Source organism: Ochotona curzoniae, unplaced genomic scaffold (genome assembly GCF_017591425.1).
Source record: "Ochotona curzoniae isolate NIBS_2020 unplaced genomic scaffold, NIBS_Ocur_1.0 scaffold_2587, whole genome shotgun sequence".
NCBI classification, from domain to species: domain Eukaryota; kingdom Metazoa; phylum Chordata; class Mammalia; order Lagomorpha; family Ochotonidae; genus Ochotona; species Ochotona curzoniae.
In genome coordinates this window covers 6,058,905-6,321,348 of record NW_024467096.1, presented here as the reverse complement: position 1 = coordinate 6,321,348, position 262,444 = coordinate 6,058,905, and the positions used below count along the sequence as shown (strand labels likewise).

The following is a 262,444-nucleotide window of genomic DNA, read 5'->3' as shown; positions in this document are numbered from 1 at the left end:
CACTCTGGACGGAGGAGCCATTTACGAGGCGGGGAAGGAGTACCACCTGAAGCCCGTGGTGGGTGAAGTATATGACCAAGGTACGCGGGTGGAGAGGGAGGGAGGGCTCATCACTGTTGCTACTTGCCCCCCATCTGGGTCTCCCAAGAATCAGGGACCCCAAGTACTTGTGCCAATTTCCGCTGCTTTCCTAGACACATTATCAGGGAGCTGGATGAGAAGTGGAACCTCCAGAACTCAAACTGGTGCCCGTATGGTATGCTGGCATTGCAGGTAGAATCTCCTTGCTAAACCACAGTGCCAGACCTCGCCCACAGAACTGTCCTGAATTCCCTGGGGGTCACAGAGCTTGGAAAGCAAGAGCTGGCCTGAGCCTGTTCTTCACAGGGCACCCCGCAGCTCCCCTCCCCCAGTCTTGCTCACTAAGCTCTTGCAAGGAAATGATCCAGGTGTAGCGTGTAGCATGGAGCTGAGTGTGCTGTTGCCCATGGCAACCAAGGCACCACTAATGCTAAGCTATGGCAGAGCCCTCAGACCCCACCACCATCCTCAACTAGGCCCCATCTGTGACCTCAGACAACCTCGTCCTCAACTGTGAAATACACATAACACCCACCCAGTCACACAGGTTGGATGAGCCAAGGCCTGTGCCCACCCGATGCATAGTGCGTGCTCAAAACTGAGTTCCTTGGATCCCGCACCAGCAGCTCAGCCCAGCCCTAGTCTAGCCTGCTCCACCTGTCCAAGGCCCAGTCCCCAGTACAGTTCTGTACCACTGGGGGAGCTCCCGTGGTCCCTTCCCACCTGTGCAAAGTGCTCCCAAGGCCTGGTCCTCATACGTGTTTACCTATTAGAAAGCGAGGTGTAGGCAACTGGGGGGGAAGGAAAAGGGAATATGGAACAAGCCACAAGAGGGCGCTCAGGGGAGGGCATTTCAGCTGAGCCCTGACCCAGGTCTGGGACAACCTGGAAAGGGCCCGGGGATCAGGAGTGCGCCCCAGACAAGTAGCTTAGCTTAGCAGGTGCCAGGCTCAGGTGCGTTAGAAATAGCACAGACTTCATTTTCTAGAATTCAGTTGCATTTGCTTTTTTCCAAATGTTATGTATTTATTTGTTCATAAGACAAATCTTCCATCCACTGGAATAATACAACAGCACTACCAAAACGGCTGCGAATGCCAGGTCTGGGCCAGCTCAAAGCAAAGAGCCAGAAACTCCATCTGGGCCTCCCATGTGGATGGCAGGAGCCCCAAGTACCTGGGCCGTCTCTGTCCCACAGACACATTAGCAGGGAGCTAGAATGGAAGTGGAGCAGCCAGGACTCACGTGGACACTTGATATGGCATGCCAGCATCACAGGCAGCAGCTTTAACCTGTTGTGCCACCAGAACTCATTTTCGTTCTGATCCTAACACAGGCATGACACACAACAGGCAGCGTGTGTGTGACCCAGGGTATGTTTTGGCAAGGCTGCAGAGTTCGGCCATTGGGATCTTAAATGACTTGGGGAACATACTGCTGCTAATCCTTCCTGTGCCCTCAGCACCAGAAATTCACCCTTCTAGAATGATCTAGAATGCCAGCTGGTATATATACACATCTCCCAGCTCCTCTGTGAAACTGGGACAAGCAGCCTCCCTCAGGCCTTCCTCCCTCATCTTGGCTCCTAGAGGTGGGCACCTCCTACTACGCCGTGGCCGTGGTCAGAAGGAGCTTCAACGTAACCATCAACACCCTGAGAGGCGTGAAGTCCTGCCATACAGGCATCAACCGCACGGTGGGCTGGAACGTGCCCGTGGGCTTCCTGGTGGACAGCGGCCGACTCTCGGTGATGGGCTGTGACGTGCTCAGAGGTGGGGTCTCCCTGCTGCCCCCTCTCTCAGGACACACTCCACCTCCCAAGGGATAACCTCCACCCTCCAGCCCCTTTCAAGTGCACTGAAGTTCCACCTCCCCCCAGGGAGCCCTCCTGACACCTGCTCAGTGGGCTCGCACCATCTGCTGCACTGGCCAGCCCTGAAACTTCTGACACCCTGGTGCGCCGGGGGACACAGGAACCAACCTGCAGTGGAGGGGGGTGGTAGCACAGTGACCGTTCTCTGCCTCCTTCCCCACAGCTGTCAGTGAGTACTTCGGGGGCAGCTGCGTCCCCGGAGCCAGAGAGACCAGCTACTCTGAGTCCCTCTGTCGCCTCTGCCGAGGTGACAGCTCCGGGGAGGGGACGTGTGACAAGAGCCCCCTGGAGCGGTACTACGACTACAGTGGGGCCTTCCGGTGAGGGGGCTACCCCCCGGGGTGGAGGAGCTGGAGGGAGAAATGCCTTTGCAGGGGGAAGGGGTGGGGCCTGGCAGGGGTGGCCTTGCTGGCCGGCTGGCGGGGCCCAGGCCTTATAAAGCACCCTTTATTTCTATGCACTGGTAAGCTCCAAGGCATGTAATGCAATGTGCCAGGCTGGGCTCGCTCAGAAACTCGGTAGGTTTGGTGCAGCAGGGAGGTGAGGGCTCAGAGGAAGGAAGAGAGGATCTAGAGCTGTGGAATCGCACAGTGACAGGTCTGGGGGTGATCCCTGCGCCTCAAGGCCAGCCCTTTGTGGGCCCCAAAGCAGCCCTGGGTTGGAGTCCTCCCCACCACCCTACCCCACCCCGGCTATCCAGCCCAGTGCCCCAGGGTTGCAGGGGAAAGAAGGGTAGAACATGGCAGGTGGGATTGAGCAGTGCCCAGTACCTCCAAGCTGCAGACTCTGGCCCATCCCTCACCCCGGCATCCTGGCCATCACAGTCCTCCCTCTCTCTCCTAGCCCTCAGAGCTGGTCCTTGGGACATCATACCTCACTCTACCCTACTAGTAGGAATCCCGAGCAGCTCTTCCCACAACTGCCTCCTGCATGAGGCCGTGAGGTATAGAGAATCTCAAAGGCGTGGGCACTGCACTCAGGCTGTTCTCAGCTATGGCACCAGGGGTGTCCTTGGGCACTGCCGGTGGCTGGCACAATGTCCCAGCCTTCATGGCTGCTGGGTCCTCCCAGAGCCTCTGGCTCCCCTGGCCCCAGTTGGGCTGCACAGACTCCCTGCTAATCCTAAGGCAGCCCCATGTCAAGCTGCTGTGTGTGACAGGCTCGAGGGGCTATGAAGGGCCCACCGCTTAGCAAAGTAACATGGGCAGCAAGTGAGGGCCACAACACTATGGAGTCTGGGCTCACTGTGGCCACTCTCCACTGCCCAACCCAGACCCCCAGGGAGGGAAGTCAGACAGGTGCCACTCAAGGTTTCTCCCCCTGCAGGTGCCTGGCAGAAGGGGCAGGAGATGTGGCTTTTGTGAAGCACAGCACGGTGTTGGAGAACACAGATGGTGAGTGGGCTGCCCAGGCTGTGGGTAGGGGGTGGGGGCATGAGGAGTAGGCTTCCCAGGTTTGGAAGTCCCCATGGCGAGTGGCTCTGTTGTGCTGTGGGCTAGCCCTCCCACCTGGAGACTGGCATCTACCTCTTTTTTAAAAATCCCTATTTATTAATTTTATGGTGAAGGCAGATCCACAGAGAAAAGGAAGGACAGAGAGGAAGATCTTCCATCTGGTGTTTCACTCCCCAAATGGCCTCAGTGGCCGGAGCTGAACCAATCCAAACCAGCAGCCTGTAGCTTCTTCTAGCTCTTCCATGTAGGTGCAAGCTCAAGGGTTTAGGTCATCCTCTACTGCTTTCTCATGCCACAAGAAGGGAGCTGGTTGGGAAGCAGAGCAGCCAGGATATGAACTGGTGCCTGTGTAGGATCCTGGCACCTGAAGGGGGAGAATGAGCTAACTGAGCCATTGCACCTGGAGCTTTGTGACCCTACATGAGATGTTCTCTGCTGTCCCCCAGGGCACTTCCCTCCCCTGAAGAGGCCACCCTTCTCCCCTATAGGAGATCCCTTTAAAATGGCTCGGTGCAGTGTGTGGGGCCATTGGACTGTTCCCATTTGCATTTGAAACTATTTGAGCTTTAGACAGTTTCTAAGAGCAGACTCTGTGCCATCTGTTCTTTTATATTTTAAGATTTATTATTTATTTAGTTGAAAGGTAGAGTTTCAAAGAGAGAGAAACGCCCACCCACTGGTTCACTGCCCAAATGGCCACCATGGCTAGGTGTGGGCTAGGCCAAAGCCAAGAAGCAAAGAGGTCTCCTCCATGGTGTTTGAGCCGTCATCTGCTGCTGTCCCGGGTGCATTAGGAAACCGTCGGAATTGGAGCATCTGGGCCATGAACTGGCACTTATGTGGGATGCAGGCATTACAGGCGAGGGCATAACTGGTTGTACCACAAAACCAGCCCCATACCATCTGTTCTTGACTCAGATGCCTGTTTTCAGCTTCAGCCACCCATCACCTTCCTTCCTATCCCTGAATGTATGGGTCCTGGGGCGTACGAGCTTGCGTGTGCCTATGCCTAACTCCCTGGAAACATCAAGGTGATGTGTGCATGGCCATCATCGTCTGATTCAGGAGACACATCATGATTGGCTTAGGCAATCTCCAGCTCACGTTCCAGACTCACGACTCGTCCTGGTTCTGTCCGGGTTGCCAGGTGCCCATGCCTGAGTGTAGGTCCCTGATGGCCCACAGCTTGCAGCTGCTAGAGCAGCTCAGTGCCCTTTGTCTTGGAGAAGTTTACCGGTTTCTCCTTGTGTTGTATAGCGCTGACTTTTTAAAGAGGCCAGTTATTTTATAGCCTGTCTCCAAATGTGGATCTGCCTGGAGATCGTTGCTTTTTTTTTTTTTAATTTAGATGTAATTTACATGCTGCAAAATGTGCTCTTTCTCAAATATACAGTTGTCTACATTTTCCCAAAAGTGCAGAGTTGTATAACCATCCATGGTTGAGGTGCTGATGGGGACACACCTTTTTAGAGAGTCAGAGTTAGAGCAAGGGAGGGAGATCTTCTGTCCACTGGCTACTCCCTGAATGGCCACGGTCCCAGTCTCCCCATGGCCAGTGGCTTTACCTGATCCTGCCCCATTCTGGTCACCCCTTTCCCCCGCACCCCCAAACCACATCACCTGTGTCCTCTGTCTCTACGGTTTGCCTGTTCTGGAACAATGGTCCATTGCCTTGTTGCCCTGGCTGTTGTCTCTCATTGTGACTCTGTGCATCTCAAGTCCATGGCCCGTTGTGTTTGTCATCAGAACTTGACCTACAAGGGTGAGCTCGGGCCCCACTTGAGAGAGAAAAACAAATGACCCAGAGAGCAGGGCTGGTCCCCTAGGGAAGGCGGTCCCGGGACAGTGTGCACACCCAGCTGGCACACTGGCATGAGTCAAGCCCAGGGAATGGCAAAGAACTAAGGAGACATTGTCTTAAAACAGGTTTTTTATTTTTTATTTATTTATATTTATGGTTTCAACAGCTATCAAAAACTAGCCTCAAGAAGTCAGTTTTTAAAAAGAGAGTTTTTATGTTCAGCAATCGAGAGGCAAAGAGTGGAATGGGCGGCAGGGTCTGGGGCAGCGAGGTGATGACCAGCAGGGTCCCCAGCCGACAGGAGGCGGCAGCAGCAGCTGGTGCGCTGGCCTCATGGGAGGCGGAGGTGCCAGTCAACGCAGAGGCTTGGCAGCACGGTAAGAGCCAGGGGTGGGGAGAGGATGAACCACTTGAGTTGTTCAGAACAAACACGTCCGTCCGTGCAGCTCTTGCTAACGGCCTGTGTAGTGTTTTCCAGACTATCATGCTGCTGTTTTTGGAGTTTTGCTTTTAAACAGCCTAGGAGTGAGAGTTTCCACAATCCCATAAATAATCCATTCCCTTACCTTCTTCCTGGCAAAGGCTCCTCCCCTGGTTTTTGTTGAAAAGTGGGGAAAGTAAGGGTGGATCGGGTGCTGCTGGGGATGCCTGCCCGGGTTCAAGGCCCAGCTCGGCTGTGGTTTGCAGCCTCTTGCTGGCACACCTACCCTGACAGGCATCAGGGGAGGCTCACGTAGTTAGGTTCCTGACGCCCACACAGGAGACCGGGGCTCTGTTCGGGGCTCCTGGTTTCCGCCTGGCCCAGGCCCTGGCTTTTGTGAGCGTTTAGAGACTGAGCCAGCAGTCTCTGCTTTTCAAATAAACAAGAAGTAAAGGAAGCGTTTTTTAAGTCGTAGAAATATTGTCCCGCAGGAACAGTTATGGTTTCCCTACAGTCTGTTAATCTAAGTCTTCTAACTTTCCTATGTTGCGTCAGTAGTCCCTGTTTCAAATAAATCTTGCTTAATGAGTCTTATAAAAAATGTATAGAGATAAAATGGAGCAAAAACTAGGATGCAAAATTACCTCTCCACAATGTGCTTAACCGTGTTAAAAACGGTTACAGGGGCTGACATTGTGGCACCTGCCACGTGCCACTTCAAGTCCTGGCTGCTCCACTTCTGATCCTGCTCCCTGCTAACGCACCAGAGATCACTCAGCCCCTGAGCCCCTGACCCATGTGGGGAGAACCAGAAGAAGCTCCTGGCTTCAGCCTGGCCCATTTGGGGAGTGAACTAGAGGATAGAGGATTCTCTTTCTCTTTTTGTAACTCTGCCTTTCGGGCAAAAGAATCTTGGAAAAAAAAAAAAAAGACAATAGGAAAAAAAGCCCCACAGTAAATACACAAAAAAATCAGTAGTCAGAGCTGTGGGTGATGCTTTGGGGTGTCACCTTTTTGCTGCTGGACCACAGTTCCAGGAAAATCATGTCATTCTGTGTTCCCACCCTGCTTCTGCCCCTGCTCAGTACTCACCTTAGTGACTGGTGGCAGCTGGGAGTTAGAGCAGCCTCCAGATGAGCTCTCACCATCTCCATCTTATGTCCTGTGTCACCAAGTCACAGGACAGGTGTCATACAGTCAGTGTGATTGATAGACACTGGGGAGAGATGCAGACAGCTGGCCTCGTGGGTGTGGCCATCACGCCCTCTTCTAGCCTTGGGAGAGGTTCTCCCCTCCACAACGCCTACTTCTCCTTTGGGCCCCTCCCAGGACAGGGACCGGCTCACCCCAGGCTGTCTCCCCAGGGAGAACGCTGCCCTCCTGGGGCCGCCCACTCATGTCACGGGACTTCCAGCTACTATGCCGGGATGGCAGCCGTGCCGATGTCACGGAGTGGCGGCGATGCCACCTGGCCCGGGTGCCGGCTCACGCTGTGGTGGTCCGAGCTGACATGGATGGAGGCCTCATCTTCCGGCTTCTCAATGAAGGGCAGGTGAGTTTAGGCCCCCTTACACTCCTCTCTACCCCCCTCCCGCACACACACAGAGCTTGCCAACTAGTCACACCTGGGGTAAGGCCAGTAGGGGCACCACCCACTGCTGCCCCTGCCCAGTCCCACTGCTGGCACCATCCCCTGCCTCGGCATCCAAACAGCTGAGCATGGTGAAGCTAGATGAACTGAATGGAGACCCAGATGCAGAAACTCTTGGAGGAGGAAGGTAGGAGGAGGCAAGCATAAATCTGGGGAGACTCTGTATAAGAGGGGATCTCCCTGGCCTTGAGAGTGGGTGACTGCCTGGTCTGAGGTCACAGGCAGGAGGGGGGGGGTGACTGGGCAGGGGCAGGGCCAGGGGGAGAGGCCATGGCCAACAGCACACTCCCCAGCTCCCTTACCTGCCCCTCGGCACAGCGTCTGTTCAGCCACGAGGACAGCAGCTTCCAGATGTTCAGCTCGGAGGCCTACGGCCACAGGAACCTGTTATTCAAGGACTCCACGACGGAGCTGGTGCCCATCGCCACACAGACCTACGAGGCCTGGCTGGGCCGCGAGTACCTGCACGCCATGAAGGGTCTGCTCTGTGACCCCAACAGTAAGGCCACTTGTCCCTCCTGCAGGCCTCAGCCCAGATGCACAGCATTGGGGCAGGGCTCCTAGGGGAGGTGGCGGGAGTGCAGGACCCTCACACAGGAGGCCTACACTTGTCTCTGTGGGACCCTATCATGCTCCCCTCTGTGCTTCTGGGGATATAGGTGGAAAACACCTGTGCAGGTGTGCAGCCTCTGGATGCGGAGGCACTGGAATGCAGGTGTATCTTAGGGGACTTGCCTCCATCCTCTTCATCCTCCTGGCTCTGCCACCAACTCCCACCAGCTCTTCCCTGCCATCGGTCGCTGCTCCCTCTCTCCATTTCTGACCTGCAGTGGTGCAGAGGTCTACCAGTTGGTTTCCTGCATGTGGCTCTGCTAGCCCATGCACAGGGAATCTGGTGTTGTAGATTGTGTGTTCAAGTACCTGTAGCCCCAGTCTTCCTCCAGCCCAGGCAAATGGGACAGTGACTCCTGCTGTTAGGAGAAAATAGGCTTTGGATTTCAGTAATGTATGCTGGCCATGCAGCCACCAAGAGGAGGGTCCAGAATTGTCCCCTTGGGTCTGGCTCCAAGCTCTTCTCACAGATGTACCCACCACTTCCCTCACAGGACTGCCCCCATACCTACGCTGGTGTGTGCTGTCCACCCCCGAGATCCAGAAGTGCGGGGACATGGCCGTGGCCTTCAGTCGTCAGAGGCTCAAGCCTGAGATCCAGTGTGTGTCAGCTGAGTCACCCCAGCACTGCATGGAGCAGATCCAGGTGGGAACCATGCCCAACAGGGCAGGGGTCTAGTTGGGTAGGGTACACAGAGAGCAACAGCATACCTGGTGGTCCTTCCTGCCCACCTCAGGAAGGAAAGGGGTGTACCTCCTGTGACAAGCCCGAGATAAGGCCAGCAAGGACTTCAGAGACCAACAGCCACTGGCCCAGGGCTCCTTGCTGAGCAGGTGGCCTGGCAAAGACCTGGGACCTTGGCCAGCTCCCTTCTGCTTTCTGAATCTTCTGCACAAGAGAGGCCAGGCTTGGGTCACAGTGTGTTAAATATTTCTTTTCAAAATATAGATCTGTTTATTTATTTGAACAGAAAAGAGAAAGAAGTAGTAAGAAAAAGAGATCTTCCATTCACTGGTTTATACCCCAAATGACCACAACAGGCAGGAGCCAGGAACTCTTGGTCTCCCATGTGGGCGGTTGACACAAGTGCTTAGGCCATCCTATGCTGCTTTCCCAGGAGCATTAGCAGGGAGCTGGATCAGAGGTGGAACAGCTTCCCATACAGCTCCTTAGACCAAAGTCAGCCATCTCTGCTGCCATCAGGGGGCTCACCCCAGTCTGCTGGCTCTTCCTTTTTGTTCCCTTCAGGCTGGCCACATCGACGCAGTGACGCTGAAAGGAGAGGACATTCATACGGCAGGAAGGATGTATGGGTTGATCCCAGCTGCTGGGGAGCTGTACGCAGGTGAGAGAGAGATTTTCCATCCACCGGGTCACTCCCCAAATGGCTAAACAGCCAGAGCTAGACCAGGCAGAAGCCAGCAGGCAGGAGCTTCACCCAGGTCTCCCACATGGGCAACAGAGGCCCAGGTACTTGGGGCATCCTCTGCTGCCTTCCCAAGATGCATCAGCTCTTCCTGAATGGGAAGGCAGAGGTGGGAGTAGATTTCAGACACTTTGATGCAGAATGTGGGCATTGCAGGTGTCACTTTAGCCCAGTGCAGCAGTGCAGCACCCACCCAAATTCTTCTTTAAAAGGAACACACAAACCACTCCCAGCCTGGAACCCAGGCCACAGCATTTGCTGACCTTGGCATGACTGGCCCTGTAGAAGGCGTCTCGAGACCCTAGCCGGTCAGCTGGCGCACACCTTCTCAAGCATCAGGCCGGAGCTTTGGTTGATCTCCTCATTTGCACAATTTTAACATGTATGAGCAAGGTAGAGAGGGTGAGAGACGGAGAGAGCTCCCATGTGCTGTATACTTCCCCAGCGGGGCTAAAGCTGGGAGCAGGAACACAGTGTCAGGGTCTCCCACTTCCTCGGCTCACTGCGGGCACTCAGAAGGTGTATCCTAAGCATAGGCCAACCCTGTGACATGGGGACCACAGGGCCTCCATCTCTGCCATCTGGGTGTGAGAAATCTCTGCATGGAGGGAAAAACTTCTCCCAGGAGGTGAGAAAGATGCCACCTGGTGGGGGGGTAAGAAAAGAAAGGAGCCCCTTTGGGTGCAGGCATGACAACCCCTGCCAGAATTGGTTCAGTGAACACCCCCTGGCCTCAGCCCCCCAAGACAGGGCAGCAGCTGGAGTGGGTCCTGCCTGTCCTCCTGGCCGAGGGAAACCTTCATAGCTATCCCGCTTCCCCAGACGACGACAGAGGTAACTCATACTTCGTGGTGGCGGTGGTCAAGCGTGACAGCTCCTACGCCTTCCCCCTGGACGAGCTGCGTGGGAAGCGCTCCTGCCATCCCAGCTTTGGCAGCCTCGAGGGCTGGGACGTGCCCGTGGGCGCCCTCATCCACAGGGGCTTCATTCGGCCCCGGGGCTGTGACGTCCTCACAGGTATCACCCTCCACACACCTGACTCGAGGGAGGGGGCAGGACGAGGGACCGGGCAAGAGTAGGGACTCTGGGTCCCGTTGTGGCACCCGCCACCCCCCAGTCCCTGGTGGATGCCCTGTTGGAAAACAGCTGGGTGTCCACCTAAGTGAACAAGTACCCAGTCTGGGGACAGAAGGAACGTCGCCCCATACCCACTGTGTAGTGCATCCTGACCAGGGGTGTTGGGTGATGTGGTGCGCGTGGCAGTCATAGGCAATTGGAAGCTGGGTCACCCACCGGAGCCCCGCAGAGAGTGCACCTGGAGTGGGCTGACCCTGGACCTATCACCCTCCCCACTAGTAAGGCAGTGAGCCCCCTGTGCGTGTAGGAGTTCAAGTGCAGGCTGGACAAGCACCGTTCCCACCAGAGGCTACGGACACAGCTTCTGCCTTCTGCCAGTCCCCGAGTCCTGGGGTGGTGGATGGGAGGGTGCGTAGGAGTAGGGAGCACAGGAGGCAGGCCCTCGGGATGGCCTGCTGGGAGTGGCCCCTCAGCCCTGCCCTGGCCCTCCTGCCAGCCGTGGGTCAGTTCTTTAACGCCAGCTGCGTGCCCGTGAACAATGCCAAGGAGTATCCTTCTTCACTGTGTGCACTCTGCGTGGGCGACGAGCTGGGCCGCCACAAATGCATCGGCAACAGCCAGGAGCGGTACTACGGTGACAGCGGTGCCTTCAGGTGCTGGCTCCCCCTGGCCTGGGGCGGGGGGTTCACTCAGTCCAGGAAAGAAGTGGGGAAGCGGGGGGGGGGGGGGGGAGGGAGGAGAAAGGGCTCCCTCCCGACTTCCGCTCCATTCCTTGTGTATGACAGGTGTCTGGCAGAGGGTGCAGGGGACGTAGCCTTCGTGAAGCACACGACCGTCTTTGACAATACCAATGGTACGTGAAAAAAGTCGGGCTGGGGGCTACACAGGGAGGCCCTGACTGATGAGGGGTTGCAGCCCCTAGTCCACTGCAGTGGTAGTGACCCCCGGCTCAGGCTCACTTCCTTTGGAACTTACCCACACAGGTGATTTTGCAGTGTTGAAGGGTGCCGCTGGGGGCGCGTGCAATGCGTGTTAGCACCTGCTTTCTGGCTGTGAGCAAATGCCTACGGCAGACAGGGACACCACTGTGCAGCCTGAGCCAGCTGAGGGCAGACAGGGGCACCGCCGTGCAGCCTGAGCCAGCTGAGGCAGGACATAGCCCAGGGTCCTTTTGTTCTATAAGTGGCTTTTCCTCTGGCCCCCCATAGTCAAGAGGACAGGAGACTGCGTTCCTTCTGCCTACACCCCAGGCTTTGAAAGCCCAGCCTTCCCCACCCTGGCACCATCCCTCTTCCAAGAGACACACTGTGTAAGCAGGGATGCCAGATCACATAAGTAGGGGCAAAACTGGTACTCAGATTCCCTAATCTGGGTGTCACCCCTGACAGAGCTGGGCTTGGCAACCTCCACACCCTAAAATCTCCCTGCTGCCACAGCTTTACCTCCCTGCCCAAGCTTTCTCAAAGACCTCCTGGGGCCACCCCAGGAGTGCATGTGGGTGTTCTTTGTGACCCTGCAGACACCACCAGCCCTGTCATGTTTTAGATGCCAGCCAGGTGGTCCCAGGAAGAGGAAGGCAGACCCATAGAGGCCCTGGGGGGTGATTTGCCTGCCTCAGGTGCCCACTGCCCATAGGCTCATGTCCCCTTTCATCCTTAACCTTGCCCAGTTCCATTTAGACAGGGGAGGAGGGGGAGTACTGAGCAGAGCACCAGATTGTGCAGGGGCCAGCCACCTGTCTTGGAATCCCAGGGGTGCAGGGTTAGAATGCAGGTGCTCAGGTACCACTTCCCACAGCACACCACAGCTTGTCTCTGTCATATTGCTAATAGAGTGGCACCAAGACAAAACAGCAGCCTGGGGACCTGAGCAGATGGAGCTGCCTCCTTCCAGTACAGGATCCTGGAGTTGGGGGAGGGGAAGGGTGGCAGCCTCCCTTTACATCAACCACTGCTCTGTCCCCTCAGGCCACAATTCTGAGCCCTGGGCCGCCCATCTCAGGACACAGGACTACGAGCTGCTGTGTCCCAATGGGGCACGGGCAGAGGTGCACCAGTTCGAGGCCTGCAACCTGGCCCGGATACCATCACACGCTATCATGGTGCGGCCTGACACCAACATTTTCACTGTGTATGGCCTGCTGGACAAGGCCCAGGTAAGCCGGCGCAGCAGCTGCCTGGCTGAGGCCTGGATGGAAGATAGGGGAGGGTTGTGCAAGCAAACCCTGGGGAGAAACTGAGCAAACTCGAGAGGGGAAATTCTATGATTTTTCATTTGGGATGTCCCTGCGGTGACTAGCCCCTCAGTCCTGTCCATGATGTATTGGTCCTTATCAAGCTAACCTCCCTCACCAATGCTGCAAGCATGCTATGATTCTGACCGCCTCTTTAGCCATGAATGAGCCCTGTGGTCTCACATCCTCTTGCAGCCAGAACCCTGCTTCCTCCAAGAGCAACACTTCCCCAGAGCACGGGGTCCACTCTTGCCTATCTTCTCCGCCCTCCCTTAGGAAGGCAGCCCAGCCCTCACCAGGACTGACCCCGCCCTTATCAAGGCCACAGCGACACAAGGGCTCCCCACTTCCTTGGCTACACATGACCTCTCAGCAGCCGGGCTTCAGCTCCCTGGGCTCCTGGGCTGGTCCTGCCTCACCTCCCTGCACACACTGAATGTCCAGACTTCATCCTCAAGCCTCGTCTCCATCTACACCTAGCCCCTAGCTGACCCCACCTAGGCCCATGTCACTAAATGCCATCTGTGCATACAGACAGCTCCCAGCTGCCCACCATCAGCCTAGGCTTCCACCCCAAACTCACAGACCTAACTACCTGCTTGACTTCTGGTTTCTGTGTCTCATGGGCATCTCAGGTGGGTCAAGAGCAGGAGTTGTGCTCCTCTTCCTCCCTGCCTCACCTGGTGGCAGCCATGCCAGTCAGCACTTCCGCAGGAAATGTCCTGGATAACCCATCCCGTTCTATATCCTGCTCATGAACAAGCCACACTGACCACGCTTTCAAAACATGTCTTGAATTTAAACTAAGCTGCCTTCCAGCAGAGCCTTGGTTTTTAACACCCTCCCAACCCTGCCCAATCTCTCCCTCTCCTGTACTTTGAAATAATCAGTGTTTTCATCTTCCCCACGGAGCCCCTCAGATCCAGCAATTCTTCCCTCTGGGCTTCTCACTTCTGGGGTTGGGGGACAGAGGAGAATCCAATGTGGGTGTGAGTTTCCATGAGTTTTCCAGGAGTCCTCTCTGAGCACAATGATGGCCCCACAGTGCCTTCCCCGGGCCCTCGGTCAGCGTCTTCTAGCTGACAGCACCATGCCTGTCCTCCTAGTGGCCTCATGCATACACGTAGTTAAACTTCATTTGACTTGCAGCTTTTGGAGTTCTAGCCACTGCACACACAACCCACAGCACCAGCTCTAGGCCCTTCTCAGCTCATGTGCTAGCTCCTTGTTCCTGGTGACAGAGCAGTCTCACTTGGTGGCGTTGTTCGGGTCTGTGGGAAGGGACACCAACAAAGTCACAAAGGTCAGCGAGGTGGCCCAGCCAAGCACGCAGTCACCTGTCTCTGGTTTCTGGATCTTAGCACTCACCAGCTTGGGGAGATGGTGCTCAACATCTTACAGTGCTGTCTGCAGCCCTGTCTTCCCCCAGGCCTTCTCTGATCCTGAATGAGACAAAGGGGGGTGGTGATCCAGCCATGACTGCAGAGTGGTGATACCCTGAGGGGTGCCTTGCTTCAGGTCAGCCCATGACCATTTGCAAGCCTGGACAGACTCCAGGTGTGCCCATGCCACTTCCAGGACCTGTTTGGAGACGATGGCAACAATAACGGGTTCAGAATGTTCGACTCCTCCAACTACCACGGTCAAGACCTGCTCTTTAAAGATGACACAGTCCAGGTGGTGCCCGTGGGGCAGAAGACCACCTACCAGGACTGGCTGGGACCTGACTACGTGGCAGCGCTGGAAGGCATGCTGTCCCAACAGTGCTCGGGAGCAGGTAGGCCAGCCACCTGCTGGACAGCGGGCAGAAACAGCCCAAGGACCCTGCCGTTTGCCCCTGCCCCAAGTGTGCCTTACAGTTTCTTTCTCTTCCAAATCTTGGGGAGTGGAAGGTACCCTGTGTCTTTATGACCAGGGGGGCAGAAAGAGACTCCCATTTTGCAAAAATGGTGGAAGTGAAGAATGGGGAGGTGTTGGGGTGGGGGTGCTGGAGGGAGGAGCAGCCACGTCACCAACATGCCCTCCCAAGCACCCTGACTGAAGGTGTTTCTCCCGCAGCTGCCAGTGCCCCAAGGGCTTCGCTGCTGCTGCTGCTGTCACTGCTGGCCCTGGCTAATGGCCTCCTCCTGCCTTCCGTCTGAAAGCAACACTGGGCAGACTCGGCCAGCGGTGCACAGGGCATCGCGCCATCGCAGGGGTATGCGAGACCCCGGGACCACCGTGCTCCCTGCCTGAGGGCAACCTCCCACCACTCATGCCCAGACCCAGGATCTACTCCAGGGCACCTGCTGGCCCCCATGCTGGGGAACCGTGTCTTCTGCAGGCCTGGCGTGCTTCCCGTAGCTTCCTGGCTTGGTGGCGGTGGAGGCTGGTTGTCATGGGAACCACTGTGCCCACGTCGCTGCCCACCTGGCCACCCACAGCCCCACCGCCTTAACATCCCCTTGCCGTTGCCACATCTGGGCCCTGGCTTTCAAGTCTCCTGAGGACACTGGCCCCCATAGCTAGCCACAGTCTGTGGTTGTATCTTCTGGGGGGCCTGATGCGGTGTAGGTATGCAGGCTTAGCAAAGGGCAGGAGCTGGAGTTGGACTGTAGGGATGCCTGGAAGAAACTTTAGAAGAGGAGGTAGGATGTTTGCCCAGTGGTCTGTCTGGAAGGCTAGCCTCCAGCTCCTATGTGCCCTGCCCTTCGCTGGGGTGAGCCAGGCCGGCTCCACATCAGGGATCCCATAGCTGGAATTCCAAATGCTCCATGTCATGCTTAGCTCAGGTGCTCCTCCTCCTCTGCCCCCATCACGGTGCCCATGATCCTCGTGTCATTTCTGGTCACCTGTCAGCTCCTTCCAAATCCAAGAGAGCAGCCCTGGAAACTTCCCTGGAATCTGGGCTGGGGGCTGCATGCCACTGGTGGGTACTGGCTAAGCTATAGCTCCTGGCTCTGCCCTGGCACCCTGGCATCTCATGGGTCCCTGGTCACACCCTGCATGCTCCCTGTGGCCTGCCCATGACTGCATCTTGCCTGTCCCTGAGGGAAAAGCTGCAGAACTGCCCAGTGCTGGAGAGGGAGGGAGGGAGGGAAGGAAGGAGGGAGAGAGAGAAAGAAAGAAGATAGGAAGGAAGGAAGGAAGGAAGGAAGGAAGGAAGGAAGGAAGGAAGGAAGGAAGGAAAGAAGGAAGGAAGGAGAGAAAGAAAGAAAGAAAGAAAGAAAGAAAGAAAGAAAGAAAGAAAGAAAGAAAGAAAGAAAGAAAGAAAGAAAGAGAAAGAAAAGAAAGAAAGAAAGAAAGAAGGAAAGAAAGAAAGAAAGAAAGAAAGAAAGAAAGAAAGAAAGAAAGAAAGAAAGAAAGAAAGAAAGAAAGAAAGAAAGAAAGAAAGAAAGAAAGAAAGAAAGAAAGAAAGAAAGAAAGAAAGAAAGAAATCTGGAGCAGGTGTCCGGGCAGCAGCCTGAGCTCTGTGTGGGCCTGGAGCTATTTGCATCCTGCTCTGCAGGGGGATGGGGCCGCACAGGATCGCCCGGGTTCCCAGAGGCTCACTGCCACAATCGGCTGCTGTCCATCTCTCAGCATGGGAGGAGGGAGGCGCTGACAAGTTCCACACCACTTCCTGGAGGGGCACCCAGCCACCTCCACCTTTGCCTACCGCAGCCAGGGGCACTGGACCCCTCACGTGCCAGAGATAGCCCAGGGTTCTTCCCAACCTGACAGTTGTTGAGTTTCAGCTTTTTTGTTTCTAAAGGGAATACATGCAGCCTACTCTGTGTCATTCACTGGGCCTGTTGCTCCCAGGGGTGGAATATCTCCTACAGGTGCCCCTGGGGGTGTGGCCTGTGTATGTGGGGGTGTGTGCATGCGTGTGTATGTGGTGACTGGCAGGTGGCAGTTCCAGTGGGTGCTGATCTGTTGTTTGAATAAAGCTGAGCGGCCCTGTCCGGCAGAGGCTTGAATTCCAACAAACTCTCGGCTGCTGCTTTTTTTGTCTCCATGGTGCTCATAGGACCCACCCGCCAGGGGTCCCCATCCCTCCTGCCCCAGAGGGACCAAGGCCACTTGGAGCCCTGCTCTCACAGAGCTAGAACCAGGGCCCATCCTGGACCTCTGGCTAGCAGCCCCTCCCTGCCGTGTCCCATTTCTCCAATCTGTCCAGATTCCTGTCCACCACCACCACCCCCTCACACAGCCCTAGGAGTTGGCACCTCCTGCTGCTGCCTGCCACCAGGCTCCAAAATCAGCCACCCACACCTTCTCCCTGGCCAGCTCCCTGCTGACGCTGGGCAGTGGGGGAGGGAAGCAGATCTGTGGGCAGGCTCATAGTGGGCAATCTCCAGGCTGGTCTGTGGCCCCCCATCTGTGCTCAGCTCTCACTCAGCAGTAGGACTGGGCTCCCCCTATCGGGGCACCTGCCTTCATTCAGCCCCTGGGCCCCCCCTCCCCCATCACTGAACCATCTTAAAGCAGGGTCTTGCCAGCCACTGTGCCCAGACCGTTTCCCCCACCAGCAGCTGGCCCAGCATCACGCAATGATGACTGATTTCATCCCAATGATGAAGTCATTCTGAGCCCATCTGGTTCTCTGTGTGGGTGGCCCTGGCTACCCCTGCAGGCCTGTGCCCTACCCCCACCACCCGTTGGTGCTCTCAGCTGCTGCTGGGCAGGACAGAGCCTGGAGCCGCCACAGGAAAAGCCCGAAGGGTCTATGCTGTGTGATAGAAGGTCAAGCCTCTACCTGCCACACCAGCATCCCCCATGGGCTTCAATTTGAGTCCCAGCTGTCCACTTCTATTGCCACTCCCTGGTTATGACCTGGGAGAGCGGCAGAAGATGGTCCAAGTCCTGGAGTCTCTGTACCCTCATGGGAGGTAGAGGAAGTTTGTTGCTCCTGGTTTGTTCCTGGCCATTTGCAGAGTACTCAAGGAATACAAGATAACCCTCCACCATCACCCTGCCCTGCTCACCCCATAGCTCTCTGCCTTGGAAACAAATGAAATATAATTTTTTTTAAAACGAAAGAAACCATTGGTTCCAGCGCGATAAGCTAGTGGCCAAAAGTCCTCGCCTTGCACACACTGGGATCCCATATGAGTGCCGGTTCTAATCCTGGCAGCTCTACTTCTCTTCCAGCTCTGTGCTTGTAGTCTGGGAAAGTAGTCGAGGACAGCCCAAAGCCTTGGGACCCTGCACCTGCATGGGAGACCCGGAAGAGGTTCCTGGCTCCTGGCTTCAGATTGGCTCAGCTCCAGCCATTGCAGTTGCTTGGGGAGTAAATCATTGGACAGAAGATCTTCCTCTCTGTCTCTCCTCTTCTCTGCATATATCTGCCTTTCCAATAAAAATAAATAAATCTTAAAAAGAAAGACACCCAAGTTCCTTCTGATTGGCAGCAGCCAGTTGGTGAGTGCAGCTCTGTGGCGCACAGGGAGACCCAGGTCTGGAGCACAAGTTACAGACCTGGTTCTAGAGCATGGCTGCCCCCACTCCCCAAAAATACAAAACCTAAAACTGAGACAGGAGGGCACATGGGGGGGGGGACCAGGAGTCAGAAATTCAAGCACAAGCAGGGGAGGAGCCCACCCCCAGTCAGAGCATCCCCACCTGGTCCCGCCACAACCTGGGCACGAGTCCAGCAGACACCTGCTGATTCTACAAGCCCTTAGGAGGAACAGTGTCAGCGAGGTGAAGAACGTACTACGGGTTCTTCGTGAACGGAGGCACTAGCTGGAGACTGCAGCTGATGTAAACTCCGGTTTACAGCTGAGGAACTCTGGTTCACCTCCCGCATGGGGACGACCTGGGTCCAGACCCTGCCGGGATGCGGTTTGCTCCTGCCCACCCTCCCTGTCCACGAACGAAGCTTCTTCTAGATGCCCAGCCCTTGATGGGGCTCACGGCTCCCCAGGAAGCCCATCTGCGACTTCAGGGTGCACTGCAGAGACAGAGAGAAACTAGCCTGTGATAGATGCAGATTCACCTATGAAGAGGAAATGTGATCATTTTAAAAATTCACAGTGAGTGCCTGGCGCAGTGGCTCAACTGGCTAACCCTCCCCCTCAAACGCCAGAATCCCATATGAGTGCTGGTTCATGTCCCAGCTGTTCCACTTCCCTTCCAGCTCCCTGCTTGCAGTTTGGGAAAGCAACAGAGGATGCCTCAGCACCTTGGAGCCCTGCACCCAGGTGAGAGACCCAGAAGCTACTGGCTCCTGGCTTCAGATCAGCTCAGGTCTGGCCACTGCAGTCATTTGTGAGGGGTGGAAGTGAACCAGTGGATGGAAGATCTGTCTTCTCTCTGTACATCTGTCTTTCCAATAAAAGCAAAAAAAAAAAAAAATTAAGTTAACAGTGAAACTTCTCTGGGGTACTCTAACAGTTGGCCCCAGTCATTATTCATGCGGCCGCATCCACAATGTCCAGCACACAGGAGGACCCCTGCTGGGAGCGTGGGCTCCAGGTCACCCATCTGAACACAGAGGATGCCTGCAACCCCTCACTCATGTGGCTATTCAGGACGCAAACTGGTAGCCAGAGAATCTCTCTGTCCTTCAAAAATAATAACTTGGGCCCGGCGCTGTGGCCTAGCGGCTAAAGTCCTCACCTTCAACATGCCAGGATCCCATATGGATGCCAGTTCTAATCCCAGCAGCTCCACTTCCCATCCAGCTCCCTGTTTGTGGCCTGGGAAAGCAGTCAAGGATGGCCCAAAGTCTTGGGACCCTGCACCAGTGCGGGAGACCTGGAGGAAGTTCCTGGCTCCTGGCTTTGGATTAGCACAGCACTGACCACTGAGGTCACTTGGGGAGTGAATCATCGGATTCAAGATATTTCTGTCTCTCCTCCTCTCTCTATATATCTGACTTTGCAATAAAAAAAAAAAAACTTTAAATAATAATAACTTATATTAACTGGTTGATTTATATCAAGGTGTTGTTTTTTTTAAGTGTTAGTATCTAGTCCCTGCCTCCCTCCCTCCCTCACCCCACTGCACACCCAAACTCTCACCCTTGGGCCATCTGTGACTGGGGAGTCCCCACTGAGTCCCTGATCCTGGCTTGCTCAATCAAAGAATGAACCAAATGTAGCCCAAGACTAAGACCCTGGCAGCCTGGCCCCAGTTCCCTCCGGCTGGGCAGGAAACCGAGCAGACAGGCACCCCAGGTCGGCTGGTCCTGTCTTTGGATTTTAACTTAGAAAATTCACACGTGGGGAGCCAAGGCTCCTCCCTGCCCCATAACCAGAACTGCCCAGGACATAAGCTGGCTTCCCAAGTGGCCCAGTTGTAGGGAGTGTCCTGCTGTGCGGCATCTGAGGCCACAGCGGTGGTTGTTCATCCGGGGATGTTTGCCCTCCTGGGTTGGCCATGCAGCAGCGGGTGCATGCCTCAGCCTATAGGGGAAGGTGATGGGTGGATGAGGGCTGGAGATAGATTAATGAAGCAAGAGAGATTCCAGAGCCGCCCCCTCGAAGGGACAGTCATCCACTGTGATGTCATCAACGCAAACCGCCTGCGCGCACACTGACGCAGGGCCGCCTGGCCATCGGCTCACCAGCGCCACCTTCCGTTGCTGGAATGGAAGGCTGATATTTATTCTGCACAATTTTATTTTTAGCTCCTGCCATCTCTGTATTTTGCATTTGAAAGCGTTTTAAATGACGGATCGTGTTCACTTGGGGCCAGATCAATAAACAAGCAAGCACACACAAAAAGGGCACCTTTTACTGGCTCAGTCACAAGTCCCTGTCTCTTCTGTCCCTAGCTTAGCTATCCTGTGTTGCCTGTGTTGCCTAGCAAGCGAGTGAGCAGCCTGCAGATGGAGGCCAGGCTTGGAGCCACTCAGTCCTGGGTGTGGATGGGGCTCTGCCACCAGCTGTGTGTCCTCTGAGAGGTCACCTAGCCCATCTGAGTCTCTGCAGGTGTCCAGGCAGCCCTGGCCTGATGTGGGTGCCAGCATGAGAAGTTAAGTGCCAGAGCCAAGGCCAGAGCCAGGATCAAGCTAAAGACAGCTCACCCTCAGTTGCTCTCCACACAGGGCGCCCTGGCTCCTCAGCTCACAAGCTGCTTGGGGTCCTCAAGGTGGACGTGCCCAGCACGCAGCACTCAGCAAACCCAGTCGTCCCAGGCAGGACTTGCTGCTGACGTCGCTGCCACAGCTCCAGACTCAAACCCCGAAGCTGACTCCACTGGGGTGAAGAGGGTCCCAAGTCGGTGTGTTCACAAGCTGCATGCCAGAGAGGACTCCAGCGCCAAAGCCCAGCTTACAGTCTATCGGACTCCCCTTTTACACTGGGGGCTCTGAGCAGCCCCCTACACACACTGAGACTTCTACAGGAAGAAGGGGCCTGCCCCAAGTCACATAACTGGTGAAAGGCGGCATTGAAGATAAATCCATACAGCCAGAGCCTACACTCTAACCTCAGCAATAGCAGGAACGTCTAATGCTTACAGGGTGCGTTTGCTGTGTGCTGGGCGCCCCCTCTAGACGTGCCCGTGTAGATCCCCACTGCAGCGTGGCGCATTGGCTGTTGCCATGACAGCGCCACGTTACAGCTTGGCGAGCCTCCGTGACTTGCTCAGCATCCCTCAGCCGATCTGCCAGGATGCGACCCCCAGGCCCTTGGGGCTGCAGAGCCACTGCACAGGACAAAGCCAGACCCACCAGCCTTTGCCCAGCCGCGCAGCAGGGAACGATTTGGGAGGGAGGGCAAGCACGGGAAGCCTTGACCTCCGCGCATCCCCTCACCTGACCACGTCCTCCCAGGCCCATATCCTTGGATCAGGCCAGGACGCTAGTTCACCCACGCAGGGAGGGCGGGGTGCACGGTGCCCGAGTCCCTAGGTCGCTCCCCTTGGCCCCGACCCCCAGCAATGTCCAAATGTCAAGATGGAAGCAGAGGCAATGTGACCCTCTGGGCTGCGCCAACTCGACCCAAAGACATGCTCAGACGCACCCCACTCTGCGCTCCACCCCTGAATTCCCTCCCTGGGTGGAGAGACAGGGAATAGGCCTTGGCAAGCTTGCACTACATGGGACCGGCTCAGAGCGTTCGCCCAGACGGCTGTGGCATGTCGGCAGGGAGGGGGTGGGGAAGACGCTGGTCCTCTCAAGGCCAGGTTCTGTCCACAGGGCTTAGCGCTTCCAGGGTGTTTGTGCCCCAGACAGGTCTTCTCCCACCCCACTTGCTGTCCCTCCACCACTCCCTCTCACTCCTCTGCAGTTCCACCTGTTCTCAGCAACACTGCTGGTCCCTGGAACCCAGCTTCCCAATCCAGGCTGCAAAGCAAGTAAAATGTGGGTAGCAGCAGGTCCCAAGGACTCTGTATTTTTCACTGTCAACTGTCAAAGCTAGAGTCATGGGTGGCCCTGTGGCATAGTGGGTGCTGGCTGTGGCACCAGCTCAAATCCTGTCTGCTTCACATCCAATCCAGCTTCTTACGAATGCATCCGGGAAAGCCATAGAGGATGACCCAAGTCCCTGGACTCCTAAACCCACATTGGAGACCCAGAAGATCCTAGCTCTGGACTGATCCAGTTCTGGCCATTGCAGCCACTTGTGGAGAGAACCAGCAGAAGACATCTCTCTCTGTCTCTCTCTCTCTCCAGCTCTCTCTTTCTCTATAACTCCGCCTTTTAAATCAATAAAATCAATTTCTTTTTAAAGCCCTACAGCCGCCTCTTCTCCCTCCCAACACCCCCATTCTCTAGGCAAGGGCATGGGAAGCCAGTTGCCAGCTCCCAGCGTCCCGCACCCAGCTCCCAGCCCCCAGTGCCCAGCTCGCAGGACTCAGCTCCCAGCCAACCCTGCCTGCACCTCTGACATCTGACAGCACAGCCAAAGTCCAGATGTCCTTATCTCTTCTGCTCTAGCTCTCCGTGATGATCCCTGAGCGCGGCCTCGCGGCCCTCGGCACAGGGAGGCCTGCTCAGCATCTCTGGCGTGCGGACACACTGCTGATAACAGAGGTGCAGGCCTTGGTGCAGGGGCGGGAGACTGAGCTTATCTTGCAGAGGACAGAGTCCCACCGCAGCCAGCCCCCACTTCTGTCTCCTACAAGGGGCACCAGGCACCCCTGCAGTCATTCTGCCCAGCCTGCCACTCACCCTGCTGGCTGAGTGGTCACTGGGCCCGAGCAGCGGCCAGGAACAGTGGCCAGGGGGCTGAACAGGCCACCTGCCCAGCTCCTGAGGCACAAAGGGACACCATTTACTAACTTTGCATGCTGATTCCACCGCCCCAGGCTGATGTCCCAAGCTGGACATTTGATTATGCCGGGCACCTCGTATAAGACAAAGCGGAGACCAATTATCCTCCCGTGGCTGACTCATTCCACTCACCCTAATGCCATCAAGGTTTACCCACATTGCCATGTTGTGTCAGAATGCCCTTCATCTCCACACTAAACCAGCCACATTGTGTGGACTCCACTTTGTTTAAAATAAAGGACTTCATAAGCATTTGTAAAAAAACTGAATTAAAAGATAGGCTTATTTTGGTCCAAAGCTTTTGAGATCAATGCGTAGTTATTTTTAAATTATGAACATTTTCATTAATTTTTTAAATTGAGGGCCAGTCTTATGGCACTGCAGGTTAAACCACTGCTTGCAATGCTAACATCCCATGTCAGTGTGCAGCTTTGAGTCCCTGCTAACATGCCTGGGGAAGGCAACAGATGGAGGTCCAGTGCTTGGGCCCCTGCTTCCATATTGGAGACCCAGGTGGCATTTCTGGCTCCTGGCTCCTGGCTTCTGCCTGGCCCAGTCCCAGACACATGATCCTTTGGGGAGCGAACCAGCAGGTGGGTGTCTTCTCTATTTCTGTCTTCATTAGATGACAGGGGCCATGAGGAACACTGTGTGACAGTGGTCTGGGGAACATCCTTCTTGGGATTGCAGACCTACTGTTGGGGAACTCCTTCAGTTTAGCCTATACCAGGCTCAATTTTGGGTGGTCCAGGTGATGATGGTCTTGCGTCTCTCCCAGGACAGAGAAGGTGGCAGTGAGGGGGCTGGGCTGAGCAGTGAGGGGGCTGGGCTGAGCAGGGAACTGACCCAGCTCCTAGCACGTCAGGGCACCACCTGTGGTTCCAGTCACCTGTAATTGTCCAGGGAGGCTCTGCCGTCCGCTGGGCACATGACACCTGGAGTCACATGCCCCAGTGTTACTGCTGATAGGAAAGGTGGCCCTTGGGCTTGGGCAGGAAGGTGAGTGTACACCTGCTGCTCTTCTCAGTTCTAAGTCCAGCAGCAGCAGCAGCTAACCCGGGGCTCCTGTCTTGTTTCTTGTCCCTGCTTAGTTTTAGGGCTCAATTCCTGTCCCCACTTATCCCTACTTGAGGGACACCCAATCTACTGTGTTTATTGCATATCCTTATATCCTTTTCTTCTTTAAGGCTTATTAATTGGGCCCAATGTGATGGTCTATATCCTTGACTTGCAACTGCCTGGATCCCATATGCTGATTCATGTTCCAGCTACACCACTTCCCGTCCAACTTCCTGCTTGTGACTTGGGAAGAAAGTAAAGGATGGCCCAAAGCCTTGGGACCCTACACCCACGTGGGAGACCCGGAAGAAGCTCCTGGCTCCTGGCTTCAGATTGGCTCAGCTCCGGCTGTTGAGGCCACTTGGGGAATGAATCAGCAGATGGAAGATCTTTCTCTCTCTCCTTCTGTCTATAAATTTGTCTTCCAAAAAAACATATAAAACTTAAAAAATAATTTATTTACTTACTTGAAAGAGTTACACAGGAAGTGGGACAGAGAAAGAGATCTCCCATCCACTGATTCACTCCTCAGATGGCCATAATGGCTAGGGTTGGGTCAGTCCAAACTGGGAATCAAGAGCTTCTTCTGGGTCTCTCAGCTGGATGCAGGGCCCCAAGGACTCCCCATTGCTTTCCCAGGTTATAAGCAGGGAGTTAGATCAGAATTGGAGCAGCCAGGACTGGAACCTGTGTGGGATGCTGCCATAAGGCAGCAGCTTTACCCACTATGTCACCGTGCCAACCCCTGTATCCTTGGAGATTTATGCAATACACATCTTTCATGTCTCTGTCTGACTTACATTGCCCTGTACTGATATATCTCATTCTCTTTCTTAGTTTTCCCTGAATCCCATGCTTCTAAAAACAGGCCTGTTCCTGCTTGCTTCTCCTTCCTAGAAGGTTCCAGAGCCAGCACAGTGTGCCACCTTTAGATACAGCCTCATCTTTAAGATTATTAACTGATTGAGTGATTGGGCCCAGCTCAATAGTCTAGTAGCTAAAGTCATCGCCTTGCATGTACTGGGATCCCATATGAGTGCCAGTTCATTTCCTGTCTGTTCCACTTCCCATCCAGCGCCCTGCCTGTGGCCTGGGAAGGCAGCTGAGGACGGCCCAAAGCCTTGGGACTCTATACCCACATGGGAGACCCAGAGGAGGCTTCTGGCTCCTAGCTTCAGATTGGCTCAGCTCCAGCCATTGTGGCCACTTGGGGAAGCGAATAGGACCAAAGATCTTTCTCTGTCTCTCCTTCTCTCCGTAAATCTGACTTTCCAATAAAACAAACAGATCTTTTTTTTCTTTTTTTTTTTTTAATTTTAATAATCTTAGTTGATTAGGGTACAAAGGGTCAAGGGCTACAGAGTGAAAGTGGGTAATACTATTGTTTCCACGCTAATATAATAATTTTTTCCTGTATCTGGGGTTAGGGGAGTAACAAAGGGAAAAGCCCCACCCAACCTCCCACCCATCCCCGATCCCCAACAGGAGGCGCGCTCCAAGGCTGGTCAACAGCCTTCATCTTTGTCCTTTTCTGTTTCAACTCTCTCTTCCCGAGGATTTAGTGCAATCCAATCACAGCTGTTACACTGTTTGTGCTCTTGCAAAGTCCTGTCGGTTATTGCTTTATGTATTTTCAAACTACTATTAGATGTATATATGTTTGTGACTGTTTTACCAAAAACCAAATCCCGTGGGGATAGCAATATGATGTTTACCTTGAATTATACCTTCTTAGTTATTAATACTGCCACTCTCAGCTTTTTTTTTTTTTCTGGTTCATTTATGCCAAATTTCTTTCTTTCTTTCTTTTTTTTTTTTTTTTTGAGGGCTGGGAGAGTGTTGTTTTACTTTGTTTTTATCTGAAAGGTAGATTTACAGAGAGAGGGAGAGACAGAAAGAGAAAAATCTTCCATCCACTGGTTCACTGCCCAAGTGGCCATCATGACCAGAACTGAGCCCATCTAAAGCCAGGAGCCAGGAGCTTCTGCTGAGTCCCCCAGGTGGGTGCAAGGGCCCAAGGTTTTGGAGCATCCTCTATTGCTTTCCCAGGCCACAAGCAGAGAGCTGGATGGGAAGTGGAGCTGCCAGGACACAAAGGTAGCTCCTGCAAGGTGGAGGCTTAGCCTAATATATCACAACATTGGCCCTGAAAACTAGTCTATTTAACTGAAGGTAGGAAAGGAAAAAAAATGACCAAAATGCTTGGCAATTATAATACATAAAATAAGATAGAAATAAGACGTAATATAACAGTATTGACAATAATCATATCACTAGTCATAATATTCAACAAGGCAGTATCTAGAAGAAACTCTTAATCCTAATAAGATTGTAAAGAACATACTTAAATTGATAAAAACGGAAAAGAAACAGAAAAAAATAGGACCCAATGCAATTGCTCAATTGACTAATCCTCCACCTCCAAGTGCCGAGATCCCATATAGGCACCAGTTCATGTCCCAGCTGCTCCACTTCCAATCCAGATCCCTGCCAATATACATAGGAAAGCACCAAGCCTTTGGATTCTTGCACCCATGTGGGAGACCCAGAAGCAGCTCCTGGCTCCTGGCCTCAGATAAGCCCAGCTCTGGCCATTTGGACTATATGGGGAGTAAATCAACAGGCGGAAGACCTCTCTCTGTCTCTGTAACTCTGTCTTTCAAAATAAAAAAGTTTAAATATATAAGTATAGTAGGTTTGAAAATTGCTTTTATATTTATATAAAGCTATGTAAAATACCCCTTTCTGGGAGCAGATGTTGGGCCCAGGGGTGAAGTCACCAGCTGAGGCACTCACACCCCGTATCAGAGAAGCTGGGTGAAGCTACAAGTCAGCTCCCCACTCCAGCTCCCCTGTGAGGCAGGCCAGATGGTGCAAGTACTTGGGAGATGCTATTCACACGGATGACCCAGACTGAGTTCCCAGCTTTTGCTTGGCCATGCCGCAGCTAGTGTGGGCATCTGAGGAATGAGCCAGTGGATGGGAGACCTCTCTGTGCCTGTCTCTGTGCCTCTATAAACCTGTCGCTTCTTTTCAATTACATGTTTCTTGATGACCTCAGAAGAAAGCTAAGCTATGAGATAAAAGAGGAAGTGCAGAATAAATAAGTAGAAATACATATTATATACTTAACATTGTCTTCTAAAACAATAATTTTAGAAGCCAGCCCTGTTGTTAAGCTGCCACCTGCTCTACTGTCATCCCATATGGTAATCAGTTCAAGTCCCAGTTGCTCCACTTCTGATCCAGCTCTTTGTTAAAACCCTTGGGAAAAAGCGGAGGAGGATGACCCAAGCGCTTGTCCCTTGCACCCATGTAGGAGACCTGGAAGAAGGTCCTGGCTTCCAAACAGGAAGCCATTTTGGGAGTGAGCCAGTGGGTGAAAGATCTCCCTCTTTCTCTCTACCTGCTTTTCAAAATAAATCGGTAATAATTTTATGTTTTCAGATTGCCCCACTGGACGCCGTACCAGCTTACCGGGCAGTCCGAGGATGTGCCCTTTCCATGACTCACTGGCAAGGTGCTGTTGTCAGACCTGCTGAATTTTACAAAACCAACAGGTGGAGTTGGTCCTTGGGGAGTCTGCTTCTGAGTGTGTGCCTGTTCAGGCCCCAGGGAGTTTCTTCAAGCTTTGTGTGTCCATGATGGCAGTGTCACAGACCTCGTCCCTGCTTTACAACTCCCAAGTCTCCCTTCAGGAACCTGTCTCTGCACTCGGCTCAGTCCCCCTGGACGGCCAACTTCCGCACCCACTCCACTCCAGCTCCATGATCACAGCTCAGGGCTGCTTGTCTATGATACTGGCAGGCGTTCCACACACTCGCCAGTTCAAGCCCTGGCTGTACTACCTCCAATCCAGCGTCCTGCTAATGTCTTACAAAACATCTGGGGAGTGAACTGGCAGACAGAGCTCCCCTTTCCTCTTTGTCTTGCCCTCTCTGTGTATGTAACTCTGCCTTCCAAATAAACAATTTTGTTTACATGATCACAACTCCAAAAGATGCCTCACTCCTTCATAGCTCCAACCCGGAACTCCATCTGACGCACCTGCTTGGGCCATCACCTGCTGCCCTTCAGGGAGTATGTAAGCAGGAAACAGGATCAGAAACAGGTGGGCTTGAACCTGGGCACGTGAGGCAGGACACGTCAGGCAGCGTTTGCATCAGAAGTTCCTCTCTAGATTTTAGTTTTGTGTTATTAAAATTAATTAATTTATTTTGAAAGTCAGAGTTATAGAGAGAAACACACACACACACACACACACACACACTATCTTCCATCCACTGGTTCACTCCCCAGATGACCACACAGCAAAAGCTGGGCCAGGCTGAAGCTGGGAGCCAGGAGCGTGTGTCTTCAGCCTATGCAGGTTCATCCATCATGGTCCTGCGGCCACAGAGGCCCGGAAGCGCATCCACGGGACCTTCCCTCGTGACACGCACACTCAGCTGAGCTCAGGCAGGCAGCTTTGCCCCTGGACCTGTCTGCAGCTCTTGCTGGGGCCCCACCACCCCTGGGGTGAGTCCCTCCTGCTCTTGGAGTCACCACTCAAGTTCTGTTAATGATCTGAGATCTTTCCTAAGGTTTCCCAACTTCTTACACAATGGAGGGGGCCCAAAGCCAGCTGTGCAGGTGGTGGGGTGGAGGTGGGGGGGACCCAAGGGACAAGAAGCAAGGAAAAGAAATTCAGGGTCACATGGGCAAGATGTGAACTTCTGGGGTGCTTGGGGCACAGCGGGGAGACCACTACTGCTGTCATACTGGGGGCTCACCTGCTCTGTTCTGCCTGGCGCTCCCATTTGCTCCTCCCCTGTGTCAGGCGGACTCCAGCAGGCTCACAGGACCTGTCTCCAACAGGGAGGGCGAGGGGAGCCCCAGCCAGCTACAGCACAGCATGAGTCAGTGCTTAGCTGAAGCAGGAAAACAGCCAGAGCAGGGGCACCACAAAAATCTGGATAGAGCCATATGAAACTGTCTGCAAGTTGCTGGTTTTGACCTCTGAAAGAAGGTGCTGGAAAAATGAGCAACCAAATCCAGAAACCCAGTCTGTGGCGCCACCCCGTGGTCAGAGCGAGAAAACAGCGCTCATTTCATCAGTGAGGGCGAGTCTCCGCTGTGGGCTGGGCAGAGTTCACACACGTGGTTAGTCAGCGCTGTTGCGCAGCTGATGATAATTACGCACAGGGCGCATATGTCAAAAGGTTCGGGGAAAAGGAATTAAGAGATGAATGTGTTTTGATGCAAAAATTCTGAAACCCATAATTTCTTCTTAAATATAGATGTATTTATTTGAGAAAATGCAAGGAAGAGGGAAGGGGAGGGTGGAAAGAGAGATCTTCCAGCCATTTGGTTTACTCCTCTGAATATCCAAAATGGCCAGGACTAGATTACGCAGAGCCGGGAGCCCGGTACTCCATCTGGGTCTTCCATGTGGGTGCAGGATCCCAAGCACTTGGGCCATCCTCTGCTCCTTTCCCAGGTGCAAAGAGCTGGATTGAAAGTGGAGCAGCTGGGACTGGAACCAGCGCCCATATGGAAGGCTGGCATTGCAGGCAGAGAATTAGCCTGATATACCATCATACTGGCCGCAGCAGATATGCTTTGATAATAATGCCCATTTTAGACGTGAAAAAAAAATGAGGCTAGAGGATTGGGACAAGCGAGCAAGATAGCACAGGAGAAGTAGGTCAGCTCGAGTTAGGTTCAGAGTCAAGCAGGGAAGACACGTCCACGCTGCAGCTCCAGGCCGGAGAAGTCCCCCGTCACTGCCTTCCAAGGGCCATCAAAAGCAGCAGGTGCCAGCTGGGCATCGGGTGTGGTGTGAAAGCCTTGCTCAGGGCCTGGGTTGGACTCCTGCTGATGTCCTCCCGACATTAGAGACCCCCAGAAACAGCACACACGCCCCGACTCTCCTGCACACCGCCTCAGCCACCAGGCCCTGGACGGACCGTTTGCACATGCTCTCCTTCTGAGCACCCAACCAACCCGCCCAGCTTCCTCTGCAAACCTTGGGTGCTAGGCAACCAAACTGAACGTAAACTCTGCCCCTGAAGTCAGCTGCACTCACACACACACACACACACACACACACACACACTCCCTCTCCAGCCCCTGCAGCCCTCGCTCTCTCAGCGCGCGCACACACACACACACACACACACACACACACACACTCCCTCTCCAGCCCCTGCAGCCCTCGCTCTCTCAGCGCACACACACACACACACACACACACACACACACACACTCCCTCTCCAGCCCCTGAAGCCCTGGCTCCCTCAGCGCACACACACACACACACACACTCCAGCTCCTGCAGACCTGGCTCCCTCAGCGCGCACACACACACACACACACACTCCAGCTCCTGCAGACCTGGCTCCCCCTGGGCTCCCTGCGCTCCAGCTCCTGCGGTGGAACCTGCCACCAGCCTACAGCAGGGGGCGCTGTGGGACTCACAGAGGCCCGGGAAGTCAGGGCCCGTCAGTCTGACTTGTACACTCCCTCCCTCTCTCTTTCTCACCACAAAGACGCAGACCGGTGGCTTCTCTCCACCCAGTGTGTCCTGGCATTCATTTTGAGTAGGTTGTTCTAATACGTGATACCACAGTCAAGTTTAGGAAAGAATACTTGGGGCTCAGCACGTGTAGCCAGGATCCCGTATGGGCATCGGTTCATGTCCCAGCTGCTCCACTTCCGATCCTGCTCCATGCTGATGTGCCTGGGAAAGCAGTGGAGGATGGTTCAAGTGCTAGGGCCCCTGCACCCAGGTAGGACACCCGGAGGAAGCTCCTGACTTTGGCCTGGTCCAGCCCTGACAGTTAGTTATTTGAGGAGTAACACAGTGGATGGAAGATAGAATTGTCTTCCTGTTACCTGACACTCTGCCTTTCAAACAAATAAATAATAAGGGGCTGGCATTTGGATGCAAGGATCAAACTGACATCTGGGGCGCCCAGATCCTACGTCAGAGTGGCTGGCTTCCTGCTACTGCACACCCTGGGAGAGGCAGCGGTGGATGGCTCAAGCGACTGGGTCCCCCTGACCATGCGGCAAACTCAAATTATGCTCTGGGCTCCTGGCTTTAGCTTGACCCAGCCAGGATCACTACAGTCATTTGGGGAGTGAAGCAATAAATGGAAAATCTCTCTTCTCTCCTTCTTCTTTCTCTCCTTTTCCTTCTTTTCTCTCTCTTTCTCTAATACTTTGCATTTCAAATAAGCTTTGTTCTTTAAAGACTTCTACATAGGCATGAATCATTATCAACTATGTATATATCATCAAAAATAAATCTATAAATTTTTTTTAAAGATTTATTTTATTTTTATTGGAAAATCAGATATACAGAGAGAAAGATCTTCCATCCAATGATTCACTCCCCAAGTGACCACAACGACTGGTGCTGCGCCGATCCGAAGCCAGGAACCAGGAGCCTCTTCCTGGTCTCCCACGTGGGTGCAGGGTCCCAAGGCTTTGGGCCGTCCTTGTCTGCTTTCCCAGGCCACAAACAGGGAGCTGGATGGAAGTGGAGCTGCCGGGATTAGAACTAGCACCCATATGGAATCCCGGCGCGTTCAAGGCGAGGACTTTAGCCGCTAAGCTACGCCTCCAGGCCCTAAAAAAATTTTTATTTCTATTTGAAAGGCAGATTTCACAGAGAGAAAAGGAGAGAGCAGAAAGATCTTCCATCCAGTCTTTTGCTCCCCATATGGCAGCAACAGCCAGCTCTATGCTCTTGCTACAAGTTGCTGAGATGTAGCCAGCTGCTGATGCCGTGTTCAAGCCCCTGGTACCCACCCACTGTCTAACACTGACTGTAAGTACCCGACTCCCCCACTCTGGAACCCACTTCTTCTCCACACTGCTGCCCCATTCTAGAATCTCAAACCCAGTTAAGAATTGCAAAATGAAATCTGCTGCACTTTCCCCTGTTGTCATTTATTTATTTGAGAGAGATCGCACCAGAGCAAGCTCCCACGCAGTCACTCGCAGACACCCAGGGAGGCAGGGGCTGAGGCCTGGAGCCAGGAGCTCAGCCCTGGTGTTCCACGCAGGGGCAGGATGCCATGGCTCTGCTGTTCTTGGTCCGGTCACCTTTGATACGATGTCCTGCTCGCGGGGTTCCTCTCTGTGACGGATCCCCATATCTGGGCCCTCTGTTACTGTCTCCTGTGAACCATCTGCACCAGGGGGCATAAAAGTACAATCTAGCAGGCCCACAATGCCCTCCCTGCCTGCTGGACCCAACAGGCACGGGGACCATACCCAAGTCCAGCATGGCCCTGTGGGATTGCAGTGTGTTAGCTCACAAGGAGCCAAACAGCAACCCCCTTGGGAAAACTGGTCTGGGCAGCAGGAGGGGCCTCGGCCTGCGGGTTCAGGGCTGTCTGGTTGAGGAGGGTACCCCCTGCTCCTGCACCCCCACCCCAGAGGCCCCTCTGCCTTCATGAATCTGTGAGCAATGCCATGCACTGTTACTCCATGGACTGTGTGGGTGCCCTGTTGTCTCTACCCTGACTCTGGCTTCCTCCCCTGTCAGGGTGTGTGTTCTCTCTCTTTGTCTCTCTCTCGCGTGCGTGCGGCCAGTGGCTGTCTGCCTCGGCACAGAGTGCCAGCAGGTCGGAGTAGAGTCACCTGGAGCTCCAGCAGAAGGCAGAGCCCCAGGAGAGGGACCCCTGGTGGCCATGGACCCTGGCACTGTGTGACTGAGGCTCACATAGGAAAAGGAGGGAGGGTTTGAGGCAGAATGTGACTGGCCTGTTTGCATGCAGAGGAAGTCAATCATCAAACACTGTATTTTTCTACCAGGCTACTAATAATTAAACAGTACATGCATGAAAGACACTAGGAAAAAAAAACACTTTTCTTTTTTTTAAAGATTTATTTATTTATTGGAAAGTCAGATATACAGAGAGGAGGAAAGACAGAGAGGAAGATCTTCCGTCCAATGATTCACTTCCCAAGTGAGCCACAACAGCCAGAGCTATGCCGATCCTTAGCCAGGAGCCAGGAACTTCTTCTGCATCCCACGTGGGTGCAGGGTCCCAAGGCTTTGGGCTGTCCTCAACTGCTTTCCCAGGCCACAGGCAGGGAGCTGGAAGGGAAGCGGGGCTAGCCGGGATTAGAACCGGTGCCCATATGGGATCCCAGCGCGTTCAAGGCGAGGACCTTAGCCACTAGGCCACACTGCCGGGCCCCAAAAAACCACTTTTCTTTAATTTCTTACCAAAGCTGGAGGATCAGGGAGTTCCTACACCCATGTTTCCCACTCCAGCTGCCTCGGGACCTTTGCCCTGGTTTTCCAGATCTTTCTCACGGGATTACAGAAGGTTACAGTTTTGTATCAATGAGGTCCCGTCCTCCCTCAGATCCCTGTCTTCCTACAAGGATGTGCTGGCCTTCTGTTTCCATCCATCCACTCACAGATCCCCCTACAGTTCTTACAGGCCCTGGTTGACTGTGGTATGTGAACAGTGTGGACTTAAGAGAGGAATGACTGGGGCAGCTGTTGTGGTGCAGGGGGTGAAGCCCCTGCCTGGAGCACTCACCTCCCACATTGGAAAGTCTGGTTCAAGTCCTGGCTACTCCACGCTCTGAGCTAGCTTCCTGCCAAGGCACCCAGGAGCCAGCAGATGATGGCTAAAGGTCTTGGCTTTCTTTCTTTTACTTTTTTCTTTTTTTTTTTTTTAAGATTTACTTATTTTTATTACAAAATCGGATATACGGAGAGGAAGATCTTCCGTCCGATGGTTTACTCCCCAGGTGACTGCAAAGGTTGGAGCTGAGCCAATCTGAAGCCAGGAGCCAGGAGTTCTTCTGGGTCTCTCATGCAGATGCAGGGTCCCAAGGCCTTGGGCCATCCTCAACTGCTTTCCCAGGCCACAAACAGGGAGCTGGACGAGAAGGAGGGCCGCCAGGATTAGAACTGGTGACCATATGGGATCCCGGCATGAGCAAGGCGAGGACTTTATTATTTTTTTTTCAAAAGAATGATTCTTTGATTTATTTTTAAATTATAGATAGATAGATAGATAGATAGATATAGATTACATTGCATTATGTGACACAGTGTTATAGGCACTGGGATTCCCCCCACCCCCTAAACCCTCCCCCCATGGTGGATTCCTCCACCTTGTTGCATTACCACAGTTCAAATTTAGTTGAGATTCTTTCATTGCAAGCATCTACAAAGCATAGAGTCCAGCATCTTATTGTTCAGATAAGTTCAACGGTTTCTTGGGGAGACCATCTGGTAGAGCCAACAGAGTATCATCCCAATCAATTAAAAGCCCTGACATTACATTAGTAACTATAACATTATGGAATTAGTTGATATGGTATTAAGTAACCAGTATGTTAAAAGAGAGAAAAAAAAATGCAAGTTCTGAACCACATCCTGTGACTTCTACATTGACATTTCAATTATTAGTTTATATACAATTGGGTTCTATACACCTTAAAATGGCTATAGATTACTATTCAGCTGTCTCATGTCTATTTTAATTTTAGTATTTAGCAGTTTATAGCGTTGAAGCATGATTTTGCAGAACCTGGCTGTTTTTCGGGTAGTCTAACTCTATAACTCTAACAAGACATATGTCAACAGTTTAGGTGAACAGTTTTAGGAGGGGTGTGCAGAGAAATCTTCAATACCCTAGTGAGGAGTAACTAATCTTTGTGTCCCACCCAGTGAGTCATAAGTGCATCCCCGCTGACCATTTCCTGTCTGTTTCTAAGCTTTCCTTGCTGTTCTCTATCTATTCTAGTTTTTTTGTTTATTTATTTGTTTGTTTGTTTGTTTTGAGGGGTTTCTGGAGCAATCCTGATGGTCATTACGAGAGAGGGTGGGGACCCAAAGTCAGAACCAGGCAAGGACCAGAGAAAGCTCCTCTCCCTAGTCCCAAAGGAAGTTTACTGTTCTGTTTCTGCGGACTGCGCAGTGCTCCTGGTTGTCATTCTGATGACCTTGGATCCTGCAAGGCAGGATTTGGGCTTCTTCCATCCCGTGTGGTACATCCAAATGGGGGTGGGTGACCTCAGAGTTCTAGGTCTCCAAAGGCACTCCAATTCCCCGTGGTCTCCTTGGCAGTTGGGATGTAGTCCTCGGAGCTCGTACTGATAGTCCTTGGTGAGGATCTAGGAGTCTTCAGGGTTGGGACACAAGCCTCCTCCTGTCTCTGCCTGCTCCACTCTGGGGTCCCCCCGCTCTGTGCATATGACCTTCTGTTAAGAAGTTGTTGGGATTGCTCCTGATTCCCCCCATATAAGGCGAGGACTTTAACCACTACACTATCGCGCCAGGCCCTAAAGGTCTTGGCTTTCTATAACCTGTCTGGCTCCTGGCTTTGGCTTAGTCCAGCCCTGGCTGCTGTGGATGTTACTGGGCATAAACCGTGGATGGAAGATTTCATTCTCTCTCCTTCATTCCATCTTTCAAATGAGTAGATAAACTTAAAAAAAGAAACGCCTCCAGAGGACCCTAGCCAGGGCTGCTGGGTAAGAACCCCTTTCAACAAATGTCAACGAAGGAAACTCCAGCCTGACCCCAGATGCATCTACTATACCTTACACAAGAGTTGGGCATTGTGGCATAGCAGGTTAAGACTGCTGCTTCTATGATGGCTACCACGGTGGCCAGAGAAGGGTGGAGTTTGCCTCCAACCAAACCCGGAACAGATGGTGGAATTCTGGTGGGCCCCTCAGGCTGTGAGACCACTGTTGCACCAATGAGGGACATAGACCCATATCCTCTCACCAATAAGGGCCAAGGCAACCCCCATCTCAGCTTCCATGTCGAGGAGAGTTTAAAAGGGCCCGTTCCCCGCCTCTTCCGCACTCTTCTTCCTCTGCAGTCCACTCCTCCATGTCTGTCTGCTGCATGGGGAAGGGAAGTCCGTGACCGTGGTTCCCTGAAATAAAGGCCATCTAAATTATTTTCATATATTTGGTTGTGTTGTTTTCCTGATGGTCGGCGAATCTAACATTTTAGCGAGTGGCGAATCTAACACTCTACCTAAAATACCGTCATCCTATGTGGATGCCAATTTCAGTCCCAGCTGCTCCACTTCCAATCCAGCTCTCTGAAAGTGTGCCTGGGAAAGCAGTGGAGGATGGCTTAAGTACTGGGCCCCTGCCGCTCACATATGATACCAGGGTGGAATTCCTGGCTCCTGCCTTCTGCCTGACCCAGTCCTGGTTATTGCAGTCATCTGGGCAGTGAACCACCTCTCCTCTGTCTTTCCCTCTCTCTGTGTAATTCTACTTTTCAAGCAAATAGATTTTAAAAGAAGCAGGAGTTCATTTTACAGCCTTGGAGCAGGTGTTCCCTGGGACCTCAGTAGAGCCTCTCCTTGGCCAGTCCTCAAGTCCTCATTTCCAGTTCCCCTGAGGGTTTTGCTGTGATTGGTCACTGTGTATAAACCTGTACCCACACCTGTAACAGAAGTTTAGAAACTGCCAGCCAGCTGGGGCTGCTTAAAAACAGTCAGGTGTGATCAGCTACCTCAACTGGATTTTTCCAACCAGGCTGTGATTATTCCAGTACCTAGCAGTGCTTGAGCAAAGTGACCCTGGGGTGTGGTTTGCACAATTACGTGAGCCTTGCTGTGCAGCAGGAAGAAGGACAAAGGTGCAAGGGCTCTGCTCAGGTCCTCCCCCAAAACACTGCAGAGCGGGAGGGGGGGGGGGCGTGAGAGGCAGGACTTGGCCATGGACTCCCAGCCAAGGCAGCTGTTTACAGCCCCTGTCCAGGTGGGAGCAAGGGAGGAGAGGGGCTGGCCACCCAGGCTCTCCTTGGTTTTGGGACCAGAGGCTGCCTGCTCAGTTGTGCTCAGTCTGGTCCAGACCATCAGAGTCTATGACCTGGACAAGACAGGAGTCAAATGTATCCCTTGGCAGTCCAGACATTCGGAGCTGGAGTGACTCTTCCCTCTTCCCAGTCTTGGCTTCCCGAACCCTAACACCAGGCCTAAGGAAGGTATGAAAGGCAATGGGATGGTCCTGGGAGGTTCCCAAAGCCCCGGGCAGCCACAAGCACCTGCTCTTTCCCCACACAAGGACCGACCGTGGGGCCCACAAAAATAAAGTATGGCAGAGAAATGCTGTGTGTAATTACCCCTGTGCCATAAAGATATAGCTCGCCAAGGACCAGGCTGCTAGTGCAGCCAGGCGGGGATGGGGTGGGGGAAGGGACAAATTGCAGGATGAAGCCGAGGGCGGGTACGGACAAGATCAATCTTCCTGCCACGGCCAGAGGGATCCCGGCACGCCGCGATTTGCCCCGGGGCCCCGGGGCGTAGGCGGGGCGGGTCCGGCACAAGCATAGCCCCGCCCGCCCGGTGCCGATCCCCATCCCTCCCTGCCCCGCCTGGCGCACGGCGAGGGCTTCCTAATTCCCCGGGCGCAGCTGAGTAGCGGGCCACTGGATTGACCCACCGTCACCGCCTCTCCCCGTAACCCCCGCCCCGCCTCGGGCCCCCCGGATATCGCCACGCTGCAGGTGCAAGCGCAGGCAGGAACAGCGCGCCGGTAAGTCAGTCCCATCCGCTCCACGAGAACCAGAGGGAGGGAGGGCGGGAGCAAAGAAGATAGCGATGGTCTCCTTCCCTCCCTCGGTTGCAGCTGGGAGCCTAGAACGTGCCGGAGGTTGGCCTGAAGACAGTGGGTGGTGTTGGGGGGCGGGGAGCTCCGGAACTGAGTAGGGGAGACGCGAGGCTCGCGGTGACTTTTTTCCCGGGAGGGAAGGCAGCGGGCGCGCGCCACTGCAGAGTGTTGGGGCTGATGTTCTTGGGGGTGGTCCTAGAAGTCCATCGAGTCTCGCCTTCCTCCGTGTGAAGCCGGGGGTAGATCGCCAACGCCCGTGCGGCCAAAACCTCATGCCACAGCTTTGCGCCGAGCAGATCCACTCCCTTGGACCGGAGGTAGTTGTTCCTTGGTGGCTTTGGCACTGCCCTCTGCGCCAGGCCTGCCTCCCAATGGTGAGAGTGCGGCCTCCGGACACCAGAGCTGCAGGAGGCCACCAGCCAGGGCCAGCCCCGGGCACCCCAGCTGGTGACTAGGCGGGGGGTTCGCCCGGTGCCTGGTGCGCACAGCGTAACAGGAGGGCCTTGCTGCTTCGTTTAGGGAGACCGTCCCTCACCTGCTAAACAGCATCCCTCCACCGCCATCCCTTTGTTTCCTAGTGTAGCCGCAGTCAAAATCTTCCAGGATCTTCCAGCCACAAGGCTGAATTGCTATTTTGTAGGACTGCAACCGCGCGAGGTGGGTGGCCCAGGGATCCAAGGTGTGCCCGCGGCCATTGGAGATGCTCAGCGGTCTCCCTCTGCCCTGGATAAGGGTTCAGTACCATGCATTAATGCATTCATTCATGCCTCCCCTCCCTACATGACGACCCTGGGACTTAGTCTGGAGGTAGAAACTCCAAGGTCACGTGTCCTGGGACCACAAGCCGCACTCAGCATCCCAAAGTCGCAGCTGCGCATGCCCCACACGCAGGACGGACTACGGGCGGCAGAGCAGACCTGACCTCCGCCCTCCGCCCTCCTCCCTCCATGGGCCCTGCTCGTGGCCATCCCTGGCCAAGAGCCACCCTGCGAGCGAGGTCTGCCTCCAGAAACTCCGCGGCTGCCCCCTGCCCTGCCCGCCCAAACACCTTAACCCGGCGGCTCCGCATGGGCTTTGCGTGGATGAACAGGCGCCGGTGGAAAAGGCCACCCTTGTTAGCAAGAGAGAATAGCCATTGTAGGAAGAGGGCTCAGGTACACAGCCTCACCAAGCCTTAAGGGAGACCTCGGGCGCCCGGTGTCCCACTCCCGGCTTACCCAGGACCCCGGGGTAAGGCGGAAAGAACACGAGCCTGGTTTCAAAGACGAATGAAGGCAAAGCTGGGGCCGCAGGCTGCAGGTGCAGAGGACAGATCTGGCTCCAGGAAGATGAAGGTGGGCTCCCTGTGACAGCTGGGTTTGAGGCTGGTACGGAAGCCCAAGAGGCACTGGGGGCAGGACTGTGAAGGCAAAAGGAGCGGCTTCTGCCCCTGGTTGCACCTGTACGCTGCTTCTGATACAATGGGCAATGACAGCTATAAGCTGTAAGAATAGAGCAAGGACAGCGTCAGGAATGCAAACACCCGATAAGTGGCAGTGTATTGATTACAGATTAGTATTCTAGCGATACACTTCAAGTTCAGAAAGGCAGCAGCTGCAGAGCTGCCCGGATGGAGCAGGAACCCTTGAGAATGGGTGAGGTGGTCCGACAGGCTGAAGGGAAAACGCTACCAACCAGGAATACCGAATGACCTGGACGACCAGAGCTGTGGAGGAGGAAAAAAGCTACTGAGCCTGGTGTGTCCTCCTTCCCCCTGACCTCACAGGAAGCGCCCGAAGCCCTAGCTCCAACCCAGCAGATGCGTCCTCACCAGGGACCAGCGTAGGGAGGACTGCTTGATACAGGTCTCTTCAGTGTAAAGTCCGCCCAGGGTACGACAGGAAGAAGTCTCTTTGGTGTTTGGAGGCTTGTGAAAATCTAAGCCACAAGGAGATAGCGCTTCGCACACACCAGGATGAAGAGAAACAGAAAATTCGGACAATAAGGGCTAGTCAGGATGCGGGGAAACCAGAGCCCTCCTCTGCTTCCTGAGGGAAGTGGGGTTGGGGCTCAAAATAATATGGCCACCCTGGAACTTGGGTTTCCTCCAATGACTGAACACAGAGTTACCAAGCTCTCCCCTCCTACAACCCTAGAAAAATCAATCAAAATATCTGTCTACACAGGCACTTACACTCAAATATTTCTAGTAGCCTTGTTCACGATTGTGCCAAAGAGTGGAGAAAGTCCTACACTCATCAGCGGATGAATGGAGACACAAAGCGTGCCCTGCCCATCATCTAGCAGAAAGTATTTTTGGCCATAAAAGGAAGAGATTATGGGGGCCAGCACTGTACCATAAGCCTCTGCCTGTAATAGGTACTGGCATCCTATATGGCTATTGGTTTGAGTCCTGGATGCTCCCCTTCCAATTCAGTTCCCTGCTCTTGCACCTGAGAAAGCAGTACTTGGGCCCCTGTAGCCATGTGGGAGGACTAGATGAAGCTCCTGTCTCCGTTTTGTACTGGTCTTTTGGGGAGTGAATCACTGAATAGAAACTCTCTCTCCTCTCTCTAATTCTACCTTTCCAATACAAATAAATAAATCTTAAAAAAAAAAAAAAGGCCAATGCTACGGACACATGCTAAAACATGGATTGTTGAGAGCATTATATGAAGTGGAAGAAGCCAGCCACCAAAAATCACCTGTTGTAGCTCCCATTCCTATGAGGGCACAGAAGGGGACACTGTTGGAGACAGGAGCAGACCAGCAGCTGCTCAGGGCTGGGGCTGGGGAGGCAATGGGAAGTCTTAACCAAAGGACATGGGTTTCTTGGTGAGGACAATGTACTAAAACTGAGTGTGGTGATGGACACATTTCTTGTTGACTATCTTAGAAAATACTGAATTGTACAGTCTAAATGAGTGACTAATATATGTGAATTATTTCTCAATAAGATTATGTGTCCCCAGAATATGATGCTGACTTGTCCAGGCAGCAGGTGGGCACTACAGCCAGCAGGTATATAGGATGATAATCACATGTAGACAGTGGCAGGACCAAGGGTCACTGACTAGTGGCCGTGCAGCCACACGCAGCCCGGCTGCTACATCCTGTGACCAGTCAGAAGAGTCCTTGCTGATGTTATTGGCAAACAGCAAAGTGTCGTCATCACGAAGGGGTGAGATTCAGGCAATGAGCTGCCCACCAAGTTTTGGTGGTATCCTTGACCGAATGCCCTTTGGGGTATCTTTTAGGACCCCACAAGAATTGACCCCATGTTGGAGCTCCCGCCTGCAACCCCAGGAGCCTGGGGACTCAAAAGCCAGCCACCAACACACGTTGCTTCATTCCTGACTCAACAATCAGAAAACCACAACTCAATCACCAATGCTGCCTGCCGGCACCAACCCTCAAAAAGCTGGTGAATGAGCCAGCACTACGCCCCCCTAAGACTCCACCATCAACTTGACCTTGCTTGACAGAAGCAGACAATTGGGCCTGCACTTGACATTCACCTTCCAGTTGTCAGTCCCTGGTGCCCAGCTTAGTGGCTCTCCATCCTACTTCTGGCCAAGCTAGTCTGTCTGCAGCCCCTTCTCCTGGTGCCTGATTCATCTCCTTCAGGGATTCTCAATAATTGGCTGTAAAGATCTTTGTTTTCATTTTCGCTGAAGATCTTTGAAAATCTTTGCTGTCATTCTTGAGTCAGTGTGTTTTCTGGACATAGCAGATGGACTGGTAGTTGTCTTCTTTTAGCCCGTAAAGGTTTTCATTGTTCAGAGTCTATTGCCCCACCATTTCTGATACCAAGTGATACGCTATCAGGACAGGAAATAGAAGCCAGGAGAAAAAACGAATTTGGGGTCTGGCATGATGGCAGAGGGGCTAAGTCCTCACCTTGCAGCTGCCGAGATCCCATATAGGTACCAGTTCATGTCCTGGCTCCATTTCCCATCCAGTTCCCTGCTTGGGGCCTAAGAAAGCAGTAGAGGATGGACTGAGCCCTGAGGACCCTGCACCCATGTGGGAGACCCAGAGGAAGCTCCAGGCTTTGGACTGGCTTAACCACCAGATACTGTGGTCGCTTGGGGGAGTGAACCGGCAGATGGAAGATCTTTCTCTGTATCTCTTTGTCTCCCTGTAAATCTGCCTTTCCAGTAAAAAATAAATCTTTTTTTTAAAAGGAAAGTTAATTTTTGTTACAGGAATACAGGCCTTAAAATTATTAGGTACATTGGGGCTGACGCTGTGGCTTAATCTGCTAAGCCTCAGTCAGTGGCATCAGCATCCTATATGGGCATCAGTTCTTGTTCTGACTACTCCACTTCTGATCCTGCTCCCTGCTTATGCATTGGGAAAGCAGCAGAGGATAGCCCAAAGCCTTGGGACCTTGCACCTATATGGGGGACCAAGAAGAAGCTCCTGGCTACTTGCTTTAGACTGGGAGGCTCTGACCATTATGGACATTTGAGAAGTGAACCAAGAGCTGGAAGATCTCTCTCTAACCCTGCCTGACAAACAAAAATAAACCTTTTAAGAATTCATTAGGTACACTGAAAACGGCTCTCTGTAGGCCTTCAACAAACACTGGACTTCCTGAGAACTGCACAAGTGCAACTGTGCTGCTTAACCTCTGAGACTCCACTGGCTAACCCCACCCCAGGGGAATGTCTGAGACATGCCTTTTAGGTGCCTGGCCTTGGCAACCCAGTGAGACCCTCTGGAGGAAGGTGGGAATAGAAGAGGGGGTTTCTGTGGACAGGCGGAAGGCGACGCAGTGCTCAGCAGGGCTGCCTGTGTGGGAGATGGGCACCTCTTGGGCTGTGGTGGCAGTGCAATGCTGGCTGTACAAAGCCAGAGAAGAGTGAACGGAGTGAGGTGTGAATGGTGAGTGTGGATGGGTTGGGCATTCCTGTGAAGGGAAGAGGAGAGGCATCCCATCTGAAGGGAGAGTTTTGGTTGCTTTGTGCTAAGACTGGTGAAGACACGTGTTTATGTGTGTGTGGGGTGGGGAGCAGATGTGGACCTGTGCAGACGGGGACTGTGTGTGTTTGGGGGGGTGTTCGTTTTGACGGGAAGTGAGTGTGTGAGTGTGTGTGAGGGGGTCGTTTGCAGCTGGGAGCGAGGAGTGGGGCTCATCACGCTTGGGAAGATGGTCATGATGTTTTGCTAAATTTGTTGTTATTGTTTGTTTTTGTTTGTTTTAACAAGGTATTGGCTCAAAAAAAAAAAAACCAGAAAAGAAAAAGGTATTGGCTCCATTGAAAACAAACTGAATTATCAACAAATAAAATTTTCTGTTTCACTTGTCAGCCCTCCCCACTGGGAAGGTGCGGTTCCCTACAGGGAGAGGAGTAACTAGGGGTTCAGGCAAAGTGGAGAGAGAGTGTGAGGGAAGACAGAGAGCCGTGCTCCTGCAGGCTGCAGGCTCGTGAGAGGACACCAGCTCATGTCACAGATCTCTAGCTTAGGACTTTAGGGGGAAGGGGACTGCCCGACAGGAGGCTACCCCAGAGCTGGGGCTCCCCAAGGATGACATTTTCCACATGAACTTGGCCTGGACTTGAATCCTTCTGTCCCAGAGAATGGTGAGGACTGCTGTCTTGCTTGCATGCTGGTGCTAATCAAACTGCAGTAGGGTGGGGAGGGTCTCCATCCCACACAAGGCTTTGGAGCCCGAGATGTGTCAGACCTCCCCCCCCTCAAAAAAAAACAAAAGACCTGAAGCCAACAATTATGATTAAAATTAACCCTCCTCCCCAGGGGCAAGTGTCTGCCTGGTAGTTGGGACACCCTGGTATCGGAGGGTATGTGTTTGGGTGCCAGTGCCAGGTCCTGGCTCCAGCCTCCTGTTGGTGCAGACCTTAGGAACTAGCAGGCGATGACTCGAAAGGCTGGATGTCTGCTACCCACGTGGGAGATCTGGGCTGAGTTCTTAGGGGCTTTGATCTGTTCCAACTCAATGCCAGAGCTGGGCTGGTCCTAAGCTGCAAGTCAGGAGCTCCCCCCAAGACTCCTACTTGGGCAGATGCAGAGATCCAAGGACTTGGGTCATCACCCTCTGCTTTTCTAGGCCATAAGCAGGGAGCTAAATGGAAAAGTAAAGCAGCTGGAACACAGACCGGCACTCAGAGAATTAGCCTGCTGCACCACTGTGCCAAGCCCATATTTACTCTTTTTGAAAAAGTTTGTTTTCATCTACTTAAAAAGAAAACCAACAGAGAGAGAGATCTTCTATTTGCTACTTTACTCTCCAAATGGATGCAGTGGCCCAGGGCTGGGTCAGGTGCTCCATCCTGGTCTCTCACGTGAGCGGCAGGGACCCAAATACTTGATCCATCATCTGCAGTCACAGGAAGCATTAGCAGGAATGCACTGGAAGCAGAGTGGCCAGAACTCAAACTGGTATTCCAGTAATGGGAAACAGGCATTGCAAAGGGGAGCTTGCCCTGGCCTGCCACAACACTCTCCCCCAACAACTCTCTACAAGACACAGCTGAAAACATTAAAATACAGAAAGGTTGGAAGTTAACAAGATAAAAATGATAAATCAAATAAGAATTATGTAGTTACATTAAACAAAATAATTTTTAGAGAAAAACATTAGCAAAGATTAAAAAATTATTATATTGATGATATTCCATTCCAATAGGGTATAACACTTCTAAACTTGTATAAATATGGTAACATAGCTTTAAAATGATACACAATTATAAGAAAAACTAGACAATTCACAATCTCATGAAATCTTTTTTCCCCACATTCTGTAGTTGATAAAAATCAGTAGAAAATAAGGTTATAAAGACCTGAACACCATGATTAACAAGTGTGAGCCAATGAACATATATAAAAGTCTGTGCTTGACACATTCAGAAAATGAGTACAAGAACACATTAAAAAGCTCATATAAGATGGAATTAAAATATAAGCTTCATGGGGGCAATGCAGGGTGGTATTGTAGGCTAATCCCTGCAGTCCACTTCCCATCCAGCTCTGTGCATGAGCCTGGGATAGTAGAGGATGGCCCAAAGCCTTGGGACCCTGCATACGTGTGGGAGACCCAGAAGCCCCTAGCTCCCAGCTTCCTATCAACTCAACCCTGACCGCTGCCATTATTTGGAGAGTGAAACAGTAGATAGAAGAGCTTCTTTTTCTATCTTTCCTTCTCTTTCTGTAAAATCTGCCCAAACAAAAAATCAAATCATTTATTTTAAAAAGATAAGCTTATTTTATTATTATTATTATTATTTTTTATTGGAAAGGCAGATATACAGAGAGGAGAGACAGAGAGGAAGATCTTCCGTCCGATGATTCACTCCCCAAGTGAGCACAACGGCCGATGCTATGCTGATCTGAAGCCAGGAGCCTCTTCTGGGTCTCCCACGCGGGTGCAGGGTCCCAAAGCTTTGGGCCGTCCTTGACTGCTTTCCCGGGCCACAGGCAGGGAGCTGGATGGGAAGCAGGGCTGCCGGGATAGAACCAGCGCCCATATGGGATCCCGGGCGTGCAAGGCGAGGACCTTAACCACTTGCGCCACCGCGCCGGGCCCGATAAGCTTATTTTGAAATAAATTGAAATACACACAGTTACCTTCATAATAGCCATTGCCCAGTGCCTGTGAAGTTTCTGGGTTTTGTTGTTTTGTTTTTAAGATGTATTTGTTTATCTGAAAGAATTATAGAAATAGAGTGAATGACAGACATCTTCTATCTGCTGCCTCATTCCCCAGATGGCTTCCAACAGCCAGGGCTAGGTCAGGCTGAAGCCAGGAGCCAGACACTTCTTCTCCCACATTGCTGACAAGAGCCCAACCACCTGGCCCATCTTTTGCAGTTTTCTCAGGTGCGTTATTATGGAACTGGATCAGAAGCAGAGCAGCTGGAATTCAAATCCATATGGGATGCCAGTGTCAGAGGCAGCAGCTTCACCCATTGCAGCACAACACAGCCCCCATTTTAAACTTCCTGAAGATCACTTCTATTTATTCTTCATTTTAAATAAAGATTTACTTATCTTGTTGGAAAGTCAGATTTACAGAGAGAAGAAACAAGAGAAAGATCATCCTTCTGTTGGCTCACTCCCCAAATGGCCACAATGGCTGGAGCTGAACCGATCCAAAGCCAGGTACCAGGAGCTTTTTCTGGGTCTCCCATGCAAGTGCAGGGTCCCAAGGCTCTGGGCTGTCTGTCACTGCTTTCCCAGGCCATAAGCAGGGAGCTGGATGGGAAATGTAGCTGCCAGAACATGAACTGGGAACCATATGGGATCCCAGAACATGCAAGGTGAGGACTATAGCCATTAAGCTAGCGCACCAGGCCCAATATGCCAAATTTTCAAGCGCTCGCACAATGTTTACAAAAAAAAGGACCATTAAGAGATAGGTGCTTTGCTTAACAGTTGAGTGGCTCAAATCCCACATGGATGTGTCAGTTTTCCTTCCAGTTAGGTTTACTTGGGTTTACCTTCCAGTTCCAGCTTACCTTCCAGTTATCAGCTTTCTGATAATGCGGGCCCTGCAAGGGCAGTGTGAAAAGCAATGTGGGTTGTTGCCAGCTTTGTAGGATACCTGGATAGAGTTCCAGGCTCCCAGCTTCAGCCTGGACCAACTTTCTTTCGGGGACATTTGGGGAGTGAACCAGCAGGTAAAGGTTCTGCTCTCTCTACCTTCCAAATAAAATGAAGATACATTTTTAAATTTCTTTTTATTCTTTTATTGGAGATAATTTTTTAAAATAAAATGCTTGTTTTGAAAGATTTATTTATTTGAAAGGCAGACATCCTATATCAGGGGCTGGGTTGCGTCCTGGCTGCTCTATTGCTTATCCAGCTCCCTGCTAGTGTGTCTGGGAAAGCAGTGGAAGATAGCCCAAATGCTTGGCTTCCTGACTGGATTATCTTATGCACAGACCACAACAGAGTCTCAGTCCAGACTCTGTGCCCACTGGGGAGTAAGTAGAAAATGTCCCTCCCGATGTTGCTCTGCCTTTCAAACATGTAAATAGGTAGGTAGGTAGATACTTTTTAAAAGCTTTTTTTAAAAAGACTTATTTTTATTGGAAAGGCAGATCTACAGAGAGAAGGAGAGAAAAAGATCTTCCATTGACTGGCTCACTCCCCAAATGGCCATGACGACCAGTGCTGAGCCAACCTGAAGTCAGGAGCTAGGAGCTTCTTCCTGGTCTCCTACACGGGTTCAGGGTCCCAAGGCTTTGGGCTGTCCGTCACTGCTTTCCCAGGCCACAAGCAGGGAGCTGGAAGGGAAGTGTAGCAGCCAGAATACAAACCAGCGTCCATATGGGATCCTGACGCTTGCAAAAAGAGAAGATTACCCAACTGACCCATCATGCCAGGCCCCAAAATAAAGCAGCCCAAAATTTGCAAAAAATAAAATTTTTAAAAAGCCATAGTTTGCTTTTTCAAAAGCTTCATAAAATCAACAAAATTATAGTGAGAATGATCAAGAAAAAAAGCCACAAATAAACAATATTAGGAATTGAAATAAATAAGCCACAAATAGGAATATTTACCATGCAATAATGAATGCCTGAGCATAAGAAAAAGTCCACTTAATAAAAATGATCAAAAGGAACTCCAAAAAAGCAAAAATTTTCCACATTTGAAAAAGTGTTTAGCCTCATCAGTGATCAGAGAAAGTCATTTTAGTGTGCACAAGAGTCACAAACCAAGCTGTGAGACAATTCCTAGCACCAGTTAGCACAGGAAGCCGTGAGCTCTGCTCTGCACAGCAGCCGGCAGGGGCCTCTGGAAAGGGCTTGGCACTGTTCCGGGCTGCTAAAGTGTGTGCACCGCCAGGACTCAGTGATCCCACACCCAGGTGCACACACCATAGGACTCTTACATAACAGTTTATTGCAGCAGGTAAGAATTTTAAAAAAAACCTGTGCTTACAGTGGAATAAAAACCAGGTTTCAGTGAATTTTTAAAAAAAGATTTGTTATTGTTTTCTATTTGAAAGGCAGATTTACAGAGAGGACAGAAAATGCCTTCACTGGTTTATTCCTCAAATAGCTGCAATGGCCAGAGTTGAGCCAATCCAAAGTCAGGAGTCAGGAGCTTCTTCTGGGTTTCCCATGAGAGTTCAGGGGCCCAAGGACTTGGGTCATCTTTGGCTGCTTTCCCTGGCCACAAGCAGGAAGCTGAATTAGAAGTGGAGCAGTCAGGCTTGGAACCAGGGCTCATATGGGATGTCAGTGTTTAAAGGCAGATGATTAGCATGCTGTGCCACCATGCCAGTCTCTATAGCATAATCAGAAGGAACCAGAGCTGCAAGGAACACATTGGTAAACCATTAACAAAATGTTGGTCACAGTGCAAACACAGTTACAGACACTGAGTTATTTAGGGTGTGATGGCGATTCCCTAAATCAGCTTGTCTAGGTCCCAGGCTCTATTATTCATTCAACCATCCTCAGTGGGTACAGACCTGATTTAATAGCTGAAGGACCTGCACTTCCCAATGTCTGCCCGATGGAACTGGGACTTGTCTAGAGTGTACAAGTCAGCTCCTTACAATAAATGTTACCATGTACGTACATTTCCTATTGGGTTCCTCAGGCTAAACCCTGACATACATATCTGGGGACTGGACGTGACTGTAGAGAAATGAATTTTTTTAAATTGAGGAATGAGTTTCCTGAATAGGTTCTGGGGTTTTCTGGGATGAATTCTCTCATCAGAACAGATGACTATCCCCACTGGTAAGGGTAGCATTGGCAAGCCACAGAGCCTAGGGAAACACAGAATAGTACCCTTGGACACTCCAGGCAAGGTATGATGACTGATAATGTGACACCTTGGGACACTTGAATACAAATGAGTGTCTCAAGACTTGGCTAGTTACCCCTCACCACACTGGGATGATCATCTGGCTCCATTCCCAGCTCAGTTCATAAAATGACTTGAGATTCCTTGCTGGCCCTGGGTACCATTATCTCTTTAAGCCAGAGGGCTGTGGCTGCTGAGAGCCAAACCCACAATCTGAATTCCTGGTGGTATAGGGTACCCATTGTTGGAGAGTGGGCATTGACTGTCTGGCTGTCTCCTCTGGTATGACATCACCCCTGATAAGAAGTCACTGAAGGCCAGGCTGTCTCTAAGGCAGGTCAGCAATCAGCATTTCTGGAGGAGTGACAAAAAGGCTGTCACACTAGTTTTCCCAATTACTGGAGGTGAGGTGCTACTTAAATGTCACTCATCATGCAGTAGACTCAGATTCTCACTGATGTCTGAGATGAGGCGCTGAGAACTCCAGTCTCACTTCCCCAGAGGCAGCCACAGTGGGCTGGAGGCATGCCACCCATTCTGACAGGGGAATGGTGATATCCCAGTGGGGTTGCCAGGTTTTTCAAAGTGTAAGAAACAGCCTATTATGCTGGCCTGGTGATCAGGTGAGGCTACAAGACCCAGATTTTTGGAGTACCCTAACCCTACTTGCAAATTCCATATCTATCCAATGTCATGTTTAGACACTTAACAAATGCCTTGTCGGGAAATCTGAGTTAGCAAATGTCACATGTACACACTGGATCACAGAGTCCCCAGAGAGGCAGAAGCAACAGGGAGTGCATTCTTTACTGGGGGAACTAGCTTGTGCAAAGGGAGAGGCCAAGGAGTCCAACAGTGGTTTGGTTGTCTGAAATCAAAGCTGGAGCAGAAGAGCTTGTGGTATAACTCCCAGTCCCAGCCCAGAGACCTGAGAACCTGGACTTGGGGTTGGGGGAGCTAGTGCTGTGTAACAGGCCAGTTCAAAAGGCCTGACAGCCAGGAGCTCTGAGGTCTGAAGGCAGGAGGTACCAGATCAGATGGGACAGCAAATATGCTCTCTTGTCTTGTTCAGCCCTCAGTGGACTGGGTGGTGCCCCACCCCCGCCCCATTAGTGAAGGTCCTCTTTCCTCAAGTACGCCTGTCTTCCTGAACCACCACCATGAGCTCTCTCAGAAATGATGGTTGGCAGCTCTCTGGGCATGTCCTTAGCCAAGTTCATGCCTCAACAATCAAGGCCACAGACCCCTCACCAATGCAATCAATCAATAAAGTGGTTATCCAACAGAGGTCTTCATTTCCCCATCTGTGAAAAGGTGGGAAATCTACGGCTCTAAATTGTGGAAAAGATTAAATGTGACATACATGTCAACTGCCTGGTATTTGGCAAAAGCTTAGTTAGAAAAGAAAAAAGACAAAAAGATGGCTATGATTCTCATTTGTCTTGTATGGAGATTCATTTTGAGCTTGGTCAGGCAGCTGGATGTCTGGTAACTGACACTGTGAAACCTGACAGATCTCACCCTCAGGAGATGCAGCCCTGCCGGCCCAGAGGAGCATCTGCGGCAGCTCCAAGTCCCTCAAGCTTTCGGTCACGTGTGTGGTGTAGCACAGCTGGTTCGCAAGATCGCCGCCAGGTGCTCTGGCGCAGCTTAGGCCTGTTCCGGGTGCTGTGGTGTCTCCTCCCACAGACGGGCTACGTGCATCCGGATGAGTTCTTCCAGTCGCCAGAGGTCATGGCAGGTAAAGCTCCCGACTCGGGCTTGAGATGAGTGCAGCAGAGTGAAGATCTGGTAGGATGTTGTGTGTGTGGTGGGTGGAACAGCCTCTTTGTGTGCACAGCAATGGGTTAATTCACTGCCAAAGTCGTGGCCTCTCCACATGAATGACTGAGAAGCAAGGATTCCACATTTCTCTGGGTGGTAACACTGACCTTGCGGTTGACACTAATAAGCACCAGCCTCTTTTCCTGTTTGTACCCATGGCACCGATGTTCAGTGTAGAGCTGTATGGAACTTCTCAGTGGAACAGTGTTAGAAATGGTCTTCCCAAATGGTTGGGAAAGCCTGAACAGTGTGTACATGTGAGCTGAAACGACAAAGCCTTTCTTCTGTAGGCTTCAATGCAAGGGGAGCGAGCCCAGCCCCGAATACCAGGCTGCTAGTGCAGAGCTGCTTAGCGTGTAGGACATACAGAGGAGAACTTTCCAAATGCTGTGGGCCTGGACCTTCCTCCTCATGGGTTCCAGATGGCTGCTTGAGCTCCACTCATCAAGTCTAAAAGCAGGTCTTTCTGGCACTGGAGGAAGTGAATGTGCCTCTTTTAGGCCATGTTTTTCTTTTTATTTATTTATTTTTTAAATTTTCTTTTTAATTTGGGAGCCATGTTTTATGAAGCTACCTTTTTTTTTTTTTTTTTTTTGCCTGTTTCCACCCCACTAGTCAGAATGTATTACAAAGGAAGCTGAGAAAGGTGTTTTTTTTTTTTTTAAGATTTATTTATTTATTTTTACAAAGTCATATATACAGATAGGAGGAGAGACAGAGAGGAAGATCTTCCATCCGATGATTCACTCCCCAAGTGACTGCAACGGCCGGTACTGCGCCGATCCGAAGCCAGGAGCCAGGAACCTCCTCCAGGTCTCCCATGCGGGTGCAGGGTCCCAAAGCCTTGGGCCGTCCTTGACTGCTTTCCCAGGCCAGAAGCAGGGAGCTGGATGGGAAGTGGAGCTGCCGGGATTAGAACCAGCACCCATATGGGATCCTGGCACGTTCAAGGCGAGGACTTTAGCCGTTAAGCCACGCCGCTGGGCCCGAAAGGTGGTTTTTATATGAGGTGAACAAGTGCTCAGAAAGAGCAGGAAGAAGGGGTGGGCGAGACTACAAACTCAGGAACCAGAGCCATCTGCCACAGGACTCAATACGTGCACTCATTTCCCCCCCCAGTGGAAAGGTACAGCCTCCTTCTGCACTCATTTTTAAAAAATCTAAGCTAGTGGATAAACAGTCAGATAGATCCTGTATTTTTTCCATTTTCCCTTCTGACATAAAGTGGGCCAAAAGCCTGGAGGGATAAATGGCAGAAGAGTGTGAATGATTCATAAGCCTTATAATCAGTCCCAGCTCCACACAGCCAGAAAGGTTGTTCAACCTGAAAAGCTGGGGGGCGTTGGGCAGATGGAGGGCACCGGCCTTAAGTATGGTTGCAGAAGAACCTGTGTCCCATCCTTACCTCTGAACTCTAGGACTGTTAGAATCCATTCTTCTTGTAAGAAAAGTTTAAGTATCTGCAGCAGAAATGTCACCCTTGGCTATAATAACCCTGATGCTTTATTCTCTGGCCCTGCTGTGACAAAGCTGGGATTCTAACTTGGACTTTTGAGACCTTAGAGCTCTAAGATGGGCACTGAGGCCTCCCTGGGCTTCTCCTCACAGCCCCTGTCCAGGGCACAGCCCCTCCTGCGCCCTTGGCAAAGTTGGGGTCCCGCTCCTCCTGGGGCTCCCTCTAGTTGCCCTGGGCCATGGGGTTCAGCCTGGGCTCTCTGCATCACAGGGTCAAGAGTCAAGGGAGGGGCTGCGCTGCATTCTGGTTTTGGGGGGGACGGGCGGGGGATCTGTTTGCAAGCTCTTTCTTGCTGTTGGCAAAACTGTGGCTCCTATGTCCTTGCTCTCACCTACATTCCTTGCCAATGGCCCCCTCCTTCTAAGTCCATAATGCCACATCAGATCCCCTCTCAGACTTTGAACTGCTGGCCTTTTCTGCATTGAGCTGGAGAAAACTAGCTTACAGGGTTAGCACAATGAAGTCAGGCCCTCCTTGTAACCGCTCCCTGTACTAGCCAGCACGTACACACTCATACCCATGTAACCCAATCACAGGACTGGTGCCCATCCTGGAGTTTTGCTCAGCTTGTCCCTGAGCTTGGCACTGGCTCACCTCCACCTCCCTCTCTCTGCAGAGGACGTCCTGGGCTTACAGGCCATGCGACCCTGGGAGTATTTCCCCAGCAACTCCTGCCGGACTGTGGTCTTCCCACTGCTGACCTCTGGTTCTGCCTTCTGGCTGCTCAGGTTCTTGGAAGAGCTAGGGCTGTGGACTGGCCCAGTGAGCAGCTACACACTGCTGGTGGGGCCTCGGCTACTCCTCACCGCCCTCTCCTTCACCCTGGACTTGGCTGTGTACCACCTGGCTCCACTGTGGAAGGCAGATCGCTGGAACGCCCTGCTCTTGGTATCTGGCTCCTATGTCACCCTGGTCTTCTACACAAGGACCTTCTCCAATGCCATCGAAGGCCTGCTCATCGCGTGCCTGCTCATGCTGGTTTCCTCCCGGGTGGCATGGAGCCGCTCACCCAGGACACCTGCACCAGAGCCATGGTGGCACCGTTGGCTTCTCGGTGGTGTCCTGGCTGCTGGCTTCTTCAACCGGCCCACCTTTCCCGCCTTTGCTTTGGTGCCCCTTTTTCTCTGGTGCTCCCATGGGGCCAGGAAGTTCAGCTTTAAGTCTCTAACCCAGGAGGCCCTGCTGTTGCTCCCTGGGGTGGCTCTCACAGCAGTGGTGTTTATAACCTTTGACAGCTGGTACTTCCACCACTCAAGCTCCAGCATGCTGGTGCTCACACCTCTTAACTTCTTGCACTACAACCTTGATCCCCAAAACCTGGCCAAGCATGGCACACACGCTCGGCTCACTCACCTGGCAGTCAACAGCTTCTTGCTCTTTGGGGTACTGCATGCCCAGGCCCTGTGGGCTGCATGGCAGCAGCTGCAAATCTGCCTCCAGGTCTTTTCCCGGGTAGGCCTCCTTAGGACGCTGAGTGCCCCCAGCCTCTGGTCCAGCCCCAGGGCTTGCCTTCTTCTCCTGTACTTCACACCCCTGGTCCTGTTGTCTGTCTTCAGCCATCAGGAGGCCCGGTTCTTGATCCCTCTCCTGGTCCCCCTGGTTCTGCTCTGTAGTCCACAGACACAGACTATACCCTGGAAGGGCACCCTGTTCCTCTTCAATGCCCTGGGTGCCCTCTTTTTTGGCTACCTACATCAGGGGGGACTTGTGCCCAGCCTGGAGTACTTGGAGCAGGTGGTTCATGCACCTGTGCTCCCCAGCATGTCGACCCACTACACACTCCTCTTCTCTCACACCTACATGCCCCCCCAGTACCTCCTCCACATCTCAAGCCTCAGGTCGACTGTGAAGGTGATGGACATGGGTGGGACTGAAGACTGGATCCTGTGCCAAGCCCTCAACAATGTCACCAGACAACCTGCCTGCCAAGCAACCAGGGGACCACGGCTCTGCCGCGTCTTTGTAATAACACCTGGCACTACCAGGAAGGCCGTGGAGAAGTGCGGCTACCTTCCTAAGAATGAGAAGCGTCTGTTTCCCCACCTGACCTTGGAGGACCCCCCGCCCCTGTCCTCCCTGCTGAGTAGGGCCTGGAAGGACTGCCTTAGTCTCCATATCGTGGAGCTAGAATTGAAGCCGGATGACAAGCCCAAGCACCCACTGCCCAGAATTTGGCCCTAGGAGAAGCCATCGCACCTGCTGTATGGCTGGGTAGCAGTGCTGCAAACAGGGTTTTCTGGCTGCCTCTGCTGGGTACGGTTGAAGGGGGCTCTGCCTCCTGGGTGAGTGGGCACTTTTCTCCTCAGAGGGCCAAGATCTGATGAGTCATGGTCCTTGCGTGAAGGTCCCCCAAGAATCCTGGTATGATGAGTTGCACCTGACGTCTGCCCTTGCCTTACTCCTTCCAGCCACCATGATGTTTTAAAATATACAACAGAGCCTGGTTGTATGAATGATACTTGTGAGTGACCTCTTGCTCTGTGGACTTCTCAGTCAGTCTGGACTGCCGAATACCTTCAGGGGAATGTGGTGAAAGAGAGTAGCTGGCTCAGATGCAGGTTGGGGGACCCTCTGCTCCCAGACCTGCCACTCACTGTGCCAGCTAATACTGCCATTCATGGACCCCACAGTACAAGCCCCTCATCTCAACAGGCTTTGTTAGTGTGGGTAAAATGTTATTGTTGGGCAGTGTGATTCCTTTGTGCTGAAAAACTGCTACTTTGCTAGGCCAGGAGGCAAGGAAGATTTCCGTAACTTTGTGAACCCAGGTGGGGGGGGAGGGGCCGGGAGGGGGAAGGGCGCAATTCTTCGCCGGTCCCAGCAACAGGAGGAAGTTAAGGGTGTGAGAATGGGATGAGCCATACAGATAATGGGTGTGGGAACAGAACAGGCTGCCTGTGCCTGAAGGCCGTAAAAACATGTCTAAGGTTGTGTTACTTCTGATGTATTTCTCAGCCCAAAAGGGCCTATATGAGCTTCTGTCTTAGGCTGTTCGGGGTCCGACCGCCCGCTTGGCTGGCCTGTGTGCCCCAAGCGAGGTCTGACCCCAGCATGCTGGCGCAATAAACTCTGTTTGCTGTTTGCATTACCAGTGAGACTTCTGTCGTTCTCTGGGGGTTGACTAGCTCCCACCCTGACGGTCCGGGGGGCTTTAGCCCGGACTCTGACAGCTTCTCTCACTCTCTTTTTGAGCGGAAGTGGGAGGAGGGATCCACTGAATGGCTCAATGGCACCCTGGTACCTGCTGATTCTGAGTTCTGGAAAAGTTCTCCCCTCTCCTCCTGTCCCTACCAGCCTGGTCCAGTGGGCTCGGTCCTAGTCACCTGCCTGAAGGCTTTCCTGGGGAACTCAGGCTTTCTGGACGGAATGACTAATTGGGTGGGAGAACATGGCAATGAATGATGAGGCATTATTTTATCATGAGTACGCTAATCACAGGTCTGTTGGCTGGACCGCACTTTTGTATTCCAGACCCTTAAAAATGTTGACTGGGAATCCTGGGAGCATTTATGCCACGGTGGGCAGTAGTCTTAATGCCTGGCAGTGATGATGGTGGAGGACAGTACGTATTCCTAGGGAGGGTTGCTGCTGTTTGGAGCTGTGCTGAAGGGTTTAGGTCCTGGAGTCAAATGCCTATCCTCACATTCCAGTCTGTAAGACCCTGGCCAACCTCAGAAGTCATATCTGCCTCCTCCTATAAACGCGATTGTAAGGAGCAGGTGGGATAACCCAGAGTGCAGCAGTTAGCAAGAGTCACCCCTGAATAAAGCACTCACTCTGTGTGCATGTCCCTGTGGAGCCTAGGATCCCGGTCCACCTCATCTTAGAAGCACCACACTCATGTCTAGCAGTTCATGCATTTAATCAGAGCATTCTTGGCAGCGGCAGGGCCGTCTTGCCGTCCGTAATCTTCAGATGCGCATCCAGCTCGTGTGTGTGTGTCCCGTGCAGGCAGGGCAGGCTCCCTTTTTGGTTGTCAGTCCGCAGTCCTCCCGCTGTCCTCCGCGCGGGCCTCAGGCTTCGGGGTCTCTTTGCACCGTGCAAACTTGCTCCTCACAGGAACTTCAAAAGGATGACCGTTTGCCCTAGGCCATCTTCAGGCCGCGTGCCAGACCTGGGACGACTCCTCCGCCCGGGGCTCAAGGGTGTGCGCCTGGCCCTTTCTGGCTACCCGGCGGTGGCCCCGGGCGGTCCCGAAGGCCGCGACGCAATTCCTGGGCAAAGGCGTCTCGGAAACGCGCGGCGCGTTGGCCGAAGGAGCTCGCGGGCCCCGCCGCCAGGCTCCGCAGACGGCGGGCCGCGTCCTGGCCGCGCAGCTGGGCCTGCAGCAGCGCGAAGGCCGTGAGCTGCGCCGCGCGCCGGATGGGCCACGACTCGGCCAGCCGCTCCACCAGCTGCGGGCTGTACAGCAGAGCGGCCAGCAGGCGCCGGAGAATCATCGTGCTGAGGTGCTGCCCGGAACCGGAGCACGCCGCTCTGCCCGCCCGGCTCGGCTGCGGACGGCGGGGCGCCGCCTGATGACGACACGGCCGCGCTCGGATTGGGCCTGCCCGTCTCCGCCTGCGCCGCGCCGTTTCCGCCGCCGCCCCGGTGTGGTGCCGTGCTCTCCGGCGTCGGCGCGTCCGTGTGCGGCTCTGGGAGCGATGTCGGGCGGCCTCCTCAAGGCGCTGCGCAGCGACTCCTACGTGGAGCTGAGCCAGTACCGGGACCAGCACTTCCGGGTGAGCGAGGCCCGGAGCCGGAACGCCGAGGAACGGCGCGGCCCGGGGGATTGTGTCGGCTGGCGTCCGGCGGCCCCGACGCGGGGAGAAGGGCGCCCCGGGGCGCGCTGGGGAGGCCGCGGCTGGGTGCCGGAGTGCTGCGTGGGGCTCGCTGGGGTTCCTTCCCGGCTGCGCCTCCGGAAAAGGGGGTGCGGAGTCCGTGGGGGCACCTGTGTGACCCGGGTACCGGGTTTTTTTTTTTATTCTTTTAAATAACCAGTGTTCTTTGGTGCCTAGGGTCCTTTAAGGATGGTCAAACCCTAGGGGCTCTTTCTACACGGTGTGTGTATATATATATATGATTGGTGTATATGATACATCTATCTATATATATATATATATATATATATATGATCGAAAATTCAGTCGCATCTCCGGACCCCGGGAGAATTCCCGAGTGGAGAGAGGCGCCTTGAGGATGCCCGCAGCGTGCGGATCGCAGAACTGCTGGACTTCGCAGGAGGGGGTTTTAGCTTAGGCTGTATCACAGGGAAATCGAACGACTGCAGATACTAAATGGACTTTTCCTTACAGCACGGTGGGGACGAGCATTGGTTGGAGGGGGGCAGCGCTCATAAAGTTACCTAGGTTAACTATTCTGTTAGCAGAATGAGCCAGTTGGCTGGAGCGCTTATTCCTCTGCCTCTTCGCTATATATGTAGGTTATCCCACAGTTGCACAAGTTTCTTTTTTGATAAGTTGACAGAACCCATGGGACTGGTTCACTCCCTCACATGCCCAGGAACACAACCCAGGTCTCCCCGGGGGGCGGTGGCAGGGATCCGGTGCCTTGAGCTGAGCAGGAAGGGAAGTGAGGCTGGGACTTGAACCCAGGTTGCTGTGACCCAGGATGCGGCTGTGCCAAACACTCACCCACCCTGTTTACTTGTGATCTGAGTTTAGTTACCACTGAATGTGGTCGCATAAAAGCTATGCAGAGGGGCCCAGCGCGATAGCGTAGTGGTTAAACTCCTCGCCTTGCACATGCCAGGATCCCATGTGGTCACCAGTTCTAATCCTAGACGCCCCGCTACCCATCCTGCTGCCTGCTTGTGGCCTGGGTAAGCAGTCAAGGACGGCTCCAAAGCCTTGGGACCCTGCACCTGTGTAGGAGACCTGGAGGAAGTTCCTGGATCCTGGCTTCAGATCGGCGTAGCACCAGCCTTTGCGGCCACTTGGGAAGTGAATCGTTGGACAGAAGTTCCTCTCTGTTTCTCCTTTCTGTATATCTGACTTTCCAATAAAAGTAAATAAAATCTTAAAAGAAAAAAAAAAAAAGGAATGAGGTCTTTTGTAGTTAGTGATTGTTATCTTTTCTCCTAAACTCCAACCTTACAGATCATCTAACCCATTGTAAGGGGGAGTCTCTGTATGAAAATCCACTTCTCACTCAAGAGGAGGAAAGTGTCTTTTCTGGTGCATTGGGATTTGAACAGTGCCAAGTGTGGCACCCAATGCAGGAGTGAAAAGGTGGCCTGCAGCACTGTGACTGATTCCAGCCTTGTCCTTCCCCTGAAACCAGCCGGGACCTTGCATGAGGATGTTATAGAATTTGAATTCCCCCTTTATTGACACAGGATTTGTCATGAATTGGGTTGGTGAAATCATTTTATTTCCAAATCAGAATTAATGTTTCATTGTATTTAAACAAAGCTTTTTTTTTTAAAAAAAATATTTTTATTGCAAAGTCAGATATACAGAGAGGAAGATCTTCCATCCACTCATTGACTCTGCAAGTGGTTGCAGCAGCTGGAGTTGCCAATCTGAAGTCAGGAGATTTTTCCAGGTCTCCTATGCGGGTGCACGGTCCCAAGGCTTTGGGCTGTCTATGGCTTTCCCAGGCCACGTGCAGGGAGCTGGATGGGAAGTGGGCCTCTGGGATACGAACCAGTGTCCATATGGGATCTGGGCAATCACAAGCCAAGGACTCCAACCATTAGGCTGTGGTGCTGGGCCCTAAACAAAGCTCTTTTAAAAATAACTAGTGCTGTTTAACTTTGTCTCTCTTTGGAATTCTAGGGTGATAATGAAGAACAAGAAAAATTACTGAAGAAAAGCTGTACACTGTATGTTGGGAATCTTTCCTTCTACACAACTGAAGAACAAATCTATGAACTTTTCAGTAAAAGTGGTGACATAAAGAAAATTATTATGGGTCTGGATAAAGTGAAGAAGACAGCATGTGGATTTTGTTTTGTGGAGTATCCTTCCTTTGTACATAATGCAGCTGTTGACCCAGGATTGCGCTGAGGGAAGTTAGCTGCTTAGCAAATGAGGAGGCAGCCATTCCCAATGTGGCAGTTAGGCTCATGCTGGCTCCAGTCCCAGCCACTCTGCTTCCCAGTCCAGCTTTCTATTAATGGGCTCACTGAGAGGAAGCAGATGATGACTCCAATGCCTAGGGCCTGGCCCACTCATGTGAAAGCCCAGAATGAGTTCTGACCGCCTTGTTTGATCTATCCCTGGCCCATGGGTTGCATTCGTTTGAACCAGTGAATATCTTTTTTCCCCCTCTGGCTTTCAAATATGAAAATAAGTACATTTTAAAATGAGGCTAGATTTAGGTAGACATCACTACTAGCTCTTTTTGCTTATTTGTCTATACTGATATTGTGAAAGTTTGTTATATTTACATTCTACCCTGAAATATATACTGTATGGCTGATTAAAAAAAAATTTCTGCTTTGGGTGCTGTGGTAAAGGCAGTTGCTGTTTAGAACACCGGCATCCTGTTTTGGAGTGCTGGTTTGAATCCTGGATGCTGTGTTTCTGACCCTGAGTCCTGCTAATGCACCTGGGAAGGCAGCAGAAGATGCTTGAGTTCCTGACAACCATGTGGTTGGTCCTGATGGAGCTTCAGGTTCTTGACTTTGGTCTAGCCCGGCCCTGGTTGTTGTGGCATCTGGGGAATGAACCACTGGATGGACGATAACTCTGTCATTCTTTCAAAGTAACATGTTTAAATTAAAAAAAAATAAGTGTGAAGTTTGTGCAACATCTGGATTAAAAGATGAGATAATTTCGGTGCAAAACTGTGTTAGTTGAGACAGAGACCCCTTTTGCTGGACACTCCTCAAAATATCTGTAATATGATGTAGCCCTGAACCAAGGACTCAGGCTAGGTTTCCTATGCAGGTGTCAGTCACCTAGCTACTTGTACCGTCAGCAGCTGCTTCAGCAAGAAAGAGTGGAGCCGGGACATACACAGGCACTCAAGTATGGGCTCCAGGTGTTCAGGAAGCAGCCTAACTACTAGGCCAAACACGTGCCCTCGGTGCCAAAAAAAAAAAGGAAATTATGCATATAAGGGATCTTAGGTTTCAGGACTATATGTTTTATTGGAAAACTAACCTTACATTTAAAAAATATACCAAAAACAAAACAAAACAAAAAAAAACCAAAAAGAAAAAAAAATATTATACAACAAAATAAGCTTGCCTCTAATTCACATACTATGAGATTTTTGAAATGCCTTTGGGGTTAAAAAACCTAAGAACTGTGTTGAAGATAAAATTTCTAGGCCCAGTGCAGTAGCTGGCTAAAGTCCTCAACTTGGATGCACTGGAATTCCATATGGATGCAGGTTTGAATCCTGGCTGCTCCACCTCTCATCCAGCTCCCTGCTTGTGGCCTGGGAAAGCAGTTGAGAATGGACCAAAGCCTTGGGACCCTGCACCCACGTGGGAGACCCAGAAGAAGCTCCTGGCTTCGGATTGGCTCAGCTCTGGCTGCTGTAGCCAACTGGGAAGTGAAAAAGCAGACAGAAGATCTTTCTCTGTATCTTTCCTCTTGTAAATCCTAAGTTCTAATTTAATAAAATCTCCATATTATTGTAAACCCCCAAATCCTGTCCTAGGAGTTTGGATTTCTTTTTAGGAATAATCCTGTGCCTATTTGCAGAAACAGTGTTACACATCAGCACATGCAAAATGCAAACCTCTATAAAATGGCTGTATGGAATTTCATTTTAGAGGAAGATATAAATTTCACAGGTAAAGCCTCAAGCAGTATTTACTTGTGATCATTGTCTTTTTTGAAACTGAGTAAAACCTGGTTCTCTGGGGTTTAAGCTGACATTATTTAATATTACCAATACTTCATATTTATTAATACTTAAAAAAATTTTTTTTTGCTAATTTATTTTTGAAGTTCTCCACACCTGAGCTATCATATGAGCAAAGCAAGAAAGAAGGGGAAATGAATATTCCATCTGCTGGGTCACTCAAGAGACACTAGCTGAGAGTGGACCAGGCTGAAACCAGGAGCCAGGGAGCTCCACCTGAGACTGCCACGTGAGCACTTGGATGATGGGCTGCTGCTTTCCCAGGCACACCAGCAGTAAGCTGGATTGGAAACAGGCTTAACTCACTGTGCCACAATGCCAGGCTCCTAATGTGTCTTTTGAACTGATTTTTTCTGTGCCCTGAATTTTTGATTCTCTCTCTATATATATACTATTTTTTTTTTTTTAATTGGAAAGGCAGATACACAGAGAATGAGATACAGAGAGAAAGATCTTCCATCCACTGGCTCACTCAAGTGGTCACAATGGCTGGAGCTGGGGCTGACCTGAAGCTAGGATCCGGGAGCTTTCTCTGGGTATCCAACGTGGGTGCAGAGTCCTAATGCTTTGGGGCATCCTCTGCTGCTTTCCCAGGTCACAAGCAGGGAGAGGGCACTGGATGGGAAGTGGACCAGCTGGGTCATAAACTGGTGCCCATATGGGTTCCCAGCAGATGCAAGATGAGGGTTTAGCTACTAGGCTGTTGTGCCATGCTCACTATTCTATAACTTTTAAAGAAGTTTTGTTTATTTGAAAGGTAAAGAGGAAGACACTGATCTTCCAGCTGCTTTTTTACTCCCCAAAGGGCTGAAATGGCCATGGTTGGGCCAGGCATAAGCCAGGAGTCAGTTCCATCCAGGTCCACTATGTGAGTGGCAGAGTCCAAGTACTTGAGCCACAAGTGTTGACTCCCTAAGAAACATTTACAAGAAGCTGGAGCAGAAGCAGAATAGCTGGGACTCAGAACTGGTACTCCAAGATGGCATATAGCTACCCAAGTGGCAGTTTAATTCACTGTGGTATTGCACCTGCCCCAGAGCTGGCTCTTTGAATTTCAGACAGGGCATCCCTCTCAGCGTGGCTCTTGGCTACAGATCGGTGCAGTTTCAGCCGTTGCAGCTGCTTGGGGAGTGAACCATCAGGCAGAAGATCTTTGTCTCTTCTCCTCTGTATATCTGACTTTACAATAAAATATTTTTAAAAAGATCTATTTTTATTAGAAAGGCATATTTACAGAAGAGATAGATCTTCTGTCCGCTGGATCACTCACCAAGTGGCTGCAGAACTGATCTGATCTACAACCAGGAGTTAGGAGTGTCTTCCCAGTTTCCCACATAGGTGCAGGGTCCCGGAGCTTTGGGCCATCCGCTGTTGCTTTCTCAATCCACAAGCAGGGAGCTGGACTGGAAGCGGAGTAGCCAGGACATGGAATGGTGCCCATGTGGAATGCCACTGTTTGAAAGGCAAGGATTTAGCTACTGAGCCATTGCACGAGGCCCGTCGTGTGTGTGTGTGTGTGTGTGTGTGTGTGTGTGTGTTAAATATTCCTTCCTACATCTGCATTTAAAAGGAGATGTTTAAACTATTTACAATATTACTTCTTTCTTAATTTTGAATGAAGAGCTTCCTGTGATAGGTATCTCCTCTGTTGGGCCTGTTTCATCCTAGCACTCTTGCCAGCTTGTATTAAATCTATTTGGCTGCTGGTCTCTTCCGTTCTTTGGGTGTCCCCTCCTGTCATTTCCCTGGTGCCTTTAAGAAGAAAAAAGAAACATGTTTCCTCATCAGTTTGACCCAGAAATCCTCCTTTGAAATTATGGTATATCATTTCTGGGCCTAGCAAGCTCCTTCTGTTCTTCCTTCAGACAGAAAGGACCAAACTGTCCAGATTTTGCTTTCCCCATCATAGCAATGGGCATAAAGTAGTTCTTTGGTGACATGGAGAATAAAAACCAAATAGCTACCTGGTAGACAATCATTCTGACATGTTGTATTTACAACTTAACTTTCCTTTCAAGTTAAAGATCAAGTCATAATGGCAGAGGTGCACAGGGAGGCTGTCATTGCCAGGTGCTTTCTTTGTGCTCCTAGCATTGATGTCATTCATCAGAAACTACCGAGTGGCTACTGACCCCTTCTGAGTGTTAGAAACGACCAAATAGTTCCCTTCCTGTATAATCAAAGATGATGTAGGGGGGAATCTAGATCAGCATTTCCCAAAGCCAGCTAACACTTTTAAATGTTTATAGAGATTTTTAGAAATACTATCTCTGGGTAGATGTTGTGGTGTTGTAGGTTAAATTTCTGCTGAAATCCTAGCTCTGCTTCTGGTCTAGGTTCCTGCTACTGCACAGCCTGGAGGTAAAACCTCAGGGTCAGATGATTAAGAGCCATCAGGTCTCTGCTGTTGTTTTATTTTTTTGTTTGTTTTTGTTTATTAAAGATTTATTTTTATTGCAAAGTCAGATATATACAGAGAAGAGGAGCGACAGAGAGAAATATCTTCTGTCCAGTGATTCACTCCCCAAGTCACCACAATGGCCGATGCTATGCCAATCCAAAGCCAGGAGCCAGGAGCCTCTTCCAGGTCTGCCTCGCGGGTACAGGGTCCCAAGGCTTTGGGCCGTCCTCCACTGCTTTCTCAGATCACAAGCAGGGAGGTGGATGGGAAGTGGAGCAGCCGGGATATGAACCAGTGCCCATATGACATCCTGGCACATTCAAGGTGAGGACTTTAGCCACTAGGCTGTGGCGCTGGGCCCCCTGCTGTTGCTTCCAAAGTTTTCCAAAGGTTTTTAGAGCAATGCTAGCATTCCTTAATGCTTAACACTAAAGATATTATTCAAGAGCAGATGCAGAAAATGCCATGCGGTATATAAATGGAACTCGTCTGGATGACCGGATCATTCGCACAGACTGGGATGCAGGCTTTAAGGAGGGCAGGCAGTACGGACGTGGACGCTCTGGGGGCCAGGTACGCAGGAAGGGCCTCTGCACTTGGCTTTGGTCCGACACTCCACTCCTGATCACAGCTGCCTTGTCATTTGTCTACTCTTGTGAATGATATGCCTCTACCTTTGACCGTGGGTTCACAAAAAAATTTTTAAACCTTGAAATGGTAAATTCCAAGAATTTCTGTAAGCAAGCATTACTGAACTACTACCTGCAGGGTGCCTAGAACAAGAGCACATGTACTAAGCTCTTTTTATTTTCAAATTTCTATTTTGAATTTTTGCAAAGTCAGATATTTCGTATAGACTGGGATTCCCCCCGCCCCAAACTCCCTAAAATAGTTTTTAAAGTGATCTAATGCAAATGTCCTCCCTGAATAGTCAAGTCACACCATGACATCTGAAATAGAGTAGAGCTGTTCGTGTGACTTGTTAGTGAAAGGCACACTTGTTCCACCAATGTTCTCTGTACGGTAACTTACTATTCTTTAAATTAAGGTACGAGATGAGTATCGGCAGGACTATGATGCTGGGAGAGGAGGATATGGAAAACTGGCACAAAACCAGTGAGCAGTAAGAGCCCCATCAGTGAGAAACTCTTGCGTGCTGAAGAATGCTACCCAAGGTCTGCGAGTCGGCTGCTGTTGGGAAACTTCCATCAGTATCTGCGCAGCTTCAAGCCCCTTGGCTTCCCTCTGAAAATTATTGAAGGACAACCCTGAAGAATACCTTTAATTCGTCTTCAAATCTTGACCATATGTCAGGTTACCAGAATGATTTTCTGTTAACCAGGTCAGAAATTGTGTTCCTTGGCAAGAGAGTTAATGTTGATTAATCTGTTAGCCAAAACACCACACTTCTTTTAGGTAGACTGGAAAATTAAAGTGTTGGCTTTACCATGTTTGCATCAAAGCAGGTTCACTATTCATGTTGGAGCCTAGATTGATTACTTTTTATTGTTAAGTCTGCATGTTTAATAAATCAGTTTTTTAAAATGTTGTACACATTTATTCAAAATCAGGAACAAGTATTTAACTGTGTTTGTCTGCTGTGCTAATTGCTAGTCTTGAAAGGCAAATTTAAAGGTTAAGTGACCCCCCTCAGTAGTTGATAGAAAAGGTTAGCCCTACATTCAAGGGGATGCCACTTGTTTCCATGTTTTATTATTTGGAAATGTTATGCAGAATCTAATATAGTGTTTAAAAAAATGCAACTAAAGACAGCAAGGGGTTAGGGTGGGCATGTTAACCTACTATCTGGGATCCCATACCCGAATAAAGTCCCTCCTTTACTTTGGATCCAGCTTCCTGCTAACAGACCTGGGAGGCCACAGGTGACAACCCCAAGTACTGGGGTTTCTGCCACTCAGGTGTTCCTGGATTTAGCTTGGCTCCAGTACTAGTTGTCTGTAGTTATTTGGGGAGCAAACCAGTAATTGGAGGACCTATGCCTTTCAAATAAATAAGTAAACCTTTAAAAAGAAAGAAATTGCCAGGAGGATGGGGTGCAAACAAAGGTTTATAATATAGAGAGCCACAGAGTGTGGACAGTTTCGGTAAGAAATGGAAGAAAATCGGGCCCGGCGCGGTGGCGCAAGTGGTTAAGGTCCTCGCCTTGCACGCCCGGGATCCCATATGGGTGCCGGTTCTAATCCCGGCAGCCCCGCTTCCCTTCCAGCTCCCTGCCTGTGGCCTGGGAAAGCAGTCGAGGACGGCCCAAAGCTTTGGGACCCTGCACCCGCGTGGGAGACTCCTGGCTTCGGATCGGCATAGTATCGGCCCGTTGCGCTCACTTGGGGAGTGAATCATCGGACGGAAGATCTTCCTCTCTGTCTATCCTTTCTGTATATCCGCCTTTCCAATAAAAAAATGATAAAAATAAAATCTTTAAAAAGAAATGGAAGAAAATCTCAAGAGAGTTGTATTGGGACCTGTTTTGTGGTGCACATTTAAGCTCTTGCCTGTGGTGGTAGAATCCCAAAGGGGTGTCGATTCAAGGACTGGCCACTCCACTTCCATGCCAGCTCTCTGCCAATGCACCTAGGAAAACTGGAAGATGGTACACATGCTTGGGCCTAGCCAAGCCCCATGACTGTTGAAGCTATTTTGGGAGTGAACCACTGCATGCAAGTCTGTCTCATAGCTCTCTACCTTTCAAATATTTTTTCAGCCCCCTGATTTGCAGATTGTTGTTAGGGCTGTTAGATTGAGTGATCTTGGGAGTAGAGCAAGTTTAATATCGCTTTAGGATATTTAACAAAAACAGTTGCTTTGTGTCTACTTCAGCCAATTCTCATACTACAGCTGGCTTTACTTTATTTCCAAATTATTCTTACTAGGCTGAATCCAAAATAATAAGCTGGTGGTCCCTAAAATAGAAGAGTCTAGAGAATTTAACACAGATTTGTTGGGTAAGAGGTCATTTCTAATATGTGAACTATTGCTTAGTTAAAACTGAGTCTAAAGTTTTCCTGATAAAGTAAGTATTAATTGGGCCTGGCACAGCAGCCTAATAGCTAAAATCTTTGCCTTTCAACTGCTGGGATCTCATATGAGCACTGGTTCATGTCCCAGCTGCTCCACTTCCCATCCACCTCCCTGCTTGTCATCTGGGAAAGCAGTGGAGGATGGCCCAAAGTCTTGGGACCATGCACCCATGTGGGAGACCTGAAAGAAGCTCCTGGCTTCAAATTGACTCAGCTCTGACCATTGTGGCCTCTTGAGGATTGAATCAGTGAGTGGAAGACCTTGTCTCTCCTGTGTAAATCTGACTTTTCAATTAAAAAAAAGTTATATATATATGAATATATATATATATATACATATATATAGAATGTAGCAACGAAGTATCTTCCGACTTCCAGTAGTTTATAAAAACTGAGGCTGAAATATCTGTCAGTACATTAACTTTAGAGTGGATCTTTGGTTTGAGAAGAACTAGCTAGTTTTACTCTCATGGGATAAAAAATTTTAGACTCCACTGTTTGCTTATCTTGTGCAGGCAGGCCTGCATCTGGGGAGTCCTCCTGTTCCCAGATGTAAAATTTCCGTAAGGAAAGCTAAAAAACCATTTCATGCGAAACTGACCTATGCAACCCCTGCCCTGTTTGTTTCCGCCTTTATAAAACCTGCTTGGTGCTGTTCCTCCTGCAGAGGACAGTCAGCTCACGAGCTTCAGTGGACTCCTAATTAAATCCAGCTATGGTAGTTTTAGCTCTTAGAACATTATGTGCTTAGGAAGAAACCATCTGCAGACATTTAATGAGGATACACTGTGTCCTTATCCTTATGTATTCTATAGCTTGAACAAATATTTTTAATATTTTATAGTAAAACATGTCAGATTTTTACAGGCCTTAAAACCAAAGACGGGGGCTTCTTACTGCAATTGCCATCTTCTGTGATAGGTTTCAATAAAAGTTGGGCCAACTTACTGTTTTTCATCTATAGAGAATGACATGTTCTTGAACCCCCTTGCTGTATGTAAGCATGAATGAGTTTTGGGGGGGATCCATGAATAATACCCAGTGTCCTTTTGAGCTGACATTACAGCTAGTTATATGAAGAGAAAGTATGCATGTTCTTATGAAAATGTTGAAAGTTGCACCATTTGGGCCTAGTGCAATGGCTCAATGGCAAAATCCTCCCTTCGCATGTGTTGGGATCCCATATGGGTGCCAGTTCTAGTCCCAGCTGCTCTACTTCCCATCCAGCTCCCTACTTGTGGCCTGGGAAAGCATTAAAGGATGTTTGGGACCCTGTACCTGTGTGGGAGGATGTTCCAGGCTTCCGATCAGCACAGCTGTGGCCACTGCAGCCACTTGGGAAGTGAGCCAGTGGAAAGATTTTTCTGTCTCTCCTCTGTAAGTCTGCCATTCCAATATAAATAAATCTGAAAAAAAAAAAAAAGTTGCACCAAGCAATCTTCTCTACTGATAGAGTAATTTTCCAGAAAACACACTCTAGGATCATTGAATGGGAAGGGAAATGAGAGTAACATAAAAAAGGACCTGATATTTCTCGGGCTTGATGGTGTTAATGAGTCTTTATTGTATCCCTTTTTTCTGTTTCTCTCAGGATCAGTATCTTACCAATTTCTCAACTTCAATCAAATAAACTGACAATTCAGACACATACCAAGTAGGGAACAGGATTAGGTGAAACATGAGGTCTGTCTAGATTGTTACCTGTAGGCTTAATGGGTTCAAATCCATTGTCAGCTAAAGTGAGAAACTTGACACCTGCTTGAGAGCTGGGCCATTGATATGGCAGATGCTGAGAAAATGAAGCATTCGCTTTCTTAGTCACACTAACTACATTTTAAAAGCTCACTACCTACATGGGTCTAGTGGTTGTAGTCCTGACAACAATATAGAATGTTCTCATCACTGCCTATGATTCTGCTGGACAGTTCTGCTCAGAGTGTAGGTGCTAAGGGCCTACATGGTTCACTGCACTTACATGAGCCTTGTCATGACTAGAATGTCACTGGGAAAAGCAAACAATGTTATCCAACACAGAGAACACAAGTTTATAAAGGCATTTAGTTTATTTTTCAAAAAATATTTTGCTATAAGGGTTGAGTACTGTAATTTTACATGATCATAATCTTTAAATAAATTCTTTTTTGACCAACAGGTACCATTTAAGTGAACAACTGGTTTAGGTCCGCTTTTGCAACACTCAATGTAATAAGCACTTTGATGGTTTCCTCAAGTCCTCTACAGGTCAGGAGGCAGAGCTAGTGCATAACATGTGCTTCGTAACTGCTAACTTGGTTTCTTGACATAAGTAAGCACACTCCCAGTACACTGTTCTTGCCTGAAAGGACGACACCCCCAGGCTCCCAAATCCTTGCAACCCACGGAAGCAATGAACCACAACAGTAGAAAGAAAGGGAAACCAGATTAGGCTAGTATCGACTGCATCCCATTAGTTCTGTTACTGTCTTATTCCAACTCTAAATTCAAGATGACCATGTCACTCATATTCAAGGCTAAGTAGAAAAAATAATGCAAAAGCTGGAAATCAGGGGGAGGAGGGTAAAACTGAGGGGATTATTAGCAGCAAATGCTTCTTTTCCATCCTTAATGCTACCTGAAAGTTGTCTCTATACATAAATTTAACTAAAAGTTGAATAAAACCTTATTTTCATTGTTACACTTTTAATAAAAGGAATGGCCACTGCAAAGAAGCAACTATGTCACCTGGTAAATCTGCTCATTAGAGGACTGGGCAGCTTGCTGAAGGACTTAGTAATTAGCTTTTATTTTGTACAAGGTCTACATTCAATCCCAACTGCATAAGGGTTGCCTACGTTGTGGGCAGCTAACAGTTCAGTGCCAAGCAAATAACAGTAAAGAAATGCCTGTCTCTTTCACCAACAGCCCAGGGAATGTTTCAAAAATAGCTTTATTGCAGGAAGCAATTATTGCAAACATCAGGACAAAAGATATCCTATTTAGGACTTGAGCTAAATAAAGGTTTCGGTTTATACCTAATTATAAGAGGAAAGTAACTGTTTGTACTAAAACCAAGTTTCATAAATGACAAGAAAACACACCTGTAAAACAGACTTTTAAAATACAACATAGCCTAAACCATGCTGGGCATCACACTTTAAGGTGCCCAATTAAGCTGGACGTGAAAAAGTAACTGCACTTGGAGAATTCACTTAAGGGTCTCTACACTCATCCCTGCAGGCCTCAGGGCTGACATGGACCGTTTCTCAGGTTACTGGAAATGGCAACTTGAGCTCTGAGCATTTAGACGGTGGCAGAAACACAATTCCATGTCCGGTATGGCTGGGATGTCCGTGAGGAAATGAGCTACTGCCTCACTTTGAAATCACAAAGACATTTCATGTCCATAGCCGTGTTATGGGCTACTTTGGTATATCCAGGTGGGTTGTGGATGGGCAGGGGGAGATGAGAGGCAGATATCTTGCACACAAATTGTGAAACAAAGCTCATGTTGGTATGATTATCTCTGGAAACTTCAGCAAGACATCTTCCTCATTTCAAATTGTCATTTTTCCCACTGCTGACACAACCCTACCTGTAACAGCATGAAGTGCCTCCACTCTTACTTTTTAACCACCTGAAGCACAGTTAAGAAATACTGACCTGGTTTTATGCTAAGGAGTTGGAGTCTAGAGGACGCCAGAGGTGCAGAGGCTGTTTCCCAGGATCAGTACTAGTATCAAGAACCCTATGTGTAAACATGGTCTGACTCAACCCTCAGCTGCCCCTCAGGGCCAAGGTAAACCAAACATCTCAGCCCTTTCTTTTCAACATCTCATACCTAAGTCAAAGTATTGAAGTTCAAGTATTTTCTGCTATTTACCTGGTTATTTTTCTAAACAAGCTTCTGAGATTCTTATATACATTCGTTGCTTCCCTCCCCAGTTCAGAAAAGATAACTGAATAGGTTTAATACACTTCCTCCCTTATTTCCTTTCAAATATGTCATAGAAGGCCACATTAACCCTAATGCAGTTCAGGGGTAAGTTCAGGACCACTTTAACAGGCTTTTCCGGGGTGTCGAGGTTCCACAGGCGGGGAGGAGCCCTGTGCTGGGATGTTAGGACGGTCCTTCAGCAGCCAAGCGCGCCTCCCATGTTGCTGCAAGGCTGAAGAAACAGGGATGGGAGAACCTCTATGACATTTACTACAATCTGTGACTTTCCCTGTTCTCATCCCACCTGCAAAGACCTGAAATCAGCCTTCAATTTTGGATGTTCTTATTTCTGAAACCCTTGAAATAGAATTGCATTTGGTAAATCACAATTTCTTCCACTCAGGTGGTAAGATGAAGTGACGATTTGAAAATCTTTCAATAGAAAGGCTGAATTCTTATTTGACCACTAATTTGATGGGTAAGATTTTTAACAAGTCAAACCCAGAGAAAGCCAGGCAATTCAATGTCCCAGCAAAATCCTTTTTGAGATTTAAGCTATGTATCATAATTCTCAAAATCTCACTTGTTAAGATAACTGGCCCACAAGGTCACTATCTTTTTGTCATACCTTACTTCCTTACTCAGTGCTTCCCAAAGCAGGCACTGTGCGCTTAACAAGCATGCCTCCATAAACAGAACACCCCGTCAGTTCAGTCACTTTTCACCTCACTCTTACACAGGAATGCATCTGTACTGAGATTCCCTTGGAGAGAGAAGTTGGCGACAGGTGCTCCTGGTAAAATAGGACTGGCTTTGTCAACACCACTCCTGGCTTCCCTTTATGTTGCAGGGAACATCTACAGAGTTATTTTGTATCAAAAACATCTTGCATTTTTAGGTTCTGGGATTAAATTTTCAACCTGTATTCAGTTCATGTCTAACTAAGTTTCAAAAGCTGCACCAAATCTACTAGGCTTTTTTTTTTAATACTCTTCACTGCATGCTCTGTCTATATGCATGCGTTTGGATAATAAATATTAAATATGGGAGGGGAGACGCGCGAAATCCATAAAATTAAAAATGAAACCAAACTGAACATTAAAAAATAATACATGATATAGCTGGAGAAAAGAATAAGGGCAGAAAATAAATTTGAGGTAACAATAGTGGCCCAACACCACTGATCTGAAACATCTGTAAAAATTCAAATAAGTGTTTGGAGATTCAAGTAACAAACCATCTGTTCCAACTAGGCCAGACTTCCCAGAGTCCTTGCAGAGATTCAGTCCATCAGTCGGCACTCACACAGCTCCTTATAGATCCGCTTCCGCACCCGGGGCATGTCTTCCTGGGAGAACTGGAAAGGCTGCTCTAAGGCGAGGCACTTGCAGTACTGCAAAGGGTCCAGAGACACTTCAGTCTGGTGTGCAGACTGGCTTGCCAGCCCAGTGTGTATCACTGGATGCAGGCTTTCTACAGTCTAAAACAGCATCTCCTTGAAGTTTTTTTAACACTTGTTAAAAAAATAAAACTGTACTCTTTCAAAACATTTACCTGAAGTTACATGACCAGGATATTCCCTCCCTGACCCCATCTGTGAAAACCCAATCCTGTGAAGAGCAGTCTAAGTACAAACTGCTGAGAGTATAGGCTGCCCTACCACAGCTCCTAAGTGGGATCCAACATTTGTTCACAGACCCCAAACATTCATGGGGTGTACGAATGAACCCTAAGGTCCAAGATCCCCAAGCTCTAAATGCAAGAATTACACTTTCTTCCTGGAGCACTGTCGTGTGAACAGCCCAGCAGACATAAACAGCTGTGTGCACATCCCATTACATGTTGGCTGAACTGTAAACCCTCCACCTTTCGAGTTCACAGTACTGCTGCTCTATGAGAAATACTTTCACCCCTCTGTAAACATCAAATCCCTGTAACAAATACAACCATCTGACCTTTATAACCATCTGCCATTCCAAAAGGGAAGCTACTTTAACTATTATCCTCCTCACCATCTTTACCCACTCTTCTTGACATGAAACTACAAGAAAACACAAACATCAAAAACACTGATGCTCAAACTGCCAAATTATTAGGACTTGGTTTTAAAGTCTGTCATATAGACAAATTCATGTCAGCCTCTTGTGTACTTTATCCATAACCCCTGAGAAAGAGAATACCCCACTGTCCATCCTTGGCCTCAGAAGACAGTTTCTCCAACGACAACATCTGGGAATGCAGAAACTACTGCTTCTCAACAACCAAGGGAGGGCCAAAGTATTCTGTGGCCTGCATCTAGATTCCTGTTCAACACAGGACTCTATCTCGCCGCTAAAACGCCAACATTTAATTCACTCAGTGTAAATGTGGGGGGCGAGGCAGGGAGAAAGAAAAACCAATAGTATTTCTTTACCTGGAGCACAAAGACTCCACAGTCACTGTCATTCTTCTGTTGTGGAATACACTAAGGGGAAAAAACAAAATGGCATAAGATCAAATACTCTTAAAAAAAATATTCTATGGCAACATGAGCAAGAGACAGCAAAGTTGTTCCCTATTCCAACATTGCTGCTACCTCCAGCATCTGATTTGATGCAGGCATCTGTCCACATGGAGAGAGCCAGGAAGTGGCACCTGTCATTTTACCTGAATACAGCAAATAAGAAACAAACAAACCAAAACAAAACAAACAACAACAACAACAACAACAAAAACCAAACAAACAAAAAAGCCCTATTTTTAAAACATTCATTTGGATAATTAGCACTAATAACAACTCAATAATAATGCAATCAAAATGGAACTGTGGATCAGAACATATTCCTGGACTCGGAATATTTAGCAGGTTAAAAACTGCTTAACTGTCTTCGCTTTCACCTCTTTTCACCCAACTGTTTCAACTCTGAAAGAAATCATAAAGGCAAAGTGTTTCTAAAGAACCAGTTACTGATGCTGCCAGAAGTGGGAATATAAACAACCCTGACTGAATTTCATTCTAAAAGTTTACAAGTTTAGATCTCATTTGCACGAGTATGTTAGGTAACCCAATGTTATGCGCCATTTTAAAATTTAGTATTTGGTTCAGTTCAAGGATAATCAACTATCTCCCTTAGGATTTGGGTGAAATGCCTGTTTTAAGGCCCCACCTGTAATGTTATCGATTTCTTAGAGATCTCAGTTCAAAGACCTATGTTCACTTTCCTTTGCTGCAGAATAAAGATTAGGCTTATCTCTAAATGACCCACTACCACACAGGTTGTAAAGATCAAATGAGATCATACACAGGAACTGAAAACAATACAGTATCAATCATAAAATACAAGACACTGGTGTTCATGACAGGATTCAGAGGCACTCTGCCCCACATGCAGTTTCAGTGTCTACAGGTCTGCTGTGGGGCTGCCTGCATCCAGGATGCTCAGACCTTTGTCCTCACCAAGTAGACCCAAGTGGATCCAAGCAGTCATTCTGGCAAGTCCCTAGAATGAACAGTCACAGAGCAAGAGGCACATGACATCTCCCTAAATCAATCTGACTTTAGTATAGCAATGTCATCATTACAATTGACCTGATCTTCAGCCAGGTGACAAACACAAAAGGGAGGTTTGTTCTCAGCCACCTCCTTGACTACTATCTTTGACAGCAGTTTTCAAAAGCTCTCACAGGCAACCCACCCCTGGTGCCATTCCATGTCCTGGGCATGCCTAGGTTTCATTCATATCATATACTCACCTTTGTAACAGCAGTCTGCCAACCTTGAAGAAATTCAGGTCTATTTTTCTCTCTGGCTTCAGTCAGCAAATACTTTCTTATATTCTGGTTAAAAAGAAATTAACACAGACATTGTGTTCCATCAGCTGATAGAAAATGGAACTTGCCCCAGAAAAGGGGAACTACAGGCTCATAACCGGGCAGAGTAGGCATTAAGGAGTTTAAAACTAGAATTTACTTCATAGCTTTCAGGTCATACTATTAAGGCAGGCTTCAATCCTTTCTACTCAAGGTTTTTATTTTTGAAATGTGGATGCAGACATCTATTTAAATAGACTGCTTGATGGGATGGTTAGCCATTTCTAGAAGTGAGTCAAAGAAATTTACATAATGGAAAGACAAATAAAAAATCACTGTCATGCTTAACAGAGGAATTTACTGCAGCAATTAATAGTTAAAACTAAGCATATACTTCTTATTTTTGAGCGCATAGGAAGGGTCACATTATTGAGTTTCTGGAAAGTTATCCTTAACCTATTCTGAACACAATCGAGTCCATTGTTGGAATCTTTATGAAGATTTGGCCCATTGGAGTATCACAATTTCCTTCATGCCCTCAATCTCTATGCACAATGCTCTGTGTATCAAGTGAAGACAGGAGTTACAGAAACTAAATAATGTTCATTGGAAAACATTTAGTGAAAGAAAACATGTGTTATTTTACAAAGCATAACTGAATATTACTTTTCTCCCTCCAAAGAAGATACTTCAACTAATAAGCAGTATATATGTAAATTCATGCATAAAATACAAGCAAAGATTTGTCCTTTGAAGTAGTGAACTACATTCAACAGTTACTACACATCTCTATACAAAATGCAGATAGAGACACAGTAGTGAATAAAGCTGCTACTCCGCATTCATGGAATAGACATTCATTTGGTAATTTTAAAAACATCTTTTTTTCCTTTTTCTTCTTAACCGTTGACTGAAACCAATCCTCCTCTATCAGGTATGGTTGTCCTCTTAGCCTGAGCACACAACTTTAGGAGAAACATACACAGACTGGTGAGGGAGAATGGGGACACCTGCTTGCCAGCCAGATCAGCCGAATCAATCCTAGTGATCAATGGGGTGACAGATGTCACAGCCAGATTACCCTTACATCCATTTTTAAAACATTCTGTTAACTCTTTGGAGATACAATCATCTTCCCCCAATCTCCCAGCGCTCATTTATAGCCACTTTTGACTACTAAATTCACATAAAACAACTTTCTAATCCCACTTACCTGAATGACTGTGCTTGGTTCTAAATGACTTTTAGCTAAAACCAAAACTACTGTTAGAGACTTTCTGCAGATAGGTAAAGTTATCAAGCTGGTTCCAATTTTTGCTGAAAAGGTACGAACTGCAGGAGGGCTTAGACAAAAAATCAGAAGATCAATTTTTGAACAACTGCAGAAGAATCAGACTTCCAGTAATTAAGCACTGACTTAAACACCAACTGCCTGCCTTAAAAAAGTTTATTTACTTATTTGAAAGGAAGAATATCACAGAGAAAAAGACAGAGGCAGGCAGGGAACAGAAAGAAAGGGAGGGATAGAGACAGACTGATTTTCATTGCTGGTCATATCCCCAAATGTCACAACAGCCAGGGCCGCATTAGATGGAAGCCAGGAGTCGGGACCACATTCCAGTCTCCAATACGGGTGGCAGAAGCCAAACCATATAAGCCACCATGTGCTGCCTCTCCAAGCAGATTCTTTCTTCAGAATTTTCCAGGCAAGAAACAACATAGCCAAGTGCTGGCAAGTAGAATGTGCTGGTGGAGAAATATGCTGGAAATTGAGGGAAGTAAACTAGAAAACAGTCATATCTGGTATTTACCTCTTCTGGGCTGCAGCTGGAGAACCCAAGGACCAGGACTCCTCCCCCACTACCTTCTGGATTTCTTAGAAACAAAAACCTGTATTTCAAAAACTTGATTTTGGGCCCAGTGTAATGGTAGTCTTCGTCTTGCACATGCCAAGATCCCATAAGGTTGGTTGCTGGTTCATTTCCTGGCTGTTCCACTTCCCTCTCAGCTCCCTGCGTATGGCCTGGGAAAGCAGTAGTGGATGGCCCAAAGCCTTGGGTCCCTGCACCCCCGTTGGAAATCCAAAAGAAGCTCCTGGCTCCTAGCTTCTGATCAGCCTAGTTCCAGTCATTACGGTCACCTGGGGGTGTGAGCCAGCAGATGGAAGACCTTCCTCTGTCTCTCCTTCCCTCTGCAAATCTAATCTGCCTTTCCAACAAAAACAAATTAAAAAAAAAAAAAACTTGATTTCTTCCCTTAGTTTTCATATTTAACTTTAAATTAAATTTTTAAATTATAGGAATGGGGGATGACAGAGTGACTATCCCACAAGTTGCAACAACCACAGTCCATAAAAAGTGCTTGGCAAAGAGTCCTGGCTCCGCTTTCACCGCAGCTTTCTGGTGAGGCCTACTGCAGGAGGCATGGTGTTCTAGCTCAAGTGGTTGGGTCTCTGACACCCATACAGGAGACCTAGACTGAGTTCCTAGCTCCTGGTTTTCACCTTGTCTAGTCTTAGCCTTGGCAGGTGGCAGGTATTATGGAATAAACCAACAGATAAATGTTTGGGGACCCAGGAGATGGAAGATGGTTAGTAGGCTCTTCGTCTCTCTAAATATCAAAATTAACATTTACAAATTAAGTTTGTAGGGCTGGCATTGTGGCTCAATAGGCTAATCCTATACTTGTTGCACCAGCATCCCATATGGGTGCTGGTTTGTGTTCCAGGTGCTCCACTTCTAATCCAGCTCCTGCTTATTGCCTGGGAAAGTAGTGGAAGATGGCCCAAGTTCTTCCAATGCTGCACTCGTGTGGGAGACCAGAAAGAAGCTTTTGGCTCCCAGTTATGGATCAGCTCAGCACTGGCCGATGTGCTACTGAGGAACTGAACCAGTGATTGAAAGATCTTTCCCTCACTGTCTCTCCTTCTCTCTGTAAATCTGCTTTTCCAATAAAGATAAATATATCTTAAAAATTAATTATGTGGGGGCAGGACACAGCACAGTGAGTAATCCCGTCACCTATAATGCTAGCATTCCATATGGGTGCTCGTTTACATCCCACCTACTCCACTTCTGATCTAGTTCCCTACTAACAGCCTGGGAAAAAATGTGGAAAATGGCATTAGTATTTGGGCAGGACCCTGCCATTTACGTGGGTGTCCCGGAAGAACCTCCTGAATTTAGCCCGACTTAGCCCTGGCAATTGCAGCCACTTGTAGAGTAAGCCAGTGGATTTAAGTCTTTCCCTCTTCCTCTGTAACTCTTTCAAATAAATAAATCTTAAAAAATTAATTATGCAAGTAATAGAGTTTATAGAGGCTGCTACTATGGTACAATCTGTAAAACTTCCATCTGCAACACCTGCATTCCCATTTGCTACTGCCAGGTCATGTCCTCACTGCTCCACTTCTGATCCAGTTCCCCACTGATAGCCTAAGATTAGCAGCTAAAGCTAGTTCAAGTATTTGGGTCCCTGCTTCCCATGTGGGAGACAAGAGCTCCTAGATCGTGGCTTTGGCTTGGCCCAGCCTGCCCTTGCAGTTATGACCATCTAAGGACTGTAACAGCAGATGGAAGAGTGTGCCTGCTCACTTTCTCTGGCTTCTCCAAATAAATAATCTTCAAAAATTATACATTACCCTTACAAAAAAAGTTAAAAATATCTCAAACAAGGTTAAATACCCTTAAGGTAGTAGTCATCCTTCTTTCTACATAGAATTCTAAGGTTGTCACTGATATCAAAGTGGTAAGCACCCATCCCACCTTATTACTTACAAATACTATGTATAATACACACTGGGGTGTATTTGTGCAAATACTCAGACTTGTAGGCATTTTGCAGTTTTTTCTAATAACTGTATTACAGTGAATCAGTCCGTAATCACTCTACATAAAACTCAGTTATTGCTTGGACCTCTTTCCACTTTAGAACAAGGAGATCTACTATATATTTTATTGCTATGGCCAGTTTAGTAATGTGGACATATTAAAAATGCATTAAGCGAGTCTTGTGATAGAACTCAATTTAGGTTTTACCATTTTTTCCCTGTTTTAAGTGATGCTGCAATGATCATTCTGGTATATGGTCCATAATTATGTACATATGGAAGCATTTTTACGGAGTAGGTACTACGAAATAAATCTGGAAAACAACAGGAGATGCACCACTAAAATTATCAGATACTTACAAAATATCAGATTTTTTTTTCACTGTCTCTATTTTTTTTAATTGATTACACATTTCCACCCTTATTTGTAGTTCTTAATTTGTATAAATACTATTATATATGTGACAAGCATTTTTGCCAAGTAATAATCTTTTGTGTGTCTTTTAACTATATGGCATATAGTTGGCTTAGCTTTAAATAATGATATGGCTAAATTTACCAAACTATTCCTTGAAGCTTTTTTCTTTTTGAAAGACTTCTCTACTCCAAAAACGCTGCTGCTATGGGTTTTATTTATTTATTTTTCAAAGACTGCAACGACAACAGCTGGATCTCAGCCAATCCGAAGCCAGGAGCCAAGAATCTCTTCTAAGTCTCCCACGTGGGTGCAGGGTCCCAATGCTTTGGGCTGTCCTAGACCGCTTTCCCAGGCCACAAGCAGGGAGCTGGATTGTTATTGGAACAATCAGGACACAAACCAGTGTATATACAGGATGCTGGTGGTTGCAAGCAAAGGATTTAGTCATTGAGCCATCACACTATATCCTGCTACCATTTCTTTAACAATACAGTATCTTCCATAATTTTTTTGCCAAATACTTTAACAGTTTTGTGTTTTACATATAAGTCTTCATTCAATCTGTAATTTGTTTTTATGTAATATGCAGTACGAATCTACAATTTTCCAAACAGATAGCTCTTTTTCCCAGTGCATTGCTATTTTGTTATTATAATCACAAGATAAATCAACAAATAAGGCAACATATTAACTTACCTCTACACAAAACTTAAAGTGAATGCCTTGGGAATCATAAAATGAAATAATTCGATTAGAGAGTGTCACAGTAATAAGAGACCAGTGGACTTCCAGGTGAATAGGAATCAACAGAAGACTCTTTTTAAACAAATCCACCTGATCAAAAAAAAAAAAAAAAACAGAAAAAAAGATGCAGCCATCACCATGAAATGAACAAACACAGCTTCTACACAGCTTCTAGCCGAAGGTCATGAAACCAGCAAGCAGTGAACCTGACTTTAAAACAAGGTCTCATCTAAAGCTGTGCTAATTGATCACTAAGCACTAAGACACAGTAACAAGAAACAGGAAGATACAGAAAGTACTTGGTCAATTATCCTAGGGAACCAGTATTTATCAGCCCTCGGTGTGGTGTCACTTGTCCTTTAATTATATCTCATGCACACTTTCACTTAAACTCAACTTATGTTCAAGAAGAAATCATGGCATTAAAAACAATACAAGGTATATAAAAAGTTTTCTTTCTTTACAGACTCAGTTAAAATCATGGGATCCATCCAAAGCAGTTCTATTAGATGACTTAGACAATTTTCTTAGCTTATCTGTGTCTTGATTTCCTCAAATGTAAGATGTGGAAAACAACCGTATCTACCTGTTGCATTTTCAATCTAGCTCCCTGCTTGTGGGAAAGCAATAGAGAATGGCCAAAAGCCTTGAGAACCTAAACCCATGTGGGAAATCCAGAGGAAGCTCCTGCCTCCTGGCACTGGATTGGCTCTGCTCCATTTTAGCCACTTGGGGAGTGAACCAGTGGATGGAAGATATTTTTCTTTGTCTATCTTCTATATATATTTATCTTTCAAAAAAAAATCCATATGCATATATATTTGGCTGAAAAGTAGAGTTACATACACAGAGAGCGAGAGAGAATCATTCATCTATCGGATCACTCCCTAAATGGCCACAATGACTGGAGCTGGACCAACCTGAAGTCAGGAACCAGGAGCTTCCTCTGGATTTCCCCTCTGGGTACCGGGGTCCAAGCACTTAGGTCATCCTGTGCTTTTCCAGACACAATAGCAGGGAGATGGAATGGAAATGGAATAGCTGGGACTCGAACCAATGCCCAATAGGATGCCAATGACACACACAGCGGCTTTACCTGCTACACCTTAGTTCTAGTCCCTTCACCTTAAAATTTATCTCATCTGCTATTAATACTGCCATTACTTCTTTTCATTTGCCATTTTCCTTTGGGTTTGATTTGCCTAAAACTTCTTTAAATATCATTTATTTTTTTCACCTTCCTTTTTGTATTATTTTATTATTTTATTTCTTATATTTAGCACATAGCTTTTAAAAATAATCCAATTAGAATCTAGAAAATGGATTCTTTTTGCATTTAATTAATGGCCCTGAATATTATTTATTGCATTAACATTTAGAAAAGAGGCTCTACAACAGCAAACAGATCTGAGGAAAATATGATTCCTAGCCTTAAAGGTTCAAGTTTCAGTAAGAGAAATAATGTAATACAATACATATTATACAGCTGTATATATAAATGGACTCAAGGACATAAAGTAATATGAAATTATTTCTATTGTGGTTGGAACCACAAAGTACAGAAACTTGCTGAAGTAAAAAAGAGAGTCAGGAAGAAAGGAAACGGCTTACCTATCCCTGATTTCACATTCCTTATACTCCACAATAATAAGATCTCAGAAAAACACAAGAACTATGGAAGTCATACTATTTTCAGTTTTTACACACAAATAATCTTCATTTCTCTAAATTCCTTAATTCAACACACATTGCTCTTTTATAACTACATTAAACAAAACAGACTTGAATGCAGTATTCATTCCAACAGAGGACAACAAATGAATATAATAAATCAAGAAACGGGAAGTACAGAGGCGAGCAGAACAGTGGGGCAGCACTGCTTTAGAGAGGACAGTGCAGGGCAGCCTCTCTGAGCAGCCAGCACGGAGGCAGAGGCCGCAGCAATGTAAGAGAATGAGCTGTCCTGGAGAGACAGTCTTCTAGGCAGAAGCGGCAGGCAATGGAGACCCCTTTAGACAAGAACGAGTGTCGTAAGGATTCCATTCGGAGGGTTCTTAAAAATGTTCACGGAAAATTCTTATTATGAAAAAGCTGTGCATGGTTTTAATATTTTTTGCACAAAAAGTAATTTATGTATCAGTCCTACTTTCCACAAAATATTTGAAATCCCATCAAATGGCAGACGCATGTGATTGAGGGAATAATTAACAGAAAACCTGACTTAACTGTTTTTCAAGCTGTTCATTCCCCTGTAGGAAAATCACATGTAACACAACTTTCATTCCTATTTGGTTAACATTACAGCAGTTCAGAATACATTTGCAGTAAGAAACTGACTAAAACCATGAGCTATCAGCAATTAACATAATCTTCCATGAAACTGATGTGTCAATCATTTTCATTTTTTGCTACTATAACTAGTGATCTAACGATGATTTATTACATACAGAACATTCCTTGTTGATATTATTTTCCCAAGAATAAATCCTAGACCTGTATTATTAAATCAGAGAGCTAACATTCACATCTTGCTGGTCTTATCATAAAATCATAACAATAATTAGCACTTTACTGTATGGCCAGCATGTGCTTGATGATTTACCTGCATAATGTCACTGGATCCTCACAACCAAGTAAACCCCAATATTCCTATTTTAGATGATGAAATAAAGTTTGTAGGAATTAAATAATGTGTCTAAGGTGGTCTTTCAGATGGTTAAGGAATCAAACTAGGATCTGAATGCAGGTCTGATTTCTGAGCTTATTACATCTATTGCCCGGGTTTGTACTCTTCAACCACATTTCATTCACGTTGAAGCAGCTAATGACTTTCTACACAGCAATGTTCAATGAGATGTTTTTACTTTACACAAACTTATTTCCATTCATAGCTACTTCAGACTCTTTAATTGTCCAATCTATGAAGGCTAAAAAGGGAGCAGTAACAGTAAGTTCAGCTTTATGACCTTGGAATTTGAACTTGGAGGTAATATTGCAAAATATCAAAAACGGAACATCCATGGATTTTTAAAATAACATTTCTGACAGTAGAGAGAACTAGAAAGTGTTTCAGAGATTATCCTGATTTTTATTTTGCAAATAAGAAATCTAAGGCCCAGACAAGTTAAATGTCTTGTCGAAGTCGCATAGCAAGAAAACAGTATTTACTCTCAACCTAGTGCTTTTCCACTTATACCACATGCCAACCACCTGGATGGACTCAAGAGTTTCATTTAGTATCTTCTCTTCCAAAGAGCCAAATTCAAAAGAAGCTTTTAAAAACCTGTCACTCCAAATCCACATCATATTGCCATTAAAGATCTTTCCTTCCACCAAAAACGGCTTCTCATTCATTTCAAATCCAGGATAAAAACAAACAAAAGTGAATACCTTTTTAGTCCATCTTTTTACACCATTGTATCCTTTGGTTACCAGCTGTCTGTGAAAAAAGCTGTTGAAGAAGTGAACCTGGAACAGATGCCAAATAAAAACAACAGATATATATTTGGCAAAGCCCAGATTTAATATGAGAACAAAATGGAAATTTAAAAATGCTTAAAAACGATGAAAAGGAAAAGATTCATCTTCAAAAAATGAAAGACATACAGACAGTACACAAGATTTACAGAAGAGTCTATCCCAAACATTTCAGGTTATAGTCTTTTAATGTAAGAGCTGACATAGTCTATCGTCAGAGCTGACACAGGGCATAACTGATTACCTGGATCCAATCAAGTAGAGAAGCAACCTGACAAATCTCTTCAAATCAAATGATAAAGTTGAAAGAGGCTATGAAAAAATGAGGTAACAATTACCTTACATTCAAGGAATATGGATTTCAGAAGTAACTGCATCTGAAGGTTTTGAATTTGGAGACTTCTATTGTCCTAATCATTTCTACTATCAAAAGATTTATCCTGGACATATAGAGAAAACCTACTCTGCATCCTTGGTTTCAGATTCCTGGCTCATCAGTGGTACGCAGCCACTATCAGCCCACCCGACAGAGGTGTGGTTCTTGCTGTGGTCACCAAACCTGTAGCAACAATACCACATGGCAATCTGCTAGAAATTCAAGCTCTCAGGCCCCACTCAAATCTTCTAAAGCAGAAACTCAGAGGATAGAGCCCAGCCATCTGGTCTGATACTTTTACCAGACACATTGTTAGATATTCTTTTGAGAATCACCCAGCTTAATATATGGATAAAAAGAGTTTGTAATTATCACCTTCTAATGCAGTGAATCTCTAACTCAATGTGTATCAGAATCATCAGGAGAGTTTGTTAAAATGATTCCAGGAAGGCAGGTGTTGTGGCACAGCAAATTAAGCCTCTATCTAAGACACCACGCCCCACATCAGAGGGACAGATTCATTTCCTTAAGTTCCTGTTACTTTACTTTAACTAATTTGAAAGGCAGAGATACAGAGATTGCCCATCCCTTGGTTCACTCCCAAGTGGCTGCAACAGCCAGGAGGATAAATATCCTAGTCTCTCACACGCGTGGCAGGGGCCAAGCATTGGAGCCATCTTCTGTTGCCTTTCCAGGTGCACTGTCAGGACACCGGATCCAAAATAGGACATCTGAAACTCAAACTGGCACTAAACTGCAGGATGCGTTTGCAAGCAGCAGCTGAAGTCTCTATGCCACCATGCTGACCTCTCTCAATGCTGGCTCTTCAACCATTCCACTTTACTTCTGATCCAACTTGCTGCTAATGAAGTCATGAGTGACAGATGATGGCCCAAATAGCCAGGATCCTGACAACCACACTGAGGAGTCGGATAAGGTTCCAGTCTCCTGGCTATTATAGACATCTGCTCTCTCAAATATCCCCCACCACTCTGCCTTTCAAACAAATAAAATATTCAGGGTCTTGGCGGGGAGTGGGGGCAGATAGACATGAACCAACTACTGAGTCACACCTCTAGCTTCCAGTTCAGTAGGGCTGGAATGGGGCCCAAGAGTTTGAATTTCAGGTGTGTTTTTTTTTTTTTTTAAAAAAAACATTAATTAATTAATTTTATTGGAAAGATAGATATGCAGAGAGCAGGAGAGACAGGAAGATCTTCCGTCCAATGATTCACTCCCCAAGTGGCCGCAACAGCCAGAGCTGAGCCAATCCAGAAGCCTGGAGCCTTTTCCAGGTTTCCCACGTGGGTGCAGGGTCTCATCAACTGCTTTCCTAGGCCTCAAGCAGAGAGCTGAAGAGGAAACAGAGCCTCAGGACACAAACCAGCGCCCACAAGGGATCCCAGCACGTGCAAGGTGAGGACCCCAGACACTAGGCTACTGCACCAATCCCTGGATTTCCATGAAGTCCAAAGGCGCAGGTGCTGCTGGTGCTACTGCTGGCCTGGGAACCAAGCTGCAAGAACCACTGCCTTAGTACATATCCTTTTTTACACTGAAAATAAAGGAATACTGAATGCTTGAATACTTTCACATTTTCTCTGTGTGTGTAAACTTGCTGACTGGAAAAAGACAAATGATAGAATCTTTTTCATTTTCCTTAAGATTCCAATTTACAAAACAGACTGACGTTTTGACCTCTGACACAGGTAAGAAGGAAAATAACAGCACTGGGATTCTACAGAGAACAATACTTATTCCCAATTCTGGTAAGCGGCTAATACAAAATCTTAATCATTTTTCAAATATCTAAGGAATATCAAAAATTTTTAAATGTTTAAATGTTTTAATTAAATTTAAATGTTTAGATGTTTAAAAGTTTCAAAATGTATTTTTAATACATAAAAATCCAGCTGAATAAAGGAAATTTCACTTACTTTGTCTGGAACTGCATCCATTATCAGCTCACCGTACATGTTAATGACCTATAAAAAGGTAAAAATCACTTACTAAGCCTACACATTTCAGAACATCACAGACTGAATGAATGATACTGCTGATGGTAATACCACTGTTAGGATCCTGGGTTCGTGAATGAGTCACCTGGATAAGGAACAAACAATCCTTGATAGCAAATGATGACTGAAGCCAACCAGGAGGCTACAATCTTATTTTGCTGACCAACATTTTCTGCAATGTCCCCACACTGAGAGCCTACAAACTAACTAACCTGGTCATTCAGCCAGTTCTGACCATCCAGGGTGGCTAGATCATCCATGTCCAGCATGTGCTTATTGTAGAAGATGCGAAAGTTGCACTTTTGATGTCTGGCTCGATAGTTTGTGATTTCCCTATTGATAAATGGTTTCCTGAAACAAAGATGTTGAAGCAGCAGTTGAAAACATGAATTCTGCATGATTTATTGCTGAGTATTTCCCCCCTAAAAGAACAAAAAGTAATAAATCCCAACAATTTTATCTGAGGGCTTAACTTTATTATCAATGACATACCTATTTGAGAAGTCTTCATTAAAAACATCTTTTAGTCTTCCAAGGACATCTTTTTCACTGAGTGGAACCAAACTGCCATACTTCTTCATAACCTCATCTAGGAATCCTTAAGTAAAGGAAGAGGGGGGGAAAAAAGACATTTTTAGTAGTCTCTGCAACAGTTAATCTATATATAACAATCCACAAGTATTTCAGATATTGTAATTAAAAAAATTTTTTTGGAAAGATCTATTTATTTTTATTGGAGAGTCAGATATACACAGCAAGAGAGACAGAGAGGAAGATCTTACGTTTGATTTACTCCGCAAGTGGCTGCAATGGCCAGAGCTGCACCGATCAGAAGCCAGGAGCCAGGAGTGTCTTCTAGGTCTCCCACACGTGTGGGTGCAGGGTCCCAAGGCTTTGGGCCTTCCTTGACTGCTAGGCCCATTGGCAGGAGCCTGGATCAGAAGAACAGCAGCCGGGACTCCAACCAGCACCCAGGTGGGTGCTGCCACTGCAAGCAGCAGTTTAACACACTATGCCATAGAGCCAACCGCTGAAGACTTTTTAAACATTTTTTTAATTATAACTATTATTATCATCATTTTGTCAAACAGTTGAATAGGCCCTGGGATTTCCTTTACCCCTCTCCCCAAGTCTACTCCTCCCCCACTGAGTTCCCCTGTATTATTACTGAAGTATAGTTCTTCGTAAACAGTCATATGTCCATCATTATAGGCATAGAAAATGGCAAAGTCCAGCACCCTATTGTCAAGATATAGTTAACAGTTTCCTTGGGAGTCCTCCTTTGATCTGGAAGTAGAGATGCATACTGCATTGTACCCTCACATCTGGATATGACAGTCTCCATTACACAGTTACTATACATCTCTTTAAATGAAAAGCCACAAAACAAAATCAGCAACAGCAAGAAAAAAAGAAATTAACAACATCATGAAGTTAAATAACATGCTACAGAATGACTAATGTGTCGTTGAAGAAATGAAAATTAAGAATCTTCTTGAAGAAAATGATGCTATGTATTGATCTGAGTCAATGAAAAATTTAATCAGAAAGTTTTGAAGAGATGAAACTTAAAAAAAAAATCAACATCTAGGAGAAATAATTTTCTGCTCATCTTTGTTGTAGAGATACGTCGCCTGTAGGCAACAAATAGATGGGTTTTGTCCTTCTAGTCCGCTTATCTATGACATTTGATGAGTTTAATCCATTTACATTGAGTTAATATGAATGAATAATAATTTGGTTGTCATTTTAGCAATGTATCGTTAATTTCGTTTTTCTGGGGCCTGGTGCGGCGGCCTAGTGGCTAAAGTCCTCGCCTTGAACGCACCAGGATCCCATATGGACACTGGTTCTAATCCCGGCAGCTCCACTTCCATTCCAGCTCCCTACTTGTGGCCTGGGAAAGCAATGGAGGACAGCCCAAAGCCTTTGGGACCCTGCACCTGTGTAGGAGACTCGGAAGAGGCGCTTCACTTCGGATTGGCTCAGTTCCAGCTGCTGTGGCTAATCAGGAAGTAAACAAGTAGACATATCTGTGTGTCTGTCTCTCCTCCTCTCTGCACAACTGACTTATAATAAATAAAATAATGAGCACAAATAAAAATAAAATCTTTTTTTTAAAAAAAAAGGTTTACATTTTCAGTTTACCACTGAAGAGAAATCATATCTCCTTTTTTCTTTTTAAGATTTATGTTTTTAGAGTCTGGCGCGGTGGCCTAGCAGCTAATGTCCTCACCGTGAACACACCTGCCAGGATCCTATATGGGCACCAGTTCTAATCCCGGCAGCTCCACTCCCATCCCGCTCCCTGCTTGTGGCCTGGGAAAGCAGTCAAGGACGGCCCAAAGACTTGGGACCCTGCACCCATGTGGGAGACCTGGAGGAAGTTCCTGGCTCCTGGCTTCGAATCAGCACAGCACTAGCCGCTGTGGTCACTTGGGAAGTGAATCATCCGACGGAATATCTTACCCTATATCACTCCTCTCTTAGACCCGCCTTTCTAATAAAAACCTAAATTTTTTTTTAAAGATTTATTTACTTACTTTTTTTTTGGAAGATTTATTTATTTATTTGTATTGGGGAGGCGGATCTACAGGGAGCAGAGAGACTGATTGCTTCCTAGACTTGTGCGCTCTTCATTCAGCACAGGTGAGCAGTGCACGTCATGTTTCAAACCTATCCTCGGGTCTGTTTTCTTAGAAATAGTTTTCATTTCCTAAAGCCTTTTTACATATGCTTCTTGATCCTTCTAGAAGTCATTAAGTACACATAATTTAAACTGAGAATGTCACATAGTCTGGACAAAAATGTCACCTTTTGGGGCCCAAAACCATTGTGTAGCACACTAAGCTTCTGCCTGTGGGCCAGAATCCCATGTAGGTATGAGTTCAAGTCCTGGTGGATTCGTACACAATCCAGCACCCTGCTAATACTTGAGAAGGTTACAGAGAATGAACAAGGGACATAAAACTCCTTAAGCAAGAAAACAGGACAGTAGGCAAAAGCTATTTGCTATACCTCAGATTAGTTTTCTTTTCTGTCAAAATTACTTAAAAACAATCTAGCATTATCATTTAAATTAAAGTTCTTTGAGTATTAAAAAGATTTATTGGAAGTGTTCTATGGGTTCCCTAGAACACAAGTACTAAAAGTAAAATTCCTGGGTTAAAGATCATGCATACATGAAATTAATAATAATCATTACTTCCTATATATCTTATTGCTTAAAGAATCACATCGGCATATTTTTATGGTTTTCGAGTGTCCTATTATGTAAAGACATCTTGCCAACATAATATCACAAAAAGTCTTATCATTTAGGGAATTGACTATTGTGTATTTGTTTACACTCCTGAGGCACAAGGCTTTGTTTGCCCGCCTGCCTGCCTATTTTTCTGTGTTCTTTGTTATTACTATTATTTTATGCTTTTCAGAGGTTTATTTTAGATATAGAGAAGACACAGACATCTTCCATCCAGGTTCACTCTCCAAGTGGCCACAACAGCCAAACTGAACTAATATGAAGCCAGGAGTCAGAAGCTTCTTCCAGGTATTCCATGTGGGCATAAGGATTTGGGGCATCCTCTGCTGCTTTCTTAGTCCATAAGAAGAGAGCTGGATCAGAGAGATGCAGCTGGAACATGAATCAGCACCCTTGTGGGATATCAGCACCACAGACATAGGATTATTTTGCTGTACCACCACAATCTAGTAAGCATGAAACTGGAGGTCAATATCTGTGACACAGTACATTAAGGAGCCAGCCGCCAACACTAGCCCCCATATGAGCACTGGTTCAAGGCCCAGCTGCTCCACTTCTAATCCAGCTCTCTGCTAACAATTCTGGGAAGAGCGGATCTCACTGGAGTTAGGTGGTACCTCAATCTGGTTTTCATTTGTATCTCTGATGGCTAGGGAGCCTGAACATATTTTCACAGTTGTTAGCCATTTGAATCTGTTCTTTTGAAAAATGTGTGTTGGGCCCGGGTCAATGGCCTAGTGGATAAGTCTTCGCCTTGAACGTGCCAGGATGTCATATGGGCACTGGTTCATACCCTGGCAGCTCCACTTTCCATCCAGCTCCATGTTTGTACTTATGTACTTATGTGTACTTAATGACTTCTAGAAGGATCAGGTGAGCTACAGTCATTGCAGCCACTTGGGAAGTGAACCAATGGATGCAGGATCTTTATCTTCTCCTTCTCTCTGTAAATCTGTCTTTCCAATAAAAATAAATAAATCTCAAGGAAAGCAAAGTATGTAATAGCCTTGATGACAATTATCAACAACAAAAAAATGATCCCATATTTGGAAAATATTCTAACATCACTGATCATCAGGGAAATGCAAATTAAAGCTACCATGGAATTTCACCTCATACCCATCAGAATGGTCTTCAAGAAAAAAACATAACCCAATCATCAGAGTGGGCTCAGAGGATGTTGCTTGGGATGCTTGGGTTCCATATCGTAGTGTTCAAGTCCCTAGCCAGGCTCTCAATTCCAGCTTCCTACAAATGCACAATGCAGCAGGTAGCAAGAGACAGGTAATACTGAATTCCTGCCCTTCACATGGGAAATCTGGATTGAACTCCTGGCATGGCCCAGCTCTCACTGTTACAGGCATTTACAGAGTGAGCCAAAGGATAAAAGAGCTGTTTCCATCTGTCTACCTTTCAAGTAAAGTGAAAGTAAATAAATGGCAAAAGATCATAAGATTGGCCCAAAGCCTTGGGAACCTGCACTCATGTGGGAAACTCAGAAGAGGCTCTAGGCTCCTGGCTTTGGACTGGCTCAGCTCCAGCTGTTGCAGCTGCTTGGGGAGTGAATCAATGGACATGGAGATTCTCCGCTCTGTCTTTCCTCCTCCCTATATATCTGACTTTGCAATAAAAATAAATAAATCTTTTAAAAAAAAGACACTTAAAACCTTTAGTACATTAAAAAAATGTTCATGTTGCATAATTCACAATAGCTAAGAAGCAGAAACATCCCAAACATTCACCAAAAGATGAATGAACAAAGCAGTAAGTCTATACATTGAAACATAATCACCTATGAAAGGAATAAAGCGCTGGCACATAGTACTGTGTAAACAGGCTTTGAAAGCCTGATGCAAAGAGGTCAGACACATATGTTATGGATACATTTACATGATATGGGTACAATAGGTAAATCCATAGAGACAGGAAGGATATCATGGTCGCCAGGGGACAGAACAAGCAGTAACGAGGAGGGGTTGCTAAATGAGGACGGGGGATTTCTTCTTGAGACAATGAAATGTTAAAAAATTAAATAACTGGCCCTGGCTTGGTAGCCTAGTAGCTAAAGTCCTTGCTTTGCACGTGCCAGGATCCCATATGGGTGCTGGTTCTAATCCCAGCAGTCCCATCCGGCTCCCTGCTTGTGGCCTGGAAAAGCAGTCAAGGATGGCCCTACGTCTTGGTACCCTGCACCTGCGTGGGAGACCCAGAAGGAGCTCCTGGCTTCAGACTGGCTCAGACACGGCTGTTGCGGCCACCTGGAGTGTGAATCACCAGACGGAAGACCTTCCCCTATGTTTCTCCTCCTCCCTGTATATTTCAGTTTCCAATAAAAATAAATAAATCTTTTAAAAAAGGTTTTAAAAAATTAATCATGGGCCCGACGTGGTGGCGCAGTGGTTAAGGTCCTCGCCTTGCATGTCCGGGATCCCATATGGGCGCTGGTTCTATCCCGGCAGCCCTGCTTCCCCTCCAGCTCCCTGCCTGAGGCCTGGGAAAGCAGTCAAGGATAGCCCAAACCCTTGGGACCCTGCACCCGCGTGGGAGACCCGGAAGAGGCTCCTAGTTCCCGGCTTCGGATCGGCATAGCACCAGCCGTTGCGGCCACTTGGGGAGCCAATCATCAGATAGAAGATCTTCCTCTCTGTCTCTCCTCCTCTCTGTACATCTGTCTTTCCAATAAAAGAAAAAGAAAGAAAGAAATCCATACGAAAGGGTTGGTCTTCAAAGTGCACCTAAAAAATCTCACGTTATGTAAAACCATACAGATATTTCAAAGTTTGTTTTTTTAAAATGTATCTTTTAGTTCTACTTCTCACGAGATTTTGAAATACTCTTATATACAATAACTATATTGGTTTAAAATGCATAAAGATCTATTTTCTCTGAGAGAGGGACAAACATATTCCACCTCCTGGTTCACTGCCCAAAAGGCTAGTGCTGGACCAGGCCAGAACTTCAAAGTTCCATCCAGGCCTCTCACAAGTGTGGTAGGGGCCCCAAGAATTGAATCATGTTCAGCAACTTTCCCAAGCACATCAGCATGAAGCAGTCAGGCTTCAACTAGTGCACCAAGAAGGGATATAGTGCCACAAGCGGTAGATTAGCCAACTGAACACACAAACCCCCAAAGGACCTGTACTATGGCTTATTAATCTGCCTGCAGTGCTGGCACCCCATACAGGCACCAGTTTTAGTCCCAGCTGTTCCATTTCCAACCTAGCTCCCTTCTTAAAGCATAGGAAAACAGTGAAAGGTGGCCTGAGGCCTTGGGCCCCTGCATCTATGCTGAACACCCAGAAGAAGCTCCCATCTTCAGACCCACTCAGCTGTGGCCACAGAGGTCGGAATGAACTAACAGAAGATCTGCTTCTCCTAATTCTTTCAAGTAAAACCATTTATTTATTTATTTTATTGGGAAGTCAGATATACTGAGAGGAGGAGAGACACAGAGGAAGATCTTCCAGCCGATGATTCACTCCCCAAGTGGTTACAACACCTGAAGCTGAGCCGATCCAAAACCAGGAGCCACAAGCCACTTCTGTTCTCCCACGTGGGTGCAAGGGTCCCAGTGCTCTGGGCCATCTACCACCGCTTTCCACAAGTAGGGAGCTGAATGGGAAGCGGGGACGTTGGGATTAGAACTGGCACTCATTTGGGATCCTGGCAAGTGAAACGCAAGGACTTTAGCTACTAGGCTACCACCCTGGACCCCATAAATAAATCTTAAAAGAAAAAACAAACCTAAAATATTTTCAACATGTACTGCAGGGAGCCAGTGTTGTGGCACATAGATTAAGCCACCTCTTAAAATGTCAGCATCCAATATGAGTGCCAGTTGGAATCCCACTTGTTCCATATCTGATCCAGTTCTCTACTAACACACTCATATTAGTATGGAAATAACAAGACTGCTTAAGTACTGTGTCCCCTGCCCTCCACATGGAAGACATGGATGAAGCACCTAACTCCTGCCTTGGCCCAGTTCCAGTCACTATGGCCAACCAGGGAGTGAACCAGCAGATAAAGCATATCTTTCCTTCTTTGTAACTTTGTCTTTCAAATAAGTAAATGTTAAAAAAAAATACATGAGCCAAAGTGGAAGTTCAACAGGCTAATCCCTTTGCCTTGCAGAGCTGCTGTTTCATATGGACACTGGTTGAAATCCTGGCTGCTTCAGTTCCCACAGAGCTTTCTGCATATGAGCTGGGGAAGCAAAGGAGGAGGGTTCAAGTCCTTGGGATTAAGCACCAACATGGGAGATGAGAGAAGGCTCCTGGCTTCAGCTCCACTCAGCTCTGGCTGTTGAGGCAATCTGGGGAGTGAATCAATGGACAGAAGATGTCAATTTCTCCTTCTTTCTAGAAATCTGCCTTTTATAGGTCTAGAAAGATGGTTCAATGGCTCAAACTTAGCCTTGCAGGCATTGGGACCCCATATGGATACCGGTTTGTGTCCTGTCTGCTGCACTTCCTATCCAGCTCCCTGCCTGTGGCCTGGGAAAGCAGTTGAGGACGGCTCAAAGCTTTGGGACCCTGCACCCACGTGGGAGACCTGGAAGTTCCTAGTTTCGGACCAGTTCAGCTCCTGCCAATGCAATCACTTGGGCAGTGAACCAGCACACAGAAGAGCTTTCTCTCTGTGACTCCTTCTCTCTGTAAATCTGCCTGTCCAATAAAAATAAGTCCTTAAAAAAAACCTGTCTTGCGAATAAAAAAATCTTTAAAGATCACAGATGTATCACCCTGACTTAATCAAATCACAATGATTATATATAAACATTATAAATACAAAAAAATGTTGTTCTAAATAATATCTCTCTCCTTTTTAAAGATTTGTCTCTACTGCGAAGTCAGATTTACAGAGAGGAAAGACAGAGAGAAAGATCTTTCACCTGCTGGTTCATTTCCCAAGGGGTTGCAACACCCAGAGCTGAGCTGATCTGAAGCCAGGAGCCAGGAGCTTCTTCTGGTTCTCCCTCACAGGTGCAGGGTCCCAAGGCTTTGGGTCTTCCTCTACTACTTTCCCAAGTCACACGCAGGGAGCTGGAATGAAAGTGAAGCAGCGGGGATACAAACCAGTACCCCTATGGAATTCTGGCATATGTAAGGCGAGGACTTTAGCTTCTAGGCTCCTGTGCCAGGCGCCAAATCTCACCTGACAGTCACTCCCAAACAACCACACAGCCTGGCTGGGCCAGACTGACTCCAAAAGCTTGGAACTTCAACCAGTTTCCCGTGTGGACCCAAGCATTGCTACCATCACCTGTTGCCTCCCAGGATGCATCTTTGGGAGCCAGCTTGGAAACAGAGGAGATGGGACCCAAAAGCTGCACTCCAATTTGAGATGCAGGTGCCCCACGTGACAGCTTAACCCACTGTATCACTGCACTTTATACCGCCAAATTTCTTTTTTAAACTTTTATTTAAATGTTTGGATTTTATCCTAATCAAATTTCTAATATATCTACAACATATTATGGTACAAGTATTCTCATGATCCTTGATGTGCTACAATTTTATTCCACAAAATGTAGTGGGGGGGGCTGCGTATGTATATGCCTTAATTCTGGTACTTACTGAATTTCTGTTCTTCTTGAAATGAAGAACTTATAGATTACTTGCAGAAAGACCTGAGTACAAAATCCTTGATATTAATAATACTCCTCCCAAATCTTGGTAACATCTTGCACAAGCCTAACTCAGTATTAAATTTTTACAGCAGCTAACAGTGGTCATTATAAAGCATTCAACTTGACTTTGAACGCAATAACTATCTGTTCACCCCCACATTTCATCACTGAATATGATACTGGATAAAATTGTGAAACTGTAATCACTTTCCTGAATCAATAAATATGTAAGTCATTTAAAAAGGCACATAATGCAGTTATGTTAGAGACAAGTCAGCATTCAATGCATCAACGAATTCAATACTGACTAATGCTGTAGAAGTCTGTTAAAGAAGCGTCCACATGGTCAGGCGCCGTGGCCTAGCAGCTAAAGTCCTAGCCATGCACACGCCAGGATCTCATACGGGTGCCAGATATAATCCTGACAGCCTCACTTCCCATTCAGCTGCATACTTGTGGCCTAGGAAAGCAGTTAAGGATGGCTCAAAGCCTTGGGACACTACACCCTCGTGGGAGACCCAGAAGAGGCTCCTGGCTTCGGTTTGGCACAGCTCAGACTGTTGTGGTCACTTGGGGAGTGAATCATTAGATCAAAGATCTTCCTCTCTGTCTCTCCTCCTCTCTGTATATCTGACTTTCCAAAAAAAATAAAAATAAATAAACCTTTAAAAAAATAAAGAAGCGTCCACGGACCACAGTGAATGCCGTACGGTGACTCCTGCTCTGAGTGTTCTATTAGTCCTGGTTATTCAGGTTGACTTTTCTATTGCTACTGATTTTGTCTTTCATTGGGTTTGCTTTTCTCAGATGATGATGATAAATCTGAGCTCATCTCTCTTTGCTGAGGCAGGAAGGAGGGGCCTGTTACAGGCAGCAGCTATTGGGTGTATGACACAATGAAACGAACACAGTTCTCCATAAACATGTATCATAACACGTTTGTCAGTTGAAATTGTTTAAAAATTGAAAACTCTACAAACTGCACCCTTCCCAGCACTAGCTTTCTGCCCCTCTGACATTCCCCTTGCTTTCAACCTCGTGAGAACTTCTCAGTTTCTGTTCACACAGAAGTTCCTTGTTTTTGAGTACAGAGACGCAAAGACGTCTGCAAAGAGGTCACAGGAAACGTGCTGTGAAAAAGCTAGGCATGGATTTCAAGAGTTTCTGCATCACAGTACATTTAATTCTATTTTTTGTTTCAAGATTTTGAAGTACCCTTACGTGTATTTTTAATATTTTTCATAATTTCTATAGTTTTGGTAACATGTGGAATCTCTTCTACATCTTAAGCCTGTATTAGCTATTAGTTTCTAATAAATTTTTTACATTTCTTTTATTCCTCCACAATTGCCAAAATTTTGATTTGTTTTCAATTTTTTTTTACTATAGTAACATAAATTCCCCTACAAAGTTATGTGAGTATTTGTACTATTATAAACCCAGGATTAAGTCCAAGGAGAAAAAAATGTATAAAAGGTTGAGCTGTCATGTTATTTTCCAAAACTGTGCATATAGCAATTTATATCATGTAGTATTTTTGACAAAAAAAAAAAAAAACCAAAAAAAACAGAAGTGTTGGAATCAAAGATAAATTTTCTGTGCAGGAACTCAAATTTTCTGTTAAGCAGTATCATAAATCATGTTGTGATACTGAAGGTTTTTAACTATTGGGAGGTATAATTCCTATGACATTTATAATTAGTAATTTAACATTATTACCATAAGAATGACACAATGTCTACGAATGTAGGAATCAGTATATCCTGTTTGCTGTAACCTTCTTGGAATCTAACAGAATGATTGATACATCGGAGCTTCTCATAAACAAAACAGAAAAAGCCAAATAGCAACAAAAACTGGCCAATAAAAACAAATGTCCAATCTTAACAACAAATTAAAACTCTCTCACTATCTGTAAGACTCATAAAGCTTTGGGGCCAGCAGAGTCAGCTAAACCTCCACCTCTGATGCTGGCAATCCACGTAGGTGCCGCTTTTGAGACTCAGCTCCCCTACTTCCAATGCAGCCCCCAGCAAATGGCCTAGGGAAGCAGCGAAGATGGGTCAAGTGCCTGGGCCTCTAAACCAACATGGGAGACCTGAAAGAAACTTCTGGCTCCTGGCTTTATTTAGCCTGGCCAAGCTCCAGCTACGATGGTCACTAAGGAAAGAACAGCGGATAGACAATCTTTTCTGTAACTGCCTTTCAAAAAACAACAAAAAAAATCCTTAGGGACCAGTACCATGGTAGATTAAGCTTCCTCCTGCAGTGCTCATATCCCACATGCATGCCAATTCAAGTCTTAGCTGCTCACTTCCCTCCTAGCTACTTGCTAATGTACCTAGGAAAAGAGAAGATGGCTCAGATCCTTGGACCCCTGCATCCACACGGAGACATAGATGAAGCTCCTGGCTCCTGGTTTCAGGCCAGCCCAGCACCCTACATTACAGCCATATGGTGTGAAAAGCACTTGTTTTCTCTTGAGCATACACGTGGTCTTTCCTTCTATCTCTGTAAATCTGCCTTTCAATAAAAATTAGTAAATTTTTAAAAAACAAAATCTTAAAGAAAATAAAGACTGGCAAAGCTTAACAAATACAAACTGGTTCAAACTTTTGGAGGATAATTTAGCTTAATAATTCTCTTAAAGTTAAAAGCATGACTATATACTTTCACCAGCAATTCTAATAGTGGGAGTATCATAGAAAGTAATAATTTCATTGCAGCATTCTTTTATGCATGACACAACTGGAACCAATGCAAGTGTCAATAATCAAAGACTGATCTGATAAATTACAGAGCATCTGTAATACAGCATTATGAAAGGCTGCAAGATATGAGTAGAAAGTACAGGATTCTTCTAAAAGGTTAATGGAAACCAAATGTGGGTTGGAAGTTGAAGAAACAAAGTAAGGGTGCATACCAGAAAGGCAGATGGACAGCTGCTCATCATCCACTGGAGTTGCTTTTTGACTGTTCTTCCCACCTCCCACTTGGTTCTCTACCTTGAGTTCACTGCACACCAGCGGAGCCTCCAGTGGACTTTTACAGTAAGGGTGGTCCAGCAACTTAGAACTGAGAATATTCTGCTTGAGAGACCCATCCTCTTCCATGTGATGTGAGTTTTCATGGGGGCCAGTTTCTTCAGACACAGGCCCATCCACATGACTCACAGATTTGTCTGTCTCAGACACTGACAGTGGTATTCTGTCCTCACTCTCGGCACTTGTTTGATTTTCCTGAACCAAAGTCACAGTCTCTCCTTCAGTTTCCGAGATGAACATGTTACCAGAATGATGTTCTGACAAGGGGGTATCATGAATCAGCTCTGCACACTCCCACTTTGGAGAGGAACAGGGTGACTGGTCCCAGGTGTATGGAGCACTGCCATTTTGTTGGTCAGAGAATGCTTCATCTAAATGATGCTCCTTGCCCAAAAAAGGGTTTCCTTTAATTTGGCCATCAGGCACATGGGAGTTCTTCCCCTTCACCAAAGCACTGCTGTCCATATTTGGAAAGTACGGCTGATGCCAGCAAGAAGTGTCTTTCTCTTCTGGAGAAGGGAATGGACTACAAGTGCCACCCTCACTGTTATCCCTAAGTGTTCCTTGATGGTCCCCAGTGACCTTCTGTACCCAGCTTCTCTGGGCTTTCCTCAGTTTGCAAACTTTGCCTCTCGTTCTAAAGTACTGGGATCTCAGAATCCTGTACCGAAATCTGATCATGGATAATTTCTCAAACATCATAAGAGGAGACACCTTTATTCTCTTATGTTGATTAAGTTGAAACTTTTTTGGAATCAGGGGGACCCCATTCCTGTGATGTTCCAGCCCTTGGCAGCAACCATAACAAAAGCGCTTTCTCTTATGGTTGCTCAAGGTGACCACAATCGTGCCACTCTCACCTGGACTTTGGCTCTCCCCTTGGAACTTCATGGGAAAGTCAGAAGCTTGTGGCTCCTTCCTAGGTCTGCGACCACTGGCCTGACTTAAAAGACCATTTGCTGGCAAGTCAGCAACTGCTTCCAAGAGACTTCTCTCTCCACAGTGCTCATAGTCAGAGTTCTTAGCTGATGACAGCAATTTCTCTGTTTGGACTTTCAAGAGACTCCTTGAAGAAGAGATTAAGGGCTTACAGTCCTTTCTTTTCACTTTCGAGGAAAAAGCACTAACATTCTCAGCAGCCACACGAGGCTTGGTCTTAGCACAAAGTGGTTCATCCTGGATCCACGATTTCTGGATTTGAAGGTCCTTCTTTTTATTCTGGAATTGTCTTAACAGTCTATTATAAGTAATTGGCCTTCCCAACTTAGTTTTCAGAATGTACAAGTGTTGGTGAAGATAGAATTTTTTAAAGACTCCAAACCCAGTATTCCATTTCTCAGAAAAAGCTACATGGATTCTGTTCCTCCATAGAATTTTCCTCTGCTTTTTCATTTTTCTGATACATAATGAAGCTTGGATGCAGCTGTAAAGAAGAAAACAAAAAATTAAATTTTGATTAAAAATTACAATTTGATTTAAAAAAAAGACAATAAAGTTATATACATATCAATTAAGGTAGAACATGAAAACAAAAGTAAAGATATTTCAAATTAGGCTTTCAGATCTAACGAAATCCCTCCTAACCAAGGTTTTCATCACAATGAAAACTGAGGTAGATGGAAGATATGTGTATCCAAGAAGATTTTATTTTCTTTACTCCTGCTCCAACACAAATTTTAGAATCTTTTCCCAGTATGTAGTCAGTTTCTTAACACACTGTATAGGGCAGAGAATCAAGGACATTTTTAAGTTTGCCCTGTTTCTCATTAGCAAAGTGATTTTAACCAAGTCCCAAAACTTAAATTAAAAAAAAAAAAAAAAAAAGACTTATTTTATTTTTATTGCAAAGTCAGATATACAGAGAGGAGGAGAGACACAGAGGAAGATCTCTGGTCTGATGATTCATTCCTCAAGTGGCTGCAACAGCCAGAGTTGAGCCGATCTGAAGCCAAGAGCAAGAAGCCTCTTTTGGGTCTTCCACGAGGGTACAGTGTCCCAAGACTTTGGGCCATTCTCAGCTGCTTTCCCAGGCCACAAGTATGGAGCTAGATGGGAAACAGAGCCACTGGGATACAAACCAGTGCCCATATGAGATCCTGGTGCACTTAAGGCAAGGACTTTAGCTGCTAGGCTATGTGCTGGGCACCAAAACATGGATTTTTTAAATGCAAAATGGGGCTGACACTGTTACCAGGCATGGAATCAGTGAGGGGGTGGGGGTGGAGAGCCTGGGCTGGGAGCAAGCCAGGCAGGGTGTCTGAAGGAATGTCCCACGGGCCTTTCCAGGTCAGGTGGTTCACCTGCTTATGCATCAGAGAGTTGATGCTGAGGGTGGGCTAGGCCAGGGGCCTAAATGGTTGGTACGCCAGGGCTCCCTAGGCCAGACTGCAGCACTCAATATGGGGAAGGTCCACTAATGGCTTTTGATGCCAGTAAGTAGCCACTGCTTTCATGTCCTATTAGCCTTAGACAGGTCAGGATCTCCAATCTGAAGGACTATGGCCCATGAGTATGTGCTCTGTTCTTGGTGCACAAATTACATGATTACACCACCCCTGTTGCTGACTTGTGCAAAAATGGAGAACTGGGTCTAGCACAGTAGCTCAGTGGCTAAAGTCCTCACACTGAACACACCAGGATCCTATATATGGTCCTAGTTCATATCCTGGGTGCCCCATTTCCCATTCAGCTCCTGGTTCGTGGCCTGGAAAAGCAGTTAAAGATGACCCAAAAGCCTTGGGAACCTGCACCCGCATGGGAGACCTGGAAGAAGCTCCTGGCTATTGGCTTCAGATTGGCTCAGCTCTGGCCATCGCAGTTACTTGGGGAGTGAATCATCGGACAGAAGATCTTCCTCTCTGTCTCTCCCCCTCTGTGTATACTGACTCCAATAAAAATAAATAAATCTTTTTTAAAAAATGTAGAGGACTTTTCAGAACAACAACAATAAGGGAGACACAGCCAATGAAACTGACTGGAAATTCTTTGGCTTATGAGAGGAACCCATTAGCTCAGATTATTGAGCCTAGGTTGGACAAGTCCATGCATCTAAAAAGCAGGCAGTAACACCAGAAGATGTGATGAATCTATATCCTTTAGCAACCCTAAGATTAAGGGTTGACCCTAGCTGTAGGCAACAGCTTAGGCTGCCCTGTAGCTAGGCAAGTGCCAGAACACTGGCATTCTGTACCTGGCTCATGAGATCTGCATTAATTATATCAGTGTTTATAACTGCCTGTTCTTTAACATTAAATCTGCAAAAGGTGGAGAGATGAGCAGTCTGCTGCCAGTGCTTGCTAGGATTCCTGGGTTGGGGTGGGAATCCCTGATGGGTTTTGATGTGGGCAGAACAGTAGTCACAGGCCTTCCTGAGCCAGGCAACTGTACCTGCCAGTACACACGAAAACTAAGGCTGGGGTGGACTAAGTAGGGAACCCAGAGGACCAACACTGTGGGATTCCTGAAGCCAGGCCATTGCACTCACTGTAGGAGAAGACCCACCAATGGCTTTTGGCATTGGCAAGTGGCTCATCATTTCATCTCAAGTTGCTATCAGACACGTCAAGATCTCCAATCTCAGGAATCAGAACCATGGGTGTGTGGCCTGGCCTCAGTACACAAATTGCCATGATTAGACCATCTACATTGCTGACTCCTGTGTAGAGAAATCAACGCCTCAGAGCAATGATGAAAATTATGTGAGACAGTTGTTAGTTCTTTAGCTCATGCAAGGAATCCATTAGATGAGATAGAGGTCTGATTCCTAGACAGGCAAAGCCCTACACCCCTAATTAGCAAGAAGTCAACTACAGTATATGCAATCAAACTGCAACCTTCAGTAACCACTTTAGATTAAGAGTTGGAAATCTCTGAGGGGGCAATGAAACAATATAGGTAGATACCTAGGCTTAGTGTCAGGAACCAGAAACCAAACTTCTGCTTTTTTCTAAATCTCATCACCTATCAGTCAAATGACCTTTCACCCAGGAAGTACTATCCTCCACCCTGGACCTGGAGGTGCTATCATGTAACAATCCCCCTTTCCAGGCACATATGTAGTATGACAAGGTGGAGGGGTGCTCGCTCTCTCGTGCGCGCAATAGACACAGGATGGAAAATAGAAACATTTTTTTAAAAAAGATTTATTTTATTTTTATTGCAAAGGCAGATATACAGAGAAGAGAGACAGAGAGGAAGATCTTCCGTCCAATAATTCACTCCCCAAGTGAGCGCAACGGCCGATGCTATGCCAATCCGAAGCCAGGAGCCTCTTCCGGGTCTCCCACACGGGTGCAGGGTCCCAAGGCTTTGAGCCATCCTCTACTGCTTTCCTGGGCCACAGGCAGGGAGCTGGATGGGAAGCGGGGCTGCCGGGATTAGAACCAGCGCCCATATGGGATCCTGGCGTGCAAGGCGAGGACCTTAACCACTGCGCCACCACACCGGGCCCTCAATAAAAATTTAAAATAATAAAAAGACCCACTTTCTTGTAGCCCTTGAACCTTTTTACGCTAATTATGTAAAAATTGCCAAAAATAAAAAAATGGAAAAAGTTAAAAAATTGATAAAAAATGTTAATGAAAATGCATATTGTGAAAAAGTGTGAACACAATTAAAGCCTCCATTATTTTTCTTAAAAATAAAAAAAAAATAATAAAAAGACCATTGGAGCATTTTTGTTTTTGTTTTGTTTTTTTAAAAGAAGCACTCAAGATGTAGACCTAGAAAAGAAGCTAACTCAATAACACTGTTCTTTCAACATATGGATGCTGTGAAAGCACTGAAAGAAAAAAAAAAAAAAGAGTACAAGACCTCAATAGTCTAGAAAAGATCATCCTATCTGCAGTGTGCACTGAGAGAAAGGTGAGTGAGAGAAGGCATTGGCAAAAAGAAATCTTAAGAGGTTATTACTGGCGAATGTAGGCATGCTGTGATAGCCACTTATACTAAGGGACAAAACTGGAAACATGTAGCAAAGTAAACTAATCCTAAGATTTTTCAGGACAACAAAATGACAGCATGTGCAGAAAACCTGCATGTTGGGCGGAGACGGTAGGGGTGCATTCTGGCACAGCAGGTTAAGCTGCCACCTTAATTCCTGCATCCCAAATGGGCACTAGTTTGAATTCCTGAATCCAGGCTGCTCCACTTTGAATTCAGCTCCTACGAGAGCAGTGGGAGATGGCCCAAGTGCTTGAACTCCTATCACCCATGCAGAAGACACAGAAGTTTCTTGCTACATCTGATTCCATCCAGAGTCACATGGAAAACATTTCTCTGCCTCTTCCTCTTTCTGTTTGTTACTCTGCCTTCCAGATAAAATAAATGTTAAAAAAAAAAAAAGTGAAGTTGGGCCCGGCGCGATGGCGCAGTGGTTAAGGTCCTCGCCTTGCACGCCCGGGATCCCATATGGGCGCCGGTTCTAATCCCAGCAGCCCTGCTTCCCTTCCAGCTCCCTGCCTGTGGCCCAGGAAAGCAGTCGAGGACGGCCCAAAGCTTTGGGACCCTGCACCCACGTGGGAGACCCGGAAGAGGCTCCTGGCTTCGGATTGGCATAGCATCGGCCGTTGCGCTCACTTGGGGAGTGAATTATTGGACGGAAGATCTTCCTCTCTGTCTCTCTTCTCTGTATATCTGCCTTTGCAATAAAAATAAAATAAATCTTTAAAAAAAAAAAAAGTGAAGTGCCTAATATGAGAATCTAATGTGAGCTCTCGGACACAATGGTTATTATTCATGTGGAACACAACTGGGGCAGAATGAGGAAAGGTTACATTAAGTATGTCCTTAGATTTTAACATGTTGAATATGACGAGATTAAGAAATCAATGTGGATGTATATTGTTGGGTATATAGTTCAGCCCTAATTAAACCAGATGTTCTAAAGCAATTAGAGAAGCAGAGTCCAACAGCAAAGCACTAGTAATAAGGTCATACTTACTGAGATGAGAATGGAGGAAAAAGCCCGTATCTAGAGCTCTGGGTTCATTAAGCCAGAACAAAAGCAAAACATTCTTTAAATTGGAATTCTCTCATGTTTTTTGAAGGCTTAGCATATAAGTCTACCAAAAACAGATTTACACAGAGCTACTAACTAGGACTGTTCTCTCCCTTCTTGGAAGAAGGTATTATAAAATTTAAACTAGTACTACTGAGTCAAGTAAAGTTGCTTGGCAATTCACATATGGGACTGGCAAGGTGGTACAGCAAACTAATGCTCTGTCTGTGCCTCCAGCGTCCCATAGGCACCAGTTCATGTCTCAGCTGCTCCACTTGTGATTTAGCTCCCTGCTAGTGGTATGGGAAAGAAGCAAAGGATGGCCCAAGTCCTCGGGCCTCTACACCCACATGGGAAGCGCAGAGGAGACTACTGGCTCCCACCTTTGGACCAGCTATTTGGAAAGTAAGCCAGTGAATAATGATTTCTAGCTCCTGGCTCCAAATCAGCTCAGCTCTGGCCACTGCAGACACCTGGGGAGTGAACCAGCAGATGGAAGATATTTCTCTTTGTATCTCTCCTCCTCTCTGCAAATCTGACTTTCCAATAAAAATAATCTTTGAAAAAAAATGTTTTTCCTTCTAAATCTGACTTTTTCTTAAGAATAAGAAAGAAAACCAGTTAGTTGGGCATCATTGGGCATTTTTATTTATTTTTTTATGAATAATTGTTTAATACTTTTTTTTTCACGTTTCCATTACATGTAAACATATAAATTTGGCATCTCTATAAAAACTCTGAAAATGGTGCAAAAAAGTTTCATTGTCTTTGAGAAAGCCATTGACAAAAAATATTCACACTTCACTAAAATTTCGAAAAATGGTCTTCTTTCAAAGCTTCGTTATTAATCTGAAATCTTCGGATTTATCAAAATCTATGTTTGCTTCTTCCTCCTAAAACACTAAAGAACATTTATTCACATGGAAAAAAAAAAGAGAGGCAGGGGGGAGAGGAGATGGAAAACCGATAGACTTTATTTTTTTCTTTCTGAAAATATTTTTTTTCTTTAAAAAAAGGCAGTCACATCGAAGCATCCTTCAAAGAACACAGCAGGATTCATTTATTGTTGACTTTTGGACAGTAGTCGTTAGATTTTATTGGAGACAAACCCAGGTGAAAACAAAGTTAAAATGAAAAAAAAAAAAGGTATCTGAAAAAAAAAATCAAGTATTTCATAGCAAACAAAAACGGAACTTCAAACACGCTAGGGTACAAAGCAGCTAGCCATCTACCATGCAAGGTGGGGAGCAGGTGGCCCCCAGGGTCACCAGGCAGCCCCACCCACCACCAAGCTTCTCGCCCTGTGGTGCTCTCAGGCCTGATGCTCAACACAGTTTAACACAGCTACTGGTAACAACTTCCGTGGAAAAAAAATAATAATAATTTTTCTCCCTTTAAATGATCAAAAAAAAAAACAAAAACAAAAATAAAAAACAAAACAGAACGAGCTGACGGCGATTTGGGGAAGCTAAGAGCCTGAGTGGGGTCCCCACCTGCACCCTGCACCCTGCCTGACTGGGGGGGCTGCACGCTCTCCTAAGGAGCCACCCCAGGTGCTAGGAGGGGAGTGCTAAGTTAGAGCAGCCTGATTCTCCCATGGCCAAGGTGGATGGCTCTGTCTCTTCCATACCTTTTAGGTAAACTGCCCTCGCTGGCTGCCCTGGCCCAGCAGGGACGCTCCCACAGTGGCCCATTCACGCCTGGGTGCAGGGTCTTTCTATGCCAGCACCACGGGTCAACTCTGACACGTTAACGCCACTGCCCTTGGTGAGGGAGGACTCCCCCCAACTCCCACTTCCAAGAGGAAACAGAAAGGACCTGGCACCATAGCCTGCTCCCAGGCCCTGGGATGCCCTTGTCAAAAGACCACACGAGCTGCAGGCGTGGAAGGGACTCAGCATTCCAGAGGGATCCAGTGGCTGGCTACAGGCAAAGGCTGGGCAAGCTACAGGGAAAAGTTCAATCAGGGCAGATGGACCCCTAGGGGTGGGGAGGTGGGTTCAACCAGTCAGCCTTGCAAATCCACAGCACTGGGCATTTTTAAAACTAAAATGTGTGGGCCCGGCGTGATAGCATAGAGGTTAAGGTCCTCGCTGTGCATGCCCAGAATCCCATATGGGCATCAGTTCTAATCCCGGAGGCCCCAATTCCCATCCAGCTCCCTGCTTGTGGCCTGGGAAAGCAGTCGAGGAGGGCCCAAAACCTTGGGACCTTGCAACCGCTTGGGAGACCCAGAAGAGGTTCCAGGCTCCTGGTTTCGGACTGGCTCAGCTCCGGCCATTGCAGCTTCTTTGGGAGAGAATCAATGGACAGAAGATCTTCCTTTCTGTATATCTGACTTTCCTATAAAAATAAAATAAATCTTTTAAAAAAAATGTAGCTAGCACCACGGTGTAATACATCAAGCCTCTGCATGTGGTGCCAGCATCCTATAGGAGTGCCAATTTCTGTCCTGGCTACTCCACTTCTGAACCAGCTCCTTGCTTATATGCCTGAGAAGGCAGTAAAGGATGGCCCATGTATGTGGGCCCCTGCACCCAAGTGGGAAACCCAGAATAAGTTCCTGGCTTCAGACCTATCTATCTCTGGCCACCTAGGGAGTCACCACCAATAGAGGAGAGCGATCTTCCATCTGCTGGTTCACTCTACAAATGGTTACCAAAGGCCGGAGCTAAGCCCATCTGATGCCTGGACCCAGGAGCTTCTTCTGGTCTCCCATACAGGTGCAGGGTCTTAAGGCTTTGGACCATCTTGTACTAGTTTCTCAAGCCACAAGCAGGGAACTGGGTTGGGAAGTGGAACATTCAGGAGTGAACCAACAGATGGACAATCTCTCTCTCCTTGTCTCCATAAATCTGCTCTGCCTTTCCAATAAAAAAATCTTTTTTTAAAAAAAAGATTTATTTGTTTTTATCGGAAAGTCAGATATACAGAGAGGAGGAGAGACAGAGAGCAAGACCTTCCGTCTGATGGTTCACTCCCCACGTGACACACAGCCAGTGCTGTGCCGATCTGAAGCCAGGAGCCAGGAGCTCTCCGGGTCTCCCACACGGGTGCAGGGTCCCAAGGTTTTTGGGCCATCCTCGACTGCTTTCCCGGGCCACAAGCAGGGAGCTGGATGGGAAGTGGGGCCTCTAGGATTAGAACCAACAACCATATGGGATCCCAGGTGCGCATGCAATGCAAGGACTTTAACCACTACGCTATTGTGCCAGGCCCTAAACATAATCTTCTAAAAAAAATTAAAACTTCACAGTGATGAATATTCAGCATAGAAAACCATCTCCTCAAGTTAACTTAGAAATGTACATGTCACTCCAAGAACTTACTCTCTTGCCTTTCACTAAATGGGAACTGTATCACAGCCTGAAAGAGGAGTCTTCACTGAATGTATCACAGGCTGAAGGAGGGGTCTTCACTCAACGGGAAATGCATCACAGGCTAAATAGGGGTCCTCAGAAACATGCTCAAGCGATTTTCCTCTGACGGAAGCCTCTTACGGCTTCTCCGACATAAGGTTCACTGGGCAGAAGCCACGGTGGGTACGAAGCAAGCCTGATTGCTTTCAGTCTTCATGGACCAATAACGTTGGCATTCCGACCACACAAGCTCCCAGGTCTTCCAGCACCTTTCTCCACGCAAGCTTGTTAGTTGTTACTGGTAACAAGAAGACCTAACACCCAGTTAGGGGTCCACCATTACGTGTTAGGGTTACTGTTAAATCCACTAAATGGGCAAAGACCACTTCATGACTACTGTTCTTTTTCTTCATTTTTTTCCCCCAACTAATTTACAGAGGTGTAAGAAAGCTGTGAAAACGTCGAAAAAAGTCTACCATGAAACTGAAACTGGCTTGCGAAGATTTCAACTCAGCTCTTCGGGGGACCCCACATCCTCTCCGCAATCCCCAAATGAGCTGCCGCCCAAGAAAGGCTGGGGGAGGAGGGGGGTGATGACTCGGCCTAGCAGACAGACTAGAAAGACAGGTTCCCACCTCCTGATGTTCAATGGTACCAGAGTGACGGGGGAGAAATCGAGGCAGCAAGGAGGCGGCACTGTCCAAACAAACAAACAAAAAAAAAAAAAACGTGACTTCCCGAGTCGGAAGGGGCCCCTAGCAGCAGCGCTTCCTCTCCGAGCTCTCCCGGGCTTCCAGAGAGCAGCCGGGGGCGCTCGCAGGCTCGGCCGCCAGCGTCGCGCCGCTAGCGCCGGGGAGGAAGGGGCGAGGGCAGCGGTCCCTTGGGGCGAGCTCCCTCTCCACCCGCGGGGAGACATCGCAGCCTCGGGCTCGGGCGTGGGGGAGGGCAGTGGCTGCGGCCTCCCGGCCAGGGCGCTGAGGTGGCGCGGCAATGGCCAGTCAGCTCCGTCAGGCGGTCGCCCCGTCCGTCATTCGGCCAAGTCCCCCCGGCTCCCGCTTACCTCGGTCCCCGCGCTGCCCGCACCTGTCCTGCTGTCAGCCCCGACGCGGAGGCTGCCCCACACAGCGGCTCCGCGTTCGTCCAGCGCTCGGGGAAGCTCCGCCAGCGAGCGTGGGGGTCCGGCCTGCTCCACGGCAGCCACGACCGCCGCCGCCGCCGCCGCCGCCGCCGAGCTTCCCCGGGACCTGCTGCGGCGACGCAGGCGCTCGCTTACTGCGTCATCTCCCCGCTGTGCCCTTTCGCCTGCAGCCTTGCCCACACCTCGTGCGGGAGGCGGGACGAGCGAGTAACGGCTCGGGGCGCGTGGGCGTGGCGCCGCGGGCCTTCGCTTCCGGCGGTCCGCGCTCCTTCGCCTTCCCCCAGGCGGCTGCTGCGGGGCCGCACGTCCCCGCCGGCTGCGCGCCGGAGCTCTTCCATCCTGTGCTAGTCCATGATTGTACCATTCGGGACAGCGATGGCCTCGTTGACTGTGTCCCGTCCTCCCCTTCTGGGAAGACTTCTCCAGGAGTGAGAGACCCGGTTCTAACGGGTTGCCCTGCAGGAAATCTTCTGCTGTAAACCTGTTGTTCTGGCAAGTCTGGAAAGAGACGACAGCCTCAACTGTTGAGGTTCTGTTTAACTATTTTTTGAGGGGCCAGCGCTCGTTGTGGCCATTTGGAGAGTGAACCAGCAGATGGAAGATCTCTATTTTCTGTAACTCTGTTTTTCCAATCTTTTTAAAGCCTTTTTTTTTTTTTTAATGTGAACAACTTTTCTCTTACAAGGCTTCGCTGTAATGGTGAGAGACAAATAATTAGGGCTTGAAGTCCTGACAGAAAGCATATAGATTCATGATGAAAGATTCGGTTTCAGATATTTTTCTAATTTTTTCCAGGTTTTACAATTGATTTCTGCAAGAAGAATTGCTTAACTTCCTCCTGCCCCGTGGTCTTATTCCATCAATTGATTTTAATTAATGTGGCACAAAAACGTATAGGTACATTTGAATAATCAAGTTGAACAATAGTCACTAAAAGTATAGGCAAGGCAGTATTATTTTTAAATGACCTGACAATTTTGTACAGATTTTGAAAAACATTTAATATTCATTTTGCTGGAAAAGTTATTAACAGGGCCCGGCGCGGTGGCACAAGTGGTTAAGGTCCTCGCCTTGCACGCCCGGGATCCCATATGGTCACCGGTTCTAATCCCGGCAGCTCTGCTTCCCTTCCAGCTCCCTGCCTGTGGCCTGGGAAAGCAGTCGAGGACGGCCCAAAGCTTTGGGACCCTGCACCCACGTGGGAGACCCAGAAGAGGCTCCTGGCTTCGGACTGGCATAGCATCAGCCGTTGCGCTCACTTGGGGAGTGAATCATCGGACGGAAGATCTTCCTCTCTGTCTCCTCTCTGTATATCCGCCTTTCCAATAAAAAAAATAATAAAAATAAATCTTTAAAAAAAAGTTATTAACAGTACAACTGATGAGTATCCCAATGTGATCCAGAGAAATGCCTTAAAACACAGAAACCATAAGTTTCCTTTTAAAAAATTATTTTTCATTGGAAAGACAGGTCTACAGAGAAGAGATATAAAGAGCTTCCACACAGGGGTTCACTCCCCTAGTGGTAACAACTGCTAGAGCTGAGCTGATCAGAAACCAGGAGCCAGAGGCGTCTTCCTGATTGCCCATGTGAGTGCAGAGACCCAAGGACTTGGGCCATCCTCTGCTGCTTTCCCAGACCATAAACAGAGCCAAACCAGAAGTGGAGCTGCCGGAACACAAACTGCCCATTTGGAATGTCAGTGCTTGGAGGTGAAGGATTAGCCTATGAGTTACCACGCTGGCTCCTGTAATAGTTTTCCCTTTGGATGGGAACTTACAGCGTTAAGGAGCTTGTTATCCAAAGTGCTGGAATCAACAAACACTGGGAATGTATTTCTCTATTAAATACTTAAATTATTATTTTTAATATGATTTTCCATCTGCTGGTTCCCTCCCCAAATGACCACCATGCCCAGAGCTGAGCTGATCCAAATTCAGGGGCCAGGAGCTTTTTCCAGGTCTCCCACACAGGTGCACAGTCCCAAGGCTTTGGATCATCATCTACTGCTTTCCTAGGCCACAAGCAGGGAGCTGGATGGAAAGCGGATCAGCCAAAACATGAACTGACACCCAAACAAAATCCCAGTGCTTACAATGATTTAGCCATTGAGCCATCACCCTAAGGCCTTAAATTATTTTTTGAAGGGGAAAAGTATCAGGGATGGACATTTGGCATCAACATCCTATATTGGAGTGCGAGTTTGGGTTCTAGCTTTACGTCATGTGCACCCTGGGAGGCAGCAGATGATGGCTGAAGTACCTGTGTGTACTTGCCACTCCCACGGGAGACCCCGATTGTGGTTCTGGCCTGAAGCTTCAGCTTTAGTTTGTTCTAACCCCAGTTGTTGTGGGCATTTGGGGAGATGAACCAGTAAATGCAAGACATTTTTCTCTCCCCTTCAAATAAATGCAAGCAAAAACAATTAAATAGTATATTATTATAATAATAATAAACAAAATAAAACAAAAAGGCAAGAACATGGGCTTTCTGGAGCATAACCTGGGGAGTCACCTGGATTTGTTCCCACATCCCTACTCCCTTGAAGAATATGGCCTTGCTGACATTGAATTGGATTCAAAACCAAAGAATTTTGTCTCTGGACAGATGGTTATACTTAAATTCTTCCAAAAAGGCGGCAAAAAGCTGGATATATAGCAGGGCAATGGCAAGCATGGCCTTTTCACCAGGAACACACCTGTTTGAGACTATCACCAGCAGCAGCACCCCCTGAAAGGCTCTTGGCCAGGAACATCCAGGAAGAGCCATGCTAGGCTAAGTCCCTTACTGATTTGAGAATTGAAGGCAGGCACCTGTGTTCTCCTTCCATTGACTGATTATTAACGATTCAACACTGCAACTAGTACAAAGGCCAGAATTTCAGCTGGGAAATGCTGAGCAAGTCCTTTCACTCCTTTGGCTTTTCTGCAAACCTAGACGTGAACATACACTTCTCAATTATCCCTGTGGTAAGTACCCAAAGCCACCATTGCAGGGAAAGAGAAGTATGAGGGAAGCAGGATGGCCTTTGGCTTGGCAGTCAGGTCACTGCTTGGTGTGTGCACATCCTCTATGGAAGTACCTGGTTTAAGACAGTGCTGGGCTTTTCCTCCAGCTTCCTGCTAAGCACACCCTGCAAGGCAGCAGGTGATGACTGAAGGACTTGGTTTCCTGCCACCTAAGTGGGAAGCCAGACACAGCAATTCAAATCTGGTCTCCCAGGATGAGTAGCAGAAACCCAAGTGCTTGAGCTATCAGGTGCTACCTCCTAGTTTTCATTAGGATGAAAGTGGATATAGAAAGCAACTGTTACTCAGGTAATCTCGGTGTTGAAGAATGGTCTGTTTCCTCCCTGCTGTTCCCCTCTCAATTGCTCAATTCGAGTTACTTGTATACTGTATAGTCAATGGAAAACACCAAATCCCTACCTACCTACCAACCACATTTTAGACATTAGTTCTGCCCAAACCCAAAAATGCTTGGGATAAAAGCTAGGAATCAAAGTCTTGTATTTCACAAGGAAGCTGTAACAGGAAATGGTCTGTGAGTGCCTGAAAACCTAGACTGCAGTGCTGCGTTAGCCAGCAGTGGGCTCACAGGAGCGCTTCCTGACATGCAAGGCGGCTGGACACCAGGGAGTTAGAACTGTATCTGAGAATGCCAACATCTCCTTCCCCTGGGACTCTTTCACAGCCATTCCTTAAAGGCAAACGTTGACACTAAAACCAAGGGACCAACATGCAAAGGTGCACACAGTGTTATACAACTTTCAAATTAATGAGGTTTTGTTGCACAGATGTGAAAACTAGAGCCTGCCGGGATATGAAGCAGCTGAACCTTTGGGCACTTGGCAGACTCTCCAGGTTACAGAATTGTTTCCTTCAGATCAGGGAAACTGTCATACATTTCTTTGAAAACAGCCATAGTTTTCTCTTTTCCTATTATTTCTATTATTAATAGAATTCTAACACTACTGTAATTTTTCATTTGCGTTTGCTTCCTGTCTCTATTTTTTGTTTTCATTTCTCTGGGACAATTTCCTTGAACTGCTCTGTGACCCTTCTGGAATATGTTTTGATCATCTTTCAGAGTTTTGTTGTTTTGAGAAACAAGATATTAGACGTACTGACAAACCATTTGACTCAGCGATCAACACTCTCACGAGCAAAAACTGATTAGTAAAACAATATTTTTATTTGAAAGCCAGATTTACAGAGAAGAGGCAGAGGGAGGTCTTCCATCTGTGGATTCAATCCTTAAATGGCTGCAATGGCCAAAGCAGAGCTGATTCAAAGCTGAGAGGAGTCAGGAGCTTCTTTCAGGTCTCTCACATGAGTGCAGGGCACAAGGACTTGAGCCATCCTCTGCTGCTTTCCCAGGCCAATAACAGGGAACTGGATTGGAAGTGGAGCCACAGGGATTAGAACTGGAGCCCATATGAGATGTCAGAGCCACCGGACAAGAATCAGCCTGGTATGTTAATGTACCGGTCCCAACAGTAACAGCAGTCTTAAAAGATTTAGTTGAAAGGCGGAATTACTGAAGGAGAGAGGCAAAAACATGACTTGTACCCACTGGTTCACTTCCCAAATGCCACAACTGGGGCTTGGTCATGCCAAAGTCAGGAATCTTCACATAGGTCTCCGACTTGGGTGCAGGATCCCCAGAGTCTCAGGCCATCCTCTGCTGCTTTCCCAGTTATATTAGCAGGGAGCTGGATAGGAAGTGGGCTGAGGCTTACTGACACACATATAGGATGCCAGCTTCACATGCACTGGAACAGTGTCTGTTAAGCCACAATACTGGCCCCTGAAAACAATTCTTTTGAATGGGAGACTAGGATGGGTATGATGGAACCCAAATCCTATGCCATAACAACAGGAAGTTACTAAACTAAAAAGGGTAAAATTAAGATTATGAAAAAACTACACAAACATTCTCACATCAAAATAATAACTACATCTTCCACATTTGTTTGGGAACCATTTATCTGAAAGCCAGAGTTACCAAGAGAGGGAGAGCCAGAGGCTGTGCTGGTTCATTTCCCAGATGGACACATAGCCAAGACTGGGCCTAGCTTAAACTAGGAGACAGCAGCTTTATCTGGGTTGGCCATATCTGAGTGGCAGGGCCCAAACTCTAAGACCATGTTCTGCTGCTTCCCTCGATCCCAGGTGCTTCAGCAACATATAGGATGTTGGCATCTCAGGTACTGGATGAATCCATTCCAACACAAGGCTGATTTCCTCACAAACTTTTTAAGGTATCCTTTGTGGCATTTAGGAATGTTAAGATGACAACAGCATGCCATCCGTGTGCCTGGTCCCAGCCTCGGCTGATCCATTTCTCATCCAACTCCTGCTAAAGCACCTGGAAAAGCAGGTGATGGCCAAGATGGGTCCCTATATCCACATGGCAGGCCCAGATGGAGTGTCTGGTTCCTGCCTTCAGGCTGGCACAGTCCTAGCTGCTGTGCCCATCTAAGAAATGAACCAACAAATAGATCTGGCTATACTTTTGCCTTTAAAAAAGGGGTGGGTGCTCACTTCAGCAGCACATACAATAAAATTTAAACACATAGAAGATTAGCACAGCCCCTGTGCAAGGATGACATGAAAATTGTGAAGCCTACCATTTTTCAAAACATGTTTCACATCCAGTGGCCTTCCCCCATTCCTGGGTATGATGCAGCCAACTTGCTGCAAACAGCCCTCCCCTCTCTCCACTTTCCACAGACACCAGAAGAAAAAAGGAGATTGGAAGTAGTTGTCTTATCCACCCTCCCCGATTCCTCAATCCTCCATACCCGGATCGATGGTCCACATGAGTATGCATCCCATGTAAACATTATAATATGACTATACTGTAAAAAAGGGGGGTAGTGAGTGGTGGAGTGGGAGCCTTAGTGGAGCAATTTAAGCTTAAAGCCAAGGATTGGTTCTATTTAATGAAAATCTCTCTCTTTAGTAAATAACAGTTTTGAGGTTTCTTTGTTAAAAATCTAAATAACCAGGGCCAGCACGGTGGTACACTAAGCTAATCTTTTGCTGCAAGAGCTGGCATCCCATGTGGGCGCCTCTTTGTGACCTGACTTTTCCATGACTGATCCAGCTCCCTGCTTACAACATGGGAAAGCAGTGGAAATGGCTAAAGTCCTTGGGCTCCTGCAACCACATGGGAAACCTAGAAGATTCTTCTGACTTCTGACCAGCCCAGCTCCAGCAATTAGAGCCATTTGGAAAAGTGAGCCAGTGGATGGAAAAGCTCTATCCTATGAATCTGGCTTTTTAAATAAACAATGGAGTTTTAAAAACCATATAATTCCTTAATCTAAAAAGTCACAAACATCAAAGGAGTAGCTAACCATACATCAAGCTCTAGAAATAGCATTAATCATTCAGGAATTATGAACTTCCCTTAGGCAAATGCTCAAGGAGTCACTCTAAAAGGTTTAAACAGGGTCTAGAGTGATGGCTCAATGCCTTAAATCATCACTTTGCATGAAACAGGATCCCACGAGTGACAGTTTGTGTCCTGGTTGTTCCATTTCCTATTCAGCTTCCTGCCTGTGGCCCTGGAAAGCAGTGGAGGTTGGCCCAAAGCCTTGGAACCCTGCACCCATGTGGGAGTCCCAGAGGTAGCTCCTAGTTCCTGGCTTTGGATTGGCTCAGATCCAGCTATTGTGATCACTTGGGAAATGAACCAGCAGATGGAAGATCTGTCTCACCTTCTCTGTGTAAATCTGGTCTTTTCAATAGAAATATTTTAAAAATGTTTAACAGCATTAACAAACGTATTTTTAAGAATTTGCTCATTCACTCTCCAAGTGCTGGTAATGGTGAACCCTGGAGCTGGAGACTCCATCCCGGTTTCCATCACTGCCACCTCCCAGGCTCTGCATTAGCAGGGAGTGGGATTCAGGAGGCACAGCAGGGACTCTGCAGTATTCTTCCGTGAGAAGTGGGCCCTAAGATTTTAAGTAGTCACTGCCTATACCTCTTATGTAAAGCTTTTCAATTAATCCAGCTGGGTGATCATTAGAGTTTCAACTCAAGTCAACAGAGGTAATCAAACAAATGGAAGTTTTCATCTTGGAGCCTGATAACTAAGAGCAGTTGTAAGAAATTTATCCTGAGTTTAATTGAGAAGACAAGTGGAACAAGCTTATTACTCACATATTTCTAGAAACCTCCCTAAATTCGGGTTTTGAAATATACTCAAAATGGTTCTAATGACACCAGTAGATGATTTAAAATACCATAAAATATTTTAGGAATTAAAAATGTCCACCATTGGGCCCAGCGCGATAGCATAGTGGTTAAAGTCCTCACCTTGAACACACCAAGATCCCATACGGGTGCCAGTTCATATCCCTGCTGCCCTGCTTCCCTCCAGCTCCATCCTTGTGGCCTGGGAATACAGTCAAGGACGGCCCAAGGCCTTGGGACCCTGCACCCATGTGGGAGACCTGGAAGAAGCTCCTGGCTCCTGGCTTCAGATAGGCTCAGCTCCAGCTGTTGTGGTCACTTGGGGAGTGAACCATCAGACAGACGGAGGATCTTCCTCTCTGTCTCTCCTCCTCTCTGTATATTCACTTTTCCAATAAAAATAAATTTTTTTTAAAAGTCTACCCTTGAAAAATAAAAGGATACTTACATTTGGAAACTGCTAACTTATTCTTTTATCTGTTTCTGAAAAGAATGAAAATTTAAGAAAGGGGAAAATGGGGCCCAGCGTGATAGCGTAGCAGCTAAAGTCCTCACCTTGAATGCGCTGGGATCCCATATGTGCACCGGTTACAGTCCCGGTGGCCAGCTCCCTGTCTGTGGCCTGGGAAAGCAGTCAAAGACGGGCCAAAGCCTTGGGACCCTGCACCTGTGTGGGGAACCTGGAAGAAGCACCTGACTCCTGGGCTTTAGATTGGCTCAGCTCTAGCCTTTGCAGCTGCTTGGTGAGTGAACCATCAGATGGAAGATCTTCCTCTCCATCTCTCTGTATATCTGCCTTTCCAATAAATCTTTAAAAAAAAAAAAAAAGGTGGGGGGAATGGACATTTAAAAAGTTTATTTCTAGCCCTTTCAACAAAATTTTTTCATACTCCCTCAACAAAATTTCTTAACATAGCAGTTACTATCAATGCAAACTTTAAACGACCAAATTTGATTAAATTAATAAAGCAGTAATGTGAGGTTCGAAGAAAAACCAGAAAATACTTTAATTTCATTTCTATCTACCAAAACACCAAGTCAACAGATTCCAACCAAAGATGCTGAAATCAAACTAGAACTGATTTTTTTCAATGTAGAATGCGCACTTGTTTAACAGAATTGTCTTACATTCCTTCCAGCCTCTTTTCTTGACAATATTCTACATTTGATGAATAAGGAAGACTTCCTTCAGTTCTTTCAAGGCCAGAGCACTGTGATCCTTTAATGCCAATACCTACCCTAGCATCTCTGTAGGAGTATTCAACAAATGTGCTGATAAAAAGTGGGGCTTTAAAAATTCACATATTCATATAACATACTGCATAAAAACTGATATTAACTGCTCAAATATCTATTGTGGAAATAGTGGAAGACCATCTTGTTTTTATATTGCTGTGAAATTCTATTATAATAAAAAAACAAGTATTAACTTGGATTTAACCTATATAAATATTACATTTGACATTTTACTGGATATGTATCTGTTTACTAAAAGCATTTTAGATTTGAAAATGATGCAAATTCTTTAAGCACTTGTTTTTTCATACTACAGCTACTGCCTAAAATTGCTCTGGTTAGAATATAATATAAACAAAGAAACACGTATTTAAGGGAGCCAAACAAAGAAATACTCATAGGTAGTTTAAGTGGCTGGTTAAAGGCACAGGTTTGTTTAAGCCTGGGAGTTACTGGGTAAATGTTTAGCAGCGTAATGTTACTCAGGGGGCTCAATACATGAAGGCAGAGTTATGCCAGCCTTGAGGTCACATGTTATACCATCACTCCATGTGTTTACTACTGAAGGTAGGATAACATGTTCAATATTTTCATGGTTTCCAAGTTTTTAACTATCCCTTAAAGCAGCAAAAGGAATAAGAAGAAAAGATAACTTTAACACCATCTAAGTCTAAAATATAATAAATAAGGAGCACAGTAATACTGCCCTAGCAATACATGACTGCTAATGTTTAAGTTTTAGATTTAAATGCGGAATTTTCATACTGAAGTGGTGACAAGAAGAATACATAAGGCAATTAATAAAAAATACAAAAATCTTGATTTAGATACAGTAGTTTTTTTCAAAGAAGATCTGAACATTTTAATTTAAAATAACTAATAAATCACAACTCATATTGCTTTTAAGATTATTCTGTTTAAAAATGACACATTTCAGAATTTACCAAAGTATAATTCTATTACAGGTTAGTTTATCCAGGTAAGTAAAGAATAAACCACAGTGTAGCTCCCGTAACCCAGGAGTCAGATTTCCAAGTCCGTTGCCAGCAATGGACATGCAAGTCACCATCAAAGAAGCTGTGAAGCTTCCACCATCTGGAAAGCCCCCGAGGAATCACAAGCATAAACTGGGGCCTTGGCACATATCCCATGGATACGGTGTTCATGACTTGGGATGGGCAGTGCCTTCTTGAGTGGTCATGATCACAGTTTATTTTATTGGCAGCATCTTCATCAAAATCCATCCAGACAACTGTTTACAAAAAACGTTCATACTGGACCTTAAGGGGCACTCCAAGCTTTCCACTAGAAATAAACCACTCATATTTGTAATTTTAGTAAGAGCTTTAGAAGGCCGATACAGTCCAGAGAAAAATGAAATCAAGAACCATACAGGAAAGAGAGACCACTAAGTGCTTTATGTAAATTTCACTCATTTTCTGAAAACTTCTGCCTCCTAACACAGATACAATGGGAATAACAGGAAATAAAATCCTGCTGGTTTCTTCAACATACTACCTAACAGAACATTTATTTCCATTAATGATTTGTACTAATGCAAGATGGCAATCAGATGTGAAGTTCATTGGGAAGGCATGTCTAGAACAGAATGTTAGAACTCAGCAAGATTTTTCTCCTGTATATGGTTCAGATATGTCAGAATGGACAATACCTCCTCCAAAAGCAAAACAACAAAGAAATAAGTAGAGAAGTAGAGGGGAGGAAGGAAAAGGGAAGGGAGAACAGGCAAGGACTCTTAATTAACAGGTCACAGACCTTTCTTAATCTTTAAGATCAAAAAGGATTGTTATCAGTAAGTACATTTCATTTTCCTTTCTTCATTTTACTTGAATATTCCCTACTTACCTGAAAAAAAATTTTTAAAAAGTACTTTAACATCTCCAATGATCCAAATTTCTCATCTAAGTTTTCTTTGACAGAAAAATACTGTTAATGTGTTGGATCAATGCAACTTACAATAAATCTTTACAGTTTACCGGTCCTGTGGTTCTAACTCTATAAAACTCTGTCATGAATACAGCCTTGACTAATTATTTTAGAACTCACTAGAGTTCAATCTCCCATACTGTCTCTGCCAACCCCAAGTATTTGTCCTTTTAAGTGAAAAATAAAAAATAACTTTTAAATTCTGAAAATTCAATGGTTATTATGTTATTTGCCACAGGGTGAGATGTGGTAGGGAAGAGAATGTGTGAGGTGAGAGAATTATAAGCAAAATTATAAGAACCAAAAAAACCCCGCTAAAGCTAAAATTGCAACATATACAGAAACTTATTTCCAAATGAAAAGAAAGAGAAGGAAGGAGAAGGTAACAGCACTAACCAAAGTCGTACTACTCAAGGTGGAACAAGAACAAATTACTTTGGTTCATAAAGCCAAATCTGAAGAGGAGACAGGCAGAGAGGGAGACAAAATTGAACAGATGCATAGGCTGGGATTCTTTTTCTGTTGCAATGATTTAGTTATAAATATAGATTAGTCTTTTTTCTATACATGTAAAAATGCCAAACTCACTACCATGAGATTCCTAAAAGTGACTCTTTCACATTTGTTAAAAAAGGTAAAAATCACATACTTTTCTTCCCTTCTTTCAGTTCAAGTTTTGAACTGAAATATTACATTAAACAATTGCTGGTCCTAACTTCTATACAAAGTTAAATTATACTGAGCTCCTCTGCCAATACGAGGAACTGCATAATTTCTATCATACTTGCCTTGAATCTAGGCATGAGAAAAATTTCTCAAAGCAACTCAAAAGGAGCAAGTCAAGGAAAGGAAAGCTCTGAAGAAGAAAAGACCAGCAGATGAAAAACTCCCAAGAACTCAAATCCGCTCTTCAAGTATTGAAAACACCCTGAAGGGGACAACAAACGGGATCTATAATAACAAAGTTAGCCAAATACAATGAAATCTCAAGCACGAAAAATGGCCATGGTGGCTGTCTGCTGAAAGATGTAAGGCTACTCAGGCCACAATTCCTTTGGACCCTAAACAAGGGGTTCATCTCAAAGTCATGATTTTCTTTTTGCAATTTTGTCTTGGTTGTCTTCAAGAAAGAGCTGTTTCCTCTGTCACGCAGAATATTTTTTAAAGCCCACAAAGAGCAGTTAACTTTCATATATTAAAAGACTTCTTTTTAGAAAATGGATAAAAGAATATGAGGCCACGGCAATGATGTTAACGGTTACTCTTCATTGCTTCTTTAGCTGCCAAGATGAGTGGTGTCAAACTTGATAATGGCTTGGCCAGTTTCAGGAAGGGATGCTGACAGAAAATGGGGAGAAACAAAGGTATACACATCATCAGTTTAGACACAAAATGTTTCTTTCACTAACCCCCAAATGTTATTTACAGACTAATAAAAAATATACTAATTAAAGCCACAGATAACATTTATGTCAACAATGAATAGGTCTGAGAATTGACAATATGCAAAAAGTCATTACGATTTAAGTTTTTCTATTACCAGATAAAGTCTTAAAAATTAAGTTACCACACTAAAGTAATTAACAGAATGTGAAATGCAATGAGTTGCCATTTTATGAAAACCATCTATAGGTTACATGGAAGACAAACTCAACTGAATTTCCCCAAACTGGCATTTTCAAATTTACCTGTAATAATTCTTTGGCTGAACCCCTTTTTTCCACATCCATTTCCAAACACCGATTCAAAAAATCCCTAAATATAGGGGAAAGTTTTTCTGGATTCTGAAGTTCTGGGGTTCCATTAGTTGCTATCAGGTACAAAGCCTAAAAATGAGAACATTTTGGCATATTATGGTAACTCAACAAACTGACAGACAACTTTATAAAATTTGTGGATCTCCAAATTCCTTTTTTTTTTAAAAAAAAAACAATAATGAATAATCCCTTTTTTAAAAAACTATTTTTTTAAGGGCCCGGTGCAATGGCGTAGTGGTTAAAGTCCTCACTTTGAGCACACGGGGATCCCATACGGGCACTGGTTCTAAACCTGGAGGTCCCGCTTCCCATCCAGCTCCCCAGTTGTGGCCTGGGTAGGCAGTCGGGCACAGCCTGGTCCTTGGGACTCTCCCGCATGGGAGACCCAGAAGAGCTCTTGGCTTCAGACTGGCTCAGCTCCATCTGCTCTTGCCACTTGAGGAATTGTAACCATTGGATGGAAGTCCTCTCTGTCTCTCCTCCTCCCTGTATACCTTCCTTTCCAATAAAAATAAATAAATCTAAAAATAAATAAATAAATAAAATTTAAAAAAATATTTATTTTTAATTTTATTATGGTTATTATTTTTATTGGAAAGTCAGATATACAAAGAGGAGGAAAGACAGGAAGATCTTCCATCCAATGAAACATTTCCCAAGTGGCCACAATGGCCACAGCTGAACTGATCCGAACCCAGGAGTCCCTCTTCTGTGTCTGCCATGTGGGTGCAGGGTCCCAAGGCTTTGGGCCCTCCTCGACTGCTTTCCAGGCCACAAGCAGGGAGCTGGATGGGAAGCTGGGCTGCCAGGATTAGATCTGGCGCTCATAAGGGATTCCGGTGTGTGCAAGATGAGGACTTTAGTCACTAGGCTACCACGCCAGGCTTGGGGGTGCACATTTTTAATTCTCTCAAATATGCCTCTATCAGTACTATTGCAAAATCATATGGTAACTCAACATTACTTTTTTGAGGAACTGTCAAATTTGTCTGAACTAAAACTACTGTTTTACATTTCTACTAGCAATGCAAGGGTCCAAGTTTCTCTACAGACATCCGCACTTCATACCTTTTTTTAATGAACTTTGTAACAAATGTGAAATGGTTATCTTCAATTTTGAAAAAACCTGGGCCGGCACATGGTTAGCCCTCCACATCTAACTAAGCAACACATTCCACATGGATGCTGGTTCATGTTTGCTGCTTCACTTCCCATCCAGTTCCCTGGTTATGGCCCCGGAAAAGGCAGGGGAGGATGGCTCGATGTTGTGGGTCTCTACACCTGCATGGGAGGCCCAGAAGAAGCTCCTGCCTTCTAATCACCTCTTCTCCAGCTGGTGTACCTACTTGGGGAGTGAACCAGTGGATGAAAAATGTTTCTCTCTCTCCTTCTCTTTGAAAATCTGCCTTTGGATTAAAATAAGCAAATCTTAAAAAAAAAAAAAAAGTATGGGGGTCAACACTAAAGCACAGGGAGTAAAGCTATCAACTACTATGCTGGCGTCCCATATGGACACAGACTTGATTCCCGACTATTCCGGCTTGGGAAGGCAGAAGTTCTTGGCCCAGGTACTCGGATCGCTGCCACCTAGGTGGGAGACCTAGGGGAGCTGGCCTGGCCCAGCCCCAGCTGCAGCTACCTGAGCACTAAATCGGTTCATGGAAGATTTCTTTCTCTAACAGTGCCTTGCAAATAAGTAAATACCTCCTTTAAAACATTTATTCACTTTTATTTACTCAAAGAAAGAAAGAGAGATCTCCTATCTGCAGTTTTACTCTTCAGGGCCCAGTTATGCCTGGACCACAAAGAAGCCAAAGCCACAAACTTGGTCTGGTACTCCATGCGGGTCACAAGGATCCACCCACTGGAATTATCGCATGTAGCCCCCAAACATCTGTATTAGCAGGAAACTGGAATCCACAGTAGACCTGGAACTTGAATTCAGGCACCATGATATGGGATTTAGGGATCCCATGGAGGCTTAAGTGGTGTGCTATAAGTCTAACTGCATACTTGGCCATTTAAAAGTGGTAAAGGGGGCCCGGCGCAATAGCATAGCAGCTAACGTCCTTGTCTTGAACATGCCAGGATCCCATATGGGTGCCAATTCTAATCCCGGCCATCCTGCTTTCCATCCAGCTCCCTGCCTGTGGCCTGGGAAAGCAATTGAGGAGGGCCCAAAGCCTTGGGATCCTGCAACCACATGGAGACCTGGAAGAAGCTCCGGGCTCCTGGCTTTGAATTGGCTCAGCACCAGTCATTGCACCTGCTTGGGGAGTGATCCATCAGATGCAAGATCTTCCTCTCTGTCTCTCCTCCTCTCTGTATATCTGCCTTTCCAATAAAAATAAATAAATGTTTTTTTAAAAAAGCAGTAAAGGAAAGGAAAACAAGTTTTAAATCAGGGAGGAGGAAGCAGAAACAGATTTTCAAACTCTCTGCCACTCACTTGCTGGAACTTTTCAGTTCTTTTTTAAAGTCTAGGGATCTCAGGATCTCTACTCTCATGTGAATGTGAGCTGTCACATTACCATTTATAAAACTATCAGACAAACTCTGCCTTTCCTTTCTGTGTATCTTGGGACCAAGGATCAAAGTGGGTAAGATGATGAGTATCTCTAGGGTATTCCACTGTGCAAAAAGACATTTACCCAGGGTCCTCAACTCTGTGGCAAAAGAAACATACACACTGGGCCTGGCGGCGTGGCCTAGCAGCTAAACTCCTCGCCTTGAACGTGCCAGGATCCCATATGGGCGCCAGTTCTAATCCCGGCAGCTCCACTTCCCATCCAGCTCCCTGCTTGTGGCCTGGGAAAGCAGTCGAGGAGGGCCCAAAGCCTTGGGATCCTGCACCCACATGGGAGACCTGGAGGAAGTTCCTGGTTCCCGGCTTCAGATCGGCATAGCACTGGCCGTTGTACTCACTTGGGGAGTGATTCATCAGATGGAAGATCTTGCTCTCTGTCTCTCCTCCTCTCTGTATATCTGACTTTCCAATAAAAATAAATCTTTAAAAAAAATAAAAAGCATACACACTTACTAAAGTGTATATGTTTAATAAGAAAAATTTACAAACTCTTGAACTAGTGTGTTTAACTCCATAGCTCAGAAGCAAGTGAGTTTTAGATGAGACCAATGGCACTGACTAGGTTTATTAACTTTCTCACATTCTTGACCAGCAGCTGGCACAGGTTCTAATGAAATGATTTAGAGTATTTTGTATATAACACAGCTTGTATTTAAGTGGCCTTACCCTTAAGGGATTTTCATTGAGGTATGGAGGTTCTCCTTCCACCATCTCAATAGCCATGATGCCGAGAGACCATATATCAACTTTAGGGCCATACGCTTTCCTTGTAACCACCTCGGGGGCCATCCAGTAAGGCGTTCCAACCATGGTACTACGTTTGCTCTGTTCAGGAGTGATCTGGGCACAGAAACCAAAGTCGGCTATAAAACAAAACAGAGTATGTTCGTTTCAGATGACATAATCAATAACATTCTGACTAATCTCTTATTTTCTACGGTACTACTAACACAGACTGAACATTCCTACACAAAAACTCCACATCTAGAACTGTGCATCAATATGATAGTCACAAATTTTGACTGTGAAGCATTTCATATTCAGGGTTTTCAGATTAAGGTATTCAACCAGTAAAGAACATAAAAATTCCAAAATCTGAAAGATTCTGCAATGTGAAACAATTCTGGTCCTAAATATTTTGGATAATGAATACTCAATCTGTAAGGTAAATCAATCACTCATAGGAGAGAAGAAAAATTTTTGGTTTCTTAACCCAGAAAATATCTTAAATTTTGCAGGGCTGGAAAAATCTCAGCAGGAGGTTCTTCTGAAATCCTCCAGAGGGCATGATCAGAACTGAGAGATCACAGGCGGTAGACGAGAAAGCAGCTCAGGAATTTCTTTTTTTCCCATGGTTCTACTATGTCTGATAGAGAGGGCAATTAGAGAAGGGAAGACTGTTTTACCCAACATGTCATGCCCGAGGGCAAGATCTTACAGCCCAGCCTGTCCTTATTAGACCAAGCTCTACAGAATTCAGAAAAGTCTGAAGCACATGAGAATCATAGAGGCAGAAACAGATTTAAACTTTGTCTTTTTAAGACAGTAACATTACCAGTCCTAGGCAACTGCTTAATTTTTAATGCTTCATAAAATTCTGAGACAGGAAGTATTAGTTCCCTTAATGACAAAACAGACACAGATGAAGCAACCGACCCCAAATTATTCACCAAGTAGTCCCAAGCTATCAAAAATCCATTTCTTACTCTTTCCATATATTTATTAAATCATGAAAATATTAATACAATAAATCTGTAATTAAACAAAAGGTGGCTATCATAAATAAAAACAAATTTTGTTTTTTCACTTATTACTCACTAAGTTTAACTGATCCTTCCATCCCCAAAAGCACGTTGTCACTTTTGATGTCTCTGTGGATCACTTGATTAGCATGTAAAAACTCTAAAGCCTGTAAACACTGAACAGAAGAGAAATAATTATCAAAGAACATTCTCAAAAAAGAACATTCTCTCATATGCAAATTTATGAACCTATGCCTTAATTAAATAAGTGGATCTTCTCTCACGCTAATTTCATCCAGGAGTATTAGTCCATTGTCTACCATTAATCATTGCTCGGTCTTCAACCATCTAAATACAAAACAAAGGGCAGCTGGGTACACATAACTTCTAGGCTGTTTCAGTTTTACTATTTTTTCTTTACAATGATACTTTTTTAAAAAGATCTATTTTTATTGTAAAGTCAGATTTACAGATAGGAGGAGAGACAGAAAGATCTTTCATCTGCTGATTCACACTCCAAGCAGCCACAATGGCTGGAGGTGTGCCAATCTGAGCCAGGAGCCTGGTGCCCCCTTGGGATCTCCCACCCAGGTACAGGGTCCAAGGCCCTGAGCCATCCTCAACTGCCCTCCCAGGGCACAAGCAGGGGGCTAGATGAGAAGTGGGACTGCTAGGATCAGAGGCCACATCCACATGGGATCCTGCCACATGCAAAGTGAGGATTCAGCCGCTAGGCTACCATGCCAGGCCCGGCTGTTTCAGTTCTAAATGCCTAATGGTATACTACACCTTCTAAGCATCCAGAAGCTCTTCAGAAATCGTGTCACCAGGGTAAGGTGTTGTGGCACAGGGAGTTACGCAGCCCCTTGTAATGCACATAATCCCATCTTAAAGCACTAGTTCAAGTCCCAGCTACTCTGCTTCCCATTCAGTGTCTTGCTAAGGCAGCTGGGGAAGCAGCTGACAATGGCTCAAATGCTTGGACTCTAGTCACCTACATGGAAGTACATGGACTTCTAGACTCCTGATTTTGGCCTGGCCCAGTTCTGGCTACTGCATGTTATTTTGGGGAATTGAACCAGTGGATGGAAGATCTTCCTATCATCCTGCTTTTCAAATAGATGAAAATAAATTTTAAAAAAATAAACACTTAAAAAACAATGTCAACAATGTAGAGTAACCCTTGTGGGGCCACAAGGGGTATGGGGTTTGCACCTGTCCTAGCAGTTTAGATGCACATATCCTGCACTGGAGTTACAGTTCAACTCACAGCCCTGGCTTCCGTCAGTGCAGATCCTGGAAGGCAGCAGGTAAAATCAAGTTACTGTGTCCCTGACATCCATTGCCCCTGTTTCCCATACAGCTCTCCGCTTGTGTCCTGGGAAGGCAGTCGTGGACGGCCCAAAGTCTTGGGATCCTGCACCCATGAAAGAGACCCGGAAGAAGCTCCTGGCTTCTGGCCATCCTCTGCTGCCTTCCCAGGCCACAAGCAGGGAGCTGGATGGGACGTGGAGCAGCAGGACACGAACTGGCATCCATATGGGATCCTGGCGCATACAAGGCGAGGATTTAGCCATTAGGCTACCATGCTGGGCCCCTAGACTTTTCTTCTTTATTTTTAATATAAAGAATTACAGAGAGCGATGGGTAGGGAGATGGGATCTTTCATTTCTAGTTCATTCCCAGATGGCAGCAACAGCTAGGGCATGGCTGGGACAAAACCAGGGGCTTCAAGCAAATCTCCTATGTGAGTAGCAGGAGCCTAAATGCTTGGGCCATCTTCTGTACTTTTTCCCAGACCATGAGCAGGGAGATGAACCAGAAATGGAGCAGCAGGCCACAGATTAACCCTATGTGAAGATAGAACCAGAAGCTTCATCTTACAGGGAGAAAAGTTAGATTAAAATTTTAAAACATATCAAAATTTATTCTCACTTTATTTGAAAAAGTGAGAGAGCAGGAGGGAGGGAGGGCAGCAAGGAAAGAGAGACAAAAAAACCAGATCTCCCGTCCATGGATTTACTCCTCAAATGTACCCAACAGCTAAGGCTGGGACAGGTGCAAGCCAGGAACCTGGAACTGAATTTGGATCTCCTTTGTTGGTGTCAGGAACCCAAACACTTGAGCTGTCATCTGCTGCTCCCAAGATGCTCATCAGCAAGAACCAGTACAGAACAGAGCTGGACTCAAACCCAGGTACTGATATGGGATGCAGGCATCTGAAGACCTATCATGACCATTATGCCAATGCCCATCGAAGAATATTTTTAACATCCTAATAAAAACTGAAAAAAGTAAAACATCATACATATTCTCATATGAACAAAGTTTATAACTCATTTTATGTATCACTGTAGAATGGCTGAAAGCCAAATCTTCAAAAACACAATACAACAGTTTTATCAACTCTTACTAAGTTTTCCCTTTGTGACAATAATTCCTATGATATTAGAAGAAAGCAGCATTGCAGCTTCAGAGGCAATAAATCAGTCCTTGACCTTGGTCTTTTCTGTAGAAAAGCATTAAATGCAAATAAATTTTTCTGGCTCTGACTTAGGCAACTTCACAGAATTCTATGGACTTCACAAGGACACTTAAAAAACAAAATTACAGTGAAAAATGCACTTTCCGCAAACTCAATGAAGTGCTTTTGATGTTTGTTTAGAAAGTCACTAATGAACACAAGGAAACAAGCTGTCTGTTTATTCTCATTAAAGGTTTTGGTCCCTGGTTATCCTTCAGGAGATAGGAAGTGGTGGACAATTATGGACAGCCTTGCAGAGAACCCGTGATTGGAAATTATTACACACAATAAAACTTTGCAGAACACACATTACTTTTATTTTTTTTTCAAACCTCTGGCTGACTATAGATCATGGTAATGTATCACCAAGTGAACAAACCTCTCTGCACACGGCGGCGATCTGTGCCTCATCCATGCAGGTTTCTGTTACAACATCAGTGAGTGAGCCGCCAGCAAGGTACTCCATTACCACGAATAATTCATCTCCCACTAGGTAACTAATAATAGAACACACAAATATACTCACATTTTTACATTGTCTACACACAGGGTTCTCTCTGCTGCAAAATTTTCAAATATAAAACCTTGAAAACTAGATGAAAAACTGAAAAATTGCTATGTACAGCACAAAACAATAATGAAAGGTCATTGTGATATTCCTGAACAATTCTGAGTGTGGAAATGGATTATTCCAATGGGAATAATCCCATGAGGTGGGCATTATGAGTCCTGCTTTACAGATGAAGAGGGTAAATGACTCATCCAAGGTCACACAGATGGTAACTGACAGAACCAGGATCTGAAGCCAAATGACCCCCTAGCCTGTAGTTTAATTTTGACCACCATGCCATGCTGATTTGAATTATTACTTTTAAAAAAAGGTACCGAAAAATTGGTTTCTTCATTTTGAATAAATTCAAATATGGAATAAAATTACTTATAATCTTATTCTCCAACAAAAGCATTAAAACATTTTCTTTTTTTTTTTTTAAGGTTTATTTATGTTTATTGGAAAGGCAGATATACAGAGAGGACAGACAGAGAGGAAAATACTCCGCCCAATGGTTCACGCCAGAGCTGTGCCAATCCAAACCCAGGAGTCATGAGTCTCCTTCGGGTTTCCCATGCGGGTGCAAGGTCCCAAGGCTTTGGGCCGTCCTCGACTGCCCTCCCAGTCCACAGGCAGGGAGCTGGATGGGAAGCAGGACCAGGAGGATTAGAACTGGCACCCATATGGGATCGTGGCATGTGCAAGGCAAGGACTACTTGCTGAACTATTATGCTGGGCCCAACACATTTTCATTTAAGTCTTTCATTCATATATACTGTGGATATTTTAAAAACACGATTGTAGCATATACATCATTTTCTATTCTGCTTTTTGTTATTATTTAACATTAATTCCTACACTAAATGAGAGGTTTATAAAAATGTTTCATTATTTCAAAGACAGATAGCAATTAGTCAGGGAGATTTTTCCATATACCACTTCATTCTTAAACGCATGCAACAGTCAGGGTGAACTAGGCTGAAGCTAGAATCTTGGAACTCAAAAGTCTGTCACTTGAATGGCAAAAACCTGAGTACTCGAGCCATTACCTCTGCTTCCCAGGGGTATATCACCAAGAATATGGATCAGAAGCAGGGCAAGCAAGACAATAAGCCAACACTGTGAGATGGGATGAAAGCATCTCAAGCACCAACTTAGTGGCTGTGCCAACCACCCACACCTAAGTGAGGTTTTGATAGGTAATAAACAATTTTTCCATGGAGCCTAGCTTATGAGGGAAAAACTGTTAAGACATATGATTTCTCCATTTAAATATTTTCTCTCGTGTGCCAAGTAATATCCCTCTAGAAAACGAAATTTCTAAATCAGAAGTGCTACTTATATCTCTCCATCTTTAATCCTTCTCCTTAGCAGTGACATTTTAGAAAATTAAAGGCAGAGTTATAGAGAAGAGACACACTCACATACATAGGTACATTTGTCCACCGGTTCACTCTCGAAAGAGGTGCAACAAGGGCCTGGCCAAGTAGAAACCAGGGGCCCAACTACCTGAGCCAACCTCCACTGCTTCCCCAGGAGCATCGGCAGAGAACTAGATAGAAAGCAGAACCGTGGGGGCTCAAACCATCAATCAAACTGGATGCTGGTGCCTCACAATGTTGACCCCAGTGCTAACATTTCATTTTAGCCAAAGCAGTTTGCCCTTCGAACCATGAGAATTAAGATTTCCACATTTTTAGTCCATTTAATTACCTGTCCAAGAAGTTAACTATGTTGGGATTTTTTAATTCCTTCATCACCAGAATTTCATTAATAATCAATTCCTTCTTTGGCTGTTTCTGTAAATTAATTTGTTTGATAGCAACCTGTAACAGAAGCAGAATTGAACAGGTCTCCTAATTCTCACAGAAAATTAGAAATAACAATGAATTTATAATTAAACATCTATCAGTTAACAGACTATATTCTGTATTACACAAGCTTAAAAATTCATTCAAAGCAATATATCCACACTGCTTATGCAGAATTCTTTGTAATACACAGAGGCTAGATATTTTCAATTTATCAAATCCAAAGACTGTATAGCACCAGCAATTCATTTTTTTAGTCCAAGCTAGGAAAATGTTTTAATATTTGCTCATTGATGACGCTAAAGTTATAATTCTTTTTTCCCAATCTAGATAAATCTAACAAAAACGCATACAGCAATTCTCATATACCATACCAAACTTACAAGAATTCTGATTATTTTCAGCTTTTATCTAGTTTCCTCCTACACGAAACATTAATTATAATATTCGGAAGTATGAAAAAGTAGCTACCTCCTGTCCCAATGCCACATCAGTAGCAGTAAAAACTGTACCCGAAGCCCTAGAGGGAGAAAAGATACAACCAGATTTAAGGTTTTTAATTCACTATAATTTACAATATCTACAGACTTCAAACAGTTGAAAAAGATTAAAAAACCATTTAAGACTTACCATCTTTAAAAGTAATAAGGAGTAAAATAAAGGGAAAAGATGAAAAAAAAAAAACTAAGACATTGGGGAAAAAGGAAAAATGTAATGCAACTTGAGAATACAAGTCCCTGTGTCAGAAACCACGACAAATAACATGGAGGGTCCTGTGTATCCTTCCTGATCGGCATCCTCCCAGGTCTCAAGGGTCACCTGTATTTGTCAGACATCATTTCCATGCATTTCTCTGTAGATTTAGCTACAAAGGACACAGGAGGTAGCTTTACAGAATATACTACTACCCAGCCTAATTTTTAAACAGCATCTAGTTTCGTTTTACACATTTTTCTGCAACTTGCTTTATTTTTTTTTTAACTTAAAAAGTTTAAAGTTACTTCAAAGACAGAGGGAACACTTTCCCATTTTCTGGCTAACTCCCGAACACCCAAAGGATGGAAATGGGCCAACCAAGTCTAAACAGAGCACAGAACTCAGGTCTCTTACATGGATAAAAGGCATTCAACATGACTTGACCCATATTTGGTAGCTCTCCACTGAAACTGGAAGCTGGGACTTGAACCCAGGAGTTCCACACGGGACACAGGCATTTTAAATAGAGGCCAAATACTGCTCCAAGCAACTGGCTTTTCTTAGTCAACACTGGATTTGTGATGGTCACCCACAGAAATAGGTATTATTCTTATTCATTATTATTATTAATAATGTATTATTTAATATATAATTCACCCACTACTATGTCAAAAATAGCTATTTCATTTTTATTAAAAATGTCCATTGAGCTTATTTTTTAAAAATTCAAAAATTTTGCAACTCAGGCTTGTTTTTTCTAAATCCAAAATGCTACCCACAGATTAACTGCATTTACAAAATTGAGATGTGCAGGTGTCTTTAAGCAATGGGAAAAAAATTAAATTAGTATCATTTAAAAATACAATTAGACAAAATCAAAACAGTAGATGCCAAGATCTCTGTCAACAACATAATTTTTTTTTATTATTATTATTTTTTTTTATTGGAAAGGTGGATATACAGAGGAGAGACAGAGAGGAAGATCTTCCGTCCAATGAGTCACTCCCCAAGTGAGCACAACGGGCCGATACTATGCTGATCTGAAGCCAGGAGCCTCTTCCGGGTCTCCCACGCGGGTGCAGGGTCCCAAAGCTTTGGGCCGTCCTCGACTGCTTTCCCAGGCCACAGGCAGGGAGCTGGAAGGGAAGCGGGGCTGCCGGGATTAGAACCGGCGCCCATATGGGATCCCGGGCGTGCAAGGCGAGGACCTTTAACCACTTGCGCCACCGCGCCGGGCCCAACAACATAATTTTTATATTGATTACTTATTCACATTTTTAAAAAAGATTCATCTGGGCCTGGCGACATGGCCTAGCAGCTAAACTCCTCGCCTTGAATGTGCCGGGATCCCATATGGGCCCCAGTTCTAATCCCAGCAGCTCCACTTCCCATCCAGCTCCCTGCTTGTGGCCTGGGAAAGCAGTCAAGGACGACCCAATGCTTTTGGGCCCTGCACCCATGTGGGAGACCCGGAAGAGGTTCCTGGTTCCTGGCTTCAGATCAGCGCAGCACCGGCCTTTGCGCTCACTTGTGGAGTGAATCATTGGACAGAAGATCTTCCTCTCTCTCTCTCTTCTCTGTATATCTGCCTTTCCAATAAAAAATAAATCTTTAGGGCCCGGCGTGGTGGTGCAAGTGGTTAAAGGTCCTCGCCTTGAACGTGCCAGGATCCCATATGGGCGCTGGTTCTAATCCTGGCAGCCCCCCTTCCCTTCCAGCTCCCTGCCTGTGGCCTGGGAAAGCAGTGGAGGACGGCCCAAAGCTTTGGGACCCTGCACCCGCGTGGGAGACCCGGAAGAGGCTCCTGGCTTTGGATCGGCATAGTACCGGCCCGTTGCGCTCACTTGGGGAGTGACTCATTGGACGGAAGATCTTCCTCTCTGTCTCTCCTCTTTGTATATCCGCCTTTCCAATGAAAAAATAATAAAAATAAATCTTTAAAAAAAAAATAAATCTTTAAAATAAAGATTCATTTTATTTTTTTAATTTTTTTTAAAGGAACTTCCTCTGGGTCTTCCACAAGGGTACAGGATCCCAAGGCTTTGGGCCATCCTTGACTGCTTTCCCAGGCCACAAGCAGAGCTGTATGGGAAGTGGGGCCGCTGGGATCCTGGGGCGTGCAAGGACTTCAGCCACAAGGTTACTGAGCCGAGCCCTATGCACTTTAAAGAAATATAAAGAAGAAGGCAGAGATTTCCAATTTTCATCTGTTGATTCACTCCCCAGATGGCATCAATGACCAAGATAAAGCCAGTCTGAAGCCAGGACCCAAGAGCCCCATCCCAGTACACAGCATAGGTGGGAGGGCCCAAGCCCTTGGGTCTTTTCTGCCACTTTCCCCAGGCAATCAGCAGGGAGCCATACAGGAAGTACAACTGAACCACAGCCCACATGGGAGGCTGGCATAACAGTTTACTCCTTCTGCCACAATGCCAGTCCCAACAATGTAATTTAAATACAAGTTTTTATTGCCTATGTCCTTCAATAAGTACTGTTCTTATGTATTAAATATACTCTTTGGGCAAAGTTTTTATTTCTCTGTTGCTTTCACCTCTAATATGATTTAACCTTTCAGAGAAAAAAAAAAGGTGATGTAAAATCATTGCTAAATGATGTTAAAAACCTGTATCAAGAAGTAACTGTAGGGTCCAGTGTGATAGCATACTGGCAAAATCTTCCCATCACAAACTCCAGGATCCCATATGGATACCAGTTCATGTCCACATTAATACACTTCCTTCTAGCTCCCTGCTTTTGGCCTGAGAAAGCAGTGAAGAACAGCCCAAAGCCGTGGGGCCATGTTCTCAAGTGGAACACCTGGAAGAGGCTCCAGGCTCCTGGCTCTGCATTGGCTCAGCTCCAGCTATTGCAGCCACTTGGAGAGTGGAAGGAAGATCTGTCTGTCTTTCCTTCTCTCTGCAAATCTGACTTTCAAAACAAAACAAACAAAAAAAAAACTGCCTTCCCAATAAAAATAAAAAATAAATCTTAAAAAGAAAAATGCACAACATTATAGGAATAGATGGAAACTTAAGAATTAAAAAAAAGTAAGTAACTTTATTAATAGACACAAATCTACATTGAGTGCTCACTGTCAAAGAACCAAAGCTAAATGTTGTATACCTAGAAAATAGTGAATATCACGGTAATATATTTATAAACACTTACCCTTGTCCAATTTTTTCATATCTTGTGTATTTTTTCTTAGGGTCACCTATGCTCACAATAGTTCCTATTTTAAACAAAAATAAAAATTTGAAAATCAGTTATGCATTTTAACATCAAATGAATTTTGAAATCACTACCCCTTCTTGAAAAAATATATTTATTTGAAAGGCAGAGTTTCAGAGAGGGAAGGGAGAGTCAGAAAGACCTTCCAGCTACTAGATTCACCCTCCCAAATTGACCCAATGAACAGAGCCAAGCCAGGCTGAAATCAGAAACCTGGAACTCCTTCTTGGAGTCTAATGTGGGTGCCGGGGCCCACATTCTTGGGCTATTTTCACTCCAGTCCCCTGCACATTAGCAGGAAGCTGGATTGGCAGAGGGACTCAAACCAGCACCCACATGGGACATCTTTGCAGGTGAAGCTTAGCTGGCTCTGCCACAATATTCATCCCTATCTTTTCTCTCTCTTTCAAAGAAATTTTTTTTTATTATTTATTTGAAAGGCAGAGTTAGAGAGAAGGAGGGGGGAGGAACAACCAGGATTTCTCTCCCCAAATGACTATCAGCAAGGTGGAAGCCAGCTGACAACTACAACTACAACTACACGTGGGTTTCCCAAGTGGGTGGCAGGGGTCCAAGTACTTGGGTCATATTTCACTGGTCTCCCAGGCATACTAGCAGGCAGTTGAACTGGAAGTATGCTGCCAACATTGCCAAGTGATAGCTCTAACCACTGCACCTCAATGCAAGATCCTATTTATTTTCATCTATTTGAAAGGCACAGTGAAAGCTTATTTCACGTCCCCCCTCCTCAAATTCCTGCCTGGCTCCTCCACATGGGTAGAAGGGACCCAAGCACTTGAGTCATTATCAGAGCTGCCAACCAGGCACATTAGCAGGAAGCTGGATGGAAGTGCAGCAGCCAAAACTTCAACAGACACTCTGATATGAAATGCAGGTGTTACTTAACCTGTAGCAACAGCAAACTCACCCCAATTTTTTAGTTTAATATGCATTAGACATACACTTGCTTCAAGAAAATTTAAAGTCATGACTAAAACAAAATTAGGGTGCAACATAAAATCATAACTTAAATTTTGATTATACTTTTAAGTCAAACCATGAGAAAATCACTAAGTTTTCACTTGTTCATGGTAAAAGAAGATACAAACATACCAAGAAATTCACATAAATAATTTTATATAGGTTCTTAACCTCCAGTTAACCACTTTGGCCCAAGCTAATAAGCACAACAAAAGGATAACCAGAAAGATTCTAATGGCGGGGTCTGGTGTCGTAGTACAAGTTATGCTAACACCGGTGATGGTACATCTCATATCAGAGTGCCATTTGAGCCCCAGCTGCTCCATTTCCAATCCAGCTCCTGTTAATGTCCCAGGAAGCAAGTGGAAAATGACCCAAATACTTGGACCCACATAGGAGACCCAGATGGAATGTCAGGCTCCTAGGGTTGGCCTGAACCAACCCCGGCTATTACAGCCTGTTGGGGAATGAACCATCAGATGGCAGCTCTCTGCCCCATCCTATCACTCTCCCTTTCAAATAAGTAAAGTAAAAATCTTAAAGATGCCAAGGGCTAAAAAAAACCAAAAGATAGGGGAAGTGACATGCAAAGGTCCCAATTAAATGGTGAAATTGCTATTCAAGTTTTGTTTCGTTAAATAATCTTCTCCTGAATTTGCAGACAAACCACTGAGAAATCAAAAACAAGTAAACAGACCCGGCACAAAAGTCTAATGGCTCAAGTCCTCGCCTTGCATGTGCCAGCATCCCATAAGGGCACTGTTCATGCTATGGTGGCCCTGCTTCCCTTCCAGCTCCCGGCTTGCAGCCTAGGAAAGCAGTCGAGGATGGCTCAAAACCTTGGAACCCTGCACCTGTGCGGGAGACCTGGAGAAAGCTCCTGGCTTCTGGTTTCAGACTGGCTTAGGTCCAGCCATTGCTAACTATTAGAACTAGTGGATGGAAGATCCTTTTCTCTGTAAACTTGACATTCCACTAAAATAAATAAATCTTAAAAAAAAAAAAAAAAAGAAAATATATAGCACACATATGTTTAAAATAATTCATTACTGAAACAGTCTTCCTGGGCCCGGCATGGTATCCTAGCAGCTCTAGTCCTCACTTTGCACATGCTGGGATCCCATATGGGTGCCAGTTCTAATCCCAGCTGCTTCACTTCCCATCCAGCTCCCTGCTTGTGGCCTGGAAAGCAGTCAAGGATGGCCCAAAGCCTTGGGACCCTGCACCCACGTGGGAGACCTGGCAGAAGAGGCTCCTGGCTCCTGGCTTTGGAATGGCTCAGCTCTGGCCATTGTGGCCACTTGGAGTGAATCAATGGATGGAAGATCTTTCTGTCTGTCCTCCTCTCTGTATATCTGACTTTCCAATAAAAATAAAATAAATCTTTAAAAAACACAAAAACAAAAAAAACCAGCTTTCCTTATTCCCTTTAGGTCAGTGTTCTTGGGAAGTATAGTTATTCCAACTATGTGGTTTAAGACAAAAGGTACTGCCTCCAAAGATACTATTGCCAAAATGCTGCTACCTCGTCAACAGATAAACCCTTTCAAATGCACCAACAAATAACTAAGAGTATTACTTTGGTTTAACTAGTTTTCCATTAAAACTACTATTCTTATAAGAAATCAATTCATTCTTCAGCTTGAAGTCAAAATATAAGGTACTAGTTTAAAACCCACTGGAAAAAAAATGTTGTAGAGAATGTTAACAATTTAAGAATACTATAAAATGGGCCTGGTAACCTAGCAGCTAAAATCCTCACTTACATGCACCGAGATCCCATATGGACTCCGGTTCATGTCTCGGCAGCCTTGCTTCCTATCCAGCTCCCTACTTGCGGCATGGGAAAGCAGTCGAGAACAGCCCAAAGTCTTGGGACCCTGAACCCACATGGGAGACTCGGAAGAGGCTCCTGGCTTCAGATTGACTCAGGTTTTGACTGTTGTGGCTGCTTGGGGAGTAAATCAGTGGTCGGGAGATCTTCCTCTCTGTCTCTTCTCTTCTCTGTATATTTGACTTTCTGATAAAAATACATATTTAAAAAAATACTTTTAAAATATAGAAAACATACGTAATTTCTCCATAATCTCTTCATCTGTCATCTTGGTCTTCTTTTTCTGTTTATCTGTAGACTTGGCAGCACCATCAACATGAGAATCACCAGCTGGTACAGGAATAGGATCAATCACAGATCGAGTGTAAATCTGCAAAGACACATAGCAACACTGTGAGTGTTGTTTCATTTGCAACACAGAGAAATGCAGATTGACAAAGAGAGATCTCTGGCCTGACTTGTACCTCTTAGAGTACACATTAGCAGGAACCTGCAATAGAGAGTGAGCCAGTAGATGGAAGACGTCACTCTCTCCTCTCCAAAAATCTATCACGTGGAAGTAGACGAATGTTTAAAATAAAAAAAAAAAAGAGCAGCCAAGACTCAAACCCATGGCCTCCAATATGGGATACAGGCAGTCCAAGCATCAATTTAATTGCTGTGACAAACACTGGCAACAAATCTGAGGGAAAATGTTTTCACATTTATTTACTCTCTATTCAGTTATTTTGTTTTATACCAAAAACAAGCTGTCTCTGCCATTGTTCTATAAAATGGGAATAATATTTTCCAACTATAAAAATACTATAATTAAAAAGTTAAAGATTTTTCATTGGCACAGCCTGTTTATATTCTGAAGTTTAGCAAATCAGCAGGACTACTAATGAAATTTAGGCCTGACCAGATCTTCCAGTGTTAGCAGAAATAAGTAAAGTTTATAAATCATGTTTTCAGAATAAAAGGTAAGTAAAATACAAGAGAATAAAATCCTGGCTACTGAAAACAACTGTTGCTGATACCCACAAGAAGTCTCACGGAAACATAATAGTCAACATTTCATTTCAAGCCATGAACTCTAAGGAACAAAGAAAATCCGTTAGCACAAGCTAACAAACCTGAGATTAGGGCACAGAACTTCACCTGCCACACTACATTCCATGGCAAAGCATCCACTCCTAGTCTGTTTTCTGTGAGCACAGGGAGAAGGACAGTACTTTCTCCTTCCTCTTTCCGGCTCCATGTAAGGTCATTATTATCAAAATTCTCTCTTACCTGGTTAGGAATTTCACTCTCAATTGCCTGCTGAGTGACATCAGCGATTCAAGAGAAATGTAAGAGGAAGGGGAGACAAAATATATAATCCGGGTAAAAGGAAAGATCTAAATTTTACAGTAATAATAGTTAAGATGAATAAAAAAAAAACTCAGTGAATTCAGTGTTTTAACTTTAAAGAAGCCATTAGATTTCAATTCTCAAAACAAAAAAAGCTTTTTAGAAATAGTTTTCAAGCAGAATCCTAGTTTAATCTCTTCATTCCAAAATATTTTAAACTCAAGGACTTTCCAAATTAAAATAAGTCAAACACAGACTACTGTTTTTATGAACATACACCACCTAAACACTCACTGATTTTGTATGATCCGGCCGTGGGGCAATAACAGGAGGAGCAGCCTCTTCATCATCGTCATCCTCCTCTGTTACCACGGCTGATGTTTCTGATCCCTTGGTATTCAGCTGCATTTGTCATGTAAACAAAGGAAGACAAGCCAATAAAATTAAAAGGCAAACATTGTTCCTCATTTTTTTAATTAAATATATCTTAGAAAATTTATTCAACAGCTCAAATCAAAATGATTAATCCTCACTGGTTCTAACACAACAATTTTAAAGGTAAGAATGTTTTTATGAATCATGAGAATGTTTATGAAATAAATATATATGGAGATAAACAAATATTCTCAAGAGTATTATTCTAATATTTATTTTTTATTTGAAAGGCATTCCACATGGACACCAGTTCATGTCCCAGTTACTCCATTTCCAATCCAGCGCTCTGTTAATGGCCTGGGAAGGGAGGCCAGGAGGATACTCTGGCTCCAGGCTTTGCATCATTTCAGCTTTGGCTGTGGTGGTCATTTGGGGAGTAAACCAGTGGATACAAAACCTCTCTCTGTAAAAATCTTTCATTAAAAAATAAATCTTTAAAAAAAAGTCAACAACGTACTTACTTGTAAGATGAAAAAAAGATATGAGCTGGCATTGTGGCACTGTGCATTATACCAGCATCGCATACAATAGTTCCAATCCTGGCAGTTTCCAATCTAGATGCCTGATAATGCACCCAGAAAAGCAAAGGAACATGTGCCATTCCCCATGTGAGATAATGGGACCCAGTTCCTGGATCCTGGCTTTAGCCTGTCCCAGTCCAGACCACTGAAGCCATTTGGGGAATGAACAGCAGATGGAACATTTTTGTCTCTTTGTCAGTCTTTCCTTCTCCACCCTCTAAAAAAATAAAGTGTCTGGCATTGAGGCATAGCTGGTTAAGACACTTAACCATATTAGCACTGGTTCAGGGTCAAGTCACAGCTTCTCCAATTCCAAACCAGCTCCTTGTAAATGCATCTGGGAGAACAACAGAAGATGGTCCCATTGCCTGGGTCCCTGTCATCAATGTGAGAGACCCAGATGGACTTCCAGGCTCCTGGCTTTCAGTATGGTTGAGTCAAGGCTTTTGTGATCATTTGGAAAGCTGAACCAGAAGAAAAAAGTCTACATCTCTTTACATACAGAATTATTAAAAATTAAATAAAACAAAAATAAATAAAAAGCAGATCAATTCTCAGGACTTTATACATCACAATATTCTTAGGACATTTAAAATAGTCATGGGTCTGGCATGGTGATGCAACAGGCTAAGCTACTGTTGGCAACATTGGTATGTCGAATTGGAACACTGGCTTGTGTTCTGGCTGCTCCACTTCTGATCCACCTCACTGCTAATATACACAGAGAAGCAGCTGATAATGGCCTAAGTACTTGGGCCCCTGACGCCCAATGGGAGACCTGGTTAAATTTCCAGGAACCTAGCTCTGACATCACCCAGCCCTGACTACTGTGCAGCCATTTGTGAAATGAACCAGAGGATGTAGGATCACTCTCAGTAGCTTTACCTTTCACATCAAAATAAAAAAATGTTTTACAGCCGAATCATCAGAAAAAAAATGATTAAAGAAGCAAAAGGGGGGCCCCAGCATGGTGGCCTAGCGGCTAAAGTCCTCGCCTTGAACACGCCAGGATCCCATATGGGCCCCAGTACTAATCCCAGCAGCTCCACTTCCCATTCAGCTCTCTGCCTGTGGCCTGAGAAAGCAGTCGAGGACGACCCAAAGTCTTGGGACCCTGCACCCGTGTGGGAGACCTGGAGGAAGTTCCTGGCTCTTGGCTCCGGATTGGCACAGCACCAGCCGTTGGGCTCGCTTGGGGAGTGACTTATCGGAAAGAAGATCTTCCTCTCTGTCTCTCCTCTCCTCTTTATCTGAATTTCCAATAAAAATACATAAATCTTTTTTAAAAAGAGAAAAAGCAAAAAGGGTAAGGTCAGTATAGTGGCAAAAAAAAAAAGAAAGCTATCACCTATGACGCCAAAATTTCATTGAGTACTGGTTTCTTTGCTGCTTCACTTCTTTAAGATTCATTTATTTTTATTGGAAAAGCAAACATACAGAGAAGATCTTCCATCTGCTGGTCTACTCCCCAAGTAGCCCAACAACCAGAGTTAAGCTGATCCAAAGCCCACAGAGCCAGGAGCCTCTTTTGAGTCTCCCACCTGGATATAGGGCCCTAAGGCTTTGGACCATCCTCTACTGCTTTCATAAGCCATAACAGGGAACTGGTTGGGAAGTGGTAGCTGGGACACAAACTGGCACCCTAGGTGATCCTAATGCTTTGCAAGGGGTAGGATTTAGCCAATCGAGCCACTTTACTTACTAGGCCTCCGGTTATTTTGCTTCTGATCCAGCTCCCTGCTACTGTGCTTAAGCATTAATATTGACTGGGCTCCTGCTCCCATGAGGAAGTCCTGAAAAAACCTGCTGGCTCCTGGTTTCAGTTCAGCCCAGCTCCAATCACTGTGGCCATTTAAGGAGTTCATTAGCATATGATTATCTTTCTGTGTCTCCTTCTCTGTAAATCTGATGATCAAATAAAATAAAATCAATAAACATGGCATGTAAGTATTTTATTCTTAGAAAAAAAAACAAACTTTGAAAGAGTTGGCAAAAAAGAGAGATTAGTCTTCCATCTATGGGTTCACTCTCCAAATGGCCACAATAGCCAGATCTGGGCTTGGCAGAAGCCAGCAAGCCAAATTCTATCCCAGTCTTACATGTGGGTGGCCGGGGCCCAAGATAATTACAGGGGTCATCCTGTAATTATCTCCCTAGCAGGAAGCTAGATTGGAAGTGGAGTGCAGGAGAACAATTGATTGGATATAATTTGCATGGAATAACTGATTGGATACCATTTGTATGAGGACAACTGATTGTATACAAAATAAAGTGAGGTGCTTCTCCCCTAAGAAGGGAAGTGGGAACTAGCAGTCCAAGGAAAGGAGACTCCCACTAGTTGTTGAAATGTCAATGCCTCAAGCCCTCCTTCCCTTTGCCTACATGACCCTCAGTCCTTAAAAGTCTAATGCTGTTAATAAACTTTGGCTATCAGTCAGTAGTCCATGCATGTTATCATCAGCTCCATGCACCAAGTCCATCGCTGCTGAACAGCAAACAGCAAAGCAGCCAGAAATTAAACCAGCAACTCCTATGAGCAATGCAGGTACAGCAAGTGGCAGCTGAAGCCATTTTGCCACAACGCTGGCCTCCATAGGTAGATATTTTAGTATATGTGTTGTCCAAGCAAGCAAAAAGGCAAGTATTTAAAAAAAAAGTTACTCCTCATGCAAGAGACTTCCCCAAGTGAGGAACTGAACATGACAAAGCCTTAAACAACTCTTTAAACGGGCTAGTTTTAGTTGCTCAGGATTTTTCTCAATTCATAGTAGAATGATACAGAAGATGAAAAAGGGGACCAGTGCAGTAGCCTAGCAACTAAAATCCTTGCCTTGCACGAGCCGCTGGAATACCATATGGATGCTAGTGCTTAATCTCAGTGGCCCTGCTTCCCATCCAGCTCCCTGCTTGTGGCCCTGCACCTGTGTGGGAGACCCAGACAAAGCTCCTGGCTCCTACTTCGGATCAGCACAGTTGTGGTCTTTGCGGCCACGTGGGGAGTAAATCAGCAGATGGAAGTTATTTCTCTCTGTCTCTCCTCCTCTCTCTGTATATCTGACTTTCCAATAAAAACAAATCTTAAAAAAAAAAGGATGACAAGGAATATGCTGCTTAAGTTCTTCATCCTTGTTTATGTATGGAAACATGCTACCTCTGGGGTCATTACATATAGTTACTTTATCTCATCAAGAAAATTAAATTTACTTATTATGTCTTCTTCAAGTACTTATTTACTTCTGACGGAAATATAATTTAGAAAGCAAAATGAACACTGAGGCTTGTATTACATAAGAAATAAATGATAACTTACTGCTGGTGTTCCAGAAGGGAAGCCATCTTTCTCTGAATATAAAGCAAAAAATAATGTTAACAATTCAAGAAATAAAATGTTTATATGATTAAAAATATAGAGCAAATGAGGTCATCTTAAACTGATTTCCTATTAAGCTGAATTAAAGCAAGCAAATGAGAAAACCAGTATTCAAGCAAGAATTTACTGATTAAGCTAATGTATCTCAAAACCTAATTGAGCTCTGTAAGTTTACTGTCATTCACCTTCTCCAGAAAACTTTCCACTGAAGGATTTATTATATTAAAGTCATCATTCAAACAATGGCTACTGTATAAAATAAAATTCCTGACTTAGCAAGTTTCACGTTTACTTTTACAAATGCCTAGAGGCTAATGAGTGTATTCACATACCCAACAATGCATGAAAACAATCTACTGTTTCCTGGCCTAACACTGTTTTAAAAAAAATTACTAAATGAGGAGCCAGCATGATGGTTCACTTAGCTAATCCTCCTCCTGCAAGTGCTGCAATTCCACATGGTTGGCCATTTGTGTTTCAGCTGCTCTACTTTCAATTCAACTTTCTGTGTATGGCTTGGGAAAGCAGTGGAAGATGGCCCAAAGCTTTGGGACCCTGCACCAACACAGGAGAGCTGTAAATTTAAACTTGCTTAATGAGAAGTTATTATTCTCCAAACAGGTTGACTTAAAAAAAAAAGATACAGATTTACTATTTGACGCACTGCGGTATAAAAGGTCAACACCACTTGCAATCCAGCTCTTTAATTCACAGGGATGCAAACATTAAGCACAGCTAGCCCAACCAGATGCTACATGAGAGGCAGCTCTTAAGACAATATGTCCCATACTGGATTGCTGGGTTTGACTCCTGGATCTGGCTCCTGATACCAGGTCCCTGCCAATGCAGACCCTGGGAGGCAAGAATAAAACACTCAAATAGTAGACTACTGCCACCCATCATTAAATGCCATCCTGGGGACATAATTATTAAAATCTTTATTCAATAAATTACAGGAAAAGAGAGTAAGAACAAGCATGACAGCAAGGAGCTTACAAATAAAAGGACAGTGAAGACATCAACCAACCATAATGTGTGAACTTTCCATAAAATTTTTTAAAAGACCCACTACACTCCAATTCTCACCAGGTGAAATTGTGATTCTAAGGAATAAATCCTTTCAGTTCTATTTCTTTTTTACAATCTACATATTTACATGATTGGAATTTCAATTTCTGAGTAGACTTGTTTTCCTTTAAGCCTGTTCATTTATACAGTGAAGCAGCCTTCCTTCTGTCCCACTAAAAATTCATTAATTTCTAATATTAGCATGCCTATAATTTGTACTTTTTGCTTCTGTTGCTGGAACTTATTAAAAGCAGTGAGAATGAAAAAAAGTAAAAGAAAACAAAAGCCAATAGATTTATCAACTCCACTGTGGCATCGCAATGAGCCAAAGACTCTCCAAATGAAGCTTCCAAGCCACCCTAATGAGTTTACAAAGGCAAAATCTGGGCATGGGTAGAAAGTGGAAAGAGAAACCACAGCTCAGCCTTTTACTTTTGTGTTACCTTTTCATCAGGAAGTGGTCCACCCTCCTCTTTCCCTGTGAGTCTTTTACCACTGCCTGCCTCTTACCAGGAGGAGTAAAGCTCAGGTATTTCTGCTTCACTGTGTTGGAGTCGTAGAACTTTAAGACATCCAGTACAGCCTGAGGATTCTTCTTCTGCTCAAGTTTGGTGATATTGGAGGTCTGCAACAACCGTGCCCACTGCTCCGGCATGCCCTGCCAGAAAGACATTCAGCTGTTAGCTGTGGTTTCAACTGTGCTAATAAAATCAGTTTTCAGGGATAAATGACAAAATACAGAGACTGGCGTCTACACAACTGTGGGTTTGACTATATTACAAAAGGCTTACTTTTTTACAATGTAGAATACTAACAAATACAGTTAGTTTCCTACAAAGACACACCCACTCACTAAAAAGCAAAAAGCAGTAAAAACTCTGTTAGGGACAGAAAAGCTATCTCTGAACTAATCTCTAAGAGGGAAAAAAGAAAAAAGGTCTGAACTAAGGAAACTTACAGTGAATTCTCCAGTAACAGCATCAAAGCCAACATGGATGGTGTGCTCAAAATCAGAGGGAGGAGAAATTTCTGGACGTTCTTTTTCTTTCTTTTTACTTCCTAGAGGGCATTAAAACATCAGCTTATTTAAACAAAGTTAATAAAGGCACTTATACTCATCTATTTTTTCATAAACAGGTTAGGCACAAAGTTACTCTGGAATAAAGGTTTCCCCTAAAAACTGTGGCTAACAGGATACTGCTAGAAGAAACAGGCTACCCTGCCTAAGGCAGAGGTGGGTTCAGGCAGTGAAGAGCACACAAACTGCTTAGCACCAGACGTGAAGAGTCAACCATTAAAGAGAGTCAGAAATTGCAGGCTGTATCTCAGATACTGACCAAGCAGGCTGGCAAACAAGTACATCATGACCAACCACCATTATGAACACACGAACACAGGAAGCAAAATTACACTACTTAAACTACATACACACTTTATGTAAAGACAAGGAGTTTACAATGGTCACCACTTGCTTTTTTTTTTTTTTTTTGCAAAACACCACTGATAACCTTTTTGTTGAAGTTAACAGCTGCCACATTTTAAAACCACCATTTCTACACTCCTATTGTAAACTATTTTTGAAACATGCCAGCCACAAAACAATTGCATTCCCTGGGTTTGGTGTCTGGCACACAGGTTATGAAGCTGATTGGCACATCCACTTGGATAGCCAAGCCCTGTTTTGAATGCCTGCTTCTAGCTCTGTTTCCTGCTAATGTGCAACCAAGGGACCTAGATTGAGTTTTCAGCCATAAGCTTCAATCTGGCCTAGCTCCAGCAGATGCATTCAGAGTTAATATAAATAGGTGGTAATTTTGTCCTGTCATTTAGCAATGGGTTGTTCATTGACTTAGTCTTCTGTTGTTATTTGACTGGGATGTTCTTCGCATTTGCCTTTGGTTTTGGTGGGCGCTATTCCTTTTCTCTGTCAAGAGAACAAGAGTATCATTTGTAGGGCAGGTTTGGATGAGGCATATTCTTTTAACTTTTGTTTACTGTGGAAGAATTTTATTTCATTTTCAAAGACAAAGTAAAGTTTTGTTGAGTACGTTCTCCTAAGCCAACAATTTTTTGTTTTTAGAATCTGGAATACGTCACTCCATTCTCATCTGGCCTGTAGAGTTTGCAGTGAGAGGTGAGCTGTGAATTTAACTTCCATTCCTTTATATGTCCATTAAATTTTTTTTTAACAAACACATTTAAGGATCTTTTTCTTATTTTTTTCAGTCTCTTATTATTATTACTATTATTATCATTTTATGTTACATTTCCATAGGCCCTGGGATTTCCCATATCCCCTCCCCAAATTCCTCCTTCCTGAGTTCCCCCATATCATTAATACAGTACAGTTCTTCACAGTCATATGGCCATCACTGCAGGCATGGACAATAGCAGAGTCCAGCATCCTATTATCAAGATATAGTAAACAGTTTAATTGGGAGTTCATCTTTAGTCTGGAAAGAGATGCATAGTGAGTGCATTGTATCTTCAAATCTGGATATGAGAGTCTCCATTACAGTTACTATACATCCCCCTAAATGAAAAAAACCAGAATACAAAATCAGTAACAGGAAGAAAAATAGAAATTTACAATGCCATGAAGCTAAATAACATGCTACTAGATATGATAGTCTCCATTACAGTTATTATACATCCACTTAAATGAAAAGCCACAAAACAAAATCAACAAGAAACAAGAAATTAACACCATGAAGTTAATAAAACATGCTGATGAATGACTAATGTGTCACCGAAGAAAATCAAGAACCTTCTTGAAAATGATGCTACTGTATGATCTATGAGTCATTAAAGAATGTAATGAATTTTGAAGAAATTACACTAAAAAAGAAAAAATCCATGAGGTAAAGTTCCCACTGATATTTTTTAGTGAGATATGTCTCCTGTAGGCAATAAATGAATGGGCTTTGTTGTTTTAATCCAGTCTACCAATTTATGATGTTTGTTTAATGAGCTTAAGCCATTTACATTCAGGGTTAATATGAATGGACAGTATTTTGTGGCTTTTTAAAATTATTTTAGCTTGATCACCTTTACACAGTTGATTAGGGCACAAAGGGTTAAGGGCTATAGGAAACTGGGTAAGACCATTGTTTCCACATTATTATTACATAAATTTTTTTCTGTATCTGGGGTAAGGGGGAGATAAAGGGAGAAGCCCCACCAGCCTCCCACCAGTCCCACATCCCTGATGTGGGCATGCTCCAAGGGTCTTGCTCAGGTGATTTTGATACTTCAACAATTCTGAATTGCTGCAAATCCCACCACTCCAAGCACGATGAAATCTCTCCAGAATCCACTGACTGACATAGTTCACTTTAGAGTCTCCGTTTGCCCATATTTTCACTGCCAATGCATGGCTGGGGTGGTTGACTGATTTGTTCTATACTCTGTCCTCTGTTGTGGTACCAGGAGTCCTCTGCAGGCTCGAATGGACTGCCATATCCTCCATGTGCACCTGGATATGCTGTTGCAGGAATCCAACTACTTGAGCCTTCCAGACTCTACGTTAGCAGGAAGCTGCAATCAAAGTAGAACTGGAACTTGAATTCAGGCAGTCAACTAGGAATACAGACATGCTCAGGGCTGTCTTATCACTGCACCAAGTGCCTGCCCAGTTGAGTAATCTAAAAATTCTGACTACCCAATGATTCTTACTGTCCTCTGAGAATTCTATTCATGCTTTATGGATCCAACTTATCGTCTCTCGCTGAAGATTATACAGTGTGCTTACGTGTAGGCTGGGTTTTTTGGTTGGTTTCTTTTTCTCCCTACACAGTGGAAGTTAAATCTTGTAAGTTGATTTTCCTCAAACATCTGATAATCCTTTGGGTCTACTCATACCTCCAACTATTTTAAAAGCGAACAAGAGATAGGTCAGTCTTGACTACAGATGGGGAGCAGGATATCTGAAGTATTTTCCTCCCAAGGCAATGTGTTTATCCAAAGAAAAATCTTCTGATCTCTTGTCCGAGGGGTATGAGTCAGGCCATAAGCATTCCAAGAGCAGGGCAGAGGAAGGGAGTTTCATATTTGGACTTCACTGAATCCACCTTCTTTATTCTCATGTTTCAACTTTTCCTGTCACCCCTGACAAGAACAGAGGCCATTCTGGCTTAATTTGTAGCAAAACAAATGTAAATATCAGCTTATTCTTCTCCCCAGGAGATGGGGGTTATGTTTTCATGGCAATTAGAGATAAAGAACAATCTTGAGGCAATCTTTGATACTTCCTATGTGAAATACCAATTCCTTGCCTTTTATTCTGTGTATTAAAATTTTATTTAAAGGTAGAGATACAGATCAGATATTCCATGTGCTGGTTCACTCTCCACACGGCTGCAACAGCTGGGGCTGAGACAGACGGAATCCAGGAGCTTCATTCAGGTCTCTCTCCCACATGGGTTCAGGGGTCCAAGCACATAGGCCATTTTGTGGTGCTTTCCCAGTCACATCTGCAGGGATCTGCACAGGAAGTGCAGCAGCTAGGACTTGAATCAGTGCCCAAATGTGATGCTACCATCACAGACAGCCAAACATGCTATGCCACAAGCCCTGGGCCCAAGCCAGCGTATTCTACTCGCACTTCTCTCAACTCCGACAGTCTGAGATTTTTAGAGGGAAACAGGTTCAACTCTCAGAGACAATCCATTCTGCAAACTCAGGTTTCACCTACTGCTATTCTTACCAGGAACCTCTCTCCTGCACCTCCATCTTCTGAATGTGCACTGAAACTGCTTGCACACTCTCTTCTCCTATTCTCTTCACCCATATCACAGTAAACAATTATTTTTGTTTTTACTGTCCTTCTAGATGGATTCTGGAAGGAAATCTGGGGCAAGAATAAAATCTGGGCAGCAGAGTCGGGCACACCAATCATGGGAAGGAACACAATACAACTGTTACAAGTTACAACTGGATTAACTTTTGCTCCCTATACCAAGCAAAACACACAATTACAGTGATCATAAACAACCTCTCATTTTCCATTAGACTTTGAGTACTCTGAGGCCATGCCATCTACTTTCCTTTGGCTACATATAAGGAAATATTGAATAACCAACTAGAGGGCTCGGTGCGGTGGCACAAGTGGTTAAGGTCCTCGCGTTGCACGCCTGGGATCCCATATGGGCGCCAGTTCTATCCCGGCAGCCCCGCTTCCCATCCAGCTCCCTGCTTTGGGACCCTGCACCCGCGTGGGAGACCCAGAAGAGGCTCCTGGCTTCGGATCGGCATAGCATCAGCCGTTGCGCTCACTTAGGGAGTGACTCATTGGACGGAAGATCTTCCTCTCTGTCTCTCCTGTGTATCTGCCTTTCCAATAAAATAATAATAAAAATAAATCTTAAAAAAAAATAACCAACTAGAACATAAAAGCTTGGAATACAGAAGGGAGGGAAGAGCAGAAAAAGGTTGGTGAACATGTATGAAATTTCAATGAGATGGAACAATTCAGTTCTAGTGTTCTATACTACAGCAGAGTGAGCATAATTAACAATAATCAATTGTACAGTTCAAAAATAGGTAGATACGGCCAGTACTGTGGTATGGTACACTAAGCCTCTACCTGCAGCACCAGCATCCCTATAGCACAGATGCTTCACTTCCAATCTAGCTCTCTTGCTTATGGCCTGGGAGGGCAGCAGAGGATGGCCCAAGTCCTCAGGGCCCTGCACCCACATGGGAAAAGCTCCAGGCTCCTGCCTCTGGATCAGATCACCTCTGGCCATTGCGGACACTGGAGGAATGAACCAATGGATGGAAAAACGTCTCTTTGTCTTTCAAAAAAAAAAAAAAACTAAAACCTTTAAAACAAAATAAGTAGAAAGCAGACTTTGAAAGTTAGACTTTATCTGAAGTGACAAATAAGCTAATTGTCCCCATTTACATAGCACACATTGTATACATATCAAAATCTCATATTCTAGTCCATATATAATTACATAACCCATTTAAAAAAAAATATATCTATTTTTATTGAAAAGTCAGATATACAGAGAGGAGGAGAGACAGAGAGGAAGATCTTCCACCCGATGGTTCACGCCCCAAGTGGCCACAATGGCTGGAGTTGAGTCAATCCATACCAGGAACTTCTTCCAGGTCTCCCACGTGGGTGCAGGGTCCCAAGGCTTTGGGTTGTCCTCGACTGCTTTCCCAGTCCACAAGCAGGGAGCTGGATGGGAAGCGGGACCACGGGGTTTAGAATTAGCGCCCATATGGGATCCCGGTGCATTCAAGGTGAGGACTTTAGTTGCTAGGCAACGGCGCTGGGCCCTACATATCAATTTTTAAAAAGATATTTCACATTATTTTTCTAGTGACACTAAAATCAATAACAATAATTGAAATGGGGGTCCACACTCTGGTGTAGCAAGTGAAGCCATCACCTCAGATACCAGCATCCCATATGGGCACCACTTTGTGTCCTGGATACTCCACTTCCAATCTAGTTTCCTGTTAACGGCCTGGGAAGAACAGCAGAGGAAGACCCAAATGTATGGATACCTTAACCCATGAGGGAGATCTGAATGAGGCACTTGGCTTCACCCTGGCTCAGCATTGGCAACTCTCACATTCTGGGAAGCGAGCCAGCAGACAAAAGATCTCCTTGGTAACTCTGGCTTTTAAATAAATACATCTTTAAAAATAATAATAACTGAAGTCACTGCATAGATATAAGTTTTTAAAAAATCATACAATCCATTCCTTTCTCAATCTCCGTTTTAAGATGACATAATGGGCCCAGTGCAGTAGCCTAGCAGCTAACGTTCTCACCATGAACGCGCTGAGATCTCATATGGACACCAGCTTGTCTCCCCGTGGCCCTGCTTCCTATTCAGATCCCTGCCTGTGGCCTGGGAAGACAGTGAAGGATGGCCCAAAGCCTTGGGACCTGGCACCCACATGGGAGACCTAGACGAGGCTCCTGGATCCTGGCTTCAGATCTGCTCAGCTTTGGCCATTGCGGCTACTTGGGGAGTGAATCGGCAGATGGAGAATCTTTCTGGCTCTTTTCATCTCTATATATCTGACTTTCCAATAAAAATAAATATTTTTTTAAAAGAAAAACAAAACAAAAAAAAATTTATTTTTGAAAAGAAAGCTGACGTACTGAGAGGCCAGCATAGTAGCTAGCAGGTAAAACCCTCGGAGACAAAATCTCATGTAGGTACCAGTTTGTGTGCTGTTATACTTCTGATTCCATCCCCTGCTAATGACTTGAGAAAAGGATGGCACAAGTGCCCAGCCCCTGATACACACATGTGAGATGTGAAGAAGCTCTTGCTGCTGTCTATGACCCAGCCCAGCCCCGGACAGTGCAACCATCTGGCGAGACAACCAGTGCACACAAGATCTCTGCTTCTCTCACTCCATACTTTTCTCAATTAGCACTTTTCTATACCAAATCACTTTAAGTCACAGATCAAAATCCATAGAAAATGCTTAAGAAAGAAAAGCTATTAGGATAAAACTAAAGAGAAACAGCAATTCAGGACATAGGCAAGGAAACACAACAGCAAAATGGTGCAGGCAGCTGAAGTCAGAAACAAAGGAAGGACCCTAAGGCACCTGCTAGGCTGAAACACGTGCTAACATGGTGAAAGCAGCTAAGCAGCCGGATCTCTCTGTACAATATGGGCACACGCGTGTACACACACACACACACACACACACACACACACACACACACACAGAGCTCTCCTTCATTCCTAACTGCTGATAACAAGCTTCCATCAGGGTTTCAGCTCCTACTAGGAGCAGGAACTGAGCTAAGATGGGTCAGAAAGGCAGGACAGTGGTTCAGGGACTAGAAGGAATCAAAAAGCATGCCTAGACTCCCAACTCCTGCACAGCTCTTTCTTACACTGAAAATCACTTCTCCTAAACCTCCCTCCAAGCAGGCTTTGGGAAAAGATCGTCTATCCTATCTTTTCAACTACAAAGCTGAATGCAAGACGTCTCAACCTCAAGGCAATTCTAACTGACCTATCAACAGGGGATAGATTCAGTGAAGTGGTTAAGATATGTATGTCAACACACAAAGATCAGTGGTATTACCTATGGTAAACTGAGAAAGAAGTCAAGAAATCAATCTTATTTAAAACACAGTATCAAAAAATATCTAGGAAAATATTTGAACAAGGAGATGAAATATCTCTATAATGAAAGTGCAAAACAATAATGAAAGAAGTGAAGACTCCTCATTTTCATGGGTTAGAGGAATTAATGCTAAACTATCCATACCACCCAAAGCAGTTTACCAATCGTAAGTAATCCCTGTCAAAACACTAGCAACATTCTTCACAGAAACACAAAAGTACTCCTAGAACTCGTGCAGAACCAGAAAAGGCTGCAAATTCAAGCATGAGTAAAAGCACAAAACTAGAGGTACCAGACCACCTGATTACAAAGTATGCTACCAAATTCACAACAGCATGTAATCACAAAGATCAATGGGACAGAATAATAAAGGTTCCAGACGTAAACCCACATATTTACAGCCATAATTTTAACAAAGATGCCAAGAAAATACACCAAAGGAAGGATAGTGTCTGGGTAATAATATGCAAAATAATTAAATTAATTTGATATCTCATTATATGCTAAAAAAAAATCAACTCAAAGTGGATTAAATCTTAAATGGAAGACCACACTTGTGAAAGTACAAGAAAACACTGGGAGAGAAACCTCAGGATCTTTGTAAGGCAAAAAAAAAAAACTTTTTGCTTTTTTTTTTTTTGGAAAGACCTCAGAAGCATAAGCAAATGGACAAATAGGATTGTATTAAACTATAACACTTCTGGAAGAAACAACGAAGAGTGAAGAGACAACCTATAAAATAGGAAAAAATAAACGTAAACTTCTTGTCTGGAAAAGGGAAAAACCTATATATTATAGTAAGGCACTAAAAAACTTTAACAACAGCCAGCAATAATGGGATTTCTTGAAAAACGCAGTAGCCTCAGGTGTTCTGCTACCAAGGCAGTTTCCTGTTAATACATCTGGGAAGGCAGATGATGGCCACAGCATTAAGGCCTCTGCCACCTACGACAGAGATCCAGATGGAGGTCTTGGCTACCAGTTTCAGTCTGGTCCGGCCCTAGCAGCTGCCAAGTTTATTAACTGTAATCCCAAAAGCCTGGCCAAGAGTGTTTGAAGTAAATGATAACTAGATGTTAAAATTTAGAGAAGTAATGACAGCCAAAGTAATTTTTTTAAAAGATTTATTTTATTTTTATTGGAAAGGTGGATATACAGAGAGGAAAGACAGAGAGGAAGATCTTCCATCTGATGATTCACTCCCCAGGCGGCTGCAACGGTTAGAGCTGAGCCAATCCGAAGCCGGGATCCAGGAGCCTCTTCCAGGTCTCCCATGCGGGTACAGGGTCCCAAAGCTTTGGGGCATCCTCGACTGCTTTCCCGGGGCTGTATTTTCTTTTCTTTTTTTTTTTTTTTTAAAGATTTATTTATTTTTATTACAAAGTCAGATAAATATACAGAGAGGAGAGACACAGAAATATCTTCCATCTGATTATTCACTCCCCAAGTGATCGCAATAGCCAGTGCTGTGCCGATCCCAAGCCAGGAGCCAGGAGCTCTTCCAGTTCTTTCATACGGGTGCAGGGTCCCAAGGTTTTGGGTCATCCTTGACTGCTTTCCAGGCCACAAGCAGGGAGCTGGATGGGAAGCAGGGCTACTGGGATATGAAATACCAGTGCGTGTTCAAGGCGAGGATTTTAGTCGCTAGGCCACTGTGCCAGGCCCAGTTCCCAGTGGTTTCTAAACTACAACCTTTATACAAACAGGGGGAAAAGAGGGTTAAAATTTTGAAGAATTACTTATTTGAAACCCAAAGTTATGAAGAGGAGACGACACAGGGAGTCAGAGGTCCTATCTGCTGGTTCACTCCTCAGATGGCTCCAACAGCCAGGACTTTACCAGGTTGAAGCCCAGAAACACATGCTGCATCCATTAAGAAAAAGCTTATTCTACCATGCTACAGCACTGACGCTCACCACCACCACCACCACCACCACCACCACCCCTTTTTAAAGATTTATTTATTTTTATTGGAAAGCAGATAAACAGGCGAGACAGAGAGGAAGATCTTTCATCCAATGGCTCACTCCCTAAGCAGCCCCAACGGCCGGAGCCAAGATGGGCCAGGAGTTTCTTCTGGGTCTCCCATGCGGGTGCAGGGTCCCAAAGCTTTGGGTTATCCTTTCTGCCCTCCCAGACCACAAGCAGGGAGCTGGAAGGGAAGAGGGGCTGCCGGGACCAGAACTGACACCCATATGGGATCCTGATGCATTCAAGGAGAGGACTTTAACCACTATGCTATTGCGCCAGGCCTGTCCACCCTTTTAAAAAAAGATTCGTTTTATCTATTTGAAAGAGTTAGAGAGAGAGAGATCTTTCATTCACTGATTTATCCCAAATGACCACAAGTGCTGGGGCTGGGCCAGGTGCAAGTCAGGAACCAGAAGCTTCACTTGAGCCTCCCACATGGACAGCAGAAGTCCAAGAAGTTGGGTCATTTTCTGGTGCTTTCCGAAGACATCAGCAGGGAGCTAGATGCAACTCAAATGGGTGCAGGTGGCATATTAACCCACTTTGCCACAACAGTGATCCCAATTTCAAGCCTTCATAATTTCTGTTGGCAGCAATTTCTACAAATTTTTATTGAGTTCTATAATTTTAAATATCATACTCCTATTGTCATGTCTAATAGATCTTCCCACTTTACACTGACTTGCTACTAGATGACTTCACTCTCCAACACACGTTTGTTCATTCTCTTTTTGTGAATGATCTTTGGCTCATTGTTCCATCTTGCCCTTTATCATTTACCTCTACCCCAGTCTAAGTACATTTTTCATCTTCAGATATGCCAGAGAGCCCATCATTTCAATTAGATAAACTCAAAGACTTACATCCATGAGGTTCTTCAGTTACAATATGGCATAACACCATAACAAAAGCAAAATTAGAAATGATAAAGAAAACGCACAATATTCAACTGTCCCATGATTATATCCTGGCTACAAAGTTAAATTTACTAAGATTGGATTTTTCATTAATACTAACAAATTCAAAGTTTCACTGTCCTAATTCAATGTACATTAAGTAATATTATATATATATATATATTTAAGAATTATTTTATCGGAAAGGCAGGTCTACAGAGAGAAGAAGACAGGGAAAGATCCTCCACCTGCTGGCCCACTCCCCAGGTGACCACAATGGTTGGAGTTGAGCTGATCCAAAGCCAGAAGAGAGGAGCCAGGAGCTTCCGTGTCTCACACGTGGGTGCAGGTCCTTGGTCTTTGGGCTGTCCTCTACTGCTTTCTCAGGCCACAAAGCAGGGATGTGCATGGGAAGTGGAGCAGCAGGAACACAAACCAGTGCCCACATGGGATCCTGGTTGCATATAAGGGTAGGATTTAGCCACTAAACTATCTCACTGGGCCCTTAATATTATATGCAAAGCATCATTATTCTTATTTGGGCTTATCCATATAAATTTAATGATCAAAAATGTTCTCTCCACTTATACTGAGTATCATCTGTCAGAGAAATATTATGCTTAATATGACTAAATAAATGAACTTTTTACCCTTACCCTAAAATCCAAAAACCTATGAAAATAAAAAAATTCTTCCCTTGTGGGCCTGGCACACTGGCTCAATTACCTAATCTTCTGCCCTTAAGTACCAGGATCCCATATAGGTGCCAGTTCATGTCCTTGCTGCTCCCTGCCTGTGGCCTGGGAAAGCAGTCGAGGACAGCCCAAAGTCTTGGGACTCTAAGGCTGGACACACGTGGAAGACCCAGAGAAACTTCCTGGCTCCTGGCTTCGCATCAGCTCAGCTCCAACTGTTGTGGCCACTTGAGGAGTAAACCAACAGGTAGAATATCTTTCTCTGCCTCTACTCTGTTAAAAAAAAAATCTGCCTTTCCAATAAATAAATCAATCTCTAAGAAAAAAAAATTTCCCTTAAAAATAGTCACTAAGTTGCAGAAGACTGTTAGGTCTTCATATCATTTTGTATCACCAAATCAGTGGTTCTTACCAATTCTTCATTTAAACATTTTTAATTTTTTTATTTTGGTGCCGGCATTGTAGCATAGCCAATTTAAGTACTGCATATAATGTCAACTGTTCTACTTCAGATCCAGCTCCCTGCTAATGTGCCTGAGAAAGCTGAACATGACCCATGTACTTGGTCCCTTGCTGCCCAGGAATCCTGGGCCCCTGGATTCAGCCTGGCCTGGCCACAGTGGCTGTAATCCTTTGGCTGTGAACCAGAGGATGGAAGATCTCTTTCTCTTCCTTATGTCATCCTTTCAACAATAAACAAGCAATTCTTATACTTTACTACATTAATTTGAAAGGTAGAGAGACAGAAAGAAAAGGATAAGGGGAAGACACTCAAATTTCATCTGGGTCTCCTACAGTGGTAGGGAGCCCAGCATCTGCTGTCTCTTAATGTCTGCATTAGCAGGCAGCTGGGAAAATGGGCACTCTGATAAAGGATACAGGTGCCCAGTAATGCCTTATTAATTGTTGTGCTCAACATCACCACTGCCTCAGACAGAATACATGACAGTACAGAATACATGACAAGCAAATAGTATCACTACTCAAAGGTGAGAAAACTCTTCATTTCCAATTCCAAAACGTGGCTGGCTCCAAGGGATTTGCAATGGGACTGTGGAATCTACACATCACCACTATTAAAACAGCACATACACATATATCCCCACCACGTGCTGGTGGCAACTATGATGGTTGGAAAGTGGCCCTGCTTGGCAAGTGCCTGTGGTGGCATGGCAAGTGCTCTGTCCCCTTACCCCGAGACCTTTAAAAAAACAAACAAATCAATCACAGAATAAGCAACTCCGCTATCTTGTACAGTTAACACAGAGCTGGTATTAACCAGGCCCAGGGGTTCCTCCCAGCCAATGGTTGCTTTTCTCACAGCAGTGCAACACTTGCCTAGATATACAAGGCAACCTAGGCTGCTGCCTGCAGCTGGGGACAAAAACAGTTTTCTTTACAAAGTCCCCAGCCTTAGATATCTGTTAACAGCAACACAAAATAGACTACAGCAATCACAAATCTCATCTCAATATCAGGAAGAAACATGTTCGATGGCCAACAATTTTATAGTACTAGTCTTTCATCATGACGCCTGTATATCACCATCAGCTGTTTCCTAGGATCCGCCTTACTGCCATCAGCTAAAAAGACATCAACAATGCTGGTACACAACAATCCATCAATTCTTAGACTCTTGAAACAAGAGACATTAACCTTTTTCTGTGCCTGAGAATATGGAGATGATTTTATTCCTCGGCTTTTTTTCTTCTGGAACAGAGGGCAAAGGCTTCAAGCTGTGATTGGCTGACAAAGGGTCTTTGCCTCCAGTGCTAAAAATGGTGCTGCTCATTCGCACTGGAGGTGCTGGAGGCTTGTCTTCCAGTTCCCCGTTATCAGACATGGTTCAGAGTTAAGAAATGGCCTGGAAAAGAGGGGAAAAAACAATTAATAATAAGGTAAAAAATAAAAACAACTGTATGGATAGGCACAAAGTAAAAATATCTATATCCTGGGGCCAGCACTGTAACACAGCGAGTCAAGTCACTGCCTGTGGGCACTGCTTCATGTCCTAGCTGCTTCACTCTCAATCCATCCCTCCACTAAGAGCCTGAGGAAAGCAGCACACACATGCTAGTGCAAGTGACTGGACCTATGCCATCCCCGTGGAAGACCCGGATGGAGCTCTTGGCTTCAACCTAGCCCAGTCTTGGCCTCTGCATCCATGTGGAGATTAAACCACTTGATGTTAAGATCTCTTTCTGTAATTCCTCCAAAGAAAATAGACAAATCTCTATTTTTAAAAATATTTTCTCATTTTTTAAAGCAGATTTTACAGAGAGATAGAGAAGATCTTCCATTGCTGGTTCATTCCCCAAAAGGCCACAAGGGCCAGAGCCGAGTTGATCCAAAGCTGGAATCCAGGAGCTCCATCCTGGTTTCCCTCATAGGTGCAGAGGCCCAAAAGCTTGGGTCAACCTTTGCTGCTTTCCCAGGCTGTAAGCGGAGAGCTGGATTGGAAATAGAGCAGCGAGGACAAGAACTAGCATCCATGTAGATGCCAGCACCACAGAGTCGAGGATTCACTTCCTTGTCACTACTGCAAACACTGCAGGGGTGGGGAGGTTTTTCTGCCATATGGATATTTATAACATCATTCATGGGCCCAAAATTATCAACTTAAAAATTAGCCAGCTATACATGCACTGAATTTTGAATTCTGTCTATGGTCTTTTAATTTTTTTTTAAAGATTTATTTTATTTTTTTATTGCAAAGTCAGATACACAGAGGAAGCTGCACCAATCTGTAACCCAGAGCCGGCCAGTGTTGCGCCAATCCGAAGCCAGGAGTCAGAAGCTATATCTATATGTCTGTATCTATGTATCTATATCTGCATCTGTATCTATATCTATACCTATAAAGATTTATGTATCTAGATATCTATATCTATATATAGATATATAGAGAGGAGGAGAAGAGACACAGAGAAATATCTTCTGTCTGATGATTCACTCTCCAAGTAGGCACAACGGCTGGTACTACACTGATTCGAAGTCAGGAGCCAGGACCTCTTCCAGGTGTCCCACATGGTTGTAGGGTCCCAAGGCTCTGGACCATCCATAACTGTTTTCCCAGGCCACAAGCAGAGAGCTGGATGGGAAGTGGGGCTGTCAGGATTAGAACCAGCACCATATGGGATCACAGCACATTCAAGGCGAGGACTTTAGCCTCTAGGCTACTGCGCCAGGCCCAAAACTGACATCTTTTAATTCGATGTTAGGAAACAACACATTTATCACACTGAACAAGATTATGACTGTAACTGAATCCTGATTTAATAATATTAAAGGATTTAACTAAAAAAAATACATAGACAATGAAAAGGATAATAACTGCATTTTGAGAATATTAAAAATAAATTTCTATTTTATTGAATTTGAATACTAGCACCTATAGGAAAGTAGGTATAATTCCAGAAGACCTGGACTGATGGAGAGATGTCCTGCCTAATTACACTCTGCGTTCTACAGCTTTGTTTTACTTGCTGATGCACTACTTTGGTATGTCTTATCTCTCAAAATGCAAATATTTTTCAGCCTACAGAAGCGGAAGAAGAAAAGGTTAAAGAGGAAAAATGCAATTTCTGGGGTTAACTGCTTGGAAAAACAACCAGGAAAGAAAAATAAAGAAGATGCCTATCTGTCTGTAAAAGAACAAAGACTGGTCCAGGAGAGAAAGGGTGGTGCAGAAGACACAGCATAGGCCATCCTCCCACGAGCGGGATAGTTTTCCCCACCCTGCTTCCTTCTTACTGTTGGCTGTTTGCAAATGCAGGTCATTGCCAGGGTACACATTATCACATGGAACCTACATTGCTACATACAGAAAAGTTTGGTAAAGACATTGCAATGATTAATTCATGAATTGGTAAATCAAGACAGGATTCAGGTCTTAATCTGACCACAACACTAAGGCACACAGATTAGCACTGTCACAAAACAGTCAAGGCACAATAATCACTTAGTGAAAAACTGACTACAAATTCTAACCTGACAATTCATTCATAGATAGAAAAAGTCTATAAATTGTCAATGCACCTTCAATTTAAAAAAAAAAAAAAAAAAAAAAACCTTGTGCTGTGAGCCCCGCACATTAGTCTAGCGGCTAAAGCCCTCACCTTCCACACATCGGGATCCCATATGGGTGCCAGTTCCAATCCCAGCAGCCCCGCTTCCTATTTAACTTGTTGCTTGTGGCCTGGGAAAGCAGTCAGGAATGGCTCTATGCCTTGGGACCCTGCACATGCGTGGGAGACCCAGAAGAGGTTCCGGGTTCCAGGTTTCGGACTGGCTTAGCTCCAGCTGTTGCAACCGCTTAGGGAGTGAATGGAAGATCTTCCTCTTCGTCTCTTCCTTGTATATCTTACTTAGCAATAAATAAATCTTAAAAAAAATAATAAATAAAACATGAGGTGCATGCTTTCCAGATTTGTGGCTAACATTACAGGTTGTGGAATCCAACTGCTTTGGCTAAAATCCTGTCTCTAACACTTTCTTAAGATTGCAACCTTGGACTACGTATTTAACAGTGTCTCATTGTTCCTTGGTGGGTTCCAGGCCAGAGACAGGACAAAGTGTAGAGCATTCTGTAGTATCAGAAGGTACAGAAAAACTTCAAACAAAGGCATGTCAGAGGGATCAGCAAAAGCTTTCTGAAAGGCCAATGTTGAACCAAAGTTGAAAGTGTTTCGTTAGAAACAAAATTAGTATAGCATTAGATTATAAACCAAATATAAAGTAAAAATACATCTTCCATATTGATACAATAAATAAATACATAAATGTGCAGATGAAGGGATACATCTATCTCAGAAGAATCCCAAATTCATGTATGCAGACATATTTCCCCCTAAGATCTTAAGCTTAATTTCTACCTCCCCTCTTAAAAACAGGCTAAACTTTGGGACTCAATCTCAAAGAACAGATGATGGAAAATGAAAAATGACTCTGCAGTTAAAAGAATCTGGCAATCACAGCATCAATCAAGTGACCAGTCCACATCACTTGGCCCTCAGTGACGGCAAGCATACTTCTGTGGCGTTCTCCCTAAAAAGACAGTACTCAAGTGTAATCATGAGCAAAACACCAAATCCAACTGAGGGATGCTGTATACAACTGAGAACTAGCAAATGTCCCCAAACTGCCAAGAACATAAAAAACAAAGAAAGACTGAGAAACTGACATGTATCAGAGAAGAGACTAGTGTACATGCAACATAGTACTCTAGGCTAGTCTCAAACAGGAAAAATAAAAGTGACCAGATACTGCAAGGAAAGAAGGGAATAGGAAAACAATAGCCTCACCCACTCTCCTCTAGCCCTTGACCCTTTGCACCCTAATCAAATATGTAAAAATTATCAAAGATAAAATACAATTAAAAAAAAGCAAAAATCCTGGTAAAATCCAAGTAAAACCAAGGATCTAATGAACATTAACATACCACTATCAGCTTCTTTGCTTTGCAATGCATATCACATTTATGTGAGATACAGTAAGGAAGCTGGGTGACAGGTAAATATAGCTAGGAAATTTGTTTTTGCAACTTGTCTGTAAATCTCAAGTTATCCTAAATCTTTTAAAAAGTTTTTGAAAAAAAAAACAGAAGTTTCTCAAGAGTTAAACATAAAGCTCCCATAGGAATTAGCATTTCTACCTCAGGTGTATAGCAACAAAACTGAAAATATTCACACAAAAACTTGTAGGGAAATGTCCACATACACAGTCCTAGTAGCCAGACCACAAACAGCCCCAATACGCACCAACTGAAGCTGCAAAGTGGACACACAAAGCGGACATTCCATCCAACAGAATATTGTTCAGCCACACAAAAGGAGTGACATACTGACAAACAGGATGCTATGGGTGAGCCCTGAAAGATTAGTTGAAGAAAAGCCAGGCACAAAACGCTGTAACGGATTGAGTCCACTGAGACAAAATGCCCGGAACAGGCTAATCCACAGAGATAGAAAGTTCAGTTCATAAAAATGTTGATTAGTGTTTGCCAGAGACTGAGGAAAATGAAATGGGACTACCAGTGAGCACTGAGTGTCTATGGGAGGAATGGAAATGCTCTAAAGTCAAGTCAGCAGTGATGCCTGCACAACTCAAAGATACTAAAACTACTCAACTGTGTACTTTAAAATGGTAAACTGTAGGCTCTGTGCAACTGTATCTCTACAAAAAAGTGAGGAGCAGGCCCTGGGGCAGAGCATGCCAAACCACCACCTGGGATGCCTGCATCCAAATCAAGAATGCTGGTTCAGGTCCCAACTACTCCACTTCTGACCCAGTTTCCTGCTAATGCATCCTGGCAGACAGCAGATGATGTCTTCAGTGCCCACACGTCTGCCACACAAGAGATCCAGAAGTTCCAGGCTCCTAGCTTCAGCTTGGTCTAGCCTTGCCGTTGGAGGAATTTGTAAAACGAACAACAAAATAAACATTAAAAAAATAAAGCCAGCTTAAAAAGATTAAAAGATGTAGGGGCGGGCAACATGGTACTTACAGTAGGTTAAGCCACCACCTGTACCACTCACATCCCATATGGGATCTGGCTCACATCTCCGCTCCTCTACTTCTGACCCAGCTCCTGGCTAATGGCCTGGGAAAAGTGGAAGAAGATGGTCCAAGTGTTTGAGCCCCTGCCACTCATCTGAAGACCTGTACTGGAGGTTCCTGACTCCTGCTTTGTCCTTGCCCGGCCATGGCCACAACAGCCATTTGAAACAGAGAATAGAAGATTGATATGCATATTTCAAATAAATTTTTGGAGATTCTAACTGCTGATTCACTTTCCAAACTGCTCCAACAGTTGGGCTGTCCAGGCCAAACCCAGAAGCCAGGAACTCCAACCTGTTCTCTCAGGCAAGGATAACAGTGGCACAAATCCTTGATTCATATTCTGCTGATTTCCCAAGCACCACAGCAGGAAGTTGGATTACGAGCAGAGTGGTTGCAATCAGACCAGCACTCCCATAAGGATGCTGGCATCCCAATAAGCAGCTTAACCCACACGCCCTCTACTGCTCTTTTTGATGGAAGGATGAGCATACTAACAAGTTGACACCTCTTTTTAAAAACATATTTATTCACTGCTATTTCTCTGAAAAGCAGGGAAAATGCTCTGAGAGCAAGTGGGGAGGGAGATATTTTCCATCTACAGGTTCACACCTCAAATGTCCACAACAGCAAGAGAACAGTTAGGCAAAAGCCAACAGCCTGGAACTCAACCAGTCTCTAACACAGGTGGCAGGAATCTAAGTACTTGAACCATTACCTACTATACCAGATAATTCAGCAGGAAACTGGATCAATATCTCATACTCCATTATGGGATGAAAAAATCCTCAGTGGCAGTCTAACCTGCTCCATCACAATGCTCACCTCTAAACCAACACAAACTGATATAAAGCAATGGCAGGTATGTCCTTTACCAACCTGTTCTAAACTCATGTATACTGATGTCAGTTTCTTCAAAGGAGTGGTTTTCAAAACATTTTTTCCCTGAGATTAATTTTATGCTCTTTTAAAAAATGATTTATTTATTTATTATTGGAAAGTCAGATAGAGAAGATAGACAAAGATCTTCCACTGATTTACTCCCCAAGTGACAGCAATGACTGGAGCTGAGCCAATCTGAAGCCAGGAGCCTCTTCCAGGTCTCCCATGCAGGTTCAGGGTCCCAAGGCTTTGGGCCACCCTTGACTGCTTTCCCAGGCCACAAGCAGAGAGCTGGATGGGAAGCAGAGCTGTTGGGATTAGAACCGGCACCCATATTAGATCCCAATGTATGCAAGGCAGGACTTTAGTTACTAGGCTACTGTGCCTGGCCCTCATTTCTCTGTGTATGTGTGTTTAAAATTTATTCACTTTATTGCAGATGCAGATCAGATTTACAGAGAAAGAAGAAAAATGGCCAAACACTGGAGCTGAGCCAATTCTAAGCTAGGAGCCAGGGCCTCCTTCTTGATCTCCTACATGAGTGCAGGGTACCCAAGGAGCTGGGTGGTCATCTACTACGTCCCCAGTTCATAAGCAGGGAGCTGGATAGACTTGAACCAGCACCCATATAGGATCCCAACACTTGAAAAGTGAGGATTTAGCTATTGGGCCACTGCACCAGGCCCTCATTCTTATTATTTACACAAATTTTATATACTACATATTGTTGAGGATCTACCAATTTTTTGACGGTTATATTTATTATAAGAACTTTTAAAAAGTTATGTAAGCAATTGATTTAAAATAAACCTTTAAAATATAACAATTTAAAATATTTAAAGTGTGCTCCATTTCCATTTGAAAGGCAGACAGAGACAGAGAAGGAGGGAAAGTCAAGAGAGAGTGTGAGATGGGGGGGTATCTCCATCCACTGGTGTACACTTCAAAGGCCAACAGAGCCAGGGCTGAGCTGGGTCAGAGCCAGCACCCAGAACCCACGCCCTGGGGCCAGCATGTGCCGACTCCAGAATATGGACAGGAGCTGGCGTGCAAACTGAACACTTTGATATTGGATACAGGCATTCCAGGTGCTGTCAATCAGTGTGACCAGTGTCTGCTCCCTAAGTAATATATTTATGTAAAAAATGATTATTTTCTAAACCAAATAAATTGAGCCAGAAAACTGGCATTATTTTGTATTTCTGCAATTCTTTAATATCTGCCTCAAGTAGATGACAGCTAGGTCCTAAAATCTACTTTTGCATTTAATATGTTATACTGCTACATTAGTTTATGAAAAGAATTTATCTCACACAGATATGTAGCTAAATTATTTGAACAGCTTTTAAATAACTATGAATAGTCTCTGATATTACACCAAACTCAACTGTTTTAGAGTTGACTGTGCAATCTGAATCCACAGGAATCAATTTCTTTATACCATTAAATTTAATCATACATTAAATCTAATAGTTTCTCTTGAACTTTGAATGCTGTTTTACCCATGTTTAAATGTTATGATTTACTAGGTTTTGAAGATATTCCAAGTGTCAACATGTCATGCTAAAAAAAAAAAAAAACTCCACTAATCTCATCATGAAATCTCAAGAAGGAATCTCATGAAACTCACAATACAAATAAAAATTTTCTGAAATTCTAGTTTTCACTTCAAAGCATAAATCTTATGGATATTTTTTAAAATGTTCACTCCTGGGACTAGCATTTTTGTACAATGAGTTGGTATCCCATCAGTGCCAGCAGGAATTTCAGCTGTTCCACTTCTGAGCCAGCTCCCTCCACGCTAATGTATCTAGGTTGATGATGGTCCAAGTCCTTGGGTGACCAGGATCGAATTCTATTCTCCAGATTTGGGCCTGGGCCAGCCCTGGCCATTGCAGCTATTTAGGAAATGAACTAGCCTATGGAAGCACTCTAATTCTGCCTTTCAAATAAATTAGTAAATAAACCTTCTTAAGAATGTTTAGGTCCTCTCTGTATATATCAGCCTTTCCAATAAAAATAAATAAATCTTTAAAAACCAAGAAAAGAAAAAAAAAAAAAAAAGAATGTTTAGGGACCAGCACCGTGGCCTAGCTAAAGTCCTCACCTTGAACACGCCCGGGATCCCATATAAGCGCCAGTTCTAATGCCGGCAGCTCCACTTCCCATCCAGCTCCCTGACTGTGGCCTGGGAAAGCAGTCGAGGAGGGCCCAAAGCCTTGGGACCCTGTACCCGTGCGGGATACAGAAGTTCCTGGCTCCTGGCTAAGGATCGGCATAGCATCGGCCGTTGCACTCACTTGGGGAGTGAATCATCGGATGGAAGATCTTCCTCTCTGTCTCTCCTCCTCTCTGTATATCTGACTTTCCAATAAATAAACAAATCTTAAAAAAAAAAAAAAAAAGAATATTTATTCTGGGCCTGGCGCCATGGCCTAGCCGCTAAAGTCCTCCCCTTAAACTCACTAGGATCCCATATGGGCACCGGTTCTAATCCCAGCAGCCCGCTTCCCATTCAGCTCCCTGCTTGTGGCCTGGGAAAGCAGTCGAGGACAGTACAAACCCTTGGGACTCCGCACCCATGTGGGAGACCTGAAGAAGTTCCTGGCTCCTGGCTTCAGATCGATGCAGCACCAGCTATTGCAGTCACTTGAGGAGTGAATCACCAGACAGAAGATCTTCTATATCTCTCCTTCTCTATATATCTGACTTTGCAATAAAAATAATAATTTTTTTTAAAAAAAGGTTTATTCCATTATTTATTTGAAAAATAGACAGATGGGGGCAAGGAAAGACATCTACACACTTGTCCATTCCCCATTTGCCTGCAACAGCTGGGTCAGAGTCAGGAGCCAGTAATCCCACCTAGGTCGTTCACAAGGGTGTCAGGGACTCAGGCACTTGGGTGCTGTCTCCCAGGCGCATTAGCAGAAATGCTGGATCCGAAGGCAGAGGTGGGACTTGGCCCAAGCACTGTAGCAACAAAGGGATAGGGGCTTTCAAATCAGTGGCACAGCCAGTTACATCAAACACGCTCCCCCAATCTTTTTTTTTTTTTAATGTGGGGCAGGTACTGGTACAGCAGTTAACTTGTCTCTTGGTACACCATGGTATAGGTCGAGGTGTCAAAGCAATTCTGCTTCTGCTCTAGCTTCCTGTTAATCCACAGCTCAACAAGCAGCAGGAGATGATTCAAGTGGCTGAGTCAGCCTCACAGGAGACCTGTACTGAATCAGGAGCTCCTGGCTTTGGCCTGGCCCAATCCCAATACTGCAGGGATTTAGAAAGTGAATCACCAAACAGAAAACCTCCTTCCATCTCTCATTCTTTCTGCCTTTCAAAAAAAATTTCAAAATGTTTTTGTAAGAATCAATTCCAACATTATATTCTATTTTGGGAAAATGTCCGCAAAATATCTAAATGTGAGCAGCTAAAATCTGTGAGCTAGTTGTTCTTTCAAGTAAAACTGGTGATCTATCAAATAAAGAGCCGATTTAGCTCACTTGCAAAAGTGTTTATAAGATGATTTGGCAAGCAGAAATGCTGAGTACTTCCCATTTCCACTACACAGAATACTTGCACAGTGAACTCAAAAACAGACATAAAATAAGAGCAATCTAGGGCCGGCATCATGGGGCAGCACAATAAGCCTTAGCCTGCAGTGTTGGTGGTTCATATCTGGGCTGTTCCACTTCCCATCCAGCTCCCTGATGGCCTGGGAAGTGGTCCAGCATGTAAGTAAGAAAAAGAAGAGCATGAGATTAAAAGCTATAAGGAAACTTGAATTCTGATCTTGGTTTTGTTAATGATTAAATCTGTATAATTTGAGACAAACTGCCTTTTTTGTGGATTGCTTCTTTCCAATATAAAAGAAGATAGGTGAATTCCAATTCCTTAGAATGTCAATACTTTCTGAATTTACACAGGTTCAATTGATGAGGGATTGTTTTGAGCAGGGAAAGACCTGATGACTTTACACAGCTGTTGACAGAGTCTCAGTGGCAGTCACCTGCAGCCCCAGTCACTCGATTCTGTGTGTTGGGCCAGGGAGATGGAGCAGCTGCTGCTTTTTAAATGTACTTTTTGGAAATGGCACAGCTCCCAGGCCTGGCATTGTGAAGATGATGCTTGCAACACCAGCATTGCATATCGGCACCAATTTGAGTCCTGGCTGCTCCACTTTCCATCCAGCTCCCTGCTTGTGGCCTGGGAAAGGCAGCAGAAGATGACCCGAGTGCTTCTTGGGTTCCTGTCACCATGTGGAAAACCCACAAGAAGTTCCTGGCTGCTGGCTTCAGTTTGGCCCAGCCCTGGTCTTTGTAGACATTTGATGAGTGAGTTAGTGACTAGAAAATTTACTTCTCTTCCTCCCTCTCCTTCCAGAAAGACAAAGAGGGGAGTGGGAGTAGGGGTGGGGGAGAGGCATAGAGAGGGAACAGTTTGGGCCATTATCTGCTGCTTTCTCAGGCGCTTTAGTGGAGAGTCAGATCGTAAGTGGAGCAGCCAGGACTTGAAGCAGCATTCACATGGAATGCTGGTCTCTAAAGAAAAATGAAGAATGGAGCAACACCTATGCAAAAAACGATTCTGATCTTTGGTACATAAGGCCACATAAAACATAAGAAAGCCAGAGGTTCTAGCCCTTCAGTAGCAGGTTGTGGGCGGCTGCCAAGGAAGGCATAGCCAGACAGAGTAACATGCGTTCCTTTTAGTTAACTTTATGTGACTATTAAACATCCTAGAAGATCCTTAGGTAGCCTGTTAGAGCTTTTGGCTTGCTCTGCACTGCAGCTGAAGACACAGAATCAGAAAAACCCGAGATGAAGTGAGAAAGTCTTCAGCCAAGCTGCGGCATCCTTGTTCACGAAGGAATGTGCATGTGCTTAGTAAGGTCTAGCCACTTCTTGGGCATATTATTTGTAACTGCTATCATATTTGTCAAGTTGAGTAATTTCACTGGGGACATGTATGACTCATGTGTTTAAATTTGGGCATTGTTTTAGTAGCTATTGCTGAAACAATTTGGAATTCCTTGAAAAACAGCCATTGTCAATTCTGTGTGTTCACCATAAAATAAGAGTAGACTGAATTAGTGAAGGAAAATTAAAGTATTTGCACAGTATATTGAACAGAAGACAAATTAGGAGATGTAAAATATAAGGAAAAACTTGTGAAAGCTACTGTGTAGCATCATTTATGATACTGTACTGAAGAGCAGTATGGCGAATACTTTTTCATGTATATGAATATTCAACCACGTTACATACTGAGTCAATTTTTGCACCTTAGCTTGAAAATCTAGCTATTGACCACCTTTTCCTACGTTAAAATGTGAAATATAGGATGAACTAAATGTTAGTCTTCCACTATCTAACTAAAAAGAAACTGGGGACATGTGGATGAAGTACAGAGGTGGGTGCATTTTAACAATCTCACTGTGCGGTCTGTCACATTGTGGTTTTGTGATGTCAAAACTTTCAGAATCCAAGTGATTATTTGCCTTTTATACTGTATTAATAGTGCAAAAGCAATAGTGGGTTCAGTACTTACTGTGATACAAATTGGATGACCATGTACTTGCTTTTTTTTCTTTACCCCAGAGAGCAGGTGTTCAGCCTAATTATTAGGTTAAGATGCAGCAACATCCCACGTCAGAGTGCCTAAGTTTGATTCTATTCATGATAAAAACTTAATTTATCCTATATATTGTTCTACCATTACCCAAAAATCACTTTATTAAAAAAAAAAAAGAGCAAACGATTACTGTCTTCTAATTTTCAACTATACTTTTTGCTACTTTTCAACAAAAAAACAAGTAGGCAAAACACAAAGTGTGCCCAAAACATACTGTACTGTTCTAACAGGCTCATTGTTTAACAGTGACACGACTCAAACAATTACTCAATTGTCTACTGAAGGAGACCAGGGTAGCTCACTGCACAGCAAAAATGAAAAAATTAGCAGTGTCTGGAGCCAATCAGTCCAGTTGATGGAAATTACTGTATTTATTACAATTTTTAGTAGGATCAATACAGTATCCCAGGTACAAGCCATATAGACATAAAGAAATGATATTTAGTATCATACGAGTATATGGACAACACCACTTAACCATACTATAACCACGTATAACAAGGAGTAAGGGGCTCAACATCAGTGACCCTGAGCTCCTCTCCTCAAAACAAGCCAGAAATGCCTTTGAGAGCAAACACATCAATGAAAATGTCCCCAGATCACCTGAAAATGACAACAGAGCATAAGCAAGAGTCACAAATCAGAAATCTTACTGGATGACTAATTATAACATCAGGCCCATAACCAGCAAAGCCAGCAAGAGAAACAAGAAAGGAAAAGAGACGTAAAAAATACAACCAGGGAACTAGAAAAAAGAGAAGAAAAAGAAATTTTTAAACTCAAACAAATGAAACACTGGGTACTACAAAATCCTAAAGCACATGCGTGGATCAGTAAAAAAAAAAAAAAAAAAAAAAAAGGGGTATGATTCCACAGAGCCCAAAACAGAGTGAAACTTACGGAGCCATTTAATAACCTAGTTATTTGTCAGGGATTTTGACTAAAGACCTGATAGCTGTCACAGGACACGGATGAGAAAACCCAAAATCTATCTAAGCCACAATTTTAATAGCAGTCTCTCTTACACCAGGCTAAGACCTAAAGGGTTATACTCTCCTATCAGGAAAATGAGTAACACCCTGCTTCTGAACAGAATGGACAAGAAAACCCAAATGGTGAAGGCAAGGCCAGGCCTTCACACCCATCAGCACACGAGAGCCAGATCAGGGCATCGGTTTGGTCAGGGTTCTAGAGGGTCACCCTGACCAGCCAACTGCACTTACGGATGAGCGCGAGAACAGGGGTTGCGGGCAGGCTGGGACAGGCTGCTATACCCACCGACCACAGGAAAGCTAGGCCTGGAGGCAAGCCAGTTGAAGGGCCAGGCTGTAACACAAACAGGCACACACAAAACCTGGAATCGGGGGCATGCCTACTAGGGAATCTTAGGGGTATCCCTAACTAGGCTGCTGGCGCACACAAGAGCTGGGACTGTGGACCAACCTGCTGGGGATTCTTAGTGATCTGCCCAAGTAGGCCACTGCACCTGCTGGTATGAGCAGAAGCCAAGGCTGGGGGTGGGCCAGGCCACACAGCTATATCTGCTGGTGTACAGGAGAGCTGAGATAAGATAATGGACTGGTAGGTGTTCTTAGGGGCTTCCCCAATGAGGCCTCCACACTCACTCTTACATATGAGGACTGGAACCGGGGGTGGGCCAGGCTGGGTACCATATCTGCTACCACACAAAAGGAATCAACCTGGTGGGCTAGTTTCTGTTTTTGTTTGCCTTTTTAAAAAGATTATTTTTATTTCAAAGGCAGATTCACAGAGAGCAGAGGCAAAAGGATTTTCCAATCAATTACTCACTCACCAAATGCCTACAAATGGTCAGAGCTGAGCTGATCTGAAGCCAGGAGCCTTCTCTGGATCTCCCATACAGCTGCAGGATCCTAAGACTTTGGACCACCCTCCTCTGCTTTCCTAGGCCATAAGCAGAGTGAGGGAAGTGGAGCAGCTGAGACATGAACGGTTCCTATACTGTACGGCAGTGTTTGCAAGCTAAGGAGTAGCCAGTTGAGCCATCTCGTTGGCCCCCTGGTGGGAGTTTTTAAGGAGCTCCCCCACTGGACCATTGCAACCAATCCCCAACCTCAGGGAACATCACATCGATGCATGGTTGAGCCTTCGAGCCCATGTTGCAGGACTGGGGCACCTTTATTACTGACTCCAATGCAAGGATGAACATACCCAAATGCACACAAAGGACGAGACAGCCAGCTCCTCTAGGTCACTTCATCAAAGGGTGGAGGGAAGGAAGGTTGAACTACACTTCCGGCCAAGTTCTACAGCAAGCACCTGGGTCTATGGATACACTGAGACGGTGGACATGGACATCAAACAAGTCTTAGAAGGAATTTCCCATCTTTGGTATAACAAAGGCAACAACTTCACAGAACAAATACCACTCAAGTAACACCCTCAGAACATTCTTTCCCTAAGATGACAACAGACCATCCCTATCCCTGGCACTGACAGCAAAAAGTGGCACACCATATCCCCACACCAGCAGACATGGGAAGGAAAATGGAAACATTTCTCTCACCCACCACCCCCTACCATCCTCCCTTCTCCATCAGTGTACCTGGGTCTGTACCCCCCACCTTTGTAATAAGCATTGATTCTTTTTAAAAAATCTAAGAATTGGCAAAGTTAAGCATCTAACCTACAAAATACAAGCAAAATTAACACAAAGAATGCAGGGATGAAAGAGGTAAGCAGCAGCAAGTGTTGAATAAAACACTAACACACAATAGAGAAGACAAAGCTAAAAACTATTAGACAAAACCTGTAAGGCCTCTGTCAAAATTAACCAAAAGTGCACAAACTAACACTGACAGTGAAAATCAGTTGTGATGACACTTAGCGGGAGGACGCAAGTATCAAGTGTTCTGCAAAGTCCTCTCACTCAAGCATCCCACCCTGCACTGATTTTTACTTAAAAAATAATTATCCAAACCTCCTGTACAGTTCTATCTCACAACAGATATTTTTAGTTTCCACATACATTGAAATTTTCAGATATGCAACCACCAGATAAGCCAAGAGGAGACTGTAATTTGTTTTGCTCAGACTTTACCATGAAGTTTACTCATCATTTAGATAGTCACTTAGTGGGCGCACTGGCCAAGTCACCAACAGAGGTGCCCACGTAACTGGCTGTACTGTGTCCAATCTACGTACAGACACGAACCTTAATTATTTCATAGTGACCTTCTGTGTAGCTGCAACCAAGGTTTACTATCAAAACAGGCTTTTCATCATAGCTTTCATCTTTTTTTTTTCTATTACACTAAGAGTTGGATATTGATTTCCCCTTGAACTTCCGTAAGGACAGGTTTGATCATCTGATTTTCATTTCATATAAAAGCAACATAAAAATGCCTTAAAGTATAGACTATGCTTTTTGACTCAAGATATCTTATTTGTAGGATCTATTCCAAAGATACATTGGCAAAAATATAGACATATACGTTAGGCTGTTATTGTAGCATTATCAGTCAAAAAGAAAAAAAAAAAAAAGAAAAACCACCCCAAAAGTGATTCAAACAGCCATGGACACTGGTCTGGACTGGCTGAGTTAGCACTAGAATATCACATATTAAACTACTGTCAAATAATACAATAAAATTAAAAACGTCACTCTATTCACTACCATGGGTGCTTCAACAAATTTTTATCTGAATTTAGTATTTTTCTCCAGCATTCTGCTATATTAGAATTAGCAAATAAAAGTCATTAACTGCAACTAAGACTGTTTACAGGAACTGCCACGGTGGTGTAGCCAGTAAAGTTACTGCCTGCAATGCTGGTTCCCACATGGGAGACTTGGAATAAGCTCCTGGCTGCTGCTTGGTCTAGCCCTGGCTGTTGCAGCCATCTGTGGAGTGAGCCAGCACTCGGAAGATCCATGTGTAAACGCCATCTCCCTTTACCCCGTCCCTCTATAACTTTGCCTTTCCAGCAAGCAAATGTATGTGCTTTTAAAAATCTGTGTGTGCTTGAGCAAGAACCTCAGAGCATGCCCTACATCCGGGACCTGGGGAGGGTGGGAAATTGGGTGGGCCTTCTCCCTTTAAACATGAAGGTAACAATATGGAAAACATACTAGTATTATCCACTTTCCTGTAGCCCTTGAACCTTCTTACTCTAATTAACTATGTAAAGATTGTCAAAATAAGATTTTATATATTAAAAAAAAAATCTGTGTGTGAAGTTTAATTGTATAACTGTTTAAGCTTTTCAGATAAACAATGGTGGACATTGTTTTGGCTCCCTTTAGGTGATTTTCCAATAAAAATAATTAATTAAGAAAAAAAGAACCTGCTGCACTGATGAAAATTTTACTTGTCTGCACTGTCTAGTACAACTGCCACAATTAAATAACAATTATGACCACCCACAGATCCACAGTTTACAGTTTCTTCCTGTTTCTGTTTAAGATCTACATATATTGATTTGAACAGTAGAGACAGAGAGGGAGAGAATGACCTTCTATCTGCTGGTTTACTCCCCAAATATCTACAAGGTCACAGCTGGGTCAGGCAATATCCAGGAGTTTCTTCTAAATTTCCCATGAGGATAAGGGGTTATCTTCACTGCTTTCCCAGGCATGTTAACAAGACCTGAATTGTAAGTGGAGCAGGGCCTGGGACCATAACCTAGCAGCTAAAGTTCTCACTGTGCATGCACCAGGATCCCATAAAGTCCCAGTTCGTTTTCTGGCTGCTCTACTTCCCATCCTGCTCCCTGCTTGTGGGTCTGGGAAAGCAGTGGAGAACGACCCAAAGCCTTGGGACCCTGCACCTGCATGAGAGACCCAGAAGAAACTCTTGGCTCCTAATTTTTGATTGGGTCAGCTCCGACTGTTGTGGCCCCTTGGGGAGTGAACAAGTAGATAGAAGTTCTTCCTCTTTTTCTCCTTCTGTCCGTACATTTGCCTTTCTAATAAAAATAAATCAATCTTTTCTTAAAAAAAAGTGGAGAAGTTGGGGCTTCACGGCACCCATATGGGATACACAGACAGAGGCTTAATGTGCAACGCAGACCACAGATGGATTTCTAAGGTACAACATTCCGACAAAAATCTTTCTGGGGCTGGCATTTGGCACAAAGGTTAAGATGCTGCTTGGGATACCCATATCCCCATTGCCTGGCACCTCCCTCAACCCAGCATCCTGCTAATACAAACACCCTGGGAGGCACAAGTGATGACTCAAGTGCTTGGTTTCCTCCCATCCACATTGGAGATTCCCACTGAGATCTGGGGTCCTGGCTTTGCCTTGGCCCTGTCCCAGCTGTAGTAGGCATCTGGGAAATGAACCAGCACATGAATCAGTCTCTCTGCTTTTCACATAAAAAGTAAAAAATGTCTAGAAAAAGGAAAATAGTGTTATCTTCAACATCAAAGAATGTCTTTAAAAATACTATTCCCAAGCCCGGTGGCATGGCCTAGCCGCTAAAGTCCTTGCCTTGAATGCGCCAGGATCCCATATGGGCACCAGTTCTAATCCCAGCGGCTCCACTTCCCATCCAGCTCCCTGTTTGTGGCCTGGGAAAGCAGTCAAGGATGGCCCAAGGCTTTGGGACCCTGCACCTGTGTGGGAGACCTGGAAGGAGGTTCCTGGTTTCTGGCTTCAGATCGGCACAGCTCCGGCCGTTGCGCTCACTTGAGGAGTGAATCATCGAACGGGAGATCTTCCTCTCTGTCTCTCCTCCTCTCTGTATATCTGACTTTGTAATAAAAATAAATAAATCTTAAAAGAAATACTATTCCGTTTACTGTTATAACCCAATATGATCTCTACTCCTTCCTGGAGCTCAAACAGCACTTAATAACCACTCACTGTTTCTCAATTCCAAATTCGCCCCGCACCCTTTTCTCATCCCCCTCTCTTTTGAAGTTTTATACTTGTGCATCATCTTTTTTTTCCCATTTTTTAATTTTGTTTTTGACAATCTTTACATAGTTAATTAGGACACAAAAGTTCAAGGCGCTCTCTTTTTTTAAAGATTTATTTATTTCTATTACAAAGTAAGATATACAGAGAGAAAGCTCTTCCATCCACTGATTCACTCCCCAAATGAGTGCAACAGCCAGAGCTGAACCAATCCAAAGCCAGGAGTCTCTTCCAGGTCTCCCATGTGGGCGCAGGGTCCCAAAGCGTTGGGCCGTCCTTGACTGCTTTCCCAGGCTACAAGCAGAGAGTTGGATGGGAAGCAGAGCCACCAGGACTAGAACCGGCAGCCATATGGGATCCTGGCATGCAAGGCGAGGACTTTAGCTGCTGGGGTACTGCGCCAGGCCCCTCATCCATTTTACCTTTAAAGAATCTGGGACCTTTGGGTAATTTTCCTTTGTCAGATAGCACAATACTAATCTTTGTCAGTAGAGGGAGCTACAGAGACTTTAAAGCCAAAGTTCTGCTTCCTGGTCCAGCTTTGTTCCTGGAACCCTGAAGGTGAGGTGATTCAGCCAGTGTTGGAATCCTAAGCAACCGGCATGACTGAACCTACCAGAACCATGTTCCAGCAGCCAGCAACTTCCCTTCCAGACACCCTTACTAGGCACTTTTGTGTGATGCTAACAATCTACCTCTGAACAATTACTACGGCACTCTAAGGCAAAGGAGTCAGGCAGTTTGGGCCAGCAGAACCACAAAATGGTAGAGACCTCCTGCTTCTCAATGATCCGCAGTAATGTTGTATCCAATGGGGTCTGGATCTCGGACCTGAGAGAAGAGAGGGTTCGTCCCCGGGGACTCAGTCTCAACCTACAGCAGGCCAGCACTCTGGCGCAGCAGATACTGGAGGCCAGAATGCTGATGCACCAGATAAACTACCACCTGCAATGATGGCACCACACAAGAGCACCAGTTCAAGTCCCAGTTACTCCACTTCCAACCAGGCTCCCTACAATGGCCTGGAGAAAAGCACCAGCAGATGGCCCAAATACCTGGGCCCCTGCCCCCACTTGGGAGACCTGGATGAAGTTCCTGGCTTTGGGCCTGGCCACCCCTTGCCACTGTAGCCACCTGGGGAATGAATTGAGGATGGAAGATCTTTGTCTCTCCATCTCTATAACTCTTTCAAATAAAAAAGTCTCAGCCTACGGGGGGAAGAAGGGAGGCCCTTTCCCAGGCACTCCCAGCTCAGCCGGGGCGCCTTTCCATGTGCTCCACCCCAGCCCCAGGAGCAGCTGCTCCTCGCTTTTGCTATTTAGAAGATCTTTAGAGCAATTCCTCATCAGCCAATTCTTCCATTACAGTCCATCATTCTTTTCATGCTCACATTATAATGGTTTTTCTCTCCTGAACCCCCATCCATCAATACAGGGTTTACATACTTCTTTTTGGCTCAGTCATCTAGCTTCTAACCATTCTTCCTTTTACAAGATTATAAACACCTGGATGGCAAGGCTCTGCTATGCTTTTTTCTGGTACTCATTTATCTGAAAGGGAATTACAGAGAGGAAAAGCCAGAAAGGGGAGGCAGGGAAAGAGGAAGAGGAAGAGAGAGAGGGAGTAGAAGGGAGAAAAACACTCCCATCCACAAGCGCATAAAAAAATCCGAGAAACACAAATTGACAACATAATGAGATGAGACAGCACTTAGCATCATCTAGGATAGCAATAATCAAAAAGACAAAAAATAACAAGTATAAGTGAAAACTCAAAGAAAATGGTAACCACCTTGAAAACATTCGCCTTTCTGTACGACTCAGCAATTGTATTCCCATGAACACTGGCAAAATCAAAAGAAATGAAAACCTACATCTATCCAAACATCTGTATATGTTAATATTAGCAATATTTATATAACTGATGGGTTAATGAATGAAACACAGTATTTCCACAATGGAATATTGCTCAGTGACTAAAAAAACAGAATGAACACTGATACATGCGGTAACACATACAGATCATGAAAACATCATTCTAATCAAGAAAAAAAAAAGTCAATCACCAAAGACCACACTGTATCATTCCACTTATGTACCACTACAGGATAGTTTAGAGGTAAAAAGTGTATTCGTGGTGACAAGAAAGTGCTGGGGGATAAAATGAGCAACCAGTCTGGAGTGTGATATTCATCCTTAAGGTAACACAGCTATTTTGAAACTGAATCCTGGTGATGGCTGCACAACTTTGGGAACACGAAAAACTCCAATGCATCATGCACCACAAAGGACAAATCTTATCAGACAGGAATTACACTTGGCTTTTGCTTTTTTAATTAAGGGTACTTTTAAGGAAAAGAATAAATCATAGTGGGGCAGGGAGATGTAGAGAGCAGAGTGACCCAAAATTAGCAAAAAGCATGGATGAAGTGTCTGCCTTCTAGCCACAGGCACCTAGGGGGACTCAAAAAGCAGAGTCCTTACAATGACCTCAAGAACAGAAGTGCCACTGGGATAAATACACAACCTTTGAATGGGACAATTCTGCAGGTGACACCGACATCTGTAGTTTTTACTGTGTCCAAAAAAAGGCCACAGCCACGTCCCCTACATTCTGAGGCATTAACTGTTCACATCTGAAATTACAAGGCTGCCAACAGTCATCATTTAAAACAAAAAACCCTGCTGGCTGCATTATTTACTATGCTAGTAAAACTTCCACCCAAACAGGCAGAAATACACAGAAAACATATTTTGTTTTCCCATTTTAAATAAGTTTACTTAAGATAGCGATTTTTGAAACTCATTTGTCTCAGGGGTTCACATCTCCATCAGACTTCTCTAACTGCCAAACCTGCCCATGCCTCACAGACCATCTAAGCCAGCAGGCATGTGACTTAGTCTTCATGTCCACCTCACCTCCCATATCCACTCAGTTCCTCCCCGTCTATCCTTCCCACTGTAGGCAGCAACCTGCACACACACAAAGAGCTATTACTTCACTCTCCTATTCAAAACCTTCCGATGGGCTCATCAAATTGCGCCCAGTACTGCCCTCAAGATCAGGTATCCACCTAACTGTTCAGCTTCACATCTTTTTAACCTTTCTTCCTATACTCTTAGATTGTTGCCATTCTCTCTGTTTCTCTAGTAACTGTCAGATGCCTTCACTATGGACATAAGCTTTCTGAAAGGCTCTCTGATGACCAATCCGTATGCTAGGGACTAAGAACCAAGACAGTTCCTGCAGACAAACACTTTCAGCATTAAAAACAAGAAACATTTGGGGCAGGTGCCATGGCACAGTCAGTTAATTCTCTGCCTGCAGTGCGAGCATCCCATATAAGGACTCTTTGGAGGCCCAAGGCACCTCCAATCCAGCTCCCTGCTGATGTGCCCTGTGTGCCCACGTGGGAACCCTGCACCCACGTGGGACACAAAGTTTCTGGCTCCTGGCTTTGAACCAGCCCAGCGCTGGCCATTATGGCCATTCAGGGACTGAACCAGCAGATAAAAGATCTTTATGTCTCTAATTCTGCCTTTCACAGAAAAATAAATCTTAAAAACAAAAAGAAAGCCTCAGGCAAGGCATGAAGAGTTCATCAGCTCTTTCTGCCCATAATTCCACTTTATTAACACTACAAAATACTAGCCTAAATGTCACTTTCTCAGGAAATCTCTCCTGACTGCCTTATTCTCATCCCACACACCTGTTTATTTCAGTCTTTCCTTTTTTAAAAAAGACTATTTTACTTTTAAATTCTTCATTTTATTTGAAAGGAGCAGAGACAGAGAAAACTGAAAAAGATTGTCCATCTACTAGTTTACCCTTAAAATGCTGGCAATAGTTGAGACTAGGCAAGGCTGCAGCCTGGAGCCTAGAACTCATTCCAGGTTTCTGACTGGGAAACAGGAACCCCACCAACTTTAGCCATTATCTGCTGCCTCTCTGGGAAAGCATTAGAAGGAAGCTAACTCAGAAGCAGACCCAGGCACCAGAACAAGAGATGCAGGCATTCCAAACAGCGGGATAACCACTGCACCAAATGCCCAGCCCCTCCTTTTTAAAAGACTTCCTTACTACATTATTAACGCTATAAGCCTAGTTCCAGTGTCTTGTTAACCACTCTAGCATTAATACTGTAACTAGTCCAGTGTAATGAGGATTTGTTGAAAAAAATATATATATCAATGAATGAATAGCCTTTATTTGTGCAGGAATCAGAATTAGGCTAGCAGAGATTCTCCATTTACCTTGATCATAACAATTGATAACACATATCAACAAACCACGACATGTACAGGATAAGACCAGGATATCAGACAGTCTAAACTTTCAAGTGCAGTCTCTAACATGGCCCTTCAGCGTTTACAACACAGCATAACCCTAACCAGGAGATGGGATCCAAAGACAAGGGACAGTCTACAGCCTAACTAATAAGACAGGAAGGTGATGAAGGGCATACAGTAGTGAACAGCAGGAATCTCAAGTGTGAGGGGTTTGGTTTTCACACTCATAATAAAAGCAGCATGTGACCATCACAAATATCTTACCTCAGAATAAAGCAAAACATCTGGGCCCGGCGCAGTGGCCTAGCGGCTTAAGTCCTTGCCTTGAAAGCGCCAGGATCCCATATGGGTGCCGGTTCTAATCCCGGCAGCGTCACTTCCCATCCAACTCCGTGCTTGTGGTCTGGGAAAGCAGTCAAGGACAGCCCAAAGCCTTGGGACCCTGCACCCGTGTGGGAGACCTGGAGGCAGCTCCTGGCTCCTGGCTTCAGATCAGCACAGCACCGGCCATTGCACTCACTTGGGGAGTGAACCATCGGACGGAAAATCATCCTCTCTGTATATCTGACTTTGTAATAAAAATAAATAAATCTTTTTAAAAAATAAAGCAAAACATAAATAAAAGAAACATCCATCCATAATTCCATTTCTGAGACAACTGTTTCTGTCATTTCATACCAGAAATACCTGAACATAACTTGCTAGAATTGGGGAAAAATTTTCTTAAGTTTCTTCATACAGTCACTCATTCAAATACTTAAATATTTAAAATGTATCTAAAACGTGTCAGTCACCATGCCTAGATGCACATGGGTGCGTGACAACCAGTTGACTGAGGCCTGCAGAGGACATCTAGTACCATGAAGGGCAGAACAAATTGGACAGCTCCCCCGGACAAACTGACAGCGAGTATCTAAGCAAGTGGAGACTCTAAGGTGGACTATGCCAGTCAATGGACCTGGAAAGGATTTCCTCATCCTTGGAGCTTCTCAGAACTACTGAAGCAGTACACCAGAAACATGCCCCACATCAGGAACCTGGTACGACATTAGGTAGCTGTCCCCTATTCCTGGATTCTGATGTGGCTGGGCTGCTAGGAGGAGCCCTCTGCCTTTTTCTCCTTATTTTCCCCAGATACAGGAAGAAAAAAGAAATTTGGAAACAGTTTTCTCTTTCACTTTTCCTCATTCCTCCATTCTTCCCACCCTAACTGGGCATGCATCCTTTTGAATTATGTAATTACCAAAAGTTAAAAAAAAAAAAACTTCAAAATGTGTCAGATACTAGAGATCAAAGATATAACCTCACGTTTGCACTCACAGAAAGTAGAATATATTTAGGACAAAATTGATCTGCAGTGAGCTAACTCAGTGGAACTCGGCAGGAAAGAGAGTCAGGATTTCTGTGTCTAAGACAGGAATTGGGCAAGGTAAGAAGTGGCCTCTGAAGGATGAGAAGGAATTTGGCTGGCAAGAAAGAAAGGAAGATCTCTATATACAGAGGAAACCGGGAGTGTAAAGAAATTTTGTAATTCAAATGTAATCTTTTTTCTTTTTTCCTCTTGGCTACTACCCAATTGCTACACTAAAAAATGAAACAATGACCAAGCATAAAGGAAGCCAGGAAGGGTTAGAATGTTTCAAAACTGTAACCAGCCTCAGGGGGAGCGATTAGGTAAGCAACAGTCACCAAAGATTACTTTAAAAAGTAGCAAGAAGAAATGTGCAAGCCTGGTCACAAACTCCAGACCTCCACTCAAAATGGGAAGAAGGAGTGGGAGAGGCAATATCTATAAAGAGTGTTCTACCTCACTAGATCTCAAAACATCACAAAATTCAGAATAATAATCTACCACCTAAAGCTGAAGGTCAAGACTGATTTGACTGCATTAACTGGTTATTTCAGTTTTAAAAACAGTCCCAGGAACAGCCTCCCCGCCCCCCCCAGAGCATGTCATCCAGAGGTCGAGTTCCACCAACAGAAGCAGGCAGGACAGGACACCACTGCCCCAGCCCAGGCCAGCACTGTAGAGGAATGTCTCTTACCCCATGGACACCAGCCTAACAGCTAGGTAGCCACCTCTCAAAGCAACACACCAGAGAAGGGGATGCCACCAGCACCCGAATCCACGCACCAGGCAAGGACAATCCAGAAATAACAATTTACAGATACTCTAACCAATTACTATTCAGCAATGAACAAACAGGGAAAAAATCCAACCAGAAACAAAGCTGCACAAGGAAGAGGGAAAGCTCTCCTTCACACAAATGTGGAACTGACTTAGAAGTTAAATTACTTGAGGACAAAGGATTAACTCCCAAATGTTGTTTGGCAAACAGAGAGAGAGAGAGAGAGAGAGAAGTCCAAGATAAAATGGGAGTAATTTAAGAACGGAGCATGGTAAATTTTTTAAGGATGCAGAAATCAAAATTACAATAGTGAAAATAAAATCAACAATGGAGGCAAAGGGAAAATCAAACGAGTGATACAAAAGACAAACATCTGAGCAGCTTACACACAGGACAGAAAAGGTGAGTCAACCTAATTATAAATGTTTTCAGGGAGAAAACAGAGCAGCTGAAAGAAAGTAATAACCAAAAGTAATTTGGGAAATGAAAAAAGAACCAAACATGTAGATCATAAGGAACTACTGCTTCAAGTAGCACTCATCAACACGCACAGGACATGATCTGTCAAAAACACCTCAACCACTCACCACTGTCCAGGCCCTGGAACAACAGGCTGGGTGCAGCAGTCTGAGCTGAACCATAGAGCTTCCGAGTTTCCACAGAACAACTACAGCATGGATTATGCTTCAAGTCACAAAAAATGTTCAATAAATTTAACAGCATTTTAAGACAGTAGTTACTAACAAAATAAAATGGGCCCCGTACGGTAGTCTAGCAGCTGAACTCCTTGCATTGCACACGTTAGGATCACATATGGACACCGATTCTAATCCTGGTGGTCCCGCTTCCAATCCAGCTGCATGGGATTCCAACCCTGCACCTGCATGGGAGACCTGGAGGTTCCTGGCTCCTTACGAACTCAGCTCCAGCTGTTGCAGCACCTTGGGGAGTGAATCAGTGGAAGCTCTTCCTCTATCTCTCCTCCTCTCTGTGTACCTGACTTTCCAATAAAAACTGAATAACTCGTATAAAAAAAAATTAAAAGTACCAACTATTTAGAAAGCAGTCAATAGAATACTGCTCATGTAAGTTATTGCTGTAATCAAAGCTTTACTCAGACACCAGTTAAGAAACACTAAATTTGGGCCCAGCGCGATAGTGTAGCAGTTAAAGTCCTCACCTTGAACACGCCAGGATCCCCATATGGGCGCCGGTTGTAATCCCGGCAGCTCCACTTCCCATCCCGCTCCCTGCTTGTGGCCTGGGAAAGCAGTCAAGGAAGGCCCAATGCTTTGTTATCCTGCACCCAAGTTGGAGACCTGGAAGAGGCTCCTGGCTCCTGGCTTTGGATTGGCTTCAGCTCCAGTTGTGGCCGCTTGGGGAGTGAGACCGTCCTCTCTCTGTTATTTCTCCTCTCTGTATATATGCCTCACCAAAAAAAAAAAAAAAATCTTAAGAAAAAAACACTAGGGGCCCGGCGCAGTGGCGCAGGGGTTAAGGTCCTCGCCTTGCACGCCCGGGATCCCATATGGGCGCCGGTTGTAATCCCAGCAGCTCCACTTCCCATCCCGCTCCCTGCCTGTGGCCTGGGAAAGCAGTCAAGGACGGCCCAAAGCTTTGGGACCCTGCACCCGTGTGAGAGGCCCGGAAGAGGCTCCTGGCTTCGGACCAGCATAGCATCGGCCGTTGCGCTCACTTGGGGAGTGAATCATTGGACGGAAGATCTTCCTCTCTGTATATCCGCCTTTCCAATAAAAAATAATACAAATAAATCTTTAAAAAAAAAACACTAAATGTTTTGATTATTAAAATGGGCATTACAACACATCATGTTAAGCCTCTGCCTGCCAAGCACCAGCATTCCATACAGGTACCAGTCCAAGAACTGGCTGTTGCATTTCGGATCCAGATCCCTGCTGCAGTGCCTGACAAAGCAGCAGAAGACAGCTCAAGTGCTTGGGCCCCTGTGCCCACACGGTGCCTGGTTTTAACTTGATTCAGCCATTCATTGTTGCAGCTATCTGGGAAATGCACTGGCAGGCAGAAGATTTCTGTCTGCCCCCTTCTCTAGAACTCTGTCCTTCAAATAAATGTATAAGAAACAATAATTCAATAAGCTAGAAAAAGCACAACCGAAAAATTTAAGAAAATAAAGTAAAAATCAGCAATGCAGAAAAATGGAAAATCATTTAAATAAATTAATCTCAAAAGGATTAGTTAAATTCACAGAGTAGGAACAGATGCCCAGTGGCTATGACATCACTGTTCCAACTTCCTCTAATGCAAACCCCACAGCAGCAATAACCACTCCAGGACTGGGGTTCCTGTCATTCACTTGGGGGGATACCTGTTGGGTTCCTTCTCAATTGCCTGCCCTGCACACTTTTGGGGAGTGAACAGTCCAGGCGACCACCCTGCTTCTCAAACTAAAATTAAAAAGTAACTTTAATTTTAAAAAAAAGCTACAATCAGACATCACAAGATTTATAAAAAAAGGTATTCACCATAGTGTTGTTTATACTTTAAAAATTAAAGATAATTTGGGCCCAGAGTGGTAGCTTTGTGATTAAAGTCCTCACCTTGCACACTCCAGGATCCCACATGGGTGCTGGTTTGTATCCTGGTGGCCCCACTTCCCATCCAGCTCCCTGCTTGCGGCCTGGGAAAGCAGTGGAGGACGGCCTAAAGCCTTATGACCCTGCACCTGCATGGGAGACCTGGAAGAAGTTCTGGGCTCCTGGCTTTGGATTGGGTCAGTTCCTGCCACTGCGGCCACTTGGGAAGTGAACCAGTAGATGGAAGATCTTCCTCACTACCTCTCCTCTTCTCTGTATATCTGACTTTGCAATAAAAAAAAATAAATCTTTAAAAAAAAGTCAATTGCAAGAATTTTTTTAAAAAGATTTATTTACAGTATCTTCTTTCTTAATCTCAATAAGGCAATGAAATTCCACCTTACTCTCAAACTCCTCAAATACTTAAGCCTGCATTTCATTTCTATAGCAAAACTACCTCAGACTTTAACTTTTACCCCTCCCCCATAAAATATTCCAGAGAAATTCAGATCAAAACCCAGCAACTAAAAATACAAGAGACCATAAAAGAATGTTTTCTGTAAAGTTGAACAGGTAAGATCTTTGAACAGAAGGCTAAAGATTAATATCTAATTCTGTGTAAAAAGTTCCCACAACTCAACAAGGGAACACAGACTGGTAAAGTCTTTTTGAAAGGCTATTTGGCATCTAACAAAACTTAAAATACACTTAGGAAATCTTATTAGAAAAGTATTTACATACATACCCATGTGCACAAAGATTGTTGTCAAAGTTAGAAATAACAAATTATTATGAATAATTAAATAAATACGTTCTAATGGAATTTCTTACAACAGTTAAAGACAAGGCACCACTATGTCTATCTATTTTATATATATAGATAAATATAGATATAGAAAATATATCAGTACCAGATTTTTAGATTTTAAAATCACTGTGAAGACTATGACATCCAACAGATACTTATTTTTAATTTCACAAATAAAACTGGTAACAGCAGATAGCTAACCCTAGACTGGCCTTTGAGAACAAACTGTTCAAAATCCTGAAGACTTAAAAGTCTTGAACATTGCTCAGTTTCAAGTTTTAATCAAAAACACAAAATTGGGACCAGCATTGTGACACAGCACATTATTAACCGGTCATCTGCAACACCAGAATCCCACTCCAAAAAGTGACACACATCCCAGCACCTGGATAATACAACTGAGGAAGCAGTGGAAGATGACCCAAGTGCTTGGACCCCTGCCACCCACGTAAGAAGTCCTGGAAGAAGCTCCTGGTCCCTCTGGCTTTGACCTGAGCTCTCTTGCTCTCTCACTCGCTCTTCCCTTAAAACTCTGTACTTCTTTTCCTTAAAAAAAAAAAAAAAAAAAGATTTTTATTGGAATAATAGATCTATAAAGTGTAGAGACAGAAAGATTTTCCCTTCTCTGGTTCACTCCCCACATGGCCACAATAGCTGGAGTAGAGCCAATCCAAAGCCAGGAGCCTCCTCCCGGTCTTCCATGCAGACGCAGGATCCCAAGGAGTTGGGCCATTCTTTACTTCTTTCCCAGGTCACAGGCAAGGAGTTGGATGGAAAGTGGAACAGCAAGAACACAAACCAAATAAGTAAACCTTCAAAATTTCAGGTTGGGCCCGGCACAACAGCCTAGCAGCTAAAGTCTTTACCCTACACACACTCCAAGCTCCCATACAGACATATGTTCATGTCCCAGCAGCCCCGTGGAGAGACCCAGAAGAGGCTCTGGACTCCTGACTTTGGAACAGCGCAGCTCTAGCCATTACGGCCACTTGGGAAGTGAATCAATGGATGGAAGATCCTCCTCTCTGTCTCTCCTTCTCTCTGTATATCCGGCTTTGCAATAAAAATTAATATATATGTGTGTGTGTGTGTGTGTATATATATACATATATATATATAATTTTCAGAAAGTCAAAAGATGTTACATTTGAACATTATTCTTTTGATAACCAGTAGTGACAGATAAGAGACAGGAGGAATTTAACAGTACCTACATACTTCATTCCTGGCTATTAAAATAAATACTGTTTTAAAAGCATAAACGAATGTGACCGTTTCCTAAATTAACTCCTTTAAAAAGTACAAATGAAAAGAAACATAAATTATCATTAATCATGTTCACTTCAAAATCTGCCTATCAAAAAACCTCAGAAGACCCACAGGAATCCCTGGAGAAGATAACTCCCCCCCCCCCCCACTCCTACTGCTGCTTTATGAATTCAGATGTGCAGGCTCAGCACTAAATATCACACAGTCCAAAAGGATAACTCTAAACAGAGGTTCAACCAGCAGGCCTTAGGGGAAGTCAAATAATGCAGGAGTTCTCCTTGTTACAAAACAAACAAAAACAGAGGCCTGGAGAGAGAACCAGGAAGCCAAGCAGTGGACACTAACCCGCCAGGCTTCCCACCTGAACCCTGCTCCACTTCATCCACCCAGCCAACGCGACACCCGTCACCTGTACCATGACAGTGCTGTAGCCAAGCATCAGGCCCTATTTTTCCAGAGCCCGCGGAAGGGAAAAGACAACAATGGCCTATTTAAGGAACACACAAATTATGCTGAATTTAGCTCAACCTTTTTCGCAAAACCTGAAAATCAGTCTGAGAACCTACAGGTCTTACAGGCCAAAAACATGAAGTGCCAGCTTCAGTAGTGGAAACGCAGATCCTGCTAGCCCTCAGGCTAACTAAGCGCTGAGGGTGCACGTGTGAACCCATCGCCTCACAACCGAATCCCAACTAGCAGCTGGGGAAGGCCTTTCTTCCCGCAGATACAGGGCAGACACAGCCGTCTAAACCAGCACTCACGCTGTACTAACCGCCACAGACCAGCAGGCAAAGTCGGCAAGCTGTAACCCGCTTTAAAAATTACTATCTGCTGTCTTCATCCCCCACCCCACCCCACCCCACCCCCGACTTCATTTAATGTTAATTCTTTTGGACATCCCTACCAGGGGGAAAAAAAAAAACAGGAGCAAAAATTCCTGTACATCTCAATATCCTGCCTACTTTATAAGAGCGGAAGAGTTCAACACAGTAAGAGCAGAAAAAAAAAAAAAGTGACGTGAACAACCTTGATCCAAAATACAGCTCGTCTTAGTCTAATTTTAGGCCTGCTGGTTCCGACGGTCTGTTTGATGCAAAAGGAAGTTTGGAAAAACAAAACAATTTATAAAGTTCTCTTAAAAACAGCTGAAATTTATTTCAAATCACACACACGAGTCCTGGGAGTTTAAGATTGGAGGATTTTGTGGAAGGGTGCCAAAACCTCACTCCACCGGGTTTGATCATGGCAATTACCTGGGCGCACTGAAGTTTTGGGGTGACTTTCAATCTTTCAAGAATTAGCCCGAAAAAGGTTTGAGTGCAAAAGCGTTGGAAAAAAAAAAAAAAACCAACGCCACCCCCTCCAATTTCACCTGAGAAGACGCAAACGCTCACCTCCTGGCCCCAGATCAAACCCCGACTCATCAAAGTTCTGGTTTGAGGCACACAGCCCTCAATGCTCCCTCCCCCAGCACCCCGGAAAACTCGCGTTTCTACCAACGTGGGGATCTGTGGAAAAAAGGGCAGAGACTTGCAAGTTGAGAAAAGAGTGAAAGGGGGGACTCGAAGTCACATTCCTAAGCAATGAACCTGGCGGAGAAAGCGACTGAAAAGTAAAAGGAAGGTTGGGGGGAAAAAAATGAAAGAAGTTAAAAGTGGGGTCAAGAGGCAGAAACATGAGGAGGCAGAGCCCGGGTGCGCCACGGTCCGGACAGGGCTGGGTCTGGCAGCCCTGAGAGCTCCCCAGCCCAGCAGGCTTCCCATTTCGGGCTAACGCCGGAGAAGAAAACACCCCTAAAGGGAGCAGACAATGAAGCCACCGCCCCAGGAGCCGCGGCGTCGGGGCTCGCAGGTGGCGGCTTCCCGGCCCAGCTCGGGCAGCCCCGCGGCTCCCGGGGCCGCTCCCGCCCGCCAGGCCGCCGAGAGGGGAAGAGGAAGGAGAGCGGCGGCTCGCACCCCCGGGGCCTGTCTGCACACTTACCCCAGGCGAGGAAAAGGTCCCCGCCCCAAGCGAGGCGCCTCCGTCCGAGCTCCCGGCGGGCTGCGGAGCCGCCCCGGGCCAGGCGCGCGGCGGGGAGGGGAGGGACGGGGCGGCGGGGCGGGAAGACGAGTCCCGCTGGAGCGCGGCCGCTGCTGCACCGCTAGGCCAAGCTGCAGCCGGAGCCCTGCGGGCGTCGGGGAGGGGAGGGGAGGGAGCCTTCGGCAATGGCGACGGCCCGGGCTGGAGGGGAAGCGGAACAACCGCCGCCGCTGCGCGTGGCCACAACCCTGGGGAGGAGGGAAACGGCGGGGAGCGGGCAGGGGCGGGGCGCCCCGCCCCACCGCCGGGTGGCTCCGGCCAATGGGCGCGCTCGCGCGGGGGCCGCTGGGAGTTGTAGTCTAAGGATGGGCAACGCTTGCTTTTTTTTTTTTAAGAGTGATCTTGTATTAAAAGGAATTGCCAGACTCTCCGTCGGTTGAGCATTGTCTCCAATCCGGTTTTGCCAACTGCACTTACCAAGGACGATTGATGATATACAAATCTGACCCAAGGGCATCTGTTTCTTAGAATCCATCCATTTTGATTTTTCCCTGACCTACAAACTCTGTTTTGCTTCTAAGTCCCATCTTTGGGAATCCCAGACTTCCAGATTTTATCCATAGAGAAGTTCATCAGTGGATTCACTTGTTGTACAAAAAGTTAATCATATAATGAGTGCCATATGCCATTAGGCATCACACGCAGTGAACATGGTTGACCTGGCCTGTGGCGCTTACAAATAGAACACAAGAGTAAGTTGCGATATTGGTATGAGATTGCCTGGGATAGGCAGCCAGAGCCAGCCTCCTGAAGGAGACGACCTTCAAGCTAAGAACAGGCAGAGACAGCCAGGAGAAACATTCAGGGGAAGGCATGCCAGGGAGTGGGCAGTAGAAACGGTCCTGCTACGGTCAGTGGAGGAGGCCTGGGTAGCTAGAGTTTATGGCAATAAGGGCAGAGTGTAAGGGAAACCCTGGAAAGACAAGATTCAGACCATGAAGGAACTTGAATACCATGGAGACAAGTCTGCACTTCATCCCAAAAGGGTACTAAGCAAGGAATGAGTAACCTGCTATACACTCTAAAATAACTGCAGTGCTAATGGAGACTGGAGTACAGAGATAGCAAAATAGGAGAGAAATGAACTGGGAAGGCAGACAGCAGTAGTGGGCATGAGCTTGTGAAGTGGGCACTGGGTACAGTGGTTAAGATGCAACTTGGGGTACTTATATCCCATATCAGGATGCTGGGGCTTGAGTCCCAGCTCTGCTTCCAATTCCAGCCTCCCGCTAAAATAAACCGTGAAAAGAAACAGGTGATACTTCACGTTAATGGGCCCCCTGCTACTCACATGGGAGATTTAGACTTGCCCAGCCCAGCCAAACATGGCATTCTAGTAAGGACAAGACATCACAATCCTCTCTCTAGCTCTCTCTTACTCTTTGATAAAATTTTATAAGAAATGGGGAGAGGGAGTCAAATTGTGCTTATCTCCATAGGTGGAGCAAAACCCACAACTGATAGGAAAGCTACAGGAGAGCAACACAGCACACTTGACCTGAAAAACACACAGGAGCACGGGACATCCTTCCAGAAGTGTAACTAAGCTGTGAAAAGGAACCAAACAGAATGTCCACAAGAACTGATGCCAATGCCAATGACTGCACTGAACAGCAGATTACACAACATTGAATGGAGCTGTAAAGTGGAAACCTATTGAGAGATGCGAGGCTGGCAGTTTTCTGGGAGAAAGCTTAAGAGACAGACAAACTGGAGAGGCTTACCATTCCCTAAGGAGGATTTCAGGAGAGAAAACAAAAGAGGCCACATATGATGAAGCATTGGATAACAATCCAGAACTGATTAAAGACAAGAATCTTCTTTGGGGCCAGTAAGGTAGTAGGGGGTAAAGCCTCTATCTGCAATGCCAGCAACTCATTGGGGTGCTGGATTGGGTTCCAGCTACTCCACTTTTGATCCAGCTCTCTGCTGATGGCCTGAGACAAGCAGCAGCAGACAGTTCACGTGCCTGGGCTGCTGACACCTATGTGGGAGACCTGGAGGAAGCTCTCGGTTTCAGCCTGGACCAGCCCTGGTTTTTGCAGCCACCTAGGGAGCAAACCAGTAAATAGCTCTCTTTGTCTCTTCCCCTCCACCCTGTATATCTGACAAAAAAAAAAAAAAAAAGACAAGACTGTCCAGGTTCAGGAAACAAACTGAATATAAGTAAGATACTTCAAGAGTTGGGGTGCAGCAGATAAAGCTGCTGCCTCTAACATTGGCATCCCAAATGGGCTCCAGTTCATGTTCCAGCTACTCTACTTTGAGTCTACCTCCCTAACGGCCTGAAAAAGGGAATGGAAGCTGGAGTATTTGGGCCCCTGTCACCCACGAGGGAGACCCAGATGCAGCTCCTGGCCCCTGTTTCTGGCCTGGCTCAGCCCTGACTGTCTCTCTCTCTGTGTAACTCTGACTTTATCAGATGAATAAGAGTAAAAGATATGATGAAGCAAAAACAAAGATGCTACTAACTGACATCTATTATCTACTAAAGGAACTCCCTCAAAGATCCAGTTCATTAGGAAAATTATTCCAGAAGGAAATTGTAAGATGGAAAAAATCAGCTCCAGAGTAAATACCTACCTCTTATCACAGATTAGGACAATCCAGCCTACCAAACCCTACACCCAATTACCATTCAGCTGCATAATTTATAAATTGGAATGGTAACAGGTAGGTTCACTTCACCTTAATTTTTTAAATCTCCATTATTATCAATCAGCATCAATTATCAATATGTCACTTTATATAAGCTGAAAATCTGGCCAGTATACTTAAACCACACACATCCATATACACACACCCTCAAGTCACATCCACTGAGGACCACCACCTGAAAATAAGGTAACTTGTTTCTCTGTTCCTGCCATCTCAAATAACTTATCACAATACTTGAAAACAAATCTTCCCCAGCTATAGGCAACTGCCTGAGTTGCCTTGTTCCTAGGCATGTGTAACACTGTTGGGAGAAAAGCAGTCAACAAAATGGCTGGCATTCTGGGCCTGGTTCATGCTACCTGTGTTAACTATACCAGTATACAAACAGTTGTCTATTTTTTCATCTTAAATCTGTAACAAGGGTAAGGGGGAGCCCCAGCCTTGCTACCATAACTGTGTGCCAAACTAGGCATAGGCTGGAGGGAGGCCACTGAGGGCTACTGAGGTATATAAAATGGTTGCTAGAGACCTCCACAGAACAGGTCACTGCACATGCATGTCTGCCTGACAGCGGCAAGCAACTGATGGAGTAGAGGTGAGAGCCCAGAGGTTCCATCAGGGCTGGGCCACTATGCTTGGCATGCATAGTATAGCTAGGTCAGGGGATGAGCTGGGTTAGGGAGCCTGGGAGGATCTCCCAGGGCAGGTACACAAGGAATTGGGAATGTGGAGGGTAGGACAGGCCAAGATGTAACACTCACTGGTATGTGTGAATGCCGGATCAGAGGGCCAGCTTGGTAGAGATTCTGGAAGGGAGCCCTGTCTAGGCCAAGGTACCTGCTACTGGTGAGTATTAGAGCTGAGTCTGTGGACAGACTGGGCCAGGCTGCTGCACCCATCCATACAAGTAAAGGTCAGGGTGTTGTTGGGTAGAGGGGCAGGCCAGGTCACTTCTACAATTGCTACCACACATGAAAATCAGGTTTGGGAACTGGTCTAGTAGGGGATCCACAAGGTTCCCCCCAAGTAGGCAAAGCTAAGGCTATGGGCAGGGCAGGCCAGGCCAGGTCACAGTACATGCTACAGTACATAGGAGCCAGGTCTGGGGTATGGCCTAGTAGGGACTCAAAGGGTTTCCCTGACTGGAATGCTGCACCTGCAGGCACCTATGCAAGCTAGGTCTGGGGGCAGGCCGGGCCAAGTCATAGCACCTGCTGGCATGCATGACTACCACATTTAGGTGCAGGCCAGGTCCATCCCTGGCACCTACATGCTGGACAGGATAGGCCATAACACTTACCAGTATGCACGAGAGCCAGGTCTGGGTGTGGACCAAGCCTGAATGCAGCACCTAGCAGCACACACACAACTGCCAGGTCTGGGAGTGATCTGGGCCAGGCTGCAGCACCCACCGGTACACAAGCTGGGGGACAGTTTAGCAGGGGTTTGCAGAATCAACTTGTCCAGGCCCAGGTACCCCCTGTGAACCTGAGTCATGTAATTGGGGCAGGCTGGGTTGAGCCATTGCTACCCATAGATGCCCATGACAACTGGGTCTGAGGAACAGCCTGGTAAATGTTCAAAGGGTCACCCCAACTGGACCACTGCACTTGCCAATGTACTTTAGAGCCAGGCTGAAGGTAGGCCAAGAGATGCTCACAGAATCTGGGACTGAGCTAAGTTGGTAGTGGTTCTGAAGGGGAACACTTGCTGATCATACTGATTTGCATAAGCAGAAATGTCCAGGAGATTGAGCAGGTCCAGACCAGGCCACAGCACTCACCATGGAGCATGAGAACTGGAGCCGGGAGCAGGGCTGAGAATGGGCCCCCTGAATTACCTTAGACTGATAGGATCCTTAATTCTAGAGAACATCCCATGGAGTGTAGTATGATTGTGGAGCACCTGTTGTGGGATTGGGTCACCCCAGTGCTGACTCCAGGGAAGGATGAAGAGTGTGCTTAGATGCACATGATAGACAAGACAAGTGGACCCTGTAATCAAACAGAAGAGCCACCCCTTCAAAAGATGGAAAGAAAGGCAAGTGGCACAGCACTTCAGGCTAAGTTCTATGGAAAGCACCCGAGCTTGTGGATACTCTGAGGTAGACATGGACAACCTACAGATCTCAGAACTTACACAGAGAGAACAAGGAAAGAGCCAAGGATAGATGGAAAACATCAACAATTAATGATCATTCAACAACCTCCCCTCCAAGGCCCCTTAGGCGACGGTATAGACCATCTTTATTCTCCCCATTGTAGTCTGACAATAAGGAACAACACACCACCTCACATTTCACTCATCCTCTTCCCAAACCCTCTCCTTCCCTAACAAAGGCCCACATGTATCTGCAACCCCCATCCCCTCACCTCTGCAATGAATGTTAAACCATTAATGATTGTTTATGAAATAATCTTTAAAAAGATAAAAATGAGGGCCTGGCACAGTAGCCTAGCAGCTAAAGTCCTCGCGTTGCATGCGCCGGGATCTCATGTGGGTGCTGGTCCTAATCTTGGCCTCCCCACTTTCTTTTTTTTTAAAAAAGATTTATTTTATTTTTATTGGAAAGGCGGATATACAGAGAGCAGAGACAGAGAGGAAGAGCTCCCGTCCGATGATTCACTCCCTAAGGGGGTGCAGGGTCCCAAAGCTTTGGGCTGTCCTCGACTGCTTTCCTGGGCCACAGGCAGGGAGCTGGATGGGAAGTGGAGCTGCCAGGATTAGAACCGGTGCCCATATGGGATCCTGGGTGTGCAAGGCGAGGACCTTAACCACTGTGCCACCGCACCAGGTCTGCCTCCCCACTTTCCATTCAGCTCCCTGCTTGTGGCCGGGGAAAGCAGTCGAGGACGGCCCAAATCTTTGGGACCCTGCACCCGTGTGGGAGACCCAGAGGAGGCTCCTAGCTTCAGATTGTTGCAGCTCCAGTCATTGCTGCTGCTTGGGGGGGTGAATCAACAGATGGAAGAACTTCCTCTCTGTCTCTCCTCCTCTCTGTGTATCTGTCTTTCAATAAAAAAATAAATCTTTTTTAAAAAAGAGATAAAATAGTAAATGGAATAAATGCCAGAAAACAATGATCATAAAAACAGTATCCACTCCCTTGGCCTCAAATAAAACAGACCTTATACGGAAAACTAAACCGATTTTAAAAAGTGCTTATTCATTAAGTATCTAAAAAAGATGATAAATCAGGTCAACAATAGAAGTGCTGTTATATCAAAAGCAGTATCATCTGCAACCATTTATTAAATAAGACATATCAAAAGAAAAATAGTCATATCAAAGTTTTCTTTATCTTTATTATACTTCTGCATAAAGGGCTAAACAATGTTCCAAGTCACCAATTTAAACATTAATTTGAAAATCTGTTAAAATTCTGAAGAAACTTGGTTCTGATAAGCAAAAGGAAAAATGTTCTATTATATATATATAAAATATATATTTCTACACATACATACCCACACACCTTTAATGAGTTAACCAGTGTTATGTTCCAACACCTATCTAACCATAACTCCAAATCCTGTGCCAATATTAGTGATTTTAAATGATTTATAATCCCACTTAGTATCATATTACTAATCTCATAATGAAAGAAATCCTTCTAAACTATAAAATTACTTCAGGCCCAGTGCATTAGCTTGGCGGCTAAAGTCCTCGCCATAAACGCGCCGGGATTCCATATGGGCGCCGGTTCTATTCCAGCTCTCTGCTTGTGGCCTGAAAAAGCAGTGGAGGATGGCTCAAAGACTTGGGTCCCTGCATTCCTGTGGGAGACCTGGAAGAAGCTCCTGCTCCTGGCTTCGGATCGGCATAGCACTGGTTGTTGTGCTCACTTGGGAAGTGAATCATCGGACAGAAGATCTTCCTCTCTGTCTCTCCTCCTCCTCTCTGTACATCTGACTTTGCAATAGAAAAAGTACTTGGATGCTTGCCAACCAAGTGGAAACCAACATGGAGTTCTGGGTTACTGGTTTTGACCTGGTTCAGTCGCAGCTGTTATGGGTTTCTGGGAAGTGAACCAGCAGATGGAAGATTTCTATCTCTTTATGTCACTCTGTCCTTCAAGTAAATAAAAAGAAAAGTTCCAAAAAATCTCCACTAGCATTTCTGCTTGATGACAATGTGTTGCTTTCTCCAATATTTTAGTCTCAAACACATTTGAAAAGAACTGTGATGACCAGTCAAATCCTACAAGTCAAATTACGAAAGATTAACTAAAAAAATAAAGACACCAAAATTTTATGGAAATAAAACAAAAATAACATAAATATATATCAAATCCTATTACTCTATATAAGATAATGCTAATATCCTGGCTTCTGTTTTAAAATTTACAATATGCTTGTTCTCAGGTATTGTGTTTTGCTGGTTTTTATTGTGGCTGTTGTTGCTGTTTTTAAAAGATTTATTTTATTTTTATTGGAAACTCAGATATAAAGAGGAGGGGAGACAGACAGGAAAATTTTCTGTCCATTGATTCACTCCCCTAGCGGCCACAAAAGCCGCAGCTGAGCCAATCCAAAGCCAGGAGCCTGGAGCCTCTTCTGGGTTTCCCACAAGGGGGCAGGGTCCCAGGGATTTGGGCAATCCTTGACTGCTTTCCCAGGCCATAAGAGGGAGCTGGATGGGAAGCGGGGCTAAGAGGACACAATCTAGACCTATATGGGATCCTGGCACATGCAAGGCCAGGATGTTAATTGCTAGGCTACCACACCATGCCCTACTGTTTTTATTTATTTGGAAAGCAGAACAACAGAAAGAGACAGAGATATCCCATTCACTCGATGCTGCAATAAGCAGGGATGGGCCAGGCCAAAGCCAGGAACCAGGAGCCAATTGCATGGAACCGTATCTGAGTATCTACTGTGGGTGGCAGGGACCTACCACTGCTCGCCTCCCAAGGTACACAGCAGCAGGAAGCAAAGTGAGGACTCAAATTCAGGCACTCTGTCATGAAATGAGGTCCTCACGAGCAGAGTCCTAACTGCTATGCCAATTGCCCAGTGGTATTTTTATTTTATTTATTAATTTATGTTTTAAAAATTGCATACATTTTATTTTTGATAACTTTCACATACTTGATTAGGGTGCAAAGGGTCAAGGGCTAGAGTAAAGTGGGTGTTACCATTGCTTTGACATTCTTCTTTTTCTTCCTTACTGGGGAAAGGAGGTAGATAAGGGGAGAAGCCACACCCGTGCTTCCATGCTGCCAATCTTGCCACTCCAATCACAACAAAATCTCTCCAGAATCTACTGGCTAACATAGTCCATCTGAGAGTCTCTGGACAGATAGTCATTTTCAACACATTGTGAGCCCAGCAGTTCAGTTAGGGGAATCATCAAAGAAACTTCATCTGAGATAATCCCAGACCTGATTCTTGTATGTGCATCCCAATACACAGTTCAGCACAGACCATCGCCCAAATCAGCCTGTGCGCACACTGTTAATCAAAATTGCTGAATCAGTTGTCTCTAGCCTTATCTTCTACACAAACTAATTGGTGTTGCATTCCAGCCCGATCCTGCCCACCGCACACTCAGCCCCCATGCAAACCAGTGGGAGTTGTAGCCTAGTCAGAGAGACCAATAATAACCCCTGCCAGGACCACCTCCTGTCCTGGTTCCTGTGCTTGCCAGTATGTACAGCAGGTTACTCCAGTCTGTCCCACATCCCATCCAGTTCTCATACTATCAATGGGCATTGAAGCCTAGTTCAACCCAACCAGCCCCACTGTCCAGCCCACACACATACTGGCAGGGGCCACACTCTGTCTAGCCATGCTTGCCCCTAATCCTGGTTCTCAAACTCACCAATCGGAGTGGCTACCCAAGAGGGAGGTACCCTCTGCTTCCCTACTGGGCCCACTCCCATTCCTGGATCTGGATCTCTCCACAGAGTTTTCCTCCTGTGCCAGCAGCTGCTAGCTGATGCTGTGGCAAAGCCCAACCAACCCTTACCCACTCTGGCTTATGCATGTGCAGTAAGTACAGTCAACCCAGCCTGGCTTGTTCCTGATCTAGCTTACATGCAGGCCAACAGGTGTTGTAGCCTGCCCAGCTGGTCTGCTCCTAGTCCTAGCTCTCACGCTCACCAGTGGGAATGGTGGCCCAGTAGGGGAGCTCTCTGCAGTCCCCCCTACAGGTTTTGCCTACCCTCCCCCAGGTCTCACATGTGTTGGTTGGGTGCTGCAGCCCAGTCTGGTATGTATGGTCTTCCTCACCTCAGCGTTTGCAAGTGGGTGCTGTAGCCTGGCCCAGTCTGTCCCCAGTTCCAGCTCATCTGGTGGGGACTACAGCCTAGCCAGTCCAACCAGCCCCCAAGTCCTGGCCCTAATGTAAACTGGCTGATATTGTAGCCGGACCTGGCATGACCCACATTCTGGGTCATCCAAGAGCATTCTGGCTCTTGGATTTGGCAGGAGGTGATACAAACTGGCCTAGTCTGGCTTGCCCTTGACCTGAGCCAAAGGTAAGCCCATGGGGACCCATAACCAGGCCTGGTTTGGGCTGCCCCCTTTCTTGGTTCTTGTGCTGACCTGCAGGGACTGTGTCCTGCCAGAGGAGTTGCCAAGCTCCTCCTTCAGAACCTCTCCTAACACCAGTCTCGTGCACACTAGCCCGCCCTCTTTGTCCCACCTCCTGTCCTAGCAGGAACAGTAGCACTCCTAACAGGTACTCACCCATTCCGGTTCTTATTGTTAGATGTTACTGCCCAGCCAAGCCTGGTACTAACCCAGACACACCTCACACATGGCTCAGCAAGGAAGGATACTTAGCCCTGCCCATCCTAAACCTATACTGGTTCTCACAAGCTCCAATGGGTATTGGAGTTGAACCCATTGAATGCTCCAGACCCAGTCCACACCCATGCTGGGGAAACTGCAACCATATCCCAATCAGACCACATCACCCACTCTGGCCCCTGCGCTTACCATTGGGACCCACAACCCAGCCAAGGTGTCCCCATAGCTCCCCAACCAGGCCTGTTCCCAGTCACTGATCTCGCCTGTGCCAATGATTGCTCTGACCCAGCTGGGCATAGTCCCTCGGCCCCTAGTCCCAACTCTTGTTGGTGGGTGCTGCAACCTGGTCCTGCTTTTTCTGCTCTCATCTAAAGCGGTAGTTACGGCAGCTTAGCACAGCTTATCTACACTCCATCCTGGTTTCTGCACTTGCCAGTAGGCTATGGTTTGCTTGGCCCTGCTAAGTCTGCCCCCTTCCAAAACCAACTCATAAACATGCCGACAGATGGAGCCACCCTGCACCCAGGCCTGAATTATGTGCTCTCCAGTGGGAACTATGACCCATTAGGAGAATTTTCCAGGTTCCCACACTCAGGCTGCTCCAAGACCCAGATCTCATGCACGTCAGTGGGTGCTTGGCCCTTACTACATGGCCTGCCCCATCCACCCCAGCCTTTGTATGAGCTGTTGCAGCCCAGCCTGTCCCACACCCTGTTTTAGGGTGCTCGTGTGGGTGCTACAGCCTGGACCTGCCCCACTTATTCCCAGCCTCAGTATCTGTGAGCATTGGTGAGTTACATGGTCATGCCTAGCTCAGTCCATCACCATCCCAACTCTCAAGCTAACCAGCGGGACTTGTAGTTTCATAGGGTTTAGCCCACATATCCCCCCCAGAATCTACCCCAGACCTGGTTCTCTTGCGTGCTTGTTGGTATCATGGCCCAGTCTAATGTGACCCATCCCATGATCCCACACTTACTGTTAGGTACTGGGATCTAGCCCTGCCTGACAGGCCCCCAGCCATTGCTTGCATGTACATTGGCATGTTGTGGTCAGCCATGTTCCATGCTAACAAGCCCAACCCAGGACTTTCATGTGGGTGGTATATCAGTCTGACCCATAAAGATCTTCAGGTCTTTCCCCTCCAAACCACCAGGTCTCATTCCCCTTACTTACATGCAAGTACAGTGACCCTGTTGTTGGGTGTCCCTCAGGATTCATTCCTCATCTATACGTACTGTGGCCTTATCCACGGATGTTCCTAGGCAGTAATTCCACACTCCCAAGATACCAGAGCTTGCCGCCTGGTGGTCAGCAGGCAGAGCCCAGTTGGAACTCAGTCACCCACCAGTCCAGGACCCTCCCCTGGCCTAGCAGTGGTGGTCAGGGAGCTAGGATCCCTGCAGGAAGTCTGGGCTGGCATGGATCCCTCTAGCCACAGCTATGTGGCTGGTGGACCGAGATACTTGTACTGTCTCGCTGCTTAGACTTACCTGGACTCCACCTACCAACATGGCATAGGTGGGCAGAGCCATGGTCCTGGGCATGTCTAGAGCTGTCTGAGATCTGTTCCTAGCATGGTCGCTGTGGATGGAGGAAATTCTTGGACCTCAGGCCTGGAAAAACCCAGGACCCTTCCCCACCTCACAGCTATATGACTGGACACCTGTGCTGTGCAGCTGCTCAGACTTACCTGTATTTATTTTTTTTAAAAAGATTTATTTATTTTTAATTGCAAAGTCAGATTTTCACAGCGAGCAGGAGAGACAGAGAGGAAGATCTTCTGTCCGATGATCCATTCCCCAAGTGACCACAACAGCTGGTGCTGAGCCAGTCCGAAGCCAGGAGCTAGGAACTTCCTCCAGGTCTCCCACACAGGTGCAGGGTCCCAAAGATTTGGGCCGTCCTTGACAGACTTCCCAGGCCACAAGCAGGGAGCTGGATGGGAAGTGACGCTGCTGAGATTAGAACCGGCACCCATATGGGATCCTGGCACATTCAAGGCGAGGACTTAGGCACTAGGCCACCGTGCCAGGCCTGAAAGTTTCATTTTTTAATTAGCCTATATAGCACTTATTTTAAATTTTATTTTTTCCTCATGTGTAACAATAAATCAAGACCTGTTGTTTTTAAAAAAATGAGGCCTGACATTTTTTTAATAAATATAAAGCTTAAGAAAATACATTCTCTTTAAAAAGATAATTTTGGTATTCCTACTGACAATGTCAAGTATGTATACTTAATATTAGTAGTAAGTTTCATCAAGCCCTGTGTCAATTCATACTGCAAAAAGAAATATGAAATTTAAAAGAATGAAGATATTTTAACAGATATTATAACACTTTGATATTACAACTCTTAGAGCCCTATCTCAATAATGTTTTTTGAAACTCTGTTAAAATGGTTTAATATTCTCATAAAATTAACACTGAAATAAACTTGACTTTTTCCTTATTTACAATGATTTTTTTTCAATTTTAAATTCAAAAGTTTCTGTTTAAAAAATGGAATAATTTAGCTCTGATACATAAACATTTCATTTCCTTATCTTCAATCTAACTAAAGCCACAACTCACGCATGAAAATTCTAATTTAATAAAATAAAGTTTCCTGTTCTGGCAGTTGATATTTAGATTTGTCAATATTCAATACAATAGGGCATGGGATTTTGCAATTAGCTGAAAATGATCCCAAATTTTCTTTTGTAAACACAATTTTAGTCATAGCTAAAGACAAAAGCAAAAGTAGCAAGCCTGGTCTAGTCCAATACCCCTAGTCATCAGTGAGTGGTTCTTAAATTTTAAAGAAAGCATTTTACCATATGAAACTTAAAGGGAAAAATGGCCATGCTTGAAAACAGTTACAAGGATCAGCATAGAACACAGGACAGTAACAAACAGAGTCACAAAACACACTAAAGGGGTATGAATGGCCACTCCCACCGGGACCTGCAGAGTCACATTCTTAGATGCCTGTAAAGAGACAGAGGGGGGACCAGTGAGGCACACTCCAAATGCACAGCCAAAGGTAAGACCACCGTATCTCACACTGTAAATCTGATTTCCTTTAAATATCATTCAGCTAATTCTATAATATATGTAACATTGTTTGAATGACTATTTGAGATCCAACATTCCATTTAGGTCATAAAATCAAACTTCATCCTTACAATTATTCATAAAGTCTCATTAGTTCTGATTTTTTTTTTTTTGCTTTTTACGTAAAGTTGACTATCTTTAAAAAATGTTATAGCTCAACATCACCTCTGTAGTCACCATAAAGATTTACCTCCTCCATGCTGCACATTAGAATGTAGAATTCTCTCTCAATAAAGTTCTAGAGGAAAAATATTAAAATAATAAAACTCTACATTCATTCTTGCTTTGCAGCTTTTCTCCCTACACATCTTTTTAAAGCTTGTAAATCACAAATAGCACAAGTGAACAGGACCTCTACCATGGCTAGCAATGTGAAAGTTTTGTGTTCAACTTAGCTTCTACTGAACGCAATCTTTACCATAGCTAGTACTGTGAAAGTTATTTGTTCAACTTAGCTGCCAGGAGCAGTAGACAAACTTTTAAGTAACCACAAGAAAATTACTTCAAACCCAAATATCCACAAACTCTTAAAAAAAATAGTGCTAATGAGGTATTAATGTGATATCTGCTTCAATAACTGAGATCAAAACTACAAAAATAGCCACAGACAGACTATATTTAGGTATAAAATAACAAAATAAAACTGCCTACAAATATTACTGAAGTTGACATACTTTGAACTTTGTTTTCCTTTTTTTCACTTCCTCTGAAGTTAATTTACTTTGTTATTTAAAAACTAGAAGATCTAAATAAAAATAAACACATCTTACACTTTCATTTTATTCATTTAATATTTATTTTATTTACTGAAAGGCAGAGTTAGAGAAAGAGAGGGAAAGAAGGCAAGAAGGAGGATTTATGGAAAGGAAGAGGAAGATGGGGAGAGAGACAGAGAGGGAGAGAAGAGAGAGAGATCTTCCATCTACTGGTTCATTCCCCAAATAGCCGTAACACTTAAAACTAGGCCAAGCTGAAGGCAGGAACCTGGAACTTCATCTAGGTCTCCCATGTGAGTGAAGGGGTCCAAGGACTTGGGTCACCTTCTCTCTTCCCAGGTGCATTAGCAGGCAGCTGAATCAGAAGTGGGGCAGCTAAGGCTCAAATTGGTGCTCAAATGGGATGCTACTGCTGCAAGAGGCTGCCTAAGTCACTATGCCACAACAACATATTTTAAATGTTTGTTTATTTCGAAGGCACAGCAACTGAGAGAGACAGGGAGAGGTTTTCATTCTCTGGTTTATGCCCCTGAAACCCCCAATAGCCAGGCCTGTGCCAGGCTGAAGCCAGGAGCCCAGAACTCCTTTCAGGTCTCCCATGTGAGTGACAGGGACTCCTCCCACGGTACAGCTAGCAGAAAACTGGATCCAGCAGAGATGAGACTTTACCCACTATACTACAATGCTGCCTCAAATAAAGCTTTATTTATAAGAAGAAAAAAAAAAGATGTAAATGCTACTATATTCTCTACTATTTCAGATTTAAAAAGTGTACCTGCTACACTTATGCCATTGACCAACCAATGTGTCAAAGGACTAATTCTAAGTCCTCAACCTCCATGCCCAAACATGCACATAAACTTCACCCAAATGAGAAAAAACTGCTGGCAAAGAAGTAACATTAAAAAACAAACGGGGGCCAGTGTTACAGCTTAACAGGGTTAAAGCACTATCCATGATGCCAACATCCTGCATTGGTGCCCATTCGCGCCATGCTGCTCCACTTCCACCCAGCTCTCTGCTAACCACCTGGGAAGAGTAGTGGAAGGTGGCCCAAGAGTTTGGGTACCTGCCATTCACGTGGGAGACCCAGAAGAAGCTCCTGGCTCCCGTGCTTTGGATCAGCCCAGCTCAGGCTGTTGCGGCCATTTGAGGAGTGAAGCAGCAGATGGAAGGTCTCTCTCTGTCTTTCCTTCTTTTCTCTCTGTACAACTCTTCCTTTCAAACACATAAATAAATATCTAAAAACAAGTGAACAAATGTTTGACTATAAAACACTAATTCTTTAAATGTAGTATAAACATATAGAAAGACTTTCATATGTAAAAACAACATAAAATATTAGCTTACTGATTTGTACTTCATATTTTTCCACTGGCAAATATCCTCTTTCTTCAAAGCACAAGGAGCTGCCACTTGCGACTGAGCCCAGCATCTCAAAATTGGGAACTCTGAGCAAAGCAAGCAGGAAAATATCAGAAAATTTGTACTTGAATTCAAGGTTATTCTTGCATCGAGTCTCAACAGAAGTCCTTCATACTGGGACGTGAATATTGAAACATTTTAATATACAATATATAAACTCTGTATGACCTGGACCCATCTATCTCAGGATGTTATTTGAGCACTCTTTTTATATGTATGGATGCCTAAATAAGATTACAAAGGTATCACAGACTTTAACATGAGTTTTAACAAATTCTATCATAGTCAAACTAAGGACAAATCTTTGAAAAACACTGCTACATGTACAAGCTGACAACTGCCCACATGAAACACATCAATATAAACATCTCTAAGACCAAAAAACAAAATAACAACAACAAAAAAGTCATAAAAATACCAGACCCTCCAATATTCTTGCAGATGGGGCACTTTTTCAAAATTTACTGAAGGTATGTATAAGATAGCATTAATTGAAAGTTAATTTAGTTGAGCACTTAAATGTTCTCATCCTGAATGGCATGATTGTAGCAAACATATGATTAAAAGCTTTCCCTTTGGGCCCGGCGCGGTGGCACAGTGGTTAAGGTCCTCGCCTTACACGCCCAGGATCCCATATGGGCGCCGGTTCTATCCCGGCAGCCCCACTTCCCTTCCAGCTCCCTGCCTGTGGCCCGGGAAAGCAGTTGAGGATGGCACAAAGCTTTGGGACCCTGCACCCGCGTGGGAGACCCGGAAGAGGCTCCTGGCTTCGGACCGGCATAGCATCAGCTGTTGCGCTCACTTGGGGAGTGAATCATCGGACGGAAGATCTTCCTCTCTGTCTCTGCTCTCTGTATATCCTCCTTTCCAATAAAAATTAAATAAATCTTTAAAAAAAAAAAAGCTTTCCCTTTGTCAGTTTTTGGTAATGATGCTATTATCCCTCTAAGTCCACAGGAAGAGACAAAATCTGGAGCAGCTTCTTTAACTAGAAAGAATAGTCTTGATTATTAGAAGTCTGCAAAGAGTTAAAAATCATGTCTTAATTCATCCAGCTCCTAGGATTAAAAAAAAAAAAGGAGAAGAAGAAATAACAACTTTTTGGTTAAACCAAACCCTCATGAGCAAAATCACAATAAAGGTAAGTAATAAAGTATCTTCCTCAAATACTAGAATCCTCCCGACTGGAGACAAAATAGTGAAAGCCAGAAAGTCTTGCAACATCAGTACTGAAGAAACAGAGAGCAAGAAACACACTGGGTGTCAGCCAGCTAACTGCTCACAGAACATGGCGCCACCCAGGGCTTGTTCAGGGACAAACTTTACCCTCACTGAAGGGCTGCTGTCTGCACCGCTCCATGGCAAATAGCTAAGTGTGAGGAACACGGGAAACTGCCTCATGAGGATGATCAGGAAAAATCTCCAAAAGGAGGAAATCGACAGGGTCAAACGGACCGTTTTTTGTTTTGGAGATCTATTCATTTATTTGTTGATCTCAGGCCATTAGCAGGGAGCTAAATTAGAATCAGAGCAACTGGAACTCGTACTGCTGCTGCAATAGCGGATGCTGGCTCCACAAGAGGTAGCTTAACCTACTGCACCACAACATCAGTCCCAAGAGCATGTTGCTTCAATAGTTTAGTTTCATAGTAAAGGGAGAGAAACCTGTACATGAGCAGACCTGATGGAGATAACATGCTTTTAACGACAAAGCAGTTGTGTCTAAAAATGTTCATTTTCATAACACAAATGTAAAAAAAAAAAAAAAAACCACACATGAGAAGTGGGCTAAGTAGGAAGAGTGAGTGAGTTTTGAAATGGAAGAGGCTATGGCTGGAACGGAACACATGGAGTTGCTGCTGGGGTGGCCATCAAAGTTTTCTCTGGTCTCCTGGCTGGTATTCACAAGGGCAACTGTCTTAGAACCATCTGCAAACTATCCACAGATAAGCTTTTCCATATCTGAGCTTATATCTTACAATTAAAAATAAAGCAGCATGCCTTAGCGTGGATTTCACTCCTGGGGCCATAGCTTTCACTCACATCTTCAAGCTTTAGAAGACTTAACAACCCTCACCTTGGTCACAGCGCATCAGCAAATCTGGGTTCCTGAGCATGATCAAGGCCTCTCCGACTTCACCGTGTGGCCGGTGATAGCGGCAGTGCACAGGCACAAAGGCCTGGAAACAGTTCATGCACTGGAGATCTCGTCTGGCAGAAATGAGAACTTCAGATTCCTTGGACAAATAGTTCGGAGCTTCTATATCAACATTTTCTGAAACCATCACTGCCTGTCAAAAAAGAAAACAAACATTAATGTAAAAGAAATAAATGAGGAGGGTTTATAAACAAGTAAAACTGGAAGAAGATGGCTATACAGACAGAAGTGTCAAATGGGGCCCTTGCATCAATATTTTCCATCTCCCTTGCATCCTCAGTTCAAAGTAGAACACAGAGGATGTGATCTACGTTTAACCAACCTTGCTTACTCAAAGCAAATTGGAGAAAGAATATATCGCCTTAAAACATATTTCTGTCAAATTTCCTTATTAACCTCTGATGACATGACAAAACAGGTACCATGAACTCTCTATGACAAAAAGTGTTGAACCTGTATTGGGAAAAATAGTTTGTGTCATTCTGGTAATTTCCTGTTCTTCAGACAAACAAGTAAGAAGGTAATGAGTAAGTTAAAGCACTGTGGTCAGGAAGTCAGATCAAAGGTCAGGGGGTATAAAATGTCACAGGGAGTGGGTGTCTAGCCGAGTCATCGAGATACCTACACCACGTATCCGAGTACCTGGGTCCAACACCCAGCTCTGGTTCTGGACCCCAGTTTGTGCTAATGTAGGTCCTAGGTCACTGGGTTTCTGTTATCCAAGTTGGACACCCAGATGGAGTTCCCAGATCCTGGTTTCTTGGTTCAGCATGGTCTGAAGCTGCTGTGGGTTTTAGGGTGTGAACCACAGGATGGGAGCTCTTAGTTGCTTTGCCTTTTAGGGAAAAACACTTAACTGAAAAGAAAAATGGCAAATAGTTTTTTTTTAAAATCATTTTAAGATGAACCTTCTACACAAAAAGTGAGACTGCACAGGTGCACACGAGTTACATTGTATTTATCATGTATATATTATCTATATCGATATAAAATGACTCCTCAAAAGCTTGATGGAAAATGAGTATTAAAAAAAAACTATGCATGAATTTCAATTTTTTTTGTACCAAAACAGACTTTATAAACTATTTGAGAGTGACAGAGACACAGCAAGAGAGAGACATAAAGAAAGCAAGCTGCCACCTGCTGATGTTCACCAGACCACTTCGCAGAGTCTCTGCAGAAGGAACTGGGCCACAGGCGCAGCCTCAGCACAGCTCAAAGAAACAGCAGCTGATTGATCAAGAAATCAGCTTCCAATTACTGCAAGTCACTGGGTAATGTCAATTTTTCTACGGATTTACAATTTTATAACATAACTATAACTAGAGACTAACTGGGGAAGCAGATCATCAAAATCAAGAAATCTAATCAATAAAGATATGTCTTTCCTTTTAAAAATTTTTAAATTTTAATATAACTATCTTTAGTTTTGATAATTTTTATAGTTAATTAGGGTGATAAGGGCCAAGGGCTACAGGAAGGTGGGTGAAACCATTATTTCTGCATTCTCTTTTTTTCCCGTCCTGTATCTGGGGGAAGAAGGGAGATAAGGGGGGATGCCACACCCAGCCTCCCAACCGCCTTCGTGCACAGGGACGGAGGGTAGCCACCCAATGCCATCATAGGGTCCCCACTGTGGGGCATGCTCCAAGGGTCCTGCTCAAGTGGTTTTGATAGTTCAACAGTTCTGAATTATTGCTGATTTAACCACTCTAAGCACAATAGAATCTCTCCAGATACTGCCAACACTTGGCTGGAGTAGTTGATTGATTTGTTCTATCCTCTGTCCTCTGTTATGGTACCAGGTATCTTCTGCAGGCTCCAATGTACTGCTCTGTCCTCCATTAGCACCTGGATATGCTATCCACTGCTCCATCTGAGCCACCGAGGAGGCCCAGCTCTGACACATGTACTCCACAGCCAGACCATGGGACCTTCTCATTTCTTCATGGTTGGAGTTATGAGTCCAGCAGTTCTCCATGGTTGGAGTTACGAGTCTAGCAGTTCAGATGGAGGGATTCCAAAAGAAACTTCATCTGAAGTGATCCCAGACCTGATTCTTGGGTGTGCATGTCAATACGGGGTTCAGCACAGTCCATCACCACAATCACCTTATACACATGAAACTTTCAGGTCAGTTCTGACTCCAGTCCACGAACCAATGGATGCTGCAGTCCAGTCCAATCCTGTCCACCACATACTTGGCCTTCATGAAAACCAGTGGGAGCTGTAGCCTAGTCAGAGCAACCTGCAATAATTTCTACCATGCCCAGCCTGTGCCCTGCTTCCCATGCTTACCAGTATGTACAGCAGATTGGTCGTCTGACCCACATCCTATTCAGCTCTCATACATGTCATTGGGCACTGAAGCCTAGTCCAACCCAACCAGCCCCACTATCCTGACCACACACCTGCCAGCAGATGCCACTCTCTGTCTAGTCATGCCTGTCCCAGTCCTGGTTCTCACGCTCACCAGTCAGAGTGGCAGCCCAAGAGGGCGGTACCCATTCCCTACTCCCAGATGTTGCACTCTCCAGGTGGTTCTGCATTTTAACTTGACAGAATTAGCCCCATGTGCCAGCATCTGCCAGCCCAACCTACCACACCTGCCCAGTCCACCTCCTTCCAAAATCAACACACACACTTGCCAATGGATGGAGTTACATTGAGCAGCCTGCCTGACCCCTAGCTCTGGACCACGTGCTCATCAGTGGGAGAAATGACCTACTAGGGAAGTTTCCCAAGTTCCCCCACTTGGGCCACTCCCAGATCCAGATCTCACACATGCCAGCATGCCAGCATGCCAGCATGCCAGCAGGTTAGGCCCTTGCCCAGTGTAGCCTGCCCCTCCATCTTGGCCTTGTATGAGCTGGTGAATGTTGCTGCTTGTCCTGCCCCACACCCTATTTTAGAATGAACATGCGGGTGCTACAGCCTAGACATGCCCACCCTGTTCTCAGTACTCCTGAGTGTCGGCAGGTTTCATGGTCACATCGGGCTTAGCCCACCATCACCCTAACTCTTGAGCTAACCAGTGCGACTTGTATTTCCTCAGGGTTTGGCCTACATATCTGCTACAGAATCTACCCCTGGACCTGGTTCTCTTGTGTGCTGGTTAATGTCATGGCCCTTCCTAATGTGATCCAGACTTTGTTCTAACCCTTAGTCAGGTACTGACATCTAGCCCTGCTATACAGGTCCCCAGCTAGCTTTTGTGCAGGCTGGTGTGTGGTGGTCAGCAATGTTCTGCACTAATAAGCCCAACTGAGATTCCCAAGTGGGCTAGTTCATGAGTCTGACCTATACAGATCTTTCGGTCTTTCCCCTCCAAACCACCAGGTCTCAATTCCTTTGCTTACCTTCAAGTACAGTGGCACTATCATTGGGTGTCCCTCAGCATTCATTCCTCACCTACATGTATGGTAGCCTTATGGATGTCCCTAGGCAGTAATTCTACTCCCCCAGAGCCCCCAGAGTTCGCTGCTGGACAGTCAGTGGGCCCAGGCCAAGATGGTTCGGTTCTAGCTGCCTTTAAGCAGCCAAGTCAGGCTGCGCCCCTCCCCCATCAGCCAAAATTGGCCAAAGGGGTTGAGGGTCCTGTTTGTGCGCCCAGCCCCACTGTAATGTTTTTTTTTTTTTTCCTTTTAACAAATTTGCAATTTCTATAAGTTTTGGTGATGTTTGCACAGTTAAGGATGCCTCTGTTTAGGGTGGGAGGGTGGAGGAATGGAGGAAAGTTGGTAAGACAAAGGTTTTCAATCTCCTTTTGTTCATGTATCTTGGGTAAATGGGAAGAGGGACATTCCCAGAAGCCCAACCGCATCACTGCCTTTGGATGGGGACAGGCACCCATATCCCAGGGTCCCCAGTGTGGAGCATGTTCTGAGGGCACTGCTAACCTGCCCTGGGATGGGGAACAGGCACCCGATATCCCAGGGTCCCCAGTGTGGAGCATGTTCTGAGGGCACTGCTAAAGTGGTTTTCCTAGTTCTAAAGCACTGTTGACTTCATTGCTCCAAGGATGAGGAAATCCTACTAAGGTCCGTTGGCTGACACACTCAACCTTAGAGTCAATTCACCCAGATACTTGCTGTCAAAGCTTTGCTGGGAAAGCTGTCCAGTTTGTTCTGCACTCCATGGTACTAGATGTCCTCCGCGGGCCTCAGTGAACTGGGTGTCATGTCCCTCAAGGCTCCTCTGGACATGCAGCCCACTGAACAGGCTTCAAAAACCGAGTAAACCCAGTCCTGACATATGCACTCCATGGTCAGACCACAGGTCCTGTAATCTCCCTCATAGATGGAGTTTTGAGGCGGTCCAGACCCTGTCTGCTGGCATGTCCATGTCTGCACTCCACATATCTTAAAAATAAAATAGCAACTATGTTGGCACACTGGTATAGTTAACACAAACTTAGTAAACTTAGTATTAACCAGACCCAGAATGTCCGCCAGCTATTAGCTGCTTTTCTCCCAGCAATTTAACACTTACCTAGGTACAATCAACCTGGACAGTTGCCTACAGCTGGGGTTGCTACAATGTTTTTCTTTATCTACTTATTTTTCTTGTAACAGTCAACCTGAAAGCTTACAAATCTCATTCAAATCAAAGGTACATGTCTTTTGCGTCTATATCTTCAACAAGGGTTTCATTTTCTAAGAGCATGGTAGATGATGTTATTAGGGTGGTTTAATATGATTTCGATCCATGAGATTGTAAGCCAAACACCGTGTTTTGGGTACAGCGAGGCCGTGTAGTCCTCTCCTCACATGTACCAGGATCCCATATGGACACTGATTCGTATCCCAGCTGTTCCACTTCCCTTCCACCTCCTTGCCTGAAGCATGGGAAAGCAGTGGAGGATGGCTCAAGGCCTTGGGACTCTGTGTCCACGTGGGAGGCCAAGAGGAAGCTCCTGGTTCCTGGCTCCTGGCTTTGAATCTGCTCAGCTCCAGCCATGTGACCACTTGGGGAATGGGCCAGTGGATGGAGGAGCTTTCTGTCTCTCCTCTCTGTGAATCTGAGTTTGCAATAAAAATAAATAAATCGTGTTTAAATTTGAAATATATATTAATTTTTAAAAAAAGATTTATTTTTTTTTATTTGAAAGTCAGATTTACAGAGAGAAGGAGAGACAGAAAGTCAGAGAGAGATCTTCTATGGGCTTGTTCACTTCCCAATGGTCACAGCAGCTGGAACTAAGCCGATCCAAAGCCAGGCGCTTCCTCAGGGTCTCCTATGTAAATGCAGAGGCCCAGGGACTTACCCATCCTTTGCTACTTTTCCAGTACATGAGCAGGATGCAGGATGGGAAGCGGACACCTGGGGTGCCTACAGTGCACAAATGGAATGCTGGTGCTTGCAGGCAGAGGATTAGCCTGTACACCACCAGGGCAGCCTGAGATCCATTATTTTAAATTTGAAAGTCTCAGAATTTATAACTCAAGGAAGAAAAGAAACTAACAACGTCCTTCCTTATATGTATACAGAATTCCATATATACCCAAAACCTGAGAGCACACAGGAAGAAGCCAGCTAACTGAAGGTTAAAACATAAGGTGTACGCTTATCACTGCATACCTTCACATGTCTCGTGAATGCTGAGCCACAGAATTCAAAGCACATCAAACCATAATGACAAAGGTAAAGAAATTGGTCTACATCATTACTAGAAACAAGATACTATCAGAAATGACTGGAAGTTTATCTATTTTCCCTTTTCCTTTTTAAAAAATATTTATTTATCTTTAAAGATTTATTTATTTTTATTGCAATGTCAGATATACAGAGAGGAGAAGATACAGAGAGGAAGATCCTACGTTCAATTATTCACTCCCCAAGTGAGCGCAACGGCCGGTGCTGTGCCGATCTGGAGCCAGGAGCCAGGAGCCAGGAACCTCCTCCAGGTCTCCCACGCAGGTGCAGGATCCCAAGGCTTTGGGCCATCCTGGACTGCTTTCCCAGGCCACAAGCAGGGAGCTGGAAGGGAAGTGGGGCTGCCGGGATTAGAACTGCCTCCCATATGGGATCAGTGCTTTCAAGGTGAGGACTTTGGCACTAGGCCATTACACCAGGCCTTTTGCTTTTTTAGTTTTTTTTAAAAAAGATTTACCTTTTTTCTTTTAAAGATTTATTTATTTTTATTGGAAAGATTTACAGAGAGAAAGCAAGGAAGATCTTCCATCCACTGGTTCACTGGTTCCAAATGGCCAATGGCCTGAGCTGAACCAACCAAAGCCAGAAGCCAGAAGGTTTTCCAGGTCTCCTACACGGGTGCAGAGTTCAAGGTTTTGGGCTATCCTTCACTATCTTTCCAGGCCATAGGCAGGGAGCTGAATGGGATGTGGAACATCTGGGACATACAGAATCCTGGCATTTGTAGATGGAAGATTAGCCATCTAAGGCATTGAACCAACCCTCCCAAAATTTATTTTATTTTATTTCCTTATTTTCATTTTATCTGAAAGGCAGAGAGAGGAAGAAATCTCCCATCTGTCAGTTAACTCCTCAAATGTCCGCAACAGCTAGGGCTGTACCAGGGTTTCCCACCTGATGGAGGGGACCCAAGCTCTGAGCTATCATGCACTACCCCCAGCACGTGACTAGCAAGATGCTGGCACTGCAGCAGCACTAACACTTGGTGGGAGGCTAGAGCTGGAAACAAAGCCAGACTTACACTCGGCTGCTCTGTGACCTGATGCAGGCTTTTCAGGTCTTAACCTCTGATCCCTAACAGCAATTATTTCAGTTGTTAAACAGGTCCTTGGGCCCAGTCTATACCTGTGGAACTGGGACTTCCCCAAAAGACAACAATCTGTACAAAAAGTGGCCCCAGATGATTCTCTCTTCAAAGCTAGAGACACTCTGAGTTAAAGAGCCAAGATTCCCATCAGGTAATGGCAAAATCTTTCCCATTCAATAACCCTGGGTCCATTTCTTGGCTCTACCATTTATCTACATATCTTGGATAAGGTACTTGCATTTCCAAATCACAGAGGTTGGAATCTATGTCTATCTAGTTTGACAAAACTGCTTTTTAAATGCTATTTATTCCTCATTAATCTTCTCATGACTTTATATAAAGGGGGGGGTCTTTAAATAGTTCGTAGAATATGCAAATTATCTTCTAATTTCATTTGTCAATGCATTTTTTGAAATTTCTTGTATACACACACACAATTTTCTTAATTACTCATCAGTCAGCCTGCCAAAGAGGATTTAACAAGCTCAGTTCAGTGGGTTTATTCCTGGCAAGTGAACAAGCATCACTTTCTTGTTCAAGAAAATCCCCACACTGGCACAGGCACGGAGGAGCAGGAAGTGAAACTGCAGCCTGAAATGTCTGCATCCCTTAATGAAATGCCGAGTTCAAGTCCCGGCTACCCCAAACTTCTGATCTGCTCCCTGCTGAGCACTTCGGAGAGGCAGCAGAGGACAGCCCACGTGCTTCGATTCCTGCCACCCACATGGGAGACGCTGCTGCAGCTCCTGACCACTGGCTTTCTAATCCGTTATGGAACCAGTGCATTTAAGACTGATCTTTCTCTTGCTTTCATTCTGTCTTTCAAATAAATAAACCTTTAAAAAAATACTCCTATCCCAATGTTACTAAATATGCTTTAAGAAAATGTGAAAAAATTACAATGTTATAATATCTAATATTATAGATTAGATAATATTATCTAATATATATCTTTATTGAAGATATAGCATGCTTAAGTTTTTTTTTTTCCAAAGAAAATTCCTTGGTCTCGTGCAGTGGTTCAACAGGCTAATCCTCCAGGTATAAGCAGCAGCACCACATAAGAGTGCTGGTTTACATCCCAGTTGCTTCACTTCCATCCAGCTCCCTGCTTGTGGCAGTGGAAGATGGCCCAAAGCCTTGGGACCCTGTATCCACGTGGGAGACCTGGAAGAAGCTCCAGACTCCTGGCTCCTGGTTTCGGATCAGCTCAGCTCTAGTCACTGTGGTCATTTGAGGTATGAAACAGAGGATGGAAGATCTTTATTCTCCTCCTTTTCATAAACTGGGCTTTTCATATACTAGACTTTCCAATATAAATAAATAAATGTTTAGGAAAAAAAGAACATAACCAGAACAGTTTTTAAAATTCCCTATAGCTGTACCTCTGTTATGTTCTTCTCTCGTAATGAAGCCAATTCGTACGGATCCACAAGAAGTCCTGTCGGGATGTGCTGTTTAATTAATAGTCGGCAGGGCTGTAAGTCCTCGCCACTTTCTCCAAAGTTCACCTTTATCGAAAGGTCTCTGTAAGATGAATATATTTAAAGTAAATTTCTTCCTACAATTATTAAATGAGATGACACTATATTAATAATAATGGAAACATTCTATTTCAAATTCATTTCCAAAACATAGCTGTTTCAAAACTTACATCATAAACCACATTACAACATTACTATGAAAATAAACAACTACCAATGGAAAAGGACAGTCCAAAAATATCCGTACATATTTTTCAATAAATGTACTAATCTAATTGGATAGGGGAAAGACCAGACTCTTCCACAAACAGTACTGAAACAATTACAAATTAATATAGGGGAAAATGAACATTGATCTCTACCTCACACCATACAGAAAATTTAACATAAAACAGATATAAATTTGAGTGTATAACTGCCTCACATCTCTGCTTGGAGGCAGATCTCAGACCACAGTACAGGGAAGGAACTGAAAGTTTGGCATGCTGGTCTTGCTAAAACTAGGAACTACAGATAGACGCTCAGGGAGACTGAAGTGGAAGATAGGGAGAGAGGGAGAGAGGGAAAGAAGGTGAAAAGGAGAGAGGGAGAGAGAGAGAGAGATCAATCTTCATAGCAGTGCTATACAATCAAATAGCAATTTCCAATATTAATTACTTTGTACGGCCATATTTCCTTGATACCACAACTAGAATAAGGGATTGCAAGAAAAGTACAAACCAACAGCCCTGAGGAACATCAGTGAAAATCCTGACTAAATCAAATCCAGCAAAATTTCAAAAGCACAGCAAGTACTGTTATGCAGCAAATTAAGATGCCACGTGTGCCATTCATATCCCATATTGGAGTACCAGTTCATGTCTTACCCACTCCATTCCTGATCCAGTTCTCAGCTAACCAGCCTGGGAAGCAGTAGCTGCTGCCCACATGGGAGACCAGGGAGGCCCAGCTCTGGATGCTGCAGCTGTTCAGCGAGTGAAGCCAAATAATGGGTGGAAGATCTCAATCAATATCTCTCTGTTGGCCCAGCATGGTAGGCTAGTGGCTAAAGTCTTCGCAATGCACACACCAGGATCCCATATGGGCACTGGTTCTAATCCCAGTGGCCCAGCTTCCCAGTCAGCTCACTGCTGGTGGTTTGAGAAAGCAGTTGAGGATGGGCCAAAGCCTTGGGAACCTGCACCCATGTGGGAGACCCAGAGGAGGCTCCTGGCTTCGGATTGGCTCAGCTCCAGCTGTTGCAGCCACTTGGGGAGTAAATCAGTGGACAGAAGATTTTCCTTTCTTCTTCTTCTTTTTTTTTTAAGATTTATTTATTTTTATTACAACGTCAGATATATAGAGAGGAGGAAAGACAGAGAGGAAGATCTTCCATCCAATGATTCACTCTTCAAGTGAGCGCAATGGCCAGTGCTGTGCTGATCTGAAGCCAGGAGCCAGGAGCTAGGAACCTCCTCCAGGTCTCCCACACTGGTGCAGGGTCCCAAGGTTTTGGGTTGTCCTCGATTGCTTTTCCAGGCCACAAGCACGGAGCTGGATGGGAAGTAGAGCTGATGGGATAAGAACTGGCACCCATATGGTATCCTGGCACATTCAACGCAAGGACTTTAGCTGCCAGGCCACTGTGCCGGGCCCCAGGTTTTCCTTTCTGTCTCTCCTCCTCTCTGTATATCTGACTTTTTAATTAAAAAATTTAATTTTAGAAAACATCTCTCTGTCACTCTGTCTTTCAAACAAATAAATCTTTGAAAAAAATGCTGGCATTTTGAAAGTCTCATGCAACTCTGAGATTTCTATTTTCTGAAGCAAGCCATATGTGTTTTGTCAGTCCATATTCTTGGTTTTATATATTCTTCCATTCTGGGTATTTGTGTATTAGAGAGCCAGTTGTGCCATCACAAGAACCTCTTCAGGTACTTCCTTTGTCCTTTTTAAAATAAATAATGATTACACTGTCAGGTTTGCATTACTTAGCATCCCCTATTCCTCTGGAAATTCAGGCCATGAAAGCAGCTTTATGAATCCTAATTACTGCGAAGATAGCAGTGTGTACGTGGCATAATTACTCTGCCATTGCCTAAATCGTGTGTAGAACTCCACTTAAAACTTTCAAAGGTGTCTTTCCACCATCTTCCCTTGCAGAATCAACTACGCTGTCTTACAGTCACAGCTCCTCTGACGAAAACTAATGCCCAGGTAGATCACTTGTCTCATTACTAATAACAGTTGTCATTTTTTAACCTTTCACTATGTGACAAGGACTATGTATTTTAATATAAATCGTACTGCTTTGATTTCTTTGAGAGGCAGCTGGACAGAGAGAGAAACAGCTGGTGCTTGCTTGCTAGTTCACTCCCCAAACACCTGCAACAGCTGCCCAGGCTGAAACCAACAGCCAGGAATTCAATCCAAGGCTCCCACACAGGTAGCAACGACTCAGCTACTTGAGCTAGCCCCACTGGGAGTTAAAATCAGAAGTAGCGCTGAGACTTGAAAGCAGGCACTGGGATAGGGATGTATGCATTCCAAGTGGTACCATCTTTGCACCAAACATCTGCCCCTTCACACTGCTGTTTTAACCATTGAGTCAAAGTATGGCTCACATCTGAAAAATCTGTCACGCATATATTTTAAGCAAACGGTTATTTCAATTTAGCCATATTTCAATTATCAATTTCTTTTTTATGAAAAGAGTTTTTTTTTTTAATTTGAAAAGTATAGTTATAGAGAGAAGAGAAAGACAGAGAAACAGAGATCTTCTATTAACTGGTTCACTCCCTCAAAGGGTTGAAATGGTCAGGGCTGAGCCAGGCTCAAGCTTGGACCCAGGAGATTCATTCCAGATCTCCCACATGGGTATAGGGGAACAAACACTTGAGTCATTCTCTACTGCTTTCCCAGGTGATCAGCACATACCTGGACTGGAAATGGAGCAGCAGACACTCAGATTGGTACCCATATGGGATGCCAGCATCACAGAGAGTGACTTTTCCTGCTATACCACAACATTAGTGCTTCAATCATCAATTTCTTACTGCAAATCATGATACACTAATTTTTTTGAAACAAGAATTTATTTCCATTTGAAACAAAATATGAAAAAGAAGAGATATTCCTACTTAAATCAACCTTTTTATAATACTCTGATCTCTAGGGTTTTTTTTTTACTTATTTTTATTATTATCATATTATGATACAGTTCCACAAGCCCTGGGATTTCCCATATCCCCTCCAATTCTCTCCCCCCTCACTGAGTTCCCCTATATCATTACTATAGTATAGTTCTTCGTACACAGTCATATGTCCATAATTGCAGGCATGGACAATGGCAGAGAGTCCAGCATCCTATTGTCAAGATATAGTAAGCAGTTTCATTGGGAGTTCATCTTTGGAACTGGAAATAGAGATGCATACTGCATTGTACCCCCACATCTGGATATGATAGTTTCCATTACACAGTTACTATACATCCCCCTAAATGAAAAAACAGACTAGAAAATCAACAACAGGAAGAAAAATAGAAATTTACAATGCCATGAAGTTAAATTACATGCTGCTAGATATGTCGGTCTCCATTACACAGTTACTATACATCCGCTTAAATGAAAGGCCACAAAACAAAATCAACAACAGGAAGAAAAGAAAGAAATTAACAACACTATGAAGTTAAATAACATTCTACTGAATGACTAATCTGTCACTGTCTTTATTTCTTTGTTGTTATATTTTAGAAAATCTTTTTTAAAAAATTATTTGCAATTTTAAAAATTGATTACATAATTGAAAGGGATGCATATCCATGTCAGCCTCTGAGGTGTGTAGAAAGTTGGGTGAGATTAATGTTTCAGTTTTTTTTTTTTTCCCTCTAGTAACCATGGCAGGAGGGGTATGGGAATGAGGAGGAAGGGAAAGGAGCTGCTTCTTTTAGATGGTTGGTTGACCCGTTCTGTCTTCTCTCTTTTCTTTGTTATGGTTCTGAGTCCAGCATTTAGATTAGGAAGATCTCCAAAGAAACTTCTTGTATGTGCTAACAAGTACAGGGCCTGGCACCGTCCATCGCTCCAATCAGCTGGTGGTTGCAATTCCTGGGTTGGTTCTGTTTTCACTCCCGTCTTCCACTGGAGCCAATGGGTGTTGCAGTCCAGTCTGGTTCTGCCCAGCACATACTTGGCCCTCACATAAACCAGCGGGAGCTGTAGCCTAGGTTGGAGCGACCCACAATAACCCCAACCAGGCCCACCCCCTACCCTGGTTTGCCAGTAAGTGTAGCAGTAATCCAGTCTGTCCCACATCCCATTCCACCCCAGCCGCTGTCTTAGTTTTATGTCCTCCCGTGGAAGTGGTAACCCAAGAGGGATGAGCCCACTATTTCCCTCCCAGGCCTCTCCCACTCCCAGATTCCAGTTGATGCTGCCCAAACAAACCTCGTCCACTTTAATTTTGTTTGCACCAGTAGGAATAATCCGCCCAGCCTGGCTTTTCCCTGATCTAGTCCACATGAGGCGCACAGGTGTGGTAGCTCTGCCTAGTCTGGTCTGCCCCCATCCCAGCCCATGCTCTCCTGCGGAAGTAGCTGTCCAGCAAAGGAACCCTCCCTTATTCCCCTGCCAGCTCTGCCCACTTCCTTGCTTGTTCTCAGGCTGGTTGGGCGCTGCGGTCCATTCTGGTACAGGCAACCTCACCTCGGCATTCCATAATGTGCACTAGTCTTTGTTGCGACCGACCCTGGGTCGACCCACACTGGTGCCTGGATTTGCCAGTGGATGATGTGGACAGATTCAGCCTGGTTTTGCCCCCACGTCTGCCAACTGTATGCCAGTGGGTAGGTTTCCATGGCCTTTTCTGGGCTGTTTCCTATCATGTTTCTTGCGTTTACCTGCTGGGTCTGTGTCCTGCCAGAGGAGTTGCCCAGGCTCCTCCATCAGAACCTCTCCCAATGCCAGGTTTCACGCTTACCAGTGGGTCCATGAGCCAACCCTACTCAGTCCACCTCCTGTCATAGCAGGAACTGTGGCTTTTCCTGACTGGCCTTCAACCCAATCTGGTTCTTGCTGTTGGATGTTCCAGCCCAGCCATGGTTTGTCCATACCCACGTATGGCTCACACATGGCTCAGTAGGGGTTTGAGACCCTGCCTAGTCCATCCCACATCTGCCCTGGTCCTCCAGAACACCAGGGGGAGTCGGGGTCCGGCCCAGTTCGGTGCATCCAATCCCAGTCCACACTTGTGCCAAGGGAGACTACAACTGTTTCCAGATCAGAACGCAGCCCCCTTCCAGGCCACGCGCCTCTTGGTGGGAACCTCAGCCCAGCTAGGGTTGTCCCCTTTGCTCCCCAACCGGGTCCGTTCCCAGGCATAGATCACATGCCTGCCAATGGATGCTCTGACTCAGCTTGGCACAACCCCTCCCCTGTCCCGAACTCTGCCTTAGACACTGTGGCTTAGCGTCCCAGGCTCCCACAGACCAGCAGGTACAAGAGCCTAGCTCGGCATGACCTCTGCTCCCTCCTGGGTTCTAGTTTTACTTGTGGGCTAAGGTTTGCTCAGTCGTGCCTAATCTACTCTGTTCCATTACCAGTTGACACATTGGCCAACTGTTGGAGCTACTTGTGCAGGGCAAGCCCCAAGCCATAGCTTCTGCATGACTGGTATTTGGTGCTCAGAATTATTAGTGATTACAAGTTTTGCTAAGGAAGAGTTACTGCCTCTTTCAGGTCCAAGAAGCACAATGGGTTCAACCTGGAGCTAATTAAGCAGCAACTCAAAGAACCAAATCCCCAGAGCTCCCCAGCCGGGCGGCCAGCAGGCGGAGCCTGGCACCAATGGCGCACTGGCCGCCCGGGGAGGATGGCTCACCATGTGCCCATGGCGGCCGTCCGGGATCCAGGCATGAGACGCCCCGTCCTGAGACCCACCAGCTGCCAGGAGGCAGCTGGAGGTTTAAATAACCCAGGCCCAAGGTCGCGCCCCTCCCAAATCCCATTCACCGCCCCATGAAGGCGGCGGGTGGGCCCCGGACCTGCCCAGTCCCGGAGGCCTCCCCCCCTCGGTCTACTCACCCCGAAGGAAGCGGCCCCCGAAACCCAGCAGGCCCGGGGAGGACGGCTCACCATGTGCCCATGGCGGCCGTCCGGGATCCAGGCATGAGACGCCCCGTCCTGAGACCCACCAGCTGCCAGGAGGCAGCTGGAGGTTTAAATAACCCAGGCCCAAGGTCACGCCCCTCCCAAATCCCATTCACCGCCCCATGAAGGCGGCGGGTGGGCCCCGGACCTGCCCAGTCCCGGAGGCCTCCCCCCCTCGGTCTACTCACCCCGAAGGAAGCGGCCCCCGAAACCCAGCAGGCCCGGGGAGGACGGCTCACCATGTGCCCATGGCGGCCGTCCGGGATCCAGGCATGAGACGCCCCGTCCTGAGACCCACCCAGGAGCTGCTTCTTGTCATCAAACTACATCAACACCTGGGGATAAGGGATGATCATTTGATCATGCCTTAGAAATCCCATGTGGGGAGGAGTTTTCTGAGGGTGTTACCTGAATGGGTTTGATAGTTTTGAGACATTGTTAGCCCTGCTGCACCAGGGTCTAATGGCTAACCAAGTCCATCTTAGTGCATCCACAGATCCAGACACTTGCTGCAAAGCTTGGTCAGGAGAGTGGTTCTAATCCGTTTTGCCTCCTGTTCTCTGATTAGGCTGACATTGTCTTCTGACGGTCTAGATGAGTTGACTGTTATGTCTCCTGTGTGCATCTGGGTATGTGGTCCACAGACATTATCAACTTAGTACGCCCAGTCCCAATACATGTGCTCCAAGGTCAGATCACATATCTTGAGGTTTTCCCTGAAGATGAGGTTTGAGCCCAGTGGTCTAGCTGGGGAGTCCCCAGGAATTCTTGCCTGGAAGGTCCTCAGACTTGACTGTTGTGTGCACTAATCAGTACAGGGTCAAGTTCTGTTTGCCTCCCATACCAGCCTACAAACATACCAAGCACGCAGCTCTCTGGTCTGTCCCACCCTCAGTCCCATCTCTCACATAAGCCAGAGGGTCTTGCAGCCTAGCCAAGCCTAGCAACCTCAAGGTCTGGTTCTCACATATACCAGTAGGTGCTGTGGCCAAGGTGGGACAATCAAGAATAATCCCCACCAGGCCTACCTCTATCCCCACCTTCTGCGCATGTTGGTAGGTGTTGCAGCCTAGCCCGGCCCAAACTGCAAACAACCCTGGCTCTCATGTAAACTGTAGGGTGAGTGGCCCACCATGGCCTGCCCACCCCCGACCCCAGCTCTCATGTTCACCAGCAGGAACTGTGAGCCAGCTTAGCATGACCCATTCCGTCTTGGCACTCACCAGCAGGTGCTGCAACCTGGCCCAGCCTGCCCCTCCCAGGTCCAGCTCTCATGTTCACCAATGGGAACTGCAGCTTAGTTAAAGATTCCAAAGTTCCCCCATCAGGCTCACTACTAGCCCTAGATCTCACACATCATGGCCAGCACTGCAGCCCGGCCTGACATGGTCCACCCCCAGTCCCAGCACTTGCTGAGGGTGCTGTGGCCTAGCCCAACCTGGCCTATTCCCAGCCCCAACCTTTGCATGTGCTGGTGAGTGTTGTGACATAGCCCAGCCTAGCCTGCCCCTAGACTTAGTTCTCACATGCGCTGGTGGGTTCTGCAGCCTGGCCCAGCCCAGATTGCTCCCAGGCCCAGCTCTCACAGGTTCCGGTGGGTACCACAGAATTATCTGGACTGTCCCACCACCAACCTCAGTTCTTGGGCATACCAGCAAGTGTTGCAATCCAGCGGGGACAAGCTCACAAAATCTCTACTGAATATAACCCCGTCCCAATACACAGTGGGTATTGCAACCCAACCCTGCCTGGCCTGCCCCTCAGCTCTAGGTTTCACACGTGCCAGGGGGCGATACTACTTAGTCCAGCCCAGGTCTCCTACGAGGGTGGATGCCCAGGCATGTCCCTGACGAGCCCTCCAAATTCCCCTTTTTAAACCACCCCATCTCAGCTAACCCTCAGTTATCTGTGAGTGCAGTGGCTTGGTCTGTGGAAGCCCCCCAAAAAGGTCATTCCACATCTGTCAAACACTCCCTTAGTGGCCCCTGTTCTAATATGTGCTCAGACTCCCTTCCCTGGGTAATTTGCTGCCCTCCCTGCATGGCCTCGTGGCTTTCAGAACTGAGGTCACATGGTTCCTGCTTGGCTACCCTCTGCCTCCAGGCTGTGTGGCCCCTATGAGGTAGACATGTATGCAGAACTCAACAAGTTGGGCCATTATTGTGGTACACAGTGGCTTAACCCGTACCTTACATGAATGCTGGTTCAAGTCCCAGATGCTCTATTTTTGATCCAGTTTCTTGCTAGTATGCCTGGAAAGCAGCAGAAGATGTCCCAAATGCTTGGGTCCCTGCCACCCATGTGGGAAATACAGGTGGAATATCAGACTGCCTGACTTGACCTGGGCAGTCCCAGCTGTTCTGGTTGTTTGGGGAATTAACCAGTAGATGGAAGATTTCTCTTTGTCCAAAAATCCCTGTCTATATATCTATCTTTGCCTTTCAAATAAATAAACCAGAGAGAGAGAAAAAGAAAGAGAGAGAGAAAGCCAGGGAGGAGTTTTCCATCCACTGGTTCATCCCCAAATAGCTGTAATAACTAGGGCTAACCCAGGCCAAAGGCAAGAGTTTCTTCTGGGTTTCCCACGTGTGTACAGGGCCCAAACACTTGGGCCATCCTCTGCTACTTTCCCAAGCAGAGAGCTGAATTGGAAGTAGAGCAGCCAGAACTTGAACCAGCACCCATATGGGATGTTACCATCACAGGTGGCAGCTTCACCAGCTATGCCACAAAAGTGGCCCCTAAATAAATGAATCATTAAAGGAAAAAAAAACAGGGAAAAAAACCCTCAATGGGTAACTTACCTGTGGAAACCATCTTTCAAAATTTCTTGCTTTACAATAATTTCAGAACATGTGGCCCTTATACCTGTAAGAACCAAAAAGATTACATTAAATAAGTACACAGTAAAAGAATATTTAAATAACTAGAATGAAATCACTTCATTAGGCTTTACCTGCCTATAAAATCTAACCAATCTAAAACCAGAAACTTTTTAAATTAAAGCAGTTTAACCTAAACATAAATCTATTTCTAGTGTTGCATAGTAGTTAACTTTGATTTTAGAGTTTTCTTTTTAAAGATTTATGTATATCTATTTGAAAGAAGATCTTGCATCCGCTGGTTCATTCCCCAAGAGGCCACAACGGCAGAGGGGAGCCGATCTGAAACCAGGAGCCAGGAGCTTCTTCCAGGTCTCCCATGTGGGTGCAGAGTCCCAAGGTTTTGGGCCATCCTCAACTGCTTTCCCATGCCACAAGCAGGGGAGCTGGATGGGAAGTGGAGCAGCCTGGACACGAACCGGTACCCATATGGGATGTACATGCTTGCAGACAAAGGAATGGCCAATTGAGTCACTGAGTTAGCCCCTCATCGTGTTTAATTTTAATGAGGTTAGGGAGGAAGGCCCAGCATTTTTCCTTAAGGCCTAACATCTAACGACATATTTAAATAGCAGGAGAGCAAGCTTGGGGGCAGCGTTGTGGCACACTTATGCTACTCCATACTGGAGTATGAGTCCCACCTGCTCTGCGTCTAATCTGGCTCCCTGCTAATGCATCTGGCGAAGGCAGCGGAAGATGGCTTAACTGCCTGGGTCCCTGAAACCACATGCAGTTCCAAGTTCCTGGCCTTCTGCTGCGTTGCAGGTAACTGGAAAGTGAACCACCCTCTCCTTTTCTTCCAGGTAGATAACTAAAGCAAGTCCTCACAAACGATTCTTTTCTCTTTTTGACCTTCGGTTTTAATTCACTCCAATCAGTCCTGAAGCCCATGGCCTGGCGCCAGGAGCACCTGCGCACACCGGCGCTTGCCCAAGCCCCGCCCACGCCGGAGCCCCGCCCCCCCTTACCGTCCGTGGGAGCGCCGTCAGCGGAGGTCGCGGCTGCCGTGCGGCCGAGCTCCACCGCCGCGCCCAGCAGCAGCCAAGCGACCGCCCAGACAGCCCAGACCGGAGCAGCCAGGACGCCGCAGGACGCCCGCCCGAGAGGGGCGCGCGGGAGCGAGGCGCCGGCCGAGGAAGCAGCCGGCAGCTGACTAGGCCTGAAGCTCGGCACGCCCGCACGCCCGCGCGCCGTGTCTTCCCCCGCACTACCCGCGGCTCCCGCGCTCGGAAGTTCCAGCCTCGCGCGAGGCGGTGAGGCGGTGAGGCGGGGGCACCGGGCCCTTTTTCGTGCGTTCACGGCCCCGGGGGCGGGGCGAGGAGCGACGCCGGCGTGGTGACGTGCGTCCCGGGCTGTTGCTGTGGGAACGGCTGGGCTGGGGTTTGGACCTTGAATCCCGCACGCCGCGACGCTGCCCGCCGGCTTCCGCCTGCGCTGCGGGCTGTGGGCACGCCGACCCTGGAGGAGGCTCGCTCCACGGTGCGGACACGGAGGCCGTGGGGTGGTGGCCTCTTCCTGCAGCTTCGGGCCTCGACTGCGACGCGGGTGTCCCTGTGTGCGGCCGTGGGGGTGGACGTCGCCGCACCTGAGGGTTTGGACGTTGTCTCGCAGGAGAGGATGCGCTTTCCATTCCTTCGGGTAAGGAGACCAGCTTTGCACCAGAGGCGCGCGAAGCTACATCTACCCATTGGGCAAAATCTGTATCCTCATGGCGTGTGTAGTGGGGGTAACCCTGCAGGATTCTGGCAGTTCCTGCTCTCTGCAGAGAAAACAATTCAAACCCAAGTAGAGGAAAGAGTGGACGCGCCTTCCCTCTTCCTGAATGCCTTAGCTGCAGGGCCTGGGCCTCAAAGGGGGCTTGTGGCTGCAGGCAGATCTGAAACGGGGAACGGTGCTGTAAGCATGGCAGACAATTGGAAAGGCTTTCTGGAAGACCTTTCCTTGTGGAGAGCAGTGGGCCAGAGGACCAGTAATTTTGGTTTGTCTGACTTTTTAAAAAATTACTTATTATTGTTATTATTATTGGGAAGGCAGAATTATAGAGAGAAGGAGAGACAGAAAAATCTTGCATCTGCTGGTGAATTTCCGAAGTGGCTGCAATTTCTGGAGCTGAGCCTATCAGAAGCTAGGGGCCAAGAGCTTCTTCCATGTCTCCTACTTGGGTAGAGTCCCAAGGACTTGGGCCATCCTCCGTTGCTTTCCCAGGCCATAAAGAGGGAGCTGGATGGGAAGTGGAGCAGCTGGGACACGAACTGGCACTCATATGGGATGCTGGGCACTTGAGGGTGGAGGATTACCCAGTTGAACTATCACGCTCATCTGGTTTGTTCAGTTTTTGCTCTCTGCATCTTAAACCTTTACATTCTCAGAGGAGCACAGACATTTATATATAGATATACATAGAGAGAGAGAAACAAGAAGGGAGAGTAAAGTAGCGTGGCATGCAGAGTGTGTTGGATTTATGTTCAGTAAGCTTTCCTACAAAAGTTGTTAACATTGAATTGTAAAGAGAGGCAAAGGGTAATATTGAGTGAAAAGGAAAAGGCTCGAAAAGGCGGGATTACTGTATCTGGTCAGAGGCAGAATATACTCATTTGCAATAGTAGTACTTTTATATATTACAAATTTTCTATGTAAAAATTCTTATGTCTGACAATGAGAGCTGCATGGAATAGGTTATGGTACATCCATAAGACACTTGGAAATCTGGTAAAAATTATATCTTTTTTTTTTTAAAGATGTATTTATTTTTATGGGAAAGATATACAGAGAGGAGGAGAGACAGAGAGGAAGATCTTCTATCCGATGGTTCACTCCCCAAGTGGCCTCAATGGCCAGAGCTGAGCCAGTCTGAAACCAAGAGCCAGGAGCTTCATCCAGATCTCCCACACGGGTGCAGGGTCCCAAGGCTTTGGGCCGTCCTGAATTGCTTTCCCAGACCATAAGCAGGGAGCTGGATGGGAAGTGGAGCTGCTGGGATTAGAACCTGCACCCATATGGGTTCCCGGTGCGTTCAAGGCGAGGACTTAAGCCGGTACGCTATCGTACAAGGCCCAAAAATTATATCTTAACAAAGTTTAATCACAAAAGGAGTTCTTAAGTTTCAGTGTAAATAATCTGCATGCTAAAAACTAAAACTGTGCCTCGAAAAAATGCCGGAAGTAACTAGGGTAGTTATTTTCTTTCCTTTCTCTTTCCTTCACCCCAATTTTCCAACAGTGAATTATGTAGTTATTGTTAGGAATAACTGTGTTTGCAGGACAGGCTTTTCTAGCCATTAACATGGTTAAGGTGCTGGGGATGCCTTCGTCCTGTGGGAATGCCCAACCTTAGATGCACGCTCCAGTTCCAGATTCCTGCTCACGCTTATCCTGGGAACAGTAGTGGTGGCTCAGGCAGTTGATTGTAAAAAACCTGGCTTGAGTTACTGCCTACTGCCTTTGGCCTGGCCAAAACCTACCCCACCCCCTTCCCCTTGCCAACCTTGGGGAATTAACTGACTCATGGAAGGTCTCTTTGTCCCTCTCTGCCTTTAAAAAGAACTGTTTATCCATTTGTTTGTTTATTTCCTTGAAAGGTAGAGTTTGCAGAAAGAGAGCTTACATCCCCTGGCCCACTCCCAAAATGACCGCAGTGGCCAGAGCCAGGCTGGTCCAAAGCCAGGGCGTCATCCAGGGCTCCCACATCGGTGCAGAGGTCCAGTGATTGGGGCCATTCTTTGCTGCTTTCTCAGGCACGTTAGCAGGGAAGTGGATTGGAAGTAGGATGCCCTTAACTTGAACCAGTACCCGTATGAGATGCCAACACATGTTGCAGGCAGCAGCTTTACCAGCTATACGGCAAAGCCAGTCCTTTAAGAATAGATTTTAAGACAAGGATCTTTTTAAAAAGTATGTTTCTGGGGGTGATTGTCCAACAGAACCAGGTTTGTAAACTATGGCACTGTACCTCAAAGTGTTTTTAATGTTTGCAAATCTTTCTAGAATATTATAGATAGGGGCTGACAATTGTGACATTCCAGATAAAGCCACTGTCTGCCATACCTACTTTCCTCTTGGTCACCAGTATTCTTCTAATCCAGCTCCTTATCGATGATCAGGGAAGGGCAACAGGAGAAGGCCCTAGTACTTGGTTCCCTGTCACCTGTGGGGAAGACCTGGAAGAAGCTCCTAGCTCCCCGCTGAGCCTGCTCCTGCTGTTGCGGCCATCTCGGGAGTTAACCAGCAGTCAGATGATCCCTCTTCCATTTCCTCCATCTCTGTGTGTAACTGACACAAATAAATAGATATTATTTAAAACGGAGTGTTAGGGCCCAGTATGATGACTCGATGGTTAAATCCTTACCTTGCAAGAGCTAGGATCCCATCTGGGCACCTGTTCACATCCCAGCTGCTTCACTTCCCACCTAGCTCCCTGCTTATGGCCCATATGGGATCCTGGCGCTTGCCAACGCCCTGACCAAATCGCCATCTGAATGCAGGCTTGGATCCTGAGGACCATGAGGTCCAAACTGTCCTGACAAAATGATCCTGTGCCAAGACAGGGGAGATACCTGAAGAGACATATCTGCCATTTGCTTGTTCGTTCCCCAAATGGCTGCAACAGCTGAGCCAGTTTGAAGCCAGGAGCCAGGAACAACTTCTGGATATCCCACACGGGTGCAGGGTCCCAAGGCTTTTGAACTGTCCTCCACTGCTTTCCCAGGCCACAAGCAGGGAGCTGGATAGGAAGCAGGGCCTTCGGGATTTGAACCGGCACCCATATGGGATCCTGGTGCGTGCGAGGCGAAGACTTTAGCCGCTACGCTATCGAGCTGGGCCCAAAAAAATCATGTATTTTTAAAAGCCTCCTACATAGGCTGTTTCTCCTTCAGGTTAGGCTTCTGTTTTAGTCAGACTTCTAGACTATAAATGCTTGCACAGAATTGCTGAGGCTATATCTTATGTTAGTACATGAGGATTAAAACAGCATAGGAGTGGTGTTTACCTTATGGGTGCCAACTCATGTCTCAGCCACTCTGCCTTGAATCCTTTGCCTTGCTCTAATGGCCTGGGAAATGCAGCAGCAGATTGACCAAGTGTTCGGTCTCCTGCCAACCTCATGGGAGGCCCACCTGTAGCTGCTGGCTCCTGGCTTCAGTCTGGTCCAACCTGGCCTTTGTGGCCATTTGCAGAATGAACTAACAGATGGATGCTCTCTCTATATCTTTCTCTTTCTTTCTCCTGGTAACTCTGAATTTTAAAATAAATAAATTTTAGAAAAAGAAAAAAGGGTATGGACAGAATGCCTTCTGTACTCCAAGTGTGCTGCCCTCATGGCACATACAGACCAGAAGGAAAGAGAGGTTACAGCAAACTGGATGAGTAAAGTAATTGGGAAAATTCAAAGAATATAGGTCTAGTTCAGTGATCCTCTCAGAACAAATTGTTTGAATTTATTTCTTAAGATTTATTTATTCTATTTGAAATGCTATTTATAGAGAGAAGGAGAGACAAAGAGATCTTCCATCTGTTGTTTTAGTTCTCAAATGGCTACAGCAGCCAGTCTGGTCCAAATCCATGAACCAGGAGCCCCCTCTGGTTCTCCCACTCCCCTTGCAGGAGTGCAAGGACTTGAGCCATCCTCTGCTGCTCCCAGACCATAGGCAGGGAGGGAGCTGAATCAGAAGTGGAGCAGCCAGGACGTGAGCCAACACCCAATGGGGTGCAGATCATTAGCTTGCTAAGCCACTGTGCCAGCTCCAAAGATGAAAAAAGAATAATACCTTGATGTAGAGGGGAGCCTTACTAACCGATAAAGAGGAAAGGCCCTGTTGATCGCTTCTAGGGCCAACTCGGGCTCATCCATTGTCTTTGTTGTGAGTGCAGTACACAGAGAGGTCTAGGTGGACACTTGGTCATCCAGCTCATATGTAAACAAACTTAGGTCTTTCCATGAAGCAAAGACTCTGAGGAATCCACCAGCGGTAACCCCAGGCCGTATGGAACTTTGAGGGTGGCCCCTAAGGATTGGGGTTCCCAGCCTGGGAAATGCCTTTGGGCTGGACTAGAGCCAGATTTGCTATAAAGGAACAAGAAAGGGGAGGGAGATGTATCTCACTGTGCTCTTTTTCCCTTTAGCAGGAAGTGAGTGTGCAATAAATACCTTTTCACCAGGTTTCCTCTGGTTGACCCCGAAGCCTGTGTGAATGATGTGTACTGCCAAGAAATGTGGAATCAGATTCCAGCCTCCCGCCATTATCTTAATCTATGAGAACGAAACCCAGGGGAAGCGTCGACAGCGCATCATGCCCGTCCGAAACTTTTCAAAGTTTTCAGGTATCTCCCTTCTCTCTTGGCACAGCATCATTTTGTCAGGACAGTTTTGACCTTGTGGTCCTCAGGATCCGAGCCTGCATTCAGGTCAGGGCATTGGCACGTGGGCTTGGGGAAATTACTTAGTGTACGTGAGCTTCGTTTCCCCAATCTGTCAAAGGGAATTCATTTTTTTCCAGTTTGAAACTTGATGATTATTTTGAGTTGTATGGATTAAATGTGATAGCATAATTCAATGATATTCTCTCCTGCTATTTTTTATTTGTAGCCTCTCCCCGCCTTTTAAAAATTAGAACCACTACTGGGGGCCCAGCACAATAGTCTAGTAGTTAAAGTCCTCGCCTTGCACTCACCAGGATCCCATTTGGGCACTGGTTCAAATCCCAGCAGCCCTGTTTTCCATCCAGCTCCCTGCTTGTGACCTGGGAAAGCAGTCGAGGATGGCCCAAAGCCTTGGGACCCTGTACCCCTGTGGGAGATCTGGAAGCGATTCCAGGCTCCTGGCTTCAGATCGGCTCAGCTCTGGCCATTGAGGCCACTTGGGGAGTGAATCATCGGAAGGAAGATCTTCCTCTCTGTCTCTCCTCCTCTCTGTATATCTGACTTTCCATAAATAAATTAAAACAAAACAAATCACTATTGCTATCTAAAGGCTGTAATAAAACTATTTTGCTCTGATTTTCCCTAATTGAAATTGTTTAACATCTCCACAAAGTGATTTTTTAAAAATTGTTTCTTTTTATTGGAAAGTCAGATATACAGAGAGGTAGAGAGACAGAGAGGAAGATCTTGCATCTGTTGATTTACTCCCCAAATAGCCACAACGGCCGGAACTGAGCTGATATGAAGCCAGGAGCATCTTTATTTATTTATTTATTTATTTATTAAGATTTATTTTATTTTTATTGCTAAGTCAGATATACAGAAAGGAGGAGAGACGTGAGAAAGATCTTCCATCCGTTGATTCACTCCCCAAGTGACTGCAATGGATGGTGCTGTGCTGATCCGAAGAGCCTGGAGCCTCTTCCAGGTCTCCCATGCAGATGGAGGGTCTTAAGGCTTTGGGCCATCCTCAACTGCTCTCCCAGGCCACAAGCAAGGAGCTGAATGAGAAGCAAGGCCGCTGGAACAAGAGCCAGTGCCCATAGGGGATCCTGGCACATCCATGGCGAGGATTTTAGCTGCTAGGCTACTGTCCCGGGCCCTCCACAAAGTTATTTTAAGTTAAGCAAGCAAAAAGTTAGTTCCTGTGGTCATTATCTCCTAGCCGGTTAAGCTGTCAACTGTTCCAGCCATGTTCCATACAGAAGTTCCAGTTCGAATTCCAGCTACTCCACTTCCAGTTCAGTTCCCTGCTAATGTGCCTTGAAATAGTAGGTGGTGGTTAGTTACTTCTTGAGTCCTTGCCACCACATGTGAAACCCAGATGGATTCCCTGGCTCCTGGCTTCAGCCTAACCCAGGCATAGCAGTTGTGGCTAATTTGGGCAGTAAACCAGTGGATTGAAGATAATTTTTCTCTCCCTGTCATCCAGCTTTGCAAATAATAATTTAAAAAATTATTTCTCTCCTTCCCCCACCACCTTTAAAAAACCAAGTATGAAGGAGTAAGTTCTATGAAAGAGTTCATTCCAGAGGCCAGCTTTATGCACATTGGGTTAAGTAGCTCCTTAACCTGCTTACCATAGAACAGTGCTGCTTCAAGTCCTGGCTCCTCCTGCTTCCAACTGGGCTTCTTCTTGGTGCCTGGGAAAGGAACAGATGATGGCACAGGTGGTTGTGTCTCTGCCATCCTGTGAGAAATCAGGGTGGTGTTCCTGGCTTCAGCGTGACCCAGCCTTGGCTGATAGCACACGTGGGCAGTATACAAGCAAATGGGAAATTTCTCTTTTTGTCTCTTTTTCTCCTCTCTGTCACTCTGGCTTTCAAATTAAAAAAAAAAAATTTTTTTAATATTCCAATGAAGACAATTAGTCACTTAGTTGTGAGGGAGATAATACTTTCAAAATTCAGAGTTTTTGACCCTTGCATTAACTTGTGGTGTGCTTATTATTTATGATGTATAGAGTGTATATGGAATGCAGTTTTCTCTCTTCTTCTAGACTGTGCCCGAGCAGCTGAGCAACTAAAGAATAATCCCCGACACAAGTCTTACCTGGAACAGGTGTCCCTGAGGCAGTTAGAGAAGTTGTTCAGTGTTTTACGAGGTCACCTGCGGGGGCAGAGTCTGACAGAAACCATGGACCAAATTCAGCGGGAAACAACCATTGATCCCGAGGAGGACCTGAACAAACTGGATGATAAGGAGCTTGCCAAGCGGAAACGCATCATGGATGAACTCTTTGAGAAAAACCGGAAGAAGAAGGATGACCCAAACTTTGTTTATGACATTGAGGTTGAGTTTCCACAGGATGAGCAGGTGCAGTCATGTAGCTGGGACACAGAGTCCGCTGATGAGTTCTGACATAAAGTCCTCGGAGAAGTGATGGGCAAGCAGAATGTCCCTGTTTAGGCAGAGCATGCATTGGTTCTAGAAAAATCTGTCAAAAGCACGAAATGTATGTGTTGGGTCGTAGTTGGATTGACCATGTTGCTTTTCAAAAGCAGGACATTTACGTCGACAGGGTAAGTGCATAGAGACTATCGGACATTCCATATATCTGTTCTGTATAGCAGCTTGCTTTTAATGAGGTTAAAATCTCAGTATAAGTCAGAAGCTTTTGCAAAGGTAATGATGTCTGTGTTAAGGAGATGAGAGCCAGGTGCTTGATAGAGGCTAGAACAGGTCAGAGCTTAGATTGTAATAGAGTTGGATGGTGAAGGGGCAGGTAGGACTTTGTTCCTGGAAATCATAGAATGCAGTAGTAGTTTGTATGGGGAAAAGAATGATTGAGAGATAAGAAATAGACACTTTTACTTGAGGAGCAGTGGGCAAATTATAATTGGACAATATTGGAAGGCATGTACAATTGCCAGGACGTTGTCATGGATACACCATATCTATGCCTGCTGACATTCAGAGTAGAAGCATAACCCTGCGAAATGCCCACAACTGCACATGTGTCACCCAATGGGTATGACGGCCAGCAGGGGAATTCTGCCCCGTCATGTCAGGAAATACATAACAGGCATTTCTGAAATCCGGAACCTCTTCCTGTAAATAAGGGGTTTGTTTATAAAATGGGAAATCCACCTATAATAAATGAACAATAGATACTGCCAGTGTGGGCCTGCTTATGGTTGGAAGTCTATAAAGACACAATCTTTGTTTAACCAGGTTATCTATGTAGAGATACGTTTATTCTTATTGGAATATTTAAATGGTAGAAATCCTGTGTTTTCTACAAGGTAATATCAAATAAAACTATAAGAATAATTATTCACTGTTCTAATCTGTTCATTCCTATTAATACGTATTTCAGGATTAGAGGAGTATGATAAATGCATAGATAAAATACTGGGATGAGAAGTACTTGGCATACTAAGGAAGAACAGGGGACCAGCATGGCTAATGCAGATTGAGCCATCTTTCCCAAGCCATTAGCATCAAGCTGGATCAGAAGTGGAGTAGGAGCCAGCACCTTAGTATAGCAACTTAATCTGCCTGTGACAATGACATCCCATATGGGTACCAGTTCATGTCTCAGCTGCTCCAGTTCCCAATCCAGCTCCCTGCTTATGACCTGGGAATGCAGCAGAAGATGACCCAAGGCCTTGCACCCCTGCACTCAAATGAGAGACCTGGAAGAAGCTTCTGGCTCCTGGCTTTGAATCAGCTCAGCTCTAGCCACCATTGCAGCCATGTAGGGTGTGAACCACTGGATGGAACAGCTTTCTCTTCTCTCTGTGCCTCTGCCTTTTACATAAAAATAAAATAACCTTTAAACAAAAATAGAAATGGAGCAGCCAGGACATAAACCTGCACCCCTATGGGGTGCTAGCATGGCAGGTGGCAGCTTAACTTGCTATGACACAGCCCCATGAAAGTTCTTTATTAAGAAAATTAGTTCTTTTTTTTATTATTATATCTTTGACAATCTTTACATAGTTAATTAGGATAAAAAGGTTCAAGGGCTATAGGGAAGTGGGTAAGACTATTATTTCCATATTGTTTCCTTTATATATCTGAGGTAAAGGGGATATTGAGGGAGAAGCCCCACCCAGGCTCCCACCCACCCAAGGTCCCAAATGTGGGGTATGCTCTGAGGTACTTGCTCAAGTGGTTTTGATAGATCACCAGTCATGAATCGCTGTCAATCTCGCCACTCCAAGCACGACAAGGTCATTGAAGAATCCACTGATTGGCATAGTCCATCATAGAGTCTCCATTTGTCCAGTATTTCACTGCCAACATATAGCTGAGGTGGTTGATTGACTTGTTCTGTCTTCTGTCTTTTCATGGTTAGGGTTCTCAGTCTTGATTGGGGAGATCCCCAAAAAACTTTGTCTGAGGTGTTCCCAGCCCAGATTCTTGTGTGTACTAGCAAGCAAGGGCCCGGCACAGTCCATTGCCCTGATCACTTGGTGGTTGCAATTGCTGGGTTGGTTCTGCTTTCAGCCCGGACTTCCACTGCAACCAGTGAGTGTTACAGTCCAGCCTGGTTCTGCCCAACACATACTCAGCTCTCACATAAACCAGTGGAGCTGCAGCCCAGTCAGAGCGACCCGCAATAACCCCCACCAGACCCGCCCCCTACCTTGGTTTTCCAGTACGTGTAGCGGACTAGTCCAGTCTGTCCCACATGCCATTTGGCTCTCATACATGTCAATGGGTATTGAAGCTTAGTTCCATCTAACCAACTCAACTATCCAGCCCTCACGGATGTTGTTGAGTGTCTCTCTGTCTAGTCACTCTAGCCCCGTCCTAGTTTTTGTGCCCTCCCATGGGAGTGGTAACCCAAGAGGGAGGAGCCCACTACTTCCCTCCCAGGTCTCTCTCACTCCACTCTCCAGGTGGTTCTGTGGTTTGACTTGACAGAATTAGCCCCCAGTGCCAGCTTCTGCTAGCTAATGCTGCGGCTAAGCCCAAACAACCCTCATCCACTCTAATTTTGTTTACAACAGTAGGAATAATTCACCCAGCCTGACTTTTCTAGTCCACATGAGATGTACAGGTGTTGTAGCCCTGCTTAGTCTGATCTGCCCCTTTCCCAGCTCATACTCTCCAGTGGGAGTAGCTGTCCAGCAAGGGAACCACCCTTTATTCTCCTGCCGGCTCTGCCTCCTCCCTTCTTGGTTCTCACACGTGCTGGGTGGGTGCTGTAGTCACATCCGGTACAAGCAACCTCACCCTGGCATTCTGTATTATGGACTGATTTTTGTCACGACTGAACCTGGCCCGACCCACACTCTTTTCTGGTGCTCGGATTTGCCAGTGGATGATGTGAACTGATTCAGCCTGGTCTGCCCCCTACCCATGCCAAATGAATGCCAGTGGGAAACTTCCCATGGCCTGTTCTGGGCTGTTTCCTATAATGTTTCTTGTGCTTACCTGCAGGGTCTGTGTCCTGCCAGAGGAGTTGCCCAGGTTCCTCCATCAGAACCCCTCCCATTGCCAGATTTTGCACATACCAAGGGGTCCATGAGTCATCCCTGTCCTAGTAGGAGCAGTTCACCTCCTGTCCTGGTAGGAACAGTGGCTTTTCCTGACTGGCCTTCAACCCAAGCTGGTCTTGCTATTGGATGGTTCAGTCCAGCCATGGCTTGTCCATACCCACATATAGCACTCACACATGGTTCAGTAGGGGTTGAGACCTAGCTTAGTCTATCCCACATCTACCCTGGTCCTCCAGGACACTAGATGGTGTTGGGGTCTGGCTCAGCTTGGTGCGTCCAGTCCCAGTCCACACTTGTGCCAAGGGAGACTACAACTATTTCCTGATCAGAACGCAGCCCCCATTCCAGCCCACGCGCCCCTTGGTGGGAACCTCAACCTGTTCCCAGCCATAGATCACACGTATGCCAGTTGTTCTGACTCAGCTTGATTGAGCCCCTCACCTGTCCCGGCCTCTGCCTTAGACACTGTGGCTTAGTGTTCCTGGCTCATGCAGACCAGTAGGTGCAAGAGCCTAGCTCGGCATGACCTGTGTTCCATCCTTGTTTCTAGTTTCACTTGTGGGCTAAGGTTTGCTCAGTCCTGCCCGGTACATCCCGTTCCATTACCAATTCACTCATTGGCCAGCCGTTGGAGCTACTTTGCCCAGCTTGTCCGACCCCCAGGTCTGGACCACATATTCACCAGTGGGAGCTATGACTCGCCAGGGGAGTTTTCCAAGTTCCTCCACGTAATCCACTCCCAGACCCAGTTCCCATACATACCAATGGGTTTTAGGTCAGTGCCCAGCGCAGTCTGGCCTTCCATTTGGCCTTGTATGAGCTGGTGAATGTTGCAACCTGGCCCTCTGCTGATCCATCATCATGTCAGGTAATAGGACATCCTGCTGGAAAAGCCCCGAGCCTTAGCTTTTGCATGAACTGGTGTTCGGTGCTCAGCATTGTTAAGTAATTACAAGTTCTTCAGTGGAAGAGTTACTGTCGTTGGGAATCTTTGGGATTGATTCATATCCCAAAAGCACTGTGGGTTCAACATGGAGCTGCCTAAGCAGCGATTCAAAGAACCAAAACCCCAGAGCTCCCCAGCTCTTTGGCCAGCAGACAGCCTGGTACCAAACGGCGTGCTGGCCACCCGGTACAGCTCACCACGTGCACGTGGTGGCTGGAGCCAGGATCCGAGCCAGACACCCATCCTGAGGAAGTTTAAACCTCCAGGCCCAAGGTTGCGCCCCTCCCCAATCCTGTCCACCATTCAGGAAATTAGTTCTTGTTCCTTGATAAGAGTTGTAACTGTTGCCATCATGTCACCTGTGTGCGTTGTATTTTTCTACTTTGTTTATGTGGCAGGTACTCCAGTGCTTGAGCCATCATCTGCTGCCTCTCAGGGAACAGATCAGCAGGAGATTGGATCACTGGTGGAGTGGGGAGCAGAGCTCGACCTCTCCAGTCTGAGACGTGGATGTCTCACATTCAAGCTGAACCCATTGCTCCACAGTGCTTACCCCAGGTAGAAATTTTAATGTGATGTAGTAGCATTTTTCTCTCCACATCTGCATTTTTGTCAAATTCCTCAAACCAAGATTTTTTTTAAGAGGCCTTCTATTGGTCTACTCTCTTTTTTTTTTTTCTTATTTAAGATTATGGTTTTTGGGATTTTGTTTGTTTGTTTGTTTTAGTGGTTTTGGTTTTTTAATTGGAAGGGCAGATTTACAGAGAGAAGTAGAAACAGAAAGATCTTTCCATCTGCTACTTCATTTCCCAAATGACTACATCAGGCAGAGCTGAGCTGATCTGAAGCCAGGAGCTTCTTCCAGGTCTCCCACATGTGTGCAGTGTTCCAAGACTTTGGGTCATCCTCTACTGCTTTCCCAGGTTACAGGCAGGCAGCTGGAAAGGAAGTGGAACATCCGGGCCCATATGGAAGGGCCCACTTGGAGGTAGAGGATCAGCCAATGCGCTGGCCTGAAACCAAGATTTTTTTTAATATTTTGTTTCATATGTAGATTGATTTTGGCCTAAGGTGTGAAATGTGAACACAACTTAATTTGTGCAGATACTTAGCCAAGTGTCCCTGTAGCATTCTCCACTGAGTCTCCCCTCACTGATTTGAAATATCCCTTTTATAATCACCTACATACCCATCTTTACTGAAATACTTAACTTTTGATGGTGTTAGTGTCATCTGTGGCACATTTCCCAATTTATAATTTTTAAAGTGTAATTGAGCACATTTTTGCTGGCTTAAGAGCTATAGAAAGATGCAAAATAGGTCATAACTTTTGCCATTGAGGTGTTACATAATTTGATCACAGCAACAAAATTACCATATGTGAAGGCGCTTGAAAGAGTTCATGGAAAATGCTGATGTCGTTTACATAATATGCTTTGATAGCTGCCTATTTAACTATGCCTGCCATCAAATCAGTAAGCTTTCATCTTTTATACACCAACATAAACTTAGGTTTTTTCAAAAAATGTGTTTTATTTATTTGAATCAGACAGTTATCTCCCCTCTCCTGGTTCAGTTTTCAAAAGGTTATTCAAGGCAGGTCTGGACAGGGCTGAATCCAGGAGCCAGGAATGTCATCCTGTTTTCCCACATGAGTGGCATAGGCCCAAGTACTGGAGCCATCATGGCTGCTTGCCAGGGTGCACATTAACAGCAAGCTGGAACTGTGAACTTGAACCAAGACTTGAAAATAAGTGCTACAGTAAGGGAAGCAGAAACAGAATCATGCACGATGCAGAAAACTCACCCCAAGTTATCTTTCAATTCCTTCTTCCCCTTTTTACAGCACTCATGGGTGTGATAGAGGTACTGACTAACTGGAGGAGAAGGGGACAATCAGGTGAGTTAAAAAAATAATTTCCCCTGAGTCCTGATCTACTATGTGATTGGTTTGGGAAACAAGCCTGTCACCTAGTTCTGGCCAATGAGATGTGGCTCAACAAGGGCTTCTGAGAAACTTGTACACTTTTTTTGGAGAAAAGGAAAGGTCCTTCCATTTCTCTCAACAGGCTATACCTGCATGTGAACTTGAAATATAGTAATCATTTTGTGACAATAAGCACATATTGTGCTTGTATCCTGCCCTTTCTTTGACACTTTATTATATGAAATAATAAAGTTCTGCATTTTAATGCCAATTTAAATTGGTATTTTTCAGGCCGGGCATGATGGCGTGATGGTTAGAGTTTTCACCTTGAACATGCCAAGATCCCATATATGTGCTGGTTCTGGTTCCAGTGCCCCCACTCCCCATCCAGCTCCCTGCTTGTGGCCTGGGAAAGCAGTTGAGCACGGCCCAAAGTCTTGGGACCCTGCACCTGTGGGGAGACCCAGAAGAAGTTCATGGCTTCAGACTGGCTTTGGATTGGCTCAGCTCTGGCCGTTATTCCTGCTTGGGGAATGAACTAGCAGGTGGAAGATCTTCCTCTGTGACTCTCCTCCTCTCTGTATATCTGCCTTCTCAATAAAAATAAAAATAAATTTTTAAAACATAAATTAATAAATTGGTATTTTCCTGCTCTCTGCAAACCCTTCCCCCCCACTAAAAAAGGGGGACCATGAATAAAGGAACAAGTGTCTTGCTAGCCTCTTTTTGGACCCAGTACAGACTCAAAGACAGGAGCAGAGATCTCTGGGAAGAACTGGATACAGTGGACAGAACAGGGCATAATGGATCAAGGACAGCCAGGAAGTTGGCAAGGGCAGAACAAAGGAGCGGATCTTGGGCTGTAACACTGCATAGGGTTTTGTGGAGCCAGAGGCAGGGTAACATGGGAAGAATGGAGCATTTAAAAGGACCAGAAAGTGGCACCAGGGCAGGTCTGGCAAGTTGTGGCAGGTGAACTTGGAAGAAATATATGAAGTAATTGGGTCAGAGAAGGGAAATGCTGAGTTAGCAAGCACTGCTGCTAATGAGACCCAGCATCTGAACTTCCCAGGCCAAGGCAGATGGAGAGGGAAGTCTGCAGTCGGCAGAGTTTTGGATTCAAGGCGTCTGACGTAGCAGCAACATAGATGCTGGGGGATCCTGGGCAGAGGAAAAAGAGCCAGATCTTCAAGTCCCCTGGCATTTGAAGATAAGTCTGTTTTGGTACAAAAGATATTGAAACCTATGCATGGTTTTTTTCATAATACAAAATTTCCATTAACGTTTTGGAAGACTCCTCTCTAAAATGCCTATTAATGGCAAATGCATCATAATGTAAAGGAGAACACAGGAGCAGGCTTTGGTGTAATGATTATGCAAATGCTGCCTGGGGCAGCCACACCCCAAATCCGAGAATCTGGGTTTTGAGTTTGGCTGTCTTTCCTATTCTAACTTCCTGCTAATGCACTTCCCAGAGTGGCAGCAGTGATGGTGCAAGTAGTTGGGTCCCTGCCAGCCATGTCGGAAACCTGGTTTGAGTCCTGCACTCAGGCTCTGGCCTGGGCCACTGCCAGCTATCCTAAACCTTTGGGTGGTGAACCAGCAAATCGAAGATCTCTTTGTCTTCCAAATATATAAAAAATATATAAGTGAAAATTGAAGAAGGAAAGGTAAGAGCATACTATTTGGGAAGTGCTGCCACACTTCAAATCAGGAGGAGACTAAAAGAGAAGCTAAAGACCCTGAAAAATACACAACTGTGTGTTTATTAGGGCCATGATCTTGTCTGGCTCATGCTGGCACATTTTCCCCAAGCTTGCCAGGGACTGTGAAGTTCCTTAGAACAATGTCAGTTTTTTCTGTTCTATTTACTGCTTGATGAGAGCCTCCTCATTGTGCAGTCATGTGTTGGGCTAAATATTTCTGTTGATGAAGATAACCATGGAGTTATGGTTCATTTCTCAGTAGGATACAAACCACTTTTGCATCTAACCGAACAGCATTCTTTTAACATCCTTTTACAACTGCCTGTTAAATGTTAACTTTCTGAAAATTTTGTTTGAACCAATTTTACCAGCCTATGGGGTGTCCTCTAATTCAGTGAGTTCAAGTCTTAGATGTGTATATGTTTCATATTTACTTGAGAGTTGTGGATGTGAGGTTTTAGTAATTATACTTCGGCACAGACAGCTCACAGGATACAGAGACTGACATCCTTTTGGTCTCTGGGGACCCATTTTTGATGAAATGGACTGTTATACTTAAACGTCCCACATTTCTACCAATGCTAATAGAAGCAGGAAAGAGCAGAAAGCTAGAGACATAAACGTCAAGTTGAGAATCCAGACAGGTAGAGGACACTTGCCATCTCAGGGGCCACCACTTTCTTGGGTCCCCTGCTGTCCCAAGCAAGCTGACAGTCCTTCTGGGCACACCCACTCTAGCACTTGCAGGTTAACCTGTGAATCTCCAGAATTTCTGTGTGAGTAGCTAGCAGGCTACAGTCTAGTCAGAGAGGTTGGGGCATGGAGGTAGTAGCTAAAATTATCTTAAACACATATATACAGCAATGACGTAATGCATTTAAAAAAATTGTTTAAAAGGCAGAGTTACAGAGAAAGAAGAGACAGAGAATCTTGCATCTGCTGATTCACTCTCAAATGGCCACAACAAGTAGGGCCCAGACCTTCTTCCTGGTGATACAGGGAGTACAAGCACTTGGGCCATCTGCTTTCCCAAGCACATTAGCAGGGAAGAGAATCAGACATGGAGCGGTTGTGAATCGAACCAGTACCCATATGGGGTTCCGGCATCACAAGCACATGCTTAACGTGCTGTGCTTGACACCAGACCCCATATCATCCATTTTATTTATTTTTGCAGTCTAGTATTAGATTTTATTTCTTGTTCTTTTTTTAAAGTACGTATATTGTATATGATGGTGACCACTCTAGATAATGCAATCACAATTCAAGCACACTCTGGGAACAGAACTATTGCTCTCGTCTTACTGACATGAAAGTGAAGGCCCCCTCATATTTCCCTCACCTACCCAGGGGCGTTGTGTTTCATAACTCTGAGTGCCCACAGACAAGCTAGAAGAATGCAGCCAGATCTAGAGGAGACTTTGAGAAGACCACAGACCAGAGCCATGTTTGATCATTATCTTACAGTTCATGGGGAGCAGCACTGGGTTAAACGTGCCAGCAGCGCTTTCCATTTAGTCCAAAATGCTGACTTTCTCATAATTTTTCTTGGTTCCATGTGTAGAAGTAAATGAATTCTCTCCAAATTGAAGGCAAGCCGCCATCTTTGACTGTGAGAAGCCTTGCCTGTTGCCTCCTGGGCTACCTCACTGGTCTGTCCTGAGTGACATTCCTTCCCTGGCTGACCCATTGACTTGGAGACCTTCCATTTGCTTCCATGTGGACAACAGAGCCCCATGACACTCCTCTGACAAGTTTCCTGCTGAGCATCCTGGACTCTGAATCCAGCAGTCTGAGTTCAAATCTCGATGGGATTTTGCTGTTAAGTTAAAGCTAGTTTTCAAGTCATTTTTAAATTTAATTTTTTGCGTTGTTTACATAGTTGGCAAGGATGCATGCCCATGAGGACCACTGGTTAGGGTGGGGAGGGTTGAAGGTTGGGGGAAGGTGGATGGGACAAATTTTCTTCCCTATCTGGGCAGGAAGAGCATTATGCATTTTAAAATCCCTCCCAGGGGCTGTGCCATTGTTGGCAGCCTTAATTTGATCTTAAGGAGATGAATATGTTTATTACTGCTAAAATAAGAAAATAAAAGGAGTGGGTTTTGTGACATAGTAGCTTGGGACATCTGGTTCTCATATACCAGTGCAGGTTCAAGTCCCAGCTGCTCCACTTCCAATCCAGCTTCCTGGTATGCTCACTTCGGCAGCACCTGCACTAACATTGGGACAATACAGAGAAGATTGGCATGGCCCCTGTGCAAGGATGTTGCCAAATTCAGCTTCCTCGTAATGTCTCCTGAGAGGCAACAGATAATGCTTCAGAATTAGGGCCCCTGCCACCCGTGTGGGAGAGGTGGGTGGGGTTCCTCTGGCCTCCCCTACCTGCTGTGGGAATTTGGGGAATAAATCAGGATATGGGCTCTCTCCATTTCTGTGTCTGTCACTCCGCCTTTCAAGTAAGTGAAAATAAACACTTGAAATAAAAACAAAAAAAAAAAAACCACTACCGTTAGAGGGCACTATTTATTTATCAAAAGATAGCTTTTGGCTTGACACTGCAGGAAATGAACTATATTTTCTTGCATTCTGTACAGTGTGCTTTTGTCCCTATCTGAGCCTTCTAGAATGCTGCGGTGCCTGTGATACTTAGAGTCAGTCTTAATGTATGCATCTCATCTATTTTAAGCAATTAAAATTTGCCTCATGGGTTTGGTGCCATGGCTTGGCTTCATAAGCTAACCTTTGGCCTGTTTAACCTGCGTTCCATGTGGGCACCAGTTTAAGTCCTGGCTGCTCTACTTCCAGTCCAGCTCCCTGCTAAAGCACCTGGGAAAACAGCAAAGGATGGCCCAAGGCCTTAGACCTCTACAACCACATAGGGAGACCTAGAAGAAGCTCCTGGCTCCTGGTGTTGAAACCAGCCCAGCTCTGGCCATTGTGGCCGTCTGGGGAATGAACTAAAAGATGGGAGATCTCTCTTTATAATTCAGACTTTCAAATAAATAAATGCATATATAGATCCTTTTTAAAAAATGTACCTAGTCCTACTCCAGGTAAATAATCAGGATACAGAGAATGAGTCAAGGACCCTGCTTCATATTTTTTTTGTATAAATTTTATTTTTGATACTTTTTACATATTTGATTAGGGTGCAAGGGGTCAAGGGCTAGAGGAAAGCAGGTGAAACCATTGTTTTAGCATTCTCCTTTTCCTTCCTGTATCTTGAGGGAGGGGAGAGATGAGAGGAAAAGCCACACCCAGCCTCCCAACCATCCCAGGGTCACCGATTAGGGCATGCTGCAAGGGTCCTGCTCAAGTGGTTTTGATAATTCAGTAGTTCAGTATTGCTGCCAATATTGCCATTCTAATCACGATGAAATCTCTCCAGACTCTACTAGCTGACATAGTCTACCTTAGAGACTCTGCTTGCCCAGGTATTCACCTGACCAGGTATAACACTTGGCTGGGGTAGCTGATTGATTTGTTCTATCCTCCGTCCTTAGTTACAGTACCAGGTTTCCTCTGCAGACTGCAGTGTACTGCCATATATATTATCCACATCCATCTGGATATGCTGTCCATTGCTCCATCTAAGCCACTGAGGAGGCCCAGCTCTGATACATGCATTCCATGATCAGACCATGGAACCTACAATTTTTTCCATGGTTGGAGTTCTGAGTCCAGCAGTTCAGTTGGGGGGATTCCCAAAGTAACTTCACCTGAGGTGATCCCAGATCTGATTCTTGGGTGTGCTTGCCAATATAGGGTTCGGCACCATCCGTCACCCCAATCAGCTTACGCACATGCTGGTGATTAGAATTGCTAGATTATTTCTGCCTTCAGTCCTGTCTTCTACACAAACCAATGGGTGTTGCAGTCCAGCCCGATCCTGCCCACCGCACACTCAGCCCCCATGCAAACCAGTGGGAGTTGTAGTTATTGGTTATTGGTCAAAGAGACCAATAATAATCCCCATCAGGCCTGCCCCCTGCCCTGGTTCCTGTGCTTGCCAGTATGTACAGCAGGTTACTCCAGTCTATCCCACATCCCATCCAGTTCTCATACTATCAATGGTCATTGAAGCCTAGTTCAACCCAACCAGCCCCACTGTCCAGCCCACAAATGTTCTGGCAGGGGCCACTCTCTGCCTAGCCATGCTTACCCCTAATCCTGGTTCTCATGCTCACCAGTTGGGATGGCTACCCAAGAGGGAGGTACCCTCTGCTTCCCTACTGGGCCCACTCCCATTCCTGGATCTGGATCTCTCCACAGAGTTTTCCTCCTGTGCCAGCAGCTGCTAGCTAATGCTGTGGCAAAGCCCAACCAACCCTTACCCACTCTGGCTTATGCATGTGCAGTAGGTACAGTCAACCCAGCCTGGCTTGTTCCTGATCCAGCTTACATGCAGGCCATACATACATACCAACAGGTGTTATAGCCCTATCCGGCCAGGTGTGCTCCTAGTCTTAGCTCTCACACTCACCAATGGGAATGGTGGCCCAGTAGGGGAGCTCTCTGCAGCCCCCCTACAGGTTTTGCCTACCCTCCCCCGGGTCTCACATGTGTTGGTTGGGTGCTGCAGCCTAGTCTGGTATGTATGGCCTTCCTCATCTCAGCATTTGCAAGTGGGTGCTGTAGCCTGGTCCAGTTTGCCCCCAGTTCCAGCTCATCTGGTGGAGATTATAGCCTAGTCGAGCCCAGCCATCCCCCAAGTCCTGGCCCTAATGTAAACTGGCTGATATTGTAGCCGGACCTGGCATGACCCACATACCATTCTGGTTCTTGGATTTGGCAGGAGGTGATATGAACTGGCCTAGTCTGGCTTGCCCTTGGCCTGAGCCAAAGGTAAGCCCATGGGGACCCATAACCAGGCCTGGTTTGGGTGCCCCCTTTCTTGGTTCTTGTGCTGACCTGCAGGGACTGTGTCCTGCCAGAGGAGTTGCCAAGCTCCTCCATCAGAACATCTCCCAGTGCCAAATCTCACACACACCAGTGGGTCTATGGCCAGCCCTACTTAGTCCACTTTCTGTTCTGGCCAGAACAGTGGCCTTTCCTGACCGGCCCTCACCCATTCCCATTCTTACTCTTGTATGTTACAGCTTAGCCAAGCATTGTCCATACCAAGACAGCTCACACATGGTTTAGCAGGGACAGAGATTTAGCCCAGCCAATCCTACAGCCACCCTGATTCTCCTAAGCTCCAAGGGTTGCTGGAGTCTTGCCCAGTATTGCATGCCCCAGAACCAGTCCATACCTGTGCCGAGGGAGACTGCATCCATGTCCAGATGAGATTGCATTCCCAACTCTGGCCCCTCCGCTCACCAATGGGATCTACAACCCAGCCCGGGCATCCCCTTTGTTCCCCAACCAGGCCTGATCCCAGCCACAGATCTCACATTGCTCTGACCTAGCTTGGCATAGCCCCTCTCCTGTCTTGGACTTTGCCTTCAGATGCTGTAGCCTGGCATGACTCAGCTTGGCCATCCAGTCCCAACTCTTATTGGCAGGTGCTGCAACCTGGACCTGTTCAGTCTGCTCTTATCTCTGTTTAATACAAATCAGTAGGTGTGGCAGCCTAGCCCAGAGTGACCTGCACTCCATCCTGGTTTCTGCACTTGCCAGTAGGCTATGGTTTGTTCATCCCCACCAGGTCTCCCCCTTCCACGCTTGCCAACAGATGGAACTATCCTGCCCAGCCTTCCCAACACTCAGTGCTAAAATGTGCTCATCACTGGGAACTATGACCCCCTAGGGGAGTTTCCCAGGTTCCCCTACTCAGGCTACTCCAAGACCCAAATTTCACGCATGCCAGTGGGTTTTTGACCCTTACCTGACATGGCCTGCCCCATCCGTCCTGGCATTTGTATGTGCTGGTGTGGCCCAGCCCGCCCCACACCCTGTTTTAGGGTGCTTGTGTGGGTGTTACAGCCTGGACCTGCCCCACTTGTTCCCAGCCTCAGTAACTGTGACCATTGGTGAGTTCCATGGTCATGCATAGCTCAGCTCATCACTACCCCAACTCTCAAGCTAACCAGCAGGACTTGCAGTTCCATAGAGTTTAGCCCACATATCCCTCACAGAATTCAACCCCAGACCTGGTTCTCTTGAATGCTGGTTGCTGTCAGTCTAATGTGACCCAGTGATCTGATACTCACTGGGATCTAGCCTTGCCAGACAGGCCATAGCTTGCGTGTGCGCTGGCATGTTGTGGTCAGCCATGTTCCATGCTAACAAGCCCAACCCAGGACTTCCATGACCCATAAAGTTCTTTAGGTTATTCTCTCCAAACCACTGTGTCTCAGTCCCCTCACTTACCTGCAAGTACAGTGGCCCTGTCGTTGGGTGTCCTTTGAGATTTATTCCTCAGCTACACGTACAGTGGCTTTAACCATGGATGTCCCTAGGCAGTAATTCCATACCCCTAAGACCTCAGAGTTTGCCACCAGGCAGCCAGCTGGTGAAGGCCCACAAGCTCAGGACCCTCCCCCTGTGTAACAGCTGTGGATGGGGAGCTAGGACCCCCAGCATGAAGCCTAGGCTGGAACAGGTACCCCCAGCCACAACCACATGGCTGAGGGATCCTGTCATCTGTGCCACTGCTCAGACTTACCCAATTTCGCCCGCTAAGATGGCGGTGGTGGGCAGAGCTATGATCCTGAGTGTGCCCAGAGCTGTCTGAGATGTGTCCCCAACATGGTCACTGAGGACAGAGGAAATTCTTGGACCTTGGGCCTAGACAAGGCTAGGGCCCTCTCCCTGCCTAACATCGGTAAATGAGGAGCTAGGATCCCCAACAAGATTCCTGGGCTGGTACAGGTACTCCCAGCCACTGCCACGTGGGTGGGTGATTCAGTTACTCCTGCCACTGCTCTGACTTACTTGGCTTTGGCCCAAACCCTGCTTCTTAGGGAGCTCACATTTCAATAAGGAGAGAAAAGTCAGGAAGAGAAATGTCACATGGTACTAGATAAAGCAGGATGAAAGGGACAGAAACTTCAAGTCTCTCCTACACCATGCCTCCAGTGCGTTGCAGTCACCTGTCAGGACTTGCTGTGAGGCACGTCACTGGGCCCCGATCCTGACTGGGTAGGCCTGGAATTGGGGCTGAGAGTATACATTTCAACCCTGCACACACAACCCTGAGCAGCCCCAAGCTTGGCTTGCACCATCCTTGTTTTTGTAGGTGCAGGTGGTTTCAATCCACACCTCATTTTCATTCATATTAACACCAGTGCATTCCAGGGTATCTGTGTTTAACAGGCTTCTCAAAATAGCCGTTTCTGTAGGCTTCAGTTATTCAGTGACCTTCTGTCTTAAGCCTTCCCCCAGATGCTGACTCCCTGGCCCAGAGATTCACCCCTGCACAGGTGCCATGCGTTCACAAGGCTGTCTTGAGGGAAGAAAAGCCCTAGTGGGAAGGATTCATGCAGAAAGGTTCTAAAAAGGGCTTAGGTTGGAGTGCATCTTGAGGGAGGCTTTCAGCTTTTTTATTTATATGAAAGAGTTATAAGAGAGAGAAGTCTTCCACCTGCTGGTTCATTCTCCATACTAAACAGGACTGGGCTGGGAACTCTCTTCGACACTCCCATGTGGGTGATAGGGATTCCAACAGTTGGGTTATCCTGCACTGCCTTCCCAGCACATTAACAGGGAGCTGGATAGGAAGTAGAGCAGCCAGGACACAAACCTGCATCCATATGGGATGTTGTTGTTATGCCACAGTAGCAGACCTGGGAGGCTTGTTTATAAGGGAGTGGAAAGAACCCTTTTTTATATATTTAAGAGTCGTTTAATTATTTTTATTTTTATTTACTTGGAGAGCAGAGAGAAGCAGAGACAGATGAAGAGAGATCTGTCATCCTCTGGTTCACTTCCCAGATACCAAAAAATGCCTGGGCTGAGCCAAGCCGAGCCAAAGCCACGGCTCAGTGTGGGCCTCCCCCATGCGTGGCAGAGATCCACCACCTGGTCAGCTCTGGGGGAAGCCTGGCACACACTCAGGCCCTCTGGTGTGGGGTGGGAGTGTCCTAAGTAGTGCTTTCACCCCTGCACACCCCCCTCCCCTGCCAAGAGGAGCATCTGTAACAGGAGCCATGTTAATGGTGATCCTACGTCACCCATGTTTTTGTCCCACCAAAGCCACAGCTGGAGTTGCCCACCCCTCAAAGTGGTGTGGTTTCCGAGGTTGATTGGTCGAGGGCATTTTCCAGGAGGCTGCTGCAGCTGTCTCCCGGTAAGGAAGAAGGGATACACCACAGGAAACAGCCACAGCAGGGAAATGAGGGATGAGTTCATCCCAGCATCGGAGGAGGAATCTGGGTCCAGGGCCAAGGCCAGTTTCATTCCCGGTTTCAGGCAATAACCTTGAGCATATTCAGCTGTGCCTGGAAATGTTCTAGGTCCCAGCCCTGCTACGGAGTTGGGGGATGGGGGGCAGGCCTACAGCTGGCTGGGCCTGGACACCTAGGGAGCAGGGCTGGGGCGGGCTGAGCTTAGCTCTTCAATGAGGGGAAGTACATCAAGGAAGGAGGCTGAGTGTTGCCAGGGCCATTTTAGTCCATTATGTTGATTTCACTGCCACAGCTTAGGGAGCTGTTCTGAAGCCACAACCCCATTCCACTCCACCAGGGCAGGGGTGCTGTCTGGGAAAGGCAGCACCATCAGAGGGATGGGTGTGTTTGGTCCCAAGGCTCTGGACACAAAATTTCACTTCTTTCTGCAGAAACAAACAAACAAACAAACAACCCTGCCGCTGCAGGGTGTGGCAAGAGCTTTGCTCCATCAGATAAGAGCTGCCAGGGCGCTAATGAGGATGTCCTCAGAGGCCTTAGCCCCATGGCTGTGCATCCTGCCAAGGAAACATGTCCAAAGGGAGCTTGCACAGGGAAGAGAATGGGGGCCACCCAAAGCAGCCCTGGATGAGATGCGGGTTCAGCAGACATGGAGGGGGTGCGCTGGGGCCCACCATGAGCCCTGAGCCAGTGCTGGACATGAGGGCCTTGAAGTAACGCCTCACTAGCCTGACTACACAGGGAGCCCATAATGACAAGTTGTCCGACTGAGGGTCCTCTTGAGTGCCAGGATTTAACAAGAGGCACTGGTAAACACTCTCGAGGTACATCCCGCCAAGGCGGGAAGTGAGGAGCTTAAGTTGGTGTTTTTAAAATTTTTTTTAAAGGTTTATTTATTTTTATTTAAAAGCCAGTGTTACACAGAGAAAGAAAGAGACAGAGGGCTTCCACCTGCTGGTTCATTGCCCAAATGGCTGCAGTGGCTGGGCTGAAGCCAAGAGCTAGGAGCTTCTTCCAGGTCTCCCATGTGTGTGCACGCACTTGGGCCATCCTCTGCTGCTTTCTTAGGTGCAGTAACAGGGGGACTGGATTGGAAATGGAGCAGCCAGGACTGAAACCAGCACCTATATGGGATGCTGGTACTCTAGGTGGAAACTTAACAGGCTCTGCTGCAGCACCAGCCCTTGATGTTTTATTCTAAAAATGGAATCTCTTGATGACTTAAGTGACATCAAATACGCAACAGTAGTAACACTAAGGAACACGTTTTGAGCTGCAGACACTTTTGAGAATTTGAAATCTCTCACTTGCTGACTCCCCACAACAACCCTCTTGACATGGGGATTATTAATTTTCTCCACTTTACCATGATATAGCTGAAACCCAGAGCAGCTAAACACCCTGACTGCGGGCACACAGGTGATAAGTTGGGATGCAAACCCAGATCATCTGGATCCAGCTCAATATGAAGCCTGTGGCTGGACCCTGAGGGCCCACTGTATGCTAACCGGTGCTGTAATGGGATCCCAGCTTCGGCACGAAAGGAGGGACTCTGTGAGTAGGCAAACAACATGGAAGTCTCCAGCCAGCCCTTCAAGACAGCTGAAGATTGCTCCACAAGTCCTGTCCAGAGACAGTGATTCAAGGCACGGGAAGACCTTTTTCTCTCTTTCCTAAATGCTGAAGAACGTTTCTTAACAAGCACTACGTATGGTAGTTATTTATTTGTTTTTTTTAAAGATTTATTTATTTTTAAAAGATTGATTTATTTATTTGAAAGAATTGGTTTCTTTTTTAAAGATTTATTTTATTTTTATTACAAAGTCAGATATACAGAGAGGAGGAGAGACAGAGAGGAAGATCTCCCGTCCAATGATTCACTCCCCAAGTGAGCGCAACGGCCGGTGCTATGCCGATCCGAAGTCGGGAACCAGGAACCTCTTCCGGGTCTCCCACGTGGGTACAGGGTCCCAAAGCATTGGGCTGTCCTCGACTGCTTTCCCAGGCCACCAGCAGGGAGCTGGATGGGAAGTGGAGCTGCCAGGATTAGAACCAGCGCCCATATGGGATCCCAGGCATTGAAGGTGAGGACTTGAGCCGGTAGGCCACGCCACCGGGCCCAAGATTTATTTATTTTTATTGGAAAGGCAGATATTCAGAGAGAAGGAGAGACAGAGAGGAAGATCTCTGGTCCGATGGTTCACTCCCCAGGCAGCCACAACGTCTGGAGCTGAGTCAATCCAAAGCCAGGAGCCAGGAGCCTCTTCCGGGTCTCCCATGCAGGTGCAGGGTCCCAAGGCTTTGGGCCGTCCTCCACTGCTTTCTCAGGCCACAAGCAGGGAGCGGGATGGGAAGTAGGGCTGCTGGGATTAGAACCGGCACCCATATGGGATCCCGGTGCATGCAAGGCAAGAACCTTAACCACTACACTATCGTGCTGGGCCCTATTTATTTGTTTTTGAGACTCAGAAAGACAAAAGCTCCCATCCATTGCCTCCTTCAACCAACACCCACAAACCAGGGCTGGGCCAGCTTGAAGCCAGGAACCCAAAGCAGCTCTCATGGATGATATAGGGACCAGTTAGTGGCACAATTACAGTTGCCTCCTAGGGTCTGTATGGGCAGGAACCTGGAGTCAGGGGCCAGACCCTCTAAGGTGGTATGCGGGTGTCTTAACCACTAGGCCAAATGTCCCTGATCGCAGAACTCAGTGGGTTTGTGGTTACTACTCGAGGACAGAGGAGTCCAGTTTGTAAGTATCTCTGGATAAGGTGCCACCATCTTGGATTCAATTGTGTATGTCTGTGTTTTACTGTCACTAAAATATACAGAGTAACCATTTGAAGAGCAGGTGGTGATAGGAGAGGGTAAAAGGAAGAGAGGACGCCTTGGGGTTCCTAGGGAAGGAAGCAGACAGCGGGGGGAGCTCTGCTGGCTACCAGTGATGCAGCTGCACACTGATGAAGACCCCGCCTTCTGTAAGTGCGTGCCTGTCCACACCTGCCAGCTACATGACCCCTGATGAGCTGGAGGGGACAGATACACCCATTTCTTCTTCTTCTTTTTAAAGATTTATTTATATATCTGTGCAATAAAAATATGGAGAGAGGAGGAGATACAGAAAGAAATATCTTCCATTCGATGATTCACTCCCCAAGTGACTGCATTGGCCGGTGCTGTGCCAATCCGAAGCCAGGAGCCAAAAGCTCTTACAGGTCTCCCACGTGGGTGCAGGGTCCCAAGGCTTTGGGCCGTCCTCCACTGCTTTCCCAGGCCACAAGCAGGGAGCGGGATGGGAAGTGGGGCCACTGGGATTAGGACCAGAGCTGTGGGATCCCAGAGCATGCAAGGCGAGGACTTTAACCGGTAAGCCACAGCACCAGGCCCAATTATGCCCATTTCTACAGAGAAGCAAGCCAGGGTCCCAGGGGTGCCGATTTGGTGAGTGACTGTTCAAGCGGGATGCAAACAAGCACTCTGGATTCTCCTTCCAAGGATCCAGCTGCCTTAGCTAGGGTTGGCGCCAGTGATAGGAAGGGCATCGCACACCAGCTCCGGATGTTAACAGTGACAACAGGCCCGACTTGAACCTACAGGGGGACAGCCAGGTGGGCTGACAGAGGCAGGATGGTGACCAGGCAAGTGCTGAGTGTTGGGGGAGGGCTGCAACCTGACATGCGGGAGCTGTGGGCCAGCGTAGCCCCAGAACAGGCTGGGGTTGTGCTCTCACCCCTCCTCACCCCTACTTGGTTCTGGCTTCTTGGCCTCCCGGTCCAACTTCAACTCCAGACTCTCAGTTACTGCTGTGGAAAGGGGGGTGAGAAACCCATGATCTTTAAAAAGACACTTGTCCTACTAATTAATTTATAATCCATTCACTTGAGCCCAGTTTAAGACCCTATTTAAACCAAAAGATTGGTGTGTTTAAAAGGCAGACAGACTCACAGAGAAAGATTGGGCTTCCGTCCACTGGCTCACTCCCCAGATAGCCAAAAGGTCAAGGCTTCATCCCAGCCTCTGGGTACCGCTGCCTTTCCCAGGCCATGAGTAGGGATCTCAGAAGCGGAGCAGCTGGGCAGAAACTGCTACCATGTCCATCCCCCACCCCCAGAGTCTTCTGATTATTTGATCCTCTTTTGTTTTTCATTTAACTACCTGACTGGGGCACTACCTCAATTGCCTCACCCCCTAATTAAATCCATTCAATCAAATCACTACTACTTCATGCAGCCTTGAATTCTTTTGTTGTTGTTTAGTGTTAGTTTTAATTTTAGATGTTAACAAAGTTGATAAGAGTGGGATGGATCAAGGGTTAGGGAAAAGTGGGTGTGATCATTGTTTGCAAATTTCCTATTTCTCTTTCTTGTTTTGGGAGTGGGGGGATAAAGAGAGAAGCCACATTCAGCCTCTCAACTGCTCCAGTACCCAGGGATGGAGAACGGTCACCCGATATCAAGCCAGAGTCCCAGTGTGGCGCATATTCCTGGGAGTCTGCCCAGATGGTTTTGCTAGTTCTGAAATGTCAATCTCACCAATCCAAGGATGAGGGAACCCTTTGAATGCCCATTGGCTGACAAAGTGAACCTCAGAGTCTTCATTCGCCCAGGTATTCGCTGTCATTGTTTAGCTGGGATAGTTGTCCTTCTGTGATGGTAGCAGATGCCCCCTGCAGGGCTCAGTGGGCTGCCATATCCTTCATGTGGAACTGGGCCAGCTCTCTGCTACTCCATCTTTTCTACTGAGGAGGACCAGATTTTTAAGGTGGACCCACAAGACCCCCACCCTTGGGGCTTACAGAGCCAGCACCCATTGTGCAGGCAGGCCGAGGACCCAGGCCAGGCAACACAGGCCTTGCTGCCCCCCCCCCCCCGACCCCGGGAGCTCATGGACCTGGCACCCATTACCCCCTGACTGTCATGGCTCACCTCAACTCAGCATCTACCAGCGGTTGCTGAAGCCTGGCTTGGTCCAGCCAGCCAGCCTCTAGTCCCGGCCCTGATGTGTACTGGCTGATGTTGTGGCCTTACCCGGCCCCTCCTGCACCTCATCCAGGTTCTCAGATCCACCAGTGATGCAATCTTGCATTCTTTTTTTTTCAATTGTACTTCTATTTATTATTATTATTTTATGAAACAGTTCCATAGATTGTGGGATTTCCCTTATCCCCTCCCCAATTCCCTCCCTCCTCACTGAGTTCCCCTGTATCATTACTATACTATAGTTCTTCCTACACAGTCATATGTCCATCATTTCCAGCATGGACAATGACAGAGTCCAGCATCCTATAGTAAACAGTTTCATTGGGAGTCCATCTTTGTCTGGAAGTAGAGATGCATACTCCACTGTATCCTCACATCTGGATATGATAGTCTCCATTCCACAGTTACTATATATCCCCCTAAATGAAAAGCCACAGAACAAAATCAACAACAGGGATTCTTTTCATATTCTTCACACCTGCTAGGGTCACAGTGGGTTTTTGCATATTTTTAAATGACCTCTAGTTGGATTTAGCTGCTTTCTCATGGTTCTGTGAATGACGCGAAGATACCTGCTAATGCCACGAAGACACAGGTGGGCACAGCCCCATGTGCTCTAGGGAAGGGGAAAACAAACATGAAAACATAAGTGCTTCTGTTCTTATCAGGAAACTTCCTGCAGAGAGAGAGAGTACTGCCAGTTGTAAGAGGAAGGAGAAAGCATGAAGATGAAGAGATGAGATAAGAAAAAACAGTTCCCAAGCTCAGTTTGGGTAGTTTTCTTTTTGGCCCTGGCCACTGTTCACGTAGTTCTAGCACCTGCCACCAGGGGGCAGGCGTGTGCCAACCATAGGTTGGTTTGGGTGTGGAAGATTTTGTCTGGGATTTGCTGATGATAGCTTACACAGCAACAGAAGGGAACAGCAGGTGGACCGGCCTTACCCAAGCCCGAGGGGCGGTATTTAGACTCGACCTGGAGAATCCATGGAGGCCAGCAGTGTGTGTGTGTGTGTGTGTGTGTGTGTGTGTGTGTGTGTTTTCTCCGTAGAAACAGGATTTTCATCTACTGGTTCACTTTTCAAATGCCTACAACAGCTAAGGCAGAGCTAGGTCAAAGCTGGGAGCCTGAAACTTCTCCCACATGGTGGCAGGGACCTAACCACTTGAGCCATCACCTGCTGCCTCCCAGGCACATTAGCAGGAAGCTGGAGACCGCGGTTAAGGTCAGATTATCAACCCAGGCACTGCTGTGTGGGACGTGGGCGTCTTAATCACTAGGGCTACATGCCACTTCTTCACTGGCTCCCCTGCGCTTACAATTGCCACTTTTACCCCCAGTGTTTCACAGGTCTTTCTTTTCTTCTTCTTTTTTCTTTCTTTTTTTTCTTTCTTTCTTTCTTTCTTTCTTTTTTTTTTTTTTAGCAATACAGTAAGAAAGCTTAAGACACCATTACTATAACTCTTCTTTCATTTCTTCCTGATTTTGTCATTCCTGACCCTCTCTGTGCCAAAGGTCTACAAGTCTTATGATCTTCCGCCAATTTCCATCTATAATTCACTCTGAGAGGCAGAGACAGAGAGCTCCCATCCCCCAGAGGCACCTCTGTCGGTAACTTCTCTTAAAGATACCAGCCTGTGTGCCGATTAGATTAAATCTACACTCCCCACCCGTCCGCTTTCTCACCCCTTGGGGATGGGCTGGTGCCCTGACCGGGTCAACAGTCATTTCTGTGAGCTCAGGCCTGTTTACTGAAGCCTCAGCTGCTGGCAGTGACCTCCTGAGGACTGACAGGTGCTCCCCATAGGACTCAACAGAACTGTGTGACCCCAGGGCAAAGGCTCCTCTGGGATGAGCCAGATCCCCAAAGAAGGCAGAAGCTCCAAGCCTTGCCCAACTCCAGGCCCAGCCCTCCTGTGTGTTCTCTCTCTCTCTCTCTGTCAGTGGATGCTTCAACGTAGAAGTACCTAAGGCCTTAGGAAGCCCAGTAGTCCGCAGTCCAGGTTGGAAGTGCCTAGTCTCTGCATGGTGGCAAGCATTCAGTGCATATGGCTGAATTCAGGTGCACCTGCTTTGCCGAAAGCCAGAGGTGCAAGGCCAGAGATCTGGGGTGCCCCTCTGTGATGGCCAGATGTGAACAGCTCCTGTCTCCTGCCGTACCTGCTGTGGAGATGCCCCCACGCACATTGCCACCTCCTCCTCTTTCTCAAAGGGAACCTCCTTTCTGTGCATTAGGGGCTGCTCTCCAGGGTTTGGGGTTTTTTTCTGTCTTGTTTTCCTTAGGGAGTAGAGCTTGCCATTCTCTGTGCCTCTGCTAATGAAGGAGCCCTTTGACAAGATATTCTAGGTTGCAACTTGTCATAATAACAAAACAAAACAGACATTTATATCACTGGCTTAAAGCAACAATGTCTCTTAAGAGAGGAAATTGAAAAGAAAATAAGCCTATTTCTCATTGTTGGGGAAAGACTAGAGCTGAAGAGCTGACACTGCAGTAAGCTGGTTAAGCCCTGCTTGCATTCCAGTACCCCATATTGGAGCATTGGTGCAAACCCCAGCTGCTCCGCTTCCAAACCAGCTTCCTGCTGCTTTGCCTGGGAAGGCAGTGGAAGATGGTATAGGAGCATGGGCCCCTGCCGCCCTGTGGGAGACTTAGAAGTTCCAGGCATTCGACTGCACTAGGGCTGATCCAGTTCAGCGCTGCTAGATTAGTCTGCCAGGTTCTTTGAGATTCTGAGCTCAGAGCCTGGCCCATCGTTTCTACCAGATGACTGGATCTGTGGCTTGTTGATGTTGCATGTCAGCTAGCCTTGAAATTAACAGAAAGGGCCCATTGTGGGGCCGGCACCATGGCTCAACTGGATAACTAGCTTCAAGTCTGCCAGAATTCCACATGGGCTCCAGTTTGTGTTCCAGCTGCTCCACTTCCCATCCAACTCCCTGCTTAAGACTTAGGAAAGCAGCAGGGGAGGCCCAAAGCCTTGGGATCCTGATCCTGTGTGAGAGACCCAGAAGAGGCTCCTGGCTTTGGATCAGCTCAGCTCTAGCTGAGTCTTTTGGGGAATGACTCAGAGGGTGGAAGATCTTTCCTTTTCTCTCTCTCTATATATAAATCTCTTTCCAATAAAAATAAATAAATTTCTTAAAAAGGGGACTACTACTATTGTACAAGAGTGCTTGAAATGTTGATGGAAGGGCCTGGTTCAGTAGCTTAGCAGCTAAAGTCCTATAGCGTTGCACCCCTGCGATTCCATATGGGCACCGGTTTGTGTCCCAGCTGCTGCATTTTCCACCCAGCTCCCTGCTTGTGGCCTGGAAGAGCAGTTGAGGACGGCCAAAAGTCTTGGGACCCTGCACCTGCATGGGAGACCCAGAATAAGCTCCTGCTCCTGGCTTTGGATTGGTTCACTTTGGATGATTCACCTGGGGAGTGATCCATCGAGTGGAAGATCTTCCTCTCTGTCTCTCCTTTTCTGTCTGAATATCTACTTTGGCAATAAAAATAAAGAAGTCTTTTAAAATTGTTGATGGGAAAAGAAGTATTATGAAAAAATGCATATCAAAACGTGCATCAAAATAAATTAGCCTGGGGCCCAGCGTGGTAGCCTAGTGGCTACAGTTCTTGCTTTGCACATGCCAGGATCCCATATGGGCACTGGTTCTAGTCCTGGTGGCCCTAATTCCCATCCAGTTCCTTGCTTGTAGCCTGGGAAAACAGAGGGGACAGTCCTAAGTCTTGCTACCCTGTACCCACGTGGGAGACCAGGAAGAAACTCCTGGCTCCTGGCTTTAGATCAGCTCAGATCTGGCCATTACAGCCACTTGGGAAGGAGTCAAGACCGAGAACAACCATCATATTAATTTGATGGTGGCGGGGCAGGATGGTTCTGTCATGCAATTTAAAATTAAAAAGCACACATCACTTAGTAAACTAATGAAAGCCAGGGTTTGTCAGTGAGGCAGCTCGGATTCCGACGTGATGGACAGCCAATCAGTGAATCAGACACACCAGCACGGTAGGAGGATGAAGACCCAGTAGATGTGTTCCGGCAGCAGACAGGAGGAGTCTACTAAGGAAACCTGCTGCTTTCCTCCAGAACTCTCGTCTCACACGCCAAGAATACATTCTCATAGAAAATGGCAGTTGGGTTCCGTCACATCCTGACCACTACAGTATAGTTTATTCTTTCATTGTCCCCTTCCCCCTTCCTTTATTGTACAGAAAGTAACTGGTGTATGTGCACGGATTGCATTTCTCTTTCTCTGTCTCTCTTTTAACTAAATGTCAATGGTATGTTTTGACTGACATCAGATGGGGATGGAGTGGGGAGATGTACTGGTTCCATGACAATGTCCCGTTCTCCATTGTGGCATGCTCATTCAGCTGTTATCTTTACATTCCAGTACGTTATTTTGTTCTCAATGGTTTAGCAAAAGACCCAACAACATAAAAATCCCTGCATACTTTGATTGGAGAATTTTAATGTTTTTCATTTATCATTGTAAAACCAAGGACAATTTTATAACTTTTGTGTACGTAGCTGTTACATGTAGGGCAATCTGTCTTTAAGTAGGGGTAAATTATTCTTTAAAAAAAAAAGAATCCTAGATAGTTTTCCCTTCAAGTCAAGCATCTTGTTGTTTAAATAAACTTCATTTTTAAGATGGAAAAAAAAGGGAATGAGGGAGAGATTAAGTCTGAGCCTTAATCCATTAACTATTCTCATTACCCCATTAACTGTTCCCATAAGGCTTTGGGGGACAGGGGGAGGGGAGATGCCCAAATTGTTACCCAAACCATAACAGAAGTGGATGACTGTTATTTACAAGTGACAACCAATGAGAAAAATCATCTTTGCACATGTCTCCGGAGTTAACCTGGAATGGAGCTAGGCTCAATTACACATCCACTGAGCGAGTGAATGAATGAATGAATGAATGAACAGCACTGGAACCAGGAGTGCAATGGTTCTGTGCATTTGGGTCTGGGACAGGCCCAGAGCAGACGAGTGTGTCTTACTAAAAGTCAGCAACCCTGAAGGGTTTCTGAGGCCGAAGCAGCAGAGGAGTCACTGACACGGCCACAGGGCTCTGGTTAGCACACCACTCTAGCTGGAAAGGAGTAGGACAGTGGAGCTGGACTTTGCAGGTTTGGCTGTGGGCAGCCTGCAGCAGAACACCCTTTGTCACATTCAGAAACCCACCGCTGCCTCTGGCCCTGTTCTCTCTGGTCACTTCAGTTGGCTTGGGGTAGGAGGTAGGGGAGCTGCTGATGGGGCAGTTCAAGTTCTTGGCCAGTCTTCATGCACGGATCCTGAAACTTGGATGGGCAGGTGGTGGAGTTGGGACCCAGCAATGGGTCCTTGGCCTCTGGGGACAAATTAGCTCAAACACTCAGAGGCAAAGAGCTTTGATTTTGTTGGAATGGCCCTGAAAGCCACCCTGTACCCGGAAAGATAGCACGAGTGTGGGGTGGGGTCACAGAAGGGAAGGCCACTTCAGCGTTAACGTTGGTGTATCCGTGGACAGAGTCTCTTAGATCAACCGACCCCTCTCCCTCTCTATTGTTCGTATTTTTGCCTGCCTCACCCAGAGTGAAGCAGCATGCTCCTTAGAATCACAGAATGTGGGATTGGCAGGGACCTGGAGAAGTGATGTAGCTCAGCTTTCTTCTGTCAGTGGGGAGGGTCACATCCAGCAGGAAGATGCCCAGCTTGCAGATATTCACCTTCTGCCCTGTAATGCTGCTTTGCTGGTAGATTCCACACCAAACCCAAGGCTGCCCGACCTTCCTACCCATCAAATCTCCGGGACCCTGGCAGTGGAAAAAGCTCAAAATCTCATGGTTGACTTAGAAATCATGCATCTAGAACAGACAGGTTTAGAATTGAGAAAGACAGCATGTCCTAGTAAAACATAGAAACTGTGAGCCATCAGTGACTCAGGGGAATGTGACCACGCAATCAGCCACCCTCCCCCAACACATCAGGGTTGCCACAAGCCTCCGAAGGGAGGTGTGCTCAGTCGGCTCCAAAGGGGCACTGAGCATCTGTCACCAGAAACTAGCAAGCGCTGACCTTTAATACCGAAACCCAGCCCAGTCACCATCTCCTGGTTTCAGGCAGCGACTTGAAAGCAAATCGTCCTTGGGGCCATCATTGTGGTGTAGGGAGTCAGTCCGTGTTTCTTGTGAGTGCTAATTCCTGTCCCAGATGCTCCATTTTTGCTCCAGATCCCTACTAATGTCCTTGGAAAAGCAGCAGATGATGACTCAAATGCTTGGGTCTCTGCACCCATGTGGGAGACCTGGAAGAAGCTCTTGACTTTGGCCTGGCTCACCCTTGGTCATGGCAGCCTTTTGGGGAATGAATCAGCACTCGGAAGATCTCACTCTGTCTCTCACTCTTCCTCTATTACTCTTTCAAATAAAAAAAAAACCCCTAAATCTTAAAACAAAACAAACAAACAAAAAACCAGAACAAATCTAAGACATCAAAGTATAGCAGGTACTTTAGTCCTAACAGCTCCATCAAGAACTCACCACCTGCCTGACTATAGCAAGAATGAGGCTCCCTGAGGGAGTAAGCAGTAAGCGCAACATCTTGCAAGACTTACAGATTCTGGCATTTGGGGACAAAGATGTCAGCATCTGAAAACTAAAGCAAAAGTCCAGAGTTTGGTGCAGCAGGTAAATTGACACCTGGGATGACCACATCCCACACTGCAGTGTGCAGTTCAAGACCTACCTACTGTGCTTACAATTTCTTGCTGATGCTTACCTGGGGAAGCAACAGGCAATGGCTGAATACTGGGTTTCTGCCGTTCAAATGGGCAACCCGCATTGCGTGCCAGGCTCCTGGCCCAGACCCAGCCCAGATTTAGCTGTTGTGAGATAGAAGATGAAGAATCTTCTCTCTCTGTTGTTCTGTTTTTCAAATAAATAAGTAAATACATACGTTCTTTTTTATTTTTAAAAGATTTATTTTGCTTCAAAGAGTTACAGAGAGACAGAGACAGATCTTTCATCCATTGGTTCGCTCTTCAGGTGGCCGTAATGGCCAAGGCTGGGCTGATACAGAGCTGGGAACCAGGAGCTTCTTCTGGGTTTCCCAGGTGGGTCCAGGGTCCAAGGCTTTGTGCCGTCCTCCACTGCTTTCCCAGGCCACAAGCAGGGAGCTGGATCAGAAACAGAGCAGCCAGGGCTTGAACTGGTGCCCATAAGGGATGTCAGTGCCACAGGCAGATGCTTATTCCTGCTATGCCATGGTGCCAGCCTCCATAAATGATGTCTTAAATGAAAGAAAAGGAGAGGAAATGGCCAGAAATGGAGAACAAGCAAATTCAATGCTTAAATGTACAGGAACAGATGATAAGTAATGAGTCTGTGGAACTCGAGGCCAGACACCAGAGACAGAGCGGCTCCGGGGAAGACATACTAACTCATCCCCTGGAGCCTGAGAAACAGTTTGGACCAAAATGCCCAAAGCAGGAGGACACTGAAGCTAATGGTCATTGGAAGGGGAAAAAAATGAGGTGTTTAAAGATTTTTCTATTGGCCTGAATAAACTCTGAAAATATGTAACACTTGTTTGGTGTTGGGACAAGGTTTAGAGAGGGTAGTGGAGATCCAAAAAAACCCAGAGGAATGGCCAGCCCTGTGGTGTAGCGCAGTAAGCTGCCACCTGTAGCACTGGCATCCCATATAGCACCATTTTGAGTCCCAGCTGCTCCACCTCCAATCCAGCTCCCTGCTAATGTACCTGGGAGAGCAGTTGATGTGGACCCCAGAGTATGGACTCCCTCCCACAAGGGGGACTCGGATGAGAATCCAGGCTCTTGGCTTTGGCCTAGGCTGCTACTCACAGATGTCACAGCTATTTAGGGACTGAATCAATAGCTGAAAGACCTCTCTTTGTAGTGCTGACTTTTAAATGTATAAGTAAACAAAACTTTTTTAAAAATCCAGAGAAAGTTGAAATGTTGCAAAAACTGCCTTCCTGGGAGCCTCAGTGAAAGCACCAGCAATCAAGAGCTCCAGCACCTCTCACCAAGACGTGGTACATTTCAACGTACTCTCACACACCATCATCCGTCCGTGACTAGGTAAATGCCAATTTGCAGCCTGTGAGTGCACTCTTCATGCCAAGTTCTTTCATTTCCAAATGCAACTGTTCCTGTACACCCAAACATTTGTACTGCCTACCTCTTGTCCGTTTTCCCCCATTACAATATGCCTATTGACAATACAACTTCTTTCCTGAACTCTTTTGTACCTTTTCTATTTTTTGATTGTGAACTTTCCTACAGGATTTTATTCCTTTAACATTTACCGTATGCTGAGATTTTCTTCTTTTTATTTATGTGCTTTTAAAAAGTGTTGATTTCTTTGAAAGGCAGAGAGAAAGAGACAGAACATCCATTGGGTGATTCTCTCCTCCAGATTCCCACAACAGCTGGAGCTGAGCCAGGCTGAAGTCAGGAGCCCAGAACTCTATTCTGTCACATGAATGGCTGGGATCTAAGAACTTGAGCTGTCTATATTCCATAGCAGGGTGCCTGAAATTCAATTCCCAGCTCCACTTCTTGACTCTAGCTTCCCACCAGTGCAGATCCTGGGAGGCAGCAGGTGATGGTTCAAATTATTGGGTCTCTGCCATCCTTATGGGGGACCCAGATTGGGGTCCTAGTTCTCAGCTTCTGCCCAGCTCAGCCCTGATCGCTGTGGGTGTTTGAGGGGTGAACCAGCAGATGGAGGATCTCTGTCTCTCTTTCCAACTCCCTCTGGCTCTCTGCCTTCCAGTTATATAATTATATATGTACATAATTAAAGAAGCACATTAAGACTGCTGGTAAAGAAATGTGAAGTAGGAAGACATTATCTTCAGAAATAAAACTGGGTGTAATTTTAAAAGGAGCTAAGGCAGCAGCAAAGGGGCCCAAGCCTGCTTGGTTTTCTTCTTCACCTGTTAAACCGTCCGTAGTTGCCGTTTAAGAAAACTGTACACCACGCAGCTGGCGATGTAAAGGTTAATCATCTTTCTGGAGGAAAGTGTGGTATTTGAAAAGTTAGAAAACTGTACCTGTCTGCTTTCCAACAGATCATTGTGATCACAGCAGAATTTTTGTTGCTATTCCCTTTGTTTTAGAGGAAGGATGAGGCACAGGTGCTAGAGGAAGGTGATATTGTTCAAAGACTCAAATTCAAAACAGGGGCTGGCGCTGTGGCTTAGTGGATTAAGCATTTGATCGCAATGTTAGCATCCCATATATATGCTAGTTCCAGTCCCGGCTGCTCTACATCTGACTCAGCTTCCTGCTAATGCACCTGGGGAAGACAGTGGAAGATGATCCATGTTCTGGGCCACTGCACTCACATGGGAGACCTGGGAGAAGTGCCTGGCCCCTGTCTTCAGCCCAACCCCATCCATTGTGGCCATTTGGGAAGGAAACTAATGGATGGAAGTTTTCGCTCTCTTTCTCTCTCTCCTCTTTCTGTAACTCTGTCTTTCAAATAAAAATAAATAAACAAACAATCAGGTTTGGTTGGAAATCACCTGGATAACTGCAAAACTAGGAGACATAGCATTATCTATTGTAATGTAGTCTTTTCCGAAGATTTAACAAGAGAGTATGGGGAAGGTAAACAGCCAAAAAAAAGTATGTATGTATGTGTGTGTGTGTGTGTGTGTGTGTGTGTGTGTGTGTGTGTGTATATGTTAAGGTGAAGAGAAATAGAGATGAATGTGGGGAGAGAGACTAGAGAGAGACTAGAGACAGAGTTCACCAGGGCCGGGTCTGGACTGGAACCAAAACTGCTAGCCAGGAACTCAGTTTAGGTCTCCCACGTGAGCTGTGGGGACCCAGCTATTGGATCCATTGACTGCACATCAACAGGAAGCTGGAATCAGAACTGGATCCGGGATTCAAACCCAGACTCTCTGATATGGGATGAGGGTGTCCAAACAGGGTCTTAATAGCTGCACCCTAATAGGAAATGTTAGTGGGACTACAATGGCCTTGCCTTTTCAAGAATCAAAAAGAGATTGTCAGTAAAGACAAAAACAAAAACAAAAAACTGAAAGATTGCTTTTGTAAGTGATGCACTGTATTATAACATCATCAGCATGCTTGTTGACTTACAATGACATAAATAAACACAAAAGTGTATAATGATCTGCCAACAGCCCCTTTATGCTCCAACTTAGGAGCTGGAATGATGTGTCTGCTGAGTCTCCTGAAGTATCTAAACGCAGTGCCAGAAAAGCTAAGCAGCAAAGCAAAAGCTAACAGGGAAACAATCCTTTAGGGGTGGACAGACCCCAATCACACTGCCTTCCTCTCACGTTGGAATGTTCGGGCTCAATTTCTGGTTTGAGCTTCCAGCTAATGCAAACCCTGGAAAGAAGCGGTGCTGGCTCATGTCACAGGGAGCCTGTCGAACATGTGATCTAGTAATCTGGTGATCTGGTTTGAGTTCCTGGCACTCATCTTTGGTCAAGCCCAGGACCTACTGTTGTGGGGAGAGCGGACCAGGGAAACAGAGTTCTCTTTCTCTCATTCAAATAAATAAATGTGTTTCAAAAGGCTCTTGTCAACATTGCAGGCTATGGAACAGTTCTTAGATTGGAACCACTTTAGGAATCCGAAGCAGGGGCTAGTTATTTCTTGGGCAACCTCATCCTAGGCAACATTTCTCCTTATTCATCCTCTCAAACTTTTTCAACTTTGTTTTCTGTTGCATTTGAAAATGTCCTTATTTTTTTTTTTAATAGCGAGATTGTTTTCTGAACCCAAACTGATGGGAGATGAAGCTGACCGTCTGGGATGAGCTTCCTCCTCTCCCTGTCCAGGACACAGTGTGCTGAGCTGCCTCCTCCAGGCTGCCATCCCCAGCCCAGCTAGGAGAACTTCCCAGCATTTATTTCCCTTTCACCTTATTTTTCCTCTGCTTTAAGTTGCATTTCTCAGCACTGGTAAGAAAACAGGAAGTGCTAGGCTTCCTCTCCAGGGCATTCAACTAAAGGGATGTGCTCACCATATCGAAAACAGGAGCCGGAAAAGAGAGAAACACACCCACCCTCCAGAGCGCAGTGCCCTCCCCACCCCCGTGCCCTGGTGCCTTTTCCGTGCTGGCGCTGGCGCCTGCATGGGACTCTTGCTGAGGGTGCACTATTCTGGCCACCCCAGGGTGCAGGCCAAATTTATCCCCATTGAAAAAAATTTTTTAATTTTAATTTTTATAAGAGGCAGAGCACTGGAGAGAGAGACAGAGAGACAGAGAGAGACAGAGAACTCTCAAATTGAGCACTGGTTCACCTTTCAGACAACCCAAAGTCTGCCCCCACTGAAATCTGGTTCAGCCATTTGCTGTCCCTATGTACTCCGATTAGATCCTTATTTTTGGAGATCTGTGGAAAACTGTCTCCAAACTGAGATCGGCTAGTTCCATCTCTTAAAAAAAGCAATACCTTTTAAAAATTTTAAGTTATCTTTTTATTTGAAAGGCAAAATTTACAGAGAGGAGAGACAGAGAGAGAATCTTCCAGCTGCTGTTTCACTTTCCCAGGTGACTACAACAGTCAGAATGGAGCAAACCCGAAGCCAACAGCTTCTTCGAGGTCTCCCATGTGGATGCAGGGCCCCCTCGTGGGAGTGTAGGGCCCAAGGACTTGGACCATCTTCTACTACCTTCCCAGGCACATTAGCAGGGAGCTGCATTGGAAGTGGAACAGCTGGGACTTGAACTGGCACCCATATGGGATGCCAGCATTGCAGGTAGAGGTTTAACCTACTATGTCATGGCACCAGCCCCTAACACCATCTCTTCGAAGTTTTTGTTATTACATCTTCTCTCCGTTTCAGCAGAGCGTGTAAGGATGTACTGTGTAGAGTTGTTGAGGACTGACGCTATTTGGTATCAGAATTACTCAGCATGTTCTTGTGTGTAGAATGACTGTTGCATTGCTCCTAAGCAGTACACCTTGGAAACGAACAAAACAAAGCTATATACTCTTTTGGTTGCTTTGGAATCTGGTTTTTGTATTTCTGTATACTGGGGGAGCACAGAACTAAGTGCCTCAAGAAATATCACAGCAGTTCTTCAGTGGCGAATGATGCTCATTGATTGCACTGGCATGAAGATGGGACATTTACAGGCAAAGCTGGGTCTAGGAGGAGTGCATGGCACAAACAACTCTTGGAAGAGTCATCAAAGAGAATTTTTTTTAAATATATTTATTGGAGCTGGTGTGGTTGCGTAGCATGTTGATCCTCTGCCTTTGGCACTGGCATCCCAAATGTTCACCAGTTCACGTTCTAGCTGCTCCATTTTTAATTCAGCTTACTACTAATACCCTCAGAAAGCAGTAGAGGATGGCCAAAGTCCTTGGGATCCTGCAACTGCATGAAACACCAAGAAGAGTTCCTAGCTTCAGATCAGCTCAGCTTCAGCTGTTGCAGCCACTTGGGGAGCAAACCAGTGGATGAAGATCTTTCTCTATTTTTCTCCTTCTCTCTGTAAGTATGTCTTTCCAGTGAAAGTAAACAAATCTTTAGAGTTACAGAGAGACAATAGAGATGGATGTGAAGGCACAAGGAGTGACTCCTGCCTGCTTAGATGGGCCTGGGGCTAAAACCGGGAGCCAGGAACTCAGGCCAGGTCTTCTGTGCAGGTGTCAGGAATCTGGCCCCTCGAGTCATCCCTGCTGCCTCCAGAGGTGTGCACAGCTGGGAAGCTGGGGGCAGGAGCCAGAGCTGGGAACCAAACCCAGAGACTCCAGTGCAGAAAGCAGGGGTCTTAGCTACCAGGCCAAATGCTTGCTTCATGTGACAAGTTTTGCTTTTTTGTTTTTGTTTTTAATTTTTTTAAAGATTTATTTATTTTTATTGGAAAGGCAGGTATACAAAGAGGAGGAGAGACAGAGAGGAAGATCTTCCACCTGATGGTTCACTCCCCAAGCAGCCTAAGCTGAGCCAATCAGGAGCTTCCTCTGGGCCTCCCATGTGGGTGCAGGAGGGGGAGGGGGAAAGGCTTTGGGCCATCCTGGACTGCGTTCCCAGGCCACAGGCAGAGAGCTGGGTGGGAAGCGAGTTGCTGGGATTAGAACCAGTGCCCATATGGGATCCCGGCGCATTCAAGATGAGGACTTTAACTGCTACTTTATCGCGCTGGGCCCTCATGTGACAAGTTTTTAAAGAGTCCTGAGAAGTATAATTTGAGAAAGACTCCA

At 46.0% G+C, this 262,444-nt stretch overlaps 8 protein-coding genes, 1 long non-coding RNA gene, 2 other non-coding genes and 1 pseudogene across 16 annotated transcripts in view; 7 read left to right on the top strand and 5 right to left on the bottom strand.

Annotated features, from left to right (window-relative positions):
• The window catches only part of MELTF (melanotransferrin), a 17,299-nt gene extending 2,528 nt beyond the window's left edge, over positions 1-14,771 (top strand). Inside the window, exons 3-16 of the mRNA XM_041002913.1 lie at positions 1-80; positions 1,671-1,853; positions 2,118-2,274; positions 3,281-3,348; positions 6,995-7,182; positions 7,600-7,780; positions 8,388-8,539; positions 9,143-9,239; positions 10,143-10,337; positions 10,894-11,050; positions 11,183-11,250; positions 12,365-12,552; positions 14,209-14,407; positions 14,689-14,771. The exon at positions 1-80 is cut by the window's left edge and continues 20 nt beyond it. Coding sequence (XP_040858847.1) covers positions 1-80; positions 1,671-1,853; positions 2,118-2,274; positions 3,281-3,348; positions 6,995-7,182; positions 7,600-7,780; positions 8,388-8,539; positions 9,143-9,239; positions 10,143-10,337; positions 10,894-11,050; positions 11,183-11,250; positions 12,365-12,552; positions 14,209-14,407; positions 14,689-14,771 — 1,996 coding nt within the window. The remainder of the gene's footprint in view (positions 81-1,670; positions 1,854-2,117; positions 2,275-3,280; positions 3,349-6,994; positions 7,183-7,599; positions 7,781-8,387; positions 8,540-9,142; positions 9,240-10,142; positions 10,338-10,893; positions 11,051-11,182; positions 11,251-12,364; positions 12,553-14,208; positions 14,408-14,688) is intronic.
• A 35,006-nt stretch (positions 14,772-49,777) lies between these two features.
• Positions 49,778-53,768, top strand: PIGZ (phosphatidylinositol glycan anchor biosynthesis class Z). The gene is made up of 2 exons (XM_041002570.1): positions 49,778-49,988; positions 52,204-53,768. Exons 1-2 carry the CDS (start codon positions 49,778-49,780, stop codon positions 53,766-53,768), a joined length of 1,776 nt encoding a protein of 591 aa, XP_040858504.1.
• A 1,662-nt stretch (positions 53,769-55,430) lies between these two features.
• On the bottom strand, positions 55,431-56,083 carry NCBP2AS2 (NCBP2 antisense 2 (head to head)). Its single transcript, XM_041002821.1, has one exon. The coding sequence runs from the start codon at positions 56,024-56,026 to the stop codon at positions 55,727-55,729; it is 300 nt and encodes a 99-aa protein (XP_040858755.1). The 5' UTR covers positions 56,027-56,083; the 3' UTR covers positions 55,431-55,726.
• Positions 56,084-56,169: 86 nt separating this feature from the next.
• On the top strand, positions 56,170-64,356 carry NCBP2 (nuclear cap binding protein subunit 2). Of its 2 annotated transcripts, none has more exons than XM_041002906.1 (4): positions 56,170-56,308; positions 58,367-58,406; positions 63,263-63,384; positions 63,860-64,356. In XM_041002906.1, exons 1-4 carry the CDS (start codon positions 56,231-56,233, stop codon positions 63,929-63,931), a joined length of 312 nt encoding a protein of 103 aa, XP_040858840.1. In that variant the 5' UTR covers positions 56,170-56,230; the 3' UTR covers positions 63,932-64,356. The 2 variants fall into 2 exon arrangements, with proteins under 2 accessions (XP_040858840.1, XP_040858839.1); XM_041002905.1 differs by having other exon boundaries at positions 58,367-58,548; positions 63,246-63,384.
• Positions 64,357-65,185: 829 nt separating this feature from the next.
• SENP5 (SUMO specific peptidase 5) lies at positions 65,186-106,939 on the bottom strand. 4 transcript variants are annotated; one of them, XM_041003109.1, is made up of 10 exons: positions 106,766-106,939; positions 96,228-97,771; positions 84,903-85,008; positions 84,623-84,761; positions 84,330-84,377; positions 81,930-82,007; positions 78,492-78,629; positions 73,492-73,575; positions 72,173-72,223; positions 67,891-71,152 (listed from the first exon to the last, which is right to left on the bottom strand). In XM_041003109.1, the coding sequence occupies exons 2-10, from the start codon at positions 97,738-97,740 to the stop codon at positions 71,042-71,044; spliced, it is 2,268 nt and encodes a 755-aa protein (XP_040859043.1). In that variant the 5' UTR covers positions 97,741-97,771; positions 106,766-106,939; the 3' UTR covers positions 67,891-71,041. The 4 variants fall into 4 exon arrangements, with proteins under 4 accessions (XP_040859046.1, XP_040859043.1, XP_040859045.1 ...); XM_041003111.1 differs by lacking the exon at positions 78,492-78,629; XM_041003110.1 differs by lacking the exon at positions 81,930-82,007.
• Positions 80,350-81,922, bottom strand: LOC121171390. Its single transcript, XR_005886118.1, has 2 exons — positions 80,958-81,922; positions 80,350-80,908 (listed from the first exon to the last, which is right to left on the bottom strand). It is a non-coding gene; the product is annotated as an uncharacterized LOC121171390 (long non-coding RNA).
• A 5,442-nt stretch (positions 106,940-112,381) lies between the features above and the next one.
• Positions 112,382-112,484, top strand: LOC121171420. Its single transcript, XR_005886129.1, has one exon. It is a non-coding gene; the product is annotated as a U6 spliceosomal RNA (small nuclear RNA).
• A 2,767-nt stretch (positions 112,485-115,251) lies between these two features.
• On the bottom strand, positions 115,252-185,597 carry PAK2 (p21 (RAC1) activated kinase 2). Its single transcript, XM_041003011.1, has 15 exons — positions 185,358-185,597; positions 155,010-155,217; positions 142,632-142,732; positions 142,184-142,331; positions 140,546-140,577; positions 136,574-136,681; positions 135,185-135,317; positions 132,070-132,133; positions 128,677-128,725; positions 128,108-128,220; positions 126,224-126,341; positions 123,397-123,496; positions 122,245-122,441; positions 118,923-119,060; positions 115,252-118,572 (listed from the first exon to the last, which is right to left on the bottom strand). Exons 2-15 carry the CDS (start codon positions 155,194-155,196, stop codon positions 118,486-118,488), a joined length of 1,575 nt encoding a protein of 524 aa, XP_040858945.1. The 5' UTR covers positions 155,197-155,217; positions 185,358-185,597; the 3' UTR covers positions 115,252-118,485.
• Positions 185,598-197,450: 11,853 nt separating this feature from the next.
• Positions 197,451-225,343, bottom strand: PIGX (phosphatidylinositol glycan anchor biosynthesis class X). The gene is made up of 7 exons (XM_041002569.1): positions 225,288-225,343; positions 220,465-221,081; positions 219,419-219,482; positions 210,391-210,532; positions 202,183-202,396; positions 200,031-200,131; positions 197,451-197,838 (listed from the first exon to the last, which is right to left on the bottom strand). Exons 1-7 carry the CDS (start codon positions 225,341-225,343, stop codon positions 197,695-197,697), a joined length of 1,338 nt encoding a protein of 445 aa, XP_040858503.1. The 3' UTR covers positions 197,451-197,694.
• CEP19 (centrosomal protein 19) lies at positions 220,540-229,188 on the top strand. Of its 2 annotated transcripts, XM_041002777.1 has the most exons (4): positions 220,540-220,749; positions 221,108-221,134; positions 225,652-225,813; positions 227,912-229,188. In XM_041002777.1, the coding sequence occupies exons 3-4, from the start codon at positions 225,684-225,686 to the stop codon at positions 228,271-228,273; spliced, it is 492 nt and encodes a 163-aa protein (XP_040858711.1). In that variant the 5' UTR covers positions 220,540-220,749; positions 221,108-221,134; positions 225,652-225,683; the 3' UTR covers positions 228,274-229,188. The 2 variants fall into 2 exon arrangements, with proteins under 2 accessions (XP_040858711.1, XP_040858710.1); XM_041002776.1 differs by lacking the exons at positions 220,540-220,749; positions 221,108-221,134 and having other exon boundaries at positions 225,109-225,813.
• Positions 228,366-253,372, top strand: LOC121171086 (annotated as a pseudogene).
• On the top strand, positions 238,139-238,242 carry LOC121171425. The gene has a single exon (XR_005886132.1). It is a non-coding gene; the product is annotated as a U6 spliceosomal RNA (small nuclear RNA).
• Positions 253,373-262,444: the final 9,072 nt, after the last annotated feature.

Bases quoted from the DNA above. Each gene is read 5' to 3' on its own strand.
- PAK2 (XM_041003011.1), bottom strand. From the start codon at position 155,196: ATGTCTGATAACGGGGAACTGGAAGACAAGCCTCCAGCACCTCCAGTG. The intron at 128,221-128,676 runs GTAGCTACTTTT...CTTCTGTTACAG, and splicing joins ATGTGGCATTGGGACAGGAG to GTTGCTATCAAACAAATTAA. The intron at 118,573-118,922 runs GTAAATTTGAAA...ATTTTCTGTCAG, and splicing joins CAGCCAAAGAATTATTACAG to CATCCCTTCCTGAAACTGGC.
- PIGX (XM_041002569.1), bottom strand. From the start codon at position 225,343: ATGGATGAGCCCGAGTTGGCCCTAGAAGCGATCAACAGGGCCTTTCCT. The intron at 210,533-219,418 runs GTAAGTTACCCA...TTCATCTTACAG, and splicing joins TTGAAAGATGGTTTCCACAG to AGACCTTTCGATAAAGGTGA. The intron at 197,839-200,030 runs GTAAGCTAATAT...GTCTCTTTACAG, and splicing joins AAAATATGAAGTACAAATCA to GCATCTAAGAATGTGACTCT.
- NCBP2AS2 (XM_041002821.1), bottom strand. From the start codon at position 56,026: ATGATTCTCCGGCGCCTGCTGGCCGCTCTGCTGTACAGCCCGCAGCTG.
- CEP19 (XM_041002777.1), top strand. From the start codon at position 225,684: ATGATGTGTACTGCCAAGAAATGTGGAATCAGATTCCAGCCTCCCGCC. The intron at 225,814-227,911 runs GTATCTCCCTTC...CTCTTCTTCTAG, and splicing joins AAACTTTTCAAAGTTTTCAG to ACTGTGCCCGAGCAGCTGAG.
- PIGZ (XM_041002570.1), top strand. From the start codon at position 49,778: ATGCAGCCCTGCCGGCCCAGAGGAGCATCTGCGGCAGCTCCAAGTCCC. The intron at 49,989-52,203 runs GTAAAGCTCCCG...CTCTCTCTGCAG, and splicing joins GTCGCCAGAGGTCATGGCAG to AGGACGTCCTGGGCTTACAG.
- NCBP2 (XM_041002905.1), top strand. From the start codon at position 56,231: ATGTCGGGCGGCCTCCTCAAGGCGCTGCGCAGCGACTCCTACGTGGAG. The intron at 58,549-63,245 runs GTATCCTTCCTT...TTAACACTAAAG, and splicing joins TGTGGATTTTGTTTTGTGGA to ATATTATTCAAGAGCAGATG. The intron at 63,385-63,859 runs GTACGCAGGAAG...CTTTAAATTAAG, and splicing joins GTGGACGCTCTGGGGGCCAG to GTACGAGATGAGTATCGGCA.
- SENP5 (XM_041003109.1), bottom strand. From the start codon at position 97,740: ATGAAAAAGCAGAGGAAAATTCTATGGAGGAACAGAATCCATGTAGCT. The intron at 82,008-84,329 runs GTAAGTGAAATT...CATCTGTTCCAG, and splicing joins TGGATGCAGTTCCAGACAAA to GTTCACTTCTTCAACAGCTT. The intron at 73,576-78,491 runs GTAAGTTAATAT...CTTTTTAACCAG, and splicing joins ACTTTAAGTTTTGTGTAGAG to AATATAAGAAAGTATTTGCT.